Here is a 288,358-nt window from a genome sequence, read left to right as displayed (position 1 = left end):
CACATTTGCACAGTTCTGAACACGAAAGCTCTGTATTAATGGTGAAGTTATAGAATGGTTTGGTTTGGAAGGGACCTTTAAAGACCATCCAGTTCCAGTCCCTTGCCATGGAAGTGATGTGTACAGAGAGATGCAGTGCTCTGAAAGGTCCTTACCCAACACACAGGACAGTGGTGCAAGCAGCTTGTACTGACACACACAATGGGAGAGCTGCCCTTCACTGATCTGATCACTTTATTACTCAATGTTATAATTCCTCTCAACTCCAAATGAAAGCTGACATTCTGTTGGGATTTTTTGTTGTTTTTTCTTTGCTATTACAGAGCTGTTCACATGTAAGTGAGACAGAGCTACACTTTAAAAAGATATAATTGCCACAAGTTATTTGTGTGGTCAGAGAATAAACAATAGCCAGGCTGTTTCTTCCAACTTCAGAAAAACATTTTCTTTGAATGCCCTTTTTTGCTTTCTGAAGAGTCACCATTATATCTAAACCCAGACCATACACAAAAAGCTGAGAGCCAGATGATGAAAGATGTTCCCCATGCAGCTCTCAGTGACCAGAGGGAGAGTACTTCATCAGTGTTCACTGTTAATCAGCTTAATTTGGCTTTGCAACTGGTGTGATAGGGTTTCCAGTCAGCTGATGCCATGTATAATCATGCATGCAGGGCTCAGACTGTCAGCACAAACTGAGTCCTTCCACAGCACATACAGCACATGAAACCCCAAATTAATGGTGGCCTTTAACTAACCATCCTTAAATGAATTCACATTTTAAAAAGTGCATTTGAGAGCCTCAGTACAGTATAAGCAAGCCCATGTTTTTGCATGCTGAAGACTATGGAAGGGCTGCTGTTTGCCTTACCATTGGTGATTCAAAGAAGCATCAGCTGCTGGCCAAACTTTTGTATCTTTCCTTCCTTTTTAAGAATCCCATTTTCCAGCCTTTCCATCAAATTGCAAGACTAGAATTCATTCTGACAGCAGGGAAAGTTAAGTGGCTTAATTTGTTCTTAAAAATGGGAAATTTCCTCATGTTCTGAGCCTGTCTTAGTAAACCTGGCTCCATCTCAGAAATATTCCTATTTTGAAAACCTCATCACATTCACCATTCAAAAGAGCAGTCTGTGTCATTGCTAGTGAAATCAGCTGCTCTTGCATTTCATTATTAAAATAGAGCTGTTAAAGCAATTTCTTTCCTTTCTCTTCAAAGCTTTTTCTATCCTATCGAGCTGAAATTTTTCTGGAAAAAAATGTTACAACTCCATTTGTAGATGCCAATGAGCTGCTGTAATATGCAATACATTTATTTTAATCACATATATTATCCTGGAGACATGTTTGTTCTTACTCTCACCTGACAATTACTTGCTATGCATTTATTGTTTTAATAATTGTGTCCTCTTTATCTTCTGATGATTGTTATTCCAGACTAATTCTCAGCTGATATAAATACATTTAGGGTGAGCAGTTAATAACGTTTTAGGATCAAGCCCCTAGTGTTTCTGAGGAACTCAAAATGATAGGAAAATGTCTACTGGTTTTGTTGAAGTGATATTCTTTTTCGAAGGTGTTAAGGTCTGAGATTGTTTGATCATCCCCTCACACAACTTATTAAGCTAGGCAGAAAATTCACAGTTATGTCAGACAAATAATTTAATTAATTAAACATTGTCAATTGCCTATTTGAAGAGAGTAAATAATTTTGGTTTTATTATTTCCCCAACATTTAAGACTCCCCAAAATAGGAAAATATGACTTTCGAGGCCAAGTCTTAGTACTTCTAGCTCAAGCCTATTAATTGCCTTATTTTCTGCAAATGGAAACTACTATGAGAACAAAAAGTTGGCTTGAACTGACTTCTATATTCTGGCATGTGTTATGAAAGCACTGTCATATTCCATTTTTATCAACTACTTTTGGTTAAAAAGCAACTATTTGACTGATAATTAGCACGCCTGTGTCTTTACAGAATCTCAGTCTTGAAGCAATATATGAAATGTCAAGGAGCTTAAGGCAAAGGTTAAAGATTCCTTGGTGTCTTTCAGTTAAAACAGTGCCAGAATAAGTTTTGTATCTTTCTGAAGAGGAGGTTTCTATTTCTTTCAGTGCAGCTGTTTGATTTTCTTTTTTTTTTTTTTTCATCATGACTCTGCATGCATTAGTCTCCTACAGGGCAAATTGCTTTATTTAACATGCCACAGAAAGCTACTGCTGCTGCATCAGGGAGATGGAATGCTTCTCTTAAACTGTAATGCCAATAATTGCCTTTGGACTTCCACACAAAGAAAGTTTTGGTCTTCAAACTGTCTGGAAGGGTTTGTCTGTAATTGCTGTAATGTACAATCACTCCTAGAATGAAAAGGAAAATGACATATATTTAGAAAGTTCAATAAGAACAGTGCAAACAAGCAAGGCTATTATCCAAGACAGTGAATGAGCCCCATGTTCTGAGGCTGAGCCTCAGAAATTGTTTTATTACACATGGTGAGCAGACACACTGTTAATATAAAAGTATAATGAAAGCAGTTGGAGTAACCACAAGAACACCCTCTGGAGCATCCACATTTGGTTAAACATATTTGTCTGAATTCATACCAGGCAGCTGGGCTGACAGATTATTTATGTCTGAATTCTTCCCCTCCACACTGACTCACAGCAGAATAGGTATATCCCATCTACACGTGGAGAAGTTCAATTCTGGACAATTAAAAAGCAAAATAACACAATTTCTAAGTTTCAAAACTGTTGAAACTCTAGATACACTTTCTGAGAGCTACTTTGGCCAAATGCCTTAATGTTTGTGAAGCTGCTTCATGAGTTTGACCCACTTCCCAGCACAGTCAGTCATGGCACTGCCACTGACCTGCAAACCCAAAACCCTGCTGGTTTTCAGCTGTCTGAAATGTTAGAAGAAGAAAAGCATAGAAAGAAGAGATAGTATGGATGTGAGACAACAGTGACCTAGAATGCTCACTATGGCTTAACAGGATTTATCCTTTCCTCCAAGCAGTGGGAAGTTGGCTTACTGGTCAGATACAGTGTGGGCAGATCTTGGCAGGCTCAGTCTGCTGGAGTTAAGACCTGGGGAGGATGGAGACTTCTCTCTTTACACCGTGCAGATGCAAGAATGAACTCCAAAAAGCAGAAGGAACATTTCATCATTTTGTAATGAAAAACTTTGCAGGTGATGAAAAGAATTGTTAAAACTCTCAGCGAAATAATCTTCAGGGCGGGGCACAAAATTCTAGGTCAGAATTTTGCAACAACTTCCACTATTTTCTGGTCTTCTACCCACACACTAATGATTTTCTTGTCATTCTATTCATTTCTAAGAAAAGAAATAACTGTGTTGTCATAAATGACAAGCTATATTCAAACGCGGCATAATTGAGTGAAGCATATGAATTCCAAGATAGAGATCAATCATGTTTTTTCATGAAAAGTATTCTTCGTATTAAAACTAAAGAGAGAAATAATTAAAAAAAATCCACAACCTGTCAACAAATTTCTGGCAGTGTCAAGGTATTTCTGAGTTTTTTTCTGATGTTCTGCCTTCCAAACCTTATTTAAAATTAAGTATTCTTTTTTAAAATAGATAATGTTACCTCAGTGTGTGTGTAACACAGGCTAGCTAATGAAAAGCTCTCCACTAAGTAAAGTTTCATTTCTGGGTTTGCTAAATCAAAGCACTGAAAGTAAAATATAGTCCTAAGGGATATGTAGAAACAAATCCTTCTACATTGCACTTGTATCAACAAAAGAGTGGTTTTTACTGATCCTTCTGCAGGTGTATGATAGGTATTCATGTTGTAAAAAAAGATTCTCAAAACCAGTCTACAATAAAGCTGCACCTTCATTTGGATTATTAAATACATCACAATAATCTGTATAGAAGGATTTTGGTCATCAATTTGAGGAGGTACTGCACCAACACTTTACATAGGGTAGTTACAACTTGAAATACATTTGTGGAAGTGCTGTAGTTCATATCTACACTCATTCTTGAAATCATGATTTAGATAAGTCAGAAGCTGCAAATGTTTTTCCTCCTTGCTTCTTGCTTTGCTTGGATTAAGCTTGTCCCACAGCAGTCCTGCAAAAGGAGATGGAGTAGCAGGTGATAAGTATGTTGGTAATTCAGCTCTCCCTGTTTGCAGTTCCCTCCCCATCTCTGCTGGTCCTGCTCCCCAGCCCCATCTCAACACCCTCAGCCCCACAGCCAGATGAGCCCTTTGATTTCTGCCAGTGTTTATTGATAACAAACAAGTGTTTTGGCAACTGATAAAGCCCATCGTGGGTTTTGTGATTCATACTGCAGGTAATTCCTGCAGTTTTGTCCTGCTAAGAATCCATGAGGCTCAGGGTCAGATGGAAAATGGAGGCTTTGAAATATGTTTTCTGTTTCAGCACCTGAAAAGATGAGTTTCTGTGTGGTCTCTGATAGAGGGACCATCCCAACAGCATGTATTTGGTGTTTCATTACAGTAATGACACTGAAATTGAAACATGTTGTGCTCCTTAATGATTTGAATTGTGAAAGATTCACATAGAAATGGAAGCTATGCTGCAGAAGGAAGGGTCTAAGCTGTGAATTTAATCAGGGGAGAAGAAGGAATTTTAATTTAAAATTTCCCTTGGCAAGCAGAAAAAAAAGATTAAAATCTGCAATTTGTTCAAATGTAAAATTGAGTTTAGTTTTTTAGTTACTCATGTTTTTAAAAGTGACGTGTTGAAGAGTAGTTATCAGTAGAAAAGAAAATATTCTGATGGTTTTGAATTAGAGGAGAATTTGACTGAAAAAAAATTAAGCAAATTTGATAGCATTTGATTTTGTCTTATCCCAGTGTATATTTTCCAGTGAAAAAATCTTTCAGACAGCAGCTAGATCAGAGGGCTCTGAGGACTATTACCATATGTGATTCTTTCCAGCTCAATTTCCTTACAAAAAAATAAATCAGTACCATCTAAGTTTCCCTTTTCCTCTTTCCCCATGAAAGAAAACCTACAGCATATCCATATGAATCTCGTAATTTTTTGTTTCCAGTGTTCTGCTGAGCTCCTGTCACAAGCCCTCTTTGTATCTGTGTACTCCCTTCATTCCCTCAAACCATGCACCCCAATTTTCTCCAAGCCCTTCATCCCTTTTTCCAGTCACTCTGCTTTTTCTTTCAAACAGGGGAGAGTAGAACACAAGACAGGAAGTGAGGCTTGGAAAACTCAAAATATTATACACTTACAGCTGCTCCAAAAGGGCCAAATTATTATTTGGTTTAAAATGGGAAAGGTCTGCTGACACAATAAAATTAACCCTAATTTAGAAGCTTTTCTATCACAGTTCTAATTGGCTACCACTTGCCTGCATGTGTGTGTGTGTGAGAGAAAGAGGAAATCTGTTACAACAAAGATTGTTGGTGTTTGTCTCTGAAACATAGGAACACTGGGCTTAGGTTTTACCTGAAAAAGCCACCACTTACTTCATTGTACAAAAATCCTACCCTCAAATAATTGCATTTGCCATGGAAGGACAATATATCAAACCAGAATAGAAAGCTTGAGGTCTGATAAATAGCTTTAGTCCACCCTTAAAGCATGTCTTGGTGCATCCTGACTAACTTTGTGACTGGCACCTGCATGAAATCAACTGCTGGGCATGGGCATATTCACCTGCTAGTTTTGCTGAATGTCTGTATCTCACAAGAATTGTGATTGCCTGGATAGCTGCTTTTGCAGTATTCAGTGGAGAGGACAGCAGGCTTGCTCTAGACTGGGCACTCAAAATGAGTTACACTGCAGACCTAAAACCTCTTAACAGAGAAAATACAGTGATGAATGGAATGGTTTCTTCAATTTGTGTTTTCTAAAACCACATATTTTTACTCCTGCTTGCCTCTTTTGATTTGCTTAAAAATCTTAAGCCCCTTTACTTCTTTCTTATTACTTTTCTACAAAATATTCAACATCTTGCAAGACTGCACCCATATTTGAAATTTTGCTTCCCATCAGGCACCCCTCCCCCCCATAAATTGACACAGATCAAAGCTGATGAAAGAGTAGCAGTGGTAGTTCCACTGCTTGGTTAGGCACTCTGATCTCCTAAATTCTAGATGTAGAGCAAAGGAATCTTAAAAAAAAAAAAAAATATTCCAAAGAGTGGTTCTCAGGCAGCTCTTTTGTGTGGGGATCATATACTTGACACCATGCCTTATGTGGAATGCACATCAAATCACCTGGAGACTCTACATCAATGGTAGTTATGTGCATGCATGTACCACAAAGAGAATAGACCTTTAAACCAGTTGGATGCATGAGACAAAAAAAAAAAAGAAAAAAAAAAGAAAAAAAAAAGTCTAAAGAGTGCAAATCTGGAGGAGTACATCAACTTCTTTGATTTACCTCTCTGCTCTGCTTTATGCTTATTTTGTTGTTATGTTTTAATGTTTAAATGAACAGATTTTTAAAAAAAAGAAAAGGAAAAAAAAATTTCCCAGTGCAGCCAGTATTTTATTTTATAAGGTTCTGTCCTTAATCTAACACATCTGTGTTATCTGATCCAAGACTGCCCATAGGATAGAGGGACAGATTCTTAGCTCCCATGCTCTCGTCTTGTAGACTTCAAGGGGGTTACACTAACTGCAACAAGTCCATGACTTGCTCTTGTTTGTTGTTGAACTCTTAAGTGTTACCATATTTTTCCCTTAACTGTTACTGAAGCCCATACCAAGTACCCCTCAGATAAAATGATTTCCTCTGTGCTGAGCTGATTTTTGCTCCAGGCTGGCATTTGCTAATTTCAGGGAGGTTTTGCTATCACAGACAGGACCAAAATAAGCCTCTTATAGGAGTCAATGGACTGCAAGTCAATGCACTTCAATACTTAGAAAAAGGAGTTCTGTACCTCAGAACTGAGCCCCAAGTTAAATCCATTTGTCCCTTGCAGTCCAGAAATGGCAGGGACATTATAACAGAAAATTAAATAAAACAAACAAACAAAAAATAGGAAATGGCCTGGTTTTGTTCTGGGATGAAGTGGCAAACTCTGAGTTTACCTTCCAGTGCATGTTACAGAGTGGAGGGCACTGTCTTCCCCTGATCCTGTGTATTCCCTCAGTGATGTGAATAAGCACAATGGACCTGCCCACTAGAACCTCAGGGAAGCCAAACTCATGCTCATGGCCTCCATGCCTTTCCTGCTGCACTTCCACAGCTGCCACTAGCCCATTCCTGGGATTTTGCCCACCCTGCTGCCAGGCTGCATAGCTGTTGTGGCAGTGCAGCTCAAACTGAGATTTCTGACCACATCCAGGAGAAACATTTCACTGGAGTTCCCTGTGGCATTGGAAACCAGACTCTGCTACTGCTGAGTGTGGCCATCCTCCCCTCTCTGGAATTCCCCACCTTTCCCTCCTGATCCTCCTATCCCATGTTGCTTTCTGACATGCAAAGAAATTAGGACAGTAAGCAAAGACAATCAATTCCAAAAATCACACACCAAACCCCAGCTTTGTTTCCATCCCACACACTCAGCAGAGCCCAGGGGATGGCAGCCCCTGTGTTTGCAGCACACCACAATGGCTTTGTGCCTGGCTGGGACCAACTGCCCAGCAAAGGGTGCTGTGGAGACAGAGTGAGGACAAGGTCAGCTCCTGCCACAGAACATTTGCCTTCAAACAAGCCACTGCTCTCAAATGCTGGGAGAGGTAAAGCAAAAGTCATGAGGCCTGCAGTAAATGTATGTTTCCACAGAAGTGGATAACACATGCATTGCTTGTTGAACGTTAGAACCTATTTAATGTTTACTGTTGACCCAGCTGGCAGGCACACCAGAGAAACCACACATAAGTGTTTTAAGGAGGAGGAAAAGAGATGGATAAGTCAGTGCAGGGTGTGAATTAGAGTGTAATAGATTAGCTGTTGCCATTACCTCAGGGATCTACAATGTCCTTTCATAGATCTGCAAGTTATGGTGCATCCCATGAGTTTTTAAGACATGAGTGGGGAGCAGAAGTGACTCTGTATCCAAATCTGGCTGACAATTGCTTCAGGGTTTTCCCTTCAAGGCTGGTGTCAAGGGCAGAAAAAGGTTCATCTGTGGTGAGCTGGCAATGCCTCTCCACCCCTCACACCCTGAGGAGGACTGCAGGAAGCCCTGCAAGCCCAGCTTCTCAAGTAAATGATGAGAACACCTGAATAACTCGTAAGCACCACCTGTATGGGTGCTCCTGGGAGATTGTTGATGCTTTAAGCAGTGGGATGACTGCTCAGTGATAGATCTGACATTCACTGGTGTTGAGACACGAGGAGCAGAAGTGTGGACAGCCTCAAACAGCATCACTGTACACCATCCAAGTGAAGTGCACTGGGTAACAGCAAGCCCAAGCCTCATGTCTAGAGACTGGGAACAAGGGCAGATAGATGGAGAAACAGCTCCATCCAGGTGCTTCTTTACTAAAAGGAAGCATGAGACAGTGTTTCATCTCCTCACAGGAGGAAAGATCACACATCGTTTAATTCAGCAGTGATAGTCATATAGAACAACACACAAAAGCTGAGGACAGAGAATTATACTGGAGTTAAAACAGGCTGCTTACTGCTCATGCAATTAACAGCTGAAACAATCTCTGAATTTCAGTGATTACTTCTTCATATTTTAGTATTTCCAGCTTAAGAGCAGCTACATTTTTGGAAGCTATCATTTATCCAAGTACACACTTTTTAAACTCAATGCTATTATAACTGGATGAAATTAAATGGCCTGTAATGTATATAGGAGATCATTTTAAGGCATCTGATGTTCCCATCAGTCCTTAAACATTATAAATGAACCCAGAAACTCCTCAGGGTGATGACAGATGTGAAGACTGCAACTTCTACAGTACAATTCTCCATTTCAAGCACTGCAACCAGAATGCTGTGATCAAGCCTACCGTTGCATGGTTTCACTGCCTTCTGCAAGATAGCATCGTCTGCAAGATGGTCTCTTATATGTGAATTAAGAGCAGCCCCTGGGCCCTGGAGCTTTGCCAGCTCAGCCCTCCTCTAAATGAAGCCTGACTCCAGGTTGGGATAAGCACTTGGCTTTGTATGGAGTGCCCTTGGCTCTCTGCAGAGTCCTCTCAGTTATTCTGTTCCCCCAGATCCAGGCAGGAACTCAGAGTACTCTGTGTTTGAGGATTGCACCCTGCAGGAGAGTTTTTGTTTTGTTTTGTATTTTATATTTCAGTCATTGAGTACTCTCAACAGCTCCCATAAAGACACCTGAAAAATGTCATTGCAAGCTATTCTTTAAATAGCACCCTGCCCTTACAGTGCTGAGCCAGGGAATGTCTCCCACTTGGTTCTGACATCCTTTTGTCTGGAGAAGCTTCTGACTGGTTTTGCTATTAATATCTCTGACTCTCCAGTCTGCTTCAACATGTCTACAAGTTTCTTCTTCCCTCTGTAAGAAATTTGTTTTTCTCAACCCTGCAAACCAATAGCACTCTAAATAAAAACTGAGCACTTCAACTGCTTATACACTGGCTCCTTTCAGGCATAGTTTGATTTAAAGAATCACAGAGAAGCGCAAAGGAAGACCTAGCCAGCACTATATGTCAGTCTTCCCAGGCACAACAAAAACATAAACAAAACTAGATCAAAGTAAAAGGAGGAAATCTTCTCTATCAAACATAGTTGCTAACCATAGTTGCATTTCAAGAAAAAGTAAATTTTATTGCATCTTTACAATTCAGGGTGAAAAGGGAGTAAAAAAAGGTAAAAAGAAGGAAATCAGTAGAAAATATGATTCCTCAATGTCTTTCCAGTAATACATATGCCTTAATGGATAATCAGTTTTGTCAGGTTACTAAAGATATAATTGTTGCAGATGCTTAGAAATGGGAAGCATAAGAATACTTAAAATCCTGAAGACCTATTTTATATACTCAACTCTAAGTGTTATCATTGAGTTCAATGAAACCTACTCCCATTAAATTATAAAAAAATTGAAAAAAATCATTAAGTGGGTGGGGAAGAGGGATGCAGAGAGACCAGGTTGGGATGTGGAGTTCTGTGGGGTACCAGTTCAGGAGCAGGGTTAGTCTGGGGGTGCAGAGCAGGAGGAGGATATTGCAGGGAGATACCTGAGGATATACCTGGCCACAGGTGCATTTCGTGGCCAGATGGCAGCGTGCTCAGCTGCAGGGAACATCCCTGCCTTGCCTGACTGGAGCTGGCTGGGGGTGGCCACCATCAACCATCTCGGGGCTTTCAAGGGGAAAACGCTTTTGAACTCCTCCAAGATGACAGAAAAGTCTCACGGTGCCTGTTTAAACAAGTGTGTCTGAACAGGAAAATCAAACAGACAGGGAGCTACTTCAGTTTCTCCACTTATACGATATTTGAAATGATAAGCAGGGATATATTTTCACATAATTGGACTGTGTCAGGGTACCAGCCATTTGATCAGATAGGGGCTCTCTATGTAGTCTCACATCAGAGGGCTAGTAAACTACAAATTAAGGCAGGCTTTAGATTTTGTCTGCGAAGTAGCCAAATAAATTGAATTTTATTTCTAAAGGTCATAAAGGGGGAGGGAGAAAATACAAAAATAAAGGCAGAATAACGTACCAGGACAACTGAATCTGAAAGAATAAGTGAATAAAATCTTTGGAAATGCCTCAATCATGCGTGAAAAACCATAAGTATTGTAAAGATACCAATCAGCATCTTTGGATCTGACAGGGAGTTTTGAGAGCCCAGTTTTCATCACCCTAAAAGAAGTCTTCAGAAAGAAAGGGCTAGTGGGGCAAGAGAAATGTAACATTCCATGGGTCCAAGGCTTTTGGTTTTGTTCTCTTTGTTAGCAATTTATCATTTTATTTGGCATTTGCCTTTGCAGCAGTATCTTGGGGAGGGTGAGACACCCTGGGACAACTTGCACAGGCCAGCTGGGTGAGGGCCAGAGAGCATTGCTCACTCCCTTCCATCCCTCCATCCCACCCCATTTGCTCTGGCATCTCAGGCCTGGAAACAGCCTGCATTTCCTCCTGCTCCCTAGTCCACACACCTCCCTTGAGAGTGCCTCCAAAGCAGGGATAATCTCCCCTGCCCACCCACCAGTCCTGGAGAAATCCTCCCAAAGGTCTGAGGACTACAAACCCCTTTTCCTCTATGTGGCCACTGCCTAAGCCTACCCCTCCTGCAAATACAAGTCTGGTCCCCCCAGCCTAGTGCTCTAGACAGATTCCCAGGCTCCAGACAAAAAGGCCAGGGGGACTCCAGGGGACCCAGCTGGCTCCCAGCCAGCACTGCTGAAAGGGAATCACAAGAAGCCAGATTTATTCCTAAGAACAAAGCTTCCGGTGACTTTCCAAGATGCTCGTGGTACTCCTTTTTCACTTTTTTCCTTCTCCTCCTTCCCTCCCACCCCTTATTTTTCAAACTCTCCTCTGGAGTAGAGGTGTTCCCTGTCACTATCAGTGAATGTAGTGCTTCCCTTCCTTGCCAGGTCTGTGTATACTCCTGTGGCACTTCTTTTTCTATCCCTGGATTTGTATGTCACTGGCATTTAGCTACTTGTGTTGGCTAGAGAGAAGGATCTGAATTTACCTGTGACGCTGTTGCACATCATTTTTTTCCTGTAAATAGCTGCAGCTGGGTCAAGTGAGTTTTGATTTGCCCCCACATCCAAGCCCCAGAGACCACAGTGTTTGAGTCAGGATGTGAAGTGTGTGTGTGTGTGTGTGTGTGTGTGTGTGTGTGTGCACTCGTATGTCACCTACTGCCAGGGTTTGCAGCTCCACTTAGGAACTAGTAAAGGGTAGACTCTCATGAGAGACTTTTGTGTAAAAGAGGTGAAATGACTTGCAAAATAACACCAGCAAACTTGAGGGAGATAACTAACTCCGTGTGTTGAATATGCCCCTTCTTAGCCCGCTGTCGGAACCTCCTCCTTGTGCCTCTGTGTTAAGATTGTCTCAGAAGCAAAAATCAAACTGAGCTAAATCCATCCAAGGGGAATAAGACCATTAACAGCAGGGGACAGACTGCATCTGGTGCCACTGCAAGCTGGCAGAGTTTGGATCCAGTGTCAGGACATGATTTTCCTGCACAGTGTGGTCCGTGCTGCTGGCAGGGGAGGAGGGAGGTGGGCAGCAGCCTGTGTGTCTGGACTGGACATCCACAGCCACCTGGGCTGGCCCTGCAGGGGCTGGAGCATGCATGGAGGGTGTTGCACCTTAAAGCCATGGATTGCAAGATGCATGATGCTCTTTGAGAGGCTGAAATAAGTCCTGCTTTGAGAGACAGAAAAGTCACCAGCTGTTGAAAAGCAAAGTGACCCAACACCAAGAGAGAGCCCACACTTGCTATGCAAACAATGTCAGAACCACTCATACTGAGAAAAACACGAAGGCAGGACAAGGCAGATCAGTGTCTAGAAATGTTATCTCTCCTGCTCCAAAAGCTAATCAGCTCAGCAGCGGGCAAGACAGGAACATTTTAGATTATGACTATGCTTGTGGTTGATGGAAAGTCTAAGAGGAACGTAAGCTTTCTAAAAGACAAATTCAGTTTCCCTACAAAATATTTGGAATTTTTTTCCCCTCCTCCTCTGGCAGGGAAATTGTTTGGCTACATTGATTTATTAGAATGACATAGGTCCCAGTATCATATCTAGCCATCGGTGGCCACTCAGCAAAAGGATGTGGTGAGATCTCATCGCCAAAATAATAAGACACTGGAGTTCCTAAGCAGGGGTTATATATCATCAGGACAGTTTTCAAATACTTGAGAATGACTTTGATAGTTGCAGGAGTGTAATGCTGTTTTGTTTTTCAGTCTGGAAGATATCTGACACCAGTTACTCTCCTGTTTAGCTGTAGTTTCCTTTACACAAGGAAATTAAAATCCTTCTATATCTTTTTGCACGAATATGTTTTCCTAAGTGGCAGGTTTTGGCTTAAGGCTATCACTTTTGAACCATCTTAGCAGAGGAAGAAAATAAACATTTCCCCCTAAACCTGTTCCTTGTGAGTTTAGAGAGTTATTTTTGGGACTCAGATTTACAGATGCAAATTAAGGGAAAGGGGGAGAAGCAGTCTTGCCTTGGGATGCTGTGTGACGCCAGCAGGAAGGTGAAAAAGGGGTGCTGGAGAGAGGAGACCTGCCAAGCTCCACTGCCGTGTGGCAGGCTGAGCTGCTCTCTGCCTGTGGGGCCGTGGCTCACAGCCCTCCTCCAGCTCTGCAGCTGGAGGCAGCAGCTGGAGGGGAAATCCTTCTGCACAGGCGACCCTGACGCACACAGGCTTTGCTTTCACTTCATTTTCCCTTCTACAGACGTTCTTTCCTCAGGAGCTGATTATTATAGAGCTGAAATGTATTTCCTTCCGAAAAGTGGGTTTGGTTTGTGTTTTGCCCCCCCTCGACCTGCACACACCTCTCTAGTGGGATCAGCCTTAGATCAGGATTGTGGAGTTTTTCAAAATGTGGTGACATGCATTTCTACTGTGCTGTATGTTTTCATATGGTCCTTTGTGCCACATATTTTCCAGACGTTTAAAGATGTAAGAAATAGCTTTTACACAATAGGCAAAGAAGTGGGAGGATTATTTCAATAGTCTTGCAACTTTGGTGTATTTCATCTTCTTCAAAAAGCGAGGGAAAAAACCTGTCCTTGTGAGCAAATGATTAGAAGAAGACTGGGAATACAATAATTACCCCAAATGGAAACCCAGACCTCAGTCAAACAATACAGCTTTTGTAAACTGGCTTTGCCTGTAAAAAAATCTCAGAAATCTCATAACTAGAACTGTCGAAATCTTTTTCTTATGCAACGATACGTAAAAGACTCCTGAGAAATGAGGAGTAAATATGGAAATGCTGTAAAATAACGATAATGAACTTGCTCTGAGCATCGGAGACTGCCTTGGCAGTACTGCCATGGATTCCTTCAACCACAAACTATTTTCTCATCTTAAAGAATTTGGGACAAATTACACTTCGTGATATTCCGCCAATAAACAAGGACATGAAGACAAATAAACTGGGACTCATCATAATCTACCTTGATGGTTGTGGAATTCGAGGGGACTGAAGCAATTGAGAGAGACAAAATGCGGTTTTGAATGAATGTCCTTTATGAGAGAGCAGAGAGAAGATCATTTATATCCTTCATATTTTATACTTTTGCCTCTAGGAAAAAAAAGGCCAGCGGAGCTCCGACTATCATTCACTCATAATGATCGCATTCAATCTAGTGATTCACAGTGAATCATGTAATAAGGTTTCCATTTTGCGCATGGGGAGAAGAAGGAGGGGTGGTTAAACTTTGTCTAGTTCGCGTTCGCGTCGCCGGCCTCCTCTTCCCCTTGAACTGCTTTATCCATTTAGGGCATCATTTTTTTAATTTTATCTTTAATTTTTCTTCCCTTCGGTTACCCCCAGCAGTAAAAATCCCTGGAAGGAGCGCTGACAGGCTTGTCGTCAGTCGATAACTTTCCTGCGGCGGCGGTTCTCTCGAGCACGGCTCTTCCCTGGCGGCCTGTCCGGCCGGGCCGTGCGGCTCTGGCCAGAGGCTCCGGTGGCCCCGCCGAGCTCCCGGCCCGGGGCAGCCCCGAGGAACGCCCGGGGCACGGCAAGCTGTGGCGGGGCAGCCGGGGAGCAGCTCTGCACGGCGGATGCAGCGGCGCCGGTGAACGGGGAAAAGTTGCTTTTCGGCGTTTTGGCCTAAACCCGCACGCACGGCCCCGCTGCTGGGCAGGGGGAAATCGCCTTCTCTGCGCGCCCCTCTTGCGGGTTTGGGTCGGGACAAGGGCTCCTGCCCTGGGGCAGCGCTGCCCTCTCGGTGTGACCGCAGAGCCCCTCGCACACCGGCAGGCTCACCGGCAGAACCGCCGCTCGCGGTTAACGAGATGCTCTCGGGGCTCTCAGGGGCTTGCCATCTGCAAGCGCTTCAGGTAAAAGCGAGGCGAGGGCAGGGTAAAGCTCTGGAGGCTGGGAGGAGGCGCTGACTCGGCAGGGAGGGCTGCACTGGGGCTGGGAGCTGCTCATCGAGCAGTGCGCCCCATCAGCGGCTGCTCCTGCAGAACTCCGTGAGACTTAGACGGAATCACCCCAAAAAGCGAACGAAAGAAAGGCACCGAGGGGGGGAAGGCTCGGAGGGCACAAGCATCCCGGACCGAGGGGGCGAGGTGAGGCAGGTCAGTGCTGGCGGACAGGGGCAGAGGTGGTGCCACACAGGCACCGGCCCCAAATGCGCCTGGAGGAGAGGTGCTCTTCTCCAGCAGAGCCGACACCTTTGCGAGGCTTTTAAAAATATATATTAAATTAAATAGGAGTGTTGTCACTAAGGGGAAACCAGTGCCTTAGCCATGGGGCTTTCACCAAGGCAGCCAAGTTCCCTTTTGGGCAGAGCAGAGTCTCGAAGTCTGCTTGACATCTTGAAGCTTAAATAACCGTAAGGCATTGTTACTCCCTGGCAGCAAAGTGCCTCGTTACGCCTGATTGAGCTAATTGCTTTGAAATAGGATATATTATCTATAATTATAGAGATCTTGGAGGAGACGGCCAGCCTTTTCTTTCATCTTTTCCAAGTGCATCATAATGTCGCGATCAAATTAATTTAGGCCACTTGAAATAGTGCCTTCCTTTCAGCCCGTCTCCTCCGACCCTCAAAGAGCCGGGGACGCCTCGGCGACTGGAGTTTGTCCTTCCAAACCGCTCCTGGTGATCTCCCGAGGACCAGTCCAGGTGCCTTAAAAGTAGTTTGGGTTACGTTTTGTCTGAGCAGAAGAGGAAAGGGGGAAAGAGAAAGAGGAAAATAAAAGGGGAAGGGAAAAAAGAAAAAAAGAAAAAAGAGGGGGAAAAAAAGACAAAAAGAAAAGGACTGAGGTGTTTTCGCATTTTTGCGAAAGACCAGCTACGAAAGCAGGAGGGCTTTGAGCACTTGAAGGGCTTTGAAGGCTTGTAAAGCCCGCGGGACATTTTTAACACTTGCGACAGTTCTGGCTCTTTGCCCCCAGGGCTGAGTGTCTCAGAGATGAAGCAAGGCTGCTGAAAGGGCGCGCAGGGAGCGCGTAGGCAGTGCGCAGGCTGTGCCCGGCGCAGCGGAGCTGCCCCAGAGCTGCTCGTCCCCAAAGCCGACTCGTGTCCTGCGGGACTGTCTGGTCTCCTAAGAACTGCTGTCTCGGGAGAAATAAAATAGAAACAAAGGAAAAAACAACACCCCTCTCCTTTCTGAGCTCTGCCTTTAAGTCAAAGATAACGTTTACAAAAGGCAGACAATGCCCTGAATTGGCTTAGCGCTGCCTCCTGTCCTTTTCCCCCATCCCCCACGCACTCCTCCCAGCCCTTGTTGTATTCCCACCGAAATAAAATGCTATGGGTAATGGCTTTGCCTAGCACATTCATTATATTGAAACGGGACTGTTTAGGATGCTAATTGCCCAATATTGTTATCTAGCACAAGTGCCTTCGGGGAAACGCCGCGGTACCCAATAAAAACACCAGACTGGAATAAGCACCAGTAAAGTCACCTATTTCCCTCTGCCCTTTTCCTCCTATTTTCCTTATTGCCCAAGAAGGCAAATAAGAGTAGCACCTAAAAGCAAACCAGACTATCAACAACACGAAACAGGTACTAAAAATGTTCTTAATATCCAGTGGTGTTTTGGTCACCCAAAGCGCAGTAAGCAAGGGAGGAAGAGCTGGGATACTAAAAATTTCCCGCTAAACACAGAAATCAATCTTGAGGGAGATTTCGTTTTACAGATTTGTTTTCTCCATTCCTAACTTAAAACTTGTAGATTTCATTAAAAAAGAAGGGAAAGGAAAAAAAAAGAGGAAGAAAGGAAAGAAACTTTACTGGCATCTCGTTTTCAGCCCAAGAGATGAAAAGCCAGCATGTGAATAAGGATCAAGTCCTTGCTATGGTACAGTGATTGAAATACCAGCGAGTATGACAGAAATGTAAACACAAAGCGCTCATTGCTGGGAGATAAATAAAGAGCTAATTATCTCATTCTGTCAACTCTAAATGAGAGCGGGATTGCGCTCTCGGTATGGGACACACACGCATCTCTTCAAACTTCAGCAACATCCCAATGTTCAAATCAAATCATTGTACAAAAGAAAAGAGAGGCAGGGAAAAAACCAGCAGCTCTAACTTTTATTTTCAGATTTTTATCATTTAGTGAGATCGAACTCAGCCCAGGGGCTGAAAAACACATCACTTCTTCTTTTGCATGGTTAAGTTTCGAATCAGGGAAAAAAATAATAATAATTTTAAAATCCAAACAAAACAAGATCCTACCTGTAGGATCGGGTGGAGGGGACACCGTGACACTGTGAAACACGATGCATCGATATATGTGCGTGTTTTCTTAGTCGGGGGTGGGATGGGGGTGCATCTTCATGCCGAGTACCGGGCTTTGGGAAAATGTCGTGTGATTGGTAGAGCAAACTAATTTTGTCAGGCTGAATGTGCCGATGTCCCAGGGCTAAGGCGCCTTGCTCCCTTGATGCGGGTTAACGTCCTCAATAGTCCCCCTCCAGCTGAAGCCTTTGATCAGACCGCTGCTGGCGCCTAAAAACAACATCACTTGTCTGCCTATTAGAGGCACTGACTAATCGTGACAGATTGTTTATTCTCGCAATTAGCAATGCAGCCGCTTCTCCGAGCACCCCCCCACACCCCCCTCTCCCCTGAGCAGCCCGACCCGGCCCGATGGGGCGCGGGGGAGGCTGCGGGCACCGGCACCGGCACCGGCGGGGCACGGAGCCGCCTGGGCTGGGCTGGGCTGGGCCGGGCGGCACCGCTGCCCCCGCCTCGCAGGAGCGCTCAGCAGGGCGGTACGGAGCAGGAGGGCAGCTGGATGTACCAATGCGAGCCTTATGTCGGCGAATAGTTGGGCGCAAAGCGCGTTCACCTTCATGTGTAGGAATGCGCGGGAGTGGCCCCCAAAGCGCCTCCAAATCACCTTCAGGCAGAGGGATCATCCGTGAGCGCAGCAGATGCGGGAGGAGGGTGTGATGTACGTGCAGGACACAGGAAGCACCCCGCAAGGGCATATGCTCACGCGTGTGTGAGATAAGTGTGTGTGGAGCTGCGCGCTGGACAATTCATTTCAATCAGATCCTGTTGCTTATCAGTTAATAAAATGTCTATCATATCAATTCATTTCATAATCTATATGCGCCTAATCTACCATCTTTATAGGGTCCAGTTAAAAGGAAAGGGAATTCGCTGTCCCTCCCCGTTTAGATAATTGCCCTTAAATGACTGCAAGAGGCTCTTGTGTTCCGAGGAGATTAGAGCCCTGCAGCTATCAATAAACTTTTCTCAGCGAGCGGCCAATCCCGTTATTAGAGAGCGGCTCCGTTTTACTGCACATCCGTCCTGGGCGCGGGGATAAGGGATCGTAAAACGAATTTACAAAACAAAATAGCCGGGACTTTTAGGGCTCAGGGGCTTATATGTTCCTTTTTTACGCGAACGAACATTTCGTTATCTGCAGACACGCACACATCTATAGCATGAGAAGTAGCTCAATTTATGTGTTGTGTATGCGGGTACGCTAATAAATGTCCAGAGTCACATCGAACACACCGCAGGGCCGGCGTTCATTTAAAACCCAAACCAAACAAACAAACAGAACCCACAAAACGACTGCGGAACGGGCAAGTTCTCCTTCCCTTTGAGAGGTCACAAACAGGACAGCCCGGTATTTGCTGGTTTTGCAGAAGAGCGGGCTCGGGCTCTCTCCCTCGCGCTCTACGAGCAGAAAGGCCGGCATTTTTATTCCGACCCTAGTACTTTTTTTCCCCGAGTTTTGAGCCTTCCCATCCCCTCAGTGGAGCGCTGCGCCGGCAACCCGGCCTTCTTCGCTCGCGCCTAAGATGAGAGCTGGGGCGTGAAGCGGAGCTGGGGGATGCGGAGAGGGGCTGTGGGATGAGCAGCGGGACTGTGGGGAGCGGAGCGGGACTGGGGAGTGGGGCTGGAGGATGCGGAGAGGGACTGTGGGGAGCGGAGAGGAGCGGGGCTGCGGGATGCGGAGCGGGGCTGAGGCGAGCGGAGCGGGGCTGCGGGGAGCGGAGCGGGGCTGGGGGTTGCGGAGCGGGGCTGAGGGGAGCGGAGCGGGGCTGAGGGGAGCGGAGCGGGGCTGGGGGGAGCGGAGCGGGGCTGAGGGGAGCGGAGCGGGGCTGGGGGATGCGGAGAGGGGCTGTGGGGAGCGGAGCGGGGCTGGGGGATGAGCAGCGGGACTGTGGGGAGCGGAGCGGAGCGGGGCTGCGGGATGCGGAGCGGGGCTGCGGGATGCGGAGCGGGGCTGTAGGGAGCAGAGCGGGGCTGAGGGGAGCGGAGCGGGGCTGAGGGGAGCGGAGCGCTACAGGGGAAGCGGGGCGGGGCGGGCAGGCCGCGCAGGACGCTCCGGCGGCGATCCCGGCCCCGCCCCCCCCGCGCGCCGCCGGCGTCGCAGCCAATGGGGAGTCGCGGTTCCGCCCCCGCGCGCCGGTTGGGCGGGGCCTGCCCCGCGCCGCTTTATCAGGCGGCGCCGCCGCCGCGGGGCCGGAGCGCGCCGACGGCTGCCCGCGCCCCTCACGGCCCGGCCCCATGAGCGGCGGCGCTGCTCGCTCCCGCCCGGCGCTGCGGTGGCGACGGCGGGCCGCCCCTGCATGGCCCCGGCTGTGGATATGACCGCCTCGCCCACCGGGGTCCGCAGCGACGAGCTGCCCGCATCCGCCTTCAGCAGTCCCGGCGGTGGCGCGCTCCCCGTCGCGGCGGCGATGGGCGGGGAGGAGGAAAGCGACAAGCCCAAGGTCTCCCCATCTCTGCTGCCGTTCAGCGTGGAGGCGCTCATGGCCGACCACAGGAAGCCGGGAGGCAGGGACGGACCCGAGGGCGCCGGGCCCCCGCCGGGCGCTGGGGCGGCCGTGCGCTCCAGCCTCAGCCCTCGTCTGGGCGCGCTGTCGGCAGAGGCCCCGCCGTCCCCCCTGCCCCTCGGCGGGCACTTCTCCGTCGGCGGGCTGGTCAAGCTGCCCGAAGACACGCTCGTCAAGGCGGAAAGCCCCGAGAAGCAGGAGCGGAGCCCCTGGATGCAAACCCCACGGTTCTCGCCGCCTCCCCCGAGTAAGTAGTGGTCCGGGAGCGGGCGGGATGGGAGCTCTCCGGGCCGGCGGCGACCTTCCCGTGAGGCCGGGCGGACCGAGGGCAAGGCTGCGCGGGCGGCCGGGAGTTTCTCGTCCCTTTAGCCCTGCCTGTCTCTCGTGGTGTATTTTTCCGTGCTATTCGCACTTTTCTGGGCCACTTCGGCCCGTCCAAAGTACTGAACGGATTCGAGAGTGTGGAGCCGGGGGGATAGCTGCGAACGCACAGGAAGAGCGGCCGTGCCAGGGTGAGATCTTGTGCCAAATGTTAACCGGGGGGGAATAGGAAAAGCAACACGGCCAGCCTGTTAATTTAACCTGGGGCTCGAACTAGCTACACAAATCTTGACTCAACACCGCTGAGGCTTTCTCAGTGGCTCAAATAGTTCCATAAGGATCCACACAGACCGGTTTTCTATAAGCGGGAGCTTTGCGGGCTTCAGCCCCACCGGCTGCTGTCTTAAATGGTGCATCTCCAAAGTCCGAAGAGCCACAATTAGTGTTTTCCTGCTTTAATACAGCGATCTAAATTAACGCAAATAGCAGCGTGAGAGCCGAGATCAGAGAAGCCCGTTAATAATTTCCAGTGTCTGCTGAGCGCCGCTCTGGGCAGCATGGGCCGCCTGCCCTCGGCCCGGTCGCGCTCTCTCCCTGCCCGGGATCCCGTGGAAAGGGGTGACCGTGGTCTGAGGTTCTCCACAGCGTTTGGGGTGCCCTTAGCAAAGTTGCAAAGAGAGCTGTTTTCTCTGTCCCTTGGAGAAGGGCAGGTTTCCCGACAGGACTTGTGTAGACTAAAGCAGCAGTTTAATTTATTTAAATTGCAAAGTAAAAATTGCTGTTGCTAAGTAAGCCGGCGACAGATGGATGTTTAAGCCCTTAGAAATCTTGAATAAGAGGAGAGGAGCGGACTGGTGAAGAGTGGTAGATAGAGCATGAGTGTCAATTCAAACCTCGTAATTAATTACATGCTTAATCCGGTTCCCAGGGGCCTAATGAAGAGAGTGTGAGACTGAGAAGCCAGCCCGTTTTGTTTATTTTTTTTTCCTGTAATCCAATAAAAAGTACAGGACTTTTTTTTCTTCTTTTTGGAGGGTCATTCCCTTCATTTGCGTCTCTTCTCCATGAGCTGGGGTAGCTATGAAGGCAGGGGTTGCAGGGTCTGTGGATGTCTTGATTCCTGTGCTTTGCTGCGTTTTTCTCCATGGAGTCAGAGTTTCCTGATACAAAGCACAGCTCTCCTTATTGTAAATGGGAGACGGCAATCTTAAGTGTGCCCTGGGCAGCCCTGGTGGGTTTGGGGCAATTTGCTTCATGTGGGACCTTATTTCCCCCTTTCCCCACCTCAGCTGTGGTGGGGTGGGGGCTCTGCTGGCCGGGGGTGTTTGGGCGCTGCTAACCAAGGTGTCTCTCTCCTTCCCCCTCTGCCCCGGCTGCTCCTGGACGCAGGGCGGCTGAGCCCCCCAGCCTGCACCCTGCGCAAGCACAAGACAAACAGGAAGCCCCGGACGCCCTTCACCACGGCGCAGCTGCTGGCCCTGGAGAGGAAGTTTCGGCAGAAGCAGTACCTGTCCATCGCCGAGCGGGCAGAGTTCTCCAGCTCGCTCAGCCTCACCGAGACGCAGGTGAAGATCTGGTTCCAGAACCGCCGCGCCAAGGCCAAGAGGCTCCAGGAGGCCGAGCTGGAGAAGCTGAAGATGGCAGCCAAGCCCATGCTCCCGCCTGCTGCTTTCGGCATCTCCTTCCCACTGGGCGGCCCGGCAGTGGCCGGCGCTTCCCTGTACGGTGCCTCCAGCCCTTTTCAGCGTGCGGGGCTGCCCGTGGCTCCTGTGGGACTGTACACGGCGCATGTGGGATACAGCATGTACCACCTCACATAGAGCCTGAGCTGAGCCCAGCCCAGCACCGCTGGCTGTCTGCTCCCGCTGGCTCTACACACAATCCCTCCCTGCTCCTCCGGCTCTTCTCTGTGGACTTTCCCATGGACTCTATGGCAGAGACTTCTTCAGTCTGGCTCTGCTTGACCTCTCTGCTTCCCCCTCTGATGCAGAGCCCCTACCCCAGCACTGTCCTGATCTCCTCAGCAGTCCTGGGGAGCTAGCAGAAGCCTGAGGCATCACCCCAGCTCCTTCCTGGCACAGGGTGGTGATGGGCCAACTGTGTCACACTTCCCTGGGTCTAGCTGCAACCTGTGGAGAGCCCTCTGCCATGGGGGAAGGAACTGTAGAAGAGAAATGGAAAAAGGGGACTGAAAGACAGGACATTTCTCTTACTTTCTGCAAGGCAAGGTCAAGAGGCAGAAGTGCAAAATGGCCTTTCCCATCCCCATGTAACAGCGCTGTCTGTTACCTTTCTTTGTTCCTCCACCAGCTCCTTTGGAAGGGGCTCTGTGTACTATGTAATATACTGTATATTTGAAATTTTATTATCATTTATATTATAGCTATATTTGTTAAATAAATTAATTTTAAGCTACTGTTTGATGTAGTTTGTTTCCTCGCTCTTTGCTCTCTCGGGGTGGGGGGGGTGACAGACCAAATTTGTGTGTCGGGGGATGAGAATGGGACTGGCTGCATTAGCCGTTTTCCCTCTTCTCCAGGAGACTTCAGCCTTGGATCATGAGACAGCAGCTGAGTTTTCAGCTGTCTGTGTTTCCCGGAGCTGCCCTGTCCTCACAGCTGTTTGAGGTTTGCTCCTTTCCCCTGACTGCTCCTTGCCAGCAGTTCCTGCCGCATCCCTGTCCTGAGGGTGTGTGTGATCGCTGCTGCTTCCCCCAGCAGGTCCGGCATCAGCCGTGTTTCCTTAGCCCTAGGAAAGAGAAAAGTTGCTCCTCTCCCTTCCAGCCGCCTGTGTCTGGGAAGGTCCCGGCCGTAGCCCCCGAGGGCTGTGGACACTGGGGAGGGTGTGACATGCCCCGTATCTCAGTGCCAAGCCTAGAGCAAGATCAAAGGCTTTCCCCAGAGCTCCTTTTGCCAGCCGATAATACTCGGGGGAATGGAGCGCCGGGATTTGGGGTGGTGGGGAGGAGAGGGGGCTGTCGGGGTTTGGGTGCTGCTGAAGAAAGAAGGGGATAAAGCATGCTAAAGGCGAGGCAGTGTCAGCACCGGAGGCGATGGGTCGGGGGATGGGGTGTGGGGACGATGGTGCTGGGCACGAGTGCGGGCCCGGCGGCCAGCGGAGCCCGCGGCATTGACGGTCGGGAGCGCTGGGCGCCGTCTCTCCTGCCCATCCTCGGGGCTTCGAGCGCCCCGGAGCTCTCATCGGCTGGCTCGGCTGGTAACCACTCCCTGTCGACCACGGCCCCGAGGAAACCGCTGGCGACGGCCGAGGACCCCGCGGAAGGTCGGCGGACACGCAGCCCCGGTTCCACGCCTGCCGAGCCCGCCAGCACCGGCGCCGCCGCCTCGCCGCGCTCCCCGCCGGCTGTGCCCTGAGACTTCTCAGTGCGCCGCTCCACCCGGTGTGGTTTGGAGAATCCCTCGGGTAAGGGAAAGCGTTGTTTTCCCCTTTTTTCTTTTTCTCAGCACCCCTCTTTTATTATTTTTTTTAATTTTTTATCAATTTCGTGCTTTATCTTTGTGCTCAAGGAATGGCCTCTGAGAAATTTGGACTCTATTTTTCTTTCTGTCTTTTCCCCCGCCCCCCACCCCGCTGCTTTCATTTCCAGCAATTTAAAACGTTAAGGTTGAAGCAAAGTTAGAAGGAAAATAATTGCTGTAATGAGGCTCGGCAATCTTCTGCAGGCACTGTGGCTCCAGCGAGACTGTAGCTGGGGGCGAGGCGGGACTTTTATCATCTCCTAAATATCAATGATGCTTTCAATAACTCAGCGAAACAACATACCTGAACACAGTCACTTTCTCCAGAACTCGCTGCTCTAATCCCCCTTCTCATCTCTCGCTCCGCTCTGGCTGCCCAGTCATTTTTGAGCTGGGGTGAGTTTGGGGTTTTTGTGGTTGTTTGGTGGTGGGGTTTTTTTGTTGGTTTTTTTTTTTTTTTTCCTGTACTTTATTCCCAACCCCTTTGGCTTTCTTTCGCGATCATTTCTTTTCTCTGTGCAAATGAGTGTCTGTGATCCTGACCCCAGCGCCCAACGCCGCGCCGGAGCGGGAAAGCTCTGTGCCGACTTTTTCCCACGTTGTGTCTCTGGCAGAAAAAGGCTGGATATCTTCAGCTTATCTCTCTCTCTAACTTAGCCTCTGCGCGATTAGACCGCGGGTTTGGGGCGATCTAATCGCGCAGGAGGCTGGGTTTATCCTGTAAAGATGCCCTTAAAAATCCAGGAGAGATTTTAAACAGCGAGGACTGCCTTGAGCTGGCTCCCCACAAGCACCGCTCCCCTTCGCCTGCACCTTTGGGCGCTGCGGTGCGAGCAAAGCGGGACCCTTTAATCTCTCTGCTTTGTCTATTTTTTTATTATTTTATTTTTTTTTTACATTATGTTAACTCGGGATGGATATTCGAAGCGCAGGATTCCTATTGAACATGTCTTTGCTTTAAGTTTTCCCCCTGACCCTTGGGCTAAAGTCCTTGGTTGCTCAATTAAACCCAGATGAGAACAATTAATAACTAAGTAATGACAATAAGTTGGGAATCACACGGATGAACGCTTCATGTGAATAGGAAAAGCTCACACAAAAGAGCAAAAAGGATTTGTCGGCTCTTTTTAAGGGGGAATTGGCTTTTCTTTTTTCTTGCCTCTGGCTTACCAGCAAATAAAACTCACTTTTGTGTCTTTGTCGCCTTAAGGATCTCAGTGGGCAGTTGGAAGTGAGAATGGCTGTTTTCCTTTCAACTTGAGGGTGCTGGCGCCAAGCAGCCCCAAGGATAGAGAGTAGCCAAAGCAAAGTTTCCTAATAACTCCCCTCTCCCCCGCCACCCCTCCCCGGTCACGCCGGTACCCCCCCTCCCCTCCATGCATATCTCCACACGCACTCCTAGCGAGCCTCGGCCGACAGACGAGAGAAAGCAGAGGGGCCCCGAGCACATCCACGTACCACCACCGACTCACTGCCCAGGCTGGCTCTGCCGTGGGAAAGCGACAGCGCCTTGGTGCGACACTTTCCACGGAGCGCAGGAAACACAGCTCCCAGTACCCAGAGCACGGAGAGGGAGCAAACACGCGCAGAAACTCACACAAAATAAAAGAGAAGCCATTTTTCTACTCTTATTCCCACAAGGGAGGGGAGCGATCCGTTACCCGCAGGCAGGGGCAGCCCCCGGGCGCATCTCCCCGGCTCCGGCTCCGCGCAAGCTGGAGAGCCCCGGCTGGGAGCGCGGCGGGATCGCGCCCTGCTCCGGCTGGGACAGAGGGACAGAGGGGCACACGGAGCGGGCTGAGCGCTTGAAAAGCAAGGGACGGCTCTCCTTCAGCTCCAGCTCAGAGAAGGTGGCTAGCGGGCAAACCTGCTGCGCAAATCGTTGGTTAAACCGTACATTTGCCATCTGCTCTGAATTTCTCGTGCTTTGGGGTTTCTTTCCGAATTCGGTCTTTCGCTCGAAACACGAATCTGTGCCCCGTTGAATGCTTCATCGAAGGTTTACCGTAGTGCTCAAGCAAACTGGGAGCTTAAAAGCTTGCTTTCCAAAGTTAGGGCAGGCTGAATTCAGCAAGTGAGTTAGGCGCAGCAGCAGCCTCCTGCTGCTCAGGATTGTGCCTGAGAACAGAACCTTAAGAAATCAGAGGCAAAACAAGGAAGCTGCCTAACTTACCCATTGTAAAGGCCAGGGAAAGGGGAGGGGGTGAGTGCTTCTCAGTAGTGTTCATAAGCTTAAATCCAGGCTCACAGTTTTGTGTGAATCTCATGAGTCACATCAGAACTTCTTCCTAAAAATCTGGGAACAGAAAGGTTTATTGAGCAGACTGGCTGGACACCTTCAGGAGGAAGTGGGATGCTTGGCACTAACTCCTTCGTACTGTCTGAATTTAGGTAAACAGCTGAACTCAGGTATTCTGTATGCAAAGTGAAAATACCAATCACCAGCTTATTAGAGACTCAGAGGTAGTCACTCTTCGTCTCTTCTCATGATACATTTGATTTTATATTAGACATGGAGGTGGCCAGAGAGAGCAAGAAAAAGTAGCTGCACAAGCAGCCTTGGGACCAGGACACTCCTCAGGGCAGTCATGGGGCCGTCCAAACTAAATCCAGCAGAGTGGTGACTGGTGAGTCTCCCACTGCTTGTGGGATAAAATATATTGTGCCCAATGAGCTCCTGGATGCAGTGAGGTAGTTCACTCACTCTCTAGTTCTTTACAAAAAGCAGGCTGATGTGAGTTTTGCATTGAACTGTAAGTGAGTCTGTGGCAGAAAGAGACACCTTCTTGCCCTTCACAGTTCTGGCCCCCAATATATGTCTGTCTATCTATCTATCTATCCATCTATCTATCTATGGATCTATAGTAGCACATATACATTCTAACCCAAGGAGTATGTGGACCCCTGAAATTTCCTTTTATTATTATTAACTCTCTCCACACCTTATGTGAAGCACAGCGGTGTCTGTCCCTGGCCTGAGCAATCTGTTCCACAGCAGGGAGCCTAAAAATGAGGCAATGCGATAATGGGCATTGCAACACAGCTCTTTGGGGCTGGCCCGAGGCCCCTTCTGCAACACGGACCCATTGTCTGTCCAGCTCTGCGGCAGGAGAAGCTGGAGGCAGAACGAGAAGCAACAGCTCTGACTCATTTAACTACGAGTTGTAAATTGTAACGTGCTGCACAGAGAGATGTGGTAGTGATTTGCTTACAGCAGTAAACCGATTGACATTAACTCTGCTCCATTGTACTTCTTCATCTCAGAGATCTTTTATCCCTCCAGGCTGGATCCGGTTCCCACCCTGCAGTGATTAAAGGGAAAGCGAGGAGGCAGCTACCTGGACTCAGTCTCCCTCGTGCGACCAGGAATGTGCAATAAACCCCCCGTGCAAAGCTCTCCTTTTCATCTGGGGAAGTGGCGCAGGGAGGATCCCACTGCGCGCGGAGCCAAACTCCTCCCGGGAGCAGAGAGCCTGGAGCTTCCTCACCCCTGCGCTCTGCCCGGTGTGCCACCGAGTCCCCTCGGCCACAGCCAATCCTCACGGCACTGTGAACAACCCTCTTTGCATTTCTCCTTGCTTAGCCCGCTAGAACAGAAACAACTCCCTTGCGTATGTCATACAGCCATCAAAGCTACCCACTTCAGTAGCGCAGGCCTTGCCAGCGAGCTGTGAGACAAACCTTGGGGAGAGAGTTTTGTAGGAGCAATGTTTAAAATCTGAGATTGATTCTGTGTCTATGGTCTATTCTCATCGAAGCTGGGGCAGACAATGGGGCAGTAGGGTCACAGTGATTAGCACCGGACAGAACTGAGGTTCAGGGACAAACGATGCAGCCCAAACTAAATATTCATTTCAGCCTAATTGAGCAATAGTTTTTTTTTGTTGTGTTTTGTATCAGGCACACAGCAACAGGCAGGATGTGAACTTGATGTATATTGGAGAAAGAGGTACCTTGCTACGACAAACACATTCAAGACTTTCTGACCACCACTGCTGCTGACCAATGTAAGGGTAGAAAGAGCACTCAGGTGAGGCAGTATTTAAAGGTTTTCCTATAATTCAGGCTCCATTTGCATGTCAGAGAGAAAGGAAGTAGCAGCGTGAGAGAAAGAGATCTGGTAGCAAAGGATGGCAAAAATATATTAGCTGGAAGATTGCAAGTGGTGCGGGGAAGCTCTCAGGAATGGAGGAAAAGAGAATTATTTCCAAAAGACAAGCTGGAGGGAAGGAGCAACTTTCTTTTGATGCAATGTTTTGTGTGCATTGGGCATTATTATGCAAATATGAGCTAACACAAATACCAAAGTAAGGATGCTTTAAAACTCAAGGCAAGGGGTGACTGACTTACGTTACATTGCTTTTAGATGTAAGCCAATGGTCCTGTTCCATTTACATCAGCAAGGAGTGGAGACTCTGAGACTTGCCCCCGCATTATGACAAGCTTGTGTGCATTAGTTCTGGGGAGCATCTGCTCCTCACACTGTGCTCACTAAAAGCCATAGCCATAAATGCTTTTCTAAACCTCGTAATGAGCTTTGGACTCACTGTGAAAACCGAGTCTGTGGAATACCACAAGAAGAGACAGTGGGATGTTGTAGATGTTGTCAGTCTGACCGAAGATTTTTCTTTCTGTGACATTGTCAATCTTCTCTTTTGGTAGGAGGCTACGTAAACAATACACTCTAAATTTTATTTATAAAACAAAAAACAGAGTTGCAAAACACAGTACATTAAAACACAATGCATATGGCATGGGATGGGAAAAAAGACACAGAGAGAAACTGGATTCAGTGGCTTTCAAAACAATTTAGCACTTTAAACATTAATTGCCTCGAATTAAGCCTGTAGACACACACCTGAGTATGCAGACTGTAAGTAATTGAACAGAAATTTCTTTGTTGCCTCTTATCAGGGAACCCATATTCGAATGCCCTATGAGATGCCCATCATCTGAGAGCCTATAGTACCAGAAAGCAGCATGATGTCTCCACAACAGTGATAATATCAGATGGCAATATAAATAATAATCCAAACGTGATCTTTCTTTAGTGATTAGCACAGCCACATTATTTTTAAAGACAGCTGAAGTATTAACTGTGTGTACAAAATCTACATTCAGAAATCTTACCCATGAGTTTCTAACTCAGATTATTAATTTAGAGGTTACTCAAAGGAGGACTAGCAGTCAAAAAATTCTTCAAGAGTAGTTTCTTAAAAATTACATGACTTTAACTACATTTCTGTCATCTATGATACCTGAATTAGGATGAACTTAATGGTCTCACTACCTCCGATTTCAAATGTAGATCTTTAGACAGTTCCCCCTTTAATTCAAGAAGACCCATGCAGCCATGTGAATTTCCCCTCTAAATAATTGTGTATTTCAAGTACATACTCGAATAAATCAATCTCAAAAACCCTGGAAAGCAAATAGAAAGTTGTACAGAAATGAGAAAGCTGAGATGGACATGTAATCCTAAATTATTCTTACTCCTTAAAACATCAGGCTGAATTTCTCCAAATGTGATTTTTTTTTCCTTTCCTCAAAGATGGCTTTAATACTAGCCAAGTTTGAAGTTTCTAATGACATTTATTTCTGAGCTATGTATGCATGAGAATTTCACTTTGCATAGTTGGAGACTGTGATCTTTTTAAAGCTTGCATAATGTTTAACATGACTGAATCAATTTTCAAAACAAAGAAACACGAAAGCATTGAAAAATGCCCAGAACAAGAATGGGCATTTCCATCCCATAAGGAATTTGTTTGGAAAAAATTATAGAGTTGTTGGAATTAGAATCTAAGTTTATCTTAAGTTTGCTGGAAGGGAAAGTTATATTATACGAGACAATTAACCATTGGTTTCAGGCTGGTCCAGAGCCCTATAAAGTCAGTGGCATCTTTCCACAGGCTAACTAAGAGGCTTTGGGGCTGACTCATAAACTGCAGAGCTCCTCAGAAGATAATAGTTCTACACTGCTTATGTGAAAGTTAAATATAACCCAACGTTTGTAAGTGTGTGGATGTATCACAATTCATTTGAACCCCTGGTTCATATTGGGTTACAGTTTCCATTTAATTCATATTCATGTGTTTGTGTTTGTGTGCATGCACATGTAAAGGCAGACATTTGTGAACGTGTAAGCACACACATACAGCTAGTGCCAGAGAGATGATTGAATCAAGAATATACACATGATGGCAAAGATCAGCCTTTACCACAGCAGATATCACTGCTGCCATACATACACTTTGACAGATCTGAACATATGCTTCCAAAACCAGCAGCATCTGTTTACATTGAACTGCAATAAAAACTGAAGGAGGCATCAGTTAGTATTAGAATTTTATCTTTTCAATGTCCAGAAACAGTTTCTGTGCCTTTGATGTAGGCTGTCAAGCACTACTGGAAAATTGCATCTCTCTAATTACTGCATTCAGAGCAGAGGAAAGGACATGACTGCCTTGCAGCATTTGTCACTGGGGACTCTGCAGGGGCTAGCTTTTTTGGGTGCTGATAAGCAAAGTTATCTCACATTCAAAAAATGGTAAAGCAATTCTTGCATAACGGGGGAAAAACCCAGAAGAGGCACTATATGGGATGATTCAGTAGAAAGATTTTCTCTGTTTCAGGTATGATTAACCCTTTCTTTTACTGGCTGCTCCCTTCAGATGAAACTTCCTGCATCCTGCATGAGTGTTTAGCCTGAATATAAACTCAGTGGCAGCAGCACCACTGCTTGCACAGATATGTGCACGTTCAGGCTTGTAATGAGCACCTGATTACCTGTGAAGTGGTTTTATCATGCCTGAATAGGTGGCTTCATCTTTTGGGGCTTTTAGAGGTGGTACAACCTTATCTGTTCCTCATTATCCCCATTCCTCATTTCTTCCACTGCCCATAGCCCCATTCCCCTGGGCTATGTGTCACAAAACATTTCATGGCATTTTTAAGTCTGCATCGGTTGCCTGATGAGATTTAGAGCTACGACCTTTGCTGATGGTTGCACTGGCAAAATGGGTGTGGCAAGGGAGAAGTGGTTAGAAAGTTGTAACCCCCTGAACTCTGTAAGGTGACAATTGCCACCAAGGAAACAGTGACACTTGCCCCACCACAAAACTGTGTTGATACGAAGAGGATCTTTTATTCTAAATTGTAATTGCAAATGAGAAAGAAGGGCTCATTAGGCTTGTTTGTGCTCTTTTTCTCTTGTGTGAACAGAAAGGAAGTATTTGAATACTTTAGATATTATATATCTGTTTGCATCCTGAGCATGCACCAGGAAAAAAGGCTGGCAAAATAATTTCACCTTTTATAGTATTCCTACCATAATGTGTCAACATCCAGAGTGGATGTACTTTCAGGAGATGTGCAGGATGTAAGACAGCCAAGGTCAACCAGAGAGGAGAGCAAAGTCAGAGAAATAAGTATGAGACAAAAAACAATGTAAAGGAAAAATAGTCAGGTATCAAGCAGTGGAACTGAAGTGAATGTCTAGGGTGCAAACAAAGCAAACACAACATCATCCGTGTAGAGATTGCCAAAGTACCTCTGGGGGCAGGGAGGGGCACAGGTAAGAACACACCACTAAAAATGCATCTTACAGTGAACAGCAGCAAGAACACTGCAGAAGACATTGGGTGCATTGTACTGTGCTTGGCAGCAGCATTTATTTCATAGGGGCAAAATAAGTGCAGGAACATAAACATTTGCAAACCATCTATTTTACTAGCAATTCATAAGGAGAACTTGCAGAGTGTTTAATGCTTCCACAGCCAGGCCCAGGGGGACTGAAGGTATTCACACACATTTTAATAAGGAGGACAGGCCAAAACGGAAATTATCCAGTCTCTCCCAGTTGCAGGGTTTTGGCTTTGTGGGAGAGCTGATGGCCATTTGGATTCTGCTTGTCCTGGAGCACAGGTAAACTCCAGCTGCCTAAATCTTGGAGAGCAATTTGTCATGCTTTCTGCTATCCAGAACCATTTTTGGAATACACAGCTTCCTGAAGGCATAACACCACCTCCTAGCAGCCAGAAACTCAGCAGCTACATGACTCTCTCCCAAGGAAGCTCAGTTCACAGAGAGGGTGTGAAGGCACTCAACCTGCACTCAGTTGCTGGGAAGTGCTGAATTCCACATCAGGCAGCTCGGTCAGAATCACTCTCTTAAAAAATTGCAGCTGGAACACAACACAGCAGCCTAGCTCAAAGCAAGCAGTTTATCTCCATGAAGAGTTCAAAGCAAGCACACTCACCTCCCCGGGCAGTGTCCTTTTCTGGGGGTCTGAAGCATTGCCCCCTTTGACCCATGGGAGCCTCTGCAGCACACAGGACACAGACAAGGGCTTCACAGGGAGAGCAAGGAATAGGAAAAACCTGGCTCTGCTTTTATGTTCTGGCTAGTGGTTACCTGATAGAAAATGCATAATTTCTGTGTCAGGGTCCGAGTGTGGCAGAAGGCTGTTTTAATCTTTAGAGATGCCTACTTCTCACTTACAGACCACACTGAGCATCTGTAAAGCACCTGCCTTAGGTGCTCTAAAACATCTCGAGAGACCAAAATCAGTTCTCTTTAGAAAACACCTTCATTCAGGGTCCGAAGATGGTAGCTGAGTGCAACCCGTTTTTTTTCTTTGCATATTTCCTGTGTATACTTATTGCCTCTACGAAACACCTAAATTAGAGAGAAAATCAGACACAAAAAGAGTTACACTGTGCTCCTTTCACTTCTCCATTTCATCCACCTCTCCATTTATTATCCATCAAGCATGGGTAGGTCCTCAGTGTCTTTGAACCCATAATTGTGGTCATGTGCTTATCGTAGAACATATAGTTGTTAGAACATTCAATAGCATGTAATTGCTTTTTACTACGTATTCATTTGCCTTTTCTTCTAGATGGGGATTTGTATATGTGTTATACTTGGCTCCAGTCCTGCAAACAGTTGTGCCCACGAATAACTTTACCCACACTAGGAGCTCCATGGATCACAGCTTCCCTCTCACCCACTGAACTATATGAAACTACTCATGCAGTTAAATTACTCATAAGCATATGTGCTTGCTGGATCAGGGCTTCTGCATATAAGATTGATCTTTATAACTAATTTAAGATACCCATACATTTTTTTTTTAGATACAAGAATCAAATCCTTGGGAAAATGGTAATAAATTTTCAGAGCTGCACTTAGCAATATAAAATGCATCTTGGTTTATTAATTAATATATTTTTTTTTTAATTTGACATCCTAAAATCAAGTAACTCAGACATACTACTAAACTATTTTATAAAATTATGTATTTAATACTTAATAATTTTATAGAGTAAAGCAAACAGCATAGCAAGGTAACAACATTTTCTTATATGCTGTGTCAGCAGAAGCTGCTATCTTATGCTGCCTGTTAGGCTATACCCAAACACTCAGGCTTTGATCCCCAAACCTTTACCAAGTGGGCACCCTGCTAAGTGCCCTTGAATGAAGAGGGCATTAGAACAAACAATTATCAGGACCTTGGATCTGAAGATCCACTAGGCTTAAAAGCGCTGGTTTAAAGTAACTTTCTAGTTTCTTTTTCACTAAAATCTTCTGTAACTCTCTTTGGATGGAGTAGTAGTTCAAGCACCTCTAAGAACCTGAGATTGACACATAATTTGTTTTCTGGAAGGGAACAGCTTACATTTTCAAAAGAGATCTCAGATCATTTTGTTTGAACCTCTGTACCGTCTTCCTTCTAGGCATGAAATTGCAAGCCAAACATTTCTACACACTTCTAGCTATCAGAAGGAGCAGAACTGGAATTATCTGAGCTGTGGAGCTTTTCCTTGCTGTGGGTCAAACAGTTTAGCATCCTCACAGAGGATGATGGAGGTTTTACTGTGAATCACGGCCCAACTCCAGAGGACAGTTCTGGGTGATCTACACACTATTGACCTGAGAGTTCACTCACATCTCTCCTCTCCTGCTCCTTGTCCTGACCCATGCCCTATCTTGCTCCTCACCACTGTCTCTTCCTCATCTTGGGCACTGCACTTGGCTGGGTGGATGTGCTGGTTTGGTTTGGTTCTCCTTGGGGTATTTTGCTGTCACAATGATGTCAGGCACCTCCTCTGAGTGCATGTCCCCAGCAGCAGCCCAGCCTGGTGAGGTTTCCAGAGGAGAGCAGCCGTGGCACTTCTCCTGCCACCCCCTCCCTGCTCACAGCTCACGGGCACTTCTCTGCCTGTCTGACCAGTACTACCATGTCCCTGTGCTGTGTTGTAGGCACTAACCAAGGCTGCAGCCTTGACTAGAATGCACCTCCTGTCCCTGGCTTGTTGCCCATTTTCTCCCCAGTTCTTCCTCTTTTTACAGCCTTGCTGTTCTGCTGTCTGAGTGCATCCACATGCAGGTGGCATTTGCATCTGTCAGGGTGCAATTGTTGCTGCACTGGCAGGGCTGCTGCAGCTCCAGGCTTGGCCATCTGCCTCCTGCACCTGCTGGTCCTCAACCAGGGACTGCTCAGTTCTACAGCATCCCTTGCTGTGCCAGACCAGACCTCCCTTAGCCATTTCAACCCTGGTAATGCCTGCTCCCACCTCAGCTCCCTTTCCTCTCCTCATTCCTTAAAAGTACACTTCTGTCCCCAAAACAGACATTCCCAGGACTAGCTACACAACTGGCTCTCCTTTGCTGCCAGCTTGCTTGTGTCACTTGTGTCCCACACTCTCTAACACCTGACATGGATTTCACTGGGGTCGTTTGTGAACGAAGTGGGCCTAGCAGCCCTGCAGGAAAATCAGATGGAAACAAATGTTCACAGCTTTCTAGAAATTGGTGTCAGCTCCCTGATACAGAGAGTTTTACAGCTCTATAAATCAGGCTGAAAATGTAACCAGAAGCCCTGTTAGCTTTCTGTTTCTTTTAGCACATCCGTTTCTTGTAAAATTCCGATTAGAGGGACTGGTCTCTGTAGAAATCATTCACTCCAAACCCAGCAGGGCTATAAATCAAAGCACTACAAATCACCACAATTTGCTGATTTTGGGTTTCATCATTTTATTGCTTTTGAAGGAGTTATGTAAATGTTCTTGGAGGATATTGACCCCTGCATCCTCTGTCATGTCTGGGATGAGGAAGAAAGTAAAAGCCTTTTCTGAAAACCAGGTATCTCATTCATACAGCTACCCCTACCTAACCTATTTCTCTAAGGGATCAGTACTTTCTCATGTGAAGCATCTCACCAAAATTAGTGAGAGTACTCCCATAACTTGGAGCTAGAGGCATAATGATTTTCTTCTGAAAGAAGGAAAAAGAGAGTAGAATTTTACAAAAGTCTCTGTGTGAAAAAAAAAAAGTGATTCAGTGATGATTGTGTGCATAACACCATTTATGACTCTGCTGTCCCAGCCTGGGTTTGGCTGTACAAAATGATGATTATCTGCTCCAGCAGGCAAAGATTTCATCACCTCCCAGTATGAATGACAAAATTGTTCCCAACAAATTTTGCCCTCCCAGTGACAGTAAATCCAATCTAGGCTTGCAAGCTCAGATATCTCTGAGCTGAATCACACTGGTCTGCCGCAATGCATCAGAGCCCAGTGGCCACAGCTGTGATTTGGACAATGTGGAGAAGGGTTTTCAGACCAGGCTCAGTCATGACTCAGGTTCTGTGCAGCACTTTGGAGGGCTCCTCAAAGTGGAAATCTTGAAAGGATCTTTCACTTTTATCTGCCTACTTCCTGAAATCTAGGGACTTCAGCAGACTTGGAGCTTCTTAATATAACAGGTTTCTCTTCACCACCCAGTTCACTTCATTAGTCACAAAGTGCTGGGAACATCTGCAGATTCCAAAGATTGGGGGGAAAAAACCATACAAGGAAATATATCTTGGTTGCAGACTGAAAGCATGAAATTATTCATTTAGATTTAGTATTACAGCAACAATATGTCATTTATCAGGAATAAATTTAATTCCTGTGGACTTTTAATTGTACTGTTGGTGTCTGAGAGCTACAATAAGGACCAGATGCCCACTGAACAAGTTATTATACAGCACAAGATGCTATACAGTACAGAAGAAAAAAGTGGTCCTTTCCTATGAAGGCTCATAAGTCTTTGCATTGCCTTTACTGGAACAACTGCAAGTTTAGATTTTTCATTATTATATGCAGATGACTTATACTGTAAGGAGAACACTTTCAAAGGCACAGGGAAGTGGAAGGCATTTGACTCCCTTGACACTCAGTGGGATTCTTAATAGTTATTTGCCTGCAGTGCCTTTGAAAAGGACTGCTCAAACACCTAAGTGGCATGATCACATTTTTCAAAAGCTCATTTAAATATTGGAAAATACTCATAGAACTGGGATATATATTTAAAAATCCCTGGTTTTGACACACTAAACTTTTTAATTCAGCCTAGTGCTTAAACAGATCCATCATTTTTATTACATAGTCTATAAAGCCAATTAAAGTAATTAAATGGAAATTGGAGAGTATTTTAAAGGCTGGTTTAAGATTCCTCTTTGAGCACTGGAGCTTAGTGTTACAGTAGGACACCATCTGCTGTCCAAGCAGGGTCTGACTCCGCTGCCTCCAGAGCAGCACATCACATCCAGCTATGGAAACAACATGCCCTGTATTATCTTAGCAATGCTTTTGCTAACCAAATTCCTTGTCAGATTTGTGAGTCTGTTTTGTATTTTCATTAGGACAACTGTTTGAATTTGATCTCTCTTTCCCTCTTACGTAATGGGAATACATAAAAGGAGGATTTCTTCACGAAACTGATGCTTTCAGTAACAATGTTGTGCAGGTACTCAGGGTGTTGAGAAATAAACACCATGAAAGGAAATAAAAAGTAAAATTTCACATCTGGCATTTGTAAATGAATTGTATGGACGTTACTGGTTACTCTAGTGGAAGAGTAGCAAGGCACAGCCAGCTGGGTGCAAGCTGCACACTTAAGGTGTTCTTACCATCCCTGCCCTGCTCTCAGGGGAAATCTGAGGCCTTGCTGGCAAAGCTGCCAATTATTGTTAATTTTAATGGAGATTTCACACTCTGCCCACCTTGCATCTGGAAACTGAGCTGAGAACCAACCTGTGCCATTATTTTGCATAGGTTACTGAACTGATGGCCAGGTGGCAAAGTTTTTGGGTTCCTGTCAACATGGTGCACTTCTGAGGTGACCTTGCTGTGGGAAATTCTGTGTTCCTTTGCAAGTCTCTTTCTTGTAGTAAATTAATCTCAGGCTTTAAAGGTGGATTCTTAGGCCCAATTACACCTGTTGACAATCTATAAAAGTTGTTTCTTTGCTTACACAACTGTATGTCTTCATTTCTTCTCTACATTTCCTTCTAGAATGAGGGAAATTTTCTTTAAAATTATTCCTGTTTTGCTCTGTTTCAGAATTGCTTTTCTTCTCATGTTGCTCAGAAATCTACTCTAGAAGAAAAAGCTTGGATTGGTGTATCATAAATACAGTATAGCAGAGATATCAGAGCAACTGGTATATTGCAGTTTGTCAGTACAGAAAAGCTATGGCCAGGGATCAGAACAAGGTATGCAGGAAAATGTTGTTGGTATCACTGTGTGTAGACTAGAGGCCTCAGCAGTGTCTGTAGGAGATCATATTCCTTAAATCCCTCTTTTAGGCAGACACAATTAGAGTTTTGGGTTGGCTGAAGTGACAAAGTTGGGAATAAAATTGCCTTTAATTCCTCAATTAAGCCAATGGGCAAATAGTGAATGGTTTTCCTGCTGCTCTCTGGAGGGTCCTATATTTCTGTACTGCCTGTATAGGAAACCTCACTTTGATGATTCAGTTAGAAGGTGTGAATTTTGGTCTCAGTGTGCAGCGAGACATAGACACATCTGAGACTTTAAGAAGCTATAGAAAATGAATATTTTGTCTCTTTTGAGAATCATTTGGACATTTTCTATTTATAAAACACTCTCATGGGACAAAAGGCTTGGCCAATGTGCAAATCACCTCTTCCATTTTCATGTCTGCCTCCATCAAGAATAGCATATATAACATGGGTCATAGAGGAGTAGTTTATCAGAGCTAAGCATTGCCACTCCCAGTACCTTTAGCTATTAGTCTGAAGTTATGGATCACACACCACTCTTTCACTGACAAGAAAAAGAGAAGTTCTGTAAAGCAGATTTAAGTCAGATCTGTAGCAGAGGGTTCGATGAAATTATTTGATTCTTTTCATTTTTGTGATTTGCTCAATTTCACCATTAACATTTTTGTTCCTAATGGATTATCCTGTTATATCTGTGTTACATTAATGAACTTGGATTCGATAGTCCAAAACATAAGCTTTCTGTGTAAGTAGTTTGCCATCTGCCTGCCATTCCCAGTCTTGAGTCTAGGAGGATTCTGGAAGATGTCCTAGAGGCCTCAGACATGTCAAGTGTTCCTCAGTGATGAGGGGAAAAAGTGCTTCTCTGTCTGCTAAAATAAATGATGAGCTTAAATTTTCTGGTTTAGTGGGATATTGGGTAAAAAATGCCTCATGGTAAAGACTGAAAAATGACAGAAACAAATTACTGAGGAATTGTGTGCTGTCCATAACTAGAAATTCCTTAGGGACAGGGAAAAAAGCATGTCATGAGCTGATTTAAATTTGATCCTGCATTTGTAAAGGGAGAGAAGGGTGAACTGAATAACTTTTAAAGTTTCTTTTAATTTTAGGTGATTCTGTGATGTTCCCTCTATGGTGGCATTGTCCAAGATGAGTGGAAGGAGAGGAGGAGGACACTGTGCAGAGGCTGCCCCTCTCTCCTGCCTTTCCAAGGACCTCTCTCTCTTGGGTCTCCTTGCCTCTCCAGCCATGAGAGCTCCAGAGGGAGAGTCAAGCTGAGGGCTTGTCATCGCGGGAAAGCTTGGCCAGTTTTTCCTGCAGCATGGCTCCAGCCTAGCTGTGCTGTTACACTGCTGTCTGGGGAGACGCTTGCTCTGCGATAAGAGTCAGTTTCTTTTGGCTTCAGATGCATTTAGTTTCCAAAGCTCCATCGGGGTGCAGTGTTGTTCTGACCAGAGCCAGGGGTTTGCACGGGTGGAGCAGCTGCTGTGGGATTTGGCTCTCATCACATCTCCTCCCTGTCGGCGTTTTGCAGCTCTTTGCCTTTTCACTCTTGGGTCAGTGGCAGCTTCCAGCACAGGGCCTTGCTTTCACCCCCCACAGCATGAGATAATGCAGTCAGACCTGCAAAAAAAGACCCTTAGACAATGCAGTGAAGTAATACAGGGATAGGTGACTTCAGGTAAGGGTATGGGTTTGAGTTCTTCCTCAGTCCCCTTAGGCCAGCTCTTGTTGTCCCCTCTCTGCACACCCAGGCCATCACAGAGCTATCCCAGGGCCAAAAACCCCTCAAACACCTCCCAGCTCTCCTCTCAGTCTTCAGGAGAGCACAGGGAATGTTCATCCTGTAGGATTCATGCAGGATGGCTGTCATTGAGCCCTGCCTGACACATTTTTACCTCTCCCTGCTCTCTGATTCCTCTTGCCTCCATCCATATGCCTTCCCTGTGTTCCCCAGCCTGAAGCTTGCTTTGAAGATTTAATTGCAACTTCTGCAGTACATTCATGTCATATCAACCCTCTGTGCAGGGAGAAATTTTGTCCAAGTCAGGTGATGAATTCAATTTGATTCTGTCTTTCCAGTGCTGTACAGCAAATGACTTCACTGCTGTGCGTTTTAGCAGCAGTCCAGTTACCTTTCTTGGCGGTAAATCCCCCAGATGAGGGATATGAATAACGTAAAAAGCAAGAGTGGCCATGGAGTTGGAGTTCAAAAGGATGATTTTTCCTCGGTCCTCAGCAGGCATGCTTGACCACACAGTGCCTGAGCACACGGTGAGGCCTCCCACCTGGACTCCTTACCATCAACAAGCACATGCAAAGCTCAGAACCCACGGCCTCACTCTCCTCAGCACCCAGTAGAGGTTATGTGAAATATTAAAATATGTAATTTTAAATGCATGCCTTTTATTGCTTTATAACTCAGAAACCAGATCTTTTCCCACTGACTTTCTCTGCAGCTTTTCCCTGTTCTCATATCCCATGTGGCTCTTAAGTGCGCAAAGGCACCAGTATTAAAGTTTATAAGATATTTATATAAATCAGATGGTTGGTGAGTATTAAATCTGATTTTTCTCAATAACCCGAGGGGGAATATTAAAATATTAAGATTGTTTGAATTTTTAAAGCACAATTGAGCTTTTGAATAGTTTAGTCCAAAGCCTCAATTCTTGTACTCAAATGTAAACTGGCTAAGGACAGAGCCCTTGAAGTTTTAATCTTGTTATTCACAACCAGTGAGACAAAAGGCGGGCTTAGTAGAAGGCCTATTCTCAAAAATCACAAACAGACTAAAACTTCTGTTTTTATCATATGATTTTCATCTTGAGAAAGGCACAAATCTAGTTCTAAATAACTGATGTCATAATACAAAATTTACCGTCAAAATTGCCTAATTTCATTAGCAGCTTAGGAACCATCTTTACTTTTGCATTCAGTAACTTCAATGTAATTATGAGATTTTCCCATTTCAAGAAACCTTCCTCTCAGGCTGTTGATATAGCACTTTCCAGGATCTCCTCCTGATTCCCTTTTCTGTCTTTACCTGTTTGTGTTGTGAACCAACACCAAGCATTGTGCATCAGTACAGCCAAAGCCTCCTTGATCTTTTTTTTAATACAAAAATAGCACTTGCTTTTGGGAAGACAAGTTACTTCTTCTGATTTGTGCAAGGGTGTGCAGCAGACAGCTGGATGAGAGGGAGCTGTGTAGGCAAAAGGAATGTTTGCTCTTTGCTTTAGGCTCTGATTAGGTCAATTCTTGTGACAGAGTTATTCCCACAAACCCACAATTACTGCTAGGCTGTTTTCTGGAAAAAGAGATTTCTTTCCATGCTGTCTGACCATCCCATTGCAGGACTAATGGGTATTGGTACATGGAGGTAAGTAAGGCAAGTTGCAAAAGGAATGTGCTTAGATTCTATACCACTGTTTTTTCCATAGCTGAGAAATCAACCTCTGGCCCATATGTCTGTGCAGAGAAACAGATAAACTGCTGTGGGAAATGAATACTGGGATCAGAAGGAGCAGGAAACCATATACTGAGATAGGTGACATTTTTGTTGCAGTTTTGTTTCTTAATCTTTGTGCTTGAGGCTTCATTTCATACTTTATTTTACAAAATGAAAACCAAACATAGTAAGGATGAAAAATAGTTAAGTTCTTTGCCTTTTTGAGCTGCTGCTTAAATTAGTTCTTGTTGTAACTTTTGAGAACTTTATTTTAGGAATGTAAAGAACACTAACAAGTAAACAAATACACTTTAAATCAAATTATTGCAGTATTATTCCTGATATTTACAATATCTTGACTTTAAGTCTTATGCTAGAGCAGCTGCAGGACTTTTCAGGGTAAAGAGTAATTCTTAGTCAAATGGCTGAAAAACTCACAAGAATTGATTTGTCTTCTTAGATAATAGGTTCTAAAAATAACCTCAGAACACATGAAATAAGGCATGAAAGCCATTATGATAAAAGACTCTTAAGCTACTGACAATCATTGTGTGTATATTTGCACTCCACATGTTTATATGACAGACAGATCTAGACTTGCTTCAATTACCTTTTCAGCATATTTTTGATTACTGTTAATGTTATGAAAAATGTTATGTATGTAAATACAAAAAACTCTTTAAGTGAAAAGGGTATGTCCATCATCATTATTGTTGACCCTTGTCAAGAAAAAAATCTTTTTAAAGTAGATAAGTGACTTTTTAAAATTAGAGGTGAAAGAAACCTATTAAATCATTTTTCTCACTGTGACAAATTGGGCATCCTACCACTATATTTTATCTAAAAAAAAAATGTTATTTCACTGGTATATAACAGGTACCTCTTTTCAGCCTCAAATGATGTTCTTTTCCCTAATGCTTTTCTTTTTCAGTAGTGCTGTTGAGATTCCAGTCTGATTTGATCACCTGGAAGGTGTTTTCAAGACACATTCCTAATAAAATCCCTAATTATAACTACATGTCTACCTAGATTACTTTTTAATCAAGATTTGGGTCTTCATGGTGATGAGTAAGGAAGACCTTGTACAGATGTTATTTGGCTCCCAGAGGTCTGGATTTAATACCAGGTTTGGCTACAAGCTCTCAGGGTGACTCTGAAGAGCTCTTTGAGTTTCCCTGTTCTCCAGTGTCAATAATGACTCTTTACTGACCTTCACTGAGGAATCAACAGGATTCACTCAGGTGCCATGGAGACCTTCAGAGACCTCTCTCTGGTGGTTATATGGAGTCTCTAATTCTCTCCTGTGTAAAAGCTGGTAACACCTGCTTCTTCAAATCCAAGAGGATGAATCCTACAATTTAAATCTATCTGAGCAAAAAGAAGGCTCCTTTCCTACCCAAAGAAAGCAGGAGAGTTTGCTGATTGACAATATCAATCTCTACAGGGCTAAAACAGGAAATGAAGTGATGGGAATTACATGAATCATGTAGGTTGAATCCAATAATTTGTTTCAAAAAACCTAGGAAAAAAATTATGAAACAATGGTGTATTTGTTTCCAAAAACCTAGGAAAAAAATTATGAAACAATAGTGTGTCTTATGCTCACAAAGGTTTGTAATTCTGTTTTTTCAGAAGAGGAAATCTTATCAATGCCATATTTACATTTGTAAAGAGACACGTGTGAAGACCTTCTGTGACACTTTTTGATCTGTGCAGGACTTTGAACTGGGCATGATGAGTGATTCACAAAGAGATTCCAATTTCAGCTGAAACTCATAGAGTCATAGAATGGTTTGAGTTGGAAGAGACTTTCAAGATCATCTAGTTCCAACCCCTGTGCCATGGGCAGGGAACACCTTCCACTCAGTCAGGTTGCTCAGAACCTGATCCAATCTGTCCTTGAACACTTCCAGGGCTGTGGCTTCCACAACTTCTCTGGCAACCTGTTCCTGTACCTCACCATCCTTGAAGAGAAGAATTTCCTACCTGTGTGTGGTAAAGAACATTAGTGGATTAAGGCATCAATTGCACACTGTGTAATGGCTTTTTCACAAACTTTATTCCTATACCAGCAAACATCAATTCAGCTGAATTTTTTGCTTGTTATCAAACATTAACTTATTGTCAGCTTTCCAAGACAGACAAAATTCTATTGTAATGGGCTCTACTGCAGACACAGGCTGTATGGGCATGAAAAAATATGGGGATAATTAAGCTGTATTGGTGTTTTATCAGCTTTTGTTGGTGCTACCAGAATTTGCAGAAACTATTTTGGAAAAAGAAAGACTAAATAATTTTAGGCTTTTCTGAAATTTACGGTGTGTTAATCTTTGTTTATGTCAGTGTGACTCTTGGCTTTTCTTGATGATTATTATATATCCAAGCTTGTCATCACTGTCAGAGTAAACAAGTGACCCAATTCAGCTTGGTCTTCACCTTTCACCCACGTAAAATTTCAAAAGGAGACTCATTGTTTTTGCATGTGTCGTAACCCTGTAATTATGAAGAAATTCAGTAGCAAATTACTTCCATGGCTTTTCCCCTCCATTCTCAGCAGTTGAAAGCATTCCTTCAAGAGACATTAAATAGTCTCAATTTCCCTGTTCTTCTGAGGATACCACACTAATGAAAATATACACTAAAGGTTTTTCTGAGAGAGAAAAACTGGTAAAGTCAGTGGAAGTAAATCATTGTCCGTTAACAGTTACAATTTGACATGCATTCCTTTTATTTCTCAACACTTCATTAATGTTGGAAAAGTACACACTGGGGAACATCTCAGAACTTTGAAGAAGATCCTGCATGCACAGAGAGTGTCTAACCATCTATTAAAATAGTTTATCTAGTTTCCTAGAGCCAGATTGTCATATATTGCTGTTGCTGTCATAGTATGGGGAAATAGTGGGGAAAACAGTAGACCAAATTACAGGACATGTCAGCATATGTCCTGTGAAATAAGTGGTGTGATAAAATGCCAGGAATTTGATGCCAGTCTCTACCATATTCTATCAACCACCAATAACCTAAACTTCGATGTATAGGTTAGGAAATACTGTCACAGGTTAGGAAATACTGTCACAGGTTATACATATTGTTATGTGGCTGTTCAGGAAATCAGAGTATGTAGAAAAGGCTGTTGTCCAGCCTCTCAAACCCCAACAGTTAAAACACATAGTGGACTCCTGTGATATTTGTTGTCTCGCTGAGCCTCAAGTAGCTGACTTGTGAATGCATAATCAGTGTGACATTTTGGAAGGCTGCTTTTATTTGCAATATGTTTTCCTATGCTTGCCAGCTCTGAAGATGAAAGACAACCTGACAGTATTTTAAATAATGAGCTCTTTGATCTGAAAATATATGAAACAACCTTTTTTTCTCCGACACATTTTTGGTGAATTTGTCTGAATACCATAAATTGTGTATCTAAGAAACAGGCTTCAAGCAATTCCTTTGAGTTCCTGCTCTGTTAATAAAATCTACTTTTATTGACAGGGTAGAAGCAAGTTTGCCAAATGCTGGAAAGCTAGGATGACAGCTGATATTCCTCTTTTCATAAATGCATGATTTCAAGTCATTTTGCAGAGGGACAGTCAGAATAATAGAGAGTTTAACATTGTACGTGGGTTGGTTAGGCCTAGAAATACTGGTCTAGAGACTTTGTATTAAGGTGCTCTGACTTAACTGGTTTTATGACAAAGAAGAAGCAGTAGAGGAGATAAATGACATAAACAAGGTATGTTGCACCTTATTGAATAGACTGTCCATTGTATTTTGTTAAAAGTTGATATTACTCTATTACATTACACTGAAAGACTTTGCATACCTGCAGTTTTTAACAGCACTAGGTAGCACTAGGCTTTGTCTTTGCTGACATGGCTGAACTTTAAGATTTTTTTTCTACTGCTGCCAAAAAGGGACTGTTTTAGAGCAAGTTAAATTTCAAGTAATTGCTTTGTGATGAGGTATAATAATGGGATTATGGAATACAGGTAATTCAGATTTATGCTGATTTTATGTGTCCTAGCCTTTTAAAAACAGCTTAACTAAACCTCATATAAAAACAGAATTACTTGAGTTGATCTTTGTTCTCATACTTTTCATTTCTTTGTAATTAACGGTATTGTCTTCACATACTTGCCAGAAAAAGAGTGTAATTTCAAGAATTCCAGCTGATCCAGTGGTATTCACCAGCTTCCCAAAAGTGCCAATGGGTTCTCAGGGTACCACTGACAGCAGAGAGGCACTCTGTCAGAAGTACTGTTTTGCAAAGTTGTGAGGAAAAAGAGGGTGCAAGGAACATTTCCTTCCTTATTCTGCATAATGCTGATGAATGAGAAGGAAGAAATAAGTGAGAAAAAGGGCAGAAGATCCAGCTCCAGGCTTTGATTAATATCCACAGTGGTTTTGCTCTGTAGAACTTTTCGCTACCTGGCTTTGGCTCCTGATCTTCACCACACCCTTGATTCAGTGACCATGGCACTGCTCACAGTGATGCATGTCCTGCCTGTGTCCACAATGCCACATGGACTTTGTTATATTGAAATGCAGTTATGTTCAACCCCTGCATGACTTGGGGCTCCAGTGCTTGCTCCCAGATTGCTGCAGGGAGTACTACTGATCTGCCATATTCCCACATCAGTGCTTTATTGACAAAACAGACAGCAGTAAACTTCCACCCAGTGATTGACCAGCCTGGGGACAGGACTGTCAACAGACTGAGCTGAAAACCATGAACTCTGGAATAATGTGGGGTTTTGTCTTTTTCTTTCAGAGTTATACAGACTGTTCAGTGGAAGGTTGAACTTGAAAGCCTGTGATTTTGAGTAGGTTATAGTGCAAGCATGGATTTAATGAGGATGGCTAAGGGGCTTTCAAATTCCTTAGCAGGACTAGACGTAAGATCTACCTGTGTTTCCTCAACCTCTCCACATTCCCCACTCACATGAAGATCACCTCTGCTCTTGTAATGGGACCTAGTCATCCCCAGAGATTAGGTTTAGGTTGTGTAGCTTGCAGGCTGTGATTTCCTTGATGTCTCTACAAAATTCAGAGCCTTGGTTGTTTATTCTTCCATGTCAGGTGTCTTCAGTCTTCCCCATTCATTTGGTTTTGCTGAGGTCAGATGCATCAAATTCAAATCAGTCATGCGTAGCATTTTAGTATTATGAAGTTACCTAATTTACTTAAGAGAGATGCTAGAATCCAAAAAAGCATATTTTGGCAAGGGTTAAACCTTAATCTCAAAAGCTACATGCCAATTCAAAGTGTATTTGTGTGCAGATTTATCTGAGAGTGGCTTGGCACTAAAGGATTTTCCATTGGCGCTAAAAGAGCTGCTGCGTGCCAAGAAAGTAAATATCAAACAGAAATGTGCCAGTATTTCCTGCCAGTCTCACATTTTTGAAACTTCTTCCATCCTCCATGCCATTGATTTTTGATATACTCCCAGGCTTCCTAGGGAAAGGCTTTTTAGTTTCACCCCAGGATGCTGAAAGTCTTCTAATTTGAATACTAAAAATGTTAAATGAAAAAGGGCCCCTCCCCCTTCTGACACCCCCAGGAAAAATCCCAGAACCTTTTCCTGTGAAATGTTGGAAGACTTCAAGGAGTTTTTCAACCATCCAAAACACACAACAAATAGAATGTGACATTTTTTCCAACTTCTGCACAAACAAGTTGGTAAAGCCTCTCCGCCCCTTTTTGGGGTCTCTCATTGCCATACACTTCTGATTGTATTTCATTACTGATTCCTGTGTCTCAGTTTCCCACAATTGGCATTTGATTTTTTTTGTCTTACTCATTCCTACCCTTGGAGCTTTCTCCCTGCTCCTGCATGCCAAGTTCCACCTTGGAAACTCTGTCCCTTGAAGACTTTCACAAGCTGTCCTTACACCATTGACCACTCAGTCCTGGGGCAGGACTGCATTGCTTTGTGCCTGTGTTGCATTATCAGACCAGGAGTTCTCCAGTCCTGGAAGCAGATGGCATTGATCAACCTCCCAATCACTAGATTGGTTGCAGGACACCCTTCAGTCACAATGGGATCATGTTTAACAACATGTCCTATACTGAAACAGCCGTAATAAAAATATCCAGATTTTCCTTCTTGGCCAATTTATTGGATGAAAAGAGGAAATGTCATAACCCACAATTTACCATATTTTATAAAACATAGACTATTTTATTTCTGTTTCTAGTTTGTTTGCTCCCTATAATAACATTTTTTCATTATTGTTTATAATGTGTACAAAACTCCTATATATCTTAGCAACCTACTTGGCTTGCCTAACCACAGTGTCCAAACATCTGTCAGGTAGATCCAGTATCTTCTAGATTCTGGACATGGTACAACATGGAAAAATGCAGTGAAAATCAAAAATACTTTTGCCATACTAATAAGGAACTTTAAAAGGCATACTGCTTGAATTTGATGCTAGTATAAAGGGGTTTTGCCTCTTAAAAATTATTTGGCTCATCGGAATTTTTAAAGTTCTCTGGTAACCAGTAGAGCCCAAAGATGGGATATCATGAGTTTCTTAAAGTTTTTGTAGGGTGGAGGTAGTAGTAATAACGGCTGTCATCATCCCTGAAGTCCCTTCTCACCTGAAAATCCTAATGTTGCAGGAAACACAATCAGAAATAATTCTCATGTGATGGAGGAAATATTGTTTACAAGCAACTGACATATAAATAGAGAGAGCTGCAGCTCCTGAGATGCTGGAGCTGGGCAATAGGAGATGCCCTGCTTGGGAACTCCAATGCAGCACGAGGTTGAATGGAGGCTCTGTATGTGCACATTTATCTGCATGGCCACAGCCACACACACTTGAATTTACTGGGAGAAAGAAAGAGACAGGAAGGGGGTTGTGCAGTAGAAGCTGAAAAGAATTTTTGAAATTTAAAAAACCCAACCAAAACAAATGAAATTATATGCATAAGTCTGTGTTGATACTAGGAAAATAGTATATGCACAAACAATAGAAATCAGATTGAGGGTTCACTTTGCTTATGCGCTTTATAAATTAAAGACAGCATTCTGCTCCTGGGTCTGAACTGCAGATCTCCATTGCACGTTCTTTGCTGAGTGAACTCACAGCACACAGGGCAGGAGCTGCTCACAGGGGTGGTGGCAGGGAAATGCCCTGCTACACTGGGAGAAAAACGCTGCCCAAAATGCAGGGTGTTGCAGAGCTCTTCTCACTGCATGGTCCCGAGGTGGGGCTGAGCACAGTCCCTGTGCTTCTGGCGCTGGAGGTGTTGCTCACGTCAGGCTTTGCTGCTCAGAGCATGGCCAGATGCCATGGCCTGGGGCTGGTTGGGAATGCCAAAGTGCATCACTGGGACTCCTAAAGGGCCACAGCCATTGGCCTCTTTCAGTGGCCACTTACTGCTGAATACGTGAAGGCTCTGTGCTCTGAAAAGTCTGTGAAAATAAGGCAATAAATTAAATAAAATGAAATGGAATAAAATAAAATAAAATGAAGTAAAATAAAATATATCCCAGACCACTATTTTTACAAGCTTCTGGAGTGAGAAATGTGTAAAGTCTTTCTACTAGAACAGTCATATCTTTTTAATCTGTGCCCCTGGAAAAGAGCAAATTGAAAAACTGAAAGACTTCTTTTACCCTTGTATTCCTTGTTGACTTTTATTTTAAATTTCACCCCAAATATTATCTGAGTACAAATCAGTGTTGGTGAATTAATTTTGTTTTTTTAACTGTTTCTGCTGGGCATTTCCATCATTAGAAATCATCATCATAAACCTTCTTTGGTTCAAATCCATACTTTACTAAAAAGTCAAAACTGCTGTAAGCCATGTTTTATATATAGTGATTCCTTAGCCTTGCCCAAAATTGGAGCAAAGAGCTTCAGTGAATGGCCAGGTCCTGGTGATGAATTTAATTTATTTTTAAAGCTATGTAATATGGAATAAAAGCAGGGAAAGAACCCCATCAAGCATTAAAAAAAGAACCTGTATTCAATCACTGAAGGAACTGCACAGCAAAACCCTTGACACAGTCACAGGGTGCTGTTTGCTGTCAATGCATCTTGACTCAGGTGAGGAGGCTCTGGAGCTGTGCTGCTAGGGAGTGCTTTGTTTTCACTATGGGTTTTAGAACATAGATGAGCAAAAAGATGACAGCTGGTCTGAGCTGTATCAGCTCAGGGTTTACAGCAACCTATCCACACTGAAAGGCAATGCTGCTGACTGTGTCCATGAGAAAGCCCTTGGGCAGACTTCTTTCCTAAAGGTAGATCAGAGGAGAAAATCTGTGAGGAAACAGGACCTCAATCTACGCATAAACAATGTGTACTCTCTTGCTTTTCCAGTGGGTACAACAAACTGATCAGGAATAGATTAAGCTTCTACTCATCAGGAGACTAGGGTAAAGGAAAAAAGAGATGTGTTTTTAAAAAACAAGTGATATTTGATATAAAAATTGCAGGAAAACAATTACACTGGTTTATATTCTGTTGGAATAATTCACTTGTTGCTACCCAGCCTGTTAGTATAATTGGGCACACTGTAACTTATGGTAAGTCTCTGCTCCCAACCCCTGTTCTATAATTCATTCGTTTCAAATTGCTGCCACAACATATAACTCTTTAAAACTAGAGATATTCCTAATTTTAGTGGAGAATAAGTACCCATGCTCATGAACTATAAAATATTTGAAACCTTTATTCCAAATGGACTGAAATAAAGTGAAGTCATGATGCAAGAGATGGAGATGGAAAGCAAAACCCTGTTTTGCCTTGTTAATGAACATGGTTGCTGTATGAGTGACAATATTTTGGTCCCAGACAGTATTTTGGTTCCAAAAATAGTGAATTCAGGCTTTCATGCTCAAACAGCCTCAAATAGTCATTTACAACACTGCTCTTGGGTATAAATGATTTTCACATCAGAATAGTTTCTGTGATTCAAACAGATATAGGTAGCCCCCGCCATGGTTTTGAATGTTTATATGAGTCAGATGGTTTAATCCTTTATTTCCAGTCAAATGCTGAGGCACTAGAAGGCTATGTGTGTCAGATGTTAGGATGGATCTATGACTAGCATTAAAGATATTTTGTTCATGCAGGTGCTCAGGAAAAGATATAGTGCATGGCTGGAGCTGAGGAACGTGTCTCCAGTGGCGCCTTTGACCATGGGACCCCTGGCAGCCCTGCTGGATGGATTTAGAATGGATTTAGAAATCCATCATCCTGTATCAATTACTGCTCGTTAGCAGATTTTGGACTGCTCTGTTCCAAGGGGAAATGGGGAAGACAGTGCACTGTGTGGGTAGATCCCTAACCAAGGCACCTCAGGGAGACGCCAGTGGGACAAGTCCAGTGCCCAGCATGTGAGACTTCACAGTTCTGGTTATAGACCCTGTCTATCAGAGAGGCTGCTCTGGTTAAATGCAGCTTTTCTCTTGGGTCTTGTAAATCTAGAAGTGCTGTTTCTGTTAAGAAATACTGAAGTCAGACACCTTCTCACCAGGACTGACTTGCTGGGAAAATTGTAGCTTGAGCTAGAAGGAAAGATTTTTCATCAAAACCTAGAAGAAAATGAGAGGGAAGCTGGCAGAATGGAGCTGGTACCTAGCAAAAAAAGCTATTAAGTGTCAGAGTCTGGGGCCATGGGCAGCTGTTCTCTGCTAACACTTTCTAGCTATGTCCTTGCTATGGAATTCAAAGGGGTAATTTTAAAAGGTTTTTTAACAGTTTCTAGTTAAGTATAAGCTAAGGCACTTTGCTTGCCTTCCTTCTCATTAGGTGTCCATGCAAGGGTGCTGATTTTGGCTGTTTGTATTGTCACTGTGAACTCTCACCTCTCGGTCCATAGTGAGTTAGTTTCCTAATCTCAAACCAGGAGGGAAAAAAAGGCTCATTTCAGCCACTGCTCATTTATATGAGCATGTCAGGAAGCAGGACCCTGTGCCTGCTGCTGGCTTTTCCTGCAGTAGCCTTTTGGAGAGCTATGGGAACTCCTGGGCATCTGAAGCACTGCTCAGCACAAAGCTCTGCAACAGGAAATCAAAAGGAGTTATCAGTACCATAGAAGGATGACAAATCCACTCACAAATCCCCTTCTACACAAAGTCTAGCAACCATGGAACTAGTTTATCCACTAGATTTGCCCTACAATGCCCACAGGTACCCTTATGCTTGATTCTTTTGACTGTTGCAGTGGTGGTAAGAAACAGCTGGGAAGATGGCAATACATCAATCTGACTGGTTTTGCTCCAGAATTTTCATGAGGAAGTAGGGAAAGATTCAGGTCTCTACTAATTTGCTTGTATATGCAATTTTATGGGTGCAGCTGCTAAAGTGAGATACTTCACAAGTCTGAAACCTCAGAAGCCTTAGAGATCAGACATTTCATTTGGAATCAAGGAACTATGGAGGCAGAAATCCATAGTCAAAGGGTTTAAAGCACTTTCCCTAGGTTGTAGCTAATGAACAAGAGAGCAAGCAGAGGGAAAATCAGTCTGACACCATGCCTGTGCTAAGTCAGGTGCTGATAAGAAACAGTAGAACTTTCCTGTCATATCCCCATAGCAAAAATATATCTTTATGTGAACAATTAATAATGTATTAAATTGCACCACCTTGTGTGGTCACATGGATTATTATTATTAGAAGTGTGTCTATTATCTTGTGTGGTTTCTTCTGTTTAGGTACATTTGTATTACAGAGTGGATAAGAAACCTGTCCCAGAATTATGGTCCCACTGAGCAGTGCAGAGACTGCACTTTGCACATGATGAGCTAACTGCACCACAGCCATGTTATCTAGTCCTGCTATAAGACACGCAGTGAGGTCAGAACAGCTTGAAATCTGTGAACACAGAATCAGAACTCAGTGTGATACAGTGAAAAATAAGTTAACAAATGGGAGTTCACCATGGGAGCTGCTGTAGCTCAGGGTGTTCAGTCATGTGCTGTACCCTAATGCATACTGTCTACATTTTTCTTTGGCTATTGCTTAACACCTTCCTGCAGCACATGTTTAAATTCAAGACAGTCCATGGCAAACTTAGAGGCGTTGGTACCTAAAAAGCAAAGCAGCATAATTCAAAACAAAAAGAAGAAATCCAAACATCTTAGCTGAATGGGAAATATGTGGATCAACAGTGACTTGGATTCTTAGGAAGAAGAAAAAATAAATAGGATTGATCTGGAAAAAAAAAATAGAAACTATCTGGCACTTCATTCACACTAAACACAAAAATAAGTCACAAAACTTGAAATAACTTCAAAATACGTGAAATGTTTTATTGTGGAAAAGACAACACCTACTTAGATGTTTCAGGAACTTTGTGTTTGGTCTTCTCTTCAGTAAAATATTGTTAGCCTTGCCCTGTAGAAAACTTGGAACCAGGTCTGTCTCTGCATAACGATCTGTTATAGAGGGTTGCAGAATGCCAGAGTGCTTCTATTTTAGCACTTACTGTAAAGACTTCTCAGTTAGAAAAGACCTTTGATTTTTTAACGAATGTCTCAGATGATCTGAGAACTAGTGGGTGTGTTAGTAATCACTTGAGTTTACAAGTGGAACAATTCTTTTAGCCAAACTGGATGAAGAATGAAGGCGAGGTGAAAAACCTTCTTAATCCCCTCACACCTATTCCCACCAAGGAAAGAGAGGTAAATTCTAATTTCCTAAATTCGCCCACCCCAGCCCCATGAAAGAAAGATAGAGATAAAAAGGAACAGAAAGATCAGTCTCTGGAAAAGTGTGAAACAGTGATGCTGAACCAGATTTCAAACCTGGTTCTATGAGTCACACCAGAAACCCATGACCAGGCAGGTGAGTGACCACTGCATTTCAGGTACCCTCAGAAGTCATAGTTCATTTTTTTATTCCTCATCTCGCAGTAGGGGGAAAACCTCTCTTGGCATTTCCATTCTGGCTTTGCCATCCATGTGTTCTGCATTACCCACTGCAGGAAAGTCTGTACAATCAGAAGTTTTAGTATGAAACAGAATTTCATAATAAATTGTCATGTGACATTTCTGCAGGAACAACTGTCATTATCAGCAGCAACGTTGAAGACCCAAAGCAGCCTTTCTGTAGCAAACAAGAGGTTTTAAAAAATTCTACATTTGAAAATGTTGTGTTTTGCCTGGAAATAGTGACTGCTACCAGTGGCTGCTACCAAGGCTGAAAATCCAGACACTGCTGTTAAAATACTTTAAAAAGATTAGAAGTCCAAGAAGAGCACACAAGATTAGAAAACAATGAAATATAGATCTAATTTTTACTTTTCAGGTCCTAAGAGCAATTGTAAAAATGTTATTTCACAATGAAAGAATGATCATTAATCACTTTGGCATGATCCAGACAGTAATTATACCCTAGCTATGTAAGGTAATTATAATTACATCAGGGGAAAGGTCTCTGACAAAGCCATAATAAGTGGCTCTCTGTTACATCGATGTCCATCTCCACACAGCATAGCAGAGAGTACAAACACTGCTGCCCAGCTGACTTCTGTCTGTGGGCAAAGTGGGACAGAAAGAGACAAGTCCTCACTGAGGAGGAGACAGAAAAACCCCCATGTGATGCCTGCCTGGAGCAAACCAGCCACTTTTGTGCACAAACTGATGAATTTTAGATCATAACAGGAAACAACAAATTTCAAGGCTGCAGTCATGGCTCAGGAGAACTTCTCTTGTTCAGATGCTTTCAAGCTTTTTCTCAGTCATAAAGCAGAGGCACACACATTTTTAAGGAAGGAAAGCTGAAACAAAAGAATACATTTTTATGATAAAAGGTGGTTACATGTCAAATCCCCAGGCCCTCAGAGCACAGGGGGCCCTGCTTCTGTGTTTTGAAATACTTCCCTGAGGTGGCTCTGGTGCAATGTATCCTCTGTGAGACCTAGAGAGACCAAGGAAGCCTGGCTGCAGCACCCCTGGGACACTGCAGGAATTACTGGCACACTCCTGCGTGCCACAGACGTCTCTCTGCAAGGTGGCCCATCAGTTTTCTGGTCGTCTAAAAAGTGAAATTCTTTTCTGAACTAACAAGGTCAGCCCTCTGCCTTGTGCTGCCTTACAGTCATTAAACAGGACATCGCTGGCTAAATGTAAATAAATACATTATAACTTAGAGAAAACAGTTCTCAGCAGATTCTCTGGAGTTGACTTTTTTCCCCTAAGGGCTGTCTACACCCTGGGCACCCTCCTCTGCTTCTTCCCCTGCTGAAGTCTGGGTCGGGGTGTGCCCTGAAACTGTATAATAAAAACATGTATTATTACTGACAAATTCCCTGTGGACAATCATAATAGTGGATGATTTTAGGCCTGCATTAGCAATGGGAGCTACTAGCAGAATTCAGGAACTGTTAAACTGTTCAAGCTGCTTCATTATTTGCTGACCTGAATACATTTCTTTCTAGGTAATTAAAATTCTGCTGTAGAAACTCTTTCAAGTACCCCACTTCACCGTGATTTTTATTTGAATGATCATGTATGTAAAATACAAATGAAGCCAGAAATATATAGCATATATAATACATAGCAGCCTTTGTAAAACCATTCAGAAACAAATATTACACAAGTGTTAGGCATTTTTAGTTGAGGAATACAATCAAATCCCCAGCTGAATGAATCTTCCAGAGAAGTTGTATTTATGTGAATTTGTGATGCCATATTGGCTTAGCTTGTTCTGTTTCACCTTGCTGTTCATTTTCTACTCATCTTCAGAGTTTTGGTTTACAGCAATAGTTGCAGGATTAAAAAAACCTTAACAAATCCTATATAAATGGATGTTTCCAACAAGATCTGCAGCAGACCCATTCTGTGGCCATGATGAACTTTCTCTGAAGTCTCTGCTCCTGTGTCTGGGTGTTTAGACATCAGGAGGGGTAATTTTGTCATATGACCTGAGCACTGTTTCTAAAGTTGATCATATTGGGTATTTTTTCCAAATTCATAAAAACTAGAGAAATATTACAGCAGATTTGCAGCATCTCTAAACTAAATGGTTAACTCATTGTCCTATTATTCACCAAGATAAACCTAAAAATGCATTTCTTGACATTACAGACATCCAAGGACCAGTTAAAACCTCTAAACATACTCATCTTTAAATCACAGATTAAGCTATTTTTTCTTTACCTGTGAATATTTGATTACTTGAGGCTGACAGTACAACCTAAGTTACCACAGGGAATGAAGAGGGAGTAGCTGGAGATACAAACTAAGCTAACCATACCTTGGAGACAAACCACAATTTAAGCTATATTTGCACCAATGATTCTGCATAAAGCAGCTGTTGAGCTTGGGAAAGATCTATTTTTCCCCAGGCAAAATCTCTCAGGGTTTCCCTGAGGCAACATGGCTCTGTGAGCCCTTGAGGATGAGGGTGGAGAGCTGGGGACAGCAGACTGACCACCTCCCTGTCCTGTGGGATTTGAACTTGGTCAGTCTCAAGTGTTTCTCAGTTCTCTATAATAACAGTAACAGCAATGACAGAGATTGCTCCTTTAGTGATTCCTGGAGCAGGAAAGACATTTTGCTCTTTTGCTTATGCACGATAAGTTTTTTTAAAAATTTCTAATATATTCCTCTTTGTGTTATTATTTTGAATAATGAGTGACAAATGGTGGTAGACACATCTACTATGGAGATTAATAACATCATTAATAGTTTTTAGAATGACACCTTTGCATTCAAAACAGTTTATTATGTTAACATGCCATGTCATGTTTCTTTCACTATTGTGCATTTCCTTTCTTTCTCTTTATCTCTCAGTGTTTTTCACAACGTGTGAATTGCCCTAAGTAAGGCTTTGATCTTGCAAATGTGTGCAGATTATTTACCTAACACGAGCCATCCTCTTACATCCAATTAAACTACTGCTTGCAGAAATTCTTGCCTAAGTATTTGCTGATCAACGTTTTAAATTGCATTGGAGGAAGGACAATGTTTCACAGCTGCATCTAGTTTCTGATTCTGTGTGCTACTTATGCACAAGGGAGAATCCATAATAGAATATACTAATGATAAAATATTTACCCATCAAATTGCTAGATATTCTGAAGTACAATTCTTTAAAGGAAGGTTTTATGTAATCGCGGAACATGCCTGATGTTTGCATGCACAATATTAAGCTTTAGCATCCATCAAATAAATAGTTAAATTGGTCATAAAATCAAAGGTATAGATTCCTCTGAGGGACTTTAGATAGGCCTGATACATTGTGAGTAAGCATTTGCAGTTGGTTTTCACCAGCTTTCCTTTACTGGCAAATATACAAGATTTTTTGTCTTTGTGTTTCAAAGTTCACCATTTCCACTATTTATTGCTCACCTCTGCCATACTGTCCCTCAACTCTAGTACACCAAGTCCTTTTTCTTATTTTTCCACTTTCCATTGTGACTAACGACACTCCCCAGGGGAAGACCATTAGCAGGTAGAAGTCTGACAAATATGTGTATTTGCTTGGTGCCTTTATGGGAGCTAAAAGTGCAGCTGGAATGATGTGCTCCCTTTGATGCCTTCCTTACCTTTTGTACCCTTGCTAGAGGTTCTGTGGGCATAGCAAGAGCAGCTGATGGAGACACAATCAATCTGTATTTGGAAGGACATAACTAATAGCAGCAAAACTTTGTTTCACAGATCTGCCTTCAGTTCTGTGACTAAGTGGAGACTATGGAGACCAGTCACAGAGGTGCCTGTCAATATGTCTAAATTTACTAAGACACAATTTTTTTCAGTGTTGCTGTTCTTTGGAATGGGTTGTGTGAAGGTGGGATAAGAATGTTCCTAGACACATTTCCCTCGGGTTTGCTTTAGATGGTTGTGACTCACAGGATGAGCATGGGTGGTGCAGAAGTGCCTGCTCAGTCAGCTTTGGAAATAACCATTATTATTTACCTGAATGATGGAAGTGCTTTGCTTTCCCTGTTGTGGATTGACACTCCATTGTTCTGGCTGCCACACAAATACCAAACAAAGACTTGTTCCTAGCCTCAGGAGCTTCTACCACAAATTCTAACAAATAGGTGTGAGTTGTCTCCCTTGCTATTGAAAACAATTCCACCTTTCACCAGCTCTCTCCTCTCACACACTTTTGCTGAGGCCTCCATGGATTTACAAGGACTCGATTTTTGGAAAACACTCTAAGCATGAATAATACCTAAATAACTGAATTTCTTAGCTGACAGTTAATCTCAACTGTAGAAAACCTTTGGAAAATATTCTCCAAGGCTGCAGACCAGGTGCTGTGTGCAGATCCAGGCACCCAGTCCATCCTTTCTGGGAGCTGTGGGTGTGAGCTGCAGTTCATGGCACTTCCTGAAGAATTTAAAGGAATTTCAATAACAAACAGTCCAAGTATTCATACCAAGAGCTTTGTTTTCAGTTTCACTGCAATAACAATTAGCAACCAGTTGGCTTTTGGCCACTGAAAATTATATAGCCAACTGGCAGAAAGTACAATTTTTTCCTGGCTTTATGCTTGCAAGCTGGGTGGCATAGGAGGACTTTGGGAGTGTATATAACACTAACCTCTGCAGAATAATGCAAGAACTAGTCAAAAGTGTTTTCTTCATACAGCCAAAGGCTAATTGCCAACCAGCTTCACTGACCTTCATCAACACTGAGCTTTGCTAAACAGTGACATTTGCCAGTGTCTTTCTCTTTTTGCCTGTTTTTCTCATGGTCACTTTCTCTTTTCCAGCTTTTGGTTCTCTTTTGTTTTATTCCACTCCATGTATATGCACACAGCTCTTCCTGGAGGAAAAGGCTGCAGATAGGTGCAAACCCCCAGCACCAAGGCACACTTTCAGAGCTGTGCAGGATCTGTTTGTGATACCCAAGAGCAGAGCTCTGGGAGGTACAGAGGTAACTCCCTGGACCCCACAGCTGCCCTGGACTCACCACGCAGAGCTGAGAAGTGCTCCCAGCTGGGTACATCCACCCCCCGGAATACCAGCTGCTCAGAGAAGATGCTTTGATTGCAGCTGTCTCCTTTTGCTGTTGTACCTGTTTGCCCAGATTTCCCCCTCCCCGAGGCAAAGCTGCCTCATTAGCAAGCTGGCAGATTTCAATCCATCATCCTCAGTTCTAGGCTGGGAGCTGAAAACGTGTAACAAGCAAATAGAAGTTTACGACATTATAATTGCAAATATTTCTGCTTTGTTTTCATCTCAAGGAAGAGAGTTTTGGAATGAAAGGAGATCAGAGGCTTGCCAATGCATGAAGCTTTATGGGCTTATGTCCCAAAATTATAGCACCAGTCAGTTAGGAGCTACATCAGGGCTTTGAATGCTGCTTGAAACCAAAGCAAATTCCAAATAACAATAATTGGGTTTTTTTAGTAAGTAACTGGTACTAAAATAGATAATATCAAAATTGCCATAATTAACATGTTTGAAACGTGAAAAAGTGACAAAAATTAAAATGGTATGAAAGCTATACTTTAATAGAGCTGTGAGCATTTATGTGTGTGTCTAGAAGAACAGTCAAAAATTTGTTGAGTCAAACATTCAAAAAAGAAGAAAGTTAGATTGCCCATGACCTTCTAAGTATTCCCTTATTCTATTCACTTAACTGTAAATATAACAGCTCAGAACTAGTTTCAGCAACCCCTGAGGCAGTCTGAGCTACAAGCTCCCCTGCTTTTGTCACAACCTTCTATTTTTCCTTTGAATTCCACAGCTCACACATTCAAGTACTGTGTGAGAACTTCAGCTGTCTTTTTTCCCCCTCCTGTTGAATACGGATAAAATTTTTGGAGTTTGAACCCAAAAGTCTTAAAAAAAGCTTTTAAATGCCTAGGTTCATTACTTCAAACCATGTTCTTACTTACAAGCCAGCTATTTGAGGCACAGCTTGTACCTTTTTAAGATGAATATCACCTTAAGCACTGTGAAAATTAGATAGTAAATCCAGCAAGCACTGCGTAGGCACCAGAATAAAAGTGCTGGTTTTCACACCAGTTTTTCAGTGTGGTGAGAATTTGTAACTTCCATTAACTCAGTAAGCTTATAAAGGAAGCCTGAAGCTATGTTTTTGTTTTAATGGAATACAGGTTGGTATCTTTATGTAGCAAGACACATTAAATCTATTTAAAACTGAGACATTTTTAATACTGAGATGTCAAGACAGCTAACTGGAGAGTAGTAACTTTGTGAAAATACACCCAATATTTGCAGCAAGGCCATATACAGCAAGGTCAAGATGGGAACTCAAATCCCCTGAGGAAGTAAACAAGGTTCCTTGCTATCAATTCAAGCTAAAATTTCTAAGTTTTTTTTTCACTAGTCCATGAGATGAAGCTTTGCACACTGCCAAGTCTAATCTTTTCAAACAAGCAACAGGTTAAGTCCAGAAGTACACAAATATCAGACATTATTTTAAATGTCTGATAGCTTCAGTAACCTCAGAATAACTTAGTGCACATTTTGGGATCATTTTTCTGCAAGGGGGCAAAGTTGCAAACCGTATAAATTAAAAGTGGTAAAAATATTTATTGGCAACCTAAGTTTTTAGGAGCACGATTTTATATGTCTCTGTTTGCATAGCTTCAACATAAATGGGGCAATATTAATACCACAAGAAGGTCTGTTTGCATGCTGCTCCAAGAATTTTCATGCAAAGGAAAAAACGCTTGCCTTCGCCATTATTCTTTATGACCAGAAATCCTGGTTAGCTTAAAAAAATTAAGGTTTTTTGAAAATATTTATGAGGGTTTTTTTGTTGGGGTTTTTGTTTGGTTGGTTTTTTTGTGATAGCGGAAGGAAAAGATAATTACTTGGAACATCTGATAAAACTTCGTATTTGGATAATCACATTACTATTTCTGCCTATAGAGGACATCTTACCTGAGCTGGTTCTCTGGGTGGAACAGCACTTACCATGTGTTATTATACTCACAGTGCAACTGTAGGGCTCCTCTGGGCAGAAAAAAGATGAGGATGTTTCCTGTTTGGACATAAAAACTGGCATTTGTCCCTGACTAGCTAGAAACAGCCTATTCACCTCAGAAAGGCCCTGTCCTGCACCTTTGTCCCAGACTGAATTTCCCTCGATGGTGTTCATGTCTTCAGCAGGTGGCAGAGGTGACAGAGTGGCAGAGTGTGGCACTCACCAGGCCACTGCCACCTCAGACCAAGGCAGGCACAGAGGCTGCTCTCACTAAGCCAGGCTCCAATTCCACCTCTTCAGCAGCAGATAAGCTCAGAATAATGTGAGAGCAAGGCAGAGATAGCTGCAAATTTTAGTGAGAGTCCTCCTTCCTATGCAGGACCTGCACACAGAAATGTACAATAAAACAGAGCTGCTGGGTCAGGAAAGACTTTTTCCCCCCTTCACATCAGCCTCTGTTCAGAAGTTGAAAGGATGGAAGAAAACTTACTGGTTCTCTAATAGGCATGGTATTATCCCCTCCCACAAGTGCTACTCAGCTTCCTCACATAAGGCTGTCACTGCTTAGACAGAAAATAAACATAGTTTGACTTTGCTGTGTGCTGAGAACATGTCTCTCACTGATGCATGCAGGCGAGCTGACTGCAGTGCTGATCATGGCACACAGCTCTGCTGCACTGACTGCTTCCAAACTTTCACCTTGCCCATTTCTCTGGCAGGAAAATACCTTTCTTTAGCATACACAACCATGTGACCTGAAAATAAAACTTGATTTAAATGAGGTTAGGTTGTACTTGAGATAAAAGGTTTGTCAGACTTGAGAGTGAGAAGGCAGAGAGAACAGCTGATGACAGGAAGAAAAAACTGGGGTGAATGCAGAAAGGAAGAGCAGAAGCTTGTGTAGCTGGAGAAGTCCTGGAGTGGAGAGGATACAATACCAGCAGCTGAGAAACATAAAACAGAAAAGTCTTTGGAGGAAATGTCTGAGATCAGCCTTGCTTTGAGTTCATACAGTGTGTACAGTGGGGTGATAGAGCCACAGCTAGGTTGTGGTTTTGCCATCGGGCAGATGGACTCAGAAAAGAAAAAGATTAGAAATTTGGGCTGTACTGTCAGAATAGGTCTGCCATAAAGTCCCAGCCAACCACAAATCCATCACTCCTTAGCCTCTATATCTCATAGTGAACCAGGGAAGAAACACAAACGAACTAGATAGTTTCTTGGCTTTTGGAGACCCTGTGTCAGTGAAATAAGGACAGGGAAAGGGGTGTTAATTAGGAAAAAACCAAAAAAAACCCAACAAAAAACAACCAACCAACCAACAAAAAAACCCCAAAAACCAAAACAACCAAAAAAAGCATCTGGCTGGAAGCTTATCTGCTTTTTGGACTAGGTAAGATTAACAACTCAAAACATTTACCTATTTGTGGAGGTTCCAAGGTGCATTACTGAGGCCAGGTTTGCATCCCCCGAAGAAGAAGGTGAGTTTTTGGGTGTGCAATGGCTGGCCTGCATAAAGCAGAGGAGGGAAGTCACCACCTGGAGCCTACAAACCCCTCTGGGCTCTGAGGCTGATAAGGGGAAGGTGTTTCTTGTCATGCTGATCGCCCTGCCTTACACAAATCCTTTGTAAATCTCCCCCACACACCCCGAGAAGGTCTGATAGGGCTCAGCTGTGCAGAAATGAGGGGCAGCTGAGGTGGTATCATAAACCATCAATGACCCCAGTGTGCCCCCAGACTCATTTCTGGAGCCTTTCAGCAGAGGACTGAAAGCTTCCCCCAGAGGAGGCACCTGGGGGTTCCCACCCAGCCTGAGCATATTTTAACCCATCAGACTTTGTGTTTTGGGGGCTTCTTCCCCTAATTCCAACAGATTAAGATGGATCAAGACCATCACTTTGACCAATGGACATCTAAACTGCAACAGTCAAGCCTCATTGAAGACCCATGGGTGGTGATTTTGTATCTTTCTATTCCTGTTCTTTCTTTCTCTTTCTTTCTTTTCCCTACATATATTCTTAAGTAATATTTTTATTCTCTCATATTGTTGTATTACTGTAGATAACCCTAACCAAAACAGTACATTCCTGCTTCCCATTGCAATGAAATAGTTCTAAACTAAACCCTGCATATATATGTATATTTACAAACACTTATCATCCAGTTCCATTTCTCTCTAATCCACCCCAAGGGATCTATTAGCAAGAATTTGGGTTTCTCTTGCCTCCATGGGGGCTGTCAGTAGCAAGGCCAGTGCTGTCCAGGGCTGGGCTGATGGATAGAGGACAATGCCATTATCCTCCCACTGTGGGGGTCTGGCAGGGGAGGTGGTAGGAAACTGAAGCCTCTGATCCACAGGCTGATGAAAAGCCTCAAGCTTCCTCTGAGCTGGCTGCCAGGACCTTTGCTGCAGAAAACAGAGCTCGGGTGTTCAAGAGATCATGCTGTGAGTCTCTCCAGCTGTTTCTGTGTTGTAACAGCCATTTGATTCACTTTAGCTTTAAGGTTTTTAGGAGTGAAATTGAACAGCAAAAAGTGGCATGGGAAGGATTATTGCTCTGACCAGTGAAGTTAACCTGTCATTACTCATACTCAAATAAATCAGAATGTTTCTCTATTGGTCACAAAAAAAAAAGATGTACCTATGATGCAGTTAATTTAGTTTTCTTAACATGATCTGTGTGGATTTTTCTTAGCATTTAGGAAGAAAAAGTGGCCCTGTTTTGCTTTGGCCAAGATAAATCAATAGCCTTGAAATTTGGAAACAATATATATTCGACCACACAAACTAATAAGGCACCAGTGTTTCAGCAGACATTATAAAACATAAAATTAGATGGAAAATTGCCTTAAGCCCCTGTAAATTAAAATTGCTCTTTTTATGGAAAAAATGAACCTTATATAGCAACAAACAATTTTGTGATCTTCATTTAACTAGCCAATTTCATATGGCAAAGAGTATTTATTCATCCTGCTCCAGTGACCTAACCAGCAATTTACAATGTGATGCCTTGCATATTTTCACAGCACTGTAAAAAAATGAGGTTCTGTAGATTTATTTGATCCCTGTTGAAAAATTATTTTTTTACCTCCTTCTAACCAGTGTAAACTGGAAATTGTTCTTAATGTAATTCTTTTGCTTACCATGCACCCATTAATCAGGAAACTAATTAGAGCCAGTTTGCTTACTCTAATTTGAAAAAGTGAAAGTAACATATGTTGACAGTTAATTTGGATTTTTTTTTTGTTAACAGGCACACAAGTTTTTATAATGAAATAATATTTGATACTGATACAGAAGAACATGGGCTAATAAATTGCAACAGGCTGGGAAAATGCAGTATGTTAATCACTATGGGAATAATAACATAGATCATTTAGTGCCCTAGTTTTTCTGTTGACGATTTTCCATTTTAGCTATTTTTATACGATATTACAGTGACTTGATTTGGAACTTCTCAAACACACGTCAGTACAAGTTTTCAGCATTTTGCAAGTTTGTACAGGCCCAGTGCAATTTCTGAGACCAGTTTACAAGAAAAATATTATGCATCCAGGCTCCATTTCAAAAACTTCTGTTGTCTTGGCATTTTAGGAATGTCAATATGAAAAAAGGGTGCCAGCTGACAGCCTGCAAGGTTCTCGGTTAAAGCTCCGTCCAAAGCCCACCCAGGTCATCTGCAGGCTCTGCCCTGAGCTGCTTTGTCACCTGGGCAGGTGACTACCAGCAGCAGCAGGAGCAGCAGCAGCCCCATCTGAGCCACCTGTGAGCCAGACACTGACCTGAGCCCAGCTGGGTGGCAGTTTGGTTGTAGTACAGATGTCCCAACAAGTGTGATCTTCAGCTGAGTGACAACAGCAGTGGTGAATTCACCCAGAGAAACCAGCAACCCCTCTGGAGGTCTCAAGGTAGGAATCATACACTTTATTCCCAGCTCCCTGCCAATGCACAGAAAACATAAACCAAGTAGGGGAAAGCATGCTGCGCTGCCAAGTGGTAGAGCTGGAAGGAGCAGAGACACTCCTGAGTGCACCAGCTTCTCAGCTGCTTGAATAACAGTTATTGCCTTTCCCCAAAGCACATTGCTTATATCCTTAGACCACCACAGCCTCACCACTGTGCTATGCTTGGTATGAATTTTTTTGAAGAATAAAGTGTAAAAATACAAAATCTCTGAGGTCAACCTCTGTTTGGACATTAAATTATCTTTTCACCTTAGAAGACTATTATTTTGGTGCAGAATTTTCCCTAGTTATTCACCAGAGCTGCTCCCTGTTGGCTTTGTGTGAGCAGAGGGGTCTCCAGGGCCAGGCTTGCTCCTCTCCTGTGCCCCTCACTCACACCCTGGCTCTGACATGCTGCAGAAGTGATGGGAGCCATGGGCCCTGCTGAAGTACAAAAAGACTGACCAAAGTATTTTCCAAGGAACGAAGGAAGTCTTTATGAAGAAACCCATCCCATCTCCAGGAAGAATAAAAACCCAAAATCTTGAAGCACTTGAGACATCCTCCCATCAAATGTTGGCTGGATAATGTGTTCAGGGCAGTCTGTTCTGCCTGGATGAGATGTGAAGAGTAGGAGGAATAAAGCCATGGAGGAGGAATTGCAGAGGCTCTGGCACTGCAATCACACCCAGTGCTGCCCAGCAGGCAGGTGGGGAGGAGCAAGAAAGAAGGAGATACAAGAGCCACTTTTGGCCTCACTTGGGTAAGAACTAAGCTGCTCCCAAGGCAATAAGGCAGCTGGGATTCCTCCTTAAACAAAGCAGCTGTGAGTTGCTGTTCACACCATGCCATTCCAGCCCTATGCAGGACACACCTATGGACTTACCAGGCTGGGATTGGGGATTGATACTTAAAAATTCATAACTGCATCTCATGGTGTGTTAAAAATGGAGCTGTACCCACCTGATGCTATAGGCACAGGGTAACACAAGGCAGGGGTATCAATGTGTTACCAAATTAATAAATTATTTGGCACAGGTACTTTTAAAAGTGTGTTGTGCAAAAAAACATTTCAAAATGTGGAAAAATGGAAATCTGAAGTTAAAATTTGCTTAAAAGCAACAAAAATTAAAGTTTATATTTTTTGTCTTTCTTACAGAACTCTAATATGCTCTCGAGGAGGCCTGGGATTGGCAGAGAAATGTGTCAGGAAATGAGATACTTCCTAGAGAAATGGATGAAAAAAGAATCTTTGAATCCATACTGAAGACTTCACCAGAAAAATGTGGCATTTTCTATTTTTTTTTGTTTTCCTTACGGACTACTTCAACAACGTTAATTTTGACAAGCAGCCACTAGAGGTCAGCTGTGTTTTTATTTTAACAAAATTATTTCTGTGTTCCATTCTATGCTATCCTATATTTGTGTCTTTATTTTTTATGGTCAAAGTTAAACTTGCAAACAAAATAATTGCTGGCCTTTCCTTTTGCAAATAAATGCAAGAGTCTATCATGTGAAGGAAATGATAGCAGGAAAATCTTATAGTCAAATGAGTTACTTTTACAGAGGTAGTTTTCAACACTAGAGTGGAAAATCTTCACAGCTGTATGATACACTGATGTGACTATTGATCAGTTATTAGCATAGATCCATTTACTTTGAATATATGGCAGTAGTTTAATGTGCAACACTAGCTTACTCTCTGCCAAGGATTTAGGTCTCTTTGAAGGTGACTTGAATCTGCAACAAATTTTCAAATTTCAAATCTTTACATTCTTCCTTTAATTTTGCTTTATTACAGATTTGATGTTTTAAATGATCAGGTTTGAACTTTTTACGGCTTTCAGTTCAAACAAGATAAATTAATCCCCTTGCCTGCATTTCAAAGTCCAAGTGATTTCTCAACTGTTCCACGTGAATCCACAAACTGCCCATTCTTCTTCCCCCCTCCACAGAGTCTCCCTTGCATTCAAAAAGACTTGCAAGATTCCTTTCTTCCTGAGTGGGAAATCAGGCCAGTATTGAAATGCTGGAGTGCTATCTGTGTGCTTCTCTCCATTAGTGCTTCTAAAGGTTCATCTTTTTAGCTGTCCACTATGAAATCTCTTTTGAGTGCATGCATGGCAGGGAAGCAAGTCAGGAGTTTCTAATGAGCTGGCATGTTTTTCAAAGGATGAAAACACTGCCTCCTCTCTAGCTGTGAAATGTGGATTTTTACTTCAGAGCAGCACCAGAGTGACCACACACTGTACAATGTAGCACTACTGTAGCTGACAATGGAATTTTGACCAAACCCTGTAAAATAAATTTTTACTATAATGTTCTTTAATCCTGAACTCTTTAGTCTTAACCACAGCAAGGCAATGACTCAAGGAGGATTTAACAACTGCCCCCCTGGGAAAGGCAGGCAGGCAGGCCTGATAATGATTCATTTCCATTGGACATTGCTGTGTAACATCTTGCAGACAAAACTCGGATGAATTACTGTACTTAAGACGGTTTATGTAATTTATTCATTGCTCAGATGCATTACTCTGAATCTGCTCCCTGGCACTTTTCCCAGTGAGCTGGGCATGGCAGTAATTAGGATAACAGCACGAGCTCTCCTGCCTGCTTAGGCCAGAGGATTACCTGCCATTGCTGCCTTAATCCTCTGCTTTCCTGCACTGGATGACAGCTCCATGTTTCACCATGTACACATGTAATTTAGAGGCTCCAAAGGATAAGTGTTCAGCAGGACAAACATCTGTAACATGCCAGCAAATGGAGCAATGGCACCACGTGAACTTTCCATTGTGAATGATTCAAAATGGAGTGTTGTGATGAAGGTTTTGATTCCTCAGCTTGCACTGCTCAGTATTTGGGGCCAGTATTGATTAGCTTGTTCATCAATGACTTGGATGAAGGGGCAAAGGCCTCCTCAGCAAGTTTATTGATGACACAAAGCTGGGAGGAGCTTTGGGCTGGTTGCCCTGAGTTCTGTGCAGCCCTTCAGAAGGACCTGGGCAGGTTGGGAAGGTAGGCAAAGGTGAACCACCTGAAAAATCCAGAAAAGGCAAATGCAGGGTCCTGCAGCTGGGGAAGAATAACCCCAGGCACCAACACAGGCTGGGGGCCACATGATGGAAAGCAGCTCTGTGGAGAAGGACCTGGGGGTCCTGGAGGACAGCAAGCTGCCCATGAGCCAGCAGTGCCCTTGTGTCCCAGACGACCAGTGATACCTGGGGTGCATGAGGGAAGGGATCCTGCTCCTCTACTCAGCCCAGCTGAGGCCACATCTGGAGTGGAGCAGGACCAGTAGAGGGTTGCAGAGATGATGAAGGGACCAGAACATCTCTCTTATGAGGAAAGGCTGAGGGCTTTGGGCTCCTTTTTGAGAAGTCTTGAGAAGAGACAACTGAGGGGACTTAAAGCCCATAAGATTGGTTGGGAACCTACTATTGTGATCAAAATATTCAATTGTAATTAAAGCCAAATTTCAAGAAGGGTGTGTTGCATCAGTTGGAAGCACATTTGGATTTGGGACAAGCTGGGGAGATCCTTAATGTTAACACTATATTTTTCATCCTCTGCCTCAAGCTACAGAGGTGTCTGGACACAATCCTGTGCCATGTGCTCTGGGATGACCCTGCTTGAGCAGGGAGGTTGGACCAGATGACCCCCTGAAGTCTCTTCCAACCTGACCCATTCTGTGATTTTGTGATTCTGTGAGCTGAGATTTTGGAGCAAAGCAAGCTCTCATTTGCCCTTGTTCAATGAAGCTGGACTGTGCATATTATTTTTATATTAAATTAGTGTATTAACCCACATATCTATAGTCCCTCATTTCTTAACCTAATCAAAACTTATTTATGACATCTGAGCTTCTGGGTCAGTGGCTGGGAGAGGGGAAACAACAATAAGACATCAATGACCATGAAATTAAAACTTTGTCAGTAGGAACAATCCTGCACCACGGTTTTGAGCAAAATGTTCAATCTAAGAAGTGCAATTAACAGCACAATATATATATTTTTTTTTTTAGTTTCAAAATCCTGAAGGGAGAACATAAAAGTCCTGGGAAAGTAGAAGAAAGAAAATGAATCATTCAATTTTCTGTCTCCTCTGTGCTCCTCTGTGCAGTGCTGCATCCAACAGCAAGACACTAAGACAGATTCAAGATCTTTTAACTCTTTCATGAAATTGTTTAGAGACAAAAATCCAGGCTTGAGACTGGTGGTGTTTCAAGTGTGTGTGTTTTCCACATCTCTGCGATTCCTATTGAGTCTTAAGAAGAAATGGGACTCTGTTCACTCCAGATGTACTGTAAGTTCTGCAGTAAAATCATATGGCATCCAGTGTGTTACTGTGGTATGGTCAGCAGCAGCTTCACCTGGGAAAACCTCATGGACTAGGTTGTCTCTAGCTTTAGTTAAAGAGAGTCTGATCAAAGGGATCCTGACACAATCCCTCAGTACCACTGCAGCAGGGGTTGGGAAAGTGTAAGTTGGAGGAAGAAGTAAGATATAGGTGCTCTTTCACCTGAGAAGTTTGGTAGGATGTACAGAATCATCCGTTGTAGCCAATGTGTTTTCATCAACTCCTCTCTGAGCTTTTCTGGCACCTTTTTTCAAACTTCAAGGAGCTGAGCTTTCCCAGCCAGAGCTGCTTTCCACTCATACTAACCCCTCCAATCTTGGCTTTACTTGGAGCTGCTTTCTCATTTCCATTGGGCATGGCTGTGATGTAAAGTGAAGTGCTTGTAATTTATTTGTCTCCAGAGCAATCATTCTGCTGCTCATTATCTCAACAGATGTTCACCATAGACCTCAAATGTTTTTCTTATGCTTAATTATATCTCGTGGCAGATCCAGTATTACACAGTAGCTCGTCTTCAGATGCATGTTTTCAGCAGACAGATTAAGACACACTAGATTTTCTAACTATTTTCCTACCCAAGCGTTGAAGCAATGAAAAGTAGCTTGTTTAATTTCCCAGTGAACATACCAAGGGCAGCTTGGGTTACTCTCAGTTCACACTGCACCTCTTATTTTGTGATTCATTAATTTTTTTGTTTCATTTTGTTTTGAAGAAGTGATGGTGGGTGCACTACAGATACCTGGCACCCAGAGAGTGGAGGGAGTTTTGTGCAGAAATTCACAGAATTTGATGATATTGACAGAACAGCTCTGCAAACTCAATTGTTTCACAAAACTCTTTCCAAACAAAAATTACATCCTCATCCTTTACTGCTACAGAGCAGAAGGAAAAGCTTGTACAGAGGGCTGGCTCATGCAGTATATTTAATACCCAAGAATAAAGCAGAAGTCTAAACTGACAGGTTGTAGGATAATGTCTCACTGGTGATTAGTGGCTGTTCCAGTAATACAGATCAAGACTCTGAGCCCATGTTTGAGAAATAACAGTGATCCAATTTTATGACAGATGATTCAATTTAAGAAGTCCTAATTTTTAAGACCTGACTATTAACTTAGTTCAATTAATGTCTGGTGCTTTTCAGATTATGTGTGTGGGATGACTTCTCCACAAGCAACACTATTACTCTTTCTAGTGCAGTAAAGATGAGAACTTCAAACTGCACAACTTCCTGATTATGAGCCATTGTTTTTTCTCCCTCTCTGAACTAGAGCCCATAAGAGCTGTTTAGACACTCTTGCTGTTGGCAATGGTTAGGCCATGCAGTCACAGAGCAGAAACCATCTCATCTGACACTAATTTTTCTACTCTGAGGGTGACTGAGCAATGTCAGGGGTTGCCTAGAGTGGCTGCAGAATTCCCTTCCTTATTCAAAAGCCAAGACATGGTCCTGAGTAACTGATTCTGGGTGGCCCTGCTTGAGCAGAGGGTTTGAATGTGGTGATTTCCAGAGGTTCCTTCTAACCTCAGCCACTCTTTATTCTTATCCTGCAGCACAGGTGCTCCTTCAGGGAGCAATAACTAAAGGAGAGGGGTCTGTAACCTCTCTTCTACTATTTAACCTTCTCTACCCTTCCCAAGGAAGGTAATTTACCTTTTCAAATAAGCCTTTTGTTTCATCTTCCATAATCATATGGGGCTAGACTCACACATTGGTCCAAAAGAAAATATTTCCTTCACAAATAGTGAAATGTACAGTATATGAAGTACACTTTAGAATGGATCTATTTCACTAAATACATTCTTTTCACGTGTGCTGGCTGTTTAAGGGAAATGAATATTTATAGGGTCACAGATTCTCTTGTTGTAAGAGAGATGTTTAGTGTATAAAAGCAGTGGCACCTGGATGAGATCTAACCCTTCCTTCCCCCCTGCCCCGACCATCTGCAGTTGTACCACTAGATAGCAGTGTGCAGCAATGGATGTAAGTGCAAAGGGGCCTCGAAACGCTGGGTAACCAAACACACTGCTGAAACCCAAACTGAGAGCAGACAGGGGGGAAATAGCAGAAGGAGAAAGCAGAGAAAATAATTCCCTATTATTTTTAAACCTCAGATGCTTCTCTCCTGTCTCAGTTTTTGATTCATAAATGGACAATTTATTATCAGCACTTGCTGGAAAAATAAAGTGTTCTCAAAACCAGCCCAGAAGATAAAGGTAAAACAAGGTGTGTTTCGCTCTTTGCTTTTTCTTTTGGTGTAGAAAGACTGCCCAGGGTACATCAGTACTTGCCCCAAAGGACACATGAGATTTAGCTCTAGATGCTGGATCTCACAGCATTAAGTGAAAGAAGGTGTTGATGCTGGAGATGGCAGAAGCTTCAAAGGCTGCTGCTGGTGGTGCTGGCCCTGCAGGCTGTGGCCATTGCCAACATCACTGCCATGGCCTGACATCTGCTGTGGCCCTGCTTTGCCGTTTCCTCTGTGATAATCCCTTAAAACCTAGTCCCTAGTGGAGACAGTGGTTTTTAGAGGAATACAGTGGCATCAGATGTGCATCTGTCTTAATTTACATGTGACTAATTCACCTCACCTTGGCTAGGGACCAGGTTAGATTGATTGGTGAAATTTTGTTGTGTAGTGACAACTGAGTGAGGATTTGAATCAAAACTAAGTCAGTCTGGCAAGAGCTGCCAGACAGGGCAGCAAATAGTAAATAGCAGGACTGGTGAGTTGAAAAGCATGTCTTAAATCTCAGGAGGGAGAGAGTGTTGTGCCTGTAAGCTGATTATGTTTCTTTTTACAGAGGAAAATAATTATTCTGTGTAATTCTTGGAGGAAATAATTCAGAACTGTAAATGTTTTTTAAGAGCTCTTCCTGAGGGCAACTGCATACAATACCTGGTATTTACTCCCTTGATGTCAACTTAAAAACAATAAATGTGGTTAACATATTTTTTCTTAAATGCCTGCTTTCTTTTCAGAAATCTTGTATTTCTGCGGAGCTCTCCGCCCTGTAGGTCAGGTGTTTAAATTAGGAATGACCAAAACCCATGTAAATTGTAGGAATAAGCTGAGATACGACACTGCTTCAGATGTGTAGTGACATTGGAATGAACACCACCAAAATTCCTGGGAGGGGAATTCCCCCTACTCCTTCCCAAGGGGAAATCCCTGTGTGCATCCCATGTCCTTCCAGACATCCCAGCGACTGCAGCACATTCCTGTTCCTACTCCACCCTGTCATTGCAGCTGATCCTGGCAGCCCATGAAGCAGCAGGGCTGGAGGTGACACAAGCCTTGTGTCACAGTTTTACATCTCCTGCTTGTCTGTCAGTGTGTGTGGAGGTACTTACTGCAGTAAGGTGCCAGAGTGAATAACCCTGTCACTCTCAGCACACATGAGTGTGCTGCTGGGGATTTTCTCTTGCCACATTGACATAAGTATGTCCATCATACTGAGGCTGTGTGGATACTGAATTCTTTTGCTAACAAATGCATTACTCCATTCCTTTTCATAAGATTTTAGATCACAGTTATAAGGAACAATTTCTTTTACATCCCCTCGCTCTGAGTGAAAAATCTTTGGTGGAAAAGATGTGGGGTTTGGCGTTTCTAGCATGTATTACAGAGTATACAGATCCCACATGGATTTTATTGTTAATTTCTGCAGTATCTGAAAATTTGGCAGTGAATATCACAGTTTTGTCAATGGAGATTTTGCAGACTCTTTGGAGGAGGGGACCATTGGGCTGCCCTGAGCTGGGCTTAGATCCACATCACACAGTTTGTGCTCTGTATCTCTGCATGAACATGTCCAAGCTGTTGCTAGATGCTGTTTTAAAAGATGACAATCAGTGTCCTAGACCTGGCAAGATTTTGGCAAGTCATCATGCAGAAGTCTTCCTTGTTGCTTGCTGTTTGCAGGGTGAAGAGGGACAACCAAGCTGCTCCCCAGAAGACACATTAAGGGTGAATGGCAAGGGCTCAGGTTCCAGGAGGTATTGCTCAGGAATGGACAGTCTAGATCCTCCTTGCCTGAGGGACACCAAAATCTGAGCCTTACAAAAGACACCTTCTGTTCAAAGGAGGAAGGTGGCAGGAGTAGGACGGAGAGGACATACATAAATCTCCACAGATAGGCCAGGTTTGCTCTCCTTGTGTGACAGGCAGAATCCCTCCCAGTGGGACAGTCCTGATTAATCCTTCTTTTCTTGCACAGTTCTGGGCTTACCATCACAGGGAAGCAGGGACAGTTTCCAGTTCCTAAAGACATCATCTCATGTTATTTGCAAACTCAAGGAGATGTCTTGGTACTGCTTGGCTTTTACATTTTTACTGAGTGCTAAGATCTGAGACCTTGAGCTCATGTCTGCATTGCTCATGCATTAACATCTGTATGAGTTGTTTTATTACCATGTTTTCAGTCCTGTTGTAGTAATTTCATCTATTTCTAGCTAAGCAAGGGTGAAGATGGGTCATCGTCTTGTATTTTAAATTGAATTCAGGGGAAAAATAAGTAGGAACACTTCAAATTTCCACAGTGTCCTCAGATCTATGGCTGTTGGACATCCTGGTCTTGCTGTGACTTCTTGGAGATCCTGTCTAGCGTGAGGAAAGGGTAGCAGCTGATGACAGGCAAAGCAGAAGTCAGATGAGTTGCAGAAAGCAGAGGGTTTATGCTATGATGCTGGTGTATTTTTAAAAAAACAAGGATTTAATCAGGAAGGAAAATTGAAACCTTATGGAAAAAAGATCTTGTCCTCACCGGGAAAACTATCAGGATGCCATTATGTTTTCTGCATTAAAGTATGGCTTGTAAAACAGAGGTACATCTCACTGGTGTGACTGCTGTGAATCAAAGTGGTTGCTTGTTTCAATAAAAGGCAGGAGTGGGATTGCAAGTCTGAATGAAGAGGCTTTGAGAAGAAATACTTCTCATAGATATCTCTTTGAGATGGATTTCTCTCCTACCCCACAGAGAAAGGACACCTGGGTGATGAATGCACTAACTGCATGGACTCAGGTATGTTGGAACCTAGGGACAGAGGCAGAGGCTCACTCAGTTGTTATCAGTGGTCACCCTCCTGCCTGGGAAAGGAATTAATGTCAGACCTTCTGTTTAGTGTGGCCAAGTTCTTAGTAACAGGAGCTTATTTATGTCACTTTATGTTCCTTTTAGCCTTATGTAGTTTATGCCTGTCAGTTACTGTCAATTTGGGATAAATCTGAAATGCTGTTCCAAAGGTCATTTAATACCAAAGACATGTGATATACTTGTGTTTGGACAGGGTAGGACAACTTCATGAATTCAGGTTGCCTCTTCTCAGGAGCATCTGTCTTTTTAGACTGCAACTGCCAAAATGGATCAAGAAAGAGGAACTTCCTTAATAACTGAAGCAAAACTGTGTCACTGCTTTGTGGAGAACTGTGGCTAGCACAAACCTTTCTCATGAGAGTTCTTTTCTCTTTTCTTCCTGTGTTTTATAAACAAAGATAAAGTTTGGATGTTATTAAAAACAGTTTCTCAAGATATGGACAGTTCAGGCCTGGCCAATCTGCCTAGGGGGAGGTTTCTGACTGACCAATCTGGATGACCTTTGAAAAGTCTATATAAGTTGGAATTAAATAATAAAATCTCTCTTTTATGCCACATGGAGAACTGGGTCTTCTTTCTCTGCTAGCGGCTCAACAGCAGCATCAAACACTCACTGCTCTCAGCCCTCCTGTGGGCTCCTGACAGCTCTGGGGGCAGGGCAGTGTGTAGTTATGACACAGAAGCAGCAGAAAAGTCCTGCAGTTTTTAATTTATATCTTCTTTCATCTTTCTTTCTCCCTCTCATTCCCGAATCATCTCTATGGATTACAAGGGATTTGCTGTAGTACTGAGCCAAGAGCTTGCCAGCAGTACAAGGTGTTAATGATCCCTGCTCCCTCTCTGGACAGGGACAGGTTATCCAGCCCCTCCAGCCATGTCCTGGAGGTGCAGGCAGTCCTGTCAATACTGCCCAGCATGGTAAGAAGGGGGGAATTCCCTGCTTCTGTAACTTTTCAGTCACGGAGTTCACTTCTGTTGAGCTTGTATAGACAACTGTGATGTTCAAACTGAGCTTTGAATGTCTAAACAAAAGTATAGAGGGAAAGCCTTTTCAACCAGACCTTTTCTTCTATAGCAAAGGAATGGACTTTGTCTCCAGCAGCCTTCATGAGCCCTGACATCTGGCTCATAAGATAAAACCTGACTCCTGAGGTGGAAGCAGTTTGTATTATCAAATGCAATGCCATTAATGCCAAAAAGAAATAAGGAATGATAGACACTGCCTCTAAGACAACAAAAGCTATTTTATGTCTAAGCTTCTGCCACACCAAAATGAACAGACATTTGAGTGTCAATGGGAGAAATACAAGACTCTTTGAGCATAAATTCATTGTTTCTGTGTCTCAGATATCTGGAGGTTCCTTCTATTTACAGCATTGTGGATGGCAGTTCCTCTAAAGTACAGTCTGAGAATTACCACCAAATGTAAGAGACGATCAGATGGACTAAAAGTTAAATTCAGTATTTTAAATGTTTTGGTTGAGGTTTCCTAGGGTTGCTAATAAACAGTAGTTGTAAGAGTGACTCTGTTACTTAAGAACCAAACATTGGTGTTTAATTTGGGCCTCAAATATTTATCTGCTTTTCTACTGACATATTATCCTTAAACAAATTTGTAAACTTTGTTTGATGAGGTGAATTCCACTTTTCATTACTGGCAGTCTGCATGTAGTACACATGGTAGCAGAGCCAGTATGTTGGCTGGACTACTATTTTAAGTAGTTCTGTGGGGTTTTTTTCTTTCTTGGTTTGATGAATGAGCTATTGAGGAGAAAGGAAATGAAAAACATGGGCAGACAAAACAGAAATTTGTTTGGCTATTTACTGGCTTTGACTTCTGAGTTCATGGCAGTTCAAGTGATAGGGAAGGGAGGAAATCCTTGTGGGAAAATACAGTCATTGCTATCAGGACTTTAGGTGGGCTTCATGCAGATATGATCCCTTTCCCATCTCCTGCTTCAGGGTTTGCACGACTGCAAACACATCTAAATTCATACCTTCCTGGCCTGGTTAACTTAGCTAGACTCTGGAAACTCTCTTTCATGGGGAAAAAAACACTCAAAACAAAACCAAACCCTGCTATGGGAAGAGAAGGACAAGACTAAGAATTCTTCCTAAACAAGAGGTGTGAGACACCTACAGTGTTGAGCAGTTAATGACTGAGTGACTTAAATTAGTGATACTATTTTTCAGCCATCAGGCGCATTTCAAAGAAGAAGAAATGGGATTCCAAATGCAGAATTACTTCAAAATTTGTCACAAAAAGATTGGTTTATTTGTTTCTTAAGGGGGTTTCTAGTTATTATCTAAGTCTTTTAAATCTTTGGCTCAAGAAGAAGTTCTGAAAAGCTGAGCTATGGACTGTTTGCTGAATGTTCCAGAGAGAATAACCTCTACCCTTTTGGAAAATGCTTTCTGTTCCTGCAGAGGCAGAAGGAAGATGAGTGGTCTCTTATTTATCCCTCTGCCTCATGGATTTCTCCATACAACCCTGATAGGGTTTGTCTTCAAGTTTTGTTTTACTCAGGGATGTTGCACCCTCAGGATCTGTCTGGGCAGGATGGAGGCATGACAATGGCTTGTCTGTCAGACTGACCTGCTGAGTAGTTTGGACACATAAAGCCAAGACATGAAAGTGCTTGAAGAGCACAAGGTGTGCTGTGAAAGGAAGCTAAGCTCTGGGTATGTCTGCACCAGCTTTGGCAAACAGCCTGAGAGAGCTCTGCCACAGTGGGCACAACTGCCCTGACTGCATGTAGGTCATGCATTCCATTACTCAACCTCAGTCAAGTCCAAATCTATTTTACCTTTCACTTGAGGCTTGCTGCTTCCTCCTAAGTGCAGCTCCACATTTCCTGGGCTGAGGCATCTTCTTGCAGAGGCAAGATCATGATTCCTCAGCAGCTCATCCCAGCCTAAGCTGGACTCTCCTCCCTGCACAGCTGTGTGATTCTGCCTCCTACCCTGGCACCAGAACACAGACAATTGTGGGGTGAGACAGCACAGAAAAAGAGCTGTCTGAAAATCAACATCTTTTGCCAAGGATAGGGTGGGTATGTGTGTCCAAGAGGAAAGCAGGACTGCAGCAGCCTCAGTAGATCAGCTGAGATTGTTTTAAAACCTCTCACTTGTCTGAAATAGATGGGGGACATGGCTGCAGGGTATTTCTGCCTGCTCTGGCATGGAAGCAGGAGGAGTTGTGCACACCAGCGTGTCTGAGACCCCAGTACCTCACCCTGGGGTGAGGAAGGTAAGGATCATATTTGTAGGACAGATATGTAAGGTGAGACAGATGACTTACCTGAGAGATTGTTTTTTCAATGCTTAACTTACTGCATCAGTCTCTAAAGCAATGACAGGGAAGGGAAAATGACTTAGGGAGTCTGGGAGATAGCTGCTAGCTAGTAGGGTATTAATTCATTAGGGCAGCCCCTGAATGAATAAAATATGCTTCAACTTCTTGTTAAACACTGACCAGATGGCTCTAAGTGCTGGCCTATAAATCCTCTCCCACAACACTGCAAGTGGAAATACTTGTTTGTGAAAAGGGAGAATTTACTAGTCCAGTGGTGCTGAGCTCCTGAACTGATGGGAAACACAGGAGGCAGGGTATTAACACTGGGCTGTGTCAGCACCCTCAGTGCTGCTGTCAATGAACCTTGAGTGAAATGATGTGCTCCACCTGGTACCAGCAAGTAACCAGCCACTGCTCATATTCACCTCATATATACTTCTGTTTTAATTGCCCAGCATCTGTGCTGTCACCATATTCCCCACAGCCTGACGAGGAGTTAAATTAGTACACATTGTAAAATGAGGCAAGGCATCACGTCTGAAGTTAATATAGCATTCTGGCTTTAAGGTCTCAGAGTGGACTCACATCCCTGTGGGGAAAATACTCCATAAATGCTTCTGGAAAGCTTTTCTCAGCTGTAAGGCTGTGAATCAGTCTGTGCTTCCTCTGGGTAAGCAAGCAGCTTCTCTTGGATGGATACCTTGCACCTCTGTGGAGGTTTTTCAGAGTGTGATTTGCCACACTTCAAAAAGTGGGGCAATGTGGATTTGGACAGTACTTGCCTCTATCCCATCGAGGAAATCCTCATTCCTGGGTTGCTTATCCAGCAGATCAGATATCTCAGCTTTCCAAAACTGAAAAGCCAGCTGCCCACATGAGCATCAAGGAGAAATTAAATTCTGTCTAGAAGCTGAGTCTCACACCTGAAATGGTGTATCCATCCTTTCTGACAGCATTTAATCTCCTTTTGTATCCCACAGAAGGAAGAATAAAGATATTTTCAGCTGCTAAAGCTGTAACAAGCAGATATAATAAGAAAAGAGGACAATTCTAGAGTCACCACATAAACACTCCCATTGCCCACCCTAATTTTATTGGTGGGGCAAAACTCAGCAAAGATCCTTGAGGGAGGGAAAGGGAACAGCAGAAAGCCAAATAATAAATGCTTCACTTGTGTCTGTCTGTGCTGTGACAGGATGGAATGAGTCACTGGTTTTGAAGGAAAATGAAAGGTTGGAGCTTTTTATTTAAGAATATCAAGTTTTCAATGGTGTATGCTACTGGTTTAATATGAAGGGCTGAAATCCCAATTCCAAGGGAGCATGAATAAGTGACCTCTTTTACTTCACTGAGTCCTAAATGTCACCCCAACATCCACAAAAATTGGAGAACTGCATTATTATGAAGACACTGCCCTCTTTCCATACATTTCAAATAGAGCAGCTGAGGGGTTTTCTTGGATGCTAAAGGTCTGCATAGCACTGATTTCCCTTGAATCCTGGTACTGAAATCAGCCAGATAGAAACTTTCTTCAATAGTTTTGAGTATTAGAAAGTGGACATTGTTTATTGCAGCATGCTGGTCACTCAGAGGATCCTTCCTCTAACCGAGTGCCCCAAGCATCAGGTAAACAGAGTTTTGATGATACACATTGATTATATATTAACTGGCTATTCACACTTACTTGATGTTTATTGTATTACTTTATCTTGCACAGTTGCACCCCTTACTGGAATTCCTTACACAGATCTTTGGGGTCTGTCTTCAACATCTGGTGTCCTTTTTAGGTGGCTGTTCCTCCACCCCCACTTTTGAGCAAGCACAATATTGCTGTTTTGCATACCTTGTGCTTTGTCAGCCTTGCAGAGCTGAGCTGGCATGCTGCTTGCATTTTGTATGACTCCTCTTTGCCTAAGTTTTGTCCTTTATCTACTGCTCCAAGGCTCTGCTGCTCTGTTCTACTCTCCTTATCAGAGTAAAGTGCTGTTCTATTCTACTGTCCTTATCATCCCACTCCAAACAAAGAAATTCAGGGAAAGCTCAAATCCTGGCAATTTCAAAGAATTTTCTTCATTGATTTAAAAGTTAATCTGTAAGAGGTGTGGGAGAAGTATTGAGAACAGAGAACTCTGAGCATCTTCAAAGACCAATTCCATAGGAAGTATTCATCAAAAGGAAAAAATAAACACTCTTATGACTGAGAATGAAATAGAATTTGCCTTTCATTTTTTTTAATAATCTGAAGACATCTCATGATTGTATAATGCAGAAAGGACTGGATGTTCTTTGCAAGAGCTGGGTTAAACCTCAAAACCAGACTGGTTTGTGAATACAGCTGAAACAACTATTTCAGGTTTAATAGGATTCATTCAGTGTTTCCACTTTTCTTTCTGGCCTGAATCCATTTTGAGAAAATGCAGTCTGAACCCAGTGATAACAGAACAAAACAAATCTATTTTAATTAAAAATAGAATCACAATCCCCTAAAGCAAGACAATAAACTATTCTCTTGTACCAAAAATAAGCTGACCAGAATTCTGAATGACAAATCTAGGGTATTGTGAAGCAGGTGCTATGATGTCTTATCAGAAATTGGAGGAAGAATGTTACACTGAAAAGAGAAAAAGAATCTTTATGGTTTTATATATAACTAAGTACTAATATCTAAACACAGCATGGCTATATGGTAAATAATTACATGTTTCTCTGACTGTAAAATCTAAGGGGAATAATACGAAATTCCAGTTTCCACTGAAGTCTATTTGAACAGCAATATAAGCATAACTTATTTAGAGATCTACTATTATTAATGTGCTTGATATAGTATGCCAAATAAAAATCACTGTGAAAGCCACCCATGGTGTTAGGTAATTTGGTGTGGTGGGAGTGTTGACAATGTGTTTCAAGATACAATCCCTCCAGTCTTAAAACTCCATTAACCAGGAAGGGCTGTGGCTATTGCCAAGGGTGACTGTATCCAGATCTGATTTACTTATATTGTATTTTTGTAAATTATCCTACTGGTAGCTCAAATGCACTTGTGTCTGCACAGGATATTTCTGTGGGGAATACTCTTTGCAGAAAACTGTGGTGTGTGTGCTGATTTTGGCTGGGACAGAATTAATTTTCTTCACAGTAGCTAGTACAGGGCTGTGTTTTTGGATTTGTCATGGAAAGAGTGTTGCTAATACAGGGATGTTTGTGTTATTGCTGGGCAGTGCTTACATGGAGCCAAGACCTTTCCTGCTCCTCATCCTACCTCACCAGTGAGGAGGCTAGGGGTGCTCAAGGAATGGGGACAGGACACAGCTGGGACAGTGACCCCAACTCACCCAAAGGATATCCCAGACCATGTGGCATCATGGTCAGCAATAAACTGGGGGATGAAGGAGGAAGTGGAGACATTCAGAGTGATGGTATGTGTCTTCCCAAGTCACTGTTTTGTGTCATGGAGCCCTGCTTTCCTGGGGACAGCTGAGCACCTGCCTGCCCTTGGGATCAGAGAATGAGTTCCTTGTTTTGCTTTGCTTGCATGCACAGCTTTTGCTTTCCTATTAAACTGCCTTTATCTCAACCCACAGGTTTTCTCACTTTTACTCTGCTGATTCTCTCTTCCATCCCACTGCAGGAAGTGAGTGAGTGGCTCTGTGGGGCTGTGGTTTTGGTTTGGGTTAAATCATGACAATGTGTGTGAAAAATGACAGGGAAAACTTGCCAACTCACATGTTGAATAGGCTTGCATGTGTGGGGAGAACTGTTCACCATCCTTCCTCTCCTTACTGCTGGTGTTGCCACAACAGACAAAAGGCACTGTGTGGTTTTACACTTTCCACCCTCCAACTCTGCCAACTTGTATTGCAGCCAGAGCTGCTCCTTGGCTGTCCTCAGCAGCTGGTGAAGTGGGAGTTCTGCTGTGTCAGGGTAGTTTGTGTTTGCTCTGGATCCAGTGGGCATTTGCACACGTACTGGAGCATGGCTGGTGGGAAATTCCACCAAAATCAGTTGGATGCACATGATTAAAATCCATCACAAGCACAAATGCTCTTCCTTGGGACTGACACCTGCTGACAAGTGAAATGCATCAGTTCCATTGCTACTAAATATCAGCACACAGAAGTTCTCCTGGCATTCTTGGAGAGCTGGATAACACCTCTGTGTTTTTCATCAGTATCCCTTGAACACAGTTTCTCCTGCAGCAGCCTGCATGAAATGTGCTGTGCAGGGTGACAGTGCAAAGAGGAGAAGCACAGGGGGTGGGCTGGGGAGGTGCAGGACAGTTTGCACAGAATGCTCTTCCCACCATCCTTGGAAGGAGAGAGAAAAACAGCTTCAGGCTCTACAAGACCTGAGTGACAGCTGAGCATCCCAAAAACTTATAAACGTGTCCTCCCTCTCCTCTCTTTAGGGGAAGTGGGAAATTTTGGTTCTCTCTATCAGTAGCACTTTCCTTGGCAGAAAAGGGATGACTAGAAAGTCAGGGAACAGATGGAGGATTTCTCCCCACCATCCCTGATGGCTGTGAACTAGCAGAAATTTGTGGCTGGATCTAAAATTAGCTCCAAGCAAGCCTGGAAGGGAAATACTGTTGAGAGTTGCATTTTTTATGTGACTCTTTAAAAAAAGACTTAATTCATAAAACATGAGGCAAAAGACAATGCTTTATGGGACCATGGAACTGGAGTCATCACACTCTAAGCGATTAAAGAACAGAATTTTTTGCATCTGTTACTGTAAAGCATGTGGTTTTGCCTCCATCTGTGCCAGGTGCTTGAGATAGGGAAGAAGTATTATAAATGTCTTCACAGCAACAGGGAGCAAAGCTGGTGTAGTGTGTGTTTGTGTGAGGGAATGAAGAGGAATGGAGGGGGAATGGGGTGACATTTGGAGGTAGAAGGATACTTTTGCCCAGTCCAAGCAGGACTGAGTCCTCAAAGGCTATTCAGCATCTGTTCACACTTCAGGTGCTGCAACTTAAACTTTGCAAAGTTTATCCTTAATAATTAGACTTAAAAGAACTTCAAGTTACTTAGTGTTACGTGGATCAATTTGCTGGGTTACAGGTCAAGAAATTTTTTTTTTTTGGTTGGGGTTTAGTTGCTTTGATTTGCTTTGTTTTGTTTCTATGTATTTCATTTTAATGGAGCTTTTAATTCTCCATCTGAGTAATGATATTGCCAAGCTCATTTAGACTTTGACCTGGTCTTATTGTGGAGCTTTGAACATTAAATACCAGACTCAAAGCAAACAGGAACACTCCAAGTTTTGTGGGTGTAAACATGATGACCACAAAATGACAGCTCTGAAATGAACTAAAGCAAAAAGGTGGAGTGGCCCCCTGGCTGTGACATTTCATTGTTTGGTCTGGGCAGCTCTTGCCTCCTGTGATGCTGAATAAAGCACATTTGTTTTCTGTTTTCTCTGCTGTGATATGGCTTTATTTTCTTCTGTGGTCTCCACCACACAAAAACCCTCTCTGGGATCATGATTCATTAAGGTGATTGGATTCATTAAGGTGTTCACAGTTAAAGTAACAAATAGGAAGTTTTGGAGGAAAAAAAAAATTTAAAATATGTACATGCATGTAAGTATACACACATGTTCCTCACAAAAGTTGGGCATTTATCAGCATCAATTAGCTGAGACAAGAGTCTGGAATGGGGGAGATTTGAAGAGAGAGGGAAAGCTGTTGCACTTGTGCTGTAACAGCATTGAATTACCCTGTTATTCTGGATGTGACCATGCAAAGCTAGAATTTCTACTTTTCAGAAATCAAACCTGTCTCAGAAAGCTTTAAAATGGAAGCCAATAAGTCTGTTAACTTTTTCTAGATATGCTGCCCACAAGTTAATTTGATAGGCACAGAGGACTCGTCTCTGTTGGTGATTGTAGAAACTATTTGATTTAGTAACAGTTGTGGAAATGCTTTATTTCTTGCACATATTTTTTTTTCCATGGTAGGACACATAATAGTCTCTAAATGTTTTAAAGATGTTTCCAGTCTTACACTGGGTATCAATTTTATTCATGTTTTCCTGGCAGTTTCTATTACTGTGATACAATTCTTGAGGTGCTTATACCAAATTTTGTTCAAGGTGTGTTTAACCTTTGGAAAAATTGGTATTAGGTGTACTGGCTAACTTTTCAGAATAATCTCTTGAATTCAGAGGGACTACTAAAATTATGTTTTTCATACCTACATATCTGCAAGGTCTGGTTCAGTTGCAGGATTCCTCCAATGCATTGGTCTACAAGGTGTTTCTAGAACTCATAAATGTTGACTTATTAATAGCTCCCTGTATGATCACAGTATTTATATACTTGGAGAAAAGAAACTTTGATTTCCCTAGACACAAAGAGATTCATATCATTGAGAACACCTTATGTAACCTTGCTGTTATTCTCTTACTGGAACAGCATGAACTGTTAGTTTTAATAAGGGGATTAAGTAAAATAGGCCCACTTACTTGGCTACATTGCCTGGGAACACATTTTCCTACAAATCTCTCCTGGAATACCCAGTTAGGAGCTCATTCTCTGCTGTGTTTTAAATACATCCCAAGTCGGCATAACTTTAAAATAGAATTTAATGAATACCTATCTATCTAATTGGTTGAGCTGAGCCCACAGTCATTAAACAAGGTGGTAGCAGGTGGTGACAAGGGTGACAAGCTTTTATGGTGGGCCATGCAGCCCTTGTATTCGCTATGGAATCACACCAACATACTGTTCTTCTTACTGAGGGGAAGATACAATGTGAGCTTCAGGGCCATCAGAAGGCTTTTCACAACTCTTCACATCATCCTACACCATCAAGAGGTGGTGATGGTTCTTATCTTTGATATCTTCAATCTCTTCTTTGTAGAGACTTGATTAGGAACTTGTCTGAAAAAGGAGACAAAAGGAAATAGTGTGTCTTCCCTAGAGGAATATTCCTAACACTGAGTGTGCTGTCACAGAACAGAAGGGAAAGGGAAGTGATTGAGAATGGGAAGGCAGCAATTCATGGAATGAGCACTGTCAAGTGCTACTCATCTCTGTGCCCTTGAAGAGTAATTGGGTTTTTTCTTAGTTTGTTTTTTCTTTCTCAAAGAAAGTGACAATCCTCCAAACAAAGACAACATTCAGCTCTCTCCACCCTCCTCTCTTCTATGACAGAAGCAACTGTTTCTGCTCTTCCAAGATAAACTTAACAGAAAACTATTTGCAAGTGTAAAAATTAGCAGAGAGCTCTTGTAAATGGAAAATCCCACATGAGCTGTTTAAATAGATTGGGCTACTGCAACTATTCTTCTGACCAAGTCTGTATTGAGTCCTCCTGTCAGAGAAACTAATAGTTTGGAGGAAAAAGTTTTAAGACTAAAAGCTACGCTGGTGGAGTCTGTTATATAAAGTACATTTTAATGGAGTCTTTTCCCGGCTGAGAACCAAATAAACCTTTCAGATACCTTTGGTAGAGCTATAAACCTATATTCCTTAGAGCTGCTCATCAGGAGCACGTGCCTACAAAAACACATGGATGTAACTGCAGAATCACAGAAAGGTTCAGATTTGGAGAAAGTCCAGTCCACCCCACATGCTCAAAGCAGAATCAGCTAGGAGAGGTTTCTGAGGACCCTGCCCAGCTACATTTCAAATATCCACAGAGATGGAAACTCTTCAATCTCTCTGGTCAGCCTGTCCCAGAGGAGAAGCCCTTACAACCCCTTGCCAGATTCAGGATCAAATGGGCTTTGTCTTGCCTAACCCTGTCTCAGATTGCTCAGATAGTCTCTCTGTACTCCTCTTGTGTCTTCTGACCTCAGTTCCACCTCGTGTGAGTTTTATTTTTATATTTGAGTTTTGACAGGATTTCCTTGGTCATCTCTGCAGGCCTTTAGGTGCTCTTGCTCTAGCATGGGCAAAGATATCCTCTTTGTAAAGTGTGGAGCACCAGGAATGTAATTTCAAGGGGAATAGATTTACAGCCTGCAACTTCCATTATATAAGATATTAATAAATTGGATTTTGGGGGGTTGATTTATGAGAATTGACTGAAAGGATAAATTAACTCAGTTTTTATGAGATGCACTGTTTTCTACACATTTGGGACAAATTTATCTCTTGGAGTTCATGTGTCTTCCAGCAAAGAAAAATTAAATGTGGCAATAAACTTTTCATACTCCAGACTTACGGAGACAAAGTTGATCCTCTTGCTTCCTTGTATTACAGCAATCTTCCTCCAATTTATCCAAAGCTATCTTCAGCATCAAGCAGCATCAGAATCTGTCTGGCTATTGTTAATAATAAACCCTGAGTCAGCTGTAGAGAGGCAGATTTCAAAATCAATGATGTTAAATGGATTGGAGAAGACAAAGACAGTCCATGAAGCAGCTATCTGACTTTGCCATCTGACTTGGTGAGTTGAGTCATAAATTTGTGAACAGATGAAAAGCAAAAATGGTGAAATGCCAAAAGCTTGATTGTAAAACCTGTTTGAACCAACTAGCACACAGTTTTTTAAGGGGGAGCTCAAGCTTAGAAAAAAACTAAAGATGAAAGGTATGAGTTATTGTTGCCAACTTCACCATTTTCACTGCAAAAGTGCTGTTAAAACTTATGAAACACTCAGCTTGTTTCAAAAGTAGATAGTAGAGTTTCTGCTGTAGTTTTTTTTCAGTCCAGCTCAATGACTCAAATTCTGAGACACAGCATCTATTTTCCAGATTGAAGAGGCAATGAACAAGGGTTACTCACAATTTAACAGATAGACTTGCTTCAAGTAGCAATGATAGAAGGCTACAAAGATTTTTTAAAGAAATCTATGACCCGTGCAGACTCCTGAGCTCCCTGCATAAGTTTTAGCACAGTGCTAACTCAGTCAAGAGTTTGTGTGATGCAGAAGGGCAGGAGGTTTGAGGGTGCATCCCCTCCTGGGGGTGTTGTTTTGAGCTGTGAGGTGGTCTGGTCCCCACCACAGCATCATGCCATGGCAGTTTGGCTGCTCCATGATTGAGCAACAGACCTGTAGCCAGACAGCTGTGGCCACTGGAGTCAAGGAACTGGCAAGTGGCAACCCTGAGCCCAATCCCTACCTGTGAGGAAGGGCCTTTGCAGCTTGGCCCAAATGAATGCAGGTAATGATTCAAGGAAATTTCTGCATTCTGGTACAGTGAAGAAAGGGTGGAATTGAACTTTAGCAGGAATGAAGAGAAATATTGTTGTTGCTACAACAAATAGGTTTTACAACAGGTGGTAGCAGAGCCAAAGCATCAGGAATGTCCAGTGAGAGCAATGTGAACTGCATGGCATAGAGGTGTTCTACAGCACATGTTGAGGTAGGGAGTCTGGACACAGACTTTGGGTAATCTTCCAGCATCACCGACATATGAATATTTCCGAGGGTTTTGAGTTATTTTTATCTTCATATGTTTCTTTATAATGGCTCCCCAGTGAATAAACCCTACAGTGCACCCAGCCCCACAGCAACTACAGTATGGATGAACACGCCACTAAGTACCCTGCATATTTGTGTAAGATTGATTAATCTGCATAGTTGCATAAAAGGATATATCACTGCCTGCTAGAGCTTCCCATTTACTAGGAACCATTACTTGATCTGATCTCTACCCTAAACTCTCAATAACATAACATTACACTCAGTACAAATCATGCTTGAAATACTAGTGTTAACTTGAAATATTATAGTTAACACCTCTTGTGATTGTTGATTCCTTTCCCTCATTTTTAAATTAGAATTGTCAACCCTGATCCTGACAGGAATCTTGACAGGACTTTTGCCAATTGTACAGTGGCACTGCATGAAATTGCATTGGATTGTCCAGGTGAAAAAAGAAGAGGTGTGGGGCTTTATCACAGAGCCTATCTCAGTGTCTGACTCTAAACATGCCATGTGTGTGGAGACACTTGCCTCACATGGTCTCAGTGGGGGTGGCTGCAGAATTGGCTTTTGAGGACATTAATAAGCAATCACTGTGCTTTTAGTGATCCAGGTTAAACAGTTTGTTATTGTTCTTCAGGATTTCAACATTTTTTAGGAATCCATGGCTGTTCTGAAGTTACTGTTTGCTGTTGAATTCTGAATTGTGTTCTTTCCAAAAAGCAATTTGTAAAGTACATTTTGCTGTGACCATCAGGTCTTTGTTTTTCAATATCATGAATCCCATGCAAGCCACTGTGAGAATATTACAGAGAATAGACTGACCTTTCTTTAGCTTGACAAGAGCTTTAACATGGAGGAAATATTTCTTCAAACCAGTTCTGGCATATGTAATAACAATCCATTCTAAATTTGGACCACAAACCTAGCTTTGGTCAAAAGCATGCCAGGAACAATAAAATAGCAATTTATTTGATTGCCATGTAAAATGCTGGTTGTGACCCACACCCAGATTATGTGAGGACATGTGCTGGAGTCACTGCTCAGAGTGCTGCAGGAGGAGGCTCAAAAGGCACCTGCTTTATTTTTGTCACTGTCATCCATTTGCTGTCTGATTCTAGGCAAGCTGTTTGTGCCACAGTGTTCATACACAGATCCTCAAAGCTGCATTTAAATAACAAAATAAGCAGTCTGTTTAGAGGCCTCAATGCCTGAACTTAATAATCTCTTTCTGAGTTGTCAGAGCTATTATGAGGTGTAATTAATGTAAATAAAACACTTCACGATCTTTTCTTCACCTGTCTACATCTCTATCCAGGTTTTTATACCATACTGATAAAAAATTCTAAGTTGAAAGCAATTACTGTATGAATGAAGAGATGACTGAGAAAGCCTAATAGCATAATTATCCTTATCAATAGATTTTTTGAGAGCAACTTTTTGTTGTCCTCCTTTGAAGACAGTGATGATTAGAAATGATTTTATTTGCATAATTTCTCTTCTGCATAAGCCTGCTTTGCGAGGACATAAGTGATAAAATGCTATTACAGGAGACTGGAGCAAGGCTGATGAATTTGCAGTTGATTGAGGAAAACAGTTTTGTGGAAATTTAAGTATCTTTCTTTGAAAAACACAAAGAGGCAGGATGCTCTTGCCTAGTTTTTCTTCATTCCCATCCCCATTGTCTGCTCTCTGTTCAGCCAAAATTACCAAATGACCTTTAAGATCAGCTGAAAATTTTAACTCTGGCAGTTATGGCAAAATGACAAGGTTTATGTCAAGTTTACCTCAGGCAATTGGATAAGCCCTTTTGTCCTCACAAGTGCTGAGCAGTGAGCTGGGGTGTGGGAGAGGGGGAACACGTAGCTCTGACCTTCTTCCTAATCTTTGTGGTCATGGTGGAAATTTGCCCAGCCTTCCTTCTCCTGCAAACAGTGATGCTGTGTTATTCTTCCCTTTTCTTGTATCACCTCATTACATCTTTTACCTTTGAAGTAGAGGATTTCAGGGAGGGCATATATTCCCCATGCTGCAAATAATTTGACTATAGACTTTCTCCTAGTGTCTATACAAACTTGAGAAAGCTCAAGACACAGGCTCCTAGGACTTCTTCAGCATTACACATTCAGATACTTAATACAACTGAGACAGGAGTGTTTGAAGGGAATAAAAGGAGAAAGTGAAGAAAAGTCTGTGTAAAGGCAGCTGTCTGACATACCCCCAGAAGCAGCTAAGGCTTCCCCAGCTCTGAGCTGCACCAGCTGGATGTGGGTCAGGCCCAGGCTACACAATCTGGTGAGTGTAAAGGCTGAACAAACCATACTCATGACATGCTTGGTCTAGGACTGAGTTTGCAGATGTTCTAAAGAAAAGAAATTAAAAATCAGTTATGGCTTCTTGTTAAAATTTCAGAGGAGGACACAAAGGCAAGCAGTGTACTTCACAGCAAGTAAGAGACAGACAGCTCTGCTTGGGGGCATCAAATGCAAATAATTCCCAGATGTATGGCTAGTGACCTATTCAATAGAAGAGGGAGGCTATAGAACTGCCTGAGTGTATTTCTGTGCTTCCTTGACCTGGCCTCTGTGTCCTGATGTCCTGATCAAGGAAAAAAATGTGATAAACAACATGCTTTCCAAACCCACATCTTCTGGCTGTCTAGCTGTCATAAGAAGAAAGGAACAACCAAGCACTTATGGACCTCAGAGGACTCACAGTGGGGAAAAAAAAGTTTAAATTCTGCAACTGCAGAAAAAGATCCCTCTGTATTAAACAGTGGAAAACCAACAAACAAAAAAAAGTTGTGACACCAAAATAACATTTTTTCCCTTTCTAAATCATTAGTGTTCTGTCTGACCTTGGTTTGCTAAAAATGACAATCTTGCTTCCCTTTTTCTCTCAGTAGGAATAACACCTTTCTAATTAATTTATCCAATGAGAAAGTCATAAGGAGGCTGAGAAGATCTGGGGTCTGTTCCTTGCACTACTTCAGTGTTTGTGTTTGAACACAATAACAATATAAAATGCATTAACAATTTGAAAAGCACAGCTCTCCTCCCAGGAGAACAACTGAAACACTGTGCTCCAAAATCAGGCTTTTATTTATTTGCTCAGTATTAGGAACATTCCAGTATTGAAGCATGCTTGGCTATACTTGGAAATTGTTAATACAGTTCTGGGCACAGATTTGACCTGGGGCAGATGCCATTCTTCCAAACAAGTTTTGGATGTGTTCTAAGGGATAGCATGGACCAGATACCATTGCCAAGAAGCACCTTGGCTGCAGCCACCCTGGTTAGGAAAGCAAGTGCTTAGTAGTTAGGACAGGACAGCAAAAGGAGCAGCCATTGTATTTCATTATCCATTGTTTTTGTTTGTCAGCTTTCCCCCAAATATCTTCTTTATTATAGAATAATGAGGCCAACTTGTACTCTAAATTTTTATATTCATCTTGAAATTTAAATTAAAAAGGTGAAACATTGTCTCCAAATACTTGGAGAAAATTTTTCATTTATAATCTACTGTTTTCATGGCAACACCAATAAATATTTCTTTCTACATTAGTTGACATTGATAAAAACTCAATTGGATGTCTATATTTAACTTCAAGCACTGTGCTTCAAAAAAGATGGGAAACAAGTGAATAGAGATAGAAGAAAGGCAGCAAGAAGGATTGTGCACAGGGTCCCTGGTCATAGCAAAAGAGAAGTGTGAATCCAAAAGGTTGCACAAATAAAGTTGCTGGAGCTTGTCCATTGTAATTTTCACTTCCACTGACAAACACTCCAAAAATGAGAAGATTTTAATGTGGATAAAAATACTGGTCCAAGTACAGTGGTTAAATGTTTGGAAGGTAACATTATTTACCAGGCTTTAGCATTGTAGCAAATTTTTGGGAAATCTGTGTCAACATCCCATTAACACAACCCACAAACACCACAAGCTTTGGAAATAGTGCAATGGACAAATGGGCACTCCTAAATCTGATGTTTGGACAAACCAATGCTCTGCTCAAAGTGTACAGCCTAAAAGATCAGACTCCTCCTCAATGCTGCATTAATGCTTTCCCTTTTCTTACAAAAGGAAAAGCAAAAAAAAGAAAAATACATCATAATGTTTGTACCACTTTAATGAGTAGCAAGTCACATTCTATCCAGTGGAACCTCATCACCCTGAGTGACCTCATTATTTGTTCAAAGTCTGCCATTTTTCTGGATTTCACAAAAACCCAATGTATGAGGAGTTAAGTGATCAGAGTACCTACTTAAGGAAAGCTCATGTGACAGGAAAAAAGAGATGGAAAAGGGGCTGGTTCTAGCAAAACTGATCTATGAATGTTTGGCAAAGTTGGAAATGAATACTTTTAACAGCCTTGCAGAGACAGTACCCAAGGCCTTGGGATTCCATATGATAAGGGAGAGTTTAGCAGTCCTAGAACAGGTCTTTAGTGAGGCTTCTTGCAAAGACAGAGAAGTCTGCAAAAGAAAACCTATTCCTAGGACTGACTGCTCCTTCCAAAAAACCTCCTTCAACAGGCAAGAAAACAGCACAGATGCTTTGTTTTTCTACAGTTCTTCCCTAATCACTGTAAGAGCTGAGTGCAGTTTCTTAATGATGTGCTTATAGTAATATTCTGCAATAACTAGGCAAGATGCCAGTTGGCAAATTACAACAAATATGTCCTTCTTAATCCCTCCACAGTCTCCTTCTTGGCCAGGGCCCTAATGAGCATGGACTGCTGTGCTGCAGGAATAAATGCCCAGCTGCATGAATGGCTCCACTGCTCCTTATATACCTGGTAAATTAAAATGTTGGTAAACTTAATGTCAGACTGAAAGGGAGAAGTGGATGTTTTCTTGTCAAATTACAAGTGGATTATATCTCCTTATCAGTGGGATTTTTTTGGCCCTGGACAATGACAACCTGAAAAAACACGTTGTTCATAAAAAGGGTTTGTCTAATCACAAATCTTATTAAGACAGTCTGAATGACAGGAGGTTACTGTGAACTGAAAAGAGCATAGCTTTGCTCTCAGCACACTTTCCATTAAAAATGTCACATGAGATGTAGAGACAGTCACAGCATAAACCACGGGGAATATACTTATTGTAAAAGCACACCAACGACCAGGCAAAGCTGGTTCTGGGAATAAAATATACACCATCTGCAAATGGAGGATAGGCTTTTAAAATCCATTCAAGTTCTGTGCAGTCCCCAAAGCACCTATTTGCTTTTCACATCTTCTGCAGAATTAGGATGTACCAGCACAGAACAGAGCAGCCATGCTGAGTGTACTGCAGAGTGTGTCCCTGTCAGTCACAAAAAAGCCAAAGTTACTAACAAATACAGTGCAAATAAAACAATGATTTCTACTTTGTTTCCAATTCCAGAGATTTCTTGCAAGATATTTTGTACTAAATAAATTAGGCTGCATTTTTCTTCACAGAGTTAATCAGCCTGAAACAGGAGAAAATATATTTGGAAGATGGTTGAAGGAATGGGAACATCACAGGAGAAATCTGGAGTTAGGATTACAAGTTTCATCAAAGTGCCTAGGGAAGGCTTATTGAAGGCTTATTGAAGCCTCAATAAAGAAAAATAGGAGTTATGAGAAGATCCATGAGGAAGTCCTCATCAAACACTCCATTTCAGAGAGTGTGTGCCCCTGGGACAGGAAAGCAGCAGGGGCAGAAGAGCCACAGTTACCTGCAGGTTCACCCAAGGTCTGGTGCTAGGGGGTTCTGGGGGAGAGGAAACACCTCTTGCTCTGCAGTTTGCTTGCCAAGTCACAATACAAGCTTTACAACAGGCTGGTGTTAAAACCTGTGACATCTGGAGGTGGAAAAAACAGCCAAAAATTAACAGCTTCTCCTGCCAGTTTCCAAGCATGTGTGCTGCCCAATCCCTGGGTCAGCTTTGTAAGAACCATGGCCTGGGATGACCATACCAACCTTTCCTGCAGGGTCCATCCATGGCTGGCTTTGTATAAAGAGAAGAAAAACAGAGTCTGTGATGTGGTTTTGATACTTGTATGGAAGTGGATAGATCTTGATGTTATCCCAGCACTGCTTGCTTCCCCAGGAGGGCTCTCAGTCCCTGGTTAGAGGGAGCAAAAACTTGAATGTGGAGACTGATCTGTGTGTTTCTCCACAGAGCCAGGGATCTGCCAGTGCCTACACACTCCTTCTGTGGGTACCAGGCTCCCTGCCAGCATGCTGAGAGGTGCTCTTATTGCAGAATATGGCTGCTGCTGAAGGAGCTGGCCTTGGGCATGTCCAGGTGATGCAGAAAAATAGGTATCAGTGTGTCTAGAGTGTGTTTTGTACAGAGGCTGTTGGCTTGGAGAGAAGGGTCCTGAAAGGCAAATTGAGCAATGATTTCCCTGACAGTAGGACCATCTGAGCTGGTTTTGGGTTCAGCCTGGTACTGGATCAGGTTGCTGAGTTGCTACTGTCTCTGCCAATGCTTGTGGAGACACTTGGGTCAAACTGCTGTGGGCAGAATGGCTCATCTAAAGGATTAATAGGGTTAGCACATGAGGGCCTAATGTTCCAGAGGGAATCACAAAGTTTGACATGCACATTCCTTGAATGAACACTTAGAATTGAAACAAACTGGAAAGAAAAACACTTTGTTTATTCCCTCTGTACCTCTCCTGGGTTCAGATTTTCCCACCCTTGTTCTATGACTCAAAGGGACAGCCAAATTTTCTATGGCTAAAATCAGACTAGTAGTTTCTACAAACCAAGGTGATCCCAAAATAAATAAAAAGCTTTTTCCTGCCCACTCCCAACACTTTTTCCCCTTTGAATTAGTGTTATTATTCATTTAATTACATAACATTTGTGAAACATTTTAGTTTGTACCATCAGGATGACAAATAGAGAAGCGGTGATTTTCATATAGACACTCAGTTACAGAAGTTTTTATAGCACATGGTGAGACCACTGACTGAGTCACCAGAGTTGGCAGTGCTGTAGATGAATGGTCAGCAAATACTATACAGGAGAGAGAGGAATTAATTGCATGGAGGGAAGGAAGGTAACAGCAGCTACTTCCAAGAACATGGGGAAGATCATTTCTATGCTGGGCACCAAAGAGCTGTAGGTTGTGAAGCCCTCATGTCCTGCAGGTTCTGAAGACACCAAAGACTCTGGAATTATTGTCTGGAAGTTTTATTAATCCTGGTAGCTTAACTATATGGGTTATGTCTCAAAAAGCTGTCCAAAATTTTAATAGGCTTTCTGAGCCTCTGGCTCAGAATTTACATTCTTACAACACAGAAATACTATTAAAAACAAATCACTAATTTCATCAAAGAAAAAGTTGTTTGCAGTATAAGGTTATGCTGGGAAAAACAACTTGCAAGTGACTGTGAAAAGTAAGTTTATAAGAATGACACCTTTCAGCTTGATCTTGAATGACATGTTGCAACACAAGCACCTTGGATTAGAAGAGTGTTTTTATTTAGTTTTCCACAGAGACACGTTTCTATCACCTCTATTCTCACAAATATGACATCAAAAACTATCAAGATATATATATGAGCTATGCAGGCAGAGAAATCTGCCAGTACAGCATTACTCTTCTTCTATCAAACATTCTAAGAAAAACAAATATGGTCCCTTCCATGCCCATCTAATACAAGAAAAACAGCTAAGTCAAGAGAGAATGTTAATCATAGAGTTTTTTCTTTATATGAGTCTAGTTATTCATAAAAGATTAAAAAACCCCTAGCTTCTGATGTTTAAACAAAACATACTTTATACATTTAGCTAAGCTAAAATATCATACCTTGCCAAATGAAAAACTGCTCCCTAATGGTAGATTCCCTAGCAGCTCAGTAGGTATGCAAGGCATGCAATTCATTTCCTGCCAAGGCAGAGAAAAATGGGTAGGTCTGAGATTATATTGCTAGTGTGCTTGAAAAAGATCTTAGTTGTTAATGTTATAGACTGCATACACAAACTTTTGACTCTTGGTCTCCTTGAAAATTCCCCAGGTATAACTTTTGGCTTAACTGGCTCTTAGCTCTCAGTGATGGAGTGTTCAATGGGAGGTGAAATAGGAATTTCCAGAGCATTACAGTCATCAGTGAGGAACACCAAATCCTGGAGAAACAAAAAAAAAAAAAGAAAAAAAAAAGAAGAAGGCTAACATTTATGAGGAGGAAGGCAGGAGACAGCAGAGTGTTGAGCAGCTTGGGTCTGATCCAGTTTTGCTGGTCAGGGGAGAGTGTGGAGACAGGGAGGGCTAAAAGTAGAGACTCTTGACCTACCCTTCTGCAGTAGGAGATCAAGATGGTGTACAGGCTCCGGGCTTTTTCCTTCAGCTCATTCACTTCCACCACTCTGTCACATCCGGGGTAAGCCACAAATTCACGGAGTTTTGCCAATACACAGTAATTCTGCAAAGCAGAAGAGGTCTGTGTAACCCTGAACAAACACAGATTTATGTTTCTCGTCCACCACTTCCAAAATTCTTACTGCTAGGTGGGAAACTTGAATTCCTACCTCTACGTATATGTCATCTTTAGTTAGGAAAATTCGTCAATATTTTATAACAAAGATGTTTGGTGCAAATAAGTGATTGGAAAATTGCATACACACAGTCTCAGTCTGCCAGATTATTTCTCACATGCTTTAGGAGGCAGCAATGCCAATACAATCAAATCTGCTCCCATAGTAGGTGGAATTCTACAGAATAGGTGCACTGTCTCACTTTTTAGAGACCACCTGCTTCAGCAGATGAACAGATTAACAAAATCTCAAAGTCTTGCTCCTGTTCTTGTACAATTCCCCTGTTCCTAAACAATGGGCAAAACCAAGACTACCAGTCCTGATTTTTTCAGAGTAACTTTGTAACTCAGACTTTGTGTTAACAAAATAAAGCACAAACATGAATTTCACATCATCCTTGTGAAGCAGGTAAATAAATACCCCAGCTTGTGCTTTAGAGCCAGGGAAACTGAGGCACTGGATTCACATTTCTTGGGTTTTGACATAATGTGAGGCACTGGCAGCTCAGGAATTGGGATCTGGAGGATTCTGAGTTACAAGACTTGAAGTTGCTTACAGAAAAATATGTCAGAAATTTGTTTTGTCTGGTATTTTCTAGTTTTTATTTTCTCAGCTGAGTACTGGAAAAAGAAGCAAAATATATCAAATATCCCAATGCAGAACACTATGACACTAACTGTGTGTGCAGGTTATTTTGTTTTAGCTGGGAGACAACTACTGCTGTTTTTCCTCAGTATCACACTTCCATATCCTCAGGCACAGATTTTCTTTCTGCATTCAACAAGTAGCTATTTAAAAGAGAAAAAGCAAGCAAGGTATTCCTGCATTGCTTTTTGTTAAAACTATATACCAAAAACCACTCAGGATATAAAATGAAGTAGATTTATTAAGGGAAGAAAGTTTATTCTACATTTCTTCTTTTAAACTATTCTTCAAAGCTTTGTTGCACACATTTAATGTCTGAAAAGGCTCTATCACCTTAAATTAATAGCGTGCATATGGTAATAGCTTAAAAAATATTGATTTCCTTATTTTTAAATTTTCAGTCAAGTAAAATCTCAGAAAGCCCACAGGGATTTAAATAAGGTTCAAACCGGGATTTTTTTTGTCACTCATCATCTAGTTAATTAAGCCTTAAAAAATCCCTCTAAAATCATTCATTTGGGTTATAATATGAGGAGTTATTCTTACTTTCCATTAACTGCTTTAACTGCACAATAGTGAGACAGAAGTGTGCAAACTTACATGTATGTCCAAGTACAGCCTGGGCAGGGTGTGCACACACGAGTCCTGCAGGGAAGAAGAAAGATCCATTGCGATTCTGGTTTGAGAGAAAACTCTGTCAGAAGTGGCAACCTGCAGTGTCCCTGCAGGAGCCTTTCTCAGGTGCACTCACCACAGTATTGGAGGTCTGCAGCTCCTTAAAGGACTCTGTGATTTCCTTGCTCAGAGACAACACCCTGGAGTAGCAAGTTGGAGGAGCTGCGCTGGCGAGCAGGGCAGCAGAGAGCAGAGCAATCAGCAGCAGCATCTTCATTGTGGGGAGTTTGTCCAAAAGAGGAGGAAGGGAGGGAAAAAATCACTGCTGCTGGTTAGGTAGGTACTGCTGAGCGTCAGTGAGTTGGACAAATCAGCCCTCAATTAAATAGTCTCCTGCATGAGCAGGAAAAAGTCTGGGGGTGGTCCGAGCAGCAGCTTACTGCCGTCTGAAATTTCCTGCCAACTTAGGAGGCAGAGCTGCAAGCACTTTCCTGCCCAGAGCTGGGAAACAGGGAATGAGGGTAACAAAAACAAACACCACTGGCTCTTTTCATTCCAGAAAGGAAACAACCGAGTGAGCATCTCAAACAACAGAAATACATGTAGGAAAGAGCACAGAGTTATCAAAGTTTCATAGGCTCTAATCCCCTATGTGCTTTGGCACATAAGTCGTTTTTTTTGAGTTGTGGGTCTACACAGGCTGCAGATAGAGAGAAATCCTTCCAAAAAGCAACCTTCCCCAGCACAGGAAGGACATGGATCTGTTGCAGTGAGTCCAGAGGAGGCCACCAAGTTGATTAAATGGTTGGAGCACCTCTCTTGAGAAGAAAGGCTGACAGAATTGGGATTGTTCTGCCTGGAGAAGAGAAAATGTCAGGATGACCTAATTGCAGCCTTCCAGCACTTGAAGGGAGCCTACAAGAAAGACAGAAAAACTTTTTACAAGGGCATGTAGTGACAGGACAAGGGGGAATGGCTTCAAACTGAAAAGGTGAAGGTTTACACTAGATATTAGGAAGAAATTCTTTCCTGTGAGGTTGGTGAGGCACTGGAACAGGTTGCCTCTAAAATTTATGGATGCCCCCTCTGTGGAAGTGTTCAAGGCTGGGTTGGATTGGGCTCTGAGCAAGCAACCTGGTTTAGCAGAAGGTATCCCTGTCCATGGCAGTATGGCTGCAATGAGATGATTTTTAAGGTTCCTTCCAAAACAAGCCATTCTATGGTTCACAATTTATCAGTCAAAACAATAGTGCTTGTTACAGCAGCTTGGGGAGTCACATCTATTTACATATTCATAGTCTCAAACAAAGTGAATACATCTCTATATGGCTGTGATAAATTTATTAAAATCATTTTGCTTTCTGAGGCTTTGTTCTTTTATTGGATGCCAGATGGAGATGAGAAATCCAGATGTGGGGATGCAGGCCTGAAGCTGAACATATGTTGTTTTATATGTTAATTGTCCTGTAAAATGGAGGTACCCTTGAATGAAGAACTGGTTATTTTGAAAGTTATGCCACCCCCAACTCTAAATTCAGATTTTAGTACAGTATCAACCACAACAATAAAGTATCTGATGAAGTACTGCAATCCCCTGGCATTGCAGTACACCAGGATGGTTCATCTGAACGTGGGGAAAGTAGTTTTGATATAAAGGACACACTCTGTATGTTGCAGAGCACTCTGAGTTAAATCCCCCAAAACACCTGTGGGAAACAGGAGAACAGGGCTGTGTGCTACTGTCTTGTTGTGCACTTCTCTGCCTTCATAAAGAACAGTTGGTTTAGTAACATCATGTTCTCCTGAGTGTTCAAGTGGTAGATCCATGGAGGAGAAAGAAAAGTTGGGAGTCCTGGCTGAGGGGATTTTAGGACTGGCCTTGGACTGCTGGGTCCCATTTTCAGGAAAAGGAGTTGCCTGAGCAAGTCAGTTAAGAGGGCAGAGGGAGACAGGAAGCCTTTTGAGAGAGCTCCAAGCAGCTGGGTCATTGATCTTAACACAGCTAGCTGGTGCACATCCTAGGGAAGGTTCCTACTGACTGTGAGTCTTGCTGATAAAGAAACAGACTCTTAATAACCATCTCATGGCTGTAAAGAGTAGCTGAGGGTAGGAGGGAAATATTATCCTTCTATCACATTCATGTTTGGCAAGCTGCTGAAATGTAGTTGCTCTGCCAGAACAGCAGTTTTCTGAACAGCTTAAATGCTCTCCCACTACTACAAGTCAGGAATCCAGCTCCAGCTAAGGGTGACATAGGAAAGCAAAGGATGGATCCAGCCTTCACCAAAACACTTAACCAATTAAAAAAAAAACAAAACAACAAAAAACCAAAAAACCAAAACCCAAACAACTATTTTGTGAATGGGAAAAATTGCTAAGATAATTTGCTGTGAGGTTTTTGCTCAGATGCAGTATTCTGGACTTATGGCTTTCCTTGGATCCCTTATAACCTAAGTCCAGGAAAGTCACCTCTAATGGATGTGTGAGGTACCCTCAGAAACAGTAGCATTTTTTTCCTGATAAAAGCACAAAATACTGGAGTTTAATTTACTCACCTACATCTTCTCCCTGGGCCAGATTACTTGCACAGTTGACTCTGACCCAAATGAGTATTTTCCAATACTTAGTATCTCATCAGTAGTACTGCCCATCTCAGCGTGCAGAATACTCAATTCAGTTCAACAAACACTTTCTTCTCAGTATTTCTATCTTACTTCTATTTGTAGCTCATCAGCAAGCTTATCCTTGATCTCTGAGTACATTCAATTTATGGTCCAGATACAAGTAAATAACTTCTTTTTTCTCTAAGCTCAGTGATGACTAGCAAGTGACAGGAGAACTTGCAAGTGACACAAGCTATGGGGAGTCCTTTCAGTCTGAGGCACCTGGCACAACTGTGAACCAGAGACTCAGTTTCCAAAGCCCTTGAAACTCCAGAGTCTTTTCAGTGACTGTTTTTATCCAGTCACTTATGCAAAGCCACTTATTAATTCTGGTGCATACCCTGCCTTGGGCAGAGAAGGTCTTTAACAGGGAAACACAAGCTGTTGTTCACAAGGGCTAATAGCCTCTTAGAGGCAATATCTAAATGGACATGGAAGTAGAATTTAGAGCTACAGGAGGGGAGGGGGAAAAGGATCAAAATATATTCGAGTCAAAACTCGCCTAAGGATTGCCTCTATGGAGAAGCAGCTATTTACAGCCCTTCCAGTCTGTGGGACAAGGCTCAGGCTGGCATTGGAAGGGAGCACAGCAGGAGTCAATCAGTAGCACCATATTTGTTATGACCATCACACTGTGGACATCTCCAGCACAGACACATCTTTGTCATGCTCTTCTGTCCAGGGACCATGGGGCTTCAGGGGCTTGGGACACACACTCTCACTTTTGCATTAACTCTTGAGGCCAATAATGTCACTACATGTGCTCTTCACAGTGCATTTATTTACTCTTCTATAGGGAATATTTCATAGCAAAAGCAGACACATGGCTGAGAAGGAGCTTAGAAGCCTGTCATTACATAACTGTGTATATATTTTTATTTTAAAAAAATTAAGCTATGTTGTCTTTTTTTCTTCCAAGGTAATGAAAACTCAAACAATAATACTTTTCTAAAAGTCAAAGGACTCACTATGCAGTGAAAAATTCCTCCCATGTTTGAACAGCCTACCAGGGTGTCCACCAGCTTTTGACAAAAGCCCTTGCAAGTTGCTGATTTCTTAAGTCCAAAGTCCACGTGCTTAATGAAAATGTTTATTTTAAAATAGTCAGGGGCTGTCATGAAAAACATCACAGAATGAATTTCTGATTATATGGAAAAATAGAAAAAGTAATACATAAAACCAGTAAACCAGAAAAAGCCCTGTGTACTTAAGCAGCACTTCAAAGCCCGAAGTGACTCAGCTGTTTGTTGTGGTGAAGGTGCCACTTCTTGCTTCAGAGCAGGGCTAAACTGCTCTGCAAGCTTCCAGCTCAGCACAAGACTTTTGGAAAACCCTTCCCTCCTGGTTAAGGTCTTATCTCTTTGTCATGATTTTCCTTGCTGTGCAGTAGTACAATTTACTGAGCCTTTTTGTAAACATCAGCTGAAATTTGATGCAGGGGTTGTGCAGCCTCACACTCTGCCCTGAGTCTAAGGGGTGCTGCTGCACAATGCTGACATTTTCCTGGCACAGAGGGAAGCTGATCTGGCAGCACTGCATGCCTGCATTTGAAGCTTAGCTAATCCAATGTGTGTTATTTACTCTTCCATGACAGCAGTGAGTTTCTGCTGGTGATCTGCATGGCTTGGCCAAGCTATGGGCAATGGGCAGGGCAGGCAGGATCTCAGAGCTGTGTCTGGGCTGCTGCTGCAATGCTGTTTCTCCATGACAATTAAGCAAAAGTCCTTTTTGCTTGCTTAGTGGTACAGGCTTCTTTTGTTCCTCACTGTTGTTGTTATTTTTAAAAATTTACATATATATTGAGGAAACTAATGCAACTGCTCAACAGCCTGTTCTTACATAAAATGGTTATAGAAGCCGGTAAAGCCATCTGGGTCAGAAAAAGAAATGTTCTGAAATCTGTTGGTCTTGCTAGCACAAACCTGGTGCTGGGCACTTTCCCTGAAGAAAAACATATGGAAATAGGGAGTCCTGTGGTCCAGGACAGAGACAGGACAGCCCAGCAGGGCTGGGGAACAGGAATCATTTCCGTGTGCTGCCTCAGACCAGTGACCAAATGATTTGCACTGTCTGTGCTGAGCAGCCCTCTCTGCAGGCAGCAGAGCAGGGGCAGCAGCATCCTGCAGCAGAGGGCACACAGGGCTCTGGGTGATGGCAGAGCCTGGGACAGCAGCATCCTGCAGCAGAGGGCACACAGGGCTCTGGGTGATGGCAGAGCCTGGGACAGCAGCACCCTGCAGCAGAGGGCACACAGGGCTCTGGGTGATGGCCTGGGACAGCTCAGAGGTGTCCACACGACTATCTGACACTGCAGTGCAGGCACAGCCTGGCTTCTCTCTGTCTTGGCTGCTGTCTCCATCATGGGGATGATGGTATTTCCCACAGAGGCTGTGGGAACTCAGCCATCAGCACCAGGGAGACGGGAGATTACGTGGTTTTAGCCTTGTCAGGGGTACTCTTTTCAGTGACTGCAAGGCGTATTGATTCAAGTAATGCAGGATTTAGAGGCTTAAGCCTTCACTGCCTTGCTAAGAAAAAGGCAATTTGAGCTTGGAGTAACTTGCAGAGCTCTCCAGTGAAATAACAGTGGTGCTTTCAGCCTGGCTCCCTGTCTGGCCATGGGCACAGGCAGAGCTGCCTTGTCCCAGCAGCACACAAGGGCCTTGTCTGCACTCTGCCTGGGCTTCCAGACCACTCGTGTAGGAGTTATCCCAAGGTAATACCTTTCTTTATTAGCACTTCAGTCAGGGTCACAATAGCAGGGTTTCGAGGAGGGAGCCTCGTTCAGGTTTGGAGCAGCAGTATTTCAGCTTATTCATGCATTCCTGCTCTGCCCTGCCCTCCATCCTCCTCTCTCTCTCTCTCATGCAAATGTGGCAGATAGCTCCAGGTCTTATCATTGCTGGTCAGCCTCCCACCCTCCCTAATTACCCTCGTGATGAAAAATTATGTCAGGCACCAAGGAGTGTACCGGAGGTGATATAAATAAATGTATTCATCTAGCAAATTTGTCCCTGATACAAGCCCTCTGGGGAATTCAAATGCTGAAAAATGCAAGGTCTAAGCCCTCTGCTGTCCCTCTGAGGAGCTCTTGTCTACACTGTGGTTAATATGCAAGGAGATTAGGGACTGTATTTTTTAGGACTGGTATTCCAGCACCTTTCAGAAGAATTATGTCACTGAAAGAAAAATGGATGAGACTGAAAGTGCAGCTCCGTGCAACAATCCAATCCAATCCAATCCAAGCCAAAAAAGAATCCAGAGAGACTTTTCTGAACTACTGTCTACACAAGAGCTTTTTAGTAGCTGCTTAGTATGCTAGCAGGCACAGTTTTCTACTTATTCTTGCCTAGAAAACTGCAAATGTCATAGCTAATGTTATTGTGTGTATTTCTAGATACAAACAACAGCTCTTCCAGCAGGCTAGAACTGCAAGGTAACATAAATTCTCATCTCAGCTGGCTGAGAAGTTAAGGTGCAAGTCCATACTATACATCATGTCTTCCTAGTTCTACTTTCTTTTCTGTACATGGCTTTTCATGTTTTATATTTAAGCACAGTGGAAGAAATCCTGCCATCTCTGAAATCAGTAACACAAGTCACAGACTCCTCTGGATCCACATTCTCACTTTAGATTAAAACTTGTGTTCAGCTCACTGGCCTGAATAGCACAAAAACCCTGAAGCCAAAGTAAGAGTAAATCAGTCACATTATTTCTTGTTTCTTACAGAGAGTATTACCTTTGTACTCCTGTCTGTGGGTGACACAACACAGATTCAGAGCTTTGTCAGTGCCTCGAAACCAAACAATATGACAAGTATCCTGTACAGCTAAAATACTCTACTAAGGAATAAAAATGTATGAAATAGAGGGAAATAGCTGAGGATCTACTCTACCAGGTAATATCCAGAAGTGATGAAAATGTATGGAGGTTCATTCTATTTAAGACAATCCATAAACTTAACAATTATATTCTTGTTCTGTCAGCTTGCCTTGAAACAAAGAAAAACTAAACATCAGAGCATGCCAGAAACCAGTGTTAACAACAGACTTTGTTTCAGATGCAATTGCCATTCAAACCTGAACAACTTTTGTGTTTTGAATTTTTTGATAAAAATAAAACAGAGAAAGGATCTCATTCAGCTTCTGAATCACATGCAATGAATTCCCAGATGACTAAGTGTCCCTACAAGTGTGATTTTAGCTTGGCTTTGTTCAAGTTGGGTGACTAAGAAAAGAATGAATGCATGGAGTGTAGCTGCATACCTACATGGCATGGTTGACAGTTTGCTATGAGAATAAGCCAGTAGCTTGCAGGGAGTCTTGCCTGCAGCTGGAGGTTGCCCTGCCATCCTCACAGGTAGTTCTGAGAGCATTTGCAAGAAGCAGGTGCTGAACAGGCCCCTCCTGCCTGCAGGGCTTGGTCTCAGGCAGCTTCCTAGTGCTGGGTTAACCCATCTCTGGGATAACTCATGGCATGGGGAGCCAGGGCAGGGATGGATGGTCATGGTCACCTCCTGGGTGAAAGCCATGGCAGAGCCAAGGCTGGCCTGGGGGCTTTCCTCAGCAGCAGTGTCCACTTCCTCTCACAGTTTTATAGAGTTTCAGTTTGTACTTACTCCCAAAAGGGAAATAGTGACACAAAACTGAAACACCATTAGAGCTGGGTAATGCACTGAGGGATGTCACAAAGAGAAACACATTGAGTGAAGCATCACCCTGGTTGGAGCATCACGTCTTTCATGTGTAGAACCAGCCAAGGTCTTAAACATCCATACTTTTAATTTCAGACCATTAAGCTAATTTCCATTGGAAGACTAATCAAATTAACATTTATTTTCCTCCTTTTTATTTGGCTGCAGCTTTTCTTGCTTTGTTTTGTTTTGTTTGTTTGTTTGATGTTTCGGAAGGGTTGTGGCTGGGGAAGTGAGAACTTGGCTTGATTTAAAATGTAAATGCAATTCTATCAATCTTCCCCTCTGCTAATGGTCTGCCTGGGCATTTTAAGGGCATATAGTGAAAAGGAGACTGTGACTGCTAAAGAAAAGCTACCCCCTGCTGTTCCTGTTCATATTTATTTCACAATCAGCCCATTGAAATGGTGTGATTCACACTCTGATGCTGTCGTTGTCTAGCTGGCAAAGTCACTGGTGAATTTAAAGAAGTTTCCCAAGCTGAAAACTAGGCAAACTACATTTGGGCAAAAAGCAATCTTATCAGCAATGAGAGTTAGATCACTGCAGTGATCTCTCTTGCTGAGAGCTGAGGCTACCCTTGCAAATGAGAGCTCTCTTGAAATAAGCAGCTGTCTTCAAAAAACTGAGAACTGTTGCTTTTGAAATGTAAAGTGTCCTTCTGATATACATATATATAGAATATACAAGACTAAAGTCACACTAAAGTCTGCAGGCAGGGGCAATTTAAATGTTCTTTGTTAAAACATTGTTTCTCAAATAAATAGCCCAAAAAGGGTAAAAGCATGTGTGAGTGCACAAGAGGGAAAGAGGCTTCCCAATTCCCCAGGAATCTTGAGTAAATACTAAAGGAAAACCCTGTCTGTTTATATTAAATTATCCAGACTTAATGTACTCATAATCCACCTTATAACCAAGCAGCTTGTATGAAATAATGACTTCCTCGTTATATAAAGACACACAGCTTAAGCTTTATCTTTTCTATATTAATCATGATCTATCTTTGTGGCAAGTATTACCATATACCCTTCCACTGACCTAACTTAAACATTTAGGGGTCTGTATCAACATAAATGATCAGAAATAAAAAGCAGATAACTGGAGTCTGGATTAATGGAAATGATTAAATCCAATAGCACTATGTGTTTATCTATGAGCTTTCACACAGAATTTCTACTGTAGAGCAAGAATTCATTACATGGTGATGATGGAGGGTGCAAAAAAAAAAGTGCTAAGTTAATTACTACCTACTTGCTCATTAATCATGGGATAAATACTAGTCACTAGTTAGAATTGCCATGGAAAAGGTGAATTTAATCTTGGGATGTGTCAGAGGAGTTGGAGCCAGCAGGGACAGGGAGATATTGCTCCCAGGATAAATGCAGGGATCTGCTCATCTGGCATATTGGCCACTTTTGGTGACCCATAGTTGAGGAGGATGAATTCAGACTGTGTGGGACACAGAAAGAGCAGTGAGAATATTCAGTGTCTGGGAAAGTTGGGACAATGTGTGCATATTTTCCTTCTACCTCTCTTTTCATGTCACCCCAGCTACTTTTCCAACATCTGGGTCCTTGTGCTGCTCTCCTGGCAAGGGCAGCTCTCAGCTGTGTTGCTCAGGGCATTCCAGACCCATCCCAGCCTGCCTTGTTCACAATCCATTTTCCCATGGCTGCTGCTGCTGGGGAATTCCGTAATAGGGGATAGAAAGGTCCTGTAAACCACTTTGCACATACATCCCAATCTCTCAAAGAAGCAGAAATCCAGGCACAGTGGGACTACAGAGCCCAGGCAAGGTGCAAACTCTGCTTCTGTGCCCAACCCTTTGGACTGGGCTCTGCCTTGGTGGTTGACCAGTAGCCATCATTTTAAGTGAGGTGAGAATTGAAGCTTCAGAGGCACAGGACAATGGTCCATTGTTCTGGTGACTTTCTAGGAGAGAGAGCTCACAGCTGCCTGAAATAGAGGCTGGAGGCCTTGGAGTCCAGCCCAGAGAAGGATGTGACAATGCACTGGCCAGAGAAGGACAGTTGTCCCACCTCGTCTGAATGGAACATTGAAACTGCTGTGCCAGCAGCACTGTGCTGCCACACAGAGCTCTCAGAAAGGCTGCTTTTGCCCCTGGGGAACATGAAAAGCACATGTCCAGGCAGCAAAGCAGCTGCAACACTCAGAATATCAACCCATTTTATTCATTAAATGTATGCTAACAAAAAAGGTTGGCATCAACTTTGTTCACATCAAAAAGACACGGTTCCAATTCTTCCTATTGCATAATTTAGGTACATGAGCTTCTGTAATAAAACAACGTGCTGGGCAGAGAATGGTAGCATTGTCCACACCATTGTCTCCCTGACACCAAAGAGAAATGGAGCAAATGGAGTCAAAGAAACCAAACAACATTCAGGAAAGTATCAAAGTGATCAAAGCAGACTCTTTGATTCTGCTTTACACATAATTTTCAAAGAAACATTACATTTCCAAACACACTCGGTCTGCTCTTGATGCCAACAAACCAGCTCTGTTTAGCTTCATGCTTTGATAGGAGTGGGAACAAAAAAAAATCTTTAGTGAGTTGCATTTTCTAAGCCTTGCTATCAAGTTTTGAACTTGCTAGGAAAAGACTAAATGGATTTGTTGTTCTTTGAGGTGGCTGAGCCTTCATTGAGGGAGACCTGGTGTCAGGCCTGAGTAGCCCTATAGACAAATCAGCATTTGCAAGCACAAGGAAAAGTTCTGAGCAGATTTTTGGTTCTGTATTTAATACACCTCTTTGTTAGCAGACCAAGCCTCAGGGAAAAAGAACAATTTACAGAGCATGTAACAGCATTTTGGAAAAGGTGCCTGACCATAGTCCTTTTATAGCTAGAAAATATTGATGATTTTTATGCATCTATCTCCCAACGTTTTCCCAGAGACATAGAAAAGGTTTCAAGGCACCTGATCTAAATGCACTGAAGGAAGATGTTATTTTTTGATGTTATAATTTGACCATTAATGATGTCAAGCATGGAGCTTTTCTTATACCCTGGCAGGATGTACTCCATTTCTGTCTTTGTAAAATCAGATTTTCTCTCTGTGCTGCAGCAACTGTAAAGCACAAGCTGCCCCCAGGGAGGTATTTTGTTTAGCTGTGCAGACACATTCCTCCAGGAAATATTGAAGCCAAACCACACACACATACACACACAGGCACACACAGGCCCTCTATTAGAAGAATTCAAAGCTTGAAGAGAAAACAGACCAGTTCTGGGTCTGGAATCTGAACTTCAGAGCATGTTGAATTGTGTTTTTCACATTCTTTGTTTTTATCAGCTGGGATATGGACCAATATAGGCATTTTCTGAACACAGGGAGCACTGTCCAAGGAGAGCCCTATATCCTCTGGCCATGTCAGAGCAGAAAAAAAACAACACGGAGAAATTTGCATATCTAGCACTTGCTTGTTTTTCTCATGTGTGAGAAACATGAGAAAATGGAGAGTGGCAATTGTTGCCATGACTCAGACTTTGCTGCACAGTATGTGGCTTTGCAGGACACTCATGCAAGCCAGGAAGTAAGGGAAGTCAAGATATGTATGATTGCTCTTTCATGGATTCTTTTCACTCACTCAAGGCAAGGCTATTAGAAAAATCAAGTTCTGTTTTATTCTCAGATGGAGCCAGATGCTGCCATCCACTTTGGCAGCTGCTGTCATCAGGAGCAGGACAACTGATACAGCAATATGATTAAAATGATCAGAAGCTGACCTGTGCTTAGGACTTGGCTTCAGCCCTGAAACAGAGCTGCTATTAGGCCAGAGCCACTCTGAAATTCAATGATATTATAGGGCTTCATATTTTTTTTTTGTTTAACATAATTATTTATCTTGATTTATTGAACTTTTATTTATCAATATTTTTCTTTATTTAACTTTCTTTGTTTTGCAGGTCTTGCCACAGAAACTAAAGACACCAGGGATTTGTGGGCTGCTTGCAGGTGGCTCAGAGGGGCTAAGATGAGGACAAACCATGAGATATCAATGGTGTTCTCCTGCCAGACCCAATGATAGGAGCCCTTTCTCTGCTGCCCAAGCAGAGTCCCTGAGGATCACAGCCCCTCATGTCAGTGAGTCCAAAGACTGTCTTCCTTGGGGCTCTCTGCATCACCAACTTCCCCAAGTGGAGCAGAGAAAGAGCCAGAAGGTGGATGTCCTGTCTTCAGTGAACAAGGGCCAAGAGGTGACAGTGTTTGATGCTGGAGTGAAAATACACACAGGAAAATAACTTTACTCAGAGGTAAAAACTTCACAATATCTGTGATGGATGTTGCAGTTTGTTTTACTCAAAGGCACTGCTGGGTAGGGACAAAGTCTTTGTAAGTGTTTTGGCCAGTGTAGAACACACAAATATTTATTAGCAAATGATTCTAGTAATTAGAAAGCAGATATTTAAAATCTAGGATAAGACTAATGGAAATGAGGGTGTTTCTTTCCCCTTCAGATTATTCTGCTGCTTAAACTAACATTAAACAGTAGATGTGACAACCACATTCTTAGAAGAAACATAGAATAATTTTGGATTAGACTGCTGATGCTGATTCTTCCTACAGAACTGCTGTATGAATTACTTGAATTTCCAGTGCAATCCCTGGAAGGCCTTCAGCTGTGTCAGAGATCAGCAGGAGATGCTGACCTCCCTTTCAAAGAGAGCACTGATTAAAAGAAGATGGTGCTCTTCTTGGGGTAAAACTCAAGGTTCCCAGTCTGCTGGTGAACACAGCAAGGGCACCTTTGACTTGAAACTGTGAGCATGTGTGTGCCAAGAGCATAAAAAACACCAGAAAAAGTTGTGAACAAATTCTTGTGTGCAACTACCTACTCAAGTGAGGTATGCTTAGGTGGACACAATGCTGGAGCTTTTAATGTATAATTCAGAGTCTTCTTTAATAAATCATGTGGCCATTGGTCCTTCTGAAGCATAGATGCCTTAAGGATTGTAATGATTTTTTGGTGTTTTTTTTGTTTATGCACGCTTTCTTTTTGAATTCCTTTTGTCTTTTGGCTCACAGCCTCCAGCAAGGGAATGAAATCTACTGTTAGTGTAACTCACTGGAGGATATCTGAAGCACAGAATAAGAAGACACTACATGTCATTATCTCCTATGCTGCTGAGAGCTGGAGACTAATTTCCAGACGACACATGTTGTTAGCACTGCTGCATGGATTACAGCTTAGGGGGCAAAGTCATAGATCAAGGATCCCACTGAGCTAGAAGCTGTGTAAACATGTGGTGAGAAGACGATCTCTGGGTCACAGAACTTTGCTGTAACCTCTGCACACTTCTGTGTTTAACCTACTGTCGTTTTTCTCTGCAGGTTGTTTCCTTACAATCCATCAATAAAGATGTATTTTGCTTGTCTGGCAATGGTATGCCTGCTTAGCATTTGTTTCATGAAATCAATAAATGAAAAATGTCTGTGTTGATATGGTGGATTTCTCACTGCTGTGTCTACTGGCATCAATGAGTCATTCTCTCTTGAGATAGCACACTGGTAGGTAGGTAGGATGAGAAGGTAATCAAATTTCTCTCCCTTCCAAGAGCACATCCATACATCTGAAATATCTGTATCTGGTTTGGGTGCTGTGGCTGACAGATTTGGGGGTTTTGTGTACACAGGATTTTCAGACTGGCCAGCTCTTTCTTCAACAGTTCTCCCTAGAAGAAGAAATACTGCTTTTGGAGTTCATTTAATCTGGCAACATTTAGGATGAATAGCACATTGACTGTGTTGGTCTTTCTAAAGAGTTTCTTCTGTTTGGGTGTAAACCCAATAAGCAAGCTCTTCCTTTGATAAACTTCAGTATCTGGTCCAGAGGAGAGAGAGCTTTCACAGCACCAAGAACTTGGCTACCCTGCTCCAGCTCATGTTTCAGCTTCAGAAGGCTTCAGCTCAGCTCCTGTCACTTTAATGTCCCTAATCCTCTAACAGAGGCTCATTTGGCACTGCACAGACAAGCCCAATGCCAGCCACTGGGCTGTGTGTGCCACATGCTTGAGAGCTGTTTTCTTCTCCGTGGTGGCTTCTGTCTTGATGACACTGAGGACTGAAAATGAAATATTGTGAGCTGGTGCCTTGCTGAGAGTGAGGATGAAAACCCTGAGGGCACAGGGAAGTGGGAGAGCAGAGAATGAACCATGGTCGAGCAATTGTGGTGGTAAATGACCAGCAAGATCTGAGCTGAATAAAGGGAGAGCAAACACAAGTTGTGTGTTCAAGCAAGCATGAGCTGTTTGTCCAATGCTGCCTAAAGAGAATTCCTGGTCTTTTTGGAAAGAAAATAAATGATTGCACAAAATATAGGAAGAAAACTCATGTTCAGATGTGTTTCAAGCATACACAATGCCAGAGATTTGGAATTTACCTATTCAGTAACTGAACATACCACTCTGCTTCAGGTACAAGCAGCATGTAAATCAAAACCAAAAATAAATAAATTGATTGTTTCACCATATTTTGCTCTGATTTCCATGATTTTTGTCCCCTCTTCTTTCCTGTGTAATATTCAATTTCAAAAGCAGCTTTTAAAGCACCTTTAATGACTGGGTGTTCACACACACATAGAGTCTACATGTTAGAATGGATATTGCTGGAGGCTCATTTTTCCTTTGGTCGGTGCAGTATAGGAGGGCTATTCTGACTCCTCTGCACATACTACCTTTTTAACTATCCTGCAGTATTCTTTTTAAGAAAACTGGATGCTTTCTGGTGTATTAATTTTCAGTGATCAACTGAAACCAAATTGCTTTGAAACCAGCAAGGTATATTTTAATTCCCACATTGCTGCCATGGTAGATCAACACAAACTGGGGTGTTTGGCCCCTCACACTCTTGCTGTTGCCCCATTCTCATGAGATGACTCAGATGGAATCTGCCAGGATTTCTGTAAAATCCTCATTTGGGAGCACACTCACAAATACCTTTGCCTGGAGCAAGCTCCAGTGCCCTATGTGAGCAAAGGTCACTTTTGGGCTCCTAGCAGGAACAGCTAATATCAACAAACTTCACCACCAACATAATTTTATATCAACATTTTCCTTTCTGTGTTTTTTATCCCCCTCCAAGGGCTGTCAGTGGCTCTATTGAAGGTTCCTGTAATTTCAGCAATAAGCCACAGCAGGCTCCTTTCAATCAACAGCAGCAGCGTCACAGCGAGAAACAGTAACACATTTCCCTCCAAGCAAGCACACTCTGACTTCATTCAGGCACACAAATGTGCTCCAAATCCCAAATCACCATCTCCCAGCCCAGCAAGACAAAGGCTACAAACTGAGTTGAAACAAAACAGATAAGCAAGCGAAAACATTTTCTTCCTGCAGAAAAATAGCCCAAATATTTGCACTTTGCCTACCTGCAGGAGCTTCTGTTCCTTCCTGTGGTCTTGCTGCAGTTTCTCCTCTCCAGGCTGAGGGGCAAAGCCCTTTGCAGGGTAAACTTCACACTTCTTTGACCTGCAGTTGGAAATTTCTCACACTTTTCTGGAGACATGAAGGGACTCCTATTTTGGGAACCTTGATACCAAAGGAAACAGTTTTGACAAGCTGCCTTTGATGACGCTTAATCAGAATTTGGCTTCAGAGCAATGGAAGCAGGAGCAATTTTTTCTTCAGCTTCATTTCTTTGATTTCCAGTTCATCATTTGCACCACTGCTTTAGGGTCATTTTGCATCTTGAAGGTGCAGTGGGGCTTTCCTTATGGAAAAAACACACACAGGCAGAAGAATGGATGTGGCAAGAAGCAGTTGCTGCTGAGTATTGGTGTTTGTAACTCTCTACTCATGAGTGTTTGTTCAGAAGCAGAAGAAACAGCCACCTTTACATGCATGTAAAAAAAGGATCCTCCTAGAAACTGGTTCCATTTTTAAGGTTCTAACAGGAATTATAATTGTCTATGAATGTCACAATTCCCAAAAATCCACTCTAAAGCTATTTTTAAACATCCTTAAAGGGAGGCAAAATCATAAACATCATATAAGAGCCACGTATTACATTGTGTCACCAGTTGTAGAAAATTCTGGGTGTTTGCTACTCTATTACTTTCCTTCTCCGTTCTCCTTCATGAAAGAGTTCAGAAAGATAAAAAAGAATTTAGGAAAGATATAAAATAAAGAGGCTTGAAGGGTAATAAGCACTGAATATTACAATAGATCTGAAAAGTCTTAGAATCCAGACCAAGTTGTCATAAGTCTTATTTCTGTGTCAGCACATGAGAAATTGGACATGGGTCCATTCAGTGCTGGTTCTCTTCTATCTCCTTTTTCCTGAGTGATTGTGTCCTGAAATGTCAGAAAAATACCAGACATATAAAATGACCCTTTAATAGATCTATGCTTATTAAAAAGTTTAATTACTTTTTAATTATAAAAAATATTTTAAAGGCATAAAAAGTGCTAACATTAAGCTATTTTAAAAGCATAATTTTAACGTCAATTTGATCTTTGACAGAAGTTTCTTTCCTGAATTTATTTTTGCCATCACACAGATTTTTTAGAGGAAAATAGTGCTATAATATCTGAATAAAGGAGACATGACAAAATTGTAAGCAACTTCTTCACATTATAAGGACTTACAACTGCATCAAATCAATGGCATCTAGAGAGCTGCATATACTAGGAATCCCAGAAAACCCCAGATGCCATGAGCATAGCCAATTTTCCCCTTCTGCACTGACTAGTCTGTGTTGAAAGAGCTCCTTCCCCTTCTTAACCAAGCATGACTATTCCAAACTGGGTGTCCAATTGTACTTTAACAAGAAAAAAATTGCTGTGGAGAATGTATGTGATCCTGCAGGATTCCCCCCAGGAGCCAAACAAATTTCTCACCACTGACAGCTCCCTGGGACAGCTGATGGATCTGGCTGTAGTCTGCTCATCACCTGCACCTCTGCACACCACTGAGGACATTCAATAAGATGCCTCTCCTGGTACTTTTACACATTTTTCTGTTTGAATCATTGCTTGAATGTAAATTGAGGTAAGCAGTAGTGTAACACAGAACCAAATGCTGTTGTGACTGTACACAACGAGATTTTTCTTCACCACTCTTTTTTTCCATAAGCTGCATTTTCAGATTATTTTCTTTTTTCAGAGAAGGAGTGAAGAAAGAAAGAACAGGTAAATTCTGTAATTGGTCTAATGATATGCTGCTTCATGTTCATGATAATGACAGAAACATTGGGGGTTGGGTTGGGAAGGGAGGAGGGAGGCAAAAAAACCATGAAACAGGGGTTATAACCTCTTTAGAGACCAGGCAGTCAGAGAACTGGAGATGTCTTCTCCATCTATATCAGCAATCAGTTCAGTGCTGTTGGACCAGATCTGGAGCAGGAAAGACTTGGTGCTGGGGCTGTAATATCCATACTGTGCATACTGTAATATCCAGAGTGTGTACTGAGGCTGCTCTTGGTGTAAAGCAGAGCAAATAGATTCACTCAGCTGTGGGATTTGCTTCAAAAGTGCACTCCTGTGTCAAGCCAAACCAGCAATGTCAGTGTAGCAGTGCTGGGGGAAAAAATGCATCTGGTCACAGACCAAGGGACATGCTTGTTCAGGCCATCTCTGCAGTAGTTTCACTTGAGGGAAATCCTACAGCTGAGAAGATAAACACACCTTCGTGGAAAGGTTTATTGGTCCCATTTTTCTCATTGAACTAATGCATGATTGGGGGGTAAAGGAGCTTAGTGGGTTCATGGAAATATAATTTACAGAGATTGGTGACGACTTTGGCTCTGTAACAAGGTTCTGGCAGATAGCTGGGCTCTTGTGGTAATTGGATATGATTCCAGTAAATGCAATAGCAATGAGCAGCAAAATGCTTTCCCATGCTTATTTGTAACCAAAGGTAAATTACAAGGTGTCAGATACATAATTCCTGCTATTTTTCATGAGGTGCAATTACACCTTCAAGTTTCCAAACCCGTGTATTTCTCAAGCTCCATTGGGCTTCACTTGCATAGCACATTTAAGTCTCTCCCTCCTACTTTGTCTCTTCTACCATCCTATTGCACAGATTACAGTCTTGTATGCATATATTGAATGCACATGCAGCAAATCTCTTTATGAGACAAGGACAGAGAGAAATGTGATTAAATCTGATGAACAGCAAAGTAAACAAAACAGAAGAAAACATGGACATCTTTCCTTGGACTACAGTGTTATTGTTTAGCATTTTTTTCCCTGAAAATTATAATCGAGTATTTATTTTCTACCCTCTAAGCAATTAAGGTAGTGGAAAATGATAAAATTACTAATTTCAAGAACACTTATAAAACCTTGGATTCTCTTTTTTTCCCCAGCAGACACATGACAACCTTTAAATTTTGTTCATTGGTTCTGTAAATTTGAATGTGAATTTTTCCCCCTTTGCTGCAAACTTGGGCAATTCATAAATGCATCTATCTAGGCTTTAGTATGACACATTTTAGCAAATGGAATGAGTTATTCAGCAAATAATGTCTCCTTATTTTACACATACAATTATTGTTGATAACAGTTCATCCAGGTGCAACTTTTGTGAACAATTGATTCTTCTTTCTTTCGTTTCTCAGCTACCTGGGTTTAAAGCCATCATGGTTCCTCAGCTTGAATGGTTTTATCTTGTGATTTTCAGCAGAGGACTTCAGTTCTCAAATAGCAAGCTTATTAGTTTCTTATCTCTGAGATGAGAATACACGTCATGAGCAGCTTTGGATTTTTACATGCAAATTAAAACAAAAACCAACGCAAAACCAAAATGAAAAGGTGTAGCTACACTCCTGAGAAGAAAAGAAACAAGAGAGCTGTAAGTCACCCTGGCACCCCTATTTAAGTGTTTCACCTTAATAGCCCAAATGTAATAGCTCTAAAAGAGCAGCCTCTTAACTATTCTTCAAAGTAGGGCTCTTCATCACTTGAGCTACTTCATGAGTTCTTGAAAGACACACTGCAGGCTAGGAAAGATTGGGAAGTCTATAATTTTACATCAATCAATGCTGCTGATAAATTACTAGTCACAAGAAAGGACGTGACAAAACACAATAAGACAAGTTATTAATGGAGAATCCCCAGTGCTCCAGATACAGCTATATTGCATGAGGAGAGGAAGAAAAAAATCGTTAAGCAATAAAGCTTATTAAACAGCTAAGATTGAGGGGAACATAAACCACACAGGGCTGGTGCAGGCTGTGAAAGAGAGCAGCTGAGCCATTACAGTGCAGGGTAATGGCTGCACTGCTGAGCAGCAGAACAGCAGAGCAGGCTGCCCCAGGAAGCACAGATCCAGCATGACCTCCTTTCGGAATACTTAGCTGTGGGGAGGTGCAGGAGGTATCTGAGGTGCTGGAACCAGTTTGTCTCTCTAAAGAAAGGAAAGAAACCCCAGATGTTTTCATTTGCCCCTTCCTTCAGCTGCAAGAAGTTTACTTTGAAACTATACCTGTACATGAAAACACCTGGTGGAAAGACAAAGAAGTGTGTAGTGGTCACACACCATGAGCATCAAGAGCAGAACACTGGGGTCCCTAGTCACAGTTTCATTCCCAAGCTGAATAGGCTCAACCACAGGATGTTGCAGTAAGCTGATCACCACAAGGTCCTGTAGTGTCCCAAGACTTTTGTTGTATACATGTTTTGACACCCTCAGAAGGCATAGAAAAATTCCTTTCCAACATCCCAAATATAAAACTAAAGGCTGTGACTAAAACCTGTACAGGCAGAAGATATTTTGCCCATGCTTTTCTGTTGATGTGCCTTTTATGCAGAAAAGACCAATGTTTTGACTATTTGTTATACTTTTTTGGGTCTTACATTGCTTGACTCTGCTCCCACCACAGCTGTTTCAGACCAAATTATTGCCAGGGACCTTAAGAGGACAGCCACACATAACACTGCAGCAAGCTTACACCAAGTTTCTTGCATTCCAGCTGTACCACTGGGGTTCGCTTTCTCACCCTATGGGCTTCAAAACTTCAGTCATATCAAGGAAGGTACTAAGGAAAATCTTTCACAAGCTTTCCATGTCATTTCTGTGCTGAGGGAAATAAATAATGCATACCACGTTGAATGCCACAGAAACAGGTAAAAGGTACAAAATGCTGTCTATTTTGAAGTGATTTCTGCTACATATTGCAGTGAAAATTGCTTAGGGTTTATCAATCTGAGATTCAGTGTAACAGTGTCAAATCAAGAGATGAGCATAATGGACCTGATCAGGCTGTGACTGAAGCCAATTGCAAAACCACAACTCAGTAATAATATGTCCAAACTGGGGCCAGCAATTCTGGATCTGTAATCACTTTTGATCTCAGATTCCAGTAATTATTTTCTTTTCACTCCTTGAACATGCACAGGAAGTGGACTTCCTTTCTGTAGACAGTCAGCTTCTGAGGGACTCCAGTGGGCTGGGGACTTTTTCTAGAGCCAATGCTGGAATGGTGTTTGCTGTGCAAGTAGGCAATTTAATCTGGTTTGATTACTTGGTTGGCATCCCAGGATCATACAGATAAAATATGTATGATAAGTAAGACTAGAACCTAATTAGGAGCCCAACTCTAAGCCTACTGTATTTAGGACCCCAGGGTATTTGATGTAGTACAGAACTGACTTTCCCCTCTTTATCTGTTTAGGGTTCTGCACAAATAAATCGTTCCAGTTTTGCTCTAATGTATTACTCACTCAGGCATCCTTGTTTTTCTTGCCCTTTATGTCCTTTGAAAGGTGGTAAAGTCTTTCTATGATTTCCTAAGCTTAGCTGGCTGGTTAGGGACCAACCACTTTCCTTCTCCCCTGAAAGGGGCTGAGGATACAGCAGGTCTGAGTAAATGGCAGCAGTTGTGTTGTGCTGTGTTCACACAGAGGCAATGCAAAGGAAGGAGCTGGCTGGCAGCCTTTATATCTAACCCTTAGTGAAAGCTGTCAGCCTCCCTCTAAAATGGATGGTGGGAAAAGAAACTCTCACATCCTCACCATGAGATTTGATTGTGCATGGCTTGTCCATGAATTTATTCCATACTCCATTATCTGGGCTATGGCTGCTTTTATCCTCACAAAAATCCATGCCTGGTGACCCATACTGGGGTTAGTCCAAAACTCTGTTATGCTTTAAACTGGTGTCCTGGGGAATAGAGATGGGACTGCTGGGGAAGGAACAAGTGGGAGAGCAGGTTGTGAAGCCAAGCTAAGCCACTTTCTTCCAGCATTGCCTTAACTTTGGCAAAGTAAGGGAAACTTTGGTTTATGCTTGAACTAATTGTTGGAAACTTTGGTCTGTGCTTGAACTTATACTGTGTCACTTGCATGAACATGCCAGATGATGCCAACTAGATGTTTTTCACAGTAAACCTCAATAAAACTTCAGGCTTTTAACATTATCTTGATAGAGACTTAGGAGAAACAGTTTTCTACAAATTCATGTGGAGTGAAACAGGAGCTAGGCAATTTGCACAGTCTCTGGTCTTTCCTGGGAACAGCAAGCACTCATACCTGAAGAGGGACTAGAAGACTGTCAGCATGTATTTCAAGTTCTTGCCTCTTGCTTGCTTCTTTACCAAATATTCCCAATGCTCAATTCCTCTCAAATAAAAGTAAATATGAGCAGAGGCCATGTTCTGGGAGAAAACTATGGAAAGAAAAATTGTCCTTCTGATTTCAGCATGTTCTGAATTTTGTCACATCATACTGAGCTCAAAGAGTTGAGGGAGAGCAGATGTGGTTTGGAAACAGAGTTTGAGCAGATTTACCACTGCTTAATCTGACACAGTGAATCACCAAAGTGAGCTTATTGCAGTCCTGTGCAAAATTAGAATAGAATAGAATAGAATAGAATAGAACAGAATAGAATAGGTGTGGGGACCCTATTGGTTTTCAAGGAGGGGACTTTTTAACCCATCATCTTTCCTTTTAAAGTAGTCATAATCACAAAGATAAAAGATGCTATTTTAATATCTTCTTTGTTAACTCCAGGATAGTATTCAAACACAAAAATGTCAGTGTAAACACTCTGCAATTTACAAATATTAGCATATCAACAAGGTATGCTGTGAAATCAAGAACTGTAAGGTCACCCTCACCCTGTAAGTCTCATCAGAAGCATTTTAATACAAAAGATGTAATCACAGAATTACTGGCTTTAAACCACTGAATTCCCTAAGGGAAGTTTCATAATGCAAGGGAGTGTAATCATATTTGATTTTCTTTATTGCTAACTCTGCATGGAGATCTGAAAAAATCACTATTAATCTAAGCCAGACAACATAGGCCTTAAATGAAAATGTAAAACAATATCTTAAAATGGTGTTCGTGCTGATTGCCAGGGGAAGGGAGAAAGAAAAGAGGGGGAAGAAAAAAGCTCTATTACACTGTCATTTTTCTCTACTGTGTTTTCTGCATAGGAAATGCAGCAGTTACCAGCTAAAAATAAAATGTGGTTTTAAGTTTAGAACTTTGTTTATCTTGAGCAAAAGCTGATTGTCTTTTAAGAGAACAGATAAGCTTGAGAAGTTGGGTTTGGTTTTGGTCTTGCAACACTTAGAAACTGACTGCTTGTAGCTTAGAAATCTCTGTCCCAGAAGAGTAAAGATTTATTTGTTCTGAGAATTCTCAGGCTTCGGAAGGATATGATATGCATGATGTTATGATAGAGAATTTCAGACTTATTTCTGGTTTACAAAAGGAATTGGAAAAACATATGAGTAATTGTTCTTGAAGTGTTGTTAAATTTGAAGCAGTGGAATTCATATTGTTCTGAACATTTTTAAGAAAAAAGATACTGGATTTATGCATCTGTTAGGAGTTCAGCATGCATTCAGAGTTGCAAAGGACAAAGGGGAACCCAGGACCATGTGAATAAATGGCCTTTGTGTTCAAAGCTTGATATCACTCATGTCAAGGTACTGGAAAACAGCCACTGGTTTCCTAGAGTCTTTGCTGGGCCATGAGCACACATCTTAGCTTGGTTCCATTGGACACCATTATGTAAACAACTTTTGATTTACTTACAGACACAATGATGCTCCCAGGAGGGTGGTGAGTATCAAACAAACACATCGTAGCTCAACAGCAAAGACACTGATGCAATGAAGACAATATATAGCTTTGAGAACAGCAAACCCAACAATTCTTGTCAGATTATCATTTTTTTGGTCTGTTTCCATAGGAAATCACTGTGAAGGATAATGTCTGGCACTACTCAAGTGCAAGAGTTACAGAGGAATATAATGTTATCAATTAATAAATCAAAAAAGAAGGTCTCATTAATACTTTATTACTATATGTTAATTTTTCACATCTCACATTAACACAGCATGCCATTTATCTTAACCTCCTAGCTATGCTGAGGTTTAAACATAAGCCAGAATTTTTCACAAATCAAGGGCAGATTTATTGCAAAACTGTCAAAAAGGAGTCAAAAAGACACATCAGTCTAGTTGGAGTGACTAATTAATGGATAGAGACAACTCATTGTTCTGTAAACTGTTAGAATTGTTTTGGTTCATGGTGGGCCTTGTCATATGAAATCAACAAAGTCATCTCAGAAGACTCATTAGACTTTTGGTCTATATGAAGCAAGTCAGATGCAAAAAAGAAATAGAATAACTCTTGGAGGCAGTTTTAAGTAATTTTTATCGATTTTGTATTTTCTGTACACAAAGGAATACCAAACTGCTCCTGCTCATTCCATGTCTATATTCCATGGATGTGTTTCTTGGGTGTGAAATGATCAGCCTGGGGATTTACTGGCAAACTAGCTCTTCATGTTACTTGAAAGGTCACTTCAAAATGCTTTCACATGAATTGAAGCAATTAGATTGACTGGATGTAAGTCCTTAGCTCAGGCAGAAGGCAACTCTTACCAGCTGAAATGTCTTTAACTGGAAGTGCAGTCCTCCTTGCTCCTGCTAAAGAAAATGTTGGCTAATTAACCCAAAAGAGAGCTGAAGGCCTGTGATTTCTAAGTGCTGCTGGTGGCTTCTGATTGAAGGAACATAACCTCAGTAACATGTTATTATTTCTGGTTTTGACTGGATGTCTCAATCTTTGAATGAGTGAGTAATAAACAAAAGAAAAACAAAGAGTAAGTCATGCTTTCCAGAGTATGTTTTAGAAGAATAGTCATTGGTCAAAATTTTGAAAGCTTCCCTATTTTGTAAATGCTTTCACATGGAAATAATGGTAACCCAAATAATTTACATAAAGGATATCAACAGGTGATACAATCTATTCATGTCTACATATGGAAAAAATACAGCCATGTCTGAATTTATCATTTTTCTGTGTTTGTAGCTGCTGCAAGCTCTAAGCTCTCAGCTGTCAGCCACACAACACAGGGTCTTACCCACTCCATGCAAATCTAATCAGCCTTTCCCAGAGAGGTTATAGCAGGGTTATATTGGGTTAAAAGACAGGTGATGAGAGTAACTCAGACAGGTAAAAATCATATGCAAAGAGACTGAAAGTTCTCCTGCTTAATGTAGTATTTGTTCTTGGGCTTTTCTAAACAGCTATACTGAAAGAAGGGTGGTAAATATTACAGGAGAACATTAAAGTCTTTCTCTTTGGGTATATGGAAATACATATACCATGGCTTCAGGCTTTTGTTCTGTCTCCCTCTTCTCCCCATATAACAGTGAAGAAGCCAAACATGCAACTTCCATTTGATTTTCTGTTATTTTTTTCTGCAGGTTCCCCAACAGGAACTACAAAGGTTTTGACCTGGATACAATAATAATGTAGATTTCTTTTTCCGCCTGTTTCCCATTGGAGGAAGTGCCAAATGTAATTGTTTCCACTTCGCCACAAAAGTTGCTAACGGTGGCATTTTTGGAAGGGAGCGATACAGCTATTTCTGTCTATAAATATCAACAGCGAGCCTGGAAAGCCCTCACTGCTTGCTACACGGCAGGTGATTGGTGCTCTACCTTACCGGTGCTGGCAGGTTTCCCTAACTCACGTTTACAGGGAGCGATTTCAGGATGCACACGCGTGTACACATAGATATATGTATATAAATACATATTTTCCGTGTCCGTCTGTCCGTCCGCACACACCTCCATCTCCGTGCGGAGCCTCCCGCGCCGGAGCTGCCCCGTGCGGCCGGCAGGTGGCGCTGCTGGCCGGGCTGCCCGCTCCGGGCCGAGCCTGCCGGGGAGCCCCGGGAGCGGGAGCGGGAATAGCGGGAATAATAGCGGGAATAATAGCGGGGAATAGCGGGAAGAATAGCGGGAATAGCGGGAATAATAGCGGGGATAATAGCGGGAATAATAGCGGGAATAGCGGGGATAGCGGGAATAGCGGGAATAGCGGGAACAGCGGGGATAGAGGGAATAGCGGGAATAGCGGGGTATAGCGGGAACAGCGGGAATAGCGGGAATAGCTGGGAAGAGCGGGAATAACGGGAATAGCGGGAATAGCGGGAACAGCGGGAATAGCGGGAATAGCGGGGATAGCGGGAATCGCGGGGAATCGCTCCCTTCGCCTTCTCTTTGCCGCTTTGCTAACTCTGCGAAGTTCGGGCAACCCGCCGCGTCCCTCCGGGCTGCCGGGGCTGAACGGCCGCTCCCAGCCGGGAGGCGAAGCCAAACCCGTGTGGAGCAGCGCAGGGCAGGGCAGCGCTCACCCTGCCGCCGTGCCGCGCCCCGCAGCTCTGCGCGGCAGCGCTGCCAGCCCGGCAGCAGCAGCTCCGCACCCGCTCCGCACCCGCTCCGCACCCGCTCCGCACCCGCTCCGCACCCGCTCCGCAGCAGCCATCGCCGCCAGGGCAGGGCAGGGCAGGGCGGAGCGGGCAGGGCGCGGGGCCAGCCCCGCTGCCAGAGAAAGAGCGGGGGCTCCGCGCTCCCCAGTGGAGGTCTGGGAGGAGGAGAAGCGGAGGAGGGAGGATCCGCGAGGATCCAAGGTAGATCCAGCTTTTACCGCTTACCAAAAGGCACCAGCAGCAGGACCTCCGCCTCCTCCCTCCCCCCCTCCATCCCTCCCTCCTCCCCTAACTCCCTCCCTCCCCTGCCCCTCCGCGATGAGAGAAGGGCCAAGTCGGTGCGCGCCAGCCAGCAGCGGGCTCTGCCGGGGGCAGCCGGATCGCTTTCATGTCGCAGGGTGACTGCTAGCCCTGCGGAGGCTCCCCGGGCCGGCCGGCGGCGGGCGGGCACTGCCCCGTAGCCGGGTGCCGCCGGCGCGCCCCGCGGGATGCTGGCGGCGGGGGATGCGGAGCCGGCCGCGGACTAACATGGGGGGCGGCCACTCCCACAGGGCGCCCGTCTTCGACGAGAACGAGGACGGTGAGTGCGGAGCTGTCCGCGGTACCGACCGCGCCCCGCCGCGCCAGCACCGTGCCACCGTGCCCGGCGGGTTCGGTTCGGTTCGGTTCGGCAGCGCTCCGTGCGGAGCCCCGGGCTCTGCCCTGCCCAGCGCTCCGTGCGGAGCCCCGGGCTCTGCCCTGCCCAGCTCTCCGGCTGCCGCTGCGCTGCCCGGGGAAGCAGCGGCAGAGCCCCTTTGTCCAGCCGTGCACACCGAGAGCGTGGGGGGCTTTTAGGCACGGGCTCCAGTCTAGCACATCGTCAGCTGGGGCTTGAGCACATGGCGGGTAACTTCATACCTGCCATGTGTTTATGAATGGGCATCGTTTGGGAGATGGATGCCCACGGTTTGGGTTTTGTTTGTAGTCGTCTCTTTGCCCACCTGCCTGTTTTAAATGGTGATGTCTCTCTCAGTCTATACTTCTTCCATCACCTTTTCTTTCTGAAACTTTTTGTTTTTTGGCTTGCTCTATTACTCTGAGTTTCTACTCCCTGCCTTGATAATATGTCATAAGAAAGCGTATCTTGTAAAGTTTTTGGAAGGCAATGGAAAAGTTTGCCTAAAATGTGGTGTTTCTTTGCTCTTTGTGCATTTCAATGTCATTTTCCAATGTAGACTGTCTTTAGTTGGAATTATGTGAATGCATTTCAATTAAAATAATTTTGGGTCTTGAAGCAGAGGGAGCACAGCACTCTTAGAAAGTAGATAGCTGTATATTAAGATATAAATGTTTTTAATGTTATGCATGGGATAGATGTTGCTATCTGGACAATGGGTGCCTAATTTTGAGTGTATTCCTTCTGCAGAAATTCCCAATATGTTTTATTAGGAAGTGATTGTGCCTTAATAGACTCACATTGTTTTGGCTTCCTGGGCTTCATAACAAGTCAAAACCATGTATGTTCTGCCCTATGTGTTCAGGACACATGGAGATATTTGTTTTGCTAGTAGGGGTGAAAAGTCTAAATGCATGTAAACTGCTTGAAAGGGTGAAGACGTCTTTACTTGCATTTGAGACAAGATTACCATTCTCTGTTCCCTGGCAAAGCTTGCTGAGGTGTGGTTTACAACATTCCATTGTTTGTGTGGGGAATGGGACAGATTATTTACCATTGGTATATTGTGGAGCCATAGCTGTCATTTTCTTGTACTGATATCCAATTTCAGACCTTTACCATTGGTCATGCCATGTAAACAAACAGCAGGGAAAGAGCTGCCCATGCCTCCCCCAGGTAGAGTCTCAGCCATGCACAGTTTGTGTTGGAAACCTTGAGGTAACTCACTGAGAAATACTCCAGAGTGAAAACAGACTGTTAATCTTGTCTAGACACCCTAAGGTAAAAAGATACCCATGCTTCTGCCTGTGAAGACTTTTAATTGGGCTCTCTTGAGTTAGCAGCTTCCATGAATTACTACCACCTTTTTTTCTTTTTTTTTTCCACGGTACAAATGAGTGGTCAGTTTTGGAACAAAATGAACAAAGTTCAATACTAAATTATTGCAGAGATGCCTTCATGGCACTTAGTTCTTTTTCCATCAGGAAAACATTTCTGTAATGCAGCCATTATTAACAGCTAGTAACAAAAAGCACATGAAGTATTTATGGATTCCTATTAGGTCATTTTTTATTCTTTGTGTGGTTTTGTTTTGTCCTGAGGTGGTTTTTCCCATTATGAATGTTCCTAACATAATATTTTATTGCTCTGAAGATATTTTGCTTAGCATAATCATCTGGCTCAGAAGAGTTCATTGAAACAATAACCAATTTCCAATACTACTTACAAAATATTGTTCAGAGTGGCATTTTCCCAAGTCCCTAAAAATATGGCAAAATATCTCCTCTTTGAAAACGTGTCTTACAGAATTTATTACAAAATGAACCTGTTTTTCCATAATCCCACTAACAGCTATAAAAGTCACCATTTCCCACAATATTGGACTCAATATGTAATTTAAAAAAAAAAAAAAAAAACTAAAGAGAAAGTATAGCAAGAGAAAGTGGATTTGTTTCTTGAAATGGTATAGTTTTGCTCAAGAATGACAATGAATTCATAGAGAACCAGAATAGGTAAGTTGTGTATGAAGATGTAGGAATAGTAGAAACTAAGCTGTTTAGTGTACTGTGTATGTCACAGCTGCCTCTTAAAATTATAAAAATGATCAGAAAATGTTTTATATCCATTCATGTTAATGATGGATGTGGAATAAAACATGAATTTTGGAAGAAAAGGTTTAAAGCCATTTATTGTCACTCTGGAAATCGTAGGAAAAAAAGTTCCTTACTCAGTGTAGCACTTAAGAAATAAATAAATGGAAATAGTGTGTGAAGAGCACCCAGGCAGTGCCTGACAAGCCTGTGGGGTGTCTCTTCCAGAGTTACAACTCCTGCTTTCTGATGAGAAGAGGTGCTGATCCATTGAGTAGATACAAAAACTGTAAGTTGTATGTAGACTCCCCACCATGCTCAGGATAATAGAAAAATTATTCTGGAGAATCAGAAGCCTGAACTGCATGCTGTTAGTCCCCAGTTATTACAGACAGTACAACACATCATTACCATACACTAATCTTTTTAAAGGTTGTAATGCATGCCATTTTTACCAGCTACATTCATTCACTGTGTTCCATTCTTATTAGAAGGATCTTCCAGAATTTCACTCTTTGAATGCTTAGAAACATCTGTTTTATTGACTAAATGTTTCATAACCTATTTATAAGATTCACATTTAATTCAAGTTTTTGTTAGTTTACAATGCTCTTTCCCCTCCAGGATTACTCTGAGGCTTTGAGAGGCAGCAAAAAAGTCCCCTCTCACTCTGATTTGTAGGGAAACCTTTTCTATTTTTCTATTATTTCTACTGCCTTCTTATTTCCTGTGCCCTGCATCTGTCTGCATTTGAACTTGTCTTGGTTTCACTCAGATAACCCAAATTGCACACAGAATTGCAGGTGAGTTTTCATCAGGACCTTGTGTTGGATGAAATACATCCTGTTCTCTGCTGGAAATAACTTCTAGTACAGCCTATAACTACATATTCCCTTTTCATGGACTTACCACATGGATAGTTCTGTCACCCTGTGGTCAGTGCCCTGCTCAGTAATTTCCATTGAGGAGCTCCAATCTCTGTTAGAAGTTTTTGGTGTTCTAATGTACAAGACCTTTTGCATGACTGAATTTTGGTCTATTTTCACAGTCTCAAAGATGACCCCTCACTTCTTTCCTTTCAACACTCTCATTCTTCTTTATCCAAAGTTTTAAATTATCACCACGCTGAATATCTCCATGCCAGTTATCAAGACCACTGAACACTTTGTGTAAGCATTCAGCTGGATCATTTCTGGACTTAATCTTCTTTGATATTAACTCCTGCCAGCCTCATAATTCCCATTTCCAAATAACATTTTTTCCTGTATTACTGTCATGGTTTAACCCCAACCAGCAGCTCACTCAGCCACACACAGCCACTTGCTAACTTTCCCCAGGTGGGATGAGGGAGAAAATTGGGAGAATAAAAGTGAGAAAACTCATGGGTTGAGATAAAGACAGTGTAATATGGAAAGAAAAAGCTGTGCACACAAAGAGTGCAAAACAAGGAATTAATTCACTGCTTCCCATGGGCAGGCAGGTGTTCAGCCATCCACAGGAGAGAAGGGCTCATCACATGTGGTGGTGACTTGGAAAGACAAATGCCACCACCCTGAATGTTCCCCCCTTCCTCCTTCTTCCCCCAGCTGTTTACACTGAGCACAAAGCCACATGGTGTGGGATATCCCTGTGGTCAGTTGGGGTCAGCTGTCCTGGCTGTGTGACCTCCCAGCTCCTTGTGCACCCCCAGCCTCCTCTCTGGTGGGGTGAGATGGGATGATGGACAGAAAATGCCTTGGCTCTGTGCAAGCACTGCCCAGCAAGAACTAGAACTTCCCTTTGTTATCAGCACTGTTGCCAGCACAAATCCCAAACACTGCCCCACACTAGCTGCTGTGAAGAAAATTCCATTCCAGCCAAAACCAGCACAGATGCCCACCTTGCATTTTTCCAGTTAATCCTCACGTTGTTCAGCTTTTCTTATACTTTCTTACGTATCACTTCAAAGAAATTGAGAAAAATTATAGTTAAGCTTACTCTATCATCTACAAAATAAGTTTGTCATCAAGGAGAAATATCTGGTTATTTGTGTGCAAAAAACTTCTGGAAAAAACAGTGCTGTATTCATCTCATTTTTCTTCTTAGCCTAGGGTAAAGCATAACAACAGCTAGGAATAATCCAGGGAACAGAGCCCTTTGTTTGCCTAGACCTTGTACTCTGGCTAAAGATATATAAAAATATGTTTAACTTCTTGACTTTTATTGCTCTATAGGTTGGATAGAGAACTAGGTCTTGTTCTGTAGCATCACTACCTCTTATCAAAGCTAGATACTTATATGGTGTGGAACTATAACATTTTTTCAGACATTTAAAAAGCATTTTAAGCCAGCTACTATACAAATTGTGTAGTCAATTCAGGCAAAAGGAAAACGGTTTTATTTAGATTAATACTACTGAAGTAAAGGGACCTGACTCTCTTCACCTTGAATATTTCCTATTCTCATGACAACTACTCTCTCCTGAATATGTATATCTAGTACTAATATCAGGAGAGCAAGGAAGTAAATTTTTCCTCATGTTCAACTTTTCAGAAACAGCAATATGTTCACAAGAGTGGCAATGGAAGAGTAAGGGTAATATTCACCATTGGTAAAGGTTTCCTCCAAATTCTGAGTAAATATCACAAGTAATGAATATATTAGCAATAACCTAGTGACTGTAAACAGTGTCTTTCATGCTGGATTTGCTTGGCTGTGTTCAGTTAAAATTTCAATCATATTCAAAAGGTGAAAATGAAATAGTCAAAAAGAGTCATTTAGAAAAGAGCTGACTCAGGAGAGACATTACTACTATCAAATGGGAATAATGTATTTGCCTACATTGTGGTGGAAGATACAGAGGAAAGGATGAGAAACAAAGTGCTGGAAATTAGAAGTTGGTTCTGCCAAGTGATATGGCAGTGGTATTTGATTATTTGGGGCTGAAAAAGTTTGCTACAGTTACTTTTGGAAATAAGTGTACTGAACCTTTAAAGAGTTTGTTTTTCTTTTCGTAGTAGATGGGCTTTACCTTGGAAAAAACCATGTATTTGCAGAAAATCTTTCACTGAGCACTCTGAAGCTGCAGAGCTCCAACACCCCTCGGTGGAGGTCACTGTGCCTCAGTGGCGTAGTCTTATATGTAGGAAATGAGGCATAGCAAGATATCTTGGCTGTTTCTCCATGGCCAGAGCCTGTTTCACTGCAATGCTTATGGATCTACTCCCCTCCAAGGAAGTGCTGAAGTCCCACTTCCTTGTCTGAGCCATGAGGCTTTATTCTGTTGTAGTGTCATAACTACAGACCTCAATGGAAATCTTAGGTACTAGAGAATATAGCATCCATCCTCTGGAGCTAAACCTGCAATTTGAAGTTGTAATTTAAAATAGATTTCTACCCCTCCTCTCTAGAAAAGCCTTCAGCTTAAATGAAGGATTTAAAATTGTTGGCGAGTGTCAGAAAACATCATTATTAAATGGACAGCTGCTGAAAAGACTTGTACTAAAAGCCTGAAACCCAGATGCAGAGCCTGAGAAAAATGCCTGCAATTAGTGTGGATTCAGGTAGCTAAATTCTGAGCATAATGGCTGACTTGATATATAAGTGCAGTGAAAGCTGAAGAACTATAAAGTGACATAGGGAAAAATGACAAACAAGAGTTTTTCTTGGAAGCGATTTAAAGCAATGGTTAAATGTCAAAATGAGTCAGATTGAGAACAGAGTATGCAGTGTCCAGTTATTGTCAGAGATATGATAGTGCTCATCATCCTGCTGCCACAGAGCTATAATGGATAATGTCTGATGCAGGCACAGAGCTGCAGCACACAACTCCAATCACGAGGATAATAACACACTCTTTTCAAACTACTTGTTTCGTAAAGTACAGCCCTAAAGAACAGTTAAATAAAGGGTTTGGTGTTTAAATACCTTCTGTTAGAGAAAGTAGCAAACATCACGTGGGATCAATAGTTCTGCTGGATTTTTAGTTTGTTCGTGGAAGTTCTGTGGTGTGTAACGTTGCATTTTAATTTTTTCTTTGGAAAGATGAATATTCCAGTTCCCTTTAGAACTGAATTGGATAAGAATACCACCATGTGATTTAAAAACTGCTCAAAGGCAGTTCTGTTGAAAACCACAGCTGTCAAAGGCATTATTTTGTGCTGAATATCAATGTTTTACATAAATTAGATTCAGACCATTGGATTTTTAAAAATATTTTGTTTTATGACCATGATGAATTTTATACAATTTTATTTTCCTTTCTTGAAATTTAGACAGGAAGCCATCGTTATATGTAGCTGAAAACACTTCAGAAACCCTAACAGTGGTGTCTGTACAATCACAGAAGAAAATAGATCAGGGTTGACATTACACTTACAGTGTGATATGACACACTGGGAGAATATAGGCAGAGAGAAGAGCACAGAAGGACAACATGACAATTTCAGGCAGCCACAGAGGTACAAGCTGTCAAGCTGTTGGCAAAAGTTTACATGGTGTGTGCTGAAGGAGGCTCAGAAGGAATATCATGACATTGCAACCACCATCAGCCCCTATCTGCCTGACTCAGGCTTTGGTACAATGCACACAAATAATGTGGACCTCTTCAGACACTAAGTGATAATTGTAGGTGAAGTTTAATACTGTATCACTTTTCCCTTTTTTATAGGGATCCCTAAAGAAGATGTTAGCTTCTTGTTATCTCAAATGAGCTGCATCTCTGTTCCACCATTTGAATGTCCTAAAAATGTTGTGCAATATCAGATTTACCTCACACTGTCAGGATTAGAACAATGATCCTTAAGATCTTTTCCAGGAAGAGCTAAAGTATTTGCCAATTTTACTTTACTTTCCATCATTCACATTCAACAAAATCTCTGCCAGTAATATCTTAGACATCCACCAGATAAATTTTCAAGGTTCTTCCTAATAATATTTACTCCAATTCCAGATTTAGTTTTCTGTTTTGGTGGAGACATCCTTGTCAGGACCTCCATCTTAAAAAAAGACATCCTATGAATCTTTGCTGCTGCTTTTGTAGACTTCTAAAATTTGCAGAAGTGTTGGCATGACACCTGCCTCAAAGAGTGTTTAGGAATTTCTTGTTGGCCTGTTATCCAGGAAGTGCTCAGGAGAGGTAACATTTTACCCATGTTGCAATATGAAGTGTGCCTGGATATCAACAGGCCTTTTGCAAATAGCTAAGTATAAATAATTCAAAGCTAACCAAGCATCAAGCAAGATAAGCTTAGAGACTCCTATTTAAGATCAGAGAAAGTTCTGATTGTGAAATAAACTCAGAAAAAACAAGATTATGTCCCAATCTCAACACCATTGCTTTTGCAGTCCCTCCTTCACAAATTCAGATATCTCCCATCCCTGCCCACAGCTGTTGCTTGCACTGAAAAGGCTTTGCTGCTTCAGCTGTGCTATTTTTGTTTGCTGTGTCAAAGAGCAGACTTTCAGAGAGCTGGGTCATGAAGGACTGGAAAAGCTGAATGGTGGAAGGGGCAGCAACCTGAGAAATAGATGTTTGGTTTTTTTTCCCAGGATAAAAGGGTTTCAAATGTGCAGAGACATTAAACTGACTCTACTCCTCAGTATTGGCTTCACTTCCTGTAGAGTTCAAAAGATCTGACGCCTTCCCCTAGAACAAGGGGGGACAGATCTGCCTCCTCCCATCTGGCTGCAGTGTGACAGACACTGAGTCATGGGTAGCACTTGTCATGAAAGAATTCTCTGATGGGGATGTGTGAATGAGGGTTACAAAGCCAGCAGTAGCTACTAGGGGGGGATGCAGTTTTTTGTGACCCTTGGGTACCATACTGTCCAATGAGTGACGTTCAGCCTGGAATCACATGTTGTGCCTGACTGAATTAGAAAATGGCCAAGAAAATCTTTGGGAAAAAAACATAGTAAAGAATTATGATTCTGCTTATATATACTCAAGGAAAGTAGATCCTATCTAACCAGAACTGTCTTTGTAGGCATAAAACCAAAGAAGACAGGGTTTTGTTGGCCAAGCATAAGACTCAGTCTTTTCTAGCTTTCTCATTAAAAAGCAAGTTTGGGAAGGCAGAAGGAGAAACCTTCCTGCAGCAAAACCTGGTGGGCAGTGACACCTGTGACTAAGCCCTGAAGGGTGGAATAGAGGAAAGATTGTCAAGTTATGTTGGAGGTTTCACAACATTTTGACTTAGCCAGAGTGAGCTAATGCTGAGAAAATCGGAAAGGTGTGGAAGGGAAAAGGTTGCTACTGAGATCAGTCCATACGAAACAAAAATTTCTGAGAGAATATTCAATTAAAAAGGACAAGTTCTAGTTCAGTCTGGAAGAGGAGCTGCACAGCATCCTATCAGGGTAAAACATGTGAGGGGAAGGAGCAAAAGGCAGGGGACATCCACAAAACTCAGCAGGAAAAGCCTGGACTTTTTGGAGGGAGCAGAGCAGCAGTAATAAGCAGTGTGCATATCAGAGGGTGTGATCTCTCTGGAGCACAGTTATACTTAGTTTCAGGAGCTGGTTCCACTGATTACCTTGAATGACATCACTTATTGCCTAATGTAAGCCCATGTTGGACTGCTGCCTAATCTGCTGTTGTGCTGGTGAACACTCTGTGTGTGAATGTGTAAGCTTCCCTGCAACAGGAAAAAGTAAGAGGTTGTTACAATGCAAACATATAAACTAAAAAGATCAATAAAAGTTGTTTCCTTAACTAAATCATACCCTGAGTTTCCTTGGACTCAATCAAAATTTGGTGTGAATAGCAAATACAGGATCTCTGCACCAAAAGAACAGTCAAATGTCTTGCTTTTTTTCTCCTATAGTTAAAGGAGAACAAAGTTGGTTTACTCTCTAAGGTTCAGTCTCTAATACATTAAACATTTTGAAGAATAACACTGTTACTTATTTTGCTGCACTTGATCCCATATTTCCTTTATCAGAAATGTATGTTCAAATCACACTGTATCTGCAGATGAGCACTGGTGGGGCACAAGATGCCTACACCTTCCCAGTTGAAGAGGATGTTGAGCATTAATATGTTCATCAGGACCTAGAACTGATTCTCTTAATACAGTATTTCATGGAACCTCCTTTTATTTAATTTTAAAATCTTAGAAATTGACATGATACTGTTTAAATTATACATCACATGTATACAGTACTTTTTTATAGCTAGGCCAATATATACTATATATATACTACAGTATAGTAGTGTACCTTTCTAAAACACACATTTCTGGAGGAGAGAGGAAAGAAAGAAGGCATCTGTTGACTGGTGAGTACTACCAGGCTTTGCCTTTCAGACTCCTCACTTACTAAAATCTGACAGATATAATGAAAGCGCTGCATGTGACGTGAATTCAAGATGTCCTCAGAAAAATCCTAATGTTATACATTGGTCTATTCCCTTAGGCAGTCAGCATTCACCTCAAATATCCATCAACAAGGATATGAGTAGGGTTGTGCTTTTGTATGACAGAAATGAGGACTTCCTTCTTTTTGTTCCCAAATAAGTTATTTTCCACTCCAATGACTAGAAGATTTATTTGCATGCAGCTGTCTCTCAGCTGCTCAGTTTGACCTCATCTTCAACTCCTTCATTTCCACTTTGACTCTCACCAACATGTGTATTTTAATAAGTAAATGCACCAGTCTGAATGGACAGGTCAGGATTTGTGAGGTCACTGGGCAGTTCTGATTTTAATCACTGGAAATGTGAACTCTGCAAAAAGGTGTTCATAAAAGTCTACTTAATTCACCACCACTCTTCTAAAGAAAATCAGCTTTCTATATTTTCCAGCCTGGTAAGAAAAGCTTACTGGAGATTGGGCTTACAGGCATGGTTTGGTGGTGCACTTGGCAGTGTTAGGTTTATGGTTGGGCTCAAAGATCTTAAAGGTCTTTTCCAACCTGAAAAGCCCTATAATTCTGTGATTTGAGTTTGTTTCACTGGTAGTCAGCCCATAAAAGAGTCTTCTTCCAGTTTTGCATATGATTTATTCCTGCTACAACTAATGGAGGATTCTTTATGATCTGTTTTTCTCCTACACCCCTTTTCTGTGATTGCTGCCACAGGTCTTGACACAAAAGTATCAGATGCTGTAATACTTCTGTTCTTAGAGTTTTGTTGTATTTTATTTTATGATATGGTTATTAAGTACGATGTAGACACCTAAGTAAGTTTCATTCATACCATAATTAAGACAAAAGTATTTTCCCTTTAAATTGAAGGAACCCTTCTTGAAAAGCATTGCTAGGGTTGGTGGCAGCTTATTGACATAAGTTTTGGAGGCTCCAATGATAACTGAACATAGTTGCTGAATCTGAAGTTTATTTCCCAAATTTTATATCCCCATAAATATTTTCTTCATAATGTCACAATAGAATGTGAAATTTTCTATTCTATAATTCATTAAATTTTTTTCTACTTTAGTCTATTTTGAAAAAAGCTGTTTTAGATATATTCATCAAATATTCTCTATGTTTGTTTATCTGACTCAAAATATGAATTAAATCAGTGCTTTTGACTTCTGATATTTTACTGATTTTGAGTTCACTCCCACTTTCTTTCTCATTTTCTTTCTTTTTATTTTTTTTAAAGAAATAAATATCAGTTCTATTTCTTTGAAATTCAGAAATATTTAGATAAGTTCTACACCTGATGTATCTTTCTGCCCTGCAATTTTTTGCTTGGTATGATACTGAATAAAATAGAGCACTGACTTTGTCATTCTATTGCTAACAGTGTTCTGTGTGAGAAAGACTGTTGTATTTAGTAAGTATACTACAAGGCAGTCTGCTGCAGTGGACAAAAAATGCTTTCCTTCTTTTTCCTATTTTTGCAGTGATAAGGGAACACCTGCTGTTCCTTATTTAAGATATAAAAAAGCAAACTGAGTTAATCCTTCCAGTAATTATTATTTCCTTTTGATATTGTTCCACCTCCCTTGCTGAGTGATGAGAACTGTTCTCAGCCACCTTGTTAAAACAAAAATGCAATATAATCACAAAATGACTGTCAGCCTCCTGAATGTCCTTCACACCTTTCTGAAACTATCTTCCCCTTCCCCCTGGATTGCTTTCACATTATGTTATGAAGATTGATTTTGTACCTTTTGGGGTAAGGTTTAGATAAATCTTTGTCCAAGCTGTGAAGCCTACAAATGCTTTTGGGGCAATACCACATCTTAAGCACTGTGAACTGCCACACAGAGCTTGAAGTCAAAAAACAAGAGAACATCAAAAGATCCTTCTTGAGAAGTAGGAAAAAGTTGTTATTTTAAGCCCAGCTTCATATTTGACTCTTTGAGCATGTGAAAACTACAGAAATACAGTTTAATGTGTGGGGAATTGCTGTAAAACAAAGTTAGCTTTTATTGAGATTGGTTTGGACATAACATGAGGAGCAGATTAGCCTGAAGTTTTATGCAGCTTCATGAGATTCTTCTCTGCCCAGCCTTGGCATGTGATTTTTCAGTACCTGCATGCTAATTATGCCCTTATTGCCACATCTTGTCCTGCCCAGTGACATGTCTGAGATCTCTTGCTCAGGTTTTTAAGTTAAGTTATTAAACTGGGGTTTTTTTATGATGCAAATAATAACAGCAGATGAAAGTATTTTAGAAAGAGAAATACATTTTTAGTGTGAAATTCTCCATAAAAATATCAGTGTTGAAAGACTTTTTTGAAGGATTTATTGATCTTTATTGAACAAAGTTGTCAGCACTAAGTATTGTGTGATTTTGCTGGAAAGGAGTCATAGAACAATTAACACTTACTGTTGATCCAAACGTTAAGCTACCTGGGCAGCTTTCAAAATAGCAAAAAAAAAAAATTATTTACAATCACCTGGTTTATCTCATTGGTTTTTTCCTTTTTTTTTTTTTAATTGACAGTACAGTTTGGGTAAAGGACTGACCATCAGGTTCAAAGGTGTTGGCTGTGGGAAGCAGGACATCCAAGTGGAGCTTGTCTGGTGGCTAGGCAAATTCCAGCTGTTGCTAGGATAGCATCTGCTCTTGAATGGCTTTCACAAGGCTTTCTGAGAGCGAGGAGAGGTTATGTCTGCAGTTTAGAACAGATTGAGATATGGCAGTGAAGAGATAGCATGTTTGCAGTGGTTTCAAGCACTTATGCTGAGTGCTGCTTTGACTTCAGGCCATTGATGTTCCTAAGGCAGGAGCCATCAGTCTGTCAGATGAAGCACAGTCATGGATTTTAAATGCATTAATAGAAGCAACCCTTTCACTGTAGTCCTGCCCATTACAGAGAAAAGATTGTGGCATTTGGTTTTCTCCCTTGTGGGATGCAGAGAATGTTAAATGCTTCCCTGGGAGTACAAATGCTAATGAGTATCTACAGGTTGCTCTCAGCCTTCTAACCTCCCTCTGCTAGGTAGATCATATACATCTTTTGATCCACAGATGCATGTGGATCAATGACATCCTGAATTTTTGAGTGACAGGATGTCCTGGATGTTGTAAAGATCTTCCTGCCATGCTACATTCCAATTTGGAAAAGAAGAATACACCCTGGCAGATCACCCAAGAAAGATTGCTGACTGCTGTTATATGCAATATGTTTCTTCTAGCCTTTAGTGATATGAAACTGATTTCTAGTCCTTTTCAAAACCTGAAAATGCAACAAAACAAAACAAAACAAAAAAACAAACCCCACAACTTTATCTTCTGCTATGTTTAAGGCTTTCCATTCTGTACTGTGAAGAAGCCAAGGTTGTTTAATATTATTTTCATAGACAGCCAGAAAAAGATTTGAAATACTGATTTGTCATGTTATTCAAGTAAAGAAAATATATATAGATATACATATATTTTTAGAGACTGTCTCTCTCTTTCTTTTTCTCTATAGATACACAGATATTTTTTTATATACTTTACTCTCATCAAAACAAACCCAGTGTATGCAGTAGGGAACTCTAGAACTGAGTCACCAACATTCATTATTTTCATCTAACATCTATAATTAAACTTATTTGAGGTTCTTTTTCTGTGATTATACAGAATTGGTATAAGCACATTTAGTGCCACTGAATGTTTCAGGCACTAACAAGCCTTCTGCTACATTGAGCAATTTTATCCTCTGCAGCTCACTATTTGTTTGTGCTTTGCACCTAATAACTTCTGTGGTTAAAATTAGAACTTCTCTTCTTTCCATTAATATCTGCCAGCTACCCGCCCTGTTCACCAAGTGAAAATTTTTATTTTTTTCCTGTTGTGTGGTGATATGAGGTAAATCTAAGTTAAGTTGTGGATTAGAGTCTACTGACCTTCTGCTGTTAATACCAGCCTGGGAATTGTGGTTGGTCTGCAGTCCTCCTCCTCTCCTCTGTCACCTCTGCACCAGCTGACCAGAGGTGGATTTGAGTTGTTTCCTAAGTGTATCTATGTTTGCTTTGCTTGAAGTGTTTAATATTTCACTTCTGTTGTGGTTTAATCCCAGCTGACAGCTAAGTACCACACCTGCTTGCTCACTCCACCCCCTCCCCAGCTGGATAGAGAGGAGAATCAGAGAGAGGTAAAACATGTTGGTTGAGATAAGAATATAATTGAAACAAACAAAATTATAATAACAACGATAATAATAATAATAAACAACACTATGCTAGCTACTAAGAAGAAAATTAACTTTATTCCAGCTGAAACAAGGACAACTCCTAATCTTAGCAGTGTGTAGATAAGATAAAGTGCCTGATTTCTTTATTCATATTTACTGTTTTCTGCAATGCATAGTCCTATCAGCTTTGGTGTAATTGCTTGTGGAGTGTAAATAAGTATATTTATAAACAACTTGTAAATAAGTATACAAGGATTTCTCAGAGGTAAGAAGCACAGTGATGAGAGAACAAATCATCAGCTCCAAGTAAAAAAGCCTCTGCAGTTAGGTAGTCATTTTATGTACAGCAGTCAACCCATCTTTTTCAATGTCAGTAAAAAAACTTCCCATCCCATCATCAAATATTTATCTGTAAGCACTGAGATGAAGAAATATGCATTGCACTGAAGTCATGGGAGTTTTTTACGAATTAAAGATTGCTGTTATTATCAGGTTTTTCCCCTATCCTTTCTATACACCCTGAAGAGAAACAGCCACAAAAAATAATGAATATAAAGGTGTTAATGTTAACTAATAACTCAGGATATTGCTTCATCTGAAGTTGGAAAAAATTGACCATGTTTGATCAACAACAGTTTAGTCTGGAGCATGTAGGTAAAAAAACCTTTGGGAGATCTGCTTTCCTCCAAAATGGCAACAAAGTGGAGTGATTCTTACAAAAGTAGATTATTCACACAGTGAAATATCAAGAACCCTAGCTAGAATCAAAAAGAAGCCTCTTCCTGGCTCCAGATGACTATAAAAATCAGAATTGTTAAGCTGAGTTCAGATCAGTCCCTTTACAACATCTGAGGTTCCAGCTCTAAAATGGATTTTATTATTTTTTTAAGAAGTATAACTTAGATTAAAAAATTTACAAGACCTATGAGTAAAATGCAGCTTGAGTGCTGAAGTACATAGTGAAAGTCCTTTAACTGCAGAGGATGGATACCTATGGGTAGGCTAACAGATAGAATTGATGGAGGAGGTCAACCCTCTTAAAAGTGTGTTGAGTCTTTTATTTAAACAGTCGATAGAAATCTGGCCAGTTTAAGAGGTATCTAGCTTCTGCTGGACTCTGAGGTGCTACTTTGTGGCAAGGCAGTAATGGAACACTTGAAATTTCCTTAATTCTCCTCTGCTGGAGATCTGGCCCTCAAATGTACTCCCTACCTGTGCTGGTAATTCAATTAAGCACAGCCTTTTTCCACGATGAGAAGCAGTTTTTCCTGTTTACAATCCCCATTCTACCCCCAGCTCCTGCTGTGTGACCTCCCTGCCTGCAGCTGCATCCCACTGCCCCAGCCCAGGCTGTGGCTTGGGTTTGCCATGAGCAGCTGGGCAGGCAGGGACACTCCAGGCACACTTCTGCTGCAGCTGACAACTGGCGTCATTCCTTTCGAGCCCATGGTGATGGTTTGGGTTAAAATCCATACGTGGGAGGCAATCCCAATTGAAATGGGAATCATTCTGACTCTTTAGTGTCCTAACTTGCCCCAGGTATTTCATTTGTAGTTGTGGTTAAAAATAGAAAAGGTAATTCTTCAAGGTTCATTTCTGGAGAGAGACTCCTCATGTCTTGGGTTCTGAATTTAGAAGAAAAAGAGAACAATTCATATTTTGTTTAGGTGTTTGAATAAAATCCTTTTCACATGGGTCCCTAACCTCCCATTAACATAGCACCAAGACTCATTTTGTGAAATCCTGATCTGCATGAACAGTGCTTTCAGAGCCAGTGCCCCAAGGAGCCAAGAGCAAAGAAGTTTATTAGCTTCCCCTGGCACACTTGGAGTTACAGAGTTCTTTGCATGGATAAGATTGATGGATGTCTCACTGAGGATTTTGTTGTTAACTTCATTTAGAGAATTTCCCTTCACCTGGAGATCACTCTGATAAATTTTATTGCAGGAGAAAACAGTTTGGTACACTGATATTTGACATTTTATTCCCATAGCAACTTCCCTCAGAGAGCCTTCCAGTTCAGTTATTAATGAGGTTATTTTCATAGAAACTCTGAAGGAGGTGAATATTCCCAATTTCCAGCTGAAAAAGATGCTTCATAGCCTATTATGTGCATCCTGATCTCACAGGGAAGTCAATTACAGTAAAGTGAAATTTAGATTTTCTATATTGTAGCAATACATTTTCACAAGGAGTATCTTTTCTGCTGCTTATACCTGTCAGCCTGTTTCTCCTTGCAATGATTTCAGAGATTATTTTTGTCAGCTCATCCATAAGTGAACAACGTAGTCAATCAGAAACTCTCTTTTCTCAACAAAAGGGTGCTGTGTTTTATCATTTACCAAAGGCCTTACATTTTACATTAGAGCAGCTTTTAAAACTTTTCTCAGTTTCAATGTCAGTGTCTTTTGAAAGAGCTATGAAAAGCATGGAGACTCACAGAGGCTTCCCTGATACTCACTAGCTGTGATAAAGTCCAGTATATCAATTCAATTGTTCATTGGTGATTTCTGATGTTTCCAGTGATACTACTAAGTTAATAGGTTTTCTGAACCAAATCTCTCTCCTGTCACAAAACAAAACTGTTATCATTGGAACAAAAAGGGATCTTTAACTGACACTTTCACTGATCTTAAAATAAAAATAATTTACTGACTTGTGAGTTTATAGTAGCAAAATTTTGTAAATTACTGGTTGTAATAGGATACATGGATGAGAAGTTCCAATTACTTTCCACTAAGCCAAGTGAGTCAATGAAAATAAACTTTTCTACTGGAAAATAGGTTACCTGAATGCTGTATGCTAACAGAGCATAGAAGCAGCCAAATCAGTTCTGTTATGATAAACTAACCTATGGTTTTACTGAAGATTTGACACTGCCTGACTAAATTCTGATCGTTTCTGTGTGACAGTGAGGTCAGGGCTATGGGCTGAAATCAGTTGCATTGTTAGCCAATGCATCAAACCTAATAATAACCTAGTAATTGCAGTTATTCATGACACATAGCTTCAGTGCCAGTCTAGATACAGAGAGAATCATGTTCTTTCGTAGAATTATAGAATCATAGAATGATGTGGCCATTTTTGTGTGGCCAGCTTCACGTGACCAGTCACACTGAATCCTGCACAAGAAATGAACATACCTACCACACTCTCTGTAAGTATTTTCAACTACTAGCGAGTCTTTTCTGACCTTCAGGATTGTGTTAACCAGGCTCTGGTCATTTGCAGACATCAGTATCATTTATTTAGCAAAGGTGAAGATTGTTACGATATTTCAGTCCATCCAGAGGAATATCTGACCTCTGATGATATTTTTCATAGCACTGAGTTACACACCAATATGTAAAATCCCTGACCAGCTGTTACAGGCTTTTCACAACAATCTATTGCTATTTGCTCTTTGTTGAAAAAGAGTGGTAGATCTGGCACTCCAAAATCCTTTTGCTGTTCTGTTAAATCTATCAGTAAAAGCCCATGCATTTGAAATCCAATTGTTTGGGGATTTTTATCTAGATTGATGGATGATTAACCAGACATCGTAACAGAAGATAATGAGATGTTGAAAAGAGTTGCTTTTAAATTAGGCTGCTGAAGGATTACACCAAATTGACCCACACAGTCAGGACCATCTAGGCTGAAGGCCCATCATAAACATAAAAATTCTCACTCTCAGTCCATGGTATCCCATTTTCAGACTGACCAGATCAGTGAACATCCACCTCCATATGTGTGGAAGCAGCATTAAGAGTGTCAGCTCTGCACAGATCTCTCCATAATCACAGTCTGAGTCTTTCCCACTTTATGCCTTCACTATGTGCTAGTTCTTCCCCTTTCTGAACCTGCCTTTCAATTGATGATATCTTGGGGCAGGAATTATTATAAATTTAATTGACTTTTTGCAGTATTATCCTCCATTCATGCTTGCCACTGTCGTATTTTGTCTCTTTTTCCTTTTAAGCTGTCTCAGCTGCTGCTGTTTTAAATCTTAGGTGTTTGTCAAGGGAGCTTCACCTTGGTAATTGCCTGTACCATTAGTCATCACCAGGATTTTGGAAGATCTTGCATTATCCCCCAAAAAAGACAACTAAAACACATCATTGTCTGTGCTAATTTTTCTGCAGCTCACATCATCAGTGGTGACGTTAAACAGAGTCATTCTTTCCTGTTTTGTCCTGCACTGCCAATGAGCACATCCTATGAACTTGGGCTTGATCCCTACTAGATTGTCCAGCAGACTTTTTGTGATGGTAACACACATTTTACGTTCCTTATATCTTCTGCCTAGCTCTGACAGCAATATTTGACCTTCTTTTTGTTGTTGTGTATCAGTAAGAAACAATGGAAAATTCATTAGTTGAAATGAGTAACTTTGCCTTCAAACAATAGTAATTGTATTTTGGTCTGTATTAGCTTAAATCTTTCTGACATGGGATGTTTATTATTATTCCTACTTATTCTAGGAAAGCTAATTGGTTGTCTTGCTGGAATTGCCATCAAAGTTAAAAGACCTGCTTAGCAGATCATTTTAAATTAGTCTTTATCTTTGTTGCCTGAGCTTACTTATGTGTGAGGAAAAAATGCAAATATTAGCGTCAGTACACATTAAGGTGGCAGGGATCAGAGTTTGATCTCTACTTTGATATAAAGCTATTCCTAAAAGTAAAGCAAAGTTAGAGTAAAATACATAAATTCTGTACTAATAAGTGCTCCAACTTACCTGTGAAGGTGACCATTTCATTCCACCACCTTTGAAACCTGACTTCTAACAAAACCAGTGCTGTAGGTGTATTAATCCAGTCCAAAAGTCCTTACTGCCAGCAAAAGGGGAGCTTGTGCTCTCCTCTGTTCCTGCTGTCTGCAGCATGCCAGACATGGTGTCTCTGTGATTGTCTCATTTTCCTGTCAGTTTTTCAAAGAGCAATCATTTTACCTGGATGATCATGTGCTCTTGTCATAGCATCACATGAAAAGGATCAGAAAGGGCTAAAATACAGTGTTGGTGAGATGGTCTTTGAGAGAAATTTGGTATGTGTGTAGGGTCTAAAACATGTAAGTTCTGTTTCTGATGTTGGGAAATATAAATATTGTCTACTTCCTCTCATTATTAGGCTGTATGAAAATAGAAATCCTTCCTATGAAAAGCCAAAAGCAAAATTAAAAGTAGAATTTCTTGAAATGTTCTCGTTTCAGAAAAAAAAGTATCAGAAATTCACACACTCTATATGGTCAAAGACAGCAATAATAGTAATGCAGAAATCATCATGAATCAATACCCAGAAAATTTTCATTTCAGTTGAGATCAGTGAAGAACTTTTGATTTTGTAGTTCTTTCACTTGCTTCTCCAATAAAAAAGAGGAAGAATGGAAAGAAAGCACAAAGCAAAAAGATGAGAAAAACTCCAAAACTAGGTAACTTTCTGTTTGCTTTCATTGGAGTTGCAATCACATTTTTACCCAAAAAACCAGAACTTTCGTATTGCTTTGTATCCTTCAGATTGAGATTATTTATTTAAAAGAATAGTTTTCCTCTCACCTCTTCCTGCCTTTGCTCACACAAGCCATCACAGGCAAGAATCAGCTTTTCAATTAATCCTTTTTTTCCCCAGCCACCTGAGAGTGCTGCTGTCTGCCTCTGAAACAGAGTAAGCTGTCTGAAGACAGAGGCAACACACCAAAATCTCCAATTAGGAATTGTTATGGTAACAAATTGGACTAGTTTTAAAGAGGCATAAAGATATGAAAATTAACTTTATTTTTTAATCTAATGCTCCCAAGAAACACCCTGGGAGAGATATGCAGCCACAAGAGCTCTTCTGATCAGTACAATTAATCTTTGCCAGTAAACACCTATTTGTGCTCAGTCCTTCAGACAGAAGAGCTAATTTCATCCAACCTGTGTTAAAATCCTCGTGGAGCAAAGCAGCAGCTAAACATCCCCACACCTTCCACAGAGCAACAGTTTTTTTTGTTTTTCCATGGGATAACAATAACAGCAACCCCTGCAGCTGCTGGTGCTTCTGGTGAAGCTATGGGCAACCTTTCAGTAGAATTTGGGCAAAAACTAATGACTGTGTTCTTACACCAAAATCCTGCTGCACTTTGCAGCTCTGAGACTCTGTGCTGAGCTCAGTGGCTGGCAGGCAAATCCCTCCAGGGCTCACAGAAGTTGACACCCACATCCCTAAAAGCATCAGATGACTTTTCTTGATTTTTGGTGTGGTGATATACCTCCAGTTTCTCCAACAGGCTCTTGAGATTGTGGGATGGCAGTCAGCAGTTTCAGCTTAAACTTCCCTCAGAGAAAAGCTGTAATGATTTGCAGCCTGTTCTACTTGTCTGAAGAGCAAACTGTTTTACAGGCTTCAGGTGTTTGCCTGATGTATTTTTCAGAATAGATGTATTTAATGGCTGTATCGTTTTAATTTGGATTATTAGGGGTATAAGCAGCTGTGGAGAGAAATTTTCATTTGATCCTGGGTTCAAACAGATTCTTGTTTACCAAGGAGTTGCAGTTTCCTTGTGAATGCAAAATCTCTTAGGTTTTTTTACAGCTTTTACTGAATAGCATTAGAAATACAATCATGTTCTTTTGCAGAACTGAAAGGGAAGAACAGTTTTGAGAATCAGTCCTTGCATCTTTTCTACTTAGCAGCTTGGTTACTTTCAAATGCTAATTTTCTTTAGAGTTTCAATTTTACTTCTGGTTGTGGCAACACATGCTTGTTTCTATAACAGCGTAAATTATTAGCTGATTCACCAAATTTTTCTAGTCTGTTTTTATAGCATTTTGAAAAGTGGTAGGCTCTTGTAGCTCTTTCCAGTATTCATTTTAACTAACATATTCAGAAAATTCCCCAACCATTTAGGGAAAACCCCACTCTTTTTAATGATGTGATGTGAGGTGGATTTTACTGATTACAGTGTAGAACCCCATGATGCTTGCACTGCTTTTGATGAAAAAACGATTCATGGTCTAAATATTCTGTGAATTTCACCAAACGTGTAGCTAAATTGCATGTGAAGTACTGCTATGCAGGAGGATTGACATAAGGAAATCAGAATTTCTGTAATGTACCACAGTAGATGTTCTTTAGCCCAATCTTTTATCTATGCTATCAGCTATTTATTGATGGAATATAGAAATAAGAGAGATACAAATAAAATTACAGTGTTGGTTTTCCAACACCCTGGTACTGAGTTTTTCTCCCCATTTTAATATGGGAAAAGGTTGCTTCCACTATGTCTTGTTTGAAATATGACATAGATGGCAGATAACAAGGAGCTCTGACACCCTGATTTCTTTTCTTTGAAACAGACCTTCCCCCTGAAAAAGATCTTAATGAATAATGAAGCTTGTTGCCAAATCAAAATGCTGTTATTTTCCTTTACAAAATGTAAGCCTTATGCTGAGAAGGCAAAGCTGGTTTTGAAAGTTTGAACAGAATTCAAGTTTACCTTTCCAGGTTTCATTCTGGCACAGTTCAAAGCTGGACTACATTTCTGTGCTATGACACTTCTTCAAAGGTATTGGAATCTGATCCTTGTATCCCCTTCTGTAGATCCAAATCTTGTACCTGTTCAAAGCTCCCATAGCCCAACACGCCACCAGCTCAGAGGGAGCAGAGCACAGGTCATGCAAGCTGTGAGGACACCCAGGAAAGTGAAATGTAGCCCAGCCCAAGAGCTCAACAAGAAAGCAAAATACAGAAATTATTTATTACAATAAAGCCACTTTGGATAAGTCAAGGGTTCTGAAATGAAAGCGTTTTGATAATGCAGAAGTGTTTCACTCTGATTGAAGAAAGTACGCAAACATGATCTGACTAAAATGCATTGTAAAGTTCAAAACAAAATGAGCTGAATTTTATATAAAATTTGTTTGGCCTGCAAAGATCTTAAATTCTTCCTAATTTCAAAGAAGGTCTGAATAATTATAAAAGTATTAACATAATTAGAAACAGTTTATCTTGAGACTAAAGCACTCATTAATTATGAAGAATTGAGACCTTGTAAAGCAATTTAAATACAAAGTCCCTAAATGTGATAGAAAACACCACAATTCATGATTAGTGAGATAAAAACAGCTCTGAAATGTCTTTTTTTGTTATGTATCTCTTCCTAAGAAGTAAGTTTCCCAGTCAAATAATGTGTAGTAATATCTCATTTTACTCAGAAACCTATGAGGCTATGAAGATATGTACTCTTTGTTCACTTCAAAGACAAGCCAAGCTTTATCATTCTGTCAGCAGAAATGCATTTCTTCCTTAATTTAAGCAGTATCCTTCTTCACTACTGCACTTGCCATGAACAGAGCATGATGGAATGTGACTCTTTATGACTACCCAAACCATTTTATGACCCTTAACTTGATTTTTAGGCACTGTTCATGTTTGTCCTATCCATGCTCATTCAAGCAGGGGATTTTATTATGTATATTGAATATATATGACTGTGTCCACTTGGTTACTCATCTTATGTGTTTAGTGTGGAAGGACTGTAACAATTTCAACAAGATCTGATGGCTGTAAAGATCTACTGAGGTTCTGTCAGCACAGCCTCTGGCTCTCCCTGGAAAAGCCTGGAGCATCTGAAAAGCAAACAGACGTAGAAGGAAGATTGCAGAACTAGTCTGAAATCCTAATAGCAGTGCTATCCAGTGAGTCTCAGGGCAAACCATACAGGCTAAATCTAGAAGGAAATTTGATTTAGTTATTATTCTGTTTTCCTGATTCACAGAAACAGGAAGCATTAGACCACCCCAAAACAGACCTGCAAGGCAGCGCTCAGACTTAAATAAAAATCTGTTTTCTTGGCTAACAGCCACATCACATATCTTTGTTCCTGTTTTCTCTTGAGATCAGTGAGAATGAAGGTTGACATGCTGAAATGCTCACTGTGTTAAAAATGTGGCTTTACTGTACACCTCCTAATGCCTTAGTGCTCATGTTCTGGTTTTGGCTACTCCCAGACAGTCCAAATAAATCAGTGGGACTCAACCAGGGAAGGAGAGTCTGTATTCAGCTTATCAAGTTCTTCCAGAATGGCCTCTACTTTAGTTTTCATTCTGCAAAGCATGTGTATGCCTGTGCTTTGGCCTCGTTCAATTGGATATTTTCTCTAGGAGATACAAAGTCCTTTCAGGTAATGGTTATTGAATGTATTTGGACAAATTACATATACAGGCTGTAAATATTCCTCAGCTGCAGCAAGAAAACAGATACCAGCTCTATCTAGAATCCACCCAGCATTTATATTGCCTCTGTAGCTAAATGTAATTTACACTTGAACAAATGATGTGTAACATGAGAATATTTTAAACCAGTAAAACTGCAAGTGAAAGGGTAAAAATGTTTTGTTCTTTTGTGAGATCATAAATCAAACACATAATACATAATGGTCTGTTGTTGATGGAATTCTTTTTTTTTTTGGTTCAAGTAACCATAGCACTTGAGAATAATGCAGCAGAGGTGAATGCATATGAAATATTTCATTGTTTAAACATATATCATTATGTATATAATGCTGGTTAATAAAAGAATAGGCATTTCCACTACAACTATCCAATGTTTTTGCAGCATGGTTGTTCAAACCCAATAGTCTGTGAGGTGAATATTTACCCCAAAGTATACTTTATCCTCAGGGAAGAGTGGAGCTAGAAATATTTATTTTATCATTCACTAGAAAGTTTTATACCAAACATCTGCTCCATCAGGGCTGCTGCAGTTTGGAAGACATGCCTGAGAAGGTGTGGCATGAAGCAGAAGTCAGGTTCCCTTCTCAGCTCTGCCACAAGATGATGTGTGGGGTTTGAGTCACTCTACTGATTTCTGTACCTCCACTTCCACACTGGGGTAGACTTCTCACTCCTTAAAAATGGCTTTCAGTCTTCACAGTGCTTTTAGAAAGCACTGTGACCTGAATTGGCTCTTACTACTCTCCCAATTACTTGTGGGTCTGAGCTCTAAGATACTTTCTATACCTAATTTTACAGCTGCTTGGTGATGTAATGATTCATTTTTCTACAGACGGTGGCAGAGGATATTGCAGCTCTTGCCTAAGGTCACAGGAGAAGGCTGTGGCAGTAGAGGGGCTCCTGTGTGTAATTCAGTCACAAACCACTGCACCATCATACTAGATATTTCTGATAAGTTTTTTTAGTACACTAATACATTTGACCATGTATCTGTAATGGTTAGGACCACATTTTTTTGCTTTTCCTGGCAAGCAGGATGAAACCTATAATTCAGCTTGTGAATCCCATTGTCCTCATCTGGCTTTTATTTGTTCAAGATCAAACTACTGGAAAATGCTCTACATGGGGCTAATTCAAAACTGTGATTCTAATCCAAGTAAGGTATGCTTGCACTAAAAGTTGTTAATAGGAAATTGAACCTGTGCAATTGAATGAATTTAAGATTTATTTGAATATGACTAAATGGAAAGAAACAAATTATTTCAATGTATATATATAGCACATTGCTGAAATTAACAGGCATCCTTTGCTCTAATACCGTAACATGAAACAAGATGTCAAAAATGCTGATCTATTTTGTCTCTTAGTTATCAAAATATCTGGTTTATTCCATATTCCTTCTTGGTTTTGAATTAATGGCAACTTCTTAAAGGATGAAGGTGGGAAATGGGGGAAGGGAGATTTATAACACTTGATTTTTCCAAACTGGAGGAAATCAAAGAAACTGGAAAGAAACTCTCTCATAGGGTTGTTAATAAGTTTCATTCTGTGGGTTTACCTCTATGAAAAATTTCCTGAAGACAATATAAACTAATCTTATTTTCTGAAAATATTTCAGACTCAAATTCAGAGCCAAGGTATAAGACCTCCAAAGTATGCTGTGGTAATCAAATGAAAGAAGTGTTCAAAAAGTTGGAAATATATTTTTTTCTCTTGAGTAAAAAGTACAAAGAAAGCTATTTTCATGACAGTAATAGTCATATTACTGACACTGAAGAAAATGCCCTTTGCCAGCCACACCATTATCTCAGTGGGGCTTTGCACTAGAAAAATGTCATTAGCCACACCACCAGGCACCACAACAACTAGACATGCCATGTTTTGGAGGACAAGAGTTTAATACTTGTGATCTCCTCATTGCACAGAGGAAATGGCAGTGTCTGACCTTGGTGATATTTTCAACATTGGAAATTACAGAGGTCATGATGAGCTGTAATTCTTCTCAGAGTAAGTGGTGATATTTTGGCATTGAATTTTCGCCAGAAAAGACAAAAAAGCACGTACAGAACCTGAAAAAAAGTTGGTTTTTTTTTCAGGTGAAAAAAACAGACAAAAATTTTGTGAGTGTGAGATTAAAAACGTCTGAGGTAAACACCTGAAGTGTATGGCTAATGTAGTACCAAGGTAGCAGTGAACTCAGCTCAACCCTTCACTGCTGCCAGGGCTGTGCTGCTCTGTTCTAGACGGGATTGTTACTTAGATCATCTTAGGTTTACTCAGTGAATTTGATATTGGTCTCAGCTGCAAGGTAGCCCATTTCTTACTCTTTCCTAATATCCCAAGTAGGAATTTCCTCAGTTTGTGAATCTGCAATGTTGTATGTTTGAAGGATCAAAAGAGACTGAGTCTTGCTGTAGTGAATTATCCCTTTGCAGAGAACCACAAAGGCTGCAAACCTTGCTCATTTTAGATGCAGGCTCAGAAATGTTTACATATTTCCTCAGTCATTTAAAATTGTCTTTATTTTCTCTTGCAAAAAAGGCATTACACTCGTTGTACCTTAATTTAAATAAGGCTTGTGGGACTGTGAGCTACAGAAACAAAATAATCTTTTTTTTTCTGAATGAAGATATGAAAATATGACATCCTATTTTCTATTCAAGTTAAACATAGAAATTAAGAAGATTTCACCAGTTGTTGTGCCTATGATTTTTAACAACTTATTTAGGTTTCCACTAATCCATCTTCAATTCCATGGTCTATTGCCTCATTTAATAATTTCATTCTTATGGAAGTCCTATTTACAATTAAATCAAATTTAAAAATTTAGTTGCTCTAGTCATTCAGATCAATAAACACATGAAAGAAGGAAGTACAGAGAAATAGAAGTTATATGGACAATAAAAAATGTTCTTCTCATAGCTAAAGATAAATGCTTAATCTTGGTTTTACAAAAACAAAATAATTTTTTCAAACTGATGCATTTCAAAATACATCAGGCTTCAGTATATAATATAGTCAAGTATTATTGTAATGTAGCTTCACTGAAATTGAGATAATTACAGAATGTTTCAACAACTTTTCACTTCTTTGGGGAACTGGACTCAGCTGAGTGACTGCAAGGTAAAGAACAAACTCAAAATAAGCTTTTTATAAGGAATGTGTTTGTTAAAAGATTTAGCAAACTAAGCAGGAAACATGAGAAAGTTTGAAAGCAAAGGAATGACACAGAAAACACCAGCATGCTGTGCTGAATTTTTGGATGAATTTTTCCCATCAAAGATATTAATGAGATTGTTTGGAATGTTTTCAACACTGTGTTAAATTCCTACCTAAATTAAGGCTCATCTTGGACAGCCCAGTCATGCACTTGGGAGGGATGACATGGGAACAGGACTGAAGTGGATGTAAGTTCATGGGGAAGGTGGTTTTGCTGAGCTGACTGTTTTGTTCATCGAACTGATGCCTAAAATTGCTGGTAAAAAAATTTGAGAGGCAGACATGCAGTATAGGAAAAGGGTATTACCTTGGTTTAATAGGATTCCAGGAAAAGGGTGTTACCTTGGTTTAACAGGATTCCAGGTGCACCATCATGAAAAGAGCCCCCAGGTACAATGAAAGTGTCATTTTATGGACCTCACCAATTAGCATACCTATCTAAAATTTCCCAATAAGAAACCTAACAGATGAAGTAATTGCCCCCTTATTCAAATGACCTCCCTCCAAAAAGGTTACAACTTAGTTTACAAAAACATGTCCCAGTGATGGGGCTCTTTCAAGGTTGGTGCTTCATGTTCTTGAGATTGTGGAGATTGTTTTGTCTTCTCCAAAGATTTCTGAGCAAGGCTGGAGTACAAGGGTTATAAACATGTGGGCTAAGATATAGGGAGTGAAAAGTACAGGAATGGGAAAGGGTAAAGAGTATATATAAAAGGGTATAAAAGTATCATGAAAAAGGACAAAAAACCCGTCAGGCATCAAGACCAGAAAGAACTACAAGGCAGTGCTCCACTGTTGAAAACTGTCAGCAGAGACCCCAGCTGCAGGCTGCTGACAAACGCTTGCTTCTCAAACATCTGGGTAACCTTCATTCTTACAGGATTCAGCACAAAATTTTTGTTCCTATTTTCAGTTTCCAAGCGGCTGATAAATTCTTTACAAGGTTATGCATTTTAATTTCAGTATCCAGACTCTAAAGCTGCTACATTCACCATCTTTGTTTTCTGTAGACTGGAGTCTGCTGCTCTTGGCTCTGTCAGCTCTGGGTTAGATTTGTCTCCAGCAATTACCAGGTTGCTATAGCTGCACTAATGAAAGGAGCAACCATGTTTCCTTGAAGGCAGTGTAAGCAAGTATAAATAAACAAATGCTTTGTGGTGTTAATAGTGTAAATGAGATATCATTGCAGCAGAGAAAGCAAGATATTAACCCTTTTTAGTGGCTTGGTATCTATCAATCTTTCAATTTTCTATGCAAAGCTTAGCTTGAGATGATATAATTTTTAGGCAAATATTTAAAGTATTCTGAGTTTTGCAGGATTTTCTTGTTCATTTTGATGTGAGCCATATTTTTTTTGTATCTGTTGTGTGGACCTGGAAGAGGTTACCTGGAGAAGCTGTGGTTGCCTCACCTCTGGAAGTGTTCAAGGCCAGGTTGGATGGGCTTTGAGAAACTGGTCTAGGGGCAAGTGTCCTTGCCCAGGGCAGGAGGGTTAGAACAAGATAATCTTTAAGGTCCATTCTATGGTTCTATGATTTTTCCAGTGGCAGTCTGTCTCCACAATTTTGCCAATTACTGTTATATCCATGGGAGGCTCATAGATGAAGGTTCATGGCCAAAGCCAGGAACACAAGGAAGTTTTAATTTTAAAAAATGCTGTTAAGTTGCACTGAACTTTGTCATCTCTGGTTCACTGGATTGAACTCCTAGTGTGATTAGTTTCTGACAAGTGACTGCAAAAACTGTATCACACATTGTCATGTTTGCATTTCGGTGACTTTGCATCAAATTTGTTCAGGATGTTGCTGGAGTTTTTTTTAAAACCACCAGATCTACCAATGGAACAGAGATTTGAAGGTCATGCTGTGTTTAATCTCATGCAACACAAGTAATAATGGCATTTCTGAGAAATGAAATCTCACTCACCCTCACAGCAAAGCACTTCAGTGTCTAGGGCAGGCTGTGCTGTCAGATTTTCACAAAGTGCAAGTAAATCCCTTTTACTGCCAAGCTAAAATGAAATCTCTCAAAATAAACTTATGCTACATTTATAAAATAGTCTTACAATATTAGCATTATGTATTGCATTAAGGTGGAAAATGTTGAAGAGGTTGATCATACTAGCTCATCATGGGACAAGCTTCCATCAGTGTGGCAGAATATGGGCTTTATCCTGAAGAGTGATTACTGTAAAAATATTAACCTTATGCTATTATGCATCAGTAGGTAGATGGTGTTACCTGAATTATTCAGGATCCTTTTAATAGATCTCAATGTTTCTGGAAAATGCTGAGCAGTTTTTGCTAATGGCTGCATAATGTTAACTTTTGTCTTGTTACTTGGTTAGGAGAGAGAAATATTGCTTTTTGAAGGTACTGGGCACTGGGGGCACTGGAGCAAAATGAACTGATGAACCAAATGAATGCAGCATGTTTTAAAGCTTCCTCTTTGCTGGCTATTAAATATATTTGGTGTTTTAAGAGAAAAATTGAACACCACATGGTAAAAAGACATTAGTTGGACACACTGTAATTTCTTTTCCTATCTGGTTTCTGACTCTGACTTAGCATGCTACAAACTATTTTCCTTTTCTTCTCTCCTTTATTTTGCAGTTAACTTTGACCACTTTCAAATATTGCGGGCTATTGGGAAAGGGAGTTTTGGAAAGGTAAGAAACATCTTATTTTTAGCAGTTAAAAGTCTAATAGGGAATACTTTTGTGTTTTTCTGGTATGACTTAATTGCAGTGCAGCAAAATGTTCTGTAGCCTTTTCCTTCTTAAAGATATCTGAGCACCAGTATGATTTGAGTCTGACTGGTCATTAAATTATTTCTATCATAATACCTTCACTAAAATTAATAGAGCAAAAATTATTATGATAATTAATTCCTCCCCAGTGGAGATTAGCAGAATTTAGAAATCTGTCCTGAAAACAAAAATGAATGAAAAGGTAGGAGCAGACTGCTTTAGATAGTCCACCAGAGTGATCTTGTTCTTAAGTCTCTGGACTTATTTGTGTCTTCAAAATATTTGCAGTAATTTAAATGCACTTTACATAGATTAAATCCACTTGGGACTGTATAAACTGATATACACTATAATTATGATCATTGAGTAAATGTTTGTTCAATTCAACAGGATTTTTCTGAAACAGAGAAGATTAATGGTTTGTTTACATTGAGTAGACAACCTTTCTTTCCCATACTAGTGATTACAACAAGGTTTTAAATTTTAATACAGGTAAATACAAAGCCATGCAGTCAGAGAAAATAATATTTTAGAAGTATGAGAAACCATTTCTCACAGGAATACATTTGAAGGTGAAATATAACTGATACTTGCTCACATGACTGATCAAACAGCCATCTAGATCTTGATTTCAGTGATTCCTGAGTATGTGGCAGCTCATTGCTGGTGAAGCACTTCTGTAGTCAAGCATTAAGAACACACAAAGGATTTTGCTGTTTCCTGGCCTCCGTGCAGAACAATGACTTCAACTTTAGAGAGGCCAGAAATACTTCTTGCAGAACAGCATGGTCCTTACTCAATTCAGTAGTTTTCAAAGGAAGCCCTCTTTGAGGTCAATAGGAGAATATGCTGCTTGGGCAAAATGGTACTTAAGAATCCCTTAAAAATGAGGGCAGCAGAGATCTGTGATTGTTTATTATCACAATACTGGGATGGAATACCATGTCAGCCAAACAGAGGTCCAAGAGTGCAAGTTGGGTACAGGAAAAGGAGTTAAAGATATATCCAAATCTTGCTGGCCCTCACAGCTACTTAGAGTTCAGCATTTTTGATTGGAGTTTTTAAAATTGTCTGCTTCTGAATTTACTTAAAAGGCAAATTTTACTACAGAAATAAAGCCAGTTTCATCAGAATTTCTAACTTGCCCTCTTCCAATGTACTTTGAATCACCAGCAACTGGAATATGCTAAGCATAACTAGCTTAAAGGTCTTGCACAAAAATTAAAAAAAAAAGTATGCTGTTATTTATGAAGACACCAAAGCATAAGCAAAGAGCTACCTTCACCTCCTTAGCAAAGCAAGGTCACTGAACCCAGAAAAGCTACTTTTAGAGCAGTGCTTGGGTACCACTGATCCCTGCACTGATCTGTGCCACTCTGTCTGCCCAGATAATACACCAGGGAGGTCTGCATGTGCCCAGGAATGTGGAAACTGCTCAGTCAGTGATCACACACACTCTGTCACAGCTTGCCTGTCCCTTGGCTTGACCGAAGAGCTGCCACCTTACAGAGAAGCTGTGGCTGTGATGGTCCCACACAGGCTCAGAGCTCACCTCCTTTATCTGTCCTGTGCCAAGGTGCAACCTGAGCTCTCAAAGGACACCTTTGAAGTGAGCCTGTTTGTTTCCAGAAAAAAGAGCATGCTCGTGGTTTCTCTTCTCTCCACACCTATTTCATACCTTCTGCAACACTGTTGTGATGTTATCTTTTTCTGAAAAGCATGTTACAGTGTCTATGAGACAGCACCTGCTCTGACTGAGTCCCCAAGCAGCAGTGAGTACAGAGGGAAAGCAGGTGGCCACTTCTCAGAAAAGACAAGCCCTGGAGATACAAAACATTTGATGCCAAATGGCCTAGGAATTCCTGCAACAGCAAATGCTGCTACTGTGAATTGAAAATGGCAAAGGCAGAGGCAGGCAGCTGAATTCTGAAGGCAGCTGGGGGGACAGATCACAGCTGCTGGAGCAGCCAGGCCCAGGGGAGGAGGTGAGGAGCTGAGCATCACCTTGAGCTCTGTGCAGTGTAGAGTAGAGCTCTGCCATGTCAGATACCTCCTGCAGCAACATCCTGCAGAGGCCTGAGGTTGCTGTAGCAACCAGAGTAATTTAAGAAATATTGAGAGAGAGAGAGGGAGATACTGTACCAAGAGCAATAAAATAAAAAAATAGAGCATGTCTTAAAACATCCTATTGCTCTCAGAAAGCAGAAAAGGCCACACAGGAGCCATAAAGGAAGCAGGCAGTTTAAGGGAAGCGTGATACTGAACATGGTGTTATATGCTGTGAGATGCTACAGCACAACAGACCCCAAGCAGTAAACACCCAACAATAGAGATTAACAGTCTTGCACCTTTATTTGATATTTTCTGCTGCTGGCTACATCCAGAAGGACAATAAGAGGAAAAGTTGCCAGCAGTGAGGATTCTAAATGAACGATGAAGGCAAGACTGACTCACAGATGCTTGAAATGGTGATGGATTTACCATGTTGTTCTTTTGGCTGTGTTATAATAGGTCACTTTAAAAGGGGTTTCTTTTTTTTCCCTTGCCCATGGAAGGAAAAACAAGGTGATTTGTCAGAAGCCTGTACTCATCTGGGAAAAAAAAAAAAGCCTGTGAAACCAAGGACTTTCCTGTTGCATTTGACAACTGCAAAATAAGGATTTAAGTTTAGAGGGAACTCGTACTTTAAACATGGTCTCTGAGGATTGTGCAACTCTATTTTCACCAATATGGATTCCCCAAAGCAGGTTCACAGGAACCACACTCATATAAATCTGTAAGAAAATTAGATATTTCTAGAAATATTGTAGAAAATATTGTACAAAATATTGTATTGACCAGTTTCCTGAATGCCATGGAGAAGAGTGGATCAAAATCAGGCAACAAGCCTTCACAAAGCATGTAGGAAAATGATGTGGAAGGGTGAGGGTCCCTTTGTAAGGGCAGAGATATTAGAGACAGAGACATGAAATACCTTAGAAGTGCTCTCTCCTGCTTAATCTGGATATTTTTTTCTATTTTGTTATATGTAGAGCTAGCACTCTTCTCAAACAAAATATTGCAAAAATTATATATTTGAAGATCATCCAATAAGTACAAATCCAACGAGGATTGAAATACAAGAATTCTCATTGTCCTTTACTGCAACAATAACCATGTAATTGCAGGGTTACTGCTGCAAAATAATTTGTATTCAGATGTAACAACTAGCTCTCAGAGATATTATTGTACCAATTTTCTTTGAGTTCTCTGTTCATGAGAGTAGGTATATTGAACAATCTGACCTCCTTAAATTAAATTCAAATTGTAATTTCAATGTACAAACTCTCTCCTGTTTGTCTAAGATGCTGAGATGCAAGACTTAGCTCTGATTAATTTGGTTGTATAAAACTGTGACTTCCTGTGATGAAGTAATTGAAATTACAGTGGTGTAAACCAGATGGGAGCCCAGAAACACGTCTGCACTTACTTAGAGTACTTTAGTAAATAATATGCAAAATACTTAAAAAAAAAAAGTTGCTATCCTAAAAGCAACATAATGCACAACTGCAGAATAATAATATTGTTTGACAGTACAACAACCTATTTTTTAGCTTGAGTTAATATGAAAGGATACTAAGCAGATGTTTCAGCTGCTCCAGATGTCATGCTTTGCTCAGGGGAATCTGGGAATGAATCTCCCTATTTAAAGGAAATCCCCTGGTAGTCTAAAGACAAACTTCTGATATCCATTCTCCAACTTCTTTGTGTAAATCTCTCCAGCTCTGCTTTTAGACAGAGCTATGAGAACTACTTCTTTGATAACTATTTTTTCAGAGCACAGGGGTTAGAATAGAAAAGATAGCAGTATTTCAGGCAGATGCTCAATAGCAGATTCATCAATTCCCACCTGGAGTGTAAAGCATAGATCTGATCTCAGTCTTGTAGTCCTCTGTGTTGGGGTGAGTGCTTTCAGCCCCTCTGCTGGGCTGGGACTCCTCAGGGCAGCTGCAGCTTCCCCATCTCAGCTGGTGGCATGAGATGCAGAATATCACACAGGAGCATGGGTGAGTGTGCACTCCAGCTGCCAGCTCTCCACCTGACAGGGACCTTGTGCAGAGGTTTCTCTGACTGTGGGTTTGCATCTCTCCTCTTTGATGACCTGGCATGTAACCACGTCATGTGGCAGCTGGAGAGGTCCAAGTGCTCATGTGCCAAATTCAGACTGAGTGCACCTAGTTCTTTCCAGACCATGCACATAGAAACTCTGAGTCTCTTCTGGTGGGAAACAGGAGCAATCTGTGTTTTGCAGCAAGTCCAATATGTCAGCCATCCCCATCTTTTGCTCTGAGAAGAACTTTGTTGAAGCTACCCACTGTTGCTCAGCCAACACAGCATTATGCAGTTTTGTTCAGCAAATCTTTAGTGAATTCTGTCCCAGTTTTACTTAGCATAACTCTCTCACTTCACATACTAATTCTGCAATAGCCCATAGGGCAGTTTGTCACCCACAGCACTGTGTCTGTGTGACCTCTTAATCTGCAAATTAAACTCAATATGTAGGTTCTCCTTTTTTTTTTTGCATATGAAATCAGAGGAAATCCAAGAAGGTAGTTTAGAAGTGGAGACCATAGCACATGTTGCTTTTGAAAAATGAAGATTAGCCCTGCAGCTGTAATCTATTGGTTTCCTTCCCCTGCTCTGAGGGAAAGTGACTCCAAGTCATTCTCTGGTCACATTTCTTCTAGCCTGATAGGGTTTAAGGCAATTCACTCTTACCTTCTCTCAGAAACAGTAAAAGATAGCACCATGTGATGGCAGCTAAAACATGCAGAAATCCCCTCTTTAGAAGGGAAATATTTTCACGAGAGATTTCTCAAAATAATCATGATACAACTCCAGGGAAAATTAATGGGGATTCATAATTTCTGCCTTTAAACTTTTACAACACAGATGCCTATAAGCTAGCAATCTACAGGGTCTTCAGGGGGCGTTAGAAGGGAAACCATTCCAGGGACAGAGATAGTCCTCTGTACCTGTTTAGATCCATACCTTATGTTCCTGTCCCTCTCTGCCCACTACAGAGCTGGAGAGTTGTTGAGTTCACGACATATATTTGCTCTGAATCATCACACTGTCTGGGCTTTGGTAAATGACATTCACAGAAAAATGGAAAGAGAATGTGTGACAGGTTTCCATACTGATACATGTAAATAAGGCAATTCTGAACAGACTTTTATCATAATGAGTCATCACGGATTTTTTTTTTTTTTTGTTGAGATGCCAGAGCACCTGTTTATACCCATTTTAAAATTGCTCCTTTGGAACAATAAAAAAACCCCAACTTAAAAATTTCTCATTGAGACTGCACATGTGAGAAGAGCTTAAGGGCTTTTCCTTTCTTTCTTCCATTAATGGAAAGTTTCCATCCATTGATGTCCTACCCAGGAGAAGAGCTGACAGCCAGCAGGTAGAAGTGCCAAGGAGGATCTCCACTATGACCCAGTGCTGTCATAGCAGCGTCAGGCATTTTTCACAATAACATCAATATGGATGGAGGTTGTGTTTCCTGATCTTTAGCAGGAAGTAGCTTTATTATATTCATTAAAATTGATTTTTTATTGATTTTTTTAACCACGTTAAAAGATTTGCATGGGTATGCATTGCTAGAAAATGTTTACTATCATTCTGCTTTGAAGCTGTGTGTTAGGCAAGCTTCTACCAACAACAGAAGGTCTGTTTCAGCTGTGCTGAACACCCTTGTCCTTACTGCTAGCTAAAAGAACTGAGTGCCTTCTGGAGTCACAGCAGTGTTTCAAAACCTGTTTACATTACATATTTAGGAGCTGCACATGATCTTGGTTTGCCACATTGGTCCAAACCTGTAATTCTCAGCTCAGTAAAATTTACCCCATTCTCTCAGCAGTCTCTCTAGTCAACCCTTCAGTAGGGAGGCTTTTTATGTAATGGAGTGGGAGACTTCTGCAAACACCTAACTCTTGGCCAAGTTGCAAATGAAAAGTCATCATGCAAACTCATGTAAGTGACTGAACTTCTGGACTTAGATTCTGAGCTAAAATCCTCAAATGTTGTACTTTATAATTTGACTCACTAAATTGAAAGCTCCTCAAATTCTGAGACAGGATGTCAGGATTTGCCCCTGAAAATTTTGCTTATGCCTTTGAAGGACTTGTGGGAGCCTGATCAATTCATTTCCATTCCTTCATTTCCCACTCAGTTTCAGCTCGATCCCACTTGTTACTTTTTCTTTCCCAAAAGGCCAAACACAATTCCCCATTGTACCACAGCCAGGGTTCTTTCCATATAAACATGAACCTTTAGTTATCTTAAGGGCATCAACAATATTCAGATTTTCCATGACAGAGTTATGGAGTTTCAGAGAAATAAATGTGGTTTGGTTTCACTGGCCATTCCTCCCAGTTTCAGCAGTGGGAAGTTGCTTTATTAGTCCTGATTGTTTCTAAATATTGAGTGCATAAGTGCCTTAAAATACAACTCAGGCACACAAAGGATTTCTTTTTGGACATCACAGTTTTGTAATCTGATATCTGAGAATGAATTTAATGACTGTATAGTTAAATTTTTGCGTGCATAGTATGGGAGTGTGTATGTGTGCATGGGTGTGTACAAACATAAATATACAAAAAAATAATGCCCACACCAAGTGAATCCAGAATACTTTTGAGCTTAGACACTACAGACCTGTGATATCTAAATTAGATGTTTCCAGTACATTCAGAACAACTGTATGTCTCTGTGTTGCCATAAATTGTACTTACCATGATGCTTGGATGTGGTGCTTGTGACACTCTCCAGCTCCATTTTCAAGGTAAACTACCATGAGAAAAACAATCCAGACTTTCCATGGGAGTTCTCTTGACTAAGATTTTCTTCTGCATTTACATTACTTGACTTTTGTTAAAAAAAAAAAAAAAAAGATGAAGTAAAAGCATAGAAGTTTACTGCCAGAGCCTAAATCATTGTAATGGTCTCCTGTGAATTCAGAAATATTATGATGAATATCTGCACGAAATTTCTTTTTCTTTTCAACAATAATTAAGGGAGCATAATTCAGATATTTAGATGAAATATTGAGCCTTGGGAACATAAGCAAGGTTTATGATGCAGTAATCAAGATGTGAGTATTGACTTGTGGGAATGAGGACAATGACTGCGCATTTTTCCTAGGCAGGAGGCAGTAATCTCTCAGACTGATGAAACAGCCTGGGATTTCAGCCATTGGAGTATATTCCTCTCAGCTTTACCACGGACCTTCTGAAAGTTATGACAATTTTCTGGGTCCCCATTTCTCCTCCTTCAGGGTTGGAGAATGCTTTTGTTAATTTTTAATTAAAATCTATTACAAAGAATCCTGCAGAGCTGTGAAGTGAACTTACTGAAGGTGTTACTCAGTTGCAGTACCCAGATCTGAATTATTGAAATATATTAAAATGCTCCTTTTTTCCAAAGCCACAACTGAATTCACTTTCTCAAGGTGTCAAAACTTTTCTTTTACTCTGCTGCCAATTAGGTGTGCATTGTGCAGAAGAGAGACACCAAGAAAATGTATGCCATGAAGTATATGAATAAACAGAAGTGCATTGAGAGAGATGAAGTTCGCAATGTTTTCCGGGAGCTACAGATAATGCAAGGCCTGGAACATCCCTTCCTAGTCAATCTGTGGTAAGAAAATCTTTAAAATGCTTTCAAGGATCTCTCCTTTACTCCTTATTGCTGGATCAGTTCAGAGCAGGGAAGGCTAGAAAGCTGACAAGAACAAAAGGTTTTTGGTGATCTCCTTTGTTACAGGTATTAAGGTTTCACAGAGAATTTTATTTTTCGTTAATAGTTTTAAGGTGTCTTTTTAAATTGGAATATTTAAACATCATATTCATCTGTTCACTTCTGGCTTGGTTTCTCCCCAAATTGTTACAGCACTGTGTTACAGCACTGTCCTGTCCAGCTTCGTAATTTATTTTTGACAATACCTTGACTAATCATCTCTCAAAAAACTGTGGAATATCAAAACCAACCATTAATTTAATTTAATTTTTTTCAGTTGATTCAGAGAAAATTCAAAACTCAATTACTTTTTAAAAATTACTGACCCAGGACTGCAGGGAAGCATCTTTTTGTCACCTGGAATTTCCCTTATCTTCCCAGGCTAGCCACTGAACCTTTTGGCCACATATGAGTGTGAGTAAATGCTGGTCACTGCACCACCAGCTGAAAATATTTGCTGGGTCTTATGTAGTGTGATAATACTTGCTGGCTTTTGTAGTGATAGTAGTAATAGGATGCAGAGTTTTCCTCCTTATCTAATAACCTGTATCATTCAGAAAATAGAAAGGCAGAGGGGACATAAACCATTATGGTATGGAAATTGTTCAGTTTGTGAATAGCTTGATTGGCTGCAGATGGTCACAATGCAGGCTGATTTTGTGTTCTGCCAGCTTTAGCTGTCTTTCTCGAGGTCAGTGGCTAACCTACAGTGTTTTGCCCATCCCTTAGCTCCCTCCTGGTGCCAGGTAAGCACCTTTCATGAATTAAAAGCCAAACTGCGTTTTGTCTTGAGTGAATCCATCTTTAGTATAATTGCACTCTGTTATAATGGCAAGGCATTTGAACCCAAAATTGGTTCCAAAAGGATCTAAATTTTTGTATACACATACATCACATGTATATCTACATGTGCTCTCCACTTGACATGAATGATCTCAGCTGATCTAATACCCAACTGAAGGCTTAAAGTAAAATACATGAACATAGTGGCTCTAATATAAAACTTTCCTGGTATATTTTCCAAGGTTCCAGCAGCCTGTAGTTGTGGGATTTCTTTACCAAAGATATGGTAGATCTGGGCTGAGGAGCCTGTGGATTTCTCTCTTATGCATTTGTCTACCTTTTTTTGAAATCCCACTAACTTTTGTTCTTCATCAGGAGGTGTGGAAGTTTCCACTGTGTAACTAGACACTGTACAGAAACAGTCACAGGTTAATGTGATCTGAGAGATAAACATAACAGTGCTGAAAGACTGAAGATCAAATATTCATTGTGAAACAAAAAGAATGCTAGATTCCCATTACTCAATTATAATCAGATGATAAATGTTCTTTCTTGTCTTCTCATGGCAAAGATTAAACTTGAAATAAGCAATACCTTAAAATATATTAAGCATTATGATGACTTTTATTGTTCCTGCACTTCTTAGATGCCATCACGGGATCTCAAGACTCAAATGTCATGCTATATGTGTGACAAATACAGAAGATGAATAAGAAATTTAGTCATCTAGAGTTTACAAAACATTTCAGGCAAACAGGACACTATTCAAGATGCTTCAGTGCACTAGCAATGTTTTATATTTGATGTCTCTAGCAATGGTTATAGTTGACCAATCTATCTACAAATACCAATCTCTTCACTCTGATGACAGGACTCAAGGAAACACCATGAAGTTGAGGCAGGGAGGTTTAGGCTGGATATCAGGAAAAGGTTCTTCACCCAGAGGGTGGTTGGGCACTGGAACAGCTCCCCAGGGCAGTGATCACAGCACCAAACCTGACAGAGCTCCAGAAGTACTTGGACAATGCTGGAGTTGAACCTGATGATCTCTGTGGGTCACTTCCAGCTCAGGATTTTCTGTGTTTCTATGATTCTGTATGAGGCTCTGCTGACATTCAGGGACTTGGACTAACACAATTAGAATGTAGAAATTTTTCCAAAAAATAATTTCTTTTACCCTTATTATTTTCACCTGAAGTGCTCACGTCAAACATTGCACATTCAAATGTGTGGTGATTCAAAGCCCTGACTCCAGAGTGAGCTACCAAACTGCTGGAGAACCTGTCCTACACCCTGGGACAGCAAAGGGAAATCTTGAGCCCGAGCATTCCCAAAATTAATCTAGCCTGCCCCAAATAACTCTTTCTTTGTATAAGGCTCATAATATGTTTCTATAAAAAATTAGCCTTGAACAATCTCAATGAATTTGAAATAACTAACATTTCTGGAGTGTCTACACTTGCAGGCTGCAGGAGCATTTTCTAGATGTCTGACTTCTCTGTCTCAACCTTCACTTGAATTTCAAGATATTCTACACATTATCTTCAAATAATGACTTTTGGTTTTGAACTGCAGCAAGGGCAAAGCAGAAAAATCATAAGTGATCCGTGAATAATGGTCACATCTGTTCTGTTAACACTAAGCCATATGAAGCTTTTAAACATATTAATTCTATTTAATTTGTTTAATATTTGAAAACACATTTTTATTTCTACCATGAGAAAATGAACGTTGAATGAAAAGGAATAGTCTTTAAATATGTTGTTGCCAGAAATAATTTTTTAAAATAACATTTTCATTGATTGGTGGTGAATTAGCATCCTATTTAATGTATTTTTACTTGCAGTTTAGATGCAATAATAATTTGCATCAAATACATTTACATTGTAGTTATAACTTATATTAGATGATTAGTAGGAATCCATGAGTTTTCCTCTTATGAGTCAATTCCTGACATACTAATGGAAGGAAACAGTTGAATCTGCATTTCTTCCTTAGTAATTGCAGCTAGATTAGTTTCATTTTTCAGAATTAGATTTTGCTGTTTGTTTTGTTAATTGCACTGTAAATGTACAAACAGAGTGTAACAGGAGCTACTAACCCTGTGTTGTTTCAGAAACTGGAATATTCATTTAACAAGGGACAGTATGGGGAATAAAACAGCTGCAGCTTGTTTAAATGCTCAGGTTCTTTTGGCCTAATCCCTTTTTCCAGGCTCTATCACACTCACTCAGGGTTCATATCAGTTTTCAGAAATCCTGTCTAAAGTATTATTTTGGTGACTAAAATCCAGAAATCAAAATATTTTTATTTTTCCTGAAGTATCATTTTCTGTAAGAATAATTTCAGTGTCTTTTTTATTTTTAATTGAGCATCCAGTCCTACATCTTTAAATTCAAAATGCTGAATCTAAACTCAATATTGAAAAGCATATTTGGAGGAAATTCTGTCATGATAACCTTTTCATGAGTTTGTGAGACTGTCCCTGACCAGAACAGCTGATTTTCAAAAGTTTCTCATCTGGACTCCAAAATAAAATTAATATAGTAAAAAATCTCCTAACAACTCCTTGGAAAAAAAGGGATAGTAACCAAGCATATTAATCTTTCTTTGAGAAATTACATCATCAAAAATAAAAGTTAGCAATTCAAGAAACAAACATGAATACTGGAAAGTCCTTTAGTTTTTCATGAAAACTGAGGAAAGCAATGAGATGTGTGTATACAATCTGTCATCAGCTAAATTCTTGTGGAGAGAAAAAGAAGAGGAAAGAAGGGAAACATTCTGTGATGGGTAGTTCTTCTGGGTCTGTCAGTAGACACAGCTCACACTAGAATCCAGAGCAGCTCATATAAAACAAGGGTGGCATCTCAGCTCTGAAAGATCTCTATTAAAAAGCTGTTTCAGCCTCATGCATCTCCTCTGAGCTTTATTAAATTTAACTTCGCAATCTCCACCTATAAATCATATTATTTGAAGTATGAACTGTCTTTCATAACATCTGACACAGAAAGGAATCATTCTTCTGTAAATGTTCATAAAGGCTTGGAGGATAAGGGTGTTTTTCAGGAAGGGTTTGGGCTTGATTTATAACCTTCATTTTCGAAATGAAATTGAATAAATGCTTAAAGATATGTGAGCCTTGTAGCCAGTTTTATCACCATTAGAGGCATTTCTGATAATAGAGATTCCTTCTTCAAATAAAAAGCAGGACTGTTTTTTATCAGAACTTTTGTTTTGTCATGGGTATTTCAAGCATAGATGAATGGGCTGTAGAAATGTCAGCTGCCAGCTTGGTCCCACCTAGAGACTGCTCCTCTCAAATATTCAGCATTTTATCCATGTTCATCCTTCCCCAGATATCTGAGTGTCCCCTGGACAAGATGAGTGGTGTTTCTGAAAGTATTCATGTTTTAAATACATTTCTTTCAACTGCATTAGGACTGAGCCAAGAGCCAGGTTACTTGCCATGTACCAGTGCAGGTAGGTTTGGAATTGTGTGACTTGTCCTTGAACATGAGGAGAGGTTTGAAGCATTCACTGGCTGCTCTGAAAACAACATGGCTTACCACAAAAGACAGATTTTTTTCTTGGGAAAAAAAAAATTATGTATTAAAGTGGTTCCTATGCTGATGAGGAACTGAAAAAATATTGGACCATTTCTCAAAAGTTTTGAAACATTGAAGTGATCTCATTTTTAATAGCCTTGCTAAAATTTTTTAACTTCTCTGAACATTTTCCAAAGCAACAGAGGGAGAAGAATAACCATTCAGTTTTGTCAACTTATAGGTCATTTTCCTAGGATGGACAAAACAATACATTTGATTTATCTAACAACCATGAAGAAGTGTTAGCTGCATTCTCAGAGTGGCTATATACTGTGATGTATTTTTCTTTCAACTCATCAGTCTATAGAAACTGCATGGGTTTTATGACAGACCTACAAAAGTGCATTACTGTTGTCAGCTACAGTAAGTTTCCCATCCAGTGAAAACTGAAGGACACACACTGCAGCAAAAATGTTCATGCTATTCTGAAGTCATCTAATACCCCAACATGTCTTCAAAAGAAAGAGGAGGTTAAAAAGAGGAAACAAAAAAAGATTCTGGAGGAAAAAAAATTATTTGTTCAGCCTCATGTGTTGGATGGATTGCTCAACATACACACATATACAGACACATAACTGGAAATCAACACTCACCTGTGAATATGCTCTTTCTAGAATATTTGGGGAACAGTGTTTCCTTGGACTGCCCCATAACATGGCTTTGCTCCTCAGGTTGGCATCAAAAATGTGCCTAAATCTACAAACTTAGGGAAGCAAAAACACCTGACCAAGTCATTACTGCTGGGTGGAGCTGAAAATAACCAACCAAGGAGGACCAATTACCCATCAGAGACCCAAGGCAACAAGGGGAGGTGGTTTAGGTCAGTCTCAGGGGAGTTTGGTTGGTGGTTGTGGTTTTTTGGCTGCTTAACTTGCCTTAATATATGAAACCTAATCGGGAATGAAAAGATTTTATGGGGATTCAAAATTTGTGGTGTGACCAGCTTTCTGAGCTTCCTGAGACACCAAAACAAAGGCTGTGAGTAAAGTTCATGGTCTAAAGGAAAAATTGCAATATGTCTTTGGAAGGGAACGATGGGGTTGTGTTGTCTCCTGCAGGACCCAGGTTGGGTGCTGATCAGACACAGACTTTTTGTGTCATTTGGTCTCAATGCTTTTGAACAACAGTCACTGACATATTCATTGATGCAACTTGTGTTTCTCACTTTTGTGAATTTAGCTGAGGTCATGAATGCCAGGCCATGTAATCCTGGGCCATTCCAGATGTCTGACAGCATCTAAAAGTTTCTTTTCCAGCCAGGAAGACATTGTAAATCAAGGGAGAAAGATATATTTAGCATCTAGCACAGATCTTAGATGGGTAAATTCCTTTTGCTATAGATGGAGCAAAGGGTGAGTACTTTCCTCAAATAGCTAGATCAATTTATCACTGCATTAATGTAAATCTGAAATAGGTGAAGATATTGAAAAAGACTGAAAACATTTTCTGTTCTCTAGAGCCATAGAAGAGATAATGATGGAGGAAAAAGGGCAGGGAAAGGTGATAAGGCAGCAGGAAGGGTAAGATAATTGGAAGAAGAGAGTATAGAAAAGATTTTACTTGAGTTGTAAATGTTCAGGATATTATTTCTAGCTGTGGAAATTACATTGGACTGAACACTGCCAGCTGGTAACCTCTGGGTGTTTGTGCTAAATGAATGTTAGCTGTAACCATCACCAATTTATGAATGAATAATCCAACAGTTATTTATTTTTTTGTGCTGATTTTAATACCCTAAGATAATATTTGACAGTATTGGAACACTGTCTGGATAAATTTTGTTTTGGTGACTAATTTTTTCCTGTGAGAAATTGCTGTCACCTTGAAATAGATATCTTTGGGCTCAGCTTTAATACCTTCCCCTTAAACACAGGAATTGGCCTTTGGCATAGTTTAAGTTTTGATCTTTTTTGCATTAGAAACTGCTGCACGAGACATTTCATCTCCTGTGTGTCTCTCTGCATCCTGAGATCTTTCTTAGGAGCATGCCTTCTGCATCATTCTTACTGAGACACAGACTTTATTTGCTGACCCTAATAAACTTTTCTCACAGAAAGCTTTCACTGTAAAAGGAACCTTATTATAAATATTGATAAATATCAAACTGCTGGGGAAAAATAACCCCCTCTGTTTTAAAAATTTTCATCTCCAGTCATGTTCCTCATATGAATTTGCAATTCTTACCTTGTTCTCCCTTCACAGGGGGGTAGCTGCTACCCAAAGCAGACCCTCTCGTGCTTGGAGGGAGCCTTGGCCATGTCTCAGGTTTGTGGTGTAGACAGCTGCAGTAATCCTCTGCATGTTTATGACAGGAATAAATATTATTTCTTTTGGGTGGGTGCAGAGCTCCAGTGCTGGGGCAGGGGTATCCTCAGGAGAGCAGGGTTTTGGTGCTCTCAACCTAATGAGATGTGAAAGAAAGAAGAAAAGCACTTAGATATTGCTTCAGAATCTTCAATTGACACTTTTGGCAAGCAGTGTTGTTTTCTCTTTATTTTTTCCATTCTCTTCTTGGAAGGTTATGAATGCCAAACACAATAGCTGGAGTGTGCAATTAGACTGATAACCAAGGTCCTGCAGGTAAAGTGGTTCTTGTGACAGAGTAATGAGAACATCATGTAAATCTAATCTTTTCAGTCAGGATCAATCCTTAGCTATGCTGTGGAAGCTGGGACTGCAATTAGCCTGTAGGAAAGGCTCTGTTGAAGGTAAATTATACAAGATGCAGCTCAGCACTGTGATAACAAAGCCCAGCCACAGTGGAATGGTCATTAGAGGGCAAAACTGTCCTGGATGCACCTGTAAAACCATCCAAAGTGGGAATGCAAGGTAGATGATCACCACAGAATAAAAATAAGTGCTTAATGCTTCCACTGCAAAACTTTGATACTGAACAGATCCTACAGATATACAACCAGTCCAAAAATGTTACAGTTATTCCTGGAGACTATTGATATAGTATTTCTATATAGAAATTTTTCCTGGCTTGCTTTTAAATGTATTTTTGGTTTTAGTAATGATGCTTTTTGTTCAAACTAGATAAAACACATAGGTGAATTCCTTTTTATTTATAACAGACTGAAGTAAAAGTCAGAGTAGTGATCTTAAAAACAAAACCAAAGCACCCATAAAACTAGCAAGAGATATCAAAATAATGGTAATTGAATATCTTTGTGCTTCAGGTGATATGTTATCTCTCTAAGTCATATTTCCTTTTTGCTTCTGCAAGAATGCCAAATATATTTTTCAAGTTGCCAAGTATTAAAAGTTGGGGACATTTTTTGCCAACTGTTCAAAAGGACAGAACAGAAGCCAAAAGTCTGTGTATATGGGTATAAGAGATGAAATAAATTATTAAATAATGATAAAAATCCTGAGTGCAAGGCAATTTAAAATTTGCATTGTTGGGATTGTATCAAGAAGAGTGAATTTAAAATGGCAAATAGTGCAATTGAACCAAAGCAAGAAGTCCTGTAATGCATTAATTTTGCCTGCCTAGGAGAACCTTTGCCATAACTCATTAAAATTTATCAAAGCTTTTATTAATTTAAAAGCCAGCTACAGATTTTTACAGCATAAGTGTGCTTTTAATTCCATTTTATTGAACGAAAATTATATTTATTGTACTTGTAAAGTGCAGTGAGAACCTGATACTAAGACTTCAGAAAATTATTAGTGGCATCCTGTTTCAAGATTAATGGCAGTTTTTCAGTGTAAAGTTCTAACAAGAAGAGGCTAACTCATGTTTCATAAGTACTTAACACATAAGGGAGGCTTTAAGGTTCCTTTTCTATGATGATGCACATTTTACAAATTAACATCCAGACCAAAGAAAGGTCATGGGCTATGAAGGTGACTATTTAAATTCCTCTGCAAAATTTCTGTGGCCAGTAAGAAAATTACTTCTGCCCATCAAATTTTCTCTAACTACCAAAACTAGAATTTACCCAGGGTGCAGAGGGCAAATTCTTTCTTGCCAAAAGCTGAGGTGGTGGGTTTGAATCTTGTTAACAAATAAGTGAAATAGAACACACAGGAATAATTCTTCTTCACCATAGCTTTCACAGCCTCATCAGCTGATGGGCTGGGAGAAGGATGAGACAAAATACAGGTGCAAACAAAAATGGTAATGTGCCTGGTGAGAATGTGGACTGGGGAATGAAAGGAGAAGGCATTCTTCTCCTTCAGTGAGTGCAAAATGGAACCTAAATGGAAAGTGTAACCAATATTAGTGCATTAGTCAGATTCTTCAAGGTCTGGACTTCCTTTACTGATATTTGAAAATAAAGAAAGCAGACAGGAAATTCAGGTTTTGTTTCTTGTCTCTCCAATGAAAGACAGATGAACTGTAGAACTCTGTTCAAGGTGTCCTTTCTGTGGAAGTGGAAAACTCTGCAACCATTTTTAAAAATAACCAAATGTTTTGCTCATCTTGAACTAGAGCACTTGACATCCTCTCTTGAGGAAAATGTCCTCTATTTGAAGAAAATAATAAAAACCTAGCTATTCCTTCATAGAGAAAATAATTTGGCAATTGATAAATGATCAAATGATGTGATAAAAAGGAAGAGCACATTCTAAGCCACATCCATTTAAAAGGAATTTTAGGAGTTAAGCTTCATAAGGCACTGAAAAAAATGTAGAGATATCATTTACAAGCGCAGATATTAACATCTGAGAGGAGTAAAATATACTATGCTGGTCTCAAGTATTATCCTTTTTATTATTGTTCATCACTCAGTAAATGGTGACATCTGTGGTCTTGAAGGTACAGCTCTGCATTCCTTAGGGAAGGGAAAGCATGGATTCTTTCCAGTGAGAACAACCTGCTCTGTGGGACTGACAGGTAGCACAATTTCCATTTCTTGTAACAGCTTTCCTGGATGATCCAGGTTTGTATGGTGAGCACCTGCATATTTTTACTGGCTCTGGGAAGTCTGATGTAGCACCATCTTCCAGTGATCTTCAGCTGTGGTCAGGCTGACTAAATTTCTGCAATCTTTAGCAGGGTATGGTCTGAGCCAAGCTACTGCAGTTGTCTTATCACTCCTCTAAAGGTCTGGTGGAATGTGGTGTATAACAAGGTTCATATGAAATAACAAGCACAAAACTCTGATCCATATTTGTGATCACAACATTACAGGATGGTACTCACGGAGCATAGGGTTTACTAGCATTTGTTTAAGTGGAAACTGGAATTTTAGTTGTAATGAATAATTGGCACCAGCCATTAACATATAAAGATATTAGATTGATAAGACAGTCTTTTAAGTGACACATGGAAAATATCCCTGTGAGTGTCAGGAATCCTAGAGAGCAGGGTGTCTTTGGGATAGCTCTGGGGTGACTGCCTCATGCATCTGTGCTATCAAGACATGAACGTGCTCTTCCTCCACACAGCAAGTTAAAAGCTCTTTGACCATTGCACACCTCAGCAGCCTGAGGCAGCTAAACAGCACAACAGGATTTATTCAGACTAACAGGGGGAAAAAATACTCTTATGACTCTGTCAAAAAGTTCAATGCAGAAGAAGAGTTTGAAATTTTCTGCTGGCAGTGCTTTTTCAGCCAGCTTGTAGTTAAGTTTCCTTTGAACTCCTAAAAAACTCCATATGGTGTCTGTCTCTGTTCCTAATCAATCATGATAGGCTTTTTCCTGCTCCACAAGGTCTGTCACTCACTGGTGACATACAGAGAAATGCTTGCTCAGATATGTCTCCTGGGTTTCCTCTGTGGCTAGATGAACCACATATTTTTAAATACCTCTCTTTCTTTTTCTTTCTGTGACTGTTTCAAGGAAATCTTATGACCTTTTCACCCAGGTTTTGATGTGCCAGCTTCAGGATGCTCCATCAACAAATATGGAGTTGCCTGTGGTTCTTTCTTTAGCTGTCTATTTAGTACAATTGATGCCACATGCAGATCTGCATAACTAGTAGAAATGGTTGATACTCCCAGTTCAGATGAAATTTATCTTTAATTAGGATTATCACAACCTTTGACAAGTTTAGCCTGCTTTAATTACACCCTATATTCATTTTTCTGTATCTGTTTGAATGGACAGTTTCATTTCTCACTATTTTTCTTTTATCTCTCTTACTTGGGAGACAATGAAAAGTTTTCCGAAATGTCACCAAGGCTATTGTGTTCTGCTGCTCTGTCTGGGCTCTTTCCAGAGACCAGGGAAAAAGGAGACCCTCCAAATTGTTGTCCAGCTTCTGTTTAAGTGGGAAATCCTGGCTGAACAGTGCAGCCTTGCAAGCATGACTTGTTTATAAGCTGCAGAACACAAGAAACTAAGGATGCTGTCAGACAGTCAGGCTGGGCAGCAGTGCTGAGCACAGAAGAGGGCAGAAGTCACAGCTGAGGCTCCCAGCCAGGCTGACAGAGTGGGGCAGCTGGAACCAAGGTCCTGGCACTGCCCCACACAGACAATTTGGTGCACATCAGCAGAAATCAATAAGCTCACACATTTTCTTCCCTGCTTAATCAGTTGTGTGTGAAGTGATTCAGTTTAACATTGGGAAGGCTCTTTGTTTTATTTGTTCATAACTCCCAGAAGTGGGGGATGTATAGTTACAATGAAATTAAATGTTAGTGTCCAACAAGCATCTCCTTCCCTCAGACATGGTGGGTTTTGTTGCAGTCTAGAATTGGTGGTAAAGAAAAAAATCCTATAATTATCCATTGTTTAACCTGGGGGGAAAAAAGTGTTACTATTAATCTCCTGTCTTACTTGGAGAACTTGAATGTGTAATAAAAAAATAGCTCCATTTAAGCTTACTGGACTTTCACCCATGCTATCCTCTCCCACATTATTTGAGAATACTGAATTTTGAACATGAAGCTGCAGCAGAGCCACAAAAGCATCACATGTATCATTGTGTTTGCAGAGCCTTCTTCTAAGGACAGGACTAGAAAAGCAAGATATGGTGGTTTGTACTTCTTTAAACACGGAGCCTTTGGGGAAAAAATCAGAGCTGGAAGTTAAGTACAGAGGATCACAGTACACAGATGAGTGAAACCTGGTAGGTGACAAAGAGTTTAATGGAGAGAGATTCTTCTTTCCCAGCTATTTCTTGAACACCCTCTTGCCATCATCTTGATGTTGCCTCCCTCTACCAGTACCCAGACAGAGCTCAGGACAACCTGACAGGCTCTTGCTTCTAACCCCCAGTGATCCCTGCTTTTAGAGAGAAACTGCCAGGTTGCAGGGTCTAAATGAAAGAATAGTTGAAAGTGGTGTTTCCTCCTTTAATTTTACCCCTCAAAGTATATCTGGGGCTAGAGTGGTGGGAGAGACTCTCTTTTATCCATCTTGCACTTCTGATTTATTTCTCCTCTTAAATATTTTTATAGCAAAACATTTTTTTTAGCAGAAATCCTTTAACTATGCATTTGAAAATCATGTTGGTTTTGCTGCCATAATGTTACAAAGTATTGCCCAATACATTTCCTGTACAGTAGAATGATGACACATTAATTAGGTTCCATTGTTTCTTTGCCTTTAATTCAAAGTAGGTTTCCATGACAGCAGAGAGAGAAAAATCAGTGAAAGCCACTAGTTAAAACTGACAATTTGCATTCTGGTCAGTAGCCTTAAAAATGTGATGTACATTTAAATAATTAGATTGTCTGAGTGTTCGGTCACATATTATACTGCTGTGTCTTTATTTGCAGCAGTCTTCTGCAAAAGTGTAAACTATTATGAGAAGCTGATCTGCAATTTTGACTCTCTACTGTTTACAGCATAGTCTAGTCCAATACAATAAGGGGTTTTATCCTAACTAATGCAATAATAGGAGTAATAAAACCAGGGTAGGAACTCTTATGCTGTAGCTTAACTACATAGTTATATGAAAGTAATGTATAGAGATACCTGAAAATTGTTTTAACAGGAAATGGTGTATCAACTAAAATCTATTTTTTATCTTTCTTCTAAATGTCTGTCTTCAACTAGAAAAAAATCTGAAATCCAGAATAATCTTTATTCTCTAATGTTGACATCGATTCTCCTGCAAATTGTAGTCTGGTGCATTTGCTTACTGTTCCAATCAAGAGACAAAGATGAGAGGAGTTTAGGCACTCACAACAGTCTAATTTACACAGATGTACATAGGTATTTTTAAGAGAAAGTTTGTATCTTATTGTAAAAATTGCTTAGAAAAAAAAATTCTGAAAACATGTGATTTCTATTACTGTTCTTAAACATCGATGCTAGCCTGTAGCACCTGTAGGTGTTTGAGATAGCTGAAGTTTTCCCCATGGAGAATTGCAAAGATCAGAGCTATGAAGTCATTGTAAATTTTCTTAAGTGCTAGTAGAGAAGAAATTTGATTTTAATATTCTCTTGCTGTCAAATGCATCTGACATGGGTCTACAAAATATATCAGTCCACTCCAAAATGCTCAGCTGACTTTGCATGAACAGTGTTTCCCACCTTAAAATCCTCCTTCTTTTTGTTGTGTGTGTGATGGAAAGCACTGACATATTTTGTTGAAACACACACATGCAGAAAAATTCCTCCTATTTTCAGCTGTCTTTTTGGAGCATCAGGGTCTGTGAGTTTATCTCCTAAAATAGCTCCAAAAGTTGCATCTGTGTCTCATTGGCACAAGCCAGAGACATTCCTGCTTCTTCTGAGAGAAACTTCAAGCAGCAGAACCTTCAGAATACAAAAGCTGGGGTCAGATACCTGTGGGGCAGTTGTCACATTTTTATGACAAGCTGGGCAAAGTGCCCAATTCAACTATTCAACATGTTCAGCTGAAAAATACTTGGTAGCAGCTGGGCAGAGCTGGCTGAACAGGCTGTGACTGCATCAGACCCAGTTCTTGGTGGTGTGGAGATGATTAGATAATTAAAGTTGTTTGCTCCACCCTGGGTCCTTCTAGCTACCATCTTATGGATGTCTCTGAAGGCCCAAGCAACTGAGAGCACTATTTAAAGAGTGCAAGATCCATCCCCACCCTGCCCCTTCAAAGGGGTAATGTGCTAGGCATAAGAAATGGGATTTTGTACTTTGCATCACCTTCTGCGTATGAGGAGGTAACACATAGTAAATGGTAGAAGACTGCACAATTTAAAATCCAAAAGGATCAAACAGCTCAAAGATTAACATTCTGGAGGGGGCTTGAGTAGTGGAAGGAGGACTTGCTTATTTAATCTGGATTTTTTAAAGGAAAACAAATATTGGAAACAACTGCAGTGGAAGAGAAGACAAGTTATGCCCAGGATTTTTGAGATAAATGGTCTCCACAATAGCTTTAATTGGGATGAATGTTACAAATTTTTGTTGAATAAGTAACAGTGGACTGGAGAAAGTGGTTGCTGCCATTACTTGTCTTTAAGGAAACAATATTTATATAAATTCTGCCTTTGACAATTGTAAGGCCTGCTTTGTACATGAAAAGTATGCTTTGGCACACCTATTACTTCTGCTAACTTTTAGAAACACAAAGCTTGGCTTCTGAAGAAAGCAAGGCATTTGTAAAGCCTGAGGATGGCTCTCTGTATGAGGTAGCTCTGTAAAAATGAAAACTCTGAAACTGGTTTGATGTGTAAAGATGTGATGAGAGTGAAAAGAATGACAAACGAAACCCTGAACTGAACCTCCTGATACAGGATGTATTGCAGAAGTAGGTCATTATAAAAATGACTGGGTTGAATGGGAGTCTGATTACAGTGGTGACAGCCTGCCTTCAAAGAGAAGGAATTACAGGGGAGGGTTAGAGACTGGTTCAGTGTTTGTGGAGATACTCAAAACCCTCCCCTTTGGCTCAGTTTATTGTGGAGTAATTCTGCCTGTCCCTCTGTGTGCTGCTGATATAATCTGAGTACAGACAAACTGAAAGTAGAAGTGATGACAGTGAGAATGGTAATGGGGCTCCTGGAAAAAGGTGAGTGTATCAGGCTGACCCTGGCTGCACTGCAGGTGCTCACCAAAGCCACTCTGTCACTGCTCTCTTCAGCTGGATGAGGGAGAGAAAACAGAATAAAAGGCTCATGGGTCAAGATAAGGACAGGGAGAGATCACTCACCGGTGACCATCACAGGCAAAACAGACTCATCCTGGAGAAATTAACTTAATTCTCACACAAGCCACACCTGGATTTCACCTGCTACCAAAACCTTGCCATGCAAACCAGTGCAATAAGTCTTGGAGGTGAAAGAGGGATTAATGTTTGGTCTGTTAAGGGATAGGAAAAGAGTATTTGTAATCCTCTTCCACTGTACCCAGGAGACTGATCTGTCCAGGATGGGGGAGTGTGGTTCTGTGAAGTCCTCACAGAAAGTATAAGCCTCAGAGGCAGAAAAAAATGGGATGGGGCAGAAGCCTCTGTAAAGCAGTAAATACAATTCTAGCAACTTCTAAGTCAGGTGAGGCATAGCAGACCAGTGTTACAGGGACTCAGAGGAATGGAAATGTCTCACATTTGAACCAGGAGCATATTTACTGTGAGGAGTAGTTATGCTGCAGAAGGAAAGAAGTGTGCCCAAACAGCTGGGAAGCAGCAGATACTTAAGTACTCTGCAGAAGAAACCCTTTGTCCCTGAAAGAGGCCAAGTGTTACAGTGACTTGAGAACAGGAACCATCCTAATTCTAGTCAATGCTATCTTCCCCTGCAGTAATGTTGTTTTGGGCTCTGACACAAACCTGTATAAATATAACTTAAAGATTATTTTGTCTCCACTCCTTTCTTGTCTGCCAAAGAGAAGGGAGAAAGGAGGACACCAGAAAATGCTGTGTGATGTGTGCCCATGCCTGCCACCTCAGGAGCTCCTGATGCTCCTAACTGAATGGGCTGTTGGCAAGGAGGGCTTCCCTAAAACCACCCTCTGTGGTGGGGCAGGCAGGTGGGAGGGCTGAGAAAAGAGTTTCCCTGGAGGAAGAGAGAAGACTCTTGGCTTTGGTTGTGTAATCAGGGGAGCAGGGTGTAGCTGAAGTCTAACTCTGGTGAGAAATGTGAAGGGAAAAAATGTCCAGTGTTTGTAAGCACTGGAACACCATATTTTCGGTACAGACCCCAATGATTCAGGCTTTTGGGTTCCTGTAGCTCAGTTGGTCTTCTAGAACCCATGGGCTCCTTAGTTCAGATCAATTTTGATGGATAATGAACTGAGATAACCCAAACTGGGAGGTATTGCTCTTATTACAGAAAATTAAAGTGGTCTTGAAGAGGTAAATGAGTTTACCCATAGCACAGGACAAAGTGTCAGTCCTTCTTGAAGAAAGATGAAAAATTGTTTTAACCAACAGCCAAAAGTAGGGGGGTGGCTAAAACTTGTGACTGTTTGATTTAGCTCTTTCAGGCTGTGTCGGTATCAGCAAGGAGCACTGCTTGCCCTCTGGGAATGGATTTCTGGAGTGAAGCAGTGGTTGCTGAGGTTTGCATACCCATGTTGTGCTCACTTCAGGGTGCTTTGCTTCAGTCTGACTTTGTGGACTGGGACAGTGGTGGTGTTCACCAGGACTCTCTCAAACTCCCCCTCAGGTGTTTTTACCTGTGATGGCATGAGCACCCAGGTTCATTTGTTGTGTGTTGACAACACAAGCTCTGCACATCCATATTATTCGTTAATATCTTGGGGTATGTAAATTATTCTGTACCGTGTTATTTCCAGGACTGTAAAGTTAGAACCTTCAAGGGGAATGTGAAGAGACACAGACTACAGACTATGAGTCCAATCCACAAAATCCATGTTGAAGAATGTGGCAAAGCAGCTCCATGAAGGCAAAGGCACATGGGATGGTTTCCCTTGGGGTAAAGCCCTGCCACAGTGCCTTTGGAGGCTGCAAAGAAGGGCAGGACACGTGTTTGGAAATGAAATGTCCTTCCTCATTATTACAAAAGTTTGACCACCTAAGGCACCATGCAACAAATATTGTTTTGGAATTTGTATTCAAGGACCAGATTCAGAGCAGTGAAAATCTTTAACCCTCATTAAGCAGTAAGCACCCCTTCCTTCTGCAGATAATTCTCTCTCTGGCATTTCAGACATCCACTACTGATTTAAATGTCATTGTGTTCAGCAAAGTCTCCTCCTAATTGCTAGTCTTAAATATCCATATTATACTGCTTCCAACACTGTGTGTGAAATTATTTGATCAATATTTTATGGTGGTAGCTTCTTTAGAGGCAGAACCATTGATTTTACTAGTTTAAATCAAAGATAGAGGACTGTCATAATTCAACAACAGTAATTACCTCATAGTAATTAGAGTTAGGTGTGTAGTAATAAGCAATAATAGTAGAATACAAAAATGATAACTGGAGGCTTTTATAATTAAAATTGCTAATGGTGAGTCATAAACAGCAGCTGAAAGAGAGGAAATGAAAGATGCATCTGTGTGGCACCTTCAGCTGACAGATCTGTTTTTGCTTAAACAGGAAGCAGCCAGGTTATTGGAAAAAAGTTTCTTTCAGGGGAATAAATAGCTGAGGAGCTGGTACCTGTCCATCCTTCAGTGAAGCATGTGCCTGTCTGATGAAGCTGTCTAAACTCTCCTTTCAGATGAAGTTCTCATCCACATAAGAAAAAAGAAGGATACATCTGTAATGCCAAAATTATTTACCTCTAGTGTAAAAGATCAGGAGCTGGCTGTGGAGAGAGGAATCATTAATTACCCTTCATCTTCCTCTGCCTTTGAATTTCTTGAGTGTCAGGAGGCTGTGGGTGATTGCTGTCACAGGCACTGTCAGTGCATCACTGGCATTTGCCTTTCCTCTGGGTCTGTGCTCTTTGCTGGGAGCACCACACTCCTTCTAAACCTTCTGAAGAGAATTGCAAGGAAAACATACCCTAGGGGTTATTTCACCTCAGTTTCTATAACACTGACAGACACATATACGTGGAATAAAGATGAAAATTTCTTCCACTTCAGGGAGAGGTTCTTGATATCCAGTGAATTTACTGCTAACAGTTTAGAAACTGTAATTTTTGTCTTGCACTTAAAGTTGTGAACAGCACAGAATTAGTTCAAATATGAGACTTTTTCTTTTTTGCTGAAGTCTCTGCTATGTCAAGCTCTATATAAATTTCCATAAAGAATGAGTGTGAAATTATTTCATTCAGTTGTGACAGCATTTTTATTGCAATTAGCAACATTCATCACTCCATGAGGGAAAGGCTTATAGCAGGTTAAAGGCAAGAAATTACCAGACACATCTATTATAGATTTTGGGGTTTGTTTTTTTTGTTCTAGCTATATGGATGAGAAGATTTGCATTAAGTCTGAATTGTATCACCAGTTTTATACCAGTGTAATTTTCTGAGTTAATAAGGCCCCTGTAATTTAGCTCTTAGCCCAGAATACTCATTCTAATCTCTCTTTCCTTGAGACGAAAATCTGAAAGTATAGTTTCTCACAGAGACATTATCTCTGTGTTTAAAAACCTGATCTTATAGTTTTCTTCCTCCTTTACATTGCTTGGAAGTTGATCACAAAGCAATTAAAATTTCTTGCTGTGGCAGCAAAGGTTTGACTCAGAATGACATCAGTTCCTGTCACCACACAACTCTTCTCCATTTTTAATAGGTTCTAAGACTTTTTGGCTGGGAATTTAAAAAGTTGAAAGCTGTGGAAGGCACAAATTTATGTTCTGTGCCAGTATCTGGACCAGTATTCAGAGGAGCCTCAGCTAACCCTTGAGTAACTGGTTCATTCTCTAGAACTGACAAGGTTCTGCCTTCTTGTCATCCCTTTTCTTTCCTCTCCCTGCCTTATTAATGTACATCTATTTGTATTAATGTAATACTTTCTAGAATAAAAGAAATATAACCTTTCTTTCTCAAAACTGCAAATGTCTTGCCACTCATACATCATCCTGGTATGCATATTTCCTAAATATGGATGACTAAAATGTTGTATGTGGTCAATAATCAGCTCAGTTGCTAGCAAAGACCTCGCTGAATGTTGGTACAAGAAAGACATTTAAACACCTGAGAGATCATTGTATCTATTTTTAAGGATCCCTCCCTGTTCTGCCTTACAGTTTGTTTCAGCCTGGTGTTATTCTGATTGACTCACAGGCACAGTGTACATGTGTGGACTGTTGTTTCTGACTGTCCCTGCCTTGTAGTCTGCACATAGCCTCTGAGAGCTGCAGAACTCTGTGTGTTCTTTTGTCTGTTTACAGCTGATTTTTGGTCTCAGAGCTTGTCTGTAGAAATATTCAATTCTACAGTAAAGGTCAGTACTAGAAGCAAAGTTTCACAGATATTATTTCTTTTTTTTTTTTAAGTGGTCAGTTTTATTTTGGCTAAAACTTTCTGAAGATTTTTTCTTCTTTAGACAAGTGCTGAGGCTGTGTCAGTAGTGTTTAAGTGATCATAATAGATACAAACAGGAGGATTTTATTTTCTCATGAATGTAAGAGAAATGTGCTCTGTAAGAGGAACATGCAAGGATTCTCTGCTACTTCAATGGAAAACTACATCTGAAAAACTTGGTTGAGTAAAATAAACAATAAATTGACCAAATTAACTTTCTCAGGTTTGATATTTAGTAATATTCTACTGTATGCATGAAGGCTTTAAGGGTGTAGAAGTGTTTCTGGGAATAAATTTGGTCCTTTGGGTTATGCTGTCTGTCACACAGATTACAATAAATACATGCAAGTTATCGAAGTGTCTAAATTGGTTTGCCCCTAGCAGACTCTACACAGACATGGATTTTCAGACTGGTACATCTTTGACAGTATGTATATTGCATTCTATAGCCAGATGGCCTCTAAAATCTTTTTATGAGAAGAATGCATTGACAATACTGCCAACAACAAAGTGTTAGGTCAAAGTTAATTCGAATGTTGCACATTGAGATGTAACTCTTTCCTTGCATTAACGCTTCACAAAGACCACAGTGCTGTATCAGGCCAGCTTAATAACTCTGAGTCAGGTCCAAAATGCCAATGGTGCTCTTTTATGGCTTATTAAATTTCTTTTTCCTGAGGGTTACTGCAATGATACTCTTCATTTTCCTCTAGTAGGACCACACTGATATTGGGACACTTCCCTGTCCTCTCGTATGCTCAAATCCCTGATTTTGAAGATTTTTCATGCTACTGTTTCATTATTTCTATATTTTTCAGTAGTTTTGGTATTTATTTAGTAAATATTTCTGTAGATCTCTTGAACTCCATTAGAAGTTGGAAAACAGTATCACTTTAATAAATGATCATTGGTATTATTATATAATGAAATATATAATACAACATATAACTGCCTATATCACACAATTCTCTGTAATAACACATAATATTCTGAAATATTATATCTCCAGTGAAGATGTTTATATATTGAAAAATTGTTTAATATATCACAATAAATACCTGAGTAGAACTGCATGAATCAAGTTAATATCTGAATGACTCTGTAAATATATAGGGAAAAGAGGGATGGCACAATACTGCTTTAATTTCACTGCCCAAGTATGGTGTTTGTTTCAGGAATCCCACAGCAAAACTTGTGTCATTATTGCTTTTGCTGTTCTTTTTAAGTCTGCCCTAAAGGGTTTTGTGCTGCTGACAAATATCAGTGCTGCTGGCAAAGTCACAACAGCCGAATGTGTTAATCCTTTCCAAAAGCATGCTCTGGAGGAACTGCTCAAAAGATTTTTTTGGGGTCAAGTTGTTTGCATTCATGGCATTTTGGTGTTGTGATCAATCTCTGAGCCAGAATCTCTTTGGTATTCAGTCATCAAGTATTGACCATACACTGCACAGGTCCTTCATCCGAGAGAGGGAGTCATTCCTCAAGTCAGCTCATTTTCTCATTCATTTCAGGGAAGGGTCACTATTCTGCAGAAATGTTTTAGCTTTAAGAAACTGTAAACTAAATGCCTTTTTGCTAGTGCAACAGATGTTTTCTTTAGTAACAGTGAAAGAACAGTATTTATGTCTCGCTGTGAAAGAAATTACTGATATGGATCCACTTATTTTATTTTACCTGTAATTTTGAATCTTGAAAAATGGATAAACTGCCATTAGAAACTGTTTGTTAAGCCTTTATCCAAAAAAACCTCTCAACCCAACAGTAGAACATAAAATATTCATACACCCAGACTGCCTCTACCCTTCTGTGAAAAGAAAGCATACAGCACCATGTAAAATAAAAGATGTGATATCAGAGAAAACAGAGCATTAGCAATGCTCATGGTTGCCATTTCATATAAAAATACAATTTCTTTTTACCAGACAGAATCAGAATTTTATGTTCTTCAGTCTTTTACTGGAAAACTTGAATACATTTCTTGAGGATAGATATCTTTCTTTGTCAAAAGAAAAAAATATCAGTGAGAAAAAATGAAATTTAAATGTGGATGTTTGATCAGATTTTTGCCAGTCTACAAAATATACAGATTGTAAATCACTTCAATATTTTTAATATATTGTGCTACCAGTTAAAATTATTCATGTTAGTTTCTCCTCAAAACTTCTCACAGAATTCAAAATCCCGAATTCCCAAATAAAAGGCTTCAACATCTTAAGACTGCATATTAAATGGAAAGCCCCTTTTTCAAAAGTAATATTGCCCAGGTTTTCCTCAGACCATGCTTATTCCTTCTGTATTTAAAACACAGACGTGATTTTAAAATTTGCTTTCATCCAAAAATGCCCCCAGCCTGTGTTAAAGAACATTCTGGTGCAAGACATGGTCCCGAAATAAATTAAAAAGGTAATGTAATTAGAGCTTCTGCTAGGAGCTTGTTTGTTTGCTCTCCATTCAAATACAAACATAAAGGAAACAGGAGCAAAAGTTCCTTTATATGTATTTTAATTATAATCCTAGCTCAGTACTGTGACAAGTTTGCTTTTAATAAATGAAAAGCTAATGACCCATATAATGAATAAATTAAATGGTTTTACTCACTTTGCACACGCTTCCTTACAAAATTAATCAGAAATGGAGAAGCTTGTTTAGTCATGGAATGCCTTGTTGAAACAGATGTTTATCAGTCTCCCAAATGGAATATTTGCTGTCAAAGCTTCAGCACAGAACATGTGTGTTTGGCTATCTGTGCAAGATGTCATAACTAAGCAGCTCCTTAATTAATGTTTCGTCATATCTCAGGCAACGTTTGTCTGGAACTGAGTTATGCAGGCTACAAAGGTGTTACAGGTAATTTTTTTTTTTTTAAACTGAGAATGTCATATTCTCACTGGGGAGGTGAGTGCCCCACAGACCACCACTCTCAGAAGCCAGTGGTTTGCAAGGTGTCCTTGTCTATTGCTGATATTCCCTTCGCTTAGCAAATACTTTTGTAAGAGTTGAGAGATTTTACACTGATGTTGAACATAAAAAAACCAGGTGGATAGGTTACTAACTTCCACTGTTACTGTTATTTCAAATTTTTCATTTAATTTCTTCTTTTCTCAAGATCTGTGTCCTTTGGAGCAGCAGGAGGAAGAGGAGGGTTGTTAAGTGGAATCTTACAGATAAGTCCATCAATGTCTGTTTAGGCTTCAAAAGCTGAGGGGTTGATCATATAGTGTCAGCTTGAACCTTTAGCATACAAAAAGTATACAGTTACATTGCCTGATTTGGGCACTTTTTATTGCTGTGGAAGTTAGTGGTTTTCTGAATGTTTCATTTTAGTTACTCAATTCTGAGTTTAGGATACCTGATTTTAGCACTCAGCTTTGGTCAGATTGGTCTAAATTTTCTGATGAAAAGCAGTTTCAGAAGTGGATTTGGAAAGAAAATTTAACTTTAGCTGGAAAACTTTATTGATTATTTTTTCCATACATACCTAACTTCAGGGAAGACCAATTTGGCTGAAATGATCTTTTTTTTTTTATCTTCTTTTTGTAAAATGCACATTGATCAATAAGTGTCTCATAATATAAACTGTGGTAGCAGGGTTTTCTTGAGGTCTTCAAATCTACAAAGCCCAGGTAGTGAGAGAATAATGTATTAAACATTATTTTTTCTGGTTTCTTTATGGTATCCAGAATGCAAGAATAAAAATTGGTTTGATCCTTTTTGCTCTAGATTATCTTGATTATTTTTTATGTTTATTTGTAATAGGTCTCTGTTTTTGTAAAATAGAGTATGAACATTTTTAGGACAAAATAAACTCCCTTGTGTTCAGTTATCACATTCTGTAGCAAAAATCTAATATCACTGGTATTCTAGAGATGGTTTATTTGAGAAACAAAACAATATAAAACAGTTCTAATCATTAAGCAAGTACTATAAACTTTTTGCAAGACCTTCAATTTTAATTATTTTAAGCTTGTTTGTGTACATGGGAGAACTTTCTGAGTTCTTTTGTGAATACTAACTAATGTATGAACTCGATTTGTTTAAATGCCTTTAAGCTAATTTGTATAGTCAAATACTGATTATTACTCTCGGTAAATGAAAGTTTGAATAAAATGCTTCTGACTTGTGGTGTGCAGTGAGTGAGGGGAAACAACTCACTGGTTATTTCAAAATCCAAGATATATGCACAGCCTAAAAAGAAAATAGAAACACATAATTTATTATGGCAACCATAATGGCAAAAGTAAGAAGCTGGGCATCTGGGATGTCCTGTTTTCCTCTTGTGCTGCTCTTTAAATTGTGAAGAAGTTGGGAAGTGACTGATCAAAATCAGAATTAATTGAATTCTGAGATTTAATCCCCAAGACTTTGTGATAATGTATTTGTACAGAAAGCCTATCCATTTTTATTGACTGGGAGCTTTAGGATGTAAGGAAACACTTCGTCTTGGAGACAAATTGAAATGTTTTAATTTCTTGCTTGCAAAATTTAAAAATGCTCCAACATGCAGCAAGCAGGAGTTGAATCAGGTCTGCAAATGTGAAAAACTAGAATTTCAATTCTGCTTTAAATGCATATCATAGCAAAGCAACAGAAAGCAATCACTGCTGACTTCCTCATTTGATACACTCAAGTCTTACAGAAGGGAACAGCAATAGAAGAGTAGCAAATGTGTGCCCTGAGCAGTTGTGGTTGTAAAATACTGTGCTGGTTTTGGCTGTGGTAGAGTTAATTGCCCTCCTAGTACCGGACTGTCTGGGATTTGTGCTGGAAAGAGAGTTGGTGACACAGGGATTTAGTTATTGCTGGGCAGTGCTTACACTTTTCTGCTCCTCACCCATCTCACCAGTGGGAGGACACAGCCAGGACAGCTGACCCAACTGACCACGGGGATATTACAGATCATATGGCATCATGAATGAAGTGAAACCATGGTCAGCATATAGAGCTGGGGGAGGGAATAACATTTGGAGTGATGGTTTTCCCTCCCAAGTCACTGTTCCGTGTGATGGAGCCCTGCTTTCCTGGGGATGGCTGAGCACCTGCCTGCCCTTGGGAGTAGTGAATGAATTCCTTGCCTTACATTGGTTGTGGCTTTTTCTTTCCCTTTTCCTTATCTCAACCCACAAGTTTTCTCATTTGTTCCTCTTTGGTTCTCTCCCTCATCCCACTGTGGGGACAGTGAGTGGCTGTGGGGCTGTGGGGCTCAGCTGGAGTTAACCATGACAGGTACAGTCAGCACTGGCTGCAGGTGCAGTACATTTCTTCCACTGATACAGAAGAATTAGCTCAGCAAAGCTTTTCAGCCAGGAAACCCTGGATTTTTCTCACCATTAAATAATTTAGGGAACTCAAGAATTTCTGGTAAATTTCCAGCACTTGTGACTGGTTCTCTCTGAGTCTGATGTGGCTCTATTTTTTCCAGTACCTACTGTTCTGCTATGGAAAAATCCTGTTTAGTGATCACCAGCATTGTTTACTAATTACTCTGAAAACACAACACTCCATCCCATCTACAGCAAAAATGGCAACGGATAAGGGCGAAATGTATTTGGAAATTATTTATTGACGGCAAAAGGTCAAAATTAATTAAAAGGGCTACTCAAATGTCACCATCCCTGCTAGCAGAACACCCATAAGCATATTAATATGTGTTAAAGCCTGGAAAGTAACAGTTAAATGACACAATGTCTTGTCTTATCTAGATTTTGCCTCTGAAATAACATCAGCAAATGGGTCTGTAAGATGTAGATAAGTAGGGATTTAGAATTACTCATGTTTTAAAAGAAGTCTGTTGCAAAAGCTTACTGTTGCTGGTGCAATTTCACTTCTCTGAAGGAGAAATGTCACTGTTTCTGTCATGGTTTGCACAGTGTAATAGTCCAGGAGAGCTCTGTGCTTTTGGGTCTCAGCAGGAGTAAGGCTGAGCTTGTTTTCCCATCAGGCACACATGCAAACACACCCTACACCACACACACGTGTGCCAGGCACACAGGTGACACAGGCAGAGGACACAGCACTCACCAGGGCCTTATCCAGGATGATGTTCTGTTCCTGGGAAATAATATACATGTGCATGTATATACACAGCATGGATCCCCTTGGAAGCCTGACTTAGATGTGAGTGATCCATCAGATTATTGTATCTCCTGTGGTGTAGCTCTGGGAGAAGCCAGGTGAAGGAACAGCTCAGTTCTGCTTTGTCCCATAGCTCCACAGGGCTCTTTTGCATCCATATGTGTGGAGATGACTCTTGCCATAGAATTTCATGGCTTCCTTATTTGTCTGATGAACTTGCAAGAAAAGGTTTCGTTTTTCTACTAAATATTAGTAGAACTGCTTGAATTGTGCTTTAAATGCAGGCCATCAGTGATGTTTCAGCCCCAGGATCACTTCAAAGGGGTGTCACTTTGTACTGACTACATTCAGAATGGCTGGGCATAGAGGGTGTGCCAGGATCATCTGGCCTGCCAGGGGGATTGATGGAAAATCATTTGTACATGGGTGGAATATGGATGAATCTTACAGCTGTATGAGGCACAAGAACAGAAAAGGTCTTTTGGCATGGTAGCATAGTGCAGGTTTATTTCTGTGCTACAGGAGGAGTCAGCACCTGCTCTCCTGACCATTAATGTAAAACAGATGCTGTCTACCAGCTGCACACAGCTGCCTGCATTCTGAAATTAAATGCTCCTTTTACTCAGTGGACCAGAACCTCATAAATTGCCCTTTCTCCCTATGTCAGATCTCATTGGAAGGTCAAATATCAAAGTAACAACATGAACAGACAGGATGAGGAGCTAGTTTTTGGTTGGTTTTTTTTATTTATGGGTTTTATTTTGTGAGGGGTTTTTGTTTGTTTTTTGGGGTGTTTTGTGGGGAGGGGTTGTCCTCTTTTAAGCACTGAGAAATCTACTACGTGGACAGTTTTTTTCAAGGGGGGAATGTTCATCTCTCATCTTCAAGACAATCTAGGAGTTTTAGTACATTGAGCACATCTGAAAGAAGTAAAGGAAAAAAACCACAGAAACAATTTTCCTGACTTGAGAAAATACTGTGTGTACTTGCAGTGTCTGTCATCCCAGGCTTCACTGCTCGTGATGTGGGATGTAAGCATGGCTTGCTGAAGAAAAGCTCACATGTGCTCTTTTTCTACCAGAGGCATCTCAAGCTGTTATCTTATTCATAAACTGAGAAATCTGAAGTTCATTTAAGTGCATACAAAGTGACTGGTTCAAAAAGCTTGTGGTGCTGTTCTCCCAAAAATATTCTCCTTGCACTTTGGTCTTTGTTTGGGAACATCTTCCAGTTGTTAGGAAATAGTTGACTTGTTTTGTGCAACACTATCTGCCTAGTTTTGACAAATAACTGAAGAACTCCCTGATGAGAGATTTTTCTCCCTCACTGCTCTCCCTTTATGTATTTTCATGTCTTTTTCTCTTCAAAGTACTCTTCTAACATATAAATTAATCTTGCCTGCTAGATTTTGTTTTCCAGTCTTCCATAAAAATTGAAAAGCATGCAAATTATCTTCTCTTTTCTTGTGTACTTCGATTCTGTTGCAGATTATTAGCTACTACTTTGCCTTTCTCTTGGTGCAAAGATAATACAGCCACTCATAATTCAAAAGCCAGACTTGAGCCTGAATCACATTCTGCCTCCTGCTATAATTCTATTTCATTCCATTAAGTGAATCGTCAAGTAGAAAGCTCAGAATTAATAGTGCAACTGCTACTCTGAAATTAGGATATACCCCAGAGTTTTATGCTTTTCTTTGATTCATGTGTGTATGTCCTCCAAATGAAGAGCTTAGATGTTCAGATCAAAGTCAGAATATGCAGTATTTCATCATACATTTTCCATGTCAAGTGGAAACCAAGTTTCAGGGGTCAGTGACTGGCAAATTAGACGTCTTGACTGCAAAAACTGCAACTACAAAATCAGCAACCACTTCAATAAAATATAGTTCAGGAATATTTCTGATGCTCTTTAAATAGAACAATAGAGCCCAGGGACATTTATTGTCTAACCTGTGTTTTGGACAAAATATGTTTTCACCATGGGGAGCCAATACTTGAGTGACATGCATCATTCAGAACCAATTCTGAAAGATCCAAGTGCTTATCCAAGGAGAAGAAATGAAATATTGTGGAAAAAAGGAAGAATGAACCCTGATAAAGTATTCAACAAAATCTGAAAGAAGTTTGTTTTTTTTTCATGTGTTGTTTTTATTTATTTATAAGTTCCTGCAGCTGAGAAACTGTGGAAAATTGACTTACATCTGAAGCACTTCACTTAATGTGTAAGTATCATGTAGTGGTGAAGAGCTCAAATATATTAATTAAAAGCCTCAAAGAAAGAAAGAAAAAGAAAAGCTGTAAAATATTTCCCTGTTTTAAGATCACAATATTTTTATTCAAATAGAATAGCTCAGAAACATAAGTGTGTCTCTGGTTTTATCAATATTGTCAGCATTCCATACTGCCTAAATCCTACTGTATCCTCTGTGGGATTAACAGAGAAAAAATACTGTTGATCAATGAATAAAATGAACCCTGGAATTTTTTTTTTTTTTTACTTAATTTTGTTCCAGTAGTTAAATTATTTCAGCAGTTTCAAACAGCTTGGTTCTGAGACAGAAAAATTGCAAGTAAAGAGTGAATGTGGCACCATCAACTATCCCTTCCCAAATGAGAAAATGGGAACTTGCAAATACTGCAGTGAAGCTCAGCTAATTGATTCCTCACAATCAAAATACCTACTTTTGTCTTTGGTGGCCTGAAAATACTAGACATTTGTGAATAATTGGGTGATTTATATCTCTTGAATATTTTAGTTAATGATCTATAGGTGGATTGATGTTTTGTTTCTTTGATGGACTCTCACACTCCTTACCCAAAAGTTCTACATTTTGTAAAATTTTTACATTTTGTAGAACTCTCAGATACTTTCTGTAAATTATGTGAAACATGATATATATGCCACCCTCATGATGGGTATTCATCTTAATTGCTTTTTTGTGCTGGCTTGGAATAATTTTACTGAGTAAACTTCTCTTTTGACAACACTTATTATGTTTCCCATGCTATAAAATCTCTTCCATGTGAGTTGAGTGGTAAGAAATATCATAAAGTGTTTGTTCAGCTAAAAGCATGTGGCACAGTTAACCAGTCATGATTCAAAATGAACATCCCAACCACTGTAGAAAATTGCATTTGCAGATGCCTAGCCCAGAGAGCATCCTGTCAGAGCAGCATTCACATTCCTATAAGCAGTAGCTGATAATTGTTGCTTCCACTGATTAAAATATCCAGTAACTCAGCAAAAACAGCAGGACCCTATTTTCATTATTAAATCTAACAAATTAGACTTTCAAACTCATTTGTTGGCCATATCACCTCTTTGACCAGTGAATTACAAATGTCCTGACTCTTATATCTTGTCAGTCTTTTAGAAATTTGCTATAATATGAGCATTAAAAAACATGGCAGATAGTCTTTCTGCAATAACTGCCATAATATGAAGCTTTGGTCATGAAATTTCCCTCCTTCTCTTTTGAATCGCCTGAAATATCAATAAAGAATTTTTCTGCTAGATTATTTAAAGAAGAACTGCACCTACCACTTACTAGTGAGCTGCTGCCTAATTAAAACCAGCCATTAGAAAGAAAGGCAATTACATTCACAGAGTGTTTAAAATAATCAAATGATACACACCAAGACACTGAACAGCATTTCATTGCATTTGATGTTAGAGCTGAACTGAGCTCTACTGGTAGAGTGTTCCCACAGATAGGAATTGAGAAATCCCTTTAATGTTGGATTCCACTAAAAAGATGAACAATTCTCAACAGCTTCAGATTATCTTATTTAAAATGTATTAGTAGAATGGAGACATGAGTGTTACCCACATAATTCACAGGGATGTTGTGAAACCCATTGAAAATCATTAATCAGTATTGTACTTGAGACCTATTAATTCTTAAATTCATATGAATATGAATTTCCTTCTCTTTAAAGGCTTTGAAGATTTCTCCCATTCCTGCATAAAGACAACTGGAGGAGACTTACTTCATCTATTTTATTTTAAAATCTCAGTGTATTTGTGCTGTATCTCGTCACTGCTGGGGTACAGGAAGTAAACCCTGGACATGGAAATAGAGGGACAAGCAAGCAGTGGTTTTACACAGCAGCTTTTCTGCTGATAGCAGCAAGCCCAGCCCTGCAAAAACCAGAAGCTCTGATGATGCAGTGTGAATAAACTGCTCATACACTGGCACAGGTTGTCCATGTGCCTCATCCTAAGGCTATGCTGTTGGTAAGCTGACCTTGAACAGGTGAACTTGAAGAGTGAGAGGAAACAAGGATATGACTTGAGATGAAAAATTAGTTTTTGGAACAGAGAAGTGTGGGGAAGAGCTGCTAAGGGATGAGAACACTCTTGACAAGAAGTGGGTCTGTTCTGGGAGAGGTAACAGTTATGATGATTTAATAGGCAAGGTTAGTGGTAATGACTTGTGAGCACTTCAGCTTTCTTCTAACGAAGGGATTGATTCTCTGAGCTGGCACAGTCCCCAAAACTGGGTGTTCTCCTTTGGAGCAGGAGATGGTTGGAAAATGAGGTGGGCTCGAAACTGCTTGAATTCATGCCTTTAAAAGTTTGGAGCTAACATCAAAGTGACTGGTGTACTGATTTAGTAAAAGCAGTTTATTGTGAACTTAACACGGTATTTTGAAAATGGTATTTCTCACTAATTTCATTTCAGGGAATAAATGCTCAATTAGCATTATCTCTCTTCTGCTTCTTATTACGCTTCATTTTGGCACTTGTAGAATAGTAATTGACATGACTGTGAAAAAAGGAAGAAATGGAAGGTCCTAGAAAGTTTTAGCATTCAGAATTTCCCAAAATTAAAAAATTCAGGGTTTGACCCACTATCTTGAAATGCAGGAGCCAAGAGGGCAAAAATTAAACAAAACCAATCAATGTCTTCTTGTGAATTATTGGTCAAGTACACACAAATTTCTGTTAGTAAGCAAATTAATAAATACCCAGTGTTCTGTAATTATATATAAGAAAAGTTATAAAAAGCAGAATTGGATACTCATCAGTTGTTTAAAATCATTTGGGTAATTTTTTTTGTTACACAGTGCAATTAAATGACAAAAAAATAAGTCTAATCCACTTTTTAGAGGTGAAATTATTAACCACCTAAAACACTTTTTTATTGCCTCCCAAATCTTAACTCTGAATAGCTAGAAAAACAAGGTTAGCTCTAGCTGAGAAGAAAGTGCATATTTCAGAATATTTGAAAAATTCAAATGCACATGTCAGCAGCTCTGATAAATGTATGAGCAGACCATCAACACTACAAAGATTTTGCTACAGATAATTTAGTTATACCCCTGATGTGGAAAATGGCTGGGGACTTGGAGAAAGTACTGAATAACTTTTTCCCAGCTGTCAAACTGTTTTTCTGGAGGTATTTAGTTAGAGGTGTCCACTGGCCTTTGTGTGCTCTCTGATGAAACCCTGGTGCTTCAGAGGACTTCCTTCCTGCCTTTGAAATACTAATTTCATACACAATTTATGACATTGTCATGGAGACCAAACTTCAGTACTGCTGGTACCTTGATGGCCTCGTGCTGCCATCAGCTGATTTTACAGTTTTCACCCTATTAACATTTCACTAAATGCTGATGTTCTTCTGTTCCCTTTCCCATTCCCTCAGCCTTTTGAGAATTGTCACCAGTTCTCTGCATCAGCAGTGCCAAGAACAAAAGCAGCAAGTTATAACGGTAGCAAAGGAGCAAACAAGTAGTTTATCCTTCCTTACAGATATCTAAATAGGTCTTTTAAATGAACAGGTTTTTTTTTTTTACTTCTGTAGTAACTGCTTTGATTGTTTTTATCCAATTCCATGGAGTTTTGTGTGGTGGGTGTGAATGCATACTTTTGTTGTTAATTATTTTTCTTCCATAATGTGACAGATGACTTGAGACTGTGAGATAAGGTGGTTTACAGTCTGGCATTTGGGAAAATAATTGTATTAGCCCTTTTTTATTTTTAATACTTTTCTTTTCATGATTCATTTGAGGTGAATTTTTATCTCATTCTCTGTTCTTATCTTCCTAAGCACAGACCATCATCACATCCACCTCATTATAAATGTTGTGTTACAGATGAGGTCACTTTTGAGCTTTTCTGATTAAATACTGATTTTCTTTGCTCATTTCATAAGGAAGTGACAGTCACTTCTACACAAAAAATAGTGGGCTTCTTTCTGAATGACCTAACTCCCAGCAGGTGAGAAGACTTGCTTAAAGGTTGTGGTTTGGATCTGCTTTTCTATTTGAACTACATGCACTTAATGAGTGAACTTAGTCACTGCTCAGTGGTTACGTCAGAGATGCTCAACAGGAGAGCAGTTTGGGTGGATGTGGTTTGGTGCAGAGCCAAAATGGAAGGGAGATCCTTTAGGACAATGTAAATCTCTACAAGGAGAGACCTGGGGTGGAGGTCTTGGAACCCATGTTCAGGACAGCAGCGAAACAAAGGGAGAAGATGATCTGGAGTCCACAGGTAGGATGTGCAAGAACAGCTGGGCAGTGTCACACCCCAGACTCTCCTCCTCCCTGATGGCAAATGGAATCCTTTCTCAGAAGATGAAACAGGTTTAACCAGCTTTTTTCTAATGACAGTGGTCCATGGAGCATTTGTTTTCTCCCTTCTGTGTAATAAGCTGGCATGTAAAGACAAAGGAATTTCATATTGGTTTCCTCATAAATATCCATGTGAAACAGACTGTTTCATCTCTAACCAGTCCTGTCTGATTTCTCCTGTGCTGGGAAGTCTTAGCCTCTGACCTGAGGATCTGGCCAGGCACAACAGAAGAGCTGTGCTCCTGTTAGATGGGATGCTGTTGACAAAATACAGAGCAGTGACACAAGGCAGTGTGTGCCTTGCCCATGGTCACAAACCTTCCTTTCTTCCTTTTCATTTCTGTTTTGCAGAGCAGCCACTCCTACAGCTTACTTGGTAATTTCCTTTCCTGAGGCAGAACCACAAACCAGAACAGTAGGGGAGCAGCCTCTGTAGGATGTGCAAGATGCTCTGCACTCATCATTTCCTCCTAACTACAAGTTTGTGAGGATGCTGAATGTTGTCGTCATTAGAAAAGAGAGGAGAGATGACAGACAGATTTATCACTCTGGTGTAGTGCTCAGGGGTTTGTATTGGTGATTCCATATTTGCACACAGATGAAGTTACAGATACAAAGAATTTCCTGCTTTTTCCTGCCTATTTAAAGATGTGGCCTAAGAATTACAGAAGAATGTGGGACACAGAAAAAAAGCAAGATTTTCTTGTTGCCAATTTGGTTTTTAGGCTGATACCCAACTCCATTCTCAAAATTCCAGCTTTCTCCACTGCTTCTGCTGCATTACTGAGTCTGTACTCAAGACTGTAGCTAACACATGCATTCACAAGGGATGATTTCTGCAGCTATTTGCCTCCCTCTGTCACAGGATACATTTATGTCTTCAGTCTACATATTTGCATGCTGAAAGTGTCTTCCCACTCCCTGCTATAGTGTGTAAATTACCATCAGCCTCTGTTAGAAGCTTGGTTAATGTGTTCAACAAAGTGATGTTTCTTTCTTGGTCCCAGTCCCAAATGCAAACGTTTTTCAGTCTCACACTGGCTTATTAAAGGAATATATTGTTTCCATTGTCCCATCCAATTTAGCTACAGCTGCCAGCCTTAGCATTGAGAGTCAGCTCCACTTCAATTATTACTTCAAATTAAGACAAATGCAACTTGGGGGGAACATCTTATAATCATTTTCTCTTAGTGTGCAGCAAGATAAATTTGCTGTGTTTGAACCTGGCTGAGACTTTTACAGAAAAATGAGAAAAACCTCGATTAAAGTGAATCAAATCTTCTGCAGACATGTCAATTAAGACAAAATTTTGTTGGAAACCTGCCCCCTCCTTGTCTTGCCTGGAGGAATGTTAGACAGCCAGATTCTTGACTCCTTTGCTAGTGGGTTGTGAAGAAGAAAGAGCTCCCAGGTTGGATTTCTGCCTTCTTCCCCCATATGCAGGCTGCTGTATTGTCTGAGCCAGAAGATCTACACCCACCTCAGTGTCTGGACTGCCCTGCCCTGCCCTGTTGTCATGTCACCAGGCTGGTGCCTCTCCCACTTTTGTAGTGTTTGGGCACATCTTAAAAAGAAAAATAAAAATTTGGGACTTCCACGTATGTCTGTAAGCATCAGTGAACCAAATTTTGAAGCACAGTTGCTTAAACTTCCTTTTCCCTGCTATTTTTTTTGTAAGGAAAAAGGTGAAGAGAGATTCAAGGTTAAGATCAGGACATAGTTGTGCTGAGGCAGTACAGGTGGGGAAGAGAAGCAACACTCAGTCCTGGCCTGAGCCACTGGAAGAAGCAGGTGCCCCACCATTTGCTCATCATGCAATGAGAGAATGGACTGGAACTCTTCAGCTGTAGCCTTGGCCATCCACAACAACTGCATCCTATTTATTCCTTGTCTCATCTTCTTGACCAATAGCAAAACCTGTCTCTGGCAGGTGGCCTGCAGTAGTGAGGGACATGCAGTCAAGGAAGTCTTCCTGATAGACACTAGTAAGACCATTTTTATTTACTGTATTCAAGTAATAACTGCTGCATTTTGTTGTATTCTCAATGTATAAATAGTGATTCAAGAAGCCCTACGTGTGGAAGCTGGGAAGTAGTGCCTATGAGGAAGGTTTCAGTATTAGTCCTTCATGTCTGCTTCTGTTTGCACTTGGAGAAAAATCCTAATGATAAAGTCCCTGTGTACAGCCCTGGATTTAGTTCCTGATCCCTCCTTAGTGCAGTGGTGCCTTTGAGGGTGATGTTCTTTGCTCTCATTGGGGTCTCTCCCTTGCTCCTGGCAGTTTGACATTCTCCTCCTCTCTGCACCTCTATGAAGCTAAGCAATGTTACCACAAATAACATGGCTCTGAGATGTTAAATTTCAAAAGAAAGAAGAGGAAACACTGGAGGCTTGACAGACAATTTTGCAGAATATTTTAAATGTCTGGGGTGAGATAGAATGATAGTAGTTGGCAATTGTAGTTGCTTCTTTGTGATTGCTCTGAATCAACTTGATAAACTCAACTATAAATTAGAAAGGGAAGAGTTATCTCAGTTTGATAACAAATCTTAACATTTATTGTGACTATAATTGGACTTGGAAAAACAAGATGCTGAATCTAAGGGTGGCAGTAAGGTTTGATTATTCATATTCTGAAATAAATTTCTGCCATGACAAAAATAATGCTCTGTGGCAGCAGTTACAATGAATAAAGAACAGTGAATCATTGAGAGTCATTCCCAGAAAATTTAAACAAAGAGAATACAGGCTGAACTAGAGTTTGTGTTCTGGTTTTTTTTTCATATGATGAGATCATATATTCCCATTCAGCACATCCTCTCTAAAAATATATATTTGTACACAGAGATTTGGCTAATTCGTGGATAAAGTAAAGCAGTAAAAGGGTTTCTTCCTTTTTTCCTTGAGAGCTATAATCTTAACCAGGCTCTAAGAACTGTATCAAACAACTTCTCTATTTGCTGAGAGCATGAAAGAACATTCCTAACATACTACTCACAGTGCTGTGCATTTCAGAAGACAAAAAGACCCAAAAGGGAAGATGTTCCACTTCACATGCTAAGAAAGGGAGGGGACAAGAACATGTGCCACATCCACAAAATACTGCTGGAAGCCCCATTGGCTGCTATGGCAGTGAGCATGGCATGAGTATGGCACAAGAGCTGCCATCAAACAGAGTGCTAAGAATCATGGGCTTTGGTTATCTGACTGCTTATATTCAAATTAATTAGCATAAAATGCTGCCAGGTGAGAAATTACTGTAGATATGTCCTAGTCTGAATCCTTACACTGATGTGAGCCAATGCAGGTGATTTTGTGACCAGCTGTGTGACTGATCACTACAGTATCTGGAGAAACTCCATTGCTTATCATTATGTGGGATTAAGACCTAGATTTTTTGAGCAGCTTTTCTTCCTTTGAGTTTCACTGATATGCTGGGATTAATGTAGAACAACAATATAAAAAAATAAATTCAAAAAACAGCACAAGAGAATTGCCAATGTTTATTTAATTTACTTGTTCCTATAACTGCCTTAAGAATCTCCTTAATTCAGGATCCCTAACCTGAAGAGCTCCTCATTCTTTCCATGTCTCCTTGCACTAAATCTTGTTCTTATTAAAGATCAAGGTGCCTCCAACATGAAATTGAACATTGACAAAAAGCTTCTTCAGATGGATTTGAGCAACACAGATAGAAAATTAGAAAAGTTTTCATTATTTGCTTTCTTCCTGGCTTATGCATAGGAACACTTTGTATTTGCAATTTAATACTTTTCCTGTCTTTTTAATGGGAATGGATGAAGGTCTATCTTCCTGGAGTTAAATGTAAAATCAATTAAGTGACCAGAAGCAAGATATGTACAGTTAAGGCAGGAACTCAGAGCCTGTAAGACCAGCATAAGCCAGAAAATCTGTCTTATATTTGTCTCTGCTGATCAAACAAAAAATGTTCACTGACAGTCATAATTATCAGTCCTTCTGCAGCAGTCAAAATGTACATGTGAATGTGATCCACTGATCATATTAGAGACTTCCCAAAACAGAAAAGACAAGCCCTAGAGAAACTGAATTCTTCCCAGCTCACATCAGCCATCAGCCTCATTGCCTTGGTCTGCCTCTGTGATCAGTGGGGAAAAAGGGAAATTCTAGGGGGTGATTACCACACCTATGAGCAGCACCAGAGGTGTCCTGCTTACTGCACAGTGACCATAGAGAAACTACTTTTCTAACCCACTAATAGTGTACCCAGAGGTAGTCTGGTCAAAATTTGGTCTAAGAAACTCCATTCTAGTAAATTGTTGAGCCCAACGTGCCCAGCTGGGTTTTCAAGGTTTCTCCTAGATTTGGTGTATGGATGAGAAACAGCTGTAAAAAGAAAAGGTTATTTCATGTATGCTCATGCTGTTGAAGAATCACTTAAATCACACTCTTATCTTACATTCCTTCCAGAAGAATTGATTTTTGCATGGAAATTGATTTTTGTGAGGAAATTTTTGTATGAAAGAAATTATCTTGAAATTGAAACTGAAAACATCTTTCTGTCCTCATTTACAATGACAGAGAAACAATGAGCCTAATTTGTTTTGCACTACATCCTTCACATTACTATTCAGATTTTTGCTTCATCTTGTGGTTTTGGAAAGCTTGCAAAATAACTTGCACACCAATTAAGAGGGTAAGTCTGAGATGAACTAGTAAAGACTTGACAGAGTGAGACATGTTTTAGTCCATCTTCTTTAATTTAACATTTTAGAAATGCCCCTAATTAAAAAACTACATGCATCATACTAAGAGGAATATCTGAAAATGTTGGTAGGCATCTACACTTGATTGAAAGCATCATACTTCAGCACCACAATTTTAAATTAACTATTTTATTGACAGAAAATAAGAGAAGCTGCTCGAGTGAAATGTTTGAGTAGCTGGCTTTATTCACCAGGGATATGCTGGAGCAGAGGAGATTCTCTGGAAGCTAGCTGAAAAGTCTTTGTATATTTCTGACAATACCAAAATAAGATGAACTGTTTATTTCAGTAGCAGTGAGAAATTTTAGTTTAGAGTGAAGTCAGGAAAAGGGGAAAGGGATGATAGGAAATCTGTCCAATTCCAGTGAGTAAACTAGCTACAGAAGGGGTTTGTGTACAAGGAAAGATTGATCTGCCTTTTCTAGGTTTCATACCAGGAAAATGAAGGGGTTTGTGTAGCTCAGAGGAAAATCTCGTTCATGCCTAAATAAATGAAAAAGAAAAGCACAGTTCTAAGCCTCCCAACCCATGCAGAGTGCCAAACACACAGAGATACACATACACAATCACAGCAGTGTCTAAGGTTACACACAGCAAAGATTTATACCTGTTCTTAACTCCAGTGTGTGATTTGTTGTTCATTCAATGAATCATGTGCTAAAGATTAAATTTTGTTTTGATTGAAGCTTAATGATAAGTGCTGCAGCTTTGATGTTTCTTTGCTTCATAAAACTGAAAGAAAGACACAAAATTGTCTCTAAAATATAACAGTGTTTGAAGTTAAAAATAGAGAGGGTTTGGAATTATTTGTTATAATCTATCCCAAGTTTGACTGCTGAACTTTGGGTTTCAACAAAGTATAATTCCAGACCTTCAACACCTTTTTTTCATTAGCTTCTGTTGTCCCAGCACAATCTTATTGCTCTGTGCTCTAAAACTTTGGGTTATTTGATCAGGTTGAAATACTTGTTTAGTAGTTAGTGTTTATTACTACTGGTAACTATGTTATTTAAAATCTTCCATTAAATGAAGAACTGTGAACCTCAAATAATCAGGTTGAGAGAAGGAGGGAAGAGAAACAGAAGAAATTGTCCATGAGACAAACATCTGCTCAAATTCTGTTCTTCAACACTCCTTTAATTGTAGGTAGTTTAGAGAGCTGGTTAGCTGCTGCAATGAAAAGATTGCAGAATTGTTTCATTTGGAAGTAACATCTTGAGTTCACCTAATGCAAACCCCCAGCTCGAGCAGTCACCTAAGACAGGTTGCTCGGCTGGGATTTTAGTATCTCCTCAAAGGAAGGCTCCACAGCCTCTCTGAGCAACTTTTCAAAACAACATTTGACAATCCTCACAGAAGTATTTTCTTGCGTTCATGTGGGATTCACGTTTTAATTTGTGCTCATTGCCTCTTGTTCTGTCACAGAGCACCCATGAGAAGAGTCTGTCTCCCTCTTCTTCATTTCTGCCTGTCAGGTATTCATACACATTGATGAGATCCCCCATAAACCTTCTCTTCTCCAGGGTGAACAGTCCCAGCTCTCCCAAACTTTTCTCATGTGAAAAATGCTCCAGTCCTTTGTTCACCTTTGTGCCTGCAAAGGTGTTGCTCTTCTTGGACTGGGAAGCTGAGAATGGAATGCAGTATTCCAGGCCAGCCTTGGCTTTCCTAACCTTACCTCTGCAAGACTGGACAACTCTGTGCTCCTCCTGGTTCACCCACCCCTACTTCCACCACTTATACATTTATTTTACTCTCTGAGTTCTGTTAGGCTGTCCTTGCTCATCCATGCTGGTTTCCTTCTTCTTATACTTGATTTTCTGCTTAACAGGATGGACCACATCAAGCACTGGAACATGCTGCCCAGGGAAGTGGTAGAGTAACCATCCCTGGAGGTGTGTAAAAGACATGTAGGTGTGGCTCTGAAGGACATGGTTTAGTGGTAGACTTGGCAGTCCTGGGTTAGTGATGGAACTTGATCTTGCCGATCTTTTCCAATCTAAAGGAATCAATGATTCCATAATTTACAAATATATCAAGCTTTGCAAGTTACAGAGAGAGCTCTGGACCTGCACCTCAAATGGGGTCCAAGTTTTCAGTCCATTATTCCCCACGAGTTTTTCCTTACCCACAACTTTCTGAAGTACATATTTTTCGAGGTGAGCTGTTTCCTGCACTGATAGTGTGGTCCTTGTTTGTGTGAGTGGTTTCCTTGGGTTTGTCACACAAGCTGTCTGTTGCCTGCTTTAATTGGAAGTGTTTGAGACAAGCCGGGGACAAGAGAGACAAGTTGGCACTCTGCACATAATTGCTACTGCTGGAGTGCCACGTGCACATGAAGTGCTATAAATTGGCAGTGATAATGACACAGTGATAATGAAGAACTTGGTGAACATTTGCCAAGTCACAGCACATCTCCAACACAGCTGAATGGATTTTAGAGGCTGCATTCAGATGAGAGTATCAACAAATTCCAAGTGCCTTCTATATATGTTCTAATTTGCTCAACCAGAAAAGAGTTCTCATGTGTAATTGTGATGTACCTATTTTAAAGACTATTAATAGAGCAGAAGATAGTGGAGACTTTTCTTTCTTCCACTCAACAAAATATATATGAAAGATAAACCACTTGGAATAAAGTTGATGAGGAATGAAGCTGCCTTTGGTCTCAGAGAGTAAAACTGAGTGAGGCTGGTGAAAGCTGCCGTGCTTTTCATGACAGCAGAACAATTAAAATGAGCTTTGAGGATATTGCATCCAAGTCTGCTAAAAATCCTAGACAAATAGACTGAGAAATGAGCCTATTTTGCATTCATTTGCAAGTCTTACTTTATCATTGGTCTAATAATATTTGAGAAAACACAGACTTTATCATGAGACTGTGCCATTAAGTCTACAAGTATATGAGCAAATGAGCCAGAAAAGTAATTAATTTTCTCCTGAAAAACAAATTATCAGAAAACACTTTTAGAGACCAGCCATTTGCAAAAACAGAGCTCTTAATATGTGGGAATAAAAGAGTCACAGTAATTGATAGCAGTGTGGATGTGTGGATATTTTTTCTCCATTTGATTGTTCACAGTGTACCAAAACTTCATTCTGTTTCTCTGAAATTTTCTAGGCCTTTAACAAATGCTCATGAAAGTTTATTGTCCCTTATTGTCTCAAAAGTTACCTTCTGCAGTGGCCTTCCTTGGAATAAGTTCATCCAGCCCTTTTGTACAAGATCTGAGGAAGCGTCATTGGGACATGACACTGCTGAGCTGGGGAAGGGAATTAATTAAAGTCTTCCACTGCCCAAAGGTGGTGACATGAAGATGGCACTACTTACAGATGGAGAAAAACTCATGGACACTGAAAGGATGAGTGGCATAAGTGACACAGTTCAGCAAGAGAAATCCTAACTGGATATAAGCAAAATGTCTCTTCAAAACCAAATGAGTGGGTAGAACATGCTTCCCTGAGAGGCTGTGGAATTCCCATCCTTGGGGACTTTCAAAACTGCCCTGGATAAGGCCCCAGGCAGCCTGACCTAGTTTGAAATTAGCCCTGCTTTGAGCAGGAGGTTGGACTCGCTGACATCTGAAAAGCTTTTCCATCCAAAATTATTCTGTGGGTTTATTTTAATGTTCAGTGAACGCTGCTTAATCACAGTGTAAGAGATCTCACATGACTGGGGCCATGTGCAAGCCCTGGATCCAAGCTCTTTAGTCCCAGCCTAAAAAGAACAGCAAACAGTAAGAACACTTTCTCCTTTAGTAGATGACCACCTGTATTTAATGCCATGGTTTCTCTCATGGTTTGCCTACCCTATCACCATGATGAAAGACAAGCAAAATACCATATTTTCATAGAATGGTTAGGGTTGGGAGGGACCTTAATGATCATCTACTTCCAGTGGGCCACACCTTCCACTAGACCAGGCTGCTCAAAGCCTGGTTTTGAATGCTTCCCTTGAATCCCATCCCTTGAATGGGACATCCTCCATTTCTCTGGGCAACCTGTTCCTGCTTTTGAGTAAAGAATTTTTTCCTCATATCAAATCTAAACCTGCCCTTGTTTGCTATCTACAGTTATTACCATAACCCACATCCCAAATCACCTCTGCCTCCCCTAATATCTGCAAATTCAGGGACAGAAATAAAGAAGCTTCTTCTAGGTGGAGCAAAGCATTGTTTGATTAGAACCAGGTGAAGGAGTGAAAGAAAAGCTGCTCTAAAACAAACCAGCTCAAACCATCAGGACTCAAAAAGGACTTAAACACTTCAAAACAGCATTGATCAATGACTGTAGTTTGTGCATGCAAAAATATAGCAATGAGGTCTATTTCACTGGGTGAAACCAAAGTCCATTGTAAAAGAGCAAATAATCTGTGGATGCAGCCCAGGACACCTTTGGCTTTCTGGGCTGAGAGTGCACATGGCTGGCTGATGTCCAGATGATGAATGGTTCTTTCTCAGATCAGAGAGGATTTGTGGTCTTCTCAGACTCCTGGAGGGAGAAAATTTTCTTCCATGTAAGTGTGAATACTAAACTGTCTCTAATTAATAATCCTTGCCTGGGTGGGAGCCAAGGGTGAATATTTACTATGCTAATAAGTCTGTGACATGTCTCTTACTATCTTCGTTGAGACAAATTCTAGTCATCTTTCAACTTAATTTCAGACTATTTTTTATTTAGGCATTTTTCCTACCTGTTTTATTTGGATACTTCAGCATTAAATAGAATTTGAGAAGGTATAAGCATATACAACTTAATTCTCTACAGAAGAAATTCCCTGTTCTCAAAAGTTTTCTTAGATAATATTGAAAGGTATTTTTACATCTTTATAAAGAAATATAGGAATAAAGGGTGTAATTGTCCTTTATTCTTAACAACATTTGTAGAAATTACTCTTGTCTTTCTGACTTTGTAAATAGGCATATTTCCATTTCTTTCCAACAACAGACTTCTATTAAACACTTTGCAAACACAAATCTCAAATTCCAATTGCTAATGTTTGTCTATTTTCCAAAAGAACAAAGAAATCTATATAAACGTAGACAGACATTATGGAGGAATATTTCCAATATTCCTTCACAACACTTGCATATTTGTATTTACAAAGTTAGTAAATCTTGGGGCTTTGTCTCTTGAGGCTTGTCCTTGGCTGGCAGAACACACAAACTTATACAAAAACATTATTTTGGTTGGCTTGGACACCTCATTTTATGAAATACATAATTCAAAGGTAAGTATTTGCTATTCCCATTCGCAGTGGGTGTAATAGTTTTCAGCACACCTTCTCAGCACGGGCAAGTTTGTCATGATTTGATGTTTGGCTGATCAAAATTGCTATTTTTGGCTTCTGTATTATAACCTATACTGATACCAGCTTATATTATGTCTCTATTTTATTCCACCACACCCATACAAGAGAGCCCTGAACTGTTATTTTTCTTCTCTGCCTTGCTGTTCTTTGGCAAATGCCAAATTATTCAAGCCTTTAAGTGGCCTGTTCTTTTTCAATGCTGCAAATCTTGAGTAAACCTGTTGCTGCTTTACAGTGGATGAGGAATATTCTATAACATAGTTACACAAACTGGACTGGTTTGAAAAGAAAAAAAAGCAAGGCCACCATACCAGGAAATGGCATCTACATCTACACTGGGAGAATCTACAGTTACTAGGGGGGTTTTATGTCATTGAAAAAATTACCATGTCCCTTTAATGCTACCAGGGAAAATTGGGAAAGGATCCTTCTTTAATTTTGTAGTTAGGAGACACCAAGGATCGATCATTTGTCATGTTCAGTGGAAAGCAGAAGTGTTATCTGAATGTATTAACTGTGCATATCTTGCTTTATCTGATTACCTCAAGATTGTGAAGTTAGGTTTGGGCTCAATGATGGAATTTTTCTAATGTGTTTTTTATCTTTAATTTAAGTCATATAGAAAATATCCATCATGGTGTCCTTTTCCCCAGGTAATTCATATGAAACAGGAAATATGAATACTGGGTGCCTCAACTGTAAGGATTTCAATGAAAAATTACCTTAGTTAACCAAAATGAAGGAAAGAAATGGGGGGAAATGATCATAATAATTCATCTGTAACTGCTTTTATGAAGACACAGAGTTACAAATAATAAATACAAATATGATACAAATACAAAAATTAGATATTATTAAAACAAATATACAGATATAAATGTGGAAACAGATATAACTTATTCAAAGAGTGCTTTGTTTAAATTTGTTTCCATCAAGGACTGTGTTCAATAATAGTTTATCTTCCAGTCTGAAGATAATAAAAAATTCCATTCCCTGTTGCTATGGGCTTTATTATTTTGTCTTAATTTGGAGAAAGATGATTCTAATACATTAAAACTTTTCTTCAACCAAGAGAAAGCAGAGGCTGCGTCTGTAATTAAAGCAGTTTTCCTACAACTGGGTAATGACACTACTTAAGAAACAAACAAGAACTATTACTTCAAGTCATTTACTCCTTCATTTCAAGAAGGATTAAAATTTTGTCTTTAGAGTAAGCAAGTAATGTACTATTGGTATTCAATATCAACTGATTAATATTCAATATGAGTCACAATGTTACAATTCATTCATCAGGTATTTCTCAGCTACCTGGTTAACATAAAAATCCCAAAGAACCTCTGAGTTTACTTCAAAAACCAATCAACCCTTTTGTATGTCATTTACCTTTGAGCAGATAAGAAGCTTACAAAAGTAAAATTACAGTGTTTGCTCAGAAACTAATCTTCACTGGTCTGATTTGCCATCAGCCCCTCCCCAACCTTCAACAACATTTTGAAAGATTCCTTTCTCCCATGACCAATATTTCACTTGTCTTTTTCAATTCTTACACTAATAAATCAAAAGCTTATTTCTTGAAATATTGAAATAGGAAAAAAAGATAAAGGTAATATTTAATTTCTTATGTAAAGAAAGAATACATGATTTGTGTGAGGGAGAGTGATGTAGAGCTAGATTGCTTGTGACCATGACAAACCAAAATTGTCTAGGCTGGTGTACAAAGTCCTGTAAGTCACTAACACAGGGCAGGAGGAAGACAATACCATTTTTTACACAGCTGCACAGCAGGACCTGGAGGAACTCCTGCTCTGCATTCAGCAGCTTAGAAATTGGGAACTGCAGGGTCTCTGTAGTGGAGTGTCTGTCAGCTCCAGAGACCTTCTCCTCTTTGCAAGGCACAAGCTCTCCTCTAGGGCATAGACACATGGTTTCATTGGGATGGACTTCTTTACCCTCCAGAAAATATCTTGGAATGGTCTTAACCACACTGTGGTCTGATCTGGACAGCCAGAGAAACTCCACCCATGAAGGTTTGACCCAACTGGATCAACAGTGCAGGGAAGACATCATTGTCCATGGGAAGAGGTGAAAGGTTAGCATAATGATGTGTGTCCAGTGTGATAGAACTTAGAGAGGGTGAAAAAATCTGTTGATAGACTGAACATGTCCATGCAGATGTTCCTTCAAACAGTGCTTGTACAGCTCATGTCTTAGCTACACCAGGATACACAACAATTCTGGCAGTCAGCAGAGTTACCACAGACATGTATCAGTACAAATGGCAAAACCCAGCTGTGGCTCTGAGGGCAAAAGCAAAACATCACAGAGGATATACAGAGCTTCTCAACAGCTCTGTCTTGGTGTGCATCATTCCACCTTCAACATCTAAATAAAACTGAGCTGTGCACCATCCACAGGTCATGAAAGATCACAGAATCACAGAATACCAGGGTGGAATGATCTCAAAGATCACCTACTCCAACCTTTCTTAGCAAATCATGATCTAGACAAGGTGACCCAGAAAAATCTGGAAAGTGTCATACGTGGGAAGCCTGCCCAGTGCAAGCATGGCTATGCTTCCGAATATCTCCCAGTTTAGTTTTGATGTTATTGGGTTGGGGTTTTTTTGTTTCATTGAAGGTTTTGTTTATTTGGTTTTTGTGTGTTTGGGTTCAAAATATTCTCTGTTCTAGAGGTACAAACCATTTCTGAAAGCCTTGTAGCTCTGTCTGTAGGGATTGCATTTAATGTGTTTACCTGAGAGGCAAGGCACAGTAGCAGGAGACCAACGATTCATTAGCAAATCTGACAGCTCCTGTTGTCATCCCAGCCTGGATTCCCAGAGATGCCCAAGGCCCTGACAGTCCCATGGCAGGAGTGGTTCAGCCCTGTAGGAAAGCTTTGTTTGATCTCTCTTTTAAACCATTAACAATTACAGATGCACCAAAGCTTGCCTGGGAGGTGACAAAGGACCACCATTCCCCACTCACAAGTACAGAAAACAAGAGTGCCTGAGCCAAAAAACATGCTTGGGGTCGAAAAAATAATGTTCCACCAAGTGTTAGCGTTTATCTGGATGTGAACAAGATTTCACATTTATTTCTGGGTAGTTCTGATAGGTTTCTTGTCTAGACTGAACATGCACCTTGAAACAGACTCATATTTTTCCAAAAAAGGGAATAATCATTGAGCTTAAAAGCAAGTTCACAGCAGTCACTCTTCACCCTGCTTTCACCCTCTGCCTGAAAAATGACTAAGGGCATTTATCTCTCAAGACTAGAGTTGCATCAGAACCATTTCTACTGACATGTAATCATAGGACTTTAGGCACCAGGAGTGCTCTTTTGTCCCAGAAAAGGTACAGTATTTCACTTACCATTTAAGTGGAGTTTTCAATCTGCGATTTTTTTTTCCTTTTTTTTTTAATTAAATTTTTTTATAATATAAAAAGGAAACAAACAAAATCTATACCTGAGTCAAGTGGTAACTGAAGGGAAAAGTCAACAGTTCTCAGGATGTGGTGAGGAGCTGGAAGAGGTTGGCTAGAGTAACTGAGGCTTCCCTGTCCTTGGTAGTGTTCAGGGCCAGCTTGGATTGGGATTTGAATATCGTGATCTAGTGCAAGGTGTCCCTGTCCATGGCAGGGGAATTGGAAAGAGATGATTTTTAAGATCCTTCCCAACCAAAGCCATTTTATGATGATGATTCCACTTCTGCTCAGTGCTACAACTTCTCCACTTAAAATAACAGCAGTGTCAAGAAGGAATAAAAAAAAAAATCTTAATCTTACACATTTAAGCTTTGCTTCTGCAATTGCTCCAGGCTCAGCAATGCACAATACTTGGAGGAATTTGAATATATTTGAAGCCTTCTGGTTTTTTAACCTATGTTTGTGTGTTACAAAATTCTGCCTCTCTAGGGGTGAGCAGAGACCATGTGCCACCTACTTTACCATTATGTTTCAGAGGTTTGACTTATTGAGCTGTAAGCTTAATGCAAATAAAATTACTTTCCCCTCGTGGCATTTGGCAGTCACACACAAATGCAACAGAAGAGCAGAGAACGGGAGAAAGTCGCTTCTCAGAACTGAGTTCAGAAAGAATAGCAAACATTAAATTCAAAATGAACCATCTGTGACAACCCCTAAGCAGTGCCTCATTTCAGTAAGTGCAAGCCTGGGAATGAAAGTGAAACTGTACGTAACTGTCAATTAAAATAATCTAATATAGACTTTTCTGCCTCTGGGGGGAGGGTGTGCACAGATTTTCTGGAAGCCCACTCTTTTTCATTTCCTCGGCATAAATTTTACAGTTCAGGAGAACTGAATCACATCTTTAGCCAGCATATATTACACACCTCATGGGAGAAAAGGTGCTGGAAGAGGCACTATCATTGTGGATCACCTCTCAGTGTTTAATATATATTTGGTATGATTGTATAACTCCACAGCAAAATTAATTCCAAAACAATTTCAAAGTAAACAGTGATTTCGCATCAGAAATAAGGTATTTACCATTCCCCATTTGGGAAAACTAAAAAACTGTATCTTATAGAGTTATGTTAAGAAACAAAATCCATAGAGTTTCTGTCAGCTCATTCAGACTGCAAAAAACCAGAGCAATGGCAGCACAGCCAAGGTAAGTAGAAACACATGGAAATTCCTGCTTGCCCAAGCATTATATATGTGTGTGTGTGTATATATATATATATATATATATATTTACTGTACATTGACTGGCTACACATTTGGATTTACAGGATTTAAATCAGATCAAAATTTGGTCCTCAGAGTATTCAGCAGGCAGTTCTGGGAAAGGGTCCAGAAGAATTCAGTCAGTAACCATGAAGACTCTCTCATTTTATAAGATATAAGTTGCTGACTGAAGAAAATATGTATTGTTAGGCAGTAAAAATGCAGTTTTATTCCTTATTGAATTTGGACCTACACTGCAAGCTATAAAAAATACTGGGCTAATAGAACATTGTGTATATTTATTGAATCTGGAAAATACCCCTGGGACAGCAGCTCTCAATGCTGCCAAGACACTTTCCATAAGCACTGAACTAGAGTTGTATGTGTGTGAATACCAAGTGTGTTTCAAGGCCTTCCATTTCACTGGTAGTATTTTGTAAGCCATTTTGTCACCTGAATGAGTATATGGTTATTTAAGAATGTAAAAACTGTAAAGGTGTTTTAAATACTGTTTAGCAACATTCAGGTGTTAATCCATGTTTAAAATAGGACAGTATTATGGCAGTAGTTCAAGCTCTGCTTGCCTTTATGTCCTGGTTTCAGCTGGAATAAAATTGGTTTTCTTCTTATTAGAGCAATGCTATGTTTTGGACTCAGGATGAGAATAATGTTGGTTACACTCTGATGTTTTGGCTGTGGCTCAGCAGTGCTCACCCTGAGTCAAGGACTTTTCAGTGGCTCATGCTCTGCCTTGAGGAGCTGCACAAGGAGCTGGGAGGGAGCACAGCTGGGACAGCTGATCTGGACTGTGCAAAGGGATATTCCACACCATAAAATATCATGCTCATATGGACTGGGGGATCTGGATTTGAAGGGCTGATCCCTGCTGGGAGACAGGTTTGGCATCATACAGGGGGTGGTGACCACTGGTGGTGTGCATCACTCGTTTTTCTCAGGTTTTATTTCTTTCTCTCCTTTTCATTGCAAATATTAATGGTCTTATCATTTGTACAGATATTATACTTTACTTTCTTCCAAACCAAACTGTTCCTATTTCAACCCACAAGTTTTTCCTTTTTTTCTGATTCTCCTCCCCAGCCCACTATGGGAAAGAGGAGTGAGTGGCCTCTGCATGGTGCTTAGTTGTCACTGGGGTTAAAGCACCATGTTAAATATGCAGAGTCCCACCAAAATCAAAGCCTGTTTGCAGGATTGGACCACAGCACTGACAATGCCTTTCTGTGCAAACCTTTTGAGCAAATCAGGGACTTACCTGAGAGCCACCCCAAGGCATAGCTGTCACTACATCATCTGCCCTGAGATCTCATCTGTAACTCTTTCTTCCAGGTATTCCTTTCAAGATGAAGAAGACATGTTCATGGTGGTTGATCTCTTACTGGGAGGTGACCTGCGTTACCATTTGCAGCAGAATGTCCACTTTAACGAAGGAACTGTGAAACTGTACATTTGTGAGCTGGCACTTTCCTTGGATTATTTGCAGAGATACCACATCATCCACAGGTGAGTGGATTTCATTGGAGGAATGGGCTGCTGGCTTTTGGCAGAGCAGAGGAATTTTATCACATATCTGATTTCATAGTTCTGTTTGTTCAAAACCTCTGAAAAGTTTCCATTGCTATCCAAGGATGGAATTTAGCTCTGAAAAGGCTATTTTAATGTGCTTTCTTTCTGTCCACAGCCACTCAGTAGCCTTGCATCCTTCTCATACTGTCCTTTTCTCCTTCTGATCTCATACCATGAAGTAAATTTTTCACTATGGTCTTTAAATAATAAATACAACCCATAACAGCATCCTGATTGCTTTTAATTTATTTTTGATTCTCCAGTGCCCCAGTGTTACTGAACACAAAAACATTGTAATCCAGTACAAGAGCTTTCCACAACAACATCAGGGAATGGTTGTAGAACCTAAAGCTGACAATAATTTGTTTACTTACAGCATCTGAATGAAGGTCAGGAGGAAGAGAGGTGGGGAAGTAGGAATAATAGTACAAACAAATTGGAATACTGATAGATACTGCATCCTTTTTTCACTTTTTATATTACAGCAATCTGTTAGGTTTTCTACCATACAGAAGCAAAGATAGTATTCATTTCAGAAACAGTGTCAAATATCAGGTTCTGTTTGTTTTCTTTAAATGTTTTGGCATTTCACTGAAGCAGCAGGAATAACTTCTCTTTTTATGTTAACACAACAACTATGAAATTATAAAATTATGGGCTTGAACCTTTAGTCTACTCTTTTTTAGGCTAAATTCAGGGTTATCTTTCCTGATTTAGAGTGGCATCAATGCAAAAATAAAGTTTTGTTTGTTACAAAACGTGGATGTGACTTTCAGAGACCAAACCAAACTAAGCTGTGCCATAGATCTTCCAAAGTCCAGTCTAAACAAATTCCTTCAAATATATTGCTTGAGAATTTCATCCCATCCACCTGCCAGTGCTGCCTCATGATTTTGCAATAAAGATCCAATAAAAAGCATGGTCTGACTTTCTGAGGAGGAATGGTCAGCATGAAATCTCTCTGAGAAGAGATGCAATGGTAGGTGTGTATTCTGTTACTGAAACTGTGCCAGACAAAATTCCAAAAAACATTGCAACACTTGTTTTTGCTTGCAGTTCCAGTAAACATTGTGACACTTCATTTTGCTTGCAATTAAAACTCCAAATGTAATAAAACTTCCAAGAAAATGCTGTGCACTGTTTCTGTTTTAGTACATTTCCATGTATTTTGCATAAATTTTCTATCCTAAGTGAGTATTTTGAAAGTGGAGCTCAGAATTACAGCTGACCTTTGTTTCTAATGCCTTAAGGAATGTTCTTGGCAAAAAACAAATTGATGAGATCTTTTATGCAAATAGGCTGGCAAAATATTCATGAGACAATCCAGTTTGTAATCAAAACTTGTATTTTGCTAGAAGTCTGTAGCTTAAATAAGTTTCACAGGAAAGCCTGTCAAAGGTGAGAGATAGCTTGAAAGAAGGATTGAAGTCATTGTGGTTGTTCATGGTTTTTTGTGACAGTGTCTGCCTTGTCATGGTCCCACAATGAAACTGGGAATGACACTTTGATCTCTTCTGTGTTGCTTAATCATGGCAAGTAAACACAACTTATTTTTCTGTTTGACAGCTAGTGGTTCAACACTTGCTGATTTGCACTGAGGTGGGGGAAGGCATGGAGCTGGTTGTTGGCTCCATTTGGGGGCAAGTTCTGGGGTTTGGTTTTTGCTTTCACTCTGCACCAAAAGTTTTCACAAAAAGAGATGAGTCAAAATAGCTCTCTCAGCCTGTGGTGAATCTCACTGACTGGTTAGCCAGGATTGTGGTTTAGGGATCTGGTTCAGGATTCCATTGTGTTATAGAAGAACTGTTTATTTTGCAGCTGGCAGACCTGAGATCTGAGTGTGTCTGTCCCATTTCACTACTTCCCAAATGACCCAGCTGTGGCACAAGGAGCCTTTTGCATCTCATCTGCTCACCAGTTACTGCAAAATCACAAATGATCCACACACCAGTGAACATGTTATTTAGCCAGGTGAATCCCAGAACATTCTGCCTTCTATCTCAGCACCACCTGGAACAGCAGTCAGTGGGATGGATCTTCAGCTGCCTTAAATCTCTGTAGCATGTCTGGCATCAAGAGCACAATGCTGACTTAAATTGGCTCAGGAGCAGAGCCAGCAGTGGTGCACAGTGAGGAGACATCTAGTCATTCCTTTATCACTGCAAACACACCATCTCGTTTGGAGATGAAATCAGTGATCTGCTGGGTGGTTATATGTTGTGGCAGCAGACCTCAGCAATATCATTGTTACCAAGTGCTTCCAGTCAGCATTCACATGCTAACCTACAAAACTGTATTAGATCTTTCATTTAAAAATGAATGTATTGGCAGCAAAAGGGAAAAAAAATGTTAGTAAGTCAGAGAATCATTGAGAGAGCCTTCTACTAAATTTTGTCTTGGCTACAAAGAAAGAATAGTCAAACGATTTATCAGACTGGGCAGGTGGATTTTCAAATTGAGGTATCATAAAGAACTGAAAACACAGGGTGTGAATCAGGAGCTTAACTCCTCCTAATGGTTACAGATGTATATGAAATGTGTTCAGGTTTCCATTACTATTGCGTCCAGCAGCATGACAGAATTGGTTTTCCTAGGTTAACTTGTTGCTGCAGAAGGAAATGGCACTGAAGGGGACAGGAATTACCAGGCAGCTATGAATGGAGGCAGAAGGGTACAGATCAGTACTCTGCCAGCTGCCCTTGGAGATGCCTTGCAATGCCTCTGTGTTTGCTGATGTGGTTAGTGGTGTGCTTTGAATGTGGCAATCATTTCAGCAATAGGACTATTGTGACTGCAGGGACAAGTTTAGCCATAAATAGAGTAAAACTCACTGCTGTCCTGGGGTATTTATGAAACTTGCAATTTTTATTAATCACATCCATGTGTATAAAATCTAAATTTGTCATGCATAATTCTGCAATGGTGGATTTATTTATTATGGCACAATAATGAATGCTGCACTGTGTTTCACAACTCTATTGTAAATGTTTGCCTTTACAAGGATGTTCACCTAGAATTATAAAAACTGTAAAAAGAAAAGACCTAAGTTTCAAGCTATTATTTTAAGACTATTCTGGGTAAATTCTTCACTTAATTTACACAGCAGCTAGCTTAATACTGAGATTGTTGGTCACAGGTAATAGTTACACCAAAAAACCTTATTTTCTCACAGCCCTGCTATAATTATATTTTATCCTCATTTCTTACGTGAAAAAGTAATTCTTTTAAAGCTGGATGAGTGGTGTTTCTTACAGACCCTTGGGTCCCAGTACACAGAGAAAGGGTTCTTACAGTATACATGATCTCAAACATTCTCAAATCTTGGATCAAATCCAGCATTCTGCAATTTCAAGATGGTATGACTAAACACATTCTTCCCAGAACTGGTTGTATAATGCCAGTGAATAATGTATTGGACAAAAGTTTTCCCATCAAAGGCTGAATAAACTTATTTCAGCCATGAGTAACTCAACCTCCTCCTTTCACAAATGTTGCTGTTCATACATTTCAATAAAACCACCTGCCTTCTCACCAAAGTAGGCTGCCCATTTCCATTCAGGCAGTTCTTCTGGCAGTAGCTGCAGTGGTGACTCTTCCAGGATGCTCTTGCAGCTACAGCCTTGGCTGGGAGCAGTGCTGGCCCTGCAAAGCTGGGGCTGCTGCCCTGGTAACACACTCGTGATGAAAAAAATCACATTTTCTCTTTTTAAGGGGCAACTGTTAACGGCATTGCCCTCTCAACTTTTCACCATCATCTGGCTCCATTGGTTTTCATCTGCTTAGAGAAAAGGCTGGATGTGGCAGATGTCTGGAATGGAAATTGCAGTAACCTTCCAGCACAATTTTGGGATACTGGACTAGCTGTTTGATCTGCATGCCCAGGACACTTTTATTTCAGTGGGTTTTTTAAATGCAAAACCATTCATGTGTGTATGTGTACATATATTAAGCACACATAAAATTTTGGTTGAGCACAATGTGACTGGAATCAGCCTGGCTTGGCAGGTCTGTGCTGTGTGGCTACTGTGATCACCAATCTGTTTTCCATTCCTCCAAATTCTGCTTCCAGTGGAGAGTAGCACCAGGAGTTATTCCAGCTCTGAGTAACTCAATGGCAGTACAGGGTGGGCAAAAGCTAATGGGAAATGCTGGCAAACTGAGCACTGCATTTTCCTCTGCCAGATGATCAGGGTAAGGGTGTTTTGCTGCTACCAGCCAGACAAGATTTACTCTTTGTTCAGCACTGGACCTGTTTGTTCATTGTCACTGAGCCTCTCAAGGTGTCCAGGAGTCTGGTGAAATAAGATAATATACCTGAAGGTTAGACAGTTCTTTAAAATGGGCCTTGCCTTTCTCACTTGTGACAACATACAGCAAAAGAAAAAACTCTACTTGAAAGTGTTCCCTTCATTATATTTTCCATTTAGTATGTAAGCAATTAATAGGTTTGAAAATGGAAAATTTGCCCCTTGTTTTTCACAGGTGTCACAGGCAGAATAGTGCCAACCTGAGATTTAGCTGGACATACTAAAAACACCACAGTTCCTTACAGATTTCTGCTCATACTAATAGTCTTTTACTTTCTGGAAAGTGTGGGTAGAATAAGAAAAAATGTAACAGGGTCTGAAATAGATGAACTAGGGGAAAAATAACCATCATACGACTACTATTCATAAGCAGTATCAAAGATCATAGCAGGTCGAGAGGCTTGTCCACTGAATTGTCTTAGTTCATATTGCCATGTCTCCTCCATGGCATTCTGTTTTGTTCTTTAAACAAGTGGAGTTCCAAGGACAAATTACAGGAACTGAGCAATGAGCTATGTAAGAGAAGTAAATCAGAAAACATATCAAAACCAGTCAAAAAAAATCACCATGCAGACCATAAAGCCCTGAAAATCTACTGAATACTTATGAGCCAGCACTGATGAAAGAAGAAAGTGATTCACAAATTCTAGGCACAAAGGGTATTTAAATTTTAGTCATGCACTTAACAAAGAATTAGATACCACAAAATACAAATATGCAGAGAACAAGCCTTTCAACTTCTGAACGGAGTTCTCTCCCTACAAGAACAAATTAATTTTACTTCTGTTTAGCTACAGAAAAAGTTATTTGATATACCAGATGAGATACTGCTAATAAATGAAGCTGATTTGGAAATATAATGAGATTTCCATAGACAGAGACAAAAATACTGATGAAGTAAAACAGGCTGTATTGAGAAAGAGACACAGGGAACACTGAGGTACATGATACTCCATAAGATGCTCCAGTTCCTGCCACTGGCACAGATATATTCTTTTATTGTGGGCCTGAAGTGCTCTCCCTTCCTCACTGAGGTGAAATACCAGAATATGTCCATCACATTCTCACTGCTTCCATACCATGGCTGAGAGACCCTCACTGAAGCCAGCAGGGAGTTGCTTGTTTCCTTACAGTTTTCAATCACTTGAAAAGCAGGTGGAGTTGCCTCTTAGCTCTTTCTTTCATCTTCCTTCTCTCATTATTGTAACAGTGTAGGAATGTGCTTATGTGAAATATTTTGTTTAGCCAAGAAAAACTCATCTCACAAGCCCTAGATCATTTAAATTGTACATGTCTGCTCCATGGCAGGAGATGGAACATCTGACCTAGGCTGAGCTTGGCCAACCATCTTGCATTAAGTAGCAAACCTAGTGGCCAAAGATAACCTAACTCAAGGCCACCTTAAGTGTGTGTTTGGGCTGCACACAGCACAATAGCTGGTTTTCTTATTGATTGCTTCTCTGTTTAAAATCAGACACCCAGACAAGTGTAGATATGGTCTAGACATGTATAAGTCCACAATGCCCTAGTGATGGCATTGTGATTTTAGAGATTTCTCAGGTTTATTTGGTTGGATGCAGCAATGTGACAATGAAGTGGGGGAGGACTCAGAGAAACCTTTAAATCAGTGTAGAAAAATTATGATTTAGATAAAATTGTTGGAAATTCTTTCTAGAAGAATTATTAACTCTTTCTTCTACATGCATGTCATATACTCCTTTATGTCTAGATGATATATAAGCTTGTCTGGGTGTCTTTTTAAACAGAGAAGTAATCGATAAGAAAACCAACAATTGTGCTGTGTACACCACAAACACACATTGGTTGCACCCCCACTCAAATCAGCTGCTACCAACTGTCTGTGTTGCTGCTTTTCCCTTCCTGGTTTTCTCTAACTAACCCTTTACATTAACCTACCCTTTTAGGACAAGAAGGCTTTAGGGCACATGATAAGTATTAAAATGCTACATATCCCTCATCTCCATAATTTAGCATCCTATTGATGGATAATGAAATTAAATGCTTTGTTTCCTTCCTTCTCCCACTCCTCAGTATTAAAATTTTGATCATGAATCATTTTTAGGCATTCAGACACTGAAGCAGAAGATGCTGAAAGAACTAAAGCAGAGCTTTATATTCAGTATTATCTCAGGTCTCCATCCACAAATCGGATCTGGTTGATGCCAGTTTTCTGCTGTAACATATTGCTAGTTTCTTTGTGGCCAGTTATCAGAGATGTCTTTCTGTCACAGAAATCCATTGCAATTTTCTTGGTGCTGCTTTAAAGCTTCAAGTGATTTTAGTATAGGTTTCTGCTCCCAACTGATTTATGCTAGCAATGACCACCATATTAATAGCATGTCGATACTGTTATGCTAAATATAATAATCAAGAGTACTAATAACTACATGAAATTAATTTTTACTAAGTAATTTAAATGATTAGGCACACCTTCTACAGAGGCATAACAATATCCACTGTCTCATGTGGCACTACCTGGTTTACCCTGCTTTTGTGAGCTTCCACCTCCTACCCCAACCCCTTCATGCATCTGGAAGTGGAGGAAAGGCTGATCCAGAGAGATTGAATGAGCAATGATGTGAAGTACTAACTAATAGAGGAGAGAACAAGAGCTAACCATCTGTGATACAACATTAATCCCTTTTTTCCCAAAGCTTTAATGTTAAAGTTATAAGTATTCTTATCTCTGTATCTCAGAAATTTCACAACACCATGACTCTAAGCAGGAGTATTCTCTCCACAAAAATGGCAGATTTGCTTGCAGTTTGCTTGAATCTTTTTTTTTTTTTGTAGTCAGTGAAGAAATTTAAAATCTTTGATTAAAGTATGTAGATGGGGAAAGGGAATATGGAAAAGGACTGTAAATTTCATGCAGAGCAAAGTATGAAACAAGAGCAGCATATGGACAATTGTTTCTTTCTGCTATTTCTGCTTCAGTGGTGGCAACATTTTTTTCAGCTTGGATGAGCAACACATGCATAAAGTATTCTATCAATCCCTTGGCGATTTCCTTACAATTGAAGTTTTTTTTTAATTTATGGCAAAATAAAAAGACTTAAGAAGGAAGAGCACGTTTACTTGTTTTCTTCCTGCCTGCAGTAGTCTTCTGTATCTCAGGAGTTGGGTGAGCTGTTCATGGTGTGGCAGAAGACATTTCATTAATCGATATTGCAGTTTGAACTTCCTTCATGAAATGCATTCAGCAGCTTTCAGTGCAGCTTTAATATTTCACATGAGATGAGGTCTCCTTTGTACAACTTTTGACTTCACAGATACAGTGAGAGATGAGAAAGAGTGAGAGTTGTAATTGTGATCACCTGACAGTTTCTTCTTTCAAAATAAATCATCTTGTGGGCAGGGACTGCAATTCACATAAAAATTGCCATCAGATTTGTTATGCTGAAGTCGCCTTTTCAATTTTTTCCTCTTGCATTTATTCTCTATACCTCTCCTTGGATATTCCTCAAGGCACTCCCTCAAGGTTATTTTCAAACATTCCTATATTCTCTGTAAAATCCTGTCCCAACTCCCCTGAATGGGTTTTAGAGAGGAGAAAGCACAGCAGCTCCAAGCTTTGATGCTGTATGACAGACAGTGCTACTGATGAGCCTCTGCTTCTCCCACTGTGTGCATACACAGCTTACATTTATCCCAGGGGAATCTCCCAGGATAATGCAGTGTGGATAATTGTGCTTTCCTGCAGCAGAGACAAGGCAAGCCTACAATTCAGCAGTCGTGGTGCTCTTGCACATGCAGAAATGCTGTCAGCAGGGAAAGACCTTAAAATATAATGCCAAACTGGGACCTTGCAAGGTGGGAAGAGCACTTGGTAGGCAGTACATATTCAATAGACCAAAATTTATTAAACTGGGTTCAGATGAATTGGGTCATTCTTTACAGTGATGATCAAAATCATCTCTATGGTCTGACTAACCAGAATGAAAAATGGCTCCTATCCAGTGGCTACCCATTTTTATTCAGACATTTATCTCTTCATCTTGTTATAAACATGAAATTTTGGTAGTGTTCTAAATGTAGAGGAGCTCCTTTTTAGCCTAAGAAAACAATACAAAACTGGAGCATCTTTTTTTCCTTTCACAGTGGGTGACTATTCTGTGTCTAATCATTTTACAGACTCATGGTTTGTTTCAGTGGTATTCTTAGTTTGCATGTCACATTTTCTTAAGGTTTGGGGTTTTAATTATGGACACAGATACATTAGAAGACAAATGTGAGTGTTTTCTGATAAAGCTGTGGGCCCTCCTTCTATACTCAGATAATGTCTTTGCTATCAGGCTGAGTTTAAATTGCAACATTTTGGGCAGGTACTCTTTGGAGAGACAGTAGCAATAAAAGAGAAATTGATAGTAAGATAGATGGATTTGAGGGTACCAAAAAAAGGACATCATCTAACTGCATCAAGAGGGGCAGAGATGTCCAGAGTGGGACTAGGATGGCTGAGGAAAAGAGCAGGGAGTGCAGAGTGTGGTGTAGGATGTGGGCAAGAGAAAACTGCTATGGAAAGAGTCAGACCTGAAAAGCCAAAGCTGGGAGTCGCCAAAGAAATTGAACACAGGGGTGTAGTTAGAGGAAATAGGGGCTTGGTGGCAGCATGTGAATTCCAGGTCAGTGGGATAAGATTTAGTGAAGGCTGAGTGGTTTTGAGTATGTCTTTCTTTGTCAACATAGGGGTCAAAAAGCTTTACCTGCCAGCTGTGAAAACCTCTGCTCAGAGCTCTGCAGATGAAAATTAATACACAGACATAAAGATTAATCTCTCTGTGTATTTCTAAAAAAGGTGATTATTTGGGGAAATGCAGTTTTATATCTCCTGTGTTTCTCTCTCAAGTTGCCACAATAATTAAGATATGGTCTTTGTTAAAAATATCAGTTCAACAGGACAACTCAATGAGTGTCAGAGGTCTGCTTTGAATGAAATCCAATAAAAAAAGAATTGATGTATTGTCAATAATAAGCAACAATTACTAATATAGTCACTTAACAAGACTTGCTGAGTGGAAAACCTATTGCCAGGGTGCTGCATTTCTGAGCTTTTATGCTAATTAAATGTATTAGTTATCTAGAGTTCTGCCTTTAAAACCCACAGAGAGTCACAGCTTGCCTCTTGTTTTGAGATGCTGCAGAATTTTCCCCTGGTGGTGCTCCTTCAAGTCTCTTCAGCAAATCTCCTCAGCCACAGAAACACTTTACAGATGCACCCCAGTGCAAACACATGCACTTACATATGTAAAGAGAGTTAACACTAATTAAAGTACCAGCTTATTTCCCTGAGTCCCAGAGTACCTCTGCTGCTGAAACTAAGAATTATGAGCATATACTTAACCAAGTACATTTCCTGCAAACAGTCTTCTATCCTATCATTACTGTTTAATATTTGCTCTTGGAAGAGACTGTGTCAAAAAGGAATAGCATATGAGATATACAGCTGAGAAATGGAATTATTAAGACTTAGTTGTCTAGATTTTTTAACCTATTCATCAGACCAGTGTAACTCTTCAGTTAATGAGCTCAGTCATTGCCTGTTATTCCCTTGTATGAAACTCTTGGTCACCAGTTTCCTTAGATCAGAGAAGATGTTAATTCCCCAAGCTGAAATGTGACTCCAGTTGTACAAAAGCACTTCTGTGTGGTTCCCTGCATGCCACAAACAGCTGAGCTTGTGAAGTCCCCCTGCCTGGAGGGAAGCAAGGAACCTCTGGTCTCCTTCCACAGACATCTCCCTCTAAGCCTCACAAAGACAGAAGACAGTACAGAGCCTCAGAGGGTTCATGCTGCAAATGAGGAGGATGTTTTATTTGATGGGCAGCAACTAAAAAAGTTCTTGAGTGTGCCAGGTGCTTTAAATGCAGCACAATGAACCATGTATGAAGGGCTGTGTTGCTCGTGGTGTGAGATGACGTCAAAGAAGACAATGAGCACCCGAAGTGTGACTCCTGCAAGAGGCTTAAACACCTGCCTGCACTTCTGTGATAACACCTTACAGCCATTTGACTTGAGAACATCCCCAGTCATTCTCATCATTCCACACAACATGCAAGATTTTTCTTATGTTTTTAAAAACTTAGTCTGCAGTTCACCAGGATCTAAATGAGGAGTCTATAATTTTTTAGTTGTTTGTCCAAACAAGCCAATCTAGCTAACACAGAATCTATAAAGCTTTCAGTTGATCTAAAAATAGACAGTCATTTGAATGGCTTCTACACTCCAGTGACTGTGTTGTTTATACATCTGTTGACTATAAATGGATATATAGATGCCCAATTCACAATAGAACTTAATCCAAGTGTCTTAACCTGAGAGCAGAATCCCATATCTATTTTCACTTGAATAAATAGCAAGAATAACCTTTATAATCATTTCAGTGCAAGTAGTTACTGTCACAGCAGCTTCTCTGCACAGAGTGTAGTTTAAACTCACCTTCAACCCTGCTATATTCTTGCCCAGTAATCCAGTTAACCAGGATGTTGGCACTAAAGTCTGTGGTCTCAAACAATATTGCCAATATATAATTCCTTATCCAGATTCCTCAAGAGGCGTTAGAATACTTGGCTGTTTGATTTCATGCAATAAGCAATATGTTGTTGACATTGCTTAGAATAGAGAAATTTCTTAGAAGGGTGGTGTACTGAAGTAGGAGTTGGGTTTGGGTCAAATGTTGCCTGTCATGTTCCATCTATTCTAAACAGCATTCTGCAGTAATACATATATTTATTGCTCGGTGAGTTTGTTTGCAAATGTTCCTTCTTAAAAGCATACAAAGTTATTCTTGCAAGTAACTTACTGCTCTGCTTCCAAAGATTCGTGAAGCTCAACATAGAAAAGAGTCATGGGACATCCTACTGACATTGCAGGTAGCAGCAGGTCAGTTTTTAAATAATTTATTAAATATAATTTTCTTTTCAGGCACAGACTCTGCACTTCCCATCTTGGTCTACCACAGCTAACTTTTGCATACATTAAATCCATAAAACCACCCAGAGGGGGAAGCATATGCAGGACATCAAAGTTCACTTGTCTGAGGAAGATATTGATCATGCTCTTGTTGATATTGTTCTGGTTGTGCCTCTTATGGAATGTGAGGTGGTCAGTTTGAGGAATAAAGGTCCAAATACTTGTACCCATGTCATAGGCACAAGCCAGCTGGCAGTGGGGAAGGTGACTTGGAACTTCAGATCAGTGAACAGCACAACTTCATGTGGTTGTTTCCTGCTTGCTGGTCGACAGCCCTTCTCCCTGCTGCACTGTACTGCTGAAACTTGGGTCAGCAGGAAATGTGCTTATTGGGAAGTTTCACTGCTGCATTGAGCCTGGGCACTTGCTGAAAACCTGAAACCTTTAGAAGAAGCTGCTGTCTCTTCCCTTGGCCTGCACATGAAGTGCACTGTGCTGAACCACACTTAGTTGCCATGCCACTACAGCCATGCTGACTGTAATTGGTTGCACTATGGTGTAGATGAAGGAAACAGCTGTTAAATAATGGGATAATACTGTTGTGGATACTGTTGTTCTAGCAGGTGGCGCGTGAACTTATAGGTATAGAAGTTGGCAGAGGGTATAAGGTAAATATTAAAGCTATCATACAGTAATTACACACTATGAACAGTGGCTGACAAGCACACCTGGATGCTTGGAATTCTGTATATTTTCTTTTTGAATTTGTCTGATAAGCTGAGCAAACTCTATGTGATGTGATACATCTGAATGGATCTATTCCATATTTCATGCAGAGAAAAACAAAGGAGCAGCGATATGATTTTCAGACATTACAAAACACCACGCTTATGATGCTAGCTTTTTACAACAGATAAAGCCAAATGTGCTTATCAGTAACAATGCTCTCCTGATTTGTCTTTAGGCAGAGGGCAAATGTCATCAATTTCTTCTCTCATTTAGTTTCACACGTGGGTTTCTGCCTATGAAAACTGGAAGAGGGCTTATGCCTTCTACTGGAAGGAGACTGATAGTCTTGCATTTGCTGGCAGAGTGCACACCAAGTACATTCTCCCTTATTCCTAGTCAAAAGCTCTCTACCCAGGGTCACAGAAAGAAGCATCACCATTGCAATGCATATACTTTCCTGCTGTACCAGATAATTCTTTCCAAACGCCACACTCCAGTTAATGCCTAATGAGTCGTGCTCTTCCCATGGTTATCAGAGGTGTCACCTGCTCTTGAAAGCTGATTCACACACAGAGATCTGACCCTTCTACTTCTGTGTTCACACAGAGGGTCTCAGCAATACTTGACTCTGCAACACAGAAAATATTAGACTCATCTAATCTCAGCTGTGAGGCTATCAGAAATTACTGCTCTGTGGTGATTTTGCCTGACTCCTCAGCGTGATCTGAAAAAGCATTTGGCTGAAGAAGCTTTTTATTTGGTATGTGATGATGTCTGGCATCATCAGTGTTGACAGCTGTTCCAGGTTGCCTTCAGATCTTCGTGGAAGTCCAAGGCCTGTGCCCATGCAACATTAACTCTAGAAAACTGTTCTAGCAAAGGAATGTCACATTTGTCATTATTTTGAGTCATTCAGGCAAAATGGATTGCCTGCAAGTTGCTTGTGCTTGAAAATGTTTAGTTGAAAAAGAACCATTGTGTCTGGAAGACAAATCCTGGATTATATAGCCTGGGCTTTGTTATGTAAAAGCTCTGTTTATCTGGCTGCAGTGGTACTTTCCAATCCCATTCTCTGAGACATAATACAGTGCAGCACAGAGGAGACAAAATACAGATTCACAGCCTCCTTTGGACTAATCTTTCCAGCTTTTATAACATTTAAGAATCTTTGCCTATTTTTCTTGCTATTGCAGTATATAATTACCTCTGTGGTAAAGCAATTTTATATATTCAAAAAGAATATTGTAATGAAATATTCTGTGTTTAATACTTTTATTTTAATTTGGCATCTGTGCAAATTCAGAAGTTGAACCTAGCCAAAGAAGAATATTATCTGGCTATATATACCCAGATATATGAAAGGTTAGATATAGGATTCCTTTATTTTAAAAGGTAATTTTCTTCAACCTGGGATAACAGTATCTGCTACAACTGTTTATCCAAGCTAAAACTGACAAATACAGTGTTTCCAAAGCCCACTGGCCATCCAGGCAAATGTAGATATCATTACTGCCACCTATTGCTACAAAGAAAGTATTGAAGATATCTTCATATTCATATATTTCCACATGAGGATAAAATTGGAAAATAACAAGCTTGTTCCTGTTAAGGCATTTGTAAATAAACATGTTTTGGTGTCTTCTTTGACAGCTTTATTTTCAGAGCTGTATACAATTGGGTAGTACAAGTGCTAAGAAAATCCAACACTGTCATGGACATCTGGTGAAAAATAGTACTAAACTAGAAAGGAACTCACACTGCTCAGCATCACAGTAACTTGTTTCTATACAAGAAGACACTACAATCCAAGCCTCAAGCCAGGTGTCCAGAAACTCTCTGAAGGTGCAGAGGGAGAGGCAGGACCTTCAGAGGCCTTCATGGGTGAGAACTTTTGCACTTGTCAAGATTATTACAGCAGTTATATCTTCCATACAGACTAGAAAACGGTCTTGTTGCCACACAGGTTGTCACACCGAAAGAAAAGAATCCAAAATGTGATAATGGACTAGATGATGGGAACCTGATTAGGAGCATATCAATGCTTGCTCCCAGATAAATAGTTGGAAGTAGTTATGAATTTTTTGTTTCTGCATTAAAGCTCCAGGAGTGGGAATTGCAGAGAAAAACAACATAATCTAATACCTCATCTACTCAGCTTCTTTTCAGTTTTACTGAATTGTTTACATTTCAAAATTACAGTGATGCACAGGGTCATGTCATGTCACAACATTCATTTGAGCAGGAACAGAAGGCTCTGAAGATCTTTTTATGAAAGGACAGGAAGTGGCAGCAATTACTGCTGAGATCTAAGTGAGAGGTATGTGAATCAGAGGTCTGGAGCTGTCAAAGTCCTTCATTCCCATTCATCTAGTAGTAAATAACAGTAAAGAGCTCTGATTCTTACTACGATCTTTTTTAATACCATTGAACAGCTCTGGAAACTAGGAAGGATGTTGGTCAGGAAAAAAAAATATATAAATGATTTATAATGTGTTGACAAAAAGAAGAAAAGATGCATAATTCTTCATTAAGGCTTTTTCTTGAGCAAGTCCTCCTGGTAGGTGCCCTGCACAGTCCAGCTCTGGAAGACACCTCATTTCTGTGCTGCCCTTACAGAAGAAAAACACCTTTGACAAAATTAATCTCTTGGCTGTGCAGTAGCTAATATATATTGACTTTTCCTTTATCCAAAGCATCAGTAAATTCACCTAAAGAAAACCTCACTATGTATGTGGTCACTTCCTTGATGAACTGCATGCCTTGGACATTTGTATTATTTGTGATTGTAATATCAAATACGAAGGAAATAAGGTCCTTACCTGCAAAAATCAGAATTTGTTCACATTTCTTTCCATAACCAGGAGAAAACCCTTCATAATATATAATATGGTTCACTTCAGTGCTCTGATACAATGATGTCTCATGTGAACTTGAATAATATATATATATTATAATATATATATTATAGCTGAATAATATATAGCTGAAACATATATATCCCAACTCCTTACCCTTTTTATGGCTTTCAAGAACTGCTATGCACCTAGTATTAATCTTAATGCCTTTTTCTGCATAAGGAAAATCATTATTATCATTGGATAATAATTAATTAGATATTAACTGCACAATTAAGGAAAAACCTTTAAACTCAGTATTTCAGGGTCTATCCTGCACAACACTGGGATTGTCAGCACTAAAGAGAAAAGTGTACAAGCAAACCTTTATTAAAGTGGAAACAATGTCTACTGAAGCCAGTGTAATCCTTCCTCTGACCTCAGGGGCCATTGTCTGAATCCTGCTTCTTTTGCATCCTTATGAGAATGTAAAATCCATCTAATTTAATTTCCCTGTGGATGTATTGAAACTATTAAAGCATGATCAGATACAACACCAGACCAATCTTCTCCAGGGATTTTTGTAGTCCTGTCTTGAAAAACTGCAGGGATGGTTACCATACAACTACTCTGGGAATCCTGTTCCTCTGTTTGTCTCTCCCCATGGTGGAAGTTTTCCTTCCTGTCCAGTCCAAGCTCCCTTGTTGCATGTTACACCTGTTTTTCATGTGCTAGATGCTGTCCTTTGAATGAAAGTATGTGTCTTCCATCTAGTCAAATATAAAACAGCAGGAACTACTTTTAAAAATCTAAAGGGTTTATTTCATCAGTTTGTACAGAACTGAGTTTTCACTTTAACTTGCCTTTGGTTAATGAACAGTTGAAGCCTCAGTGATCCTCAGTTTGAGGAAACCAATCATCATTAAAAAGTGGAAATACTCTATTATAAGTCATTCTGGCAAAACTGCAATCAGCTGGAATGCTCATATATGGGACTGTGGGAGTTTAGAAGCTCAAGAGAATGGAAATGTGATAATATATTAGATCCTGCTCTGAGCCAGCAAGGCAAAGAGTGAAATATATCGACATAAATTTGAAATAATGTACTTTGAATTTTTGCTGATACCAGATAAAGCGTTAGTGGTTATTACACTTGTGAATTCAGACCTCTACAGAGCTGTTATAGGTGGAAATATTTAATCTGGTGATATTAAAAAGCTGTTTGGACTGGCAAAGAACATCTGTCCCTGTGTTAGAAACTCTTGAAATCTTTTGATAAAATGAGAAAGTGTAGGCAGAAGCAAAAAATCACAAAATTAGACATGGCAGAAACCAAATCTGTGGTGTGCATAAGTTTGCTGCAAAATCTGAAAGCAGAATAAAACAGATGGACAATGACAGTTTTTCAGTTCTCACAGGTTTGAGGAAAAGCACTGATCTTATGTTTGGTATTGTTATGGACATGTTTCATAAAGGTGAAGGATAGACAGTGGCTGTATTTGCTGTAGAAATGCTTTCTTAAATCAATTAGATTAATCCTAGCTGGAGGAACTCTAGCTGGTAGTTCTGTTATTCACATCAATAGCTAAATCTTTGTTTAACCCTCTGAAGCATTTTTACAAAATTATGTCTGGTAGTAATCAACTTGAGTTTAATTCTCTGTGGTATAACTAAAACCCTGTTTGTTTAGTTCACTTGGGTTTTGTGGAATATGAATCCATAGTCATGTTCCAAAAGCAAAGAGAAAATTTTGGTGACCATCTAGATACTTTTATTTGTCACATCATGTCTTACAGGTCTCTGCTGTCAACTGAGAAATCTAATCTATTTGCTCTTTACTCCCAAGGAATTTTTTTGTTTAACCTTCCCCAGATCTTTTATTTTTTGACTATTTTCTTGCAGATCCTAAGAAATCATGTAACCTGATGGACCTACTTTGTTAGAAATTACAGCATAACATTTTTTTCAATCATTTTCTGTAAACGACCTAGAATTGTTATAGTGTGAAATGGTAGCCAATGAACCAGCCATCAATTTTTCTTGAGAAAAGTGAGCAATTAATGGTTGAATTCACCAGAGATACTCCTTTCTTTTGTAGATGGATTTTTCAAGTCCAGTCAATTAAAACAGAGACAAAAAGTTATGAAATCCCACTTGATCATATCCCATGAACTTTTTTTGAGATTGTACTGAATTTCAAACTTTAGAGCAAATGGCATCATCGCTGGTTTTTCAGTCTTCTATAATTATTTAGTCTACATGAGGGACACAAAAGTGTGGCCTCTGGAGGGTTATTTATGGTCATTAATCCAGGCAATTCAGATTCTCCCCTATTGATGTAGATATATGATTCCTGTAATTTTATCTGACACTGGCAATATAGTCATCAAGACTTAGTCATTCCCACTGAGATTTCTCAGAGTCCTCTTCAGGTGATATAATCCTCATTCTTTTACCACTTACATAGCTAATAAATATTTTGTTATACCTCTCCAGTGCTGAACTGCAGGGCATTTCAATTTTAACCTCATTTCAAGAGGTGAAGATAGGCTTTTTATTCCTACTATTTTCTTCACGAGCATTCAAGCCCCATGACAGAATTTAAGAGGTGGAAGCTGCCAACTGCTATGGACTGTATCAAAGACTCACTAAATTCCACATATACAGTTCTCTCACAAGTTTCTTCAATCTTTCATGAACTTCCTTGCAGTGAAAAGGAGGGGAAGTATGAAAGTCTTTGAACTTGGATACATTATTTTTCATAGACTCAGACTAATTTGGGGTGGAAGGGAGCTCTAGAGGCCTCCAGTCTAATGATCTTCCCAAAGGCAGGGTCAGCCTTCAGATCAGAACAGGTTATTTGGGATTTATCCAGTCAGGTCTTGGAAACCAACAAGGGTGAACACTGCATGACTTCTCCACCTCTTGATTTAGAGATCTGCTTCTACTTCACTTTGTAACATCAGAAAGAAAGGGATAGAATAGGTAATTAAAGCTGCAGATTCTTGAACCTAAGTCCTTTACAACCATTGTGAGCATTTCCAGGGAGGACACTCCAACTGGCATATGCAGAGAACATGATTTGAGCCACATGAATGGTTTTACTCCATGCAGAGAGAATATTTTCAAGCTTGGTATGCACACTCAGCCTAGATATTAGAGAAGACACAAGCAGATTATTAATCATTCTTTCCTACTTGGAAATTATATGCAGCAGCTTCTTACTCAGCTTTCATCCTCCAGGCAGTTTTATTTTGACATTCATAGTGAAGGCAATTGAAGAAAGCTAAAAGTGGTTTCACAGGCAATATCAACAAGTAGCAATTAAATTGTGAGTTTTTCCAGTTTTTTTCTCAACTTTTGAGTTTCACACCTTTGAGTTTCTTGAGCCAGCTATTATATTAGTTGTACCTGGTCCTGTCACTGAGCAAAGATTTTGAAAGTTTCTCTATTCTGTTTTCTATGTTGCTCTCTATTTCCTGCATATAAAAACAGTTGGAGTAGCTTTGGTACAGACTGAGAAAGTTGTATTTATGAAATCAATGTCAAGGATGCTGCTGTAGCTCTGCTGGTCATTGCTTCATGAATGGTCAGAGAGAAGCCCAGGGCACTTCTGAATCCAAACTGTGATGAGTGTGCTCCTTGCAATAATCCTTCAATTTCTCTTATGAACTGGTTCAAAGTACTTGGATCATGAAATGAGTGTTTCAATTAATTCTCTTAGCTAGGGATATGTATAACAGAAAATCCCTGCAGTTCAGGTGCTGAATTTCACACCCTGTTGTTTGAACATGCTTGCTAATGGGAAATTTTTTCTGAAAAAATGATGTGTAATCAAAACAGAATTTCACTTACATACTATGTTTGAATTTAAACTGCTTAACTAAAGAGGCTTTGTCTTTTAAATTCACCGAAACAGTGTTTTAGTGAATTTATTATGCATTTGGAGGAACTAAATATAACAGATTCCAGAAGCCCTCAGTTCTGAATATATCCAGTCACTTGCAATGCACCTGGACCTGCCAAGTCTTCCCCTGGAACCTGTTGAACCCTCCCTGCCCTGGCTGGAGCTGTCAGTGCAGGGTCAGAGCAGTGCCCTTGCTCCTCTGCAGTCCTTGGAGCTTTCAGCAAGCTGCCTGTGGAGAGCAGAGCTTTCAGTGCACGCTGCAACTGGGGACAAGCACCCAGCAGAGAGCTGCTGGAAGGCACACCCTGCACGGTGACCCTGTGCTTGTCCTTCTCACCTGCCCTGGGATTCTGTGCATCTCGCGTGTCTCCAGGCATGTGATCCCAAAAAAGCAGTGTCTTACTTAAGAAACTAGTTTGCCTCCTGGCTTTTATCCTATCCTATGACTTTTACTTGCTGCAGAGGCAGTTTAAAATAACCTGTTTGAGGTCTGAGGCAGCATTCTGAGTCTATCAGGTTGCCTCAGGGATGGGGGGGTTGTGCTGCTGTGTGCAAGGCTGTGCTCCCTGTGCTGCCTGCCCCCAGCTACATCCTGCCTCTGAGCAAAATGAGCAAAGCCAGCAGTGGGGAACATCCCTTAGGCAGGAAAGGTTTTATGGTTTGTGCACATCTGTATCAAGTAGCAGCCACTGTCTGAATTAGTCATGGAAAGATAAGCACAGATCTAATTTTACCACTCAACTTTCTGAGCATTACAGATGCAAACTGTGTGAAGAATAATACATTTGATGATACATACAGTTGTCAAGTGGATTTGTCAATGTCTTTTCTGGTGGCTATAAAAATGTACAGTCTATTTAATGATGCAATACTATAGCAGATATTCAAATTGTTTGAACTGATCTTAAAAAAAAGACAGAAAATTATGTAATGAGCAATCTTGTAATGAGCAATCCCTGGGTGCTGTATTGTTATACACATGGCAGTAGCTCACAAAGAGGAATTTCTCCTTTCGCTCAATTTTATTCTTGGTGAAGTACTAATGACTGTATAATTCCAATTCTTAATTTTCTTAAACTGGGGGAAGGAGTTTGGAGTGATGTTGAATGTATCACTGATTTTAGGAAGCCACAAAAAGACTCAAATGTACTTCTGTATGATCCCAAACTTTTCACCCATGTGAGAAGTGTGGAGTAATTTTGTGCTTGTTAAAATTTGCAAAGAAAAAGTTTAAAATATTTAATTCAACTGTCAAAACAATTACTTACTTGCATGGAAAGTTATTGCTGTTTTCAAGTCATGGATCAACCACAAAGACTATTCAACAGGAAATCATAAGTCCAACTCTTATCACAAAATGGTTGTCAAAAACCAAAGATCATGTTGTCACTAGCAAATATAGATACCATCTGAACAGTAGCTCTTTCAAAAACTGTCTCATCAATTGAGAGATTAGATATAACATTACACATAGAATTGCATAGAATTTCCTATAATAATTCAACCAAATGCAACAGAACACAAAATTCCAAATTAAAAAAAATACCTCAACTATGTTTTATAATGTAAATAAAAATATTTATTCCTACCGTTTGTCTCACAACTTTACCCATTTGAAATCAAGGAAGGAAAGATTATATGATAAATGATATGCCAAGTGATTACAGAGGACAGGAAAGAGAGAATTCAGAGTCTGGAAGACTTTGGATGAAATAGGCTCAAGACAGATGTTCCCTTATATTGCACATGTAACTACAACTTCTCCTGAATCAGACAGTTATAGGTAGCCTGTAAGTTGTGCAGAAGAAAGTATTTCACACTGAAATACTGGTATAATTTTAAATTTCCATTCCAGATGGTAATTCAGAATGAGATCCTTTTCCTTACACACACACACATATATATGCATTCTACATGATTTCCAAATGTGCAGAGAATTATTCAAAGTAATTTTTTTTATTTATCCCATATTTCCCCAGCTGCCATAACACAAATTATAAAAATAATCTTAGAATACTTCACAATTTCATATAATTCTCAGCAAGGGCTAGAAAGTGTGGAAGCCAGAATGCTGAGGAAAGTGGGAAAGTGTAGGTTTCCTTCTTCTCTCAATAAAGATGTGAAATTTAGGTGATGACTCAGCTCATATCATAAGAGCAATATACATATTGTAATTGCTATTGCTAATCTAATTCCTGTATAATCTTTACATTAGAAGTCCTTCTCTACTTTAAATTTGGGAAAAAAAAAAAAGATACTCTGGTATAACACATTTTCCTTTCTGGTGTAACACATTTTCCTTTTGCAATATTTCACTTTTTTTATTATTCCATTTATGGGCATGCTGTGAAAAAACTTTCCCAGGAAATGTTTAAACTGGAACAATCCAGCCATCCCTTATCTAAAAGAGATTGCACAGGTGGAAGAGTTTGGAGTTCATTTGCAGACATTTAAAAGCTTATTTTGCCAGTTTGTGGTTCCTTGTCTTTCGAGAAAAGTGGAAAATTCAGCCCAAGGGGCAAAGGTTTTACTCAAGGTGGAATGATGCCTCTGGCACTCTGGCAGTGTCCCACCAAAAACAGTTTCAAAACGGCATGAAGTTCAAGCTGCCAGTGACAAGGCAGTGCCACACAATGCCACATCACACTCACCAAGGCACAGGGTGAGCCAAACCAGGGAGCATGCAGGTGGCAAAGCAAAGAGATGAATTTTCCCTGAACAGGTTCTCAGCAATGGCAATAATGCTGGATCAATAAAGAAGGTGGGAATGCCTGACAGTGGTGGAGAAAAGTTGTTTCCATCTCTTCTCACAGCAGCATGGGTTTGGGTCAATGGAAATTAATCCTGAAAATGCAACTCTCTGGGCCATGTTGTTCTCTTGTGCCAAGAGTGATAGAGTTGATGCTTCAGCTTGTCATAATCTCAATGTTCCCTTATCCCTCCCTTTCCCCAGCATGGTACTTGGTTACAGACAGCCAAATGGGGGTCTGGGGGTAAAAGCAGAGCTGCTGAACAAACTCAGTCAGCACAAGAGAGCTCACAGGAATCTGCAGTGTGTGAGTGACCATGCATGTCAGCATGGCAGATTAGCAGGGTCTGGCAGACAGGGTAAACCACCTATGTTTCCAATTCAATGATTTCTCTCAAATGTGGAGTCCTTCAAGCAATCAGGCACCTTCTAGATGCAAATCTTTCATTCTTCTCATTTTCACAGCTGCTATAAAGAATAAAGCACATAATCTTGAAAAAGAGGACCATGGTAATGCCAACCATATGAAAAAAAACCACAATCAGTGGAAACCTAGAGACCTTCTTTAGTATGCATGTTTTCTCAGGGAAGCAAAAAGATGTAGATAAAAACCATTTGCATTTATGTGTTATATGGTTTTCATTGGTTTTGTAATGATTTAAGTGATGTAGTCCTCATACCCAAATGGGGAAAACTTTAAAATTGCAGATTTCCTTTGGGTATGAAATGTAATGTTTTCATTTCCTTATTTTCCAGGGACATCAAACCTGACAACATACTGTTGGATGAACATGGTGAGTATTGACTGCTTTCTCTCAGAATCTCTAATTCCTGAGATCTCAGTGGCAGGCTCATGACATGCTTTGTAAATCAACCTCAGATGCTGAATTCCTACCTAGATCTGGACTTTCTCAGAAAGCTCCCTCAGAACACCATGTGGATTTTGTAGTTTTCCCTCCTATTGCCAAAGAAATGTTTGGATCAGAAACTTTCAATGTCTGAAAACAAAGGAATTTAATATGAATTGAGATCAGCAGGGACATTTCATAAAAATAACTTACTATTTTATTCACATGATTCTGTGAATCACAAGAACCCCTTTTTAGATGCCTCCCAGTAGAACAGTACCAAGCACTTTATTTTCCCTTTTAGAACTTCTGAAGGGCTAAGAAATTCCACATAGCAAATTATTTCTCATGGAGATATCTAAAATTACTTCCCTAAACCTAAATAAGGATTTTGGAAATTTGACTGCAAAATTTTTGTGAATCTACATGTAGTTCTGGCTTAAATAGCATTAAAAAGAGTAGACAATAATAAACAACTTTGTGCTTTTGCTACTAATTCCATGTTCTCAAAGATAAAAGACATAGTATGAAAAAAAAGCAGCTAATATCTTTAAACTTCAATTTTAAACATATACTCTCTCTAAGAAGTATTTAGCTAAAATTTCATGTATCTTCTTGCAACAGTTCCTAGGAAAACATGGGAAATAGAGGTAAAGGCAGCATTAACCTTGTATCAGTTAGAGCAGAAGTACATACAGGAAAATGACTAAATGGAAAAAGGGGATGTGTGTTTGCTACTGTGGGAAAGTCTTGTGCTTTGTTTACTTCAGAAATTGATTAAAAGCAGATAATCTCTGAGAAAACATAATATTGAAATTATGCCAACGATGTCATTATGTCAAACTCCATTGCAGAGCTGCTGGGTATACAAATTAAAATTGATTAAAGAGGTAACATTCTGCATAGCTGAAGTTTGTTCCTGGGAACATGGAAAATAATAAAGCTAAGTAATACTGGAGTTTTAAACCATCTAGAACTTCAGCAATTTAATGTTTCAGACCCATCAGTGTCAATGTTCCCAAAACTCTAGTATCAGCAAACAAACATGAAATAGAAATATCTAGTATTTAAATCCTGGTGAATTAAAGATGTCAACAGCTACACAAAGTGAGTATGAGTATGTTAGATCTCTGATTGGCAGCCTTTGAAGCACAGTCACATTTATCCCTCCTCTCCCCTCATCAAGGTCAGTTAGTGCACAAAACCAACCTCTTGGGAGAGCTTTCCTATGGAGACTCAAGCATCACAGAGCAGAACCTACACCAGAGTGAGAAATGTCGTGGAAAATAGAGGTTTTTGTGTTTATAAACTGTTCAGCAACAAGATTATCAATGAGCAGCTTGGACAATTTGGGATGGGTGGCCTCTTTGCTGCAAAGCAGCAGAATATTGCTCCCTCGTGGCACACCTGCAGACAGGTGGTGAAACAAGAGACTTCTGCACACATGCACACAGAGCAGAACTAATAAATCCATAGGTTCAAACAGGTTCAAAGACCTCCCATGGGGTTTGGAGAAGGAATTCCCTGACAGGGAAAGGGTCTATGCACTTCAACTCACTAAATGAGGTAATATTAGTATGTCTGTACCATCCTAATTACCTCAGGCTTAACTCACAGAAGCTCTTTTGCAAGAAGAAAGCTATTCTCAAAATCCCTAACAACTCTGATTAATCTGCAACATAGTAACATCATTTTAACGAAATCATCAGATTTCACTTAATGGAAAAATGTGCTGAATATATGCACCACAAATATGTTTGGCTGCAGAGCAAGCATAACAAATTCACCTAATATGAGCCTAACCAGGTGCTCAGGAAGGAACTTTAATTTAGCCTGTGGCCTCTAAGGTGGCACAACAGCTTCCTATATGCTTGACTTTACCCCTAGGTCTTTCTTACAGTTCATTAAGCAAATTATACTTACCCAAAGTATCATGTAATTGGATAAGCACAACATTTCTGGCTGAGATTTTGTCTCAGAGAGTTAGATTTCTTTGGCCTCATTGAAGAAACCTATTCTGGCTGAAGTCAAAATTTAGTGTTACACCATTTGCATTGCCTTACATCCTCAAGCAGTTAAACTGACTCACCTTCACAAGAATATCTAATCTTCTTCTACCAAGAATATATATTATAGATATTGTGCTCATTAAAACTAGTTTCACTATAATTTATCTTAATTTATGGCTTAGGGAACATGCCTCAGGAATACAGAAGTAATGAAAATAGAAGATTTTTCTTAAAAGTAATCAATCTGATTTACAAATTAAAAAAAACCCCAAAAACCACAAAAACATCTACAACATATTCAAAATAATTCTGGCAGAGGAAGTCTGAATTTTTCCATATGTTTTTCATCAAAGCCACACCTCTGCACTGCTGAGCACAGATTCTGATGCATCAGTGGAAATAAATGCTGATCATGAGCAGCATAGTGGTACATGAGAATGGGATAACCTGCTGTTAAAAATAGTGTTCAGCCCTATCAGAGGATGATTGTATGGTCTCCTGGAGAGATTCCACATCCCATCTCTGAGGACAGAAAGTAGGGATGGTTTCAGGGTTCATTCTCTGAACCAGAATCAGTCCCTCTGAGGAAATCAGTGCAATCAATAAAGCTCTTTTTTTTTTATGTTTCCTTCTCAGCTTTCCCAGAAAGCTCTTCCTCTTATGACTAACACTAATCTCTAAATTTAGTAGTAGTGCTCTGTTCTGCTAACATCTATCTGAAACAGAATTATTCCAGTGATAGTTGAAGGGACTACCTAGTGTTTCAGGAGAGCTATTACTATTGTACTGCACAGAGAAAAGCATTAGAGAATTCTCTTAAAGACAGAATTTTGCTTTCTCTTCTATTCCTTTCATTTTAATGGTTTAGAACCAACTTGAAAGCATTTAGATCAGAAATCACAGATCTAATATTTCACTCTTAGACTTAACAGGGCTATTTACATTTATTAAATTTTGTGGGTTTCTTAGATTGGATTTTTGCATCTGATGGTGATAATTTACTCAGTTACATAATTTTATTTATGAGTGAGCAAAACTAATTGAAGCTAGCATTTATATGTGTCATTATACATTATTATACTGGTTTATGATCATCAAAGTTTTCCTTTAAACATTATTTCCTGGAATACATCTCAGCTCTCATTTGAAATCTATCAGCAAAATTGAGAGATGTAGCCAATGAGCAATCTTGGCATTAAAATGAAAAATGGGATGAAAAAACCTACCCATAAATAACTAATTGGAATATCAATATTAACTTCTGGATACCAGAACTGTCAATATTATTAGTGTACACTGATGTCTGTGAGACATCCCCACTAGGTGTGTCTGCACTGGGGCTGCTCCTTATTACACCCACAGACAATTTGCAGGGACTATATCTTGTTTACCCCTCCAATGCTGATTAATAACACAAATGTTTCCAGCATCATTCATCCACCTGAAGCTATCTAGACTTTGAAAGTGCACCTGAAACTTTTAGATGCCCACATGGCCATTCAACAATGCAACTTTTTGAAATGCACAGCTTTGCTGAACCCATCTACAGCCATGCAATTTCTACCAATCTCCCTAATGGTAAGTGTCAGATGGCCAAGTCATGCCAAGTTCAGGTGCATATGAGCTTAAGCTCTCATACACAGTACAGATGAACCCAGAGAGGCTTTTTAAATTCATCATAGAGTTTGACTTTCTGAGAGCAAATCAGGTTTGAATGTACTTCAAAATGTTACTGTTCTGAGACTCACAATCAGCTCTGGTGCATGCTGAGTTGATGGCATTAACTCCAGTATAGTATTTCCTCTCTCTGCTGTCACATTCACCCTTTTGGTTTCAGACTCTGAGGAATTCAATGAGGTTTGAAGTCATGTACATTTTCCTCTGCTGAATGTTAGTCAGACAGCCCCAGCCAACTTTTAGGACTTGTTCTAATTGTCATTATGATTGCTCAAAAATTAAATCCAAACACAGAAAATTTGCTGTTTACCTCAGATACTGTAATTTCAGGCCATATAGAAGACTGAGACATAAAAGTTACATCACATAAAGCTTTCCAAAGCCATACACTGTTCTGTGGGTAGTTAAAGCCTTTACTGGAACTGACTGAAGGAATGTAATTTTTGAGACAATTTCCACTGAGATAATTTCTGTTTCCAATGTATGTGTTGGTGTATGTGAAATCTGTATTCTGAGATGATTTGAAAAAGCCACTCTGCAGAGTGAAAATAATGTGGTCTTTTGCTTTTTCTTCCCTTCTCTCTACCATCATCTTTCTATATATGGGGTCATGCAGCCCAGGGATTAAGGAATGAGCTCTTTCCCTGCAATACTAGAATTCAGCTAGGCCTGCTGAATCTGTTGTGCACTGCTCTGCTTCAGAGTTCATAACAGCTAAATCCAAGTGACACTGACATTCTGCTTAGTTTAATATTATACCATGGTACAGACTTTGACATTTAGTTGTTCACAGTCATATCCAGAAAGGGAGATCAACGACAAGGTGTGAGGTTTAGATGGCTAAAAGTCCCCACAAACAGAAATTTTGCAAACAGTATGAAGTAGGTGGTACCCAACATATCCACTGCAACAAGAGCAACATTCCCTTTCCTCTAAGACAAAACATGTCTTAGAGGCTGAGTAGAAAGACTTCTTTAGAAAGCTGGGGTCTAATTGTCTCTTGAAATATTCACACCAGGAATGAAAAGCTTATAAAAACCAAATCAAACCAAACAAAACAAAATCAAAACAAACAAAAAAACCCAAAACCCCCAAGTCCTTAGGCTTACAACAGTTGAACTCATTCAGTGCTGGGCACAGGCAAGAAGAGCTCCACTTTGACACCCCTCCTGCCCCCAGCTGCCCACAGACACAGGGGCTTGACCCCTGCTCTGCCCCTGTCCCACACCCAGCCCTCTCCATGCCCCCAGCTCTCTCCAGGCACCTCTCCTGCCTGCAGAGCACCTTCCTTTCCCTCCAGCGCCAACTAGCAGCCCATCAAGCACCAGGCAAGGGCAGCCTGCAGACAGCCTGAGGGCTGTGGAGTGGCCCTGTGATGGGGAAGAGCAAACAGGGCAGCTTTTCCAGCAGTAAACTCTGCCCTACCTCATGAACAGGAGCTGCCTGTTGCTGTATGGGCAGCACAATGCAGAGGAGTTATGCAGAACCTATGTTTCCAGTCCAACCCTTACCTTCCAGAAAGGCATTTTTAATAAAAAAAACCAAAAACCAGCTACGCTATTTTGGTTTTGTTAAATGAAATCTAATAACATGAAGAGGAAACAATGCATTGCTGGAGAGGCAATTTTCATTGCAAATCACCTGTTTGGATCAGTCTGAACAGATATGATGTAATAGATGTTTTGCAATCATGCTGGCACTCTAATAGGGAACATCACTTACAATGCTGTCATTTAAGTGACAGAATTATATACATATTGCTATTTCTGTTTACATTGATATTTATAGTATTTATATTTATATTATGTGTTAAAAATATGAAGTGTTAGTCTGCCAAGATGCTTGCAGCATTTCTATGATGTACATAGAATTGCTTTATACTACTGCCATGAGGTGGCTTTATTTGTTCAGTTATCATTTTCAAGGAGCCTTCTGCCACAGTGTTTCATGATGGCAGAAATAAACTGCAAATATGCCACACTCCAGCCACCCAGAAGTAGGAATACCACCTTGGAATTGTTATGTCAGTCTGGGCTGTGAACACTAATTCTTGTTATGGCAGCCTAACACATCCCACCTGTTATAAAGGGATGGCTTTCATTAGCTCACAGTTTTACTCTGCTGTGTGTAGAGGGCTTCCTGGTCTGGGCATCTTTGGAAAAAAAAGTCAATAAAATGCCAGCAGGTTTTTCGAAAAAAGTGCAGAAAAGCATGCAAACCATTTCACTGAAAACTTCTACCATGTCTCCCATTTGGAGAAACTTAAGTTTAAACTTAAAGCCTTAAGTTTACCAGTGGGAATTGCTTTCTTCCTTTTCCCCTTCAAACCCAGCTCAGATCTGGCCAAATTAGGGTCCTCTGAGAATTTCAGTTCTCACATGCATACCTGCTCAATTAGAGGTTGGCAGATACATTTCCTGTGGACTTTGAGCAGGATTTTTGAGCAGCATGACATTTTGTGGAGACTGCTCTCCCTCCATCAGGCACCAGGTTAACACCCATCAGTCACTTGTTACACTCTTTTCATCTTTGGCAGCAAACATGATGACAACCTCCCTCACTGAACAACTGCATTGTGCCCAAACCCTGATCCATTCCGTGGCTTGAATGAGACTGAGACCTTGATAAAAAAAACCCACACAAATTTGTCACTCAGGAGTCTAGTTCAACACATGATGTATTAATCCTGATCTGAGTGCAGAGCTGAGCTGGGGAATATCTACCCCTCTACCCTGTCCTCCAGGGCTTTGCCAGATGTAATCACAGAGAGGATAATATCTGCATCACTCCACAACACTAGTCCTTGAGCAAAGATGCACAACCTAACAGACTTGTCAAATTAAAATTCTGCAGATTTTCAGACTGGGTTAATATTCCATTTAACTGCCTATGGCAAACTAGGATTAATAATTATTATTTCACTGTGGTGGAGCAATTGAACCCATGTTTATCATAAAATATCCCAGGAAAAAAAAAAGTAATAGCAGGTTTGGGCCACTCAGCCTGATTATTTCAGTTTAAATCATCTGTCTGGCTGGTCAGACAGCACATCCTTAGGCTGACTTCTGCCACTTATTGCTCATCTGGCAACCTGCTGTCAAATGGGTGATCATTTGAGACCTGCTCCTATTACATAAACATCTTCTGCTACTATGGATCTAATTTTATAGTTATTGTGTGATAAAAATGCCGTTTTTCTTCTCACCTCCCTCTGCCCTGAGAAGACTCAGAAGAATTCAGGCTGATGGTAACCTGTAGTGGATGCAATTGCAGACAGTGTCACCTGAGATGTGAGGGGTGGCTGCAGCTGAGGATAAGGAAAGGCAAATTTCACACATAGCTTCACATTCTGCTTCTGCATGTTATTTACTGTTCTGAGAAGACAGAGACAATTACAGAATAACAGAATGGTTAAGGTTGAAAGGGACCTTCAAGATCATCTAATTCCAGCCTTCCTGCTGTGGCCAGGGACACCTTCCATTAGATCAGGCTGCCCAGAATCCCATCCAGCCTGGCCTTGAACACTGCCAGGGATGGGCAGCCACAACTTCCCTGGGGAACATGTTCCTGTATCTCACCACCCTCTGAGTAAAGAATTTCTTCTTAATACCTAATCTAAACCTGCCCTCTTTCAGCATAAAACCACTGCCTCTTCTGCTATCACTATTTTTGATCAAAATAGTCTGTCTCCTTTTTATAAACACCCTGTAGATACTGGAAGGATGCTGTAAGGTGTCCGTGGAGCCTTCTCCTCTCCAGGCTGAATAATTCCCCTTCCCTCAGGCTGTCTGCACAGCAGAGGTGCTCCATCTTTCTGAGCATCTTTGTGACCACTTCTGGACTCAGTCTAGCACATCCACACCTTTCTTGTTCTGAGGGTCCCAGAGCTGGACACAGCCCTCCAGGTGGAGTCTCTGGAGGGCAGAGTAGAGGAGAATCATCTCCCCCAGCCTGCAGGCTGTGCCTCTTTTGGTGCAGCCCAGGACAGGCTTGGCCCTCTGGGTTGACAGTGCACACTGCTGTGGCATGTCCAGCTTTTCCTCCACCAGAATCCCCAAGTTCTTCTCCACAGGGCTGCTCTCAGTGAGTTATCTCCCAGTCTGTGCTCATGGCTGAGATTGCCCCCAGCCAGGTGAAGTACCTTGCACTTGGACTTGCTGAGCTTCATGAGGTTCTTTGAAGGCTCAGTTCTCAACTTTGCTCATGGTGGGAGAAGATTCAGGGGTGATCAGCAAAACCAGTCCAGCACTGCACACAGGTAGTGGGTGCAGATACACAAAAAGATTATTTCACCACTTTGCTTCCAATTTGATTTTTCTAGTAAAGAGTAACACTGATTATCGATCATTAAGGTTAGAGATCTTTCTAATTGTGTTTCTTTCCATTATCACTTAAATGTTAGACAAAGAGAGGAGTATTTGTATGATGTGCTATTTTAACTTCTGTTTTTACTTTGTGTGATTGCAGGACATGTTCATATCACTGACTTTAACATAGCAACCATAGTGAAAGGCTCAGAAAAAGCTTCCTCCATGGCTGGCACAAAACCCTATATGGGTAAGTTTTCAAGACATTTAAAAATGTAAGAAAAGTTATACATTAAGACTGACTAATGGTATAGCAAAAGGATTTTAAATTCTAAAAGCATAAAGTAGACGTGACCAATTTCCTTTTTTGACAGTAAATACATGTGTTAGCAGTGGAAAACTTGGGAAATGGAGGATGTTGTTTGGATGCTATTTTAAACAGGAGTTTGATCTCTACTCTGCTTCTAGTCAGGTTCTGTTTGGTTTTGTGAAGCAAATTCAGGCGAATTTCAGCTGTTTTACTTTCTGTCAATCCCCACAACTTGAGACAAGAATATATATTTGCACCACAGTGGCTGTGAGCTAGCAGAGAACACATAATGTCATTTAAAAGTATTTAGGCACATGCTTAATTGCTTTGCTATGTTGAGTTCCTCAAAAATGTGTCTGTTAAAATTAGAGTTCTGTGTAACTAACTGCTGAAGTTCTTGCCCTATGGCTTTTAGGGCCACGTTATATATTGAAATAAAATATTTATAATGTATGATTGATTGAAGGCTGGGAGAGTAAAATTTAATTCACCTGTCTTCATGTCTCAAAAATGTGACCGTCTTGGCAAAGTTAATATCTCAAACTTCCCCTGAAGCTGAAGGACAGAAGGCACCTCCCAAAGGTCATTTGTCCCACCAAAGTTAGGCTAGCTTCCATGACTAAGTGCATGTGTGATTTGTCCTGTTTGTGGCTTCCAACATATCTGCTACTCTAATTCTTTCTGTATATGGAATTGACATTGCTTGGAGAGATGACTAGCCTAAGACTAAATGTATTTGGATCCAGAAAACCATGTACTAAGAGATAGGTGTGTCTGCAAGAGCCTTTCTCTATCCCAGAGCACACCTAACACATGTGCAGTGGTGAAACATTGGTAAATTATCATTTTCTGAAACTGTCATTTGGGGAACCAAAGGCCACTGTGTTGCCACACTTTTACATATTGTCATAGGAGTAAAAGCATGTGCCCAAGAAGCAGGAATTGACAATGATGCTTTTCACAGCACAAAGACCATGGACACAGAGCAGGCAGGTGTCTGCAGGGTGCCTCCACAGCAGCTGTGACTGTGACAGAGCAGTCCCAGGCACTGGATGAGAGTAGTTTTTTTCACATATGATATATTTTTTGTTGTGAATCAACAGTTAGCAGGAGCTGGAGTCTATTGCCCCTGACCAGCTTGGATGAAATGAGCAGCACAGCAAAAGCCTGAGACAGAGAACATAAGGGGGTCAAGGGAAAGGTGGGAGATGGGGAAAAGATTTTTACCTTTTCACGGTAATGGATCTGGTCTTGATTCACCTCAGCTCAGGTAGTTGTTCCACTCCTGAAGCCTCCTCCCCACACATCAGATCTCCATCATATCCACCAATCTCACAAGAAGAAACAGTACCAAAAAAATGCTCTCCTTTCCTTTATGAAGGCTATCACACCATCCACCAGCTTACTTTCTCTTCAGTGTGCCTTCCTCACCTCTTGGAAATTCAAAGATGTCACAGAAGCCACAGGTGCAGTTTTTGCCATTCAGAAAGAGTCAGAGTCACCCTTGCATTTATTTGGGGCTGTAAGGACACAGCAAAACTTTTAGAGCTGTAAAAATCCTCTGTTTCAGATAAAAAGTGATGGGTTAGGGTTCTCGGTGGCACAGTTTGGATATCAAAGATTCAACAAACCAAATATTTAGTGTGTGACACATATGGGCAGGTGTTCATTGGTGCTGCTTTCCTCTTTTAGTTTACACCTTTTATTTTGTGAAGAATTATAACTTTAGTGAAATACTACAAGGGCTTTTCAGTTGCAGTGATTTCTTGCTGTAAGGCTGTATCAAAGGCTTTCCATGTGGCTTTTCCTGAGACATTTAGACTACAAGAGAAATAGAAAAATACAGAACTGGGGAGGTTGGTGGTACAATTTTATGACCAGGAATTCAAACCACACTTTAACCTTGGTGTAACAAGACCAAGTCACCTCAAGCATGGTACTTGCTGAATACCAGAACCAAGAAAACTTACCAGTTTCTGTAAGAAATGCCTCATGCTATGCTGGTTCTCACAATGGTGACACTATGAGATGTGATGAAAGCTTTTTTTCCCTCTCTTGAAGGTTTATAAAGTCTTACTCTCATGTGGATCCTGTTATGTTTAATCAGATATGAGGGTGCTCTCCAGCCTGTCCCTTAATAGAGGCACTTATAGGATTTCTCACTTCTTCCTATGGCCAATTTAAGGAAATAAACAGAAAAACGTTATCTCCAAAGCCTCCATTCCTCTTTGAAATCTGATTGAAATAGGCTGAGAAATTGCTAGGGAGTGATTTGCTCACATGCAGCATGACTGAATAAAAATGGTTTCCAGGAAAAAAACAGAGTGGATTGATATTGTGTTGTAAAAATGCCCTAGCTGTTCTGATTAAGATGCCTGTCTTGTAATGCTAAGCAGGGTGTGAGTCAGCTCCTGCAGCCTTTGCTTAATCCCACTTCACATTAGCCTTTTAGCCCCTAAGTCTTTCTCAGCCCGAAATATTCCCTGCCTATTTCCCTACTTGTTAAATGTTTATGAAGAATGCACTGTACCTGAATCTGAATGTTTCTCTAGAAACTGTCAATTTTTGTGTCCTCCCCCTTCCCAGCCAACTCATTCAGACGAGTGAAACACCTGCCACACATAGGAGCAAAGACATGGACAGCAGTGTTTGTGAAAGGAGCAAGGCCAACAGCCTGGTCAGGCAAAATACTTCCAGCTGCTTCTGCAGCTTTCCTTCACAAAGGCAGTGACCTGAAATGCTGAAGTGAAATCAACTTCTTAGAGTTTGGGGGTCCTCTGGGTTTGTGTCTTGTACTGTTCAGGTGGCTGTGGCTCTGGAAGGCAATGTGTGCCTTCAGCTGATTTGGGAAACCTGTGTGTCACCTGTGCCTGATTTTGCCTTCACAAATTCACTGCTCAAACCTTCTGCAGCCCCTGTGATTGAGGGTGTTGTCAAGGCTTTACTGCAGGAATTGGTCTTCAAAACTCTCACAGTTTCAGGCTGTCACCCTACCCTGGCAAGCAATGCAAAATATCCTTTGAGACCAGGCTGGCTTTTGGCAGGCACAGCTGCTGCCACCAGATGAGCATCAGCACTTGCTCAATCCCCTCCCTTCTGCACTGGGATGTGGACCAGGAAACCAGGGCAGGGCAGGACTTGGTCCCTGGCTGCAGCCAGTGCTGGGCTGTGCAGCTGGGGCTCTTTCTTCCTGCTGAAGGATAATACTTTGGATTGTGTGAAAGAGAAGGGTGAGCTCACCTGACTAGAAGCACCTGTGGAAGTCCTTGCTACTTTCAACACTGTGGCATCTTAATGAGTGTTTAAAAAAAAAAAAAAAAAAGGCATTTCTTAAATTGGTCCCTCATTAACAAGGCTGCAAGGTATACCTCTGTGTCTCAAAGAACATGCTCTGTGCTTGGCACCCATCTGCAGGGATGACCCTCTACATTGCAACAGGGTCCTCAGCTCCAAACCCAAAAGGTAAACAGTAAAATGTGTCTAGAAAACATGACAGGTGTCACCTTTTGTTTATCCCTCACTTTGGCGAATTTATGTGTGTTTGAGTTCCATAGCATATACTTTCTCCTTACTGAAATATCATGGAATGATCAATTTCCATATATCTGTGTATTATCTCTGAGTTTTGCAAAAACTTTCCATTCACAGGTCATATATTAGGGGGTTTAATGTTTGTTTGGTTTTTTTGCTGTGCTTTTTTGTGTGTTTTTGTTGCTGTTGTTGGTTATTTTTGTTTTGATTTTTGGGGGGTTTTGGTTTTAGAGGTAGGAGGGCTTGGGGGGACTAGGTAGACTCTTTGATGTTTTTCTCAGCAGAGACTGAAGTTATTCAAATTATGCACTGCAACTTTACCCCAAACCAAATCAATAAAATACATTTTATCATACAAATACTCCAGACAAAAATGCGAAGTCAATAAAATCAGTCATAAATTATGTGAAACGTTTCAGTCACCCCCTTCCATCCTACAGGCTTGTTATCTCAGGTTTTCACAGCTCCTTTCAGAGGTTGCTGCCATGGTGAAGAATGACTGTATGCCTGAGATTACCAGAGGATTGTGGATTTACCCTGGTCCACTGAACTTCTAAAATGTATGAGTCATCCATATTTATTAATTAATACTGTGTAGGAGTACTATTGGACTCAGAGGAAAGCCAGAGGATGTCCTGATATCAACCTTGCATGTAAAAAAATTATCCCATAGAGCTAAATTTGGTTAGCCAAATTTGGGGTTAAAATACAGCAGGGACAAATTTTGAGTTGGGGGTTTTCAAAAGTGGTCAACCTTTGGTCCATCTTACACTCACACTAATCAGTGCTCTGAAATTAAATAGTGTTTTGCAGCTCATTGTGTTTTGGGAGCAGTTAATGCAGTGTTTAGGTTTTTAAAAGTCTTACCTTTATCCTGCTGGGGTTTTACTGCCCCTCTGCAGAGTTTCTCTGGTCATGCTGTTAGCTGACCTTTTGATCCTGGGGAAATATCAAGACACCAGCATGACAAGGGAGGCTTCGCTTTGTTCTGAGAAGCAAGAACCAAGAGCGGCCAGATGAGACTTTGAGGTGCTGAAACAAATTTTCAGCTCGTGCTAGGAGCTGTGTGGCTGAAGGGATTAAACACTGAGCTGCAAGCAGGCATTCAGGTTTTGGCTCCACTCTGACATTAATGAATAAGAATATAAGCAGCTGAGGAACCTCAGGAGGTCAGGAAAGAACTTACTACCTCCAGCTGCTCTTGACCTCTTTGTGCTCTCTGACCTGCCACCATCCTTTAAGATCTTCCAGCAAAACTACTAGTATAATCATATCTTTTACTATATCAGTTAATACAAACCCCACTCTGATATCAAGAGGTAGTTTTGGGTTGGGCTTTTTATTTATTTTTATTTGTTTATTAGTTTATTTATTTATTACCTGCCTGATGTGTTGTGGAGCTCTGCAGGCAGATCTGAGGAGGAGCCAATGTCCAGCAGAGGTGGCAAATAGTCCCCAGCGCTGCTCTTCTGCCCCCTGGATAACTCCTGTTCTTTGGTCAGGCCAGCCCCACCAGGGTTTTGCATGCATAAACTGGTGCAAAGATATTTTTTAACCTGGTAGGAGTATTTAATAGTCCTTTTGCCATGTCAGGTACACAGTCTGTCCTGCGAATTACCAGTTATGCAGATCAGCTAATTTCAGTACTGGGCAGAACATCTGCTGTCTGTACACTGGAACAATTTTCCAAACACCAAATGGGTTTTTTTGGACAAAACCCCTTCTACAAATTGCTAGAAAAACTGACCCTGCAGCCACTGTGAGCTTTTCTGTGGAGCAATGAAGGTGCTTGTGTATAATTTTGTGTTTGATAATGGGAGACCAGGACATGCTCATTGCTGCTGGGCTTTTGTCAACTTGAGCTTGTTTCTCTGAGGCTGATCCAGATGTTCAGCCACTGAGGGCTTCTCTGTGCAAGGTCAAGAAGTGAGTTCTGTTCAGTGGTTGAGTAAAGCCAAGGGTTGTATGAGGACAGCATGCTGAATAAGGGCAGGAGAGGTTGTACAGCCATATGGAAAACTAATAAGGCATTCTAAATGCCATGTCTGTTTCCAGGTAATGGTATCTAAATTATTTACTTTGATTGAAAAATTGCATTAAATATGAGTATTAAAACTATTGATGTGTATAATGTGAATAATGGTGCAAAATCAGTTACATGGCTAATACAAGTCCAGACCTCATGACAGAAAATTGCCATCCCAGCATGGCCAGGCTTTAAACAGCACTTTGCCTCATAAAATAGAAGTTAGCAGCTGGCTAGTCTAAAGCTCTGAGTCAGAAAGTTGACCATTATAATTTAGACCCTTTTAGCACATGGGAAAGTAAACTCTAGGAGTTAAATTGATAGTTTACCAAATCCACATTTATATTCAGAGAGAGTGAAGTTTTTTCTTCCATTTTGCTCTTGAAACAGCTTCTACTCTGGATAGAAGATCACTTGTCATTATTGTAGTTTGATTTCTGCTTTCTATTTAAGCCACAATCCAGAAAAATTACTGAGCCCTGAATTTACTTCTAACAAGAAAGTGAAAATTAATATTTTCTCATCACAGTGCTGAGAAAGCAATTAATATTTCACTGAAACATCTCAGTTCAAGGTTCTTGAAATATTATTCCAAAAATCAAGTTCAATTTTTATACAGCTCAATCTGTCATGCCTTAAGCCTGATTCAGCAAGGTGAAACTATAAATGTGTTATATACATCCTCATTCACACATTTAACATTTGCAAATGTCTAAGCTTTTAACAGCTTATCCTGTGCTACTCAATCAAAATAGTGCTTATACTGTGTGTATTGTATATATGTGTATATATCAATTTATACTTATAATTTTTTCCCCAAGATCAGGGACTAATATGTGGAAGGAGAATGATGGTATTATGCCAGTGTGGTAGTATGCTGAATCTCAGTTAATGACCCTGGAGTTTATTTTCTAGTCTGAAGTCTTGGGCATTGCAATAAAACCCACTCCACTGTAGTGTGTTTTGCTGCAATACTACAGCAGTGTGTTGCTTTGCAGCACCTGCTGTAAACCACACACCTCTGATTCCCCTTACTGACATGTAGGGTCTCTGCTGAGATGCAAATAGACTTCAGAGAGCAGTAGCTAGACAATTGGACAATGTCAGGGATTTCATTCTTAAGAAATATTTTTGACATATCCACCTGAACTGGATAATTTAAAAAGAAAAAAAAAAAAGAGAGAGAGAGATTAAACCACTAGGGTTTGTTTGGTTTTTTTTTTTTTTAATTTTTTTAAATTTCTCATATTGATAACACTGGCATGGGGCATTTTGCAGGAACTGATGACCAGCTGTCATTGGCAACATTTAGCTTTTCATGGACAGTCAGCTCCTTACAATAATCCATCTTTCAAGGCTGACTTGTAAGTTATTGTTAAAATACACTGATTTGTCAGTATGTAGATGCTCCATCAGAAATAATAACAGCTATTCTTTTTGCCAACAACACCAAGAGATAGTCCTCAAATTGATCATTTTATCAGGGACAGCATTTTCAAACTCACCATTGAGCAGCAAATTAAAAATAGTCTGATTTCAGAGACCCACAGCACTTACAATTTATGAAGTTGGGATACCAATGAATACTCAGCAGATTTTCAGAAGCCCTACTTAGGATATTTTATTCTTTGTACAAAGTGGACTTTTACAATAGGAAAAAATCGTGAAAAATTCATTTAGCATTGTTTACATTTACACTAATATTCTCTTTTATTTCAAACTCATGAATCATATTGTTAGATACGAATATCTTTCCACAAATAAAGGTAGCTAATTACCAATCAGCTACATAAAATTACCTTTTGTATAATTTTACTTTTGTTACTGACCTTTAGGAAAATATGCAGACAATGTGAGATGCATCATCTACGTAATTCACATTGCAAATCATCTGACTGCTGTGAAAATTCCAGTGGGTAGTTACATACATGAGTGGATTTGTCAGAAATTACTCCCTCTTGCACAAACCTACAGAACAGAAATAAGGATATCCCAGTAAGCCATTGCCTCTGAGATGGATGCACAGCCACTAGATTTGCTTTCATGTTCAATTTGTTCATAAATTGTCCTCTAGTATAGCTTTATTTTGCAGAGAAATAACCATTTATTTACAGTCTGCAGTAATATGGTATAACTAAAAAGATACAGAGTAAAAAACATCAGAAGACACATCTCTGAAGGGGATTTATTTTAATTTATTAGTTGGAAAAAATATTGACTGGAAATTTGTATTGGGGACAAGCAAGAAAAGTACTGAAGCATACAATGCAGTACAAAAGTGGATTCATTTATGTAATTTTTCAAGAAAGCAAAGTAGATCAACAATAAAATAATGAAAGTATATTATTAAGAGAAAAACATACATACAGAAAAGAACCAATGGAAGGACTTTTAGCTTGGCTGGTTGCTGAAGTTAAATATGTGCATTTAGTCATTATTATATAAAACACAGAAACATTCCTGATTTTATTGTTTTCTCTGTTAAGATTAGTACAGATGTCCCAGCTTGGAATGGCATTGGTATTTAAAGAGTCTTTCTTAGTCATTTTCAAAAGTTGCATGAAAGGTATCAGATCACTCTCCACAACTGATGAAAATCAATAACCCAAACAAAAAGACTGCATTGCTTCCGAGCTCTAGACTTTTAAATGTCCCCAGTACTTTGGGTGACAGGTTTTCCAGAGCAGAGCTGGAGAGCCCATGCAGTTCCTGATGACTGCCAGGAGGAAGAGGCTCTAAAGATCCCATTGAGGCTTCTGGCCTCAGCTGCCTCTGAGATCCCACTCAGATGTGCTGTGAGGAGTTGGTTGCTCCAGCTTCATCAGGATCACAGGTTGTGGGGTGACTCAGGATAGCCCCAGGAGCCTCTAGCCCAGCTCTGCCCAAAGCAGGGTGAGCAGTGAGGCTGGACCAGGTTCCTGCTGCAGAGTCATTCTTCAGGCAGCTCTAGGAATATGCAGTTCTCCATCACATCGAAGAAATTAGGTCAGGGGGAGCTGTGAGGACCTGTGGGATCTACCAAGTGCAACACTTCTCCCCTTCTCTTTGAATTCATTCCTGCTGCTAGACTTGCCATCACTTGATTTAGCTTCACCATTTAAAAGTTGTGCTTTTGCCATGCAAACATCTACTGCCTTCCCCCTAAGTGTATGTGACAGTAATTACAGCTCTCAGCCAAAAGAGTCTGCAGGATCAAACCCATTATTAAACCCATTTATTTTCCTGAAAAGCCTTTGTTCAGTAGAAAGTGCTTGAGGAAAAAGATCTGAAACTCTTGTTCTTGCAGGTACTCTCACTCTTGTTCACACCAACTCTTGAAGAGAGAATAGTGCCTACGTAGATGCACAGGGGCAAAGATGAAGTATTCTCATCCTAAATCTGTTATGTAAGGAGAGGATGTGTTCACAAAGGGTGCACACAGCAGAGCTGTTGCCCTTGCTCCAAGCTGGCAAGCTCAAATCTGATCATCCTTTGGAAGAATCTACCCAGAGCAGGCTGCAGGATGGCTGTCCAAGCTGAGCCTGGGATCAAGTTCAAATTTTAAATGATTACAGATAGTCTATTTAAGTCACAATGTTAAAGAAAATCAATGCAGAATTTCATCTTTCCTTTCAGAGATTTTATTTGCTTTTATCCTCGCCAATTTACACTCTGAATTGGTTCTCTTGGCATAGGTATTTCTTACAGCAAAACCTAATGTTATGTCCTGTATTTCACAATTCTAGTTCTTCAGAGCTTGGCTAATGCCATGACTTGGAGGCTCTGCTGTGTTTCTGTAAGATCATGCTCTGTTTCTGAATGAGCAGGCAAACTCCTGGAGCCCTTCGTTTGCACCTAATGTCTCAGTTCAAAAAGACTTCTAGACACATTAAGCACAAGCTCAGTGTGAAGTGGGTATTTAACAGTCTTGTCAAACTGGAGAAACACCTTTTGGCCTCAACGTGGTTGAGATTTCACCCTGAGAAAAAACCTGTACATAGCATAGGGTTCTGCAAATCATATTGCACCTCTGACATTTCCCCCCTCATGGGAAAACAGTGTTTGCAACTGCTTCACTGGAGCTGATGGAGTGCAGAGAGGCATTCCAGCTGGACTGAAAATAATGCTGTTAGAGCAGGAAAAAGGGGACTATCTGCTTTAAAAATCGGGACCTTAGCTGCTCACACTCTAACCTAAGAATGCCATGGGCTTAAGGTGAGAAAACAGCTTCAAAACTCCAGGGCAAAAGAAAGCATTTTCTGCTGACATACTTAATGTAGGATGATTTGACCTTGAAGCTTTTATAACAAGAAAATAAAATAAAATGTATGTCAATAGCTCAGTCACTAAATTAGCAAAACAGCTGCACCATTGTGGCAATGCCATAGGTTACATCAATAAAGTACTTTCACCTCTATCTCACCGAAATCAGATAGTGATCTGTCTCATTATTAAAATGTTAAAGCTATAAAAGAAATAGTGAAACAATATTATACCTACATAGCTCAGTAAAAATGCCACAAAGGCTATTTTCTGTAATGAGATATTGTGCATCATCTAGGCACGGTGGGCAAAAACTGTAACAAATGGGGATAAATCAAGCAAACCTTCTCTACAAGGTGCCCATGGTGATATCCAAAATATAAGTTTGCAATTTAGGTGCATTGATCCACTAAAGTAATAACAAAAATGCTGCTTAAGCTCTCAGCACCCCTCTGATAGACTGCACAGCTGTAAGATGTGCCTGCACACCTCCAGCATGCAAACAAGAGCTGAAGTTCTCATGAAGATACAGCATGCTGAGAGAAACTATGTCATCTGCAGGTGAGACAGAGTGAGCTCTGTGCCATGACTCTCATGGCATTGTTGATTTGTGTGATATTAGATCACAGCACAAGTTTTCCTCTGCCAGACATCCACTCGTCATCTATTCTCCAAACACATGTATTCCAGCAAAAATATTTATTTAGGCACCTGCAGATCTCATACCAAATGTGTTTAGACATGGTCCTGCTGGTCAAAGATCACTTTCAGACATTCACTGCTTTTTATTCCACAGATTAGAGTTTTGCCATAGCTAGTGAATGGATGCTGAAATCTTCTCTTATATTTGGCTCTTGAAGACTTTCTGAAGTCAGGTCTGGAGTTGTAAATTATTATGTTGCCATCCATAATGCAAGGACTGCAAGAACTTCTCTAAAAGGAATGCCTTTCCATTTATTAGAGGTGCTTCACTAAATGCCATAAATAGTCAAATCCCAACCTGCCAGTCAGAAGTGTGACCAAACTACATCATTCACTGCAGAGTGCACATCACAGAGTGAGGTCTTGGTAGTCAGGGGGTAATGTGGTGCATTAGACTTGGTATCACAGCCAGAAGAGGCTCACCTGGTAGTTGTAATCTAGCATGATGTTATGGTTGTTTCAAAAATCTCCAGTGAAAGTGTTGTTTTCACAAAGTGAAAGAGATTCTTCTGTTAAATCATTAGAAAAGCATGACTGGGTTTTCATTTCATATCATATCCACTCTTTTTTATATCTGGTTTTCTGAAGAAACGACAGTAACATTATTTAGTACAGCGTTTTTTCCTGAAATTAGACAAGTGGATCCTTGTTTTGAAAATACATTTTCTTTTCCTCCACAAAAAATATTTCTGTGGAAGTCATTACTTCATTGACAGGGTGTTTTCTTCCAGTCATGACATTTTCTCACAGCATAAAATCAGAGTCAGGATTTCTATTTAACTACCATTTTCTTATGTTGAATATCTTTAAAATCTGTCTGATTAGTTCTATCCAAATGTAGAATAAGGGTGAGATTTACCATATTCAACACCTCCATCAATCACAAAGAATCACCTCACTTGCAGTTATTTTTCCTATAAAATGTTTACCCTAAAGGTTCTAAGTCACACTTCAGATCAAAATTTCCCCCTCTATTTCTTATTTTTATTCATATAACTTAAACCTTAAATGAACCAGGTAAGAATTAACATAAGAAATTACTTACTTTTGAAAAACCCTGACTGGCAAAGGTTGGTTGTTATCAGTAAAACAGGGAACTGAAACTCCATCCTGAAAATGCTGTGTTTCCAAGTCTGTTTAATTCCAGTTCATTGACTCCTTATTCATTTTTCAGCTGTGAAATAATATCCATGGTCTAACCTTAATGAAGTGCTTTTGTGTTCAATTTTATTTGCTGTTTCAGCTCCAGAAGTGTTCCAGGCTTTTATGGATGGAGGTCCAGGATACTCATACCCAGTAGACTGGTGGTCACTAGGAATTACAGCATATGAATTACTGAGGGGTTGGGTAAGAATCATGGAGTTTGTTGTTACCTAACAAAAGTCAAGTTTGCAGTGCTCCTGAGTGCACTCTTCATGATAAAATTTGAGTGTACAAGGCCCAGGTCAGGAATGCTGTCCTGGTTCTTTCCCACCTGAAAACACTCTTGGGAAAGTTTCACCTCACACTCAAACACATTATGAAAATTTGCTTCAGTTTGGCTAAGAAAAGACCTAATGTTTAATGGCTTCTTTACAAGGCTGAATTGCAAACAATGGTATGTTTTTCCAAATAGAAGTTGAGTTACTTCAGACTCTATTATATCTTTGACTCTCTTGGCTAATACCATAAGAGATCTAATATAATATCCTAAGATGCTTGGCCCAGCTATAGTTAGAAAATGCTTATCTTCCAGTGCATTTGTTTCTTATCTAATCAATTATGTGAATAAGTTTAATGAAAAATCTTCCTGAGCACAGTCGAATATCACAGAAGATAATGGAAAATTCTTTTCCATTTTGATTCAAAGGATTGCAGTCAGTTGCTTAAATATTTACTATTCCCAATGGAAAACAGTAATTTAGATACTATTTCAGGCTGATGACATAGCTAAAGTAGCTGTTTGATGGTTTTTTTATTATTTTTCATTCCTGTTTTGGAAAGGGGATTTTATTGCATTGCAGTATGCTTTTTTTAAAAGGGAAGTATTTTTTTATATTATGGCACTAACACAGTTCTGCTACCTTGTCTTGCCAGACAATCCATCCCACAAAGACCTCACAATTTCATGTAGGATGACAGATAAAGGAAAATAGGAATAATTATTATTCCCACTTTTAGATGGAAAATGTAATTTCAGAACGTCTGCATATTGTTACTTCAGAAGTTACATTTTTCAAAGGCCTAAAATCTGGCCAATCTATTTTGTATTTCCATAGAAATAGCAAAAGTTATGCTCCTGAGACAAAGATCTCTCCCATTCAAAGACTGTTTCAGCTCTCACAGCAGAGAAGTATTAAACACCTTGTTTGACAAAAATAGCAAACCAACAATTATTATCATTTTTTCTCTACCATAAATCTCAAACCTTAGGGAGTTTTTAGGCTGACATTCTTCCTGGAATGGAGAGGTCTGGCAGTGATAAGCATAATACATCCTCAGTCCCACTCACAGACAGTAGTTCTAGCTGCACTTACAGTAAATTAAGAGAACATCCTGATGGTTTTATACCAACCCTTTCACCAATGAGTGTCTCCAAGAAAGGAGCTCAATGAATTATTATTAGTGAAAGCTGAACTCCCAAGACTAATTACAAATAATCACTTTGATGTGATCAATTCACTTTAAGAAATGAAAAATTATGTAAACTGATATCCATTTGCCAAGATCCATACTGTCTTTCCCGAATAAGTCAATCTGGCTCCAAACAGAGAAAAGTTGAGACTGAATCAATATTTTTTTGTTTATTTTTATACAAACATTGCCATCTGTACCTGCTCAAGTCAAGCTGCTTGTTTTCTCCTGAAGAGCAACTCTTGGCTGCTGAGCAAGCCAGAGGATGGCTTGGCAGCCCACACCACTGTGGGGACAAGGAAAAGGTGTTTTTTTCCAACTTTTTCTAGCCTAGACAAGGCCTAAACTGACATGGGTGATGACAGGAGAAGCAGCAGTGTGTTGAGGAGATGTGCTTCACCCGAGGCACGTTGCTCCCTCCACGATCCCCATCTGCTGCAGCCGTGCCGCGCAGATGGCCAGCAAGGCACAGCTTGCACACACAGGGCTGGCAGAGAAACCTGCAGGCATGCAGCCCCTGCTCCTCCAGGCTCCCACAGCTCCTTGTCCAGCTGTGCAAACAGCCCCATTCCCACCAGGGCAGCTAAAACAGTGCTCTGCTGGAAATGTGGCTGCAGCTACAGGAGCAGGTTGTGCCCAGGACAGAGCTGTCTGGAGCATTTTTGGGTTATCCACAGTAGAGAGAAGATTTCTCAATAAATTGTAGGTATATTTTTCTCCTTACCCAGCTGCTAATAAATCACCTAGCAAGAAAAAAGCAAATTCATACAGCTTTGCATCAAACATCGATCTTTTCACCAAGTCCGTGAAATTAAACTGTAATTAAAACTGTATGATGCAAACTGTGCCAAATGTCAGTCTGTTCCTGAGCTACAGACAACTAATAAAATTCTACAATAAATGTAGATACCATGAATTCAGTAGAGACAATGTGAAGGAATGAGATAGTAGGTGGGATCCCCAGATTCTGACTTTCACTGCAATGTGAAAAATTTACAAGAAACTTTGATAAAAAATCATGAACAAAAGCAAACCAGACTTTTTTTTCTTTTTTCACAAAATAGAACTAAAGGGATAGGACGCTCAAGTGGATTGAATAGCTGAAAAACAGGGGAGATAGAGGTATGAAGGGCCTCAAAAGACCATAATGGCCATTTATAGTTCAAATTTACTAATAACAATATTTAAAATCTCTACAAATCTCTAAAAATCAAGACTGCAGAATGCTAATAATCTTGAAAATAGGGTAAGCTTTAGGGATTTTCCCTAAAGGAAAAAGGCGTTGGCAGAAATATCCTTAACAGAAAAACCTTTTATGATTCATAATTCCTTATAGCTACTATTTTTAGAGCTAATTGTAATTTTCAACAATTGGTGTACATTCTGTCTCAATGATCCTATTGATCACATTGTTGTATCAAGTTAAGTCAGCAGTAGGTTACTTCCAGGTGACAGAAAACATGTCAGTGGTTCATTTTTAATAACTGTTTTATGGCAACATTACCACAGGTAGGGAAAAGCATATGACAAATTATTTCTAATGACAACTTTGAACCTGATTCAAGAAAATTATGTGTTTAGAGCAGGCATTTAGGTCCTGTTGAATTCATAAAGACATGGTACAGCTAAATGAAACAGGCTAACTGAATGTGAATCAAACCAAAAAGATTTAAGTCCTCCTTGAAGTTATTTTTAGAATGCCCCAGTGCCTTGGAATGAACTTGGTTTCATACATATGTTCAAAGTTAAATATCTGCATGAGTCTTCTCAGAATAAGAATATGTCTGGGGTGTTTATGAAGAGTGACTCCAATTCCTTAACAAACTAGATAACTAACAACCACCTAGACATACTCTTAAATTATAATCTTCTACCAGTACATACTAGCAAACAGGATGATTCAGTTCTTTGTCAAGGTAATGGGTGTCTGCCCTTTGCTGTTTAGGATATTGGATTAATAGGTAACTCTATGTCATTCATGAATTATGATGCATTAATCTGCACACTGCTGCTAGGATGGCATTTAGCTGCAGATCTCACATCACATATTTATCACCTGCTGGGTACAACTTAATTCACCAACAATCCACTCTTTGTCCTTGTTTACAAAAATACATTAAGTATAATTATAACAACTTGCTGCAAACATTGAAGTATGTGCACAGAAAATAACAAGAATATAAATTTATATGTAGTACTTTTATTTCCAAACTCTGCATTTAATAAAAGATAAATCAGAGAAATCTTCATGCACAAAGCACTGCAAAGTCCAGAGCCTTTCTTCATCTATCAAAGAATTTAGGCACTGCAAACACATGACAGCAGATCCATGCAACGGGTTAATTTTGGATTTTAAAAAAGGGCAAAGGAGAAAGATTGGGATTTGGAGTCTTCTTTTTTCCTGTGATTCTGACACAGACTTTTGTAAGCATTTTTTTGGTTTCTTTATCTACTACTCATTAAAATCAGGATGACAAATCTCCTTTCAGCCACCTCTTTTCGATTTTGTCAGTTTCAGTCACAAGAACTGATCACTAGTACTACAAGCAAAAAACAGTAAATAATCCACATTTCACATAGAGTGCCCCAGGAACAAAATTTTTTATTCATCTCATTTGAACTGATACTTCCTTTCCTGAGAGAAAAATCTGCAGAGGAAATGCACCTATGAGTAATTACATTCATTACAACCAAAGAAAAGCACACATGCAACAGATTAGACTCAAAATTGTTATAAGATGTTTTTGCAGTTTTGATATTTCCAACATAAACGGTACTGAGCTCAGGAAAACGTGAATAGTCTGCATTCTTTTATCTATTCTTGCTGACTTGAAATTGATTTATCTTTATCCCAGAGGCCCTATGAAATTCATTCAGCCACCCCCATTGATGAGATACTCAACATGTTCAAGATAGAAAGAGTTCACTACTCGTCTGCATGGTGCAAGGGCATGATAGCACTACTGAAAAAGGTAAGAAAGCACAAATACCTTCTGTCCTCTGTTCTCTCCTCTTCTGGAAGCCCCTCCAACACTGGAAAAGGCATCAAACACACACATTAGGTAGTCGACATTTCAAGGATAAGAGTGCAGGGATTATTTCTAGGCTGTTCTGAATGTGAGTGGTGCAGTATTTTCTCTTCAGAAGGTGCATTATTCTTAGGCTTAGACTCACGCTTTTTATGGCTTCAAAGAAGTAAAAATTTAATATTTCTTTTATTTTAAAGCTGATTCACTAGAGACAGTAAAAGTTTGGGGATCAGCAGCTCTTCCTCTGTGCCCTGGCCTCATTTCCCCTGAGCTGTGAATATGCAATGGGACAGGAAAGGAAGGACCACTCTGCTCTCTGAATTTCTGCTGCAGTTTCTAGACAGGGAGATTAGAAATTAAAACATCTGTATCTCTTCCTGTCCCATGTTGCTGTAATTGCAACAACAAAAGTCAAGCCAGTTTGTTGTAAATGTCCCTAAGCTACAAGGTAGGGCTCTTTCTGAATTCATCTGACACTGAATATTGTTTTCTTTCTAAATCCTAGCTTTTTATTTGCTTTAATTTTCTGGCCACATTGCAAAGATAATCTGTCTCCTTTAGGTATTTCAGATCATCAATATTAATACTCGAACAGGAAATATTTGTGAATGTCTGAATAGCATAATAAAAATATATGTCTTTTGCAGCAATGAGCAATCTAGTTTTGGATAGAGCAGTGAGGTGGATAATTTTAATTGCTGCCAGGATGCTCAGTGTAACTGTATCTTCCAAAAAATTAAAGACAAAATACAAATTGTTGGGTGGCATTGAACTGTGATGTTTCATTTCACTTGGCCTCTTGTGTATTTGTAAACAGACTTTTGTTGCTAATACATTTATACACTTCATGCCTGCAACAGCCATCTGGTGGCAATTAAATCATACTCATATCCTATGAGTTATTACTTTTAATTTTTTTTTTTAATTGGGACTTCTAGCATCTGTCAGAAGATTCCCTAGACATTTTCTTACTTAAAAATATGTATCACACAATTTATGTCTGTAATACATTTACCCTTCTGTATGGCATCCAGCCCCTTAGAAAATGCCTTGTGCTTGATCACAGCTCCTCACTAAGGACCCAGAGTGCCGTCTTTCAAGCCTTGCAGACATCCAAAATTCTCCATACCTAGCTGATGTCAACTGGGATGCTGTTCTAGAGAAAGCTGTGACCCCAGGCTTTGTTCCTAATGTAAGTCGATATTCCAGGTGAACAGTGTTTGTAAATTCTGACTTTAATTATCACTGCTGTTGTACTTGTTTATGCTTGTATTTATTGCTCTTCAGTGATTTACTTTGGATTCTGCTTTCATTTTGCTCAGTCATAGCTAAGGGAAAATTCATCCCTTTTCAATAGATCACAACAAAACCTAATTAACCTTGGTTCACTTTTTGTTCCCTTTCAAGTAAAAGAAAACTTTTTCCAGACTTTGCATTTCAGCTGTTAGAGCAAATAATTGTCAGAGAATTCTGAGACAAAGAATACCAAGAAGACTGAAAGTTGGACATTTGAATAACATTTGGAGAACTTCTTAACATCCCACTATGCTGATACTTTTTCATTTAAAAAAATAGCATTCCAAAAGGCTGACCTATTTCCTTTGTGACAGTTTCTTACAATAAAACTTTCCGATTCTGTGAGGGAATCTGGTGGTTTCTTTTTTACCACGGTCCCATTTTGTGAGTATTTTCTGGGTATTTCCATTTTGATCATTTTCAAGTTAAATGTATTTGAGGGCCATGAATAAAAAGCAATGACTGTGGTGTTAATATGCTTCTTCAGTTTTTTTAGTCATATTACATGTATTAATTTGAAAACAAACCAGTGGGACATCACAAGTCCGGATTAAAATTTAATAGGGAAAATTAAAAATAAGTGAAATAATACAAGGAAAAGCACTGACAGAGTAGATACAACCTGACCCCCTGTTAGGGTGGTGGCAGCAGTCCAAGTGAAGTTCAGTTGAAGCAGTGATCCTGTGGAAGGTCTGGTCTCCACCTGAAGCTCCAGTGGTAGCTCTTGTCCTCTGGGAACCCAGTAGACAGAGCTGCCTTGGGCAGGTCCAAGCCAGGTTATATCCAGGTGGGAATGCTTGGCTCCTCCCTCCTGGGTGGAGCATCTCACAATAGGATGAGATAATTCCATGAGTCATGCAGTTGGTTCTTGATAGCTCATTAATAGTTATCAGGGGTGAGTCACAGCAGGAGATAACAGCTAATGCTGCACAGCTGGTGGTAATAGAATACTAAATACATCTATTTTGTAACCTAGTACATTGCTCTATAATTCTTCTCCAAACAACATATTTGTAACATACCAAGGTTTGTTTCTGGGTTTTTTTTTTTTTTTTTTGCAACTGTAAATAAAGATGAGGAAGGGGAAATAGGTAGACCCTGTCTTCATCCAGGTACACATCAGAGTTCATGCTAAACACAGCGGGGACAGGATCCAGCCCTTCAGAAGATGAAGGTGAGAGGGCATTGTCTAATGGAGCAAAGATAGCCAGGTGTGTTGCCAAGACACTGCTGGCAGTGCTTGCTGGGCTTCTTGGCTCCTGACTAGAGCCTCTCTGGAAGCAACATCCTGCAGGAGGAGAAAGCTGTGGGTGGCAAGCAGGGCATCCCTCAGGGAACTGGGGAAAAGCCCAGGTATAGAGCAGGTGACTGGCTCAACAGGAGAAGGGAAAGGCAGACCCCTCTTGCAGGCACTCCAGAGCAATGTTCACCTGCGAGGAAACTTTCCTCTCACTTTGTAGCTCAATCCTCATGCAAGATGAAAGTCGGAGAGGTGAATGTCATCTACCAGGCCAGGACTCTTTCACTCTTCCTTGGTGTCCATGCAGCTGGAATAATTGCTGTGCCATGCCAGGATCCTCCCCTACACTCTCTCAGGTCACTGCCCTGAGCAAAGCACTGCAGAGCTAAGATCCCTCCTGTCCTGGTGGACTGTGAACTCCATTCTCCTGGTGGTGTGGATCTGCAACATGAGTGGAGACTGACTTTCCTCTTTTCCTTTTTTCAAGTCAGAGTTTCCCTTTGAGATATCAAAGGTGTGGGCTGACTTTGTCTCAGGCAAAACTCAGTAGATTATTTACACCTCCTACTCCCAGCTAAAAGTTTAATCCACAGCTGTCAGCATGTGGAAAACTTCACAACACAATATTTTGTAAGGAAGATCCAGTTCTTCATACCCAAAGGTACAACATACTTGGGGATCCAAGAGAGTCTCAGACTCTGCAAATACAGCTTTTCTTTTCACATTTGGATTCACTTTATTTGTGTTTTGGCAGGCATCTGTAAAACTGAATGGGAAATCTGTAATATTGAAGTAAAATAATATTCTATATTTAAAAGGAAATTGGAGGAAAATGTTTCATTTATCTAACCAGATTAATCTGAAAGTCCCATTACAAGCTCTGCCAGACACTTCCATACAGAGTCAGATTTTGCAGGGCTTGTTCCACCTGGTTGATCAAGTGTGTCAGGAAAAAGAATGAGGTGAGAATCAAAGCGTCTTTTCTAGCACATTTCTTTTTATAGAAATTTTTCTGTTTCATGAGACCAAGTTTTGTCACATTTTCCAGGAATGCAGTCTCTGCTGGACCAGCACAACTTGCACTGATTAATTGGGGCCACACAACAAAATATTTCTTGTTTTTCAGCCTTTGGTGAGAGGGTGAACTGGGGCCCTGTGACCAGCAGAGTGTTTTGAAACTAGAGAGTTTTATAAATTTTGACAGCTTGCCATGACTGTCCAGAGCTTGTCTGCCTTCTGCAGCTAAGAGAGCACACGGGAGGCCTGTGGGAGCAATACCCTATAGCTTAATTTCTCCCTCATAGTTTATTCCATAAACATAGTTCTTAACTAGCACATTTGTTTCTTTATGGCTTAGTTAGTTTCTTCATATTCAGTTTGGAGTCATAAAATGTTAGTAGGTTTTTTAAAATAAAATTTGCTTTTATTTTTAAAGCCTTGGAATTAAAGTGATGTGTTTTTTAAGTACTCAAAAATCTCAAAACTTTGCATGACCAAGAAAAGAACTGATATTGATGAAACCTAAGGAATTATTTATCCATTAGTAAACATAAATAAGCTATAAACTGCCATGGATAAAAACCAAATACATTTCACTAAAGCTGGCTGGATTATATGCAGGAAAAGGCATCAGATATCTAAATATTATGCTCTGAGTGTAGAGCATTTGCTAGGAATAAACATGCTGGAGTGATCTCCAGTTGCTTCATTGTAGGACACCACAAGTTATGCAAGTAGTTTCTGATGAGATTTTACTGCTTAGTGTCTTTGGTTACTAAAAATATCTGTCATTTATGTATGACTTATTTTAGTACTTCCACCTTGACAGTTGACAATGGTGTGATTGAACTCTCAGAAGTCCCAGAGGAAAACAGGCTGCTTTTAACATCTTCCACCACAGAATTCAAATTGTTTGGAAGCTTTTTGTAAAGGACTTCCTGGTATAACAAAGAATCTTAATATTTGCTTCAAGCATCACAAATTATCATAATGTTTTTTTATGGAGAATTCAAAATATTTAAGTAATGTGTGTAATGGATAAGGAAAACCTTAATAAAGTGGATAGAATAGAAAAAGAATAATAGACTAGAATGAAGCACATGATTGGGAAAAGCCAACAAGGGTTCTCCAAGGACAAGTGGTACTTTCCAAACCTGACCATATTCGATGACAAAGTAAACTACTCAGTTGATATGGGGCCAGTGGTGGTCATTGTTTACCTGATTTCTCCAAGGCTTTTTATAGAGTTTCCCACAGTCTCCTTTTGGAGAAATCGATGTGTTATGGAATAGACAAGTGATCCAGGTGATGGGTGGGGAACTGGCTGGTGGGCTGCACCCAGAGGGAGGTGGCAAACAGCTCCTTCTCCAAATGGCAGCCTGTCACAAGTGGGGTCCCTCAGGGATCAATACTGGATCCAGCACTGTTTAATACCTAAACAAGTGATGTGGGTGATGGGATCAAGTGTACCCTGAGGAATTTCACTGACAGTACCAAACTGAGTGGGGAAGTGGACATTTTGGGAGAGCTACCCTGCAGGAAGACTTGTGGAGAAGTGGGCTAGCAAGAACCTTATGAAGTTCAACAACAAATGTAAGGTCTTAAACCTGGGAAAACCTAGGCCAGGGGTGTAGCCCAGGGAGGGATCTACCCAGCTGGGGGACAGCTCCAGCAGCTCTGGAGGTCCAGGTGGACAGCAAGCTCAGTGTGAGTGACCAGGTGCTGCCATGGCAAGGAAAGCCAACAGGATGTTGACAAGTGCATCACCAGCAGAGATAAAAACTCACTGCCCCACTCTACTCAGCACTTTCCAGTCCATGTTTGGAATACTTGTTTAGTTTTGGTCCCCACTACACAAAAAAGATGTGGACAGGCTGGACAGGGTCCAGAGAAGGGCAAACAGAGATGACCACAGGAGTGGGAAACAGGCCATAAGAGGAAAGTCTCAGAGAGTTGGGCTTGTAGAGCTTTGAGAAAGAAGGTTTAGGGGAGACCTTATCACCATGTCCCATTATTTAAAGGTTGGCTACAAAGATGGAGACTCCCTTTTTACAGGGAGTCACATGTAAAAGAAAAGGAGTGATGGGTACAAGTTACTAGTGGGAAGATTCTGCTTAGACACAAGAGGAAAAGTTTTCATTAGAACAACAATCAGCCATTGCAATAGTCTGCCCATGAAAAGGGTGAATTCCCCAAAACTGGACACTTTTAAGATTCAGCTGGACAGGTTGCCTGGGTCATCTTGTCCAGACTGGGGACTGTGCTTTTGCCCAGAAAAGTTTGACCAGGTGGTCCTTGAGATCCGTTCTGAACTGGGATTCTATTTCTGTGAACCCTTTTTTAATATAAATTCTGATAACAAAAACTGGCCAGCTCCTTCCTTCGTTCCCATGGACAGGACCCAAGTAACTGAATTCACTGAAACACTTCAGAAAACCAGATTTCTACAAGGTCTTAGAGGTGCTCTCCCTCTCTCCTGCACTATTACAGGTGCCACTTACACTCTACAACACTGATACTCTGTTGAAGACCCTGGGCCAGATTAATCTCTCTCACTGGGGAAACATAAGTTTAGTCACTCTTGGAGTACATCTGCTTATAACTAGGAAGAGGATCTAACTCTTTATAATTGCTTTATAATATGATTTTTATCTTATCTCCATTATTGAAACCTCGAGCATCACTCCAGGCCTAAAAAGAGAGTTTTCATTTTACAGATGTGATTGAGGAGCTGGTTCATTATTACTGCTATTAACACTTGCCGAGCAAACTAAAAAATCACAACGATGCTTCAAAGAGTAACTCTGAATCCTTTTGTACCAGAAAGGAAGACTGAACTGTGATCCCACATTTGAACTTGAAGAAATGATTTTAGAGTCCAAGCCTCTCCACAAAAAGAAAAAGCGACTTGCCAAAAACAAATCCAAAGATGGAGCTAAGGAAAGCTGCCCACTGGTAAGATGGGGACTGTGACTGCAGTCAGTGGCATTTTGTTTACACTCCAATAGGCAAACTCAGTGAAGTTCAGTGTTATCACCTCTGAAAACAGATTCAAGTTCTCTGTATGTCATTTTATACATTGCATAAATCATCTCCAAAGCAAGATGAAAATGAACTATTTATTTCAGTCAAATAGTAACAACATGTTTAAGTTATAATAATTTTTAAGATTATCACAGATGCTCATTTAATGTATGAAAAAGTGTTGCCAGTTGCCAAAAACACTTCCCACACATGGACAAACAGATACAAAGAGTATTTATTCACTACTACTACCAAAAAAGAAAAGTATGTAGTGAAAATGCTCATTATTTATAAATATGTTAAAGCTGTCTCTTCCACTCTTGACTAATGCGTCCCATATAGAAAGATGCATTGTATGAACAGTCAAGAGTACTGAGAAGATTACTAATAATTTACAGACTTGAATTATCATTTCAGTGAAGTTTTATAAATTATGTTGCTACTCCTGATGATTTTTAATGTTCATGCAAGCTGTTCTTCCTAGATGTGAAAATCCTCAGGAATTCTTTGTGAGGAACTACTTCCAAAAGAACGAAAGAGTGATTGTGCTATCACAGCCCAATTTAATGAGTCTTCAAACTGCCTCTTGATAGTATTCATTCATAAGCCTTTTTGTTCAGTGTTGTTTCTGTTGTTGTGATTTTTGTCTATGATTTCTCATCTTTTTTAATCAACCTATTCATGCTGTTTTTTAAAGAACGTACACCTGCAGCAGTGCTTGGAAACCATTAGGAAAGAATTCATCATATTCAACAGAGAGAAGTAAGTGCATTTCTTAATGCCTCTTTAGCATTCAGTACTAAAATTAAATTGAGAACTATTTTTTTTCTCACAGTGTAAGGGAAAGTGATTAATGATCACAGCAGCAGAGCCTAAAAGGCTGGATTTCCATTGATTTCTTCCTCTTATAGTCTCTGGTGTGATGGTTTTGTAGTTCTTGTATCTCTGCAAGCAAGCAGAAGACCTTGTGATGAAAGTATGTTAGAAGTATAAGGTAAATGTTACTGAAACTCCCCAGAGAAACTGTCAGCAATTAAGCAAAGGAATATGATGCAAGGTACTGCTTTATCACAACTCAAACAAAACCAAGGGAAGTCATAACTCCATGAAATTCTGATTATATGAACTGCACTGTTCTGACTTGGAAACACTGTTCATACTTCCCCACTATTTAAAAAAAAGAAAAAAAAACCATATTTCAAAATTAACTATTTCAACAAAGCTAAGTATTAAACCTGTACCAGACATGGTGCAAGAACTTGTGACTGAGGGTCAGTCAATGTTCACAGAAGTACAAGACTGGTTCCCAAGAACAACAATAATTTCCTGGTTCCATTAATGCACTACATTTCTCACAGTTTACTGCATTTGAGTTGCAACCATTATGGGCCTGTTTGTATTAGCAGATGCACCTCATGACAAGGGAGTTATTTGCGTCTTTGGTCAGATTACTGCATTTCATTCAACTATATTTCATGATTTTATTTGATGTAATTATATATGCAAGCCTTTCTAATAGAGTTGTGAGATGTTAAAATTTAATTAAAAATTTGTGACTATTTCATTTAATGCCTACAACGCAGGTAATCACTGTCTCTGTAATTAAAACTGGAACAGGAATTGTCAACCTTGCACAGTTCACACAATAGCACGAAGGAAATTATGCCATGAAATACCCTTTTTCCTGTTACAATCTGTGAGACATTTCTGTGACTGATACTAACTGCTCACAGAAACTACAACAAGGTCCTAGAAAGAAAAGGAAGGTCCAGCAGATTCTTCATGTTATTTTGCATGATCTCTAGCACAAGAAAGCCATTTGTTTCTGTAAAAGCCATAAACAAGAGAAGCCAGACCAAGTCAGCCCATGGAGGTTTTCAGAAGCATCTCGGTGGATTCTCTGAATCAGTTGAACCAGTGAATGCTTGAGCTTTGTAGTTTAACCCACAAAAATCAAAGTTATTAAGATCATAATAACAAGATTAGAAAAACATTGCATTGATAAATAAATTTAATGAGTTTCCAAGAAGTTGTTCATACAACTAATTCATTTCCAGATATTAGTCTCTCACCTACTCCCAAGTCATATATCACATTGCAATATGCAGCAATTTTTGAAAGTTAAACCACCAGATTTTGTAAGACACTTTCAGAATCTTATTGGCGTCTTCACTAGCTTGAGCAATTTTTCTCTTATCATGATTTTACTGTGTTATTCTTAAATCTTTTTCTGCTTAGGAATTTTTTTCCATTTGTTTCATATTGCACAACTATGTGCAAGTAACAACACAAGCTATAAAGAACTCTGAGAGGCTGATGAGAGATCAAGAAGTTTAAATGGATTACAAGTAAAATGGAAGCAAAAGGTAAACCACATGCACTTCAACAAGAAAAGCATGTGTCTTGGTCATTACTTGATTGGCTTTGACAAGGCAAAGGAAAGATATTTAGTACAGACCAACAACAGATCCTGCATTGTCTAAAGACAGATCACAATCATTTCTCATTTAAATTGCATTGTAGCTTAAGAAGGACATGGAGACACTTCTGTAATACTTTTCAAAGACAAAAATGTTGAGATGGGTGGAAGCAGAGATCAAATGTTTGAAGTGCAAAATTAATTCAAGTTAATGGGAACAAAACAGGAGCAATGGCAGGCACAGATATCATCCTACCAGAAGCAGCTACACAGTGCACACCAGAGGAACTCAGGGTGGGTTTCCTTAGACCTTCTGTGCCCTCAGGACTGGATGTACAGGCTGAGGTAGTGCTTACATGGCTTTCCAAAGCCCATCAAGTTCTTAGGAATAGCTGCAGGTGTTGAAAGATAGGAACTGTTTGTCCCTACAAGCACAATACCTGTTAATATGTGATTGTATCTTTAGGTGAGCTGTCAATCCCAAACAGGGCTTTAAATCAGTCTCAGATTAATGCAGGCAGATGTTCTGATATTCTTCCATGTTCCTCTACATAGTACCTGTTGAAACTATCTGTATATTTGCTTAGATATTCATTATATTCAGCAACAAAAATCTACATTTTATTGTGACTTAAACCTTCTGCTCAGTTTACTTCAGTGTCACAGAACACTGTATAAATTCTAATAAAGAATAAAAAAAAAAAATAGCATGTTTTTCAAGGGAAAAAATGAGACTCCCCAAACTACAAGGATTCAAGGAAATAGTTAATTGTGTGATGTTAGCCATCTCAGTTCCACAATATCTTGCAATCCAATACTTTTAAAATATCTGCTATGAGAAACAGAATCTGATTTTATTGAACACCTTGCTGGTAGTTCTACACTGTGCCTCTTTTCCACCGTGTGTCTTTCACCCTGCAATAGACACTGCAAATCTTGCAATATGTCATACTTGCTTTCCTGCCAGGAAGCTCAGGAGACTATCAGAAACTCTTAGACTGCAGATAAGAGGAGCAGGGAGAGGTAGAGAAAAGGCTTACTATGCTAAAAAGGATTTAAACACAGTGGAAGAAGATGAAGTAAGTAAATAGTTTCAGTTAACGAAGACACAGACAGAAGGTGCACATTTTCATTATTCCTTTGCTTTCTGTATTTAAGTAATGGAGAACTGGTATTTGTAGGAATGTTTTAGCAAGAGCTTCCTGGACAAAGATATGTAGTCAGTGATTGTCAGCAGTGGGTAAAAAAAGTTAGAAATGTATTCCTTACTTACTCCTGATCACACAGCATCTTCTCTTGAACATTTCAGTGGATGTGAGCTACAAATTAAAAACATGTGTGTGTTTGTGTCTTTTGCTATGACACAGGAGTATGGCATCTGTCCACAGTGACATTATCTTCCAGTACCTTCAAGAGAGGAGCACACACTGCCCTGATCCAAAGTAAAATAACACAGGAAAATTCTTTTGCAGGATTTGTTTTCTATTCTTAAAAGTGTCAGTGTAGTCTCTTAGTTTTGAAAACATAAACTAAATGAACTTTGATATAAAAATGGTCCACCCACTGATTAGCTGGGAAATATGATCTGAAGTAGGTTTCAGGGATCTTTGTGACCATTTTTTTGCCACCACTTTTTAATTCAATTTCTGTATGTGATACTTTATGATATCCAGAAATGCAACATCAAACATTCTGCAGTATCTTAATGTATAGTCCCATAGACTTGCCAGCAATTTTTCAAGAATTTGATCTCATTTAGATGCTGTAGGCTACCTTTTGAAATTTTCTTTTTAAAATTTTTCTGTGTGCCTGTGGTGGGGGAGATTGCACAGATAAAGCCACACTGTTTGCTTGCAGCTTTATTAAAAAGCTGAGCACTGATTATTTTGCTATTTTTGGGCTGTTATCACTAAACAGACCTTCACATAAAACTTAATCTCTTTATGAGTATCTAAAACCTGAAATGACCAGAAATTCAGAAAGAGACCCAATATTTGCTTGTAGTGAAATCATATTTCTTACCCTTTATGTTTCCTTAGCTTCTTCTTCTCCCTGAAAGATGTCCTTAAGATAAAAGATGTCAGAAAACAAAGAACAGAGAAGAAAACACAAGAAATATTTTCTTCTCTGGCAGAATTGTCTTTCAGTTAGATAGTTCAATCAGTTAGATAGTTCAATCAATATTTTCAGCCTGCTAAAGAAAACAAAATCATATAATTACCTTTTACTGAGTAGAATATGTATTTCATATATCCAATATACATGAAAATGGGTTGGAATTCTGCAAAACTATTTTAACAAATGCAATGAACAAATTAGAAAAATATCCATGTTTTTAATAACTCCAGTAAAAACTTTCAAAACATTACTAGTGATTTTTGAATTTGGAAGTTTTTACATAATACTAATATGCTGCAATAGCATTGTTATGATATTCAGCTGTCTTGTCCCCACTGATCTGAACAGGCTTGTCTCTGTCCAAAGCTACTAATACATCTTATTCCTTTTCTCAGTGTTTGTTCAATGCTACCACACTAAAACATTCTGCCAGAAATTGAAGCACATTACTCTGTCTTTTCCTACTATCATTCCTATCATTTGAGCACATCAGCTTCTCTTATAAATGATGCTGAGCAGCTCGAGATGAACTGACAGCTGTCTGCTCCCAGAATAAACAGTAAAACTTGAGGGAGCATATTTTAAGCATATTAAGATGCTTAAAATCATGTTGTCTGGTTTTTTTCCATATCATAGGTGAAATGCTTAATATTCTCTGCATTTCTTTAATGAGATCAAATTTATTACCTCTTTCTTTTTAGTTCTTTTTCTTTCCTTTAAATTGTCTTTTCAGATTCAAATCCAGAGTCCCTGAGTACTCTCTTTCATCTTAGTTTGATTGAAATTGAATATTCATAATGATTTGCAGTATACTTCATTGAATGTACTTTTCTTAATACGTATTTTATGTCACTTAGTGTCTCTGGAGATATTTATATTATCATAATCCTTCCAATACCTGAATGCTGTTTGGATGAGGCTACAGTCCTTTTCTTGTCCCTTCTGCTGACCTGAATTCAGTTTAAATCCATTTCTTTCTGAGCATTTCAAGTGGTTGCACTATTCTTCACTGAACCTTTCTTCTCCCTTTTGTAATGGATATGTCTGTTTTTAGAGATTGCTCTTGCAGTTAGAAATTTGCTTTTCTGAATGTGATTGAACCTGGTTTGTGTTCAGGCAGTAATAACAGTTGCTTACTGACACGAGCCTGTTCACTTCTGTCTGATTCCTGCTCATTGTTACCGGTTTGGAATTACCAATACAAATGTCACTCTGTTCTAAGTGAGCCAAACTGCCTAAAAGTTTGAGCACAGCAGGCCCAAGCTGGTAATTTTTCTATAGGTGTACCTTCAAATTCACTTTCTTTTATTTTGAGACAGGGGTGGTCACACAACAGGCATTGTTTCAATAATGTGTTCCCTTCACAGTTCCAGTGAGGGAAAAAAAACCCACAAAGGCTAATGAGTATCTGGAACCTCATTTTCAAAGCCTTCCAGGAAAAATGGTCAAAGTTTTCCCAAACAGTAATGATAACATTAGAATGGCTACACTTCACCATTCAACTTTGGGAATGAAAATTTGCATGGGGGTGCATATTTCAGGGCATTCTCTGTGTTGAAATGTGGTCCTGGAAGGATCAGGATAACAAATTCAGATCCTCAACACTGGAGGCCATTCTATTCTATTCTATTCTATTCTATTTCTATTCACAGAAAACTAAACTATAAATATATTATAAATAAAAACGAATTGGAAGTCAATTTACAGGCAAAGGAAAGATGCATCTTCATTTGTACATCTCAGAATTTGGAGAGGAAACACAACTATATAGTTCTGAGTACAATTTTTTTTTTTTTGACACGTTACATGGGAAAAATCATATCTATGGTAAATAAAGGCTGCATAACAGGTCATGACTGTTCCATTGCCACAGGGGATTACCTCCATGATTTCTCTACATCTCTCTTTATGTCCCACAATAACATAAATTTTCACCTGTTGTGAGTCTCCAGAATTTGAGTCCTGAAGACTGAACTCCTTGTTTTAAGAAAGCATTTTGGGGCCAGCTGCTGAAGCAATACAGAAACAAGCCAGTAATGAGATAACATGATTACTGCCAGTCACTCTGATGTCCATGCATCTGTTGAATATATTCATAAATGAGTTGGAAAGGGAGGTGAATGGTGAGGTCACAAAGTTCACTTATGATACCAGAGTAGGCAAAATCTGTCTGCAAAGAGCTGCAGGAAATAATGACAGCCATGGTTCTGAGTTGCAGGGTAAGAAAATGGCAGATGAAATTCAGTACTGATAAATGCAAATACATTAGGAAGAAGAAAATCTAAACTTTACCTTTAGGATAATAGACTCAAAATTAACTTTGGTTATGAAGGAGAGAGAGTTTGAAAAAACTGTGGATAACACAATGCTTAGTGGAAGACTGAAAAATGTTGATACATTAAAACCTGAAAAAAAAAGCTACATATAAATATATATTTAAATACATACACCTGCATCTCCCATTCTGTACACAGTTCTTCTCCCTTACCTCAAAAAAGTTACAGTGGACTTCGAAAGGTTTCAAGAAAAACAAGATTGGCCAGGGGTGTAACATGGGTCATGTTGAAGGATTTAATAGACTTGAACTAATTAAAACTCAGAGAAGAGGCAACTGAAAAGACAGAAACTAGATAAATATGTTCTGAAACGTATTGAGAAGATGACTAAGCAGTGATTATTCACTCTTTGTGGTAGCCCAAGTTCACAAAGTTATCACGCTGCAGGTTTAAAAGAGAACAAACCATGCTTTTGTTGTGCTATGCAGTGTGTTGCTGAGTGGTGCTTTGGATGTTAAACATACAAAAAGATTCAGAAAAGGATTAGAGAAATTCATGGGAAAAATCCATCCAGGTCTTTGAGGTGTGAGGCCCCTGATGCAGTCATTGGTTCAGGAAAACTGGGAATGTCAGAAGCAAGGGGGATATGTCACAGCAGACATTTGCCTCCTTTCAGCTCATTCTCTGACAGCATGAGCTAGTGGCTGAAACAGGCCATGGTGAGAGAGGGGAAGCTCTGTTAGGTGGAATGGCTGGGTATGTGCATTTATGGCTGCTCACAGCTTACAAGGCCTCCATTTTCTTATGGTCTTCATAATAGCACAAGCATTGCACAGTAAAATGTACATATGTATATGTGTATATGTAGGCATGTATGCAAGTATGTGTGTATATATGCAGATATATGTATCTATATCTATATGTCTATATAGATATATCTATATCATCTGTATCTATTTCTATATCTAGCTATGGATATACATCTAGCTATAGATATTGATATAGATATAGATTATATAGATATAGCTATATAGAGATATAGATATAGATGATATATCTCCCTTTGGAAATAGAAGTCAGAGATTGAGGTAAGATTCAGACTGTCCATTGATGTGTTTCAGGACACATCCCCCATTTCCTGGGAAGATCTCCCCTGTAGAGGTAATTCTCCTGTGTCCTCTCTTCCTTCTGGGCTTAGCTTCACTCCCAAATCCCCTACCCCCTCCATGTCAGGGGCACATGGGGATGGGGAATGCAGACAGTTCATTACACATTTTCTCTGCTGCTGCCTTCTCCCCACACTCTTCCCCTGCTCCAAGGTGAGTTTCCTCACACAGACTGCAGTCCTTCATGAACTGCTACAGACTGTCTCTTGCTCTCCATGTGATCTGTCCATCTGCTGGTAGCTGAACAAAAGGGTGAGCCTACATCCTGCAGGACACACACCAAAGGCAGGATAGGAAATTAATGTCTTTCTTGGAAATGAGTTTTGGCCCACACTGCTGAGAAATACCCTCATGTGTGGACATGTGCCTATAGCCTTAAAACTTTATAGCTAACTAGGAAGAGAATCTTTTCCCTGACATCCCAAAAGGTCTAAAGCCCAGTATATTACTGGGAGATTTCATAGCTGCTTTCCTGTTCCTTGTAGATGTGGATCTGCAAACATATATAACTAGAAGAACCTGTCACATTTTAAAATGTGGCTGAACAAAACATACATTGTTTGGGATGCACCTGGTCTTGAACAGACAATAGCCCACTTCAAAGAGACACCTGTTTTACTCATCTGAACATGGCTTTAATGTCAATGTTAATCGGTTGGTTTAGTGGCTTTTTCTTAAATGACTGCACATAATATGAAATCTTCGTTTATTTACTTCACGTCTTCACCTATTTTGCTTTATCAAATCCCAGGATAAACAAGACAATCTCAAGACAATGCAAGTCAACACACTACAACACCCAGTATTATTTTTCCCTTGCCTTCTGCACACCAGTATTTCACGTCACTCACACTGTGTGTGCTCCTGAACCCATTAGGTTTGATTATAAATTGCTGGTTGATAGAAAATTATATTCACAGCCATTTACTGAGTGTAATTACTCAGCAGGAACCATCAACCTGAATCAATTACCCAAACTCTAAGAATATTTCCCCGAGGATTTTTGGAAAGGGTGGGACTAAATGCCATGAGTGCCAGTGGTAAAAGAAGACATACATGCTACATGGGGATACTTCCCCCAAATTGTTTTTCGTGTTCAGCTGTAACAAAGCATAACTTCTGGTCTGAAAGTAGTTCATTTAAATTTAAATTTAAATGGAGTTATAATATAGTTATTTGAATACTTACTTGATAGTCTACTGAGCTCTCAAAACACATACATCACAGAGCACTAGGAAAACAGACCTGAGATTATGAATGTTTCCATCAAAGCAGTCAGTACCAAGAGAACATGTTTGGGGTCAGAGACTGAGTTAAATAGTGGTTAGACACTGACCAAATCCTACCCCACAGGCTGTACACAAGCTTTTTCAGAGGTATCTGAAATAAATGGGAATTAGATGACAAAGTATTTTTCAATACATAGCCCCAGTCATGCAGAAAAGCCATTGCTGGCAGAGCCAGAGCCTGAATAAGCTACAGGCACATCTGCATGGATGAACAGGCAATTGCACCCCTGTTCTCTCTGGTGATTTCACTACCCAGCTCTTGGCAGAGTTTGTCAGCATGTGCTGTGTCACAGGCTGATGGAACCATTCAATTTCTGCACGCCTCAACAGTGTGGGTGCAAATTAGCTCTAATCCAGAAGTAAATTAGCTCAGCTAAGCAGTGCAATGTGTGGTGAGTTTGTAGATCCACTAGACAGGAAGGGCCTTGAATCTGTTTTTCAAAGAGGGAAGGTATATATGCTTTTCTAGAGATGCAACAAGCATCTGTAATAAATGATTTAAAAATCATTTATTTAGTTTAAGCTCCTTTAGTACTCCATGAGGAGAGACTTGTATCTCCCAAGATTGATCTATGACACATATATTAGATAACTTAGACCAGAAGAAATTAATCTATGTTAGTGACTATTCACCCTGTAGAGAGAGGCTGCACTAACCTTTCAGTTGTCCACAGTTAGCTGGCATAAAATCCATCCTATAGTTGTGAGCTCATATCATTTCTAAATATCAGTTCAGCATAGGCACAGCTGCTCTGCAGTCTGACCAACCCCATGGGGCACCAAACATCACTTGTGGAGCAGCTGCATTTGGGTGTTTGTCCACAGCCATGGGGGCAGGAGGCCAAGAACAAGCAAGCCATAGGTGTAAACATTATCAAGGAAGTGCCAAAGATTCACGACATCCACTCTGGGCTAGTGGTGAGATGGAGTGACTACCTGGACACAGGTCTCCCAAAACACACAGCTGCTATAACACAGACACAGGGGAGCACTGTGTTTCATTTTAAGCTGCTCTGCACACATTGGTTCTCACCACAAACGCCAGATCAAGGGAAATTATCTGAGTTTACAGGGTCATTTTCACGTTGGAGTCGTGTGACTCAGCTCGGATGTTGCTGACTGTTGATGAGTGTTCTCTCTGCTTCAGCAGCTCCTGAAGTTCTGCCCTGGTCTGCCCCAAGCTTCCTCTGGCTCAGTGCCTTCCTTGTTTGCTCAGAAATGCTTAGGAAATTCATACACTTTTCAGTGATTTCTCTTTTCCTGAAAAGACTTCTGAGATCACTCTGCAGAGGCTAAAGGAAGGAAAAGCCCACTATTAACTCTCCCACGCTTTCTGCTCCTCTGCTAGGCATAAAGAGGAATTTTTAATAAAAAAACAGGACAGTAGCTATATGCAGATGTCTTTTGAGAGAGTTTTAATTACCTGTATAATTACTTAGTTTAATTAATTAGATCTCCACAGCTGGGATTCCTTTGAATCCTTCCTCATTTTTAAAGTGTGTAACTCTTCTTCCTCCATTTCTACTCCTTTTTTTTTTCCTTATCCTGCATTTTCCACCTTCACTGCTGTTTTCTGCCCATTTTTCAAAGGCAGTATACAGGCAATCTTCCATACTGCTCCATTGTTAGCGTGGTCCCTGGCATAATTCTTCCCAGGCCAAAATCCCTCTCTGAAGCAATTCCCTTCATGTTTAAGGGGTTAAAATAGACCAAAGGCTGCCCAAGAGGCAGCTGGAATAAAACAGCTCTGGTTTGCAGATCAGAGATTAGCCAAAAGGGTGTGAGGCAGTCTGTGCCACTCACTCAGCTCCCAGGTGTTGATCCTTTCCTTTGGGAGAGAATGGAACCTAAGCCTAAAATATTGGAATTACATTGGAATTACATGGAATTACATTGCCATGCAGTGCTCTGTTTGCTGCTGTCATGAGCCCTCCCAGGTACCCCAGGGGAATAGGAAGTGGATGAATAATTTGTCAGATGTTCAGGTTAACGGGTAACTTAATCTTAAATAGGTTTAACAATTATTTCTGCTATACATTGCAATGAAATTAGAGCACGTCTTTTCAAATTGGGGAATTTCACAGAATTTGGGCAGATGACTCTTTTCCTTGAGATTTACCCTGAGCACAGTTGACATTTTCTTCTTTATGAATGGAAATGTAAATTAGGGGCAAATCATCTGAACTTCTGAACAACTCATAGGCTCATTTTCACTAACTTTTTCAAAAAGAAAGCAGATCTAGGAATTTTCAGTCCTTTATGATAAGTTTTCGGGCTATTTTGCTTTGAAAAGTAAAAATACTTTTCTCAATATGCTTATTCAGTTAGAAAATAATTTGACCCTTTGCTCACTTCTTCCTTCTTTATTTCACCTTTTCACTAAAAATGCAGTTGAATGAAAACCTGGCAGAAGAGCACTAGTAAGCAGAATAAAGGAGATATAAGAGAAAGAGTGACACTCATTTGCAATTGTAAAATACTGCCAGCTTCTTCCATTTTTACAAAAATAGAACACAGCAAGGACCAATTTATAAGAGAAACCTTAAAACATGCAGGGAGAAAATTATTAAGCAACTGTGTATCAAAGTCCACTCTTATTCCCCACGGAGGAAACCAGATGACAAGCCAAGCTGCTTATTGTCCCAGAAATCATGCTCTGCTATCAATATTTCTATAATCACTGTCTGCATTTGATGTTAAAATGATAGCAGAAAAATAATGGGTGAAGATTTCAAAGTGGAGTGTGAGATGCACCTGCATGTAGCCCATTATTTTTGAAAAGATCTGTGCACACTGCAGGACCTACATTTTACTGCCACAAGCTTGCCCTGTTTTTGTAGTATGTCCACTTCACTGAGGTGTGTGAGCTGCCATATAGCTTAGCCAGGGATTTTATAAATTATAAGGTTTTGCATGACTTTGGGGAAATGACTTTTTCTGGCTACAGCATGAGAGATTATGGGTGCTGTGAACATTTTTCCTCAGTGCCAAGACAAGGGAAGAGAGTCTTTTTGGGGCTGCTGGGTGAGCTGATGCAGAAAATGAGCTGGTTAGACTAACACTGTTAATTTCCACCTGTCGACCACCTACTTACCACTGAACATTTATTATTTAGGGCAGAGATGTAAACCAAAACATATCCCTTTTCATGAGGGTTGTACCAATGTGTAAAGTTCAGGCCACCCAGCAGCTTTCTGATAATACTTTTTATCACACTCAGTGAGAGTCCTTTTGAATCCTCACAGTCCAAATACTTCTGTCCTTTCTAGAACACATTTCTCTGCATAAAACCACTTAAAAATGTCAGCAACAAAGAGATATATTCTGTGCTTTTTCCACAACAAGCAAATCTCATTGCCACAGTTAGACTCCAAAGTCCCATTGAATTTCCTTTTTACACCTTTTAGCTGGAAATAAAGATGGATGGGGATCTGGTTTGTGGAGCTCCAGACTGCTGCAGATTTTACAAACTCTTTGGGTTGAGCATTTAATTTTTCTTTTGTGTGGAACCAAGCAGTGAAGCCAGTTTGAATAACCATCTGCTAACTCCATTTCCTTATGAAGCAAATTCTGGACCATTTGGTAAAACAGTGTTTAATTATCAGCCATACAAAGTAGTTGTGTTCTGGGGCAGATAGTGGTGGTGTCACCACCTCGAGGAAGAAATTATTGTTGTGATTTATTCATCCAGGCATTTTTTGGTTATGTTTGCAAACAATTTTGGATGCATCATTACCACACTGAGTAAAAATTAAAATGAGAAGCAAACAGTGAGCTGTAGCAGTGGGCACCAAACTGACACCTTGCCTGCCCTGAGTGCCAGGATATCTGCCTCCATCCTTGGCTATCTGCAGCTCTCTCCCATCTTGGCTGGCTGTGCTGGGTGTTCCCAGCCCTGACAGGATCCCTGTGAGACATTGCTACAGTCAGGGTCCTCTTACTTTGTGGAGTCCCTCTACAGCATTCTATCACCCTGTAAAAATTATTTGGCCAGAAGTTTTCCAACATTATAATATCTGGCAATTTTAGTTATATGGCATAACTTTCACATTTCTATTTCCTATGGCCAGGTTATAACAAAATGGAGCCTAGCTCTGTCACTTTCTGGCTTCTTTTAAGTCCTTCACAAAATCTCATCACTAGATCTTTTCTATTGAGAATGAAAAGTTTTTAGTGCTGTGTTATTTGACAATTCTTTCTAAAAATACGGGATTTGGACATTAGGACATTTACTTTTTTTTATTTTTATCTCTCTTGTGAGTTCTGTATCTGTGGTCCAGTAGAAAACACACATGGCATGCTCAGAGACATGTAGATGGAATTGTTCCTTCCTGAGCACAGTCATTCCCCAAGGCAGATCAGTCATTTTCTCTCCTCTGATTCAGAAGTGTTCAGAATTGGCCTTATAGCAAGGCCATCTGCACAAGCCATCAGCATTGCTTCTGTAGCTGCTAAATCATACAAGTGAGATGGGTTTCTGACTTTTTAGCAAACTATCCTCCAGGATTCATGAATTTCAAAAGGCCACCATAGACATGCCTCATCTGTTCTCATCTCAGACCACCTCCCTCGTGAAGAATAACTGGGATAAATATTCCACAGATTTATCTACTCCTCAGGACTTATCCCAAGGGATGTAAAAGGTTTCATTAATAGGCTCTTTTTCTTACAATAAAACTACAGTTTCTAAAGTTCATCTTACTATACTCTTCTTCAAACCAAAAGCAAAAGCATCTGTTTTCTCCAGCAAAGTGTCTGAAATATCAAGAGACCAAGGTAAAATGATATATCTAGAGATGGCAAAGCAAATCCTCTGCCCACTCAGACAGTTCTGTTTCCTCCACACCCAGGACACTTGATTTGCAAACTCACTTGCAGATTTTTCAGAATAAAGTGAGTTTCCTTTAGGATGTGGTAAGTGTGGGAGTCTCAGAGGAGGGGAAGCTCTGCCTGCCTTGAGGTCTCTTTTGTCAGCAGAAGGTCTCTTTTGCCCTCTGCATGGCTGCTGAGAGCAGCCCCACTGTTTGACACAACTCTGGTTGAAAGAACTCTGTTTGAAACACACTTCTGAGGCTCCAGTTTCACCCTGACAGACTGGCAAGACTCACTGAGGAGTGATCAGCTGCAGGAAGGTGTTAACATGCACAGAGCAAACAGACAAGAGTGACAGGCAGTGTAACAGCCTCCACATGGCTCTCAAACACAGCATTTGGCAAAGCCTGATGCCATTGCTGTGTACTGCTATAGGGCTTTTGGACTTAGAATTTTTCCCTCTCCTCTGAATTCCCTTCCACTGACCTATATCAGATTCAAGATCCAGCATCAGAAGTCAATGCTGCAGGAATTCCACTATAAAATCTGAGTATTCAGAAAATAAGAACCTTAAAAAACAATTCATGTCTCAGACAGGCTCTTTCTTGTCACCAGAAATACTGACAAAGCCTAATATTTGACTGGAGGTTCAGTTCCTGTTCCAGATGCTTTCCTGTAATGGCTGGTGGAGCCTCTTTCTTCCTCCCTGCTGGAGAGGAGTCTGATCAACACTCAGTGTCACACACTATCAATATTGCATGGATCAACAGTGAAAGGGAGGAAAACTCTTTGTTGGTTCAGCAGAACCCCTCTTAGTTCCCAGCATAATTGCCTCTGAGACTACTTATGTATTTGCACAGAACCATCATGGAATAAACATTACAGACACTGTTCAAACCCATTTTCAGCCTCTTTTCCCTGCAGGTCTTTTTGTTCTACATGACTATGATTAGAACCATTCATTCACTTTTTCATCCACAGCTGGCCATTTCATTATTTATTCTTAGTCAATGGTATTCAGCACAGGGGCAGGTAGCTGCTTCAGATCCACCACAAAGTCTCCATCAAGCCATTCATTCTCACTGAGCTTTTATCAAGTTATCACAGCCTGTAGCTGCATCAGCTTAAAGGCAAGATAAGTCATTCAATGGAAAGCAGCTTCCTGCAAATGATTTATTGTACTAGTGCCATTTTTGAACAGAATGGCCCAGACTGCATTTATTTTGCCATGATTACAGGAAACATGTCAAGGTACTCACATTTTTTTAAAGCTGAGAGCATCTGACAGAAAAGGGCTCTGGGTTTGACACTAAAGAATCAAGAATGTACCAAAAAGAGAGAAATTTCACTTCTGTAACTGTCCAATATTTTAACTGAAGAGACAGTGCACACACATTTCTTCGTGTCTTGACCTGAGTCTGCAGTTTTGAGCTAGAGAGAAATATAAAACCAATTGCCTTATTTTATTTTTTTCTGAAACTGCAGTGGTGTGGGAGGAAGCCTTAGTCTTAGCAAGTCTGCAATTTTGACAGTTATGTTGAATCTGCAACTTTTCCTCCTTTGTCATTGAACTTACCCTACTAAGCAGCCTAAAGACAAACTTCAATATTGTTCTTCATCTAGTGAACAAAGCTGAGCTGTAAACCATTCCCTGGTGGTCCCAAGTTTGCTACTGACTTTCATTAGATGTTTGTGAATTTCATTCCAGCCTGCCATGGTTGTAGCAGTCTTTTTCAGTTCAATATTTTATTTTCCATGCTAGCTTTTAGCCAGTCTGTTCTCTTTACTTTTGTGCCTTTATATATCCTATGATGCATACATGCATAATTACACATGCAGCATAATTATGTTTTGCTTGATTATACATGCCACCTTCTTTTCTCATCAGCACAGACACCAGACTGTAATTCCCTCTTTAATTCAGGCCTGGGAGAAACAGAGCAGAACTTAGAGACACAAAATTCTCAGCTTCCATCATTCTTGACAGCAGCTGCCTTGATATCTGATGAGAGTAGCTGAGACAGAGAAAAGTACTGCAATTTGTCCAGAGGGTGACAGAGGTGGAAACAGAATCAGCATCTCCTGATTCTTAGTCCAATTCCTCAGCCCCAGGAGTCCGCTGGTGAGTAGGTTTTTGTATGCCCACAATAACTAAACCCCTAGAGTGAAATCCCTAATGTAATTTTAATAACTGAATAAAGTGATTGATAAATTATTAAATAGTTAAATATCAGTTGATTTTTTTACCTCATCGGGTTAATGACCTATTGCTTACTTTGGTATTTTGAAATGTGGGTAGTGGATCTAGATACAGAAACAGAAAATGTCTGAAAAGGGAATACAGTGGAGCACTGCTAAAACAATGTGTTTCTTTAGTGCTTCCAAATCCCCATATTCTAATTATGTTTCAATAGTACACCTGGGGAATAGAAACAAAATAAAGTAAAATAATGGAAATAAATCAGCAATATTAACCACCTCTGTAGAGTGAAAAAATTGCATCTGGCCAGAGGTATCTTTTGAACTCAGCATGGATTTTATTTCTCTCCTTTTTCCACTGTCCTCCTTGCATGCATGGGGCTTTTGTACCACTTCAAGTGGTTCTCAAAAAAAATAAATTGTGTTTTCTTGCTTCATGTTGTTATCGAGAGAATTCTTATTTTCCTTTTAAATTGAGCAGTGCAGTAAATGCCTTCTTTTTCAGCATTTTACAAACAAAGGAAATGCACAATTTCAGGAAGAAAACACTTGCATGTCTTAGACCAATGCAGTGATTCTGCAGATCTCTGTAGAGCCAGATTTTGTCTCACTCCACTCTTCAGCAGTTTGCAAGGTTTGCCACCCACACTTTGCAACCTGAGTTTGCAAGCACTGCAGTCTTTTCTCTTGATGCCTACAAATACATCAGTCTTGTACCTGTAGCTCAGATCCTGAAATGTTTCAAGTCTCAAGTCTAGTTCAATTGCTCTCCTGGTAGTCTCTTGGATCTTTTTTGAAGATCTTGTTAAAAAAAACCAAACCAACAAGTAAACTAAAAACACCCCAAACCAACAAAAAACCAAAGTCACCATATTTGCTGTCTTCCATGGTGCCAAGACAGTTTGAAGAGTAACTTACATTCTTCATTCAGCTGTGCAGAAATCACATATTTCAATTTTCTTAGAGTCTTTGGGTGAAAATCCATTTTCTTGATGCTTTGCCAGCACTAGTTTAAGCAACTGGTTCTAAAGCTGTTTCAGTGATGGTTTAACTGGAGACAATGGGAAAATTTATCATAAGGAAAGGAATCTTCCTAAGCTCATTTGCCATGAATATTGGTGAAGATAATTCATTGGCTTTTCAGCTGGGGACTCATATTTTCTGTGCTGTCCTCTGATAACTCAGTCATACATTGACCAGTAGATTCAATGGGAAGCATCAAATTTCTGGTGTACTTGAAAAAAATCACCATTAGGGTAAATGCTTTTAGCAATTTGTTCCTCTAATTTGTTATTTTTCAGACTGTCTTACAGCTTTTCATTTAATGTGCCTCCCTTTTAAACTTGAGGTTTTGGACAATGTTTTCCTATTTTTTGCTTTAATAGCCTCCTCTCTTCCTTTGTTTAATTATTGCAGTATTTTCATGTCCCTTCATGTTCTCTTCTGAGTGCTCAGTATGGTGTTTCCATATTCTTTACACCACCTGGAAGTATTTTAGGCTTTGAAACTGACCCTTTAAATTTGATTTTTGCATGCTTTTCCATTAATGACTATTTTCTAAGTATTCTACTTTACTTGCAAAATTGAGGGGTTTTTGGAGTATAGCATATATACTTTTTATAATCACTGTACCAAAGAGATTTTACATAGTGTCTATGGTGCCAAGTCTTGGTGCCTTTTTCAGGAATACTATTTCCCATTTTGAGAAAATAGTCAGAGAATAATTCACTCAAAATAGTAGCTGTTCACGTTTCAAAAAAAAAATGGTCCCTCCCTCTTGCCTTCCCCATGAATCTTTACATCTTTCCTGAAAGTACTTTCACTGTGTCTGTGTTTGGAGGAAAACACTGAATATGACATGAATCACAGTAAAATCACAGAGACTGCCTCGACTTATGAGCAGAAATGCTGAGATGCTCTATGATAACTGGGTTGGTGGGGACTGCAGGTGCTTCTAGGGCTGTTGCTGGTCTCTAGAAAATTATGTTGAAAGATAATTTTGCAGTTTTGAAACAACATAGGATTTTGTTGCAGTTGTTCCTTGAAACCACTTATGAGGCTTTGATAATATATGAAGTAATAACAAGAGGAATACGGAATATACCTTCATCTCCTGGTTTTTTCTCTTTTGCTGATGAAAGTTACTGGTAACTTTGTAGGACAACAGAGGAGAGCAGCTGTTGGTGCCCAGTCAACAGCTTTCATCAGCCTCAAGCTACCTGGAGGTTATACCAAATCACAACTTGAGCAGAGGTGCTAAAGCCAGAGAAAGCACTCTGCTGGCTATTTATGGTAGGCTTTAAGGGGAGCAGCATTTGTCCAAGACCTAATTGCACATACTTAGGAGGAAGCAATCACCAGTGTTTGAGGAAATGGGAACTATAAAGCTCAAGCAGTTAAAACAGGTGAAATGGTGCAGGAATCTGTTTTACACCCAGCTGTAGGGGGCTATCCACAGGACAGGCAGCAGCATCCTCCCCAAACAGCTGCCTGCACATGACAGCTCTATCAATGTTTTTAACCTCTGGCAGATTAAGAAGACAGCAGGATCCAAGTGGGCAGACTCCCAGCATTGACAGCAGAGCATCCCTTCAGAGCCACGAGAAACTCCAGGACGGGAGGAACAACAATTTGCTGGGACATGGCTGCACCAGAGGCTGCAGCAGCTAGGGAGCCACAGCCCTCCATCTTCCACACTGGCAGGGGGAGGGCAGGAAGGTCCTCTGTGCACACCCCTTCTGCTGCACCCCTTGGATCCCAGGACACCTGACCCCTCCAAAAGCAGGATCCCCAGCCAAGGACAAACCCACACAGCACACCGGCTGAGATTTCCCACGTACAGCTCTGCCCTCCTCTTGGCTCTGCCACTGGAAAGATGACCATCAGCAACAAAACACAGTTTTTTAAGTAAGTGTGACTTTTGTTTTCAAAATCCTGGAAGAAAACTTGAACCAATTCATTAGGCAGCCTCTCAAAGATTGCCACATTCCTGGACATTTGCAAGAGACAACATTATTCTGGGGTCAGCTTTATCTTAAAGGCTTTACATTACCCCCACTCACTCTGTTAACTAAAATGGTCCAGTTTGGAATTTTGTGAAACTGCTGGACACAGCTGTTTCCAAGCCCCTGCTGTTGAGTTTATAACAGAAGTACATGATGTAAATACATGAATGTGGTGTCAAATAGGCCAAACACCGAAATATTTTGTTTAAATACCTGAAAATCTTTGAAAAAATTGCAGTGTGAGTGTATTCCCATTGTTCTTTAGCATCATGTGTTCTGCTTTGTAGTAAAAGATGTGACTCTGGCCAAGTCAAAGTTTTTCTAGTGACTTTAGTGGGTGCAGGATCAGACACATTAGTTATGTGCAATAACCATGGCAAAGAAAGACCTTTGTATTTGTAACAATAGACTGACTGAGCTGGAGTTGAAAAGCAGCTTAGTAAGGAGAGCTAAAAACATTAAGAATTTGCTCTGATCCATAGTTAGGTGTTACAAAATGTGAAGAAGTTACATGTGTCTCTGTTTCCATGTATCTATTCTGGATGAAACTATCTTGAATAGAAACACACTTTAGTCAAAATATTGCTGAAATGAAATCCTTTTATTTTAAATAGTGCTGAAAATTCTAAGCCTTTATGGTATTTTACAACTTGTACATCCACATTTTGATAATAAATGCATGTTTATTCTGTCCTATTGTGCTTTCATTTTGAAGGGTTACCATCTGTAAGCAAATTTCATTTCAACCTTTTAAAACAAGTAAGTTAGGTTTCTGAAAGTGAAAAACATTTTATTTAAAATAATATATTTTTACTGCATTGTTTCCATTCTATCTTTTACAAAACAAAGTTGTTTGTAATTGAATCTATTTTAAAATTTTGTTTCATGTTATATGTAATTTTGGTCACAATTTTTTCACAAATACAGATTTTTATCACTCCATAAAATGATATGGTGTTCTTATCAAGTATATCAGTTAACAAATGTATGAAGGTAAAGATTTTACATCTGTCATGTGTATGGTGTTTGTCTATTTGTTTAATTTGGTCATAGACTGAAATAGTCATAGAATCAAGCAAAGGAGCAGAATTTTTTTGGTCATAAGAGGATGGATTTCATTGTCCAGAATAAACAATTTCATATCCATCCTTTCTTATAATGACCATTTCTTTTCTTTTTTTCTTTTTTTTTATATTGGTTTCCCTTGGGAAGGACCAAAGCAGATAACATTTCACATAATTTCTGCAAACACCTATTGTTCTGTTCCAATCAAAATGCATTGTGATCTTGGACCTTGATCTGGATCTGAAAGAAAATATTTTATTTATTTGAATAATCCCACAGAAATTAATGTTACTAGGTAAGTATCATAAGTAATATCTGCAGGATCGATGATGTATCAGATGATATAGACTAGAGCCATGGAGTGTTTATCTAGAGAACCAGTAATTTACTGAGATTTTCCATGTAAAGTTTTCCAACGGGAAAAACGTGGAAAAAAGGAAATTGCACATTTGACTCTTTTTCTGTGATTACAGTTATTTTGAGCAGGAAGAGTTACTCTGGGTGATTTTGTACATCAACCACATGGAACCCCACTGTGCTAGCACTGGGGCTAGGAAGGCATTGTTGAAGTTAGTGTCTCAACCTGACAGCCCTACTGCATTTTGGTACATATTGCAGCACCCAAATCAGATGCTTTTTGGATGATACAAAACCAGAAGATGTGTTCCAAGAGAGCCCTTAATGCCATCTGCACAGCCCTGGGCCTGTAGACCACAGGAACAGCTGAGAGAAAGAGTGAGATGGAACTTCCTCCAATGTGCATGTCAGGTCAGCAGAGCCCCTCCTGTCCAGCTGCACTGCTAATGCACCCCAAGCAGCCTGGGTTTGTAGAATGAGAAGTTTATGGAATGAAAGATCTTCACAGTGCAGGAAGTTCATCAGTGACTGCATTAAAAACAGGAGTAGCTCACTGCTGATAGAATTTAATTAGCAGCAGGATTCTACCAAATATTTGCAGTCTGGTCTGGCTGTTGCTGGGTGTTTTTGCCAGTGCTTTACTAAGCTGTTTTTGAGAGGAGCCTGGCTATCCAATAGATTGCATCTACTTAAATATATTTGCACAGAGGATTGTGCATGAATGCAAGCTCACTCAGACACTTTAATTTCACGCTTGCTGCCACACAATCATTTCTCAAACGATTGTACTGCTTGCAAAAAAATGAAATCATGGCACCAATCAGCTTTATCCACAGTCTGTGGCACTTCCACTGACTGCAAGCTGTACCTTGTGCTGCATATAATTATCTATGTCAACGTATTACACAGAGCAGTGAATGCCCTCAGCTATACCATGGAAACCCAACACTGAATCAAAGAATTCGAGAATGGTTTGGGTTGCAAGGGAAATTTAAAGGTGATCCAGTCCAGCTCCCCTGCAGTGAGCAGGGACACCTTCAACCAGATCAGGGTGCTCAGAGCCCCATCCAATGTGGCCCTAGGCATGGGGCTTCCACCATCTCTCTGGAACACCTATACTCTTACCTAAACTTTCCTTTCGGCTAACATGGCTGTAAGGATCTGTCTTGCCATAGGAAGCTCTGATAATAGTGCAGAAGAAGATGAAGAGAGGTTATTTTTAATAGAATGTGATTTGTGGGGACAGAACACACACACAAGAAAAGTCACAAAGCCTGAGAACCTGCCTGAGAAATGCTTGGTTGAGACTTGTCTCTCCTACTTGAGACATAAGAAAAAATTAATTAGCCAGATCCAGGCTCAAAAATAGAGATGAAAAAGAAAAAAAAAATGCATTTAGGATGTGGTGCACTTTCCCTGTCTTGATTGTTTTAGCAGGTGGTTCTTCCTGTAGCTCTTCCTCCATGGATTACAGCATCAGGGCACACAGCTCAGATGTGGACATGCACATTGTGCACTGACATTTAGTCAGATGAATCTTGTTTGTGATGGCACAGACAATTTGTCGAGTTGCAGTCTAATCCCTATGAAAAAATGGGAGCATTTCTGATCTCTTCAATGCGAGTAAGAGAGATTTAAACAGTTTTCATCCTGAAGTGAAGTGGTATTAGAGGGACAAGAAAATACACAAACATACTCTTGTCTTGCATTCCAGCAGAAATGAAAACAGGGAATTCCTAAATAAAATGTGGAAGGTTTTTACAATATACTCAGTGAGATGGAGGACAGAAGGAAAACAGGACAGTCATAAAACCAGAAGAAACTCCTTGGGACTCATTTATTTTTTACAGCTTTATTGTCTTGCAAAAGCAGACAGTGATCTTGACTCCCAAAGTCTCATCTGGTTTCTCCAAGTCATTTTAAGGATAAAAATATTTTTTCTCATTTCTGTTCCAGGGAAGAGAGAAAGAAGTCTAACACAGCTGGAAAAGCAGTTTGCTGCTACCACAGCTTATTGCAGTGCCTCCTGCTCTGTGGTGTTGCAGTTCTGATCACACAGACACATTCCCACAGCATCATTCCATGTTAAACTCTGCCAGATTTACCTTCTGTTCAGTTTGCTCCTTCTACATTGTGTATTAAATATTGGCTCAGTACTGTAAATGTTTAATTACCAACTCTCATGAAGTACAAATGGCTCCTTTCATCTGTAGTCTTGACAAAAATGATTAATGTAATATTTCCAGAAGATTTTCCTGCAGATTTGGGAGAATGGGAGGGTTGGTTGTAGGTCTTGGCACATCATTCAAAATGACAGCTAAGTACACTATAGGGGAAATAATAGGCACTGATCCATTCATTCCATTCATTTATATGTTTTCTGCTTGCAGGAACATGTGATCACAATTTCAAACTTTTTTCTGGCAGTTTAACCTAAATATTGGTGCAATGGGGTGTACTAAGAAGCTGCAGTTGGCTGAATCAGACCCAAAGCATTTCTGTTTTTCACGTGGGTAGGTATGCCAACACTTCTGCTGTGAAAAAGTGGCTGCCAGCATAGGAAGAGCTTGGAGGTTTTGGACAGGTACATTTACAGTTTTGGTGGGAGCTGGAAATCAAGGAGATATTCAAAGTGTATTAATTAAAAAACCCACAGGTTTGATAGGCTGCCTCTGGTAACCTCACTGCTCTAGCACCTGCCACAAGAGAAGACCTGGAACAAACCACTGTCCTGCAAGTAATCTCCTTTATTTCTAGATTTGACCCAGATTTCATCCATGACACAGTGGGTCCATCTGTGCAGACTCTGATGAGGAAGCAGAGGAAGGCAAAGCCTCCCCAGTCAGCAGTGCTGAGCTGCTCAGACTCTGCCTTCTAGTGCAGCAAAAGGGACAACAACTTATAGCAGCCAAAGGCATCAGTCCTGCTAGGAAAAGCAGGAATTTCTTTTTCCTACACATCAGTTGCAGTTCAGTCCCTTAGCACATGCTACCAACATGTCCTGTGATAAATTCTGAATGAGGGATAATCTAAACTTTTAAAGGTCTTTCTGCTGCCACACAAAATCTTCCAAGACAGATTGGTGTGATTTTTAAAGAGGAGCTTTGTGGTTCTGCTTCTGGAGAGCATACTAGGAGCTAAATGACTAATTTCTTATGCACATTGTGCTTTATCATCTCAGCTTTCACCAGAGTAGTTACTTCTGTTTATCTGTATTTTAGTGATTGAATCAGCTACACTCTGGCCGGCAGGGAAAGATGTTTTGGTATTTTTAGCCTTCATTTAGCAATGCAAATGAGTTTGCTATAATCATGTTTGTGAGCAAACACACGGTACAATCAGGACCTCGATAATGACTGATATTAGCTATGCTCTATACATCAATGAAATTGGCTCAGAGTCACAAACTCCCTTTTTTTGTCCTTTTTAATTGGAAAGGAGGAATGTATCTAATCAATTAAACCATTTTTTTTTACAAAATTGCCCAACTGTCCCCATGAGTCCTCCCAGAGAATCGAAATTATAATAGAGGGCAGAAAACTTTGCTGTTCAATGTTCGTGGAACATTGTTAAGTGCATTGTAAACAATAAAGCACAGAAAAATTACTGTAACTTTCAATATCCATTAAGAGAAACACGACAGAACAATCATAAAATGCAAGTCCTTCTAAAATGCAAACCTGTGAATCGAGAGTTATGCAAAATCAGTGCCCTTTAAGTGGAATTACATTTAGCCACAGACACTTTCATGGACAAAACTATGTCAGAGCTAGTGCTCTTGAGAGTTTTTTGTTTCTTACTATCCATTGTTTTGATGTGTGCTGTAATACAGCCCTGGAGTTTTCCCACAGTGATAATTTTGTACTTGAAAAATCCCTTTTGGAAGAGTACTATACCATTTAATTAGTACTTTTCTACCCCATTTTGTAGTGAGTATAATATTCTCCAGCCTTTGTGCAAAGCTATGGAGGCAATTTTGTTGTGGTTAATTAGTAATGAGAGAATGCTGTAAGTCTGCTCTAAGTCTTCAGTCCTATCATGATAAATGCTATATCCACACATTAAAGTGAATCAGACTCTACTGTGATGAATTTACAATTTGAACAAGCTTTACAAGATATACCTTGAAGCCAGGGATAAACTGGAAAAAAAAGTGTTCAGGGCAGCAGGCAACAGTGAAATCAGCTTAACAAGTGTAATGAGCACCCTTATAATGCAGATTTATGGATTATTTTTCTACATTCAATTATGTGCAACATCTGCTTTAAGGCCATAAATTTCCCATTTCTATCTGAACACTCAGACATTATAATTGTGGGGAGTGCAGAAAGGGCTGGCAGAGCTGCTGCAGTGACACCAGGAGCTGCAACCTGTGCCTTGTCCAGCTCAGGCCAGTGGGAGCACCCAGGATCACAGATCCCTGCATCTGCAGAATGCTCCTGAAGGCAGATGTGGAGAGCTGAAATGGAGCTGTAAAGAGGATGAGAGCTGTCAACAGAGCTGGCTTGCTGCTTCTTCACCCTGTTGGTGAGACTCTGCATGGTTCTCCATAAATCCTGCTGTCCCCAAGGTCTGGCAGGTTGCTCAGTGCTCCAGGTGAGGAGAGCAAACCTCTGCACTGCAGCACAGAAATCCGTCCCTGCTCAACACCATTCTGACTGAGCAGAACAATTACTGCCCTTCCAAAGCCCAACCAAACACCACCCCCAGACACATCCCCACCTCACCAGTGACCTGTCATCCAAAAGATCTGCTTTTCCACCTACACTGTCACTGCTGAGTCAAAAGCTCCAGGAATTAAAGGTCTTGGAAATGCTTAGTCTGCTGAAAGCCCACCAGGTCCACCAGAATGTTCCCAAGTGTTTCCTGTAGCCAGCATTCCTTTTACTTCAGTATTGACTTAAATGTTACATTTTGCAGAGGTACACATTGATACTGAACAGCCAGCAAAATAGAGTAAGGCTGCTTGTCTTGTATTTTAACACTTATTTTAAAGAGATTTCTGACATGTTTTCCCCATCTTGTAGGCACAGCTATTTGAGTAAGTGGCATAGCTCCTTTTTTTTGCAATTGAGAGGCATAACCACACAGTCTGGGCAGAGAAATCAGAGAAAAATGTATGTTACTGACAGTGTGCTCTCAGATTATAGCACCAACTTTCATTACTTTCTGCTCATTATTTTCTTCAAGATAAAGCATCTGCTAAAGCTTGTAGCAGCAATATTGAATCCTACAGGTCAAATTCTGGGAACTAAATTTAAAAAATAATACCATTTAATATTAACAGTCTTTTATTCTACTTTTTCTTTTTTATTTTGAAGACTAACAGGCCCAGACAATAAGCCTTTTCTGAATCTTTTATTACTTGATATTACACTCACTGTAATTTGTCTCCTCTTTAAATACACAAATATTCCCCTGGCAACACACACCACAAACACATTTCTATGTTTTTCCCCTCACAGTATTTTCAGTTTTCCCAAACAAATGAAGATTTCTGTGTCTAAGGCATTGTGTTGCTCCTCTCTGGGAAAACCTTCTGTGTGAATTTCACTGAAAATTTACAATTGCCCTACCAGGACTGTAAAGTTTTGATAAAAGGCTCCATTATCATGTTTAAGATATATGAACTTGTTAGTACTTCACTCTATCATGTTTCATAATACTGTAGGTCTTGGGGCAAAGGGAGTTAAATTTTTTTAGGGGTTTTTTGAGCATGGGTATACATTGAGCATCTAAATGCACAGCAAAGCTCTGGGCTATTTTATTGCATGGCTTTAGCATATTTGTGCTACAGGAAGGTGTTTGACTCCCCGAGTTTGCTCCTTCCAACCTTGACTGTGTCAATACTGATTTTCACCTTCCACTCTGTTGTTCTGCCATTCTTCTTGGTAGGAAGTTTATTGGTTTACTGAGCCAGTGTCTGTAGCAGGGACACAGTCCTGCTTTTCTTGACAAGCATACATATGTATGAACCTATTGCTTGACTGTATTTTTGAAAAAAGAATATTTATTTCTACTAGCTGAGAAGACCAAATCAAATCTTTTCCATTTAGTACACTTCAAATAAAAACTTTTCTCAGTTCCTATCAGCTGTTGAAATCAGTTCACAAATGAATGATATGAGATTTAAAAGGTGCTACCTGCTCAAAATATGCTTCTATTTTTGTTGAAAGCGTTTATTCCAAAACTCTTTCCACTGAAACAACGCAGCCACCCTTGTGATCTTTTACACTGTGATATGGTCATTATGTGGCATATACATATTAATCTATAATTAAAAGGGTTGGCTGTGAGAAACACTTAGTTCATCTGCCCAATGTTCACCAACAGCTTTGGAACATATACCCTTTTACAAATGACAAGTCAAACATACAGGAAAGTATCCACAGGATAACAGTTACAGCAGAGAAAACAGATTTTTCCTGTCAATGGATGGCAGAAGCCTCAATCTTCCAAGCTAAATAATGTGCTTAAGCATAATGAGACATAATTCAACCACATCCACAAGTGTGTTCAAAAATAAAATCTTGCTCCCTCCCGAGGGATTTGAAAGCTGCAGATTTCCTGCTAGAAAAGACAGAAATTTACTTAGAGTGGGCTGGAGAGAAAGGAGTGCTTCTAGGAGACAGAAAAAACACCCAGGCCAAATATTTGGAATCTGATAATGATTTGTTGTTAAATCATGTCTTCCCAAATAAGGAAGTTTTCCTAAACATAAACCAGCAAGACCAGACATAAAAGAAGCATTTAAACATATTTGTGTTGCTCCAGCCACAGATTATTGTTACCTGGATGTACTGTATTAATAGCAAAAGGGGTTTTTTTGCCACAAGCTTGCACAAGATGACCTTTCTGTCATGTTATCAGATACATTTGTCTGTTTACATCATCATTTTCTGAAGTGTTTCAACCTTCCCTTCTGCAGCTCTCCATTTTTTCCCACTTTCAATTCACAAGTGTTAAAGACCCTCTTCCTCTCATGAATTTCCAGTTAAATCTGAACTGAGCACCTCTGCTTCCCACCATGGCTTATCTTCAAGTAATATAACTTTTTGTTAGGTTTAATGACAGTAATTATTTGTACTTCAAAGAAAGACCTTCTTTAACCATTCTGGATGCCATTTCTGCCATGGAGATGTGAGATCATCCTTGGCAGCTCTTCCTAGACACAGGCTTAGCTGAGCCCTTCTGGATCTTCTGGATGCAGAATTATGAGCTCTAATAAGGCAACTGAGTGGCTAAAATATTCAGCTTTAGTTTGAAACTTCCCAAAGCCCAGGGAAGTTAAAATATGTCCTTTCAGGAGAGTGGCCACACAGTAGAAAGAAACATCCCTTTTTTTTCTTCCCTGTTTTTTTCTTTTTTATTCCCAGTCTCTGAGGAATCCCAGATTATTTTACAAACCTTCAACTCAGGGGGAAAACGCAATGAAAGAAAACACAATGTCTTTATACAGAGGACTGTAAAGAAGAACAAAATGCATGAAGTACACTAGACATAAAATTAAGGAAAAAATCTCTAAATACATTCTGCTCAAGTTCCACATCTATATTACTTGCTCTCAAGATCAACTACAGGACAAAAAGTTGCTGCTGTCTAATCAGTATTCATATGAAAGTGTTCAAACTGCAACTCAGAATCCTGAGAGACTGGAACACTTCTCAGGTTCATCTTTTTAAAATGAGAATGAATTCTATTTCAGTGGTAGCTTTGATGTATTTCAGGCATTTTTTTCTACACTGGGTAGAAGAAAATTATTTGCTTCAACAAATCTTAATGTCTGTATGTTTTTGGTTTTGTCTTTCACTAGATGACAAACATTTTCTTAGATGAAAAACATTTTTTTTTAGGTAAGTCCAACCATTTTATGAAAGCACATTGAAAACATCTATATCCTGAAACGAGGCTTGGTTTTGAATTTATGTTATTCAAAACACAACTACATTGAATGATCCCTTTTGTTGGATGAAGAATGTGGCGTAGTGGATGGAGTAAGTTTGAAAATAGCTTTTTTAACACAAAATGCAACTGGCAAGAGCCTTCATTAACACTCATGTGAAATTTTATTTTGCCAAAAGAACAGAAGTGTGTTTCACAGGGAAGATGGGGTGCACAAGGCTAAGAAAATTTGTTCCATTTGCTACAAAAACAAACTGGCAAGTGAGCACCATTCAGCCAGCCTGTGAGATAGTCCTCCTGCAAAATTTAGAGGAAAGAGAGGAATGTGCAGTGACCCAAAATAAGGAGCATTATGTCCTTTTTCTTTTATCAAGAAATCATGTTACCTGAAAAGGTCTCTTCGTTGTAAAGGAAGCAGGGGAAGTCACTAGTGCTATTATAGATCCATTTCCATTGGAAGATCAAAGCAGCAACATAAAAGCAAGTGTCAGCTGCAGCATTTTCTTCTGCTTCCAAGGTAAAATGTAAAAGCTGCTGAATGGAAATCTATCAAAATATTTCCTTCTGACATGCTGATGGTAATTATCCTGACTGACATTAACCTTTTTAAATAGCCATCAGTGTCTGCTAGAAAAGTGAAGAGTCCCTTCCCACAGTCCATCTGAAGGAAAGATGGCCAGTAATGAAAAATTCAAGTCTTTCACTTTCTACTAAGCATGAACAGATGCATAGAAAAACATCACTTATACTGGAACTAGTTTTGATCCATCACCTACCACTTCATATTTTAACCACTCAGTGATTGATATTCTATCCAAGTCTGGTATATGGCTCAAGTTGATTTATTTTCAAGAGATATTTCTTTCTCCACTCACCCTTCACTGAGAAGGAAGATAGAGAAGTATATTTTGCTATACTCACCTTGAAGGAATCTGCCTCCACTCTAACACCTTTCTCACCTGCTGCTCCCAACACTGCAAACTGATGCAAAGAAGTCATCACAGCACAGTTTGGGTTTTTCTGCACAAGCACAGTCCAGCACACATGGCACCTGAGCACAGCCCCAAGT

General features: G+C 40.4%; 3 protein-coding genes across 3 annotated transcripts; 2 read left to right on the top strand and 1 right to left on the bottom strand.

Moving 5' to 3' along the window:
- The first annotated feature begins 19,529 nt into the window (after window positions 1–19,529).
- MSX1 (msh homeobox 1) lies at window positions 19,530–22,149 on the top strand. The gene is made up of 2 exons (XM_085059804.1): window positions 19,530–20,107; window positions 21,571–22,149. Exons 1-2 carry the CDS (start codon window positions 19,654–19,656, stop codon window positions 21,999–22,001), a joined length of 885 nt encoding a protein of 294 aa, XP_084915930.1. The 5' UTR covers window positions 19,530–19,653; the 3' UTR covers window positions 22,002–22,149.
- Window positions 22,150–93,076: 70,927 nt separating this feature from the next.
- Window positions 93,077–95,873, bottom strand: CYTL1 (cytokine like 1). Its single transcript, XM_085059803.1, has 4 exons — window positions 95,548–95,873; window positions 95,397–95,441; window positions 93,911–94,039; window positions 93,077–93,743 (listed from the first exon to the last, which is right to left on the bottom strand). Exons 1-4 carry the CDS (start codon window positions 95,686–95,688, stop codon window positions 93,660–93,662), a joined length of 399 nt encoding a protein of 132 aa, XP_084915929.1. The 5' UTR covers window positions 95,689–95,873; the 3' UTR covers window positions 93,077–93,659.
- Window positions 95,874–120,735: 24,862 nt separating this feature from the next.
- Window positions 120,736–278,656, top strand: STK32B (serine/threonine kinase 32B). The gene is made up of 12 exons (XM_085059801.1): window positions 120,736–121,051; window positions 149,800–149,855; window positions 157,468–157,619; window positions 205,133–205,306; window positions 227,585–227,622; window positions 235,830–235,919; window positions 247,724–247,827; window positions 251,949–252,065; window positions 253,189–253,314; window positions 258,481–258,612; window positions 259,379–259,443; window positions 277,492–278,656. The coding sequence occupies exons 1-12, from the start codon at window positions 120,976–120,978 to the stop codon at window positions 277,628–277,630; spliced, it is 1,269 nt and encodes a 422-aa protein (XP_084915927.1). The 5' UTR covers window positions 120,736–120,975; the 3' UTR covers window positions 277,631–278,656.
- Window positions 278,657–288,358: the final 9,702 nt, after the last annotated feature.

The sequence above is a fragment of the Lichenostomus cassidix genome, chromosome 4 (genome assembly GCF_008360975.1).
Source record: "Lichenostomus cassidix isolate B80296 chromosome 4, HeHo_3.0, whole genome shotgun sequence".
Lineage (NCBI taxonomy): Eukaryota > Metazoa > Chordata > Aves > Passeriformes > Meliphagidae > Lichenostomus > Lichenostomus cassidix.
This window is presented reverse-complemented; position numbering and strand designations above follow the sequence as displayed.

What these genes read in the sequence shown, in the direction of transcription:
- MSX1 (XM_085059804.1), top strand. Translation starts at nt 19,654, where the DNA reads ATGGCCCCGGCTGTGGATATGACCGCCTCGCCCACCGGGGTCCGCAGC. An exon ending in GTTCTCGCCGCCTCCCCCGA is followed by an intron (nt 20,108 to 21,570) that starts GTAAGTAGTGGT and finishes TCCTGGACGCAG; the next exon opens with GGCGGCTGAGCCCCCCAGCC.
- CYTL1 (XM_085059803.1), bottom strand. Translation starts at nt 95,688, where the DNA reads ATGAAGATGCTGCTGCTGATTGCTCTGCTCTCTGCTGCCCTGCTCGCC. An exon ending in TGCAGACCTCCAATACTGTG is followed by an intron (nt 95,442 to 95,547) that starts GTGAGTGCACCT and finishes TCTTCCCTGCAG; the next exon opens with GACTCGTGTGTGCACACCCT. An exon ending in TGATCTCCTACTGCAGAAGG is followed by an intron (nt 93,744 to 93,910) that starts GTAGGTCAAGAG and finishes TTGTTTCTCCAG; the next exon opens with GATTTGGTGTTCCTCACTGA.
- STK32B (XM_085059801.1), top strand. Translation starts at nt 120,976, where the DNA reads ATGCGGAGCCGGCCGCGGACTAACATGGGGGGCGGCCACTCCCACAGG. An exon ending in GGAAAGGGAGTTTTGGAAAG is followed by an intron (nt 149,856 to 157,467) that starts GTAAGAAACATC and finishes GCTGCCAATTAG; the next exon opens with GTGTGCATTGTGCAGAAGAG. An exon ending in ATCATATTCAACAGAGAGAA is followed by an intron (nt 259,444 to 277,491) that starts GTAAGTGCATTT and finishes AACCTCTGGCAG; the next exon opens with ATTAAGAAGACAGCAGGATC.